General features: G+C 39.4%; 2 protein-coding genes and 2 non-coding genes across 5 annotated transcripts; 1 reads left to right on the top strand and 3 right to left on the bottom strand.

Annotated features, from left to right (window-relative positions):
• The first annotated feature begins 64378 nt into the window (after window positions 1-64378).
• LOX (lysyl oxidase) lies at window positions 64379-88118 on the top strand. Of its 2 annotated transcripts, XM_007527514.3 has the most exons (7): window positions 64379-65458; window positions 65868-65976; window positions 67274-67411; window positions 69699-69855; window positions 78348-78443; window positions 79182-79297; window positions 84460-88118. In XM_007527514.3, exons 1-7 carry the CDS (start codon window positions 64828-64830, stop codon window positions 84464-84466), a joined length of 1254 nt encoding a protein of 417 aa, XP_007527576.1. In that variant the 5' UTR covers window positions 64379-64827; the 3' UTR covers window positions 84467-88118. The 2 variants fall into 2 exon arrangements, with proteins under 2 accessions (XP_007527576.1, XP_007527584.1); XM_007527522.3 differs by lacking the exon at window positions 84460-88118 and having other exon boundaries at window positions 79182-79301.
• Window positions 88119-109891: 21773 nt separating this feature from the next.
• LOC132537363 (small nucleolar RNA SNORD49) lies at window positions 109892-109957 on the bottom strand. The gene has a single exon (XR_009548805.1). It is a non-coding gene; the product is annotated as a small nucleolar RNA SNORD49 (small nucleolar RNA).
• Window positions 109958-111286: 1329 nt separating this feature from the next.
• SRFBP1 (serum response factor binding protein 1) lies at window positions 111287-188836 on the bottom strand. Its single transcript, XM_016190091.2, has 8 exons — window positions 188710-188836; window positions 162022-162110; window positions 160358-160430; window positions 140575-140646; window positions 126233-126314; window positions 123269-123965; window positions 120813-120850; window positions 111287-115793 (listed from the first exon to the last, which is right to left on the bottom strand). The coding sequence occupies exons 1-8, from the start codon at window positions 188803-188805 to the stop codon at window positions 115606-115608; spliced, it is 1335 nt and encodes a 444-aa protein (XP_016045577.2). The 5' UTR covers window positions 188806-188836; the 3' UTR covers window positions 111287-115605.
• LOC132537342 (small nucleolar RNA SNORA70) lies at window positions 124806-124939 on the bottom strand. The gene has a single exon (XR_009548790.1). It is a non-coding gene; the product is annotated as a small nucleolar RNA SNORA70 (small nucleolar RNA).
• Window positions 188837-237500: the final 48664 nt, after the last annotated feature.

Raw genomic sequence — 237500 nt, 5'->3', positions numbered from 1 at the left:
CATCCGTTATTTTTTCTTTTTTTTTAATTTATTTATTGGGAAGTTAATATTTTATATTCGACAGTAAATACAATAGTTTGTGCATGCATAACATTTCCTAGTTTTTCATATAACAATACAAACTCCACTAGGTCTTCTGTCTTCCTTCTTGGACCTGTATTCTCCCCCACCCTCTCACCCCAGACTCTTTTACTTTGGTGCAATACACCAATTCCAATTCAGATTCTACTTGTGTTTTTTCTTCTTATCTTGTTTTTCAACTTCTGCCTGAGAGTGAGATCATCTCATATTCCTCCGTCTGTTTCTGAGTTATTTCACTTAACATGAATTTTTCAAGGTCCACCCAAGATCGGCTGAAAACGGTGAAGTCACCATTTTTTTAAAGTTGAGTAGTATTCTATTGTGTATATATACCACAACTTGCTCAGCCACTTATCTGTTGTTGGACACCTGCATCCATTATTTTTTTCATTAGGGAGAAAGAAATAATTAGAGTGAAAAAATAAAAAAAAAAAACATACAGAAAGGAGAGATACCACATCACAGCTCCAACATTCAAGGAGACCTATTGGTGTCATGCATGTGCTTAGAGGAATCATTTAAGATAGTGAAGGGGCCGGGTGGTGGTGCACTGAGTTGAGTACATGTTACTGTGTGTAAGAACCTGAGTTCAAGCACCCAGACCCCACCTGCAGGGGGAAAGTTTTGCAAGTGGTGAAGCAATGCTGCAGGTGTCTCTTTGTCTCTCTCCCTATCACTCTTCCCTCTCGATGTCTTGCTGTTTCCATCCAATAAATAAGTTAAGATAATAAAAAATAATTTTTTAAGATAGTAAAGACTAGACCTTTATGATGGGTGCTGTGAGGTTTACTGTACACATAAGGCAGTGTGAAACTAGACACTTGAAATATAGTATTGTAGACCAATGATAAATGAATAAAAATAAACTACTCTTTTTTCCTAATATATGAATAGATTATACCCTTGACTGATATGAGTGTTTCAAAAATTAGGCACTAGGGTAAATCAATAATAAAAAGACAAAGAAATACTCCACAAGATATAAACCTAGGTAGACTAAAGGCAGATAATCTGTTAGGATCAAAACTGTGTTAAAAAAAGAAGTATATAAGCACCAAGACACTTCTAAGGGTCTATGTATCCACTTTAAATATCTGATATTTTCCAAATATTCACCAACAGGGGAGTATTTCATTAACTTTTAGTATAACTCCTGAATGAAGCAACTTGTCTCCATTAAAATGAGAGCTATAAAAAAAAAAAGTATGTTTTTAGAAAAGACCGTGTACAACATGGAAAAAAAACCTAACAACAAAATGTTAACTGATGATAAAGTAAGCAACTAAATTGTGGAAGCATTTTTATCACTATGTAAACATTATTATAACCTTGGAAAAGTCTGCCTGTGAGAAGAAGTAAAAGGTAACTCACACTGACTGCATGAAAGCAGAGATTTTACTTAGTGTTATGAGGTAACAGGAAGCAAACTATAAAAAATGTTCTCTTTGCAGAAGTCTTTCTGCTTCTCTGGCTGGGAGAAGGGATAACCTGGGAGGTGGCACCACCCATCAGGACAGGAAATGCTCTGGCCCTTAGCAATCTCTGATCTTTATAAATAGAAATGCTGTGTTTGTTCGGTTGGATTTTGTTTGTTTGTTTCTGTGCACCTGAAGAAATGGGAGCCTAATGCAAAGGGAGTGTTAAGGCCAAATAAGAACTAAACAAGAAAGTGTTTCGATAGGAATTATCATGTCAGATCTGCTCAAAGGCAGACCATCCTTTTTGTGATATTCATAAAAAGGTATTCACAGCATCTATCAAACGGTACATTCCATCTTTCTCTTCTCTCCTCTCTCTCTCTCTCTCTCTCCCATCTGTTTGAGATTAACTTTCGTCGTAAACATTTTAACGGAAGGAATGTTGAAGGCACATCTATACTGTAAAACAAACCTACATTCAGGATTGTACTACTTCATTTAAAAGAAGTGCAGGACTCCAGAGTTTATTCTTCGAATCCAAAAAGTATCAAGAGCAATTAGGTACATGACCCATCCCCACCAGCAGAGGTCTATTTCCTTCCTTGAGAGGAAGGACTATGAAAGGAAAAGTAAACACATGATCCCATTGCCTAGAATATCAAACTTCCTCACATGCAATGACTAAGGAGACAATACGGAATTGGAATGCACCCTAAAACTCAGAAACAAATATCATATGTCTAAATATCATGGCTGAGATGTATTAAATTATTTGGTGACTCTAACTTATCTGTCAGTGACTTTAGCCCAGAGTCATAATTTACTAATTTATATTTGGACACTGGAATAAATGTATGCGTAAGCATCTGCTTAAAAGGATGTATTCAAAGGAAGGATGGAGACAATGAAGCCTTAAAGATTAAGCTAAGAGTTGTTTATTTTTCTCCTTTTCCACATTTATATGGCCAATTTCATGCACACATGGATACAGACTGTACTAGATAATTAGCAAGTGGAAAGAAAAAAAAAAGAACCAGCTTTTTGTTCTTTGTTTTTCTATTTCTGTTTTTAAATCTGTATTAAATCTTCAGTAAGTCTATGCAGCTTGGGAAAAAAGTAGCTTCTGGTCACTGTGGGATGATCTGGAACTGTGTTGTTTAATATAACTACTAGCCACACATAGTTATTGAATGTAAGCATAGACAAATTAAAATTAAGTGTGTCGTTTTAATTCATTTCCAGCACTCGATAGCCACATATGGCTGCCATATTGTACCCTTCTGCTAATAGAACGTTTCCGTCATCACAGACAGTTCTAGCGGATAGTGTTGGTCTGGACTAAGTCTGAGAGAGAAGTCTCTCGACAGGAATCTTGGACTCATTTATTAGTAAACTTTGAAAGGTGTGCAGGAGACCTGGAGGTTAAGAATCACAGCTACAAAGCAGGTGGAGGCTATTAGAAACGAAGGCTTGTTGGTTATGGAAACATCTAGAGTATGTAACAAACACGGTTACTTAATATTCACTGTCAAATGCTCCATCCCATCCCATCCCTACCCCTCCTTCCAAATTCACTTCCTTGGGCAGTGGTGAGTCTGAGCTATGCACTATAAGTGGAATGAACAGTAGCGGGTTAAGCGCAAGTGGCGTAAAGCACAAGTACCGATCAAGCCCGGGGCTCCCCACCTGCAGGGGAGTCACTTCACAGGCAGTGAGGCAGGTCTGCAGGTCTCTATCTTTCTCTCTCCCTCTCTGTCTTCCCCTCCTCTTTCCATTTCTCTCTGTCCTAGCCAACAACAACGACATCAATAACAACAACATTAACTACAACAATGAAAAACAAGCACAACAAAAGGGAAAATAAATAAATATAAAAAAATTTTAAAAAAAGAAAATAAATTAAACTTCAGTTGATGTAGAAACTTTAGATGAGATGGAAAGGAACCAGGAGGAAAAAAAAATCCCCCCTCCCTTATTCCAATGTACCTCCCAAATTACAATCCTCAGACAAGGAAGGGAGATTAACTTTGATTTAAATTAATTGAGCAAGAAGCAATCCCAACAGATACAGGATTATTATAAGTATTATAAATCTCCAACTGCCACATTACATGTTGTATGAAAAATTTATAAATTATTTTTTTTCTTTTCCTGATTAACAATAGACATTTTCTTAGACATAAGAATACAGAATACAAATGTTTTTGTAGCTCAGCAAGATTTGTGGTAGAAAGAGCTAGAGTTGCTTCTATATACTCTAAAATCCTTATTCCCTCCTGCTCTATTCCTACTTTATAGTCCTTATTCATTAAAATTTTTGTCCTGCTTTATATCTCAATGCATTTCTGCTACCTAGGTGCATGTACGACGCTACTGCAATTTCATCCTGACCTCACCAATATCTCCTAGAACTTCATCTCTCAAGAGCCCTACCCCACTATGGAAAGGCAGAAACAAAGGCAGAAACAGGCTGGGGATATAGATGGACCTGCCAACAACCACCTCCAGTGGAAAAACAATTACAGAAAATACACCATCCACCTTCTGCACCCTGAAAAGAATTCTGGTCCATACTCCCAGAGAGGTAAATATTAGGGGAAAATGACCTAGGGGCTCTGAACTCCAACTCCATCAGGACACAGAGGGATGGGGGGGGGGGGGAAGAAAGAAAGAAAGAAAGAAAGAAAGAAGAAAGGAAAAGAAAATTATTATCTTGACATAAATAAAAGCAGGTTTACCTACATTTTAAAAAAAGTTAAATTTTAGATGTTCTAGAAAGGAAGAAATCATATCCCAATACTGCTCAGTTCTTGTCTGACTGTTAAATTGATCAGTCTGCTCTACAGATTTGGGATTTACCATTCTCTATAGTCACATGATAATCATTATCATCATCATCATCATTATCATCATCATCATTTTCTCAGAGCTCAAGAGATTCACTGATAATGTGTATAAAATATAAAGGGACACAGGAAACAATAGCAAGAAATCTCTCAACATGTAGTTGCCAATAAAATGTTTTTAGAAAAAAAAAAAAAGCAAAATTTGAACTTTGAACTTTTTGTTCATGACTCACAGACCATGGACACTAATTCTTAATTAACAAAGTAAAATTATGTATACCAGTGATTATAGAAGATGTGGCTGTATAAACCTGGGATTAGGAGGCCAAGCAGTGGCAAACCTGATTGAGCATATACATTACAGTGCGAAAGGACCCAGGTTCAAGACCCTGGTCCTCACCTGCAGGGGGAAAGCTTCACAAGTGGTGAAGCTTTCCTCTCTGTCTGTCTCTGTCTCTACCTCCTCCTCCCCTCTCAATTTCTCTCTGTCTTTATCTAATAAAATAAACATTAAAAATAAACCTGGTATTAGAGTACATTTTATTTATTAATACATGATTTTTTAATTTTGAATAGAGACAGAGAGAAAGTGAGAGGAAAGACAGAGAGACACCTGCAGCACTGCTTCACCACTTGTGACACACCCCCAACACATACACACACACACACACTCTGCAGGCAGGGATAAGGGCTTAAGCCTTGATTGAGCATTGTAATATGTTCTCTACCACGTGCTTACTATCCAACCCCAGAAAATATTTTCTCTAAAATAATGACAAGTTCATTGGCTACATACAGTCTCCAAGGAAAACATAAATAAATCTTCATGCATTTATCCCAACAAATATAGATACGCTGTTTTGACTCAAGGACTATCTAATTGACTGACGTTTAATCTAACACATTGTTATGAAAAGAAACAAGTTCTATTGTCCACATAATTTCAAATAAATTTTCAATTTCTCTCACAAAATTGGTTAAAATTCTCAAATTTAAAAGAAAAAACAGAAGAATCAAAAAAGAGTTAGTGTTTGTTGTTGGTTGGTTGGTTGGTTGGTTCATTTTTTTTTTTTTTTGAGAGGGGGTGCTTCTGTTTGTTTTTGCTTCCGGTCTGCTGGGGCTTAGTGCCAACACTATGAGTACATCACTTCTGGTAGCCACTTTTTCCATTTTAAGATAAGACAGAAATTGAGAGGTTAGGGGAAATAAAGAGTGAAGGAAAAAGAAAAATACCTGCAGATCTGCTTCACCATCTGTAAGGTGGTGTCATCACAGCAGGTGGGGAGCGGGGACTGGAAGCCGGATCCTTATGTTGGTCCTTACACTTAGTACTATGTGCGCTTAACCTGGTGCACCATTACTGGCCCTTCGTTTTGCTTTGTTTTTTGAGATGAAAATTCCTTGAAGGCTGTTCAGAGATTGAGTGTGTGGACTTTCTCTTAGCTTTATTGCTGTCTGCTCTTTGCTACCAATTTCAGAAACAGTAGAAATGTAGTAAGGGCCTTCCTGCAGAGTTGCTTATTCCTTTACTTTTATTCTTCCTTTTTTCTTTCCTTTTCTTTATAGGAGAGAGAGAAATTGAGAGGTGTAAGGGAGATAGAGAGGGAAAGAAAAGTAGAGATATCTGCAGCACCGCTTCATGGCTGGTGAAGCTTCCCCTCTTGCAGGTAGAGACGCAGGGCTGGAAACCGGGTCCTCGCTCATGATGGCATGTGCACTCAACTGGGTGTGCCACAGCCCAGACCTCAGAGTTGGTTTTTTTTATTGTTTTGTTTCTGTAGGTAACCTTTCCCACTCAGAAATATGACAAGGTTTGCCATGAGTTGCCAGTCCCTGTTCAGGGCGCCATTTGACAGGCTAGTTTCGCAGGCAGGAGACAGACAACCAGGGACTCATGACTGAGCTGGGAAGCAGTATCTCATTTATTAATCAGATACATCACCTTTTATGCATCTCTTCACGGGAAATGACAAGGGAAAGAAAATGACTAGGAGAGGGGGCGGAGCAAAAAAAGAGCATGATCAGAACATAGAAAGCTTCCATCTAACCAGTGGGGATTAAACCAATACCCTGCAGGCAGGGCGGGACCCAGGTAAAACAGTGATTATGTAAATAGAGCACATTGTAAGTAATACAAGCGAACCTAATGTGATGATCAAAACAGAAGGTCTTATAAACAGAATTTAGAAGCATACCAACAATGAGGTTTTAGAGTTAATGACACTGTAAACATCTCTAGCTTCTTGGGTGAATACAAGAATGACTGTTCTTTTGTTTTTCAAATACCAATAACATCCACTCTATTAAAGAGGAATTTCATATTTATTTATGCACTTTTTGAAAAACCTTTTGGTCAACCCTGCAAATAATACAGACTTCCAAAATTAAAGGAATACCAAAATAACTATGGCATTTCCTCAGTGGAGCATAATGGTTTCTTCAGAACAGATTTGCTACATAAACACTGAACATTTTCTTTCCTTCCAGTAACATCTGTGAACAAGTTTACCGCTTCGGAAAATGGAGGACTAAGAACCATACCCAGACATGGGTGGGCACAGGTGCTTCAACACACAGTTCCACAAACATAGCCCCAGTTTCGAAAGCCGGCTGTTTTTACCTGACCCCTGCAGACACCAGTCACGTCAGTCACGTAACTGGCCTGAGAGGACGACCCACTGGCTGGGGTCGGCAGCAGTGTCTGGAGGCACTGACTTTTTACTGGCAGAATACATTCCCTGAACATATTGCCTCTCTACACAGGGAACGTCAGCCCAACAATTTATTAAAAGCAATTGTGAGTTTCCAAGGTTTAGCCAAACATTTGGTGCATGTTATACAACCCTCCAAGTCCAACTTTCAACCCCACTTCTTAGAAGAGAAATTTTCCTAACCAGTCCAGTTTATGGAAAGCCTCTTATTTTCCACAGCAACAACTATTTGACATGCTCAATGGACATTTAACCATGTACTTACAGCTTGTGAGAGGGACCTCTTATATTTGCAAAAGGGACCTCTTATATCTGACTGCTTGTTTACCCTTTTTATTTTACTTGATTTCTCCCACTTAAAACTCCCACAGCTGGGCTGGGAAGATAGCATAATGGTTATGCAAAGACTTCCATGCCTGGGGCTCCAATATCCCAGATTCAATCGCCAGCACCACCATAAACCAGAATACTGGTTAAAATAATTCAGTAATGGGGGTCAGGAGGCGCACGTTGGTTAGGTGCACTGGTTAACATACACAGAGACTTGGGTTCAAGTCCTAGTCCCCACCAGCAGGGAGGAAAGTTTCAGCAGTGGTAAAGCAGTGCTGGATGTGTCTTCTTTTCCTCTTTCCCTCTCTACCTCCTTCTCCCCTCTCATTTTTTCCGTCCTATGAAATAGAAAAAGAAATACAAATAAGTAAATCTAAAATATGTAGAATAAGTAAGTAAAAGATACCGAACAATAAAATTTCTGCTCCTTATTTCTGGCAACTTCTCATGTCCTTTCATTGCAAAGATTAATTTTGCTTTTATTTTCCTAATACTATTTAGTATGCTTTATTATACTTAGGAGGGACTAATAAGTTTGTGTTGATTTGAATTTTTTTTTTTTTTTTTGCCTCCAGGGTTATCACTGGGGCTTGGTGCCTTCACTATGAATCCACTACTCCTGGAGACTATTTTATCCCTTTTGTAGCCCTTGATGTTGTTATTGATGCCATTGCTGTTATTGTTGGATAGGACAGAGAGGAATCAAGAGAGGAGGGAAAAACAGAGAAGAGGAGAGAAAGATAGACACTTGCAGACCTGCTTCACCACCTGTGAGGTGAAGCCCTTGCAGGTAGGGAGCTGGGGACTTGAACCAGAATCCTTAGGCTGATCCTTGTGCTTTGAGTCACGAGTGCTTAACCTGCTGTGCTACTGCCCACCCCCCAAAAAATGGAACTTTAAGAAATAATGCAAGGTGAAAACTTAATGTACTGTATGGTCTTTTACAGCAATCCCAATAACTTGGGCGAAGGTGAGAGATAATCAGAGGAGGATCCAGTGCCCTATGATGGAGGAAGATTGATGGTTACTTAGAAAAAAACTAGTGGAGCCACAGGCCCTTTGGAATATAATTAAAATATGCCTACTAGCGATCTTACAAAACGGAGAAGCCCCCAACTCTTCACCTGCACTACTCCAGCCTTTAGGTTCATGATTAGTCAACAGATTGTTTGGCTTTATATGTTAACTCTCTTTTCAGCCACCAGGTTCCAGATGCTACCATGATTCCAACCAGACTTCCCTGGACAGACAACCCCACCAATGTGCCTTGGAGCTCCACTTCCCCAGGACCCTTCCCCACTAGGGAAATAGAGAAGCAGGCTGGGAGTATGGATCGACCTGGATCGACCTGTCAACACCCATGTTTAGCGGGGAAGCAATTACAGAAGCCAGACCCTTCACCTTCTGCATCCCACAATGACCTTGGGTCCATACTCCCAGAGGGTTAAAAAATAGGAAAGCTCTCAGGGGAGGGGATGGGATACAGAGTTCTAGTGGTGGGAACTGTGTAGAGTTGTACCCCTCTTATCCTATGGTTTTGTCATTGCTTCCTTTTTATAAATAAAATAAAAATAAATAAATTAATAATCAAAAAAATTAAAAAATAAAAGAAGGTGAGGTGTGCTGACATATTGGGAAGATGTGGAACTGTACCCCTGTGACAACAGCCCATACCAATCAATATTTCCTCAATAAAGCGTTAATAAATTAAAAACCCAGTAATTTAGAAATAACTCTAAATTCTTTATAAAATCCCTTGATAAAAATCTAGAGGGCAGGCAGTGGCACACCTGATTTAGTGCACACATTACAGTGCACAAGCCTCAGGTTCTAGCTCCTGGTCACCACCTGCAGGGGGAGAGTTTCATGAGTGGTGAAATAGGGTTGCAGGTATCTCTCTGTCTTTTTCTCTTCTTTATCACTTTCTCTTTTCTCAATTTCTCTGTCTCTATTTAATGAATAAAAAATTAAAGAAATAAAATAAAATTATTCTATCACCTTAGAATTTGTCTGGCATTCAAACCTGGAAGCAACCCAGATGTCCAACAATAGATGAGTGGCTGAGTAAGTTGTGGTATATATACACAATGGAATATTACTCAGCTATTAAAAATGATGAATTCGCCTTCTTCACCACATCTTGGATGGAGCTTGAAAGATCATGTTAAGTGAGATAAATCAGAAGCAAAAGGATGAATATGGGATGATCTCACTCACAGACAGAAGTTGAAAAGCAAGATCAGAAGGGAAAACACGAAGCACAACTTGGACTAGAGTTGGTATGTTGCACCAAAGTAAAAGACTTGGGATAAGGGGTTGGGGGAGGGTTCAGGTCCTGGAACACCATGGCAGAGGAGGACCTAGTAAGGGTTGAATTGTTATGTATAAACTGAGAAATGTTACACATGTACAAACTACTGTATCTTCCTGTTGACTGTAAACCATTCATCTCCTAATAAAGAAATTAAAAAAAAAAAAAAAAAAACACTGGTATTCTTTAGTATGAAATGGAAAGAAAATTAACTTGATTAAAATGGTGGGTGAGTGTCCAGGAGAGGCAGAATAGATAATTCAAGCAACAGAAGTTTCAGAGGAGGGGGACCGGGTGGTAGCACAATGGGATAAGCGATAAGCGCGCAAAGCTCAAGGACCCGTGTAAGGATCCCAGTTGGAGCCCCCGGGCCCCCACCTACAGGGCTGTCGCTTCACAAGAGGTGAAGCAGGTCTGCAGGTGTCTATCCTTCTTTCCCCTTCTCTGTCTTCCCTTCCTCTCTTGATTTCTCTCTGTCCTAGCCAATAACAATGACAGCAATAACAACAATAATAATAACAACAACTATAAACAAGGGCAACAAAAGGGGAAAAAATGGTACTGTTGAGCGACAGGAAATGGGAGTGGTAAATTGGAAAGTGTGGAGGCGGGACTTGGGCCTTAAAAGGGAGACCTGTGGGCGGCTGGCTCTCTAGCTCTCTGTCCAGGTCATCATGTAAATGTAAACTCTGCTCTGTCCCCCTCTTTCTCTCCTCTCTCTCTCTCTCCATCTCTCTCTCCTTCCATCTCTCTCCATCTCTCTCTCATGCCCTAACATGAGAATGTTCTCAATTTTCCTGAATAAAATATAAAATTCCTGAAAATCATGCTCTCTCTTCAATTCTTTGTTGAGATAATGTGTGATGAACTTTTTAAATGTTGGGAAGCAAGCATCAGTCTCCTCCCCCCCCCAAAAAAAAATACCTTATCAAAATTTTTGCTTCTGGGCTGGGGAGATAGAATAATGGTTAGGCAAAAGACTTTCATGCTTGAAAAGTCAAGGTCCCAGTGTTCTGGTCTCTCTGTGTATCTCTGTCTGTATCTCTCTCTCTTAATAAAGTAACCAAACAAGTGAATACATTTCCTTCTCATGTCTCTTTCATTAAAATAGATAGAGAAACAAAGAAATAAATTTGATTCTTATAAGAAATGTTCTAATTCAAGATTGACATATTTTCATATTTGGAGTACTTTCCAATGTATTGATCTTTATACATAAGTTATTATCAAAATGAGACAAGTCAGTGAGACAAATTAATTTAGTTTTGAAATTAACTTGCTATCAGACATTTCAAGAAGGTAATAAACAGTAGGGAGCTAGCCTAAACAGCTTACTTGGATAGTGTGCTGCTTTTCACATGTGCAATCCTACCACCACATTGACGAAAATGTTGTTGCTGTGGTTCCCTTCACTCTCTCTGCTTTTCTGTCTTTATATGTGAAGCTATATATATTGTTATATGGTAAAGTGAAAAAATATATTCACTCCTTGGGGGATATTATCAGTTCTACAGTTTTGTTTTCCTCTATGTAAAAACTAATACATTATCCTGTGTGCTAGCTAAAGACCCAAGTTTCCTAGGTCACAAAACACACAACTCTTCTTTGCGGTAGAGAAAGATCCAACAGCATCAGTATATTTTGCATTGTGTCTCCTTGTTCCCAAGTCTTCATATGCCCAGACATATTTGTACAGAGTGAAACAACATCATAGCTAGAGGACACTGAACTTGTGGATGTATGTTTTTCAACAAAGAATAATCAAACCTGTCTTTGAAGGAAATAGGCTTTCCTGCTTTCTCATTAGAGAATATAAACTCAAGTAAGACAGAAAATGAACTAAGGGACATCTGCTCCACTCATTATTAGAGAAATGCAGATGAAAACCACATTGAGATGGGGCCAGCGGTTGTGCACAGGGTTAAGCACACTTAGTATGAAGCATAGGTCCTGCGCAAGGATCCCGCCTCCCCACCTGCAGGGGGTCACTGTACAGTGGTGAAGCAGGTCTGCAGGTGTCTTTCTCTCTTCCTCTCTTATCTCCTCCTCCTCTCTCAATTTCTCTGTATCCTATCCCGAAAAAAAAAAATCTAAAAAATGGCTGCAGGAGCAGTGGATTCGTAAGTGCAGGCACTTCTTCTTCTAGCGTTTGCCCTTCTTCCGTAGCCAGTCAACAGGTCAGGTTGAAAGCTGTCAGGAGCTACTTGTTGCTGGCTTTGAAAGTGACTGGGATCCATGTGGATTCAGTCGGCTAGGAAGGATCGTCAGTTTCCCCAATGAATGGGTACTCACGGGATGCACCACGAGAAGGTCGGTCCAATGAGCCCCAGCGATAACCATGGAGGCAAAATAAATAAATTAATACGCAGTGAGATTTCACCTCACACCAGAGAATGGCCTACATCAAGGAAATGATAAGTGTCGGCAAGGATGTGGAGAAAGAGGAGAACTCGGTTGCACTGCTGGTGGGAATGGAAACTGGTGTGGCTATTATAAAAATTAAAAAAAAAAAAAAAAAACCAGCATGGAGATCCTTAAACAAATGAAAAAGGAAACACCCCGTGACCCAGTCGTACCACTCCCTAAGCATTTATCCAAAAGGTATGAAAGCACTCAATTTGAAGGGACATATGCACCCCCACATTCATAGCTGCATTATTCACACTAGCCAAAATATGGAAGCACCGGAAACACCCATCGACAGATGATTGGCTAAAGAATTTGTGAGACATATTTTAAATGGAGTACTACTCTGCAGTTTTAAAAAGACCTTACTGTGTCCTTCAGCACAAAAAGGATGGATTGCAAGGTGGTCATGCTTAGTGAAGCAAGGAAGGAAATGAATGATGGTTTCATTCATATGTAGAATACAGTGAATTGAAACACATGAACTTGCCTCAGCTATAAAAAACAGTGACTTCACCGTTTTCAGGCGATCTTGAATGGGCCTTGAAAAATTCATGTTAAGTGAAATAAGTCAGAAACAGAAGGAGGAATATGAGATGATCTCACTCTCAGGCACAAGTTGAAAAACAAGATCAGAAGAGAAAACACAAGTAGAACCTGAACTGGAATTGGTGTATTGCACCAAAGTAAAAGACTCTGGGGTGGGGGTGGGGGAGAATACAGGTCCAAGAAGGATGACAGTGGACCTAGTAGGGGTTGTATTATTATATGGAAAACTGGGAAATATTATGCATGTACAAACTATTGTATTTATTGTCAAATGTAAAACATTAATTCCCCAATAAAGAAATTTTAAAAAAGAAAGAAAGAAAGATAAGAAACACATGAACTTGCAAAAAAAAAAAATGTAGCCAGCTCGTCTCTAAGACCTTGGGGAAACTCTGAGTGGTTATCCTTGGAGTAACAGAACTTTGGCGATGGTGGGTGTGGTGTGCAACTATACCCCTATTATCTTATAAACTGGTAAGTCATTATTAAATTGCTAATAATTTTCCTAAATGTTAGGGTAAGACTTCAACTCTTCTTATTTAAAATCATTTATCTTCAGGTGTCTATCCTCAAATTAGAAGCTTAGCATGCATGCACAAAGAGTTGCAGAGTATTTAATTGGGAAGCAAAATAAAAGTCTAAACCCTTACCCTCAGTGACCAGTAGAGGGCACCTAGCACAAATAAATGAAATGCTTAGTTTTGATGTTACTGCCTGCACTTGACAAACAGGGTCCCTGCGAGTTTTTATTTATTTTCCTTTTTCTTATTTTTTACCTAAACATAGCTATGATTCTACATTTCTGTTGACAGACTTTCACTATATAACATCCCAGGTGACTGAGACACTGATTTCCCATAGGAAACATAAGAATTAATTCCACACAAATATGAAATAGCTTCAGAGAGAAGAGTTTATATTTGTAGGCAATTCCCTATACATTAACATCTCAGAGGTATTCAAATGCCCTTGGGTAATCTTTTAGATGAGGGAAAAGACTTCTGACTTATTCCCTTTGTTTCATTTTTTCCCACATGCATATGGTTTAGTTCAGATTGTGAGCCAAATTCAAAGAATTCACCTCTGAACACTATAAAACAGACAAAAGAATATTATTCTGTCATAAAAATGAAAGGAGAGCCTATAGTCCCCTAGGGGAAAAAATTTGAATTCTATGTATTTCCTTTCAGACCTTGCACAGACATAAACAATAATAAATTGGCCAACCCTATTCTGCAGGCATATAATTTTCATTCTTCCCGAAGTGGACACTCCCTGAGAAAATACAAATAACTTCTCATTTCAAAGCCCTTCAACACAAAAAGAGAGTCAGCCACCTTGACCAAAGCACCAAGTAATCTGTTCCAAGAAGAGTTAAATGGTACCTCACATACCAAGGTTTTTTACTACTTTATTTTGTTTCAGTTTGAAATATTTTTTGTAGTTGTAGAAAAGAAGAAAAAAACATTGATGAATCAACTTTTCCGAAGCAAAATCATCACGTCTTAACAATTTGAGTTAGAAAAGTGACTCCCCATTCTCCAGTATTTTAACAGACATGGCAGGGAGTGACTAAGAGCCTTTCTCAGGGAGCACCCAAAGTCTCCAGTTTAGGTGGAGTGGGTACCCTTTCCACCCGTCAGGCACTAGTTTTATTCTTACAAAGTCACTTGTGAATTCCAACCTTTTGCTCTCCTAGGATATTACTACAAAGAAATCTCCACAATCCAAACAGATTGTGGTTTCGTTGACTTTAGAGTGACAGCCACCAACAATGACTCAGGAATTTAAATATTCAAAGGGAACACATTTTGCTCTTGGCTGACAATCCACTTTCCATGTCACCAATAATGACTCAATTATTGAGTAACTGCTATGTGCCTAATGCTCTCAGCTTTCTTCCAAAACAGTTTTATCATCCCCATTTTACAGAGGAAAAGACTGATGAACACAGATTAAGTAAGATATTATTCTGAAGTACAGAGCAATCAGGGGCAGAAACAGAAATGGTACAAGCAGTGTCTGACTTCTAAGCCTGGCTGTCTCCACTAGATTCCCCTTCTTAATTGCATAAATCATTTTTCCAGATTGAAACAAACATTATTTTCTACCAATGACAACAATAACTACCTTCCTATTTTTCTGTTTCTCAGTCTGGAAGACAGAAAGGTAGATAAGATCACTAACACAAGTAGTGCATTTGACTAGAATTCAAAAGGTATTATGTATTTTTCTACTATAAAAAATACATTGGGGGTAGGGGAGATAGCTTAATGGTTATGCAAAGAGACTCTCATGCTTAAGGCTTCAAAGTCCCAGGTTCAGTTCCCCACACACCACCATAAACCAGAAAAACTAGAGCTGAGAAGTGCTCTGATTAAAAAAAAAAAAAGGACTAGGTTACTAAAAAAGGATTAGGTTACTGGGCTGAATACACAACATCAATCACATACATTTTAAAGATACTTTATCATTCATAAAATCTTCAGTCACTTTGCCTATTTATAAGCTTTATCTTAATCCCTGGTAAAAAAAATTTTTAAAAATGTATTATTGGGGCCAGGTAGTGGCACACCTGGTTGGGCACACGTTACAGTGAGCAAGGACCCAGGTTCAAGCCCCTGGTTCAAGCCCCTGGTCTTATTGGGGCCAGGTAGTGGCACACCTGGTTGGGCACACGTTACAGTGAGCAAGGACCCAGGTTCAAGCCCCTGGTTCAAGCCCCTGGTCTTATTGGGGCCAGGTAGTGGCACACCTGGTTGGGTACACGTTACAGTGAGCAAGGACCCAGGTTCAAGCCCCTGGTCCCCACCTGCAGGGGGAAAGCTTCGCAAGTGGTGAAGTAGTACTGCAGATGTCTTTCTGTCTCTGTCCCTCTCTATCTCCCCCTGCCCTCTGAGTTTCTCTCTGTCTCTCTCCAATAAATAAGTTAATATATAAAACTTATTCCATTGGTATTCAACTAACTAGCTAAAATCAAGCCAAAAAGACTAAGACTCTAGGAGATCAATAACATGAACACTGAACAGAGCAGGAAATACAAATTAGTTTGAAACTGAAGGTACCTTAAATCACCCTTCTTAAAACAAGTACAAGTTAAATCTGTAAGAAAATAACCATTTCCGTTTATCAGGCAGATAAAGATCAAAATGTTTACAAACACTGAGCTGAGGAGACAGGAAAACATATGCTTCTATGTACTGTTGATTGGAGAGCAATTTGACAGTGATTAACAACTTATGTGCACATGACTTTTAAATCAAGAATTCTATTTTTAGGAATATTTCTAATACATATATTTGACTATGAGCTAAAAGTTGTGTATAAAAGGAACATTCATTGCAGTATTTTTATAATAATGAACAGTTTTAAATAGCTTTAGAATATACAGGTAATCCTAGCTACACAGATAAAACTTTATATAGACAATGAACAATGTAGACAATAGCAACAGTCAACAAGGTCATTTGACTTGAATAGCTACCAATATAGACAGAAATATCAGAAATATTACGACACTAGTTTTTTGTGGGATTTTGGATAAATATTTACATATACCTGTATTTACAATAACATATGCAGTATACCAATCTGCTAGCATATGTTTGTACATATCTACAAAGAAACACAAGCAATTAAGAACAGGGATGGTGGTCTGGGAAGTGGTGCAGTGGATATATAAAGTATTGGATTCTCGAGCATGAGGTCCCGAGTTCAATCCCCAGCAGCACATGTACCAGAGTGATGTCTGGTTCTTTCTCTCTCTCTCCTCCTATCTTGTCTTTCTCATAAATAAATAAATTCTTAAGAAAGAAAGAAAGAAAGAAAGAAAGAAAGAAAGAAAGAAAGAAAGAAAGGAAGGAAGGAAGGAAGGAAGGAAGGAAGGAAGAACATGAATGAATGGGAAGTTTATGGTCGACTGAACATGTTCCCCTGTACCCTTTGAATTTTATACCATGTCCATTATTTACATTATGATCAAACAGCTCTGTATCCAGGTCCATTTCTACTACTATAGAAAGGTTACTTAAGGGAGTCGGGCGGTAGCGCAGTGGGCAAAGCTCAAGGACCTAAGGATCCCGGTTCTAGCTTGGGCTACCCACCTACAGGGGAGTTGCTTCACAGGAGGTGAAGCAGGTCTGCAGGTGTCTGTCTTTCTCTCCCCCTCTCTCCATTTCTCTCTGTCCTATCCAGCAATGACGACATCAATAACAACAATTACTACAACAATAAAACAAGGGCAACAAAAGGGAATAAATAAATATTTAAGAAAAAAGAAAGAAAGAAAGAAAGAAAGAAAGGAAAGAAAAAAGGAAGAAAGAAAGAAAGAAAGAAAGAAAGAAAGAAAGAAAGAAAGAAAGAAAGAAAGGTTACTTAGGGGCCAAGTGGTGGCGCATCTGGTTGAGCACATATGTTAAAATGCGCAAGGACCCAGGTTCCAGCCCCTGGTCCCTACCTGCAGAGGGAAAGCTTTGCAGTGGTGAATCAGGGCAGCAGATATCTCTCTGTCTCTCTTCCTCTCTATTCCCCCTCTTGATGTCTAGCTGTCCCTATCCAATAAATAAGTAAAGATAATTTTTTAAAAATTTAAGATAGGTTACTTCGTCTCTCATCTTTCTGACATGGATGATATCATAAGTAAATAGTGTTTGTCATTTTTAAAAGGGCAAGACTTAAACAACAATGGTTAGTTTTGTGACAGATTTTCAGAGATTATGAAGGTTTATGAGATAGAGAAGGACAGTGTACTAGAGGGAATAACAGTTCACTGTTTTTGTAATCCAACAACCTTTTTTTTAAAATTTTGGTTATCATATTCAAACATTCCTTTTCACTACCATCTTCCCAGATTTCAAAGAATTTTAAAGGACTTTAAGGGATTAACATATTTATTTTACTTGTGTATTTGTGTGTGAGAGAGAAACCAGAGGATTGCTCAGCTTTGGCACGTGCAGTATTAGCAATCAAAGCCAGAACTTCAAACTCAAAGCATCTGTTTTGAGTGGTTCTCATGCTTGGTACTGGAAATTGGAGAGTTGGTATGGAAACTAGACAGAGTCAGTCAGATTTCTACATCCCTAGATCATGATTAAAGAATAAGTAAGATTAACAAGAATGTCCTTAGCATACAATGAACAGAATTGTTGTTGTTGTTGTTTTAATTCGGTAGGGCAGAGAGAAGTTGAAAGGGGAGGGTAGACAGTTCTCTAAAGGTAACACCTACAGATCTGCTTCATCTCTTCTGAAACAACACACACACACACACACACACACACACACAGACAGACACATACATACACACACACACACACACACACACCAATTTATTTAATAAGACAGAGAAAAATTGAGACAGGAGGGGTTGATAGAGAGGGAGACAAAGACCCCTGCAGACCTGCTTCACCCTTTGTGAAGCATGCCCCCTGCAGGTGGGGAGCAGAGGCTCGAACCTAGATCCTTGTGCTGGTCTTTGCAGTTAGTACTCTGTGCACATAACCTGGCGCACTACTGCCCAGCTCACTACCTTTTCCTATCTAGACCCCACACATACACTGACCACTTCTTAAGAACAGATTTCATTTTACATGTAGATCCCAATAGTCCCAGCTGGCACTGTAAGTGTTGTCTTTATTTAATAAGCTGTTTCATTTTTCTGAGGCCAGCTGCTTCTGTGTAATGAGGTCAGGTCTACAAATCTTGAGAGCAGCAGTGCATCTCTTCACTTCATCCTTAAAATTTCACAGTGCTTTGATGTGTGAAGCATTTTCCTTTCATGTATGACTTTGTAATTTGGTGTCTGTGGTATCTGAGATCAAGTTCTACTTTTGGGTTTGGAAGAAACAGAGCAGTTGAGATGGGGCAAGATGCAAATGATACAGCAGTAGAATCAGGTGAAGAGGGTATGGCAGACCTGCCTTCCCTGGCCAGACGACCTCACCAGTGCATCCTGGAATCTCGTCTCTCCAGAGCTCTACCCCACTACAGAAAGATAAAAACAGGCTGGGGGTATGGATCAACCTGCCAACACCCATGTCCTGTGGAAAAAGAATTACAGAGCCAGAACTCCCATTTGATTCATGCTCCCAGAGGGGTAAATGATAAGTGTAGTAAACCAGAGGGCTCCGTACCCCCATTCTACCAGAGCTCGAAGTGTTTATCACCAGGAATTTTATTGTTTTTTTAAGTGAAAAGTTGAAACAAGTTTATTTGATTCTATTAACAACAGAACATATTAATATTTACTAATACAATATTTGTATGCCACATTCTTTCCTAGAACTACTGAGATGTAAGAAAATGGTGAGGTAAGATCTATTAGTAGTAACAAATTACTAAATAGTAGTGTGACTTATTTTTTCTACATAGATACAGGTGTCAAGAAAAAGCCTTCCACTAATAACATTTGTTTGTTTGTTTACTTATTGCCACCAGAGTTATTGCTGGGACTCAATACCTGCATGACAAGTTCACCTCTCCTAGTACTATTCTCTCTCTCTGTCCCACCCTCCCTTCCTTTTTTTCTTTTCTTTCTTTATTTATTTTAAATTTTTTATTTATAAAAAAGGGAACACTGACAAAACTATAGGATAAGAGGTGTACAATTCCTACCACCAAAACTCCATATCCCATCCCCTCCCTTGATAGCTTTCCTATTCTTTAACTCTCTGGGAGTATGGACCCAAGGTCATTGTGGGGTGCAGATGGTGGAAGGTCTGGTTTCTGTAATTGCTTCCCCACTGAACATGGGTGTTGTTTTTATACCATTAATGAAAGGGAAATGAATCTGGAAAACATCAGAGGAAGCCAGGCACTGCTTTTCTTATCTGAGAGAGAAGATGAAAAAGGAAAGACACTTGGATGTAGTAATAGGTGTAGGAGTGAACTGAAAAGGAAGTGAAGGCAAGATCATTACCCAAAAAATGGGGAAAGTATATATACATAAATATAGATAGTTATAGAATCAGCCCCTCTCGGTGACCTTGGGAGTACTACTAAAGTCTCCGATGGAGGAGATGGAACACAGAACTATGGTGATGGGAACTGTATGGAATGGTTTTTTATTCTATTATCTTACAATTTTATAAATCAATATTAAGTCACTAATAAAAAATTTAAAAATAAGGAAGAGTATGGCACCAAAGATCTTGAAGTATTATTATTATTATTAATTATTATTTCATCACTTTTTTGAGCAAATGTTGGTTTACAGAGTTGTTGCTGTCATGGGGGCTAAGTTCCACATTTCTCCTTGATGAATGTCAGCATATATCACCTCACGGGACACCAAACCATTATCCTCCTCCACCAAAGGGCACTATCTCTGAGTCCCCTTATTTCTATCTCTGAGTCCCCAGTTCTGCTGTGAAACATCACAGTACATTAGGACTTTATCTTCTTTTATTTTCTATTACTTCTTGATTTGTTTCTTGAGTCCCTCCTATGCACTCAATCTTGAGTACTCAACTTCTTCTTCTGGTTTCTTTCACTTTGCACCTTTCTCTCCAGATAAAGGAAAGAAAAAGGCTTTAAAAGAGAGAAAAGACTAGTGCATGGGCTAGAAGGGGCTCCTGTTATCGTGGGGAGGTCAGTGGGTTTATTAGGGGGAGAGGGGGTAAACAGAATTTTCCAAATCCAGGGAGCACCTCTGTAATTCTCAGAGCTCTACTCTTTCCTAAGTGATGTATTTCCACTTAAAGAATTTGGCAAGTCTTTGAACTTAACCTAGATTATAATTTAAGAGGTCACAGGGGTCTGACTGTGATTGATTTCTGGCCACAAGAAAGGAGACTCAAGGCTGAAAATTCTCTGGTCCCTGACCACACTAAGTGGAAACTTTAAAACCGTAAATTTCTTGTTTCCTTTTTAAATCTCTCTAGCACAGTTTAAACATAGTACTCAATGTACACCATGTCCTCATACTGTGCAAATGGCCTTTAGGGTTATTGTTAAAATTCTGGTTTCTATAGGCATTCATGCTAAGTACATACAGTAATAACTTAAGTAGTTGTTTCACCAACAACTACCAAAGATGATTATTATTCCATCAAAAATGGTAAAGTAATCCTCATTTGTTTCCAAGTCAAGTAGGTTAAATATCTAATCTCACTTAAATTACTCTCATTTAATATAGATTGACTTTTGTGACTTAGTCCTGGTTGATATCAGCCCATCTGTCTTAAGCAAGAGTAATTTTTAAAATTTTTTTTAGTTACCTTTATTTACTTGATAGAGACAGCCAGAAATCTAGAGGGAAAGGGGTGATAGGGAGAGAGACAGAGAGACATCTTGCAACACTGCTTCACCACTTACAAAGCTTTCCCCCTGCAGGTGGGGATGGGGGCTTACAAACCTCAGTCTTGGTGCATTGTAGCCTGTGCACTCAGCCAGGTTGTGCCACCACTTGGCCCCCAAGCAAGAGTAATTTAAGTGAGGGAAATATTTGTTTCGTTGGTTGTTTCTATAAAATCCTTGAAATATATGGAGGCTAGGACTCCAACTTGACTTCCAAAAACTTTCAGAATAAAATTACATGATTGACTCAAGAGAGCTACCTTGACTGCAGATAGAGAAATTGAGAAGCTGGAGGCTGTCCCTGAAACTAATCTCCAACAACACCTTAACTTCAGCACAGGGGTATGGAAAAGGATAACTGTTAACTGCATTGCCATCCTGGACTTTCTAGGCTCTGTACAGCTGTGCAAAGCTACTGATTAGACCTGGGACTTCATTTGCAGCAATTGGGCCTGACAACAAGATCAGCAGAAACTGAGTGAGAGCCTCTGCTTTCTGTCAGTTTAAATTTTTTAAAAAAATATTTATCTATTTATTCCCTTCTGTTGCCCTTGTTATTTTATTGTTGTAGTTATTGATATTGTCGTTGTTGGACAGGACAGAGAGAAATGGAGAGAGGAGGGGAAGACAGAGATGGGGAGAGAAAGATAGACACCTGTAGACCTACTTCACCGCTTGTGAAGGGACTTCCCTGCAGGTGGGGAGCCAGAGGCTCGAACTGGGATCCTTATGCCAGTCCTTGCCCTTTTGCGCTTAACCTACTGTACTACCACTGACTCCCCAGTTTCGAATTTTGTGCATCTTACCTGATTGCAGAACCGAATTGTCAGACACTGTAGATGAAGCAGTAAACTAGTTTCTGCTTAGACAGATTTTCTGTTAACAATTTATTAGGCAATACACTTGTTTTTTTAATTTACATTAACTGATAAAGAAGTCACCTTATATCCTATGTGAAGTTATATTCCAAAATAATGAAAATGAGGCAGCCAGGCTGTGGCATACCTGGTTAAACACACATACTACAGTGCTCAAGGACTGGGGTTCAAGCCCCTGCTGCCCACCTGCAGGGGGGAAGCTTCACAAGTGGTGAAGTAGAGCTGCAGGTGCCTCTCTGTCTCTGTACCTCCCTATCTCCCCCTCTCCTCTCAATTCCTCTCTGTCTCTATCCAATAATAAAAAGGTAAAATTAAAAGTAAAAAAAGAATGTGAAAATGACTTACATACAAGGGGGAAAAAAATCCTAAGGTGTGTTGCACGATGTCTCTATAACAGTAGCAAGTCTGAAAATTCTCATCTGGAAATTCTCAGATAAGAACTGCACAATCATATCTCATGGCTTAGTGCTTTATAACATCTCAAAGGAAAAAATAATAACACTGTGCACTTTAATTGCTTACAGGAATATTTGGGTCTGCAAATTAAACAATGAATTATTTAATTTGCACAGATATTTTCAAGGAGCTAAAATAAACTTCTTGAGCCTAATAAATGAGAAGCAGTAAAAAAAAAAAAAAATTGAAGGATGATGCACTGCTTTGCCACGTGCAGGACCCAGTTTCAAGCCCTGTTCTCATCACACAGGAGGAAGCTTCAGTGCTGCGGTTTCTCTCCCTCTCTCTTTCTGCTTCTCTGACTCTTTCTCTTCTCTCTCACTCTGAAAAAGTCACTCCAGAGTAGTGAAGTCATATTATCATTAGTAATGATAATAATAGCAATGAAACTATTTAATGGTGCAAACTGTTGCTTAAGTGTTCTCTGCACTTAAGCACATCCTACAGAATACTTCAGAGATGACTGAGACTATTCACAAACTAATTTTTAAATGAATGTTACATTTCCAGACACTATAGATGTTGAAGAGGACCGGCATCTGCTTGAGCAGGTTTTCTCTATTATCTATTTCTTACTAAGTGAATTTTCCTTTTTTGACTCACTTTAAATTTTATTTGTTTTTATTTTTTATTATTAGTGATTTAATAATGACCAACAAGATTGCGGGATAAGAGGGGTACAATTCCATACAATTCCCAGTACCAGAGTTCCATATCCCATTCCCTCCATAGAAAGCTTCCCTATTCTTTCTCCATCTAGGAGTATGGACCAAAGATCTCTGTGGGGTGTAGAAGGTGAGAGGTCTGGCTTCTGTAGTTGCTTCTCTACTGGACATGGATGTGGACAGGTTAATTCATACCCCCAGCATGTTTCTTTCTTTCCCTAGTGGGGTAGAGCTCTGGGGAGGTGGGGTTCTAGGACACATTAGTGAGGTCATCTGCCCAGGGAAGTGAGGTTAACATTGTGGTAGCACCTGCAACTTGGTGGCTAAGAAGCATTAAGATATAAAACAGGACAAACTATTTAATAATCAGGAGCCTAAAGGTAAGAATATAGCAGATGAGATTTGGGGTCTTCATATTGGAAGAAGCTAGGAAGTCTACCCTAGGTATATTCCAACAGGCCCATGACTTTACCAGTTTTGCCTGAGCCCAACAGCTAACATGCAGGTGGGCTAAAAGTATTGTCTGGGAGGACAATGTCAAAGTTGGGAATAGGACTAGAAAGCTGGACCAGGGCAGAGAGCAGGTCCCAAAATATGGGAAGAATATATAAAAACCATTAACTATAAACCCCACAGATCTGACCCAGGGCCCATGTCTATTCATATATAGCATAGGAGCCTGTGTAACCTCTGCATCCCTGTCAGTTTGACCTCACACTCCATCGTCATAGCTAGGAATGTTCTAGGCTGCACTCATTTCAGGACCAATCTACCTTAAGAAGCAGAGTGTGTTCACCCAGCCTTCCTTTGGAGAGTGGGGCAGCATCTACTACTGTTGCTCTATATTGAGGACAAGGTCCTACCGAGGTCCACAACAGGGTCCATGATGTTACTCCTGATGGAGATGACCAGTGGTGGTGGAGAGAGGTACCCGCCAGTGGGCTAGGCCCATCATATCTAGGTGTGAATCCAAAGATTCCCTGATCAGGGCCCCAGATGATGAGGTGGTCTGGTAGTGACCAAAGGGGACATTATTAAAGTGTGCAGGTCTCTTGCCCTTATCCAGCTTTTATGTTTTTATTTTTTATTTATTATTGGATAGAGACACAGAGAGATTGAGAGAGGACAGGGAGATAGAGAGGAGAGGGACAGAGAGATGCCTGCAGACCTGCTTCACTACTCATGAAGCTTTCACCCTGCAGGTGGGGAGCAGGGGCTTGAACTTGGGTCCTTGAACTCTGTGCCATGTGTACTTAACCAGGTGCACCACCACCTGGCCCTTATCCAGCTTTTATAGTCCTTACTTTATCTGACGGGGTTAGGCTTAGAGTGATTGAGGGAAGTGAAATAGGAAGCAGGTGAGGAAAGTATCTAGATCTAAGTAGAAACTCTTTGGTTGAGTACTTTATGGTGTCTTTTTTAGATCTTTCTACTTGCTTGCTGCATTTACCGAGTCATTGCAGACTATTGAACACTTTTACTTTAAGGTATATATTTTCCCCTAACTTATGGATACATGTACACATGTGCCCTATAGACATGGGTCCTGGTGTATATCTAGGTTTTGTTAGGAAGTGTGTCACCTGAAATGGAACTAAGGAGTCCTAGGAGCTAGGAATGGTCTCACCAGAGTATTGAAGCTGGAGGGTTGACATCCTAGGCCTGGCATCTCTAGACACAATCTAAAGTGAAACATGCTGAGGTGGCACTGGTTGCATTGATTTGATTGAGGTCAGCAGATGAAGTATCAAACGATATGGGTCAAGAGAAGCATGAAGGAAAACGAGCAAAGCCCCAGAAGTTCCAGGACTGGGAGAAATATGGGTTTTATAGAGAATGAGGAAGGTTCCTTGCTGTCTTAGAGTTTAAGAAGGCAACAGATAGTTATTATTATAACCAAGTTATTTGGAAACTTCATTTACTTTGAATATCACCTGGTTAGTATTTAATGTACCATACAAGACCTTACCATACTTTATTTCATCTAATGCTATTTATAAATAACTATATCTTATGTACTGACAAGACCAGTTGCTTCTGGTCTCCCTGGTCTAAGATTATAGGTCATTAAATATTTTTAAAGTTATTATTAGAAATGCATTAATAATTGAAGTGTTAACAAGTAGAACCTGAACTGGAGTTGGTGTATTGCGCCAAAGTAAAAGACTCTGGGGGTGGGGGTGGGGGGAGAGTATAGGTCCAAAAAGGATGGACCTAGTGGGGGTTGTATTGTTATGTAGAAAACTGAGAAAAGTTATGCATGTACAAACTGTTGTATTTATTGTCGAATGTAAAACATTAATCCCCAATAATGAAATTTAAAAATATAATAATTTAAGTGTTAAAAGTCAACAAGTTTGCTAATTTGAAACCTTAAGTGCTCAGGTTGAAGGAATATATGCTCAGCATTGAAATCTATGCATTAAAAGGCTTGAGACGGTCAGTCTATTTTTCCCTTCTCATATTGATCAGTGATTTATAAGACTGTAAGTTAACAGAAGTATATTTAAGAACCAACTGCAATTTATTTGCTTACATTTACACTCTGCATGCCCACTAAATCATTCCACTCTGTGGCAACTTGGGAAGAACAGCAAGGAAATTTGGTTTTAACTCAAACTCAGTGAGAAAAGAATGTCAAATACCAGGTGGAGACACTGTGGCTCTAAATTGCATCAGTCTTGTTTGGTTGAGCGGTGATGTCACCACCCTCTGGTTCCTATCTTGCCTCAGTTCTTGCTAGCTTTGTGGCTCTTTTCGGTCTGTGTGTGTGTTCTTAAATAACTGAGCCCCACCCCATGGCCTAAGTGTAGTCTCTGTACTTGTATATTTTAAGGAATACAATTTGATAAAAGATTTATTTATCTCATTGTCTCTCTCCCTCTCTATCCTTCTTCTCTCAACTTCTCTCTGCCCTGTCAAATAAAATAAATGGAAAATACTCACTAATTGTAATCTAAATATAAATTATGTTTCTGTACCCAAAGGAACCATTCACAAGTCATAAATAAAAGCAACTGAAACCTTTACTAAGCCTTTGGGTGAGAGGCATAGACACAGAAAAGGGCAACAAAGAAAGAAGAAGAAAGAGGTAAACAACAGGAGAGAGGGGAGTCACTAGCTTGTGTTAGTGAAATTCAGTATTCAAGTTGGAGAATACATACACTGTTTCTTGGATCTACTGAGTGAATCCATCAATAAAATTCTCCTAGCATGTGGACGAGGGGGTAACACAGTGGTCGAAGTCTGGGATTAGAAGCATGAGTTCCTGAGTTTGATACTTGGTATCTCATGTGAAAGAGTTTTGCTTTGCCTTCTCTCTCTCTCTCTCTTTCTCTCTCTCTCTCTCTCCTTCCTCTCACTTTGTCTCATGAAACAAATAAAATTTAAAAAGAAAAAAAAAACTACTTCTAGCACATGAGCTAGAGCTAACCCATCAATTTTTGAACAGACTAATGTCTCCACCCAACTGTTCATTCCAGGGTTATAGTTATTGAATAAATGCTTTGGACATTCTAAGAAAATTCCACTAGTAACAATTACTATACTTGGCAAGAAGACTGGTAATACCTGGCTAGAACTTTTATATTTTTGCAGAATTAAAAATGTGTTTCTAAAATACTTTTATGTCTTATTGCTACTCAGGAAAATGTATTGTCAACATATAAGGTGGGGAAAAAGGAGCTAAAAGAAGCCATTTCAGCTAATACACAGATACTATTTCAAATCAAAAGACTATTTTTTAATATTTATTTGGTTTCATGAAAGTGGTAGAGATAGACAGAAAGAAAGAGAGATTGGAGCACTGCTTAGATCTGGCATATGCTGGCATCAGAGATGGAAACTGAAACCTTTGGAATCTCTCAACCTATTATTTAATTGTCGCCACCTGCGAGGGGTAAGTCATGAATGGTGAAGTGGGGCTGCAGGTATCTCATTGTCTCTCTCCCTCTCTATCCTTCTTCTCTCAACTTCTCTCTGTCCTATCAAATAAAATAAATGTAAAATACTCTTTAATTGTAATCTAAATATAAATTATGTTTCTGTCCCCAAAGGACTCATTCACAAGTCATAAATAAAAGCTATTGGAACCTTTACTAAGCCTTCGGATGAGAGGAAAAATGCCTAAAAACAGGTCGTGTATTCCTAATATAGGTCACATGATGGGGCCAGGTGCACACAAGTTACTGTTTGTGAGTAGCTAGATTTGGGCCCTAGCCCCCTTCATACAGGAAGTTTCAAGAAGCATGGTGCAGCAGGCTTCAGGTCTTTCTTTTTCTCTCTACCTCTTTCACCTTATTTCTGTCTGTATCAGACATGGAAAAAAGAAAGGAGAAGAAAAGAAAAGAAAGGAAAACAGGGAGTTGGGCAGTAGTGCAGCGGGTTAAGTGCATGTGGCACAAAACACAAGGACCTGTGTAAGGATCCCAGTTCGAACCCCCAGGGAATCCCTTCACAGGAGTTGAAGCAGGTCTGCAGGTGTCTATCTTTCTCTCCCCCTCTCTCTGTCTTCCCCTCCTCTCTCCATTTTTCTCTGTCCTATCTAACAATGACAATATCAATAACAACAATAATAACTACAACAATGAAAACAAGGGCAACAAAAAGGAAATAAATAAATAAATATTTTTTTAAAAGGAAAGGAAGGGAAGGGAAAAGAAGACAAAGGAAGGGAAGGGAAAAGAAGACAAAGGAAGGGAAGGGAAAAGAAGACAAGGCAGGCAAGGAAAGGAAAAGTAAGTCACATGATTTCATTCTTTCTTGACAATATAATTTTCTTTTTTTTTAATTCATTTAATAATTATTAACGAGATTGTAGGATAAGAAGGGTAAAGTTCCACATAATTCCCACCACCAGAGTTCCATATCCCATTGTTCTCCATTGGAAGCTTTCCTATTCTTTATCCCTCTGGGAGTATGAACCAAAGATCTTTATGGGGTACAGAAGGTGGAAGGTCTGGCTTCTGTAATTGCTTCTCCATTGGACTTGGGTGTTGGCAGGTTGATCCATACTCCCAGCCTGTTTCTATCTTTCCCTAGTGGGCCAGGGCTCTGGAGAGGATTTCTCTCTTCTTTTTCTTTTTCTTTTTTTTTCGGGGGGGGGGTGGTGGTGGTGAAGGGAAGAACGGGAACCTTGCACAGATAGTGTTTCATAGCTTCTAGGCTGTTTTGTCTATTCCAATTAATAATTTTACTAGGTAAATAATGACTAAAAATAGGTACTGTTACTCAAGTAAAATTTTTTACCTCCCATGATACTACCACCAACTTAAATCCTCCTCCACCATCATGCACTGGATGTCCAGTGCCTTCTCAACTCCTGCCTGCCTCCCCCACCCACCCAGAGTCCTAGGCTTTGCTGCAATAGGTCAAGCCTAGTTCAAGTTTCACCTGGTATTTCCCTTCCTGAGACCAGAGACAAAGCTCACTGGGGTAGTGCATTACTTTGCCATGTGTACAACCCAGATGCAAGCCCAAACAACACAGTACAGGAAGCTTCAGTGTTGTAGTGGATCTCTCTCTCTCTCTCTGTCTCATCATCATCTCTCCCCCATCTCTCTTCCTCTCTCCCTCTCTCTCTCTTTCTCTCCCACCCCTTCTCACTCTCAGCAATAAAAAATGTCACCAGAGGCCAGGCTGTGGAGCACCTGGTTAAGCACACATTATCGTGTGCAAGTATGTGGGTTCAAGCCCTTGTACACCAATATAAAGCAGGGAAGCTTTATGATTAGTGAAGCAAGTACTGAAGGTATCTGTATGTCTCTTACTCTCTCTACCTCCCCCTCCATTCTGTTTTCCTTGTCCTATCAAAGAAAGGGGTTAAAAAAAGGATTCCTCATACAGGCACTGAGCCCCAGCAGCAAAAAAAAAAAAACACCACAAACAAAAAGTCATTCATAGATATCCCAGAGATGACTAAATAAATAAGCAAATAAAACTTTAAAAGAGTCTGTTCTCAGAGGTCTGGCCAACCCAAGTGAAGGGGAAGAGCATCCTGGAGTGGAATGAGTTGGACAGACATATCTGTGTGAGTCAGAGAACAAAGCACAGAGAGAAACAGTGAGACAGAGAGAGCAAAACCACCACAAAACCAGTGTGTCCCCCAGTGCAATGACAATTCCTATGTGATGCCAGGGCTTGAATCTGGGCCCAGTGCTTGGGAGAAGGATATCTTAGTCTTCATCTCTTTACTTTTTTTTTTTTTTAATCAGGGCACAGTACCGTTCTAGTTTATGGTAGTGTGTGGGACTGAACCTGAGAGCTCAGAGCCTCAGGCATGGAAGGTTTTTGTATAATCCCTGCCCTTCATTTATCTACAATATCAACTCAATCCATACACACACACACACACACACACACACACACACACACACACACCTCTTACTTCTAATGAAATGAAGAATCCATAGGCAAGAGAATGAAAGAAACTGCTGCTGACAGACACTCACTTCGGCATTCAAGTATCCCAAGAGATGGGCTCTCATAACAGCCAATCTGCTCTCACCTTTATTGTCAGTACCTTCATGGACTCTGTTTTTAACCAATCAGCTTGTGCGGAGTCCAGCTTGAAACTGATAAAAGCTGGGTTGATGCTGAGGAATTATTCTAATGCAGTCTCTGCCCCCAGGTTTTACCATCAGGCCAGCGAAATCCTAGCAGTGCCCCCTTCAACCAATCCTGCCCCCACACGTCATCCCTAGTTATGGCCCAATAAAAGCTCTCTCACTCCCCCCTCTCGTTCTCTCTCTGGGCTCCTTCGGCCCTCTCTCTTTCTGCGCCCTCTCCTTTCTCCCCACCGTGGTGAGGTAGTGGGGATGGCCATTGTGACTCCACGTGGCCTGAGCCACACCCCCCATCCTATAATAAAGATTTGTGTACCCCACTTGCTCCAGACCTTCTCTCTCTCTTCTCCAGTGCAGCCCCACACCTGGCCACAACCAACACTGGGTGCTCTTGTACAAGCTTGTGCAGGTCTAGTAGGAATTGACCTGTAACCTGTTAACATAAAATAAATGTGATTCCCTGCCCTCCATGTGGCCTCAGGTCTAATTCTTTGGTTACTTTTGAACTATGACACTGGTTAGCAATATTAAGAAATTTTTCATAACACTAGATTGATACAGAGACTTCCCAGGCTGCACATGTGCCTCTACTAAATGTATTCCCATTTTGAATTTCCTGCTTATAAGAATTGCCCTCCCTGGGAGCTGGGCGCTGGTGTAGCCAGTTAAGTGCACATGGCAGAAAGAATTGCCCTCCACAGATGATTTCACCAATGCATCCCAAAGTCTCACCTCTCTATAGCCATGCCCCACTAGGGAAAGATAGAAACAGGCAGGGAGTATGGATCACCCTGTCAGTGTCCATGTCCAGCAGAGAAACAATTACAGAAGCCAGACCTTCCACCATTTGCACCCCATAAAAATCTTTGGTCCATATTCCCAGAGGGATAAAGAATAGGAAAGCTTCCAATGGATGGGATGGGACACAGAACTCTGGTAGTGGGAATTGTATCCCTGTTACCTTATAATCTTGTCAATCGTTAAATCACTAATAAAAAATTTAAAAAGAATTGTCTTATCGACCAATTCTTTCTAGAATATGAGATTCAAATGTAAGCTATTAACTCCACCATAAATTATATAAGGGAGATAAAGAAAACATGAAATCAAGGGGGTTGGACAGTAGTGCAGTGGGTTAAGCACACATGGCACAAAGCACAAGGACTGGCTTAAGGAGGTTTGAGTCCCCGGTTCCTTACCTGCAGAGGGGTGATTTCACAAGCGGTGAAGCAGATCTGCAGGTGTCTGTTTTTCTCTCCTCCTCTCTGTCTTTCTCTTCTCTTTCCATTTCTCTCTGTCCTATCTAACAACAACACTATCAATAACAACAATAATAATAACCACAGCAAAGATAAAACAACAAGGGCAACAAAAGGAGAAAAATAGCCTCCAGTAGCAGTGGATTCGTGGTGTAGGCACCTAACCCCAGGAATAACCCTGTGTTGGTCTGCTTCTAATTCTGCTTCTAAGACCCCTTCTGTCACACTGCTTAATGCTGTGGTCTATTTACATAATCACTGCTTTGCCTGAGAACCGCCCTGCCTGCAGGGCACTGGTTTAATCCCACTGGTTCACACTCTCTTTTTGCTCCACCCCCTCTCCTATTCATATCCTGTTTTTCACAGTTTAATCCCCACTGGTCTGCACTCTCTTTTCGCTCCACCCTCTCTACATCACATCCTGTTTTTCACCCTACTATTTCCTTCTTGGCAAGTATAAATACAGATTCTCTTCTGATTAAACACACACTGGATTGCCTTCTGACTCCTTGAGTCCCAGAGTCTCTCTCCAGTGATGCTAGCCCAACACAAGTTCTTGATCCCTCTCCCACGCAGCAGCTTAGGTTAGCTCCAGTTGAGTTCTCTCCAACCCAGAGAGCATGTGCTTGGGAAGAAGCACCCTCAGGCTATCCCAGCAACCCTGGAGGCAAAAAAAAAAAAAAAAGGAAAAGGAAAAGAAAAAATGATATCAAAACAGCAAGAATTTTCTTTCCATGAAAGAAAGCATAATGGTTCTATTTCCTTTGCTACCCTTTCCCCCACTAGATCTCAACAGACCACCACCAAGAAGAGAATGCCATTTATATCTGTCCAGCTCGCAGTTGCTTGTGACACTTCAGCATGCTTTTCCCTTCACTTGGGCTGTTCAGACTTCTCACTGGATACCCACAACTGTAGTGTGTTATATGCATCCAAGTTTCACGTAGCAAACCAGAAAAGATGCTCATTTAGAACTTAATGACTGCCCACCCAACAAGGTGTGTGGAAAGGAGGTTATTGTTTTTGTTAGTGTTTGTTTGTTGCCACCAGGGCTGTCAGTGGGGCTCGGTGCATTATGAATTCAGCATTCCTAGTGGCCATTTTCTTTTCTCTTTCTTTCTTCCTTTTTTTTTTTGTTTTATTTTCTTTTCTTTTACTTTTTCTTTGATAGGACAAAGAGAAATTGAGAAGGGGTTCGGGAGAAAGAGGGAGAGAAAGACAGACACCTGCAGACCTGCTTCACTGCTTATGGAACTTCCTCTTGCAGGTGGGGAGTTGGCCCTTGCTCATGGCAATGTGTGGAATCTGCTGGGTACACCACCACTGCCCTGCCCCCGCAAGGCGACAATTCTACAGAATTCACATCATTGCCTGAGGAATTGACCTAAAGCATCTGCTCTAATACAACCAAGGGGAGTACACTTAGGGGAATCACAGATGGTCTAGAAAATCATTCTTCCTGTCGGAAGTACTATCATCAAAAGGATTGTGTAACTGGAAATCTTATTATAGTTAAGTTAGGAGAGTGGCAAGGCTAGAGGAGAGTTGGGGTGGGGGCGCTTGCCAACCAGGCACTAACGGTTTAGACAGGATCCTTGGATACCTCACTTTAGAGCACCCCATTCCAGGAGGCTGGGCTTCTGCAGAGCAGTTCCATACATCTCTTGGGCCATTTCAGCTCTGCTTAGCAGCACAAAGATTCTGGAAGAGTCTGAGAAACTGTAACAAAGTTGAAGCCTGCTTAATGTTTTCTCAAGTCTAAGGCTGTTTAATAACTTTCTATGCTCAATCCTTTCCTCGAGAATCAGACCCAAGGCCCTTCTGAGACTGTATCATATTCTGTTGCCCACTAGAGGATGACTCATTCTTGTGGTTTTTCTGTAAGAATGAAAAAGCAGAACTTTACCCACTCTTAGTTGTGAACTTGACATCTGAATCCCAACCTTCCTCCACCCTGCCACACAGTCATATGAAGCAATGAAGAAGTTTACAATGGAAAGGAAAATAGTGTTTGACTTGGAGTCCACTAGACCTATAGAAGATTTTTTTTTCTGCCTTCAAGGAGGTCTCCTTAAGCGGTTTCAAGTTATTCCCTGACCACACCTAAAATTCTTGGGTTCCTGGTGAGACATCTTTTATGAATTTCTCAAATTCCTAGGAACAATCTGTCAGTAAATGCAGTAACTGAAGTCAAGTCTTGCTGTGGAAGTTATATTGTAATGTTCTATAGTGGTAAGGTTTTCCGGAGGGGAGTAACCACCAAACAGCAATCATTTTTAAATGGTTCTTACAAGAAATTGAGAAAAGTTCTAAGAAAGTAAAAGTTTTGTAGGTGGTTAAAAACCAAGCCTATAGGTGTCCTCATAGCAATGTTACTAAGTGTAGTTCTACAGTAAAAGCATCCTATCCACATAATTGACATTTTTCTATAGTACTGGCTTTTCTATTGCTTTTAGAGCTGTTTTGAAAATTATTGCCAGGGGCCAGGTAGTGGCACAACCAGTAGAAAGCTTACATTACCATGTACCAGGACCTCACAAATCCAAGCTGCACCAGCAGTGAAGTAATGCTGCAGATATATATATATATATATATATATATTTCCACTTCCCTCTCAATTTCTCTCTGTCTCTAAATGAAAGGAAAAAGGCGGGAGGGTGGCTACTGGAAGCTGTAAATTTGTTGTGCAGACACTGAACCCCAGTGACAACCCTGGTAGCAATAAAAAACAAAACAAAATAAAAACTTAAAAAGACAAGATACTTTCTGCTAAAAGATAAAAACTGTTGGCACTTGAACTAGAACACACTTTTTAGAATTGAAACACAGTTCCTCTTTTATAATTATTCCATTAGATGTCTGGCAAATTTGGAGAATTATTCAGTTCTAACAATTATTATAACTCAATATATAGGGATCGGGTGGTAACGTAGCAGGCTAAGCCCACATGGCGCAAAGCGCAAGAACTGGTTGTAAGGATCCTGGTTCCAGCCCCCGGCTCCCCATCTGCAGGGGGAGTTGTTTCGCAAGCGGTGAAGCAGGTCTGCAGGGTCTATCTTTCTCTCTCCCTCTCTGTCTTCCCCTCCCCTCTCAATTTCTCCCTGTCCTAGCCAACATGTTATTGACATCAATAACAATAATAACTACAACAATAAAACAACAAGGGCAACAAAAGGGAATAAATTAATAAATATTTTTAAAAAAAGAAGAGGAGGCAGGACCATAGGAAAATGGGCAAAAATATATACATATAGAAATAATAGTCGACACATATCTGTGATCTTGGAAGAACTAATGCAGTTTCCATTGTTTCTTCTAAAGATTATCAAGGGGTGACAATAATGCTGACGTTGTCAGAAGAGATTAGAAGATCTTACTTATTTTTGTTTGTGTAGTTAGTTGAGTAGACAGAGTGATTGAGGGAAGTGAAGTAGAGAGTAGGAGGGTGTCTGGGCCTACTTAGTAAATATTTGATTAGACAATTTATGATATCTTCTTTAGGCCTTTCTACTAGATTGCCAAGCTTATTAGGTCTAAGTCTAATCACAGAGACAACTAAGCACTTTTACTTTGAGGTCTATAGTTGCCCCTAACTTATGCATATGTCTAATATGTACCCAATATCTAGTGTCTATAGCTTTGTTAGGGAGTGTGCCATTTGAAATGGAACTAGAGAGTTCCATGTGTTAGGAAAGATCTTACCAGATTATTGGAGGTGAAAGGGTAACATCTCAGGCTTGGTGTCTCTGGATACAATCCAAAGTGAAAAGGCAGAAGCATAATGTGGCATGGTAGCTTTGGTTGCACTGAGGTCAACAGAGGCAGTATAACAAGGTAAGAGATCAAGAGGAGAGGCATCAAGAAATACAAGCAAAGCCCCAGAGGTTCCAGGACTTGGAAAAATATAAATTTTAAAGAGAATGGGGAAAGTTACTTGAAGTCTTAAAGTTTAAAAAGGCAATAGATGGGAGTCAGGTGGTAGTGCAGTGGGTTAAGCACACATGGCACGAAGCACAAGGACCAGCATAAGGATCCCGGTTCCAGCCCCCAGCTCCCCACTTGCAGGGGAGTTGCTTTGCAAGTGGTAAAGCAGGTCTGCAGGTGTCTATCTTTTTCTCCCCCTCTCTGTCTTCCCCTCCTCTCTCCATTTCTGTCTATCCAGCAACAATGACAACAGCAGTAATAACTACAACAATAAAAAAAAACAATGGTAACAAAAGGGAAAATAAATAAATAAATATTAAAAAGGCAATATATGATGATGATGATGGTGATGATGGTGGTGGTGGTGTTACTTGGGAGTTTTATTTTCTATGAAAGTTCCATGGTTAAGATTTACTGTACTTGACCTCACCATAATTTAATGCTGTCTATTAATAACAGTATCTTAGATAATGAGAGGACTAGATGATTCTGATCTATCTGGTCTAAGGCTAAAGGTAACTTAATGTTAAAATACCTAAAATAGACTTCTGAGCTTCTTCCAATATGAAGACCCTAAATTTTATCTGCTATACTCATACCTTTAGGTTCCTGATTATTAAACAATTTGTTCTGCTTTCTATCTTAATGTTTTTCAGCCACCAAGTTGCAGATGCTACCATGATGCCAACCTAATTTCCCTGGATAGACAACCTCAACAAAGTGTCCTGGAACCCCACCCCCCCACCTCCAAAGCCCTACCACACTAGGGATAGAGAGAAAGAGGCTAGGGGTATATATTGATCTGCCAATGCCCATTTCCAGCAGAGTAGCAATTACAGAAGACAGACCTTCCACTTTCTGCACCCCATAAAGATCTTTGGTCCATACTACCAGAGGGGTAAAGAATAGGGAAACTTTCAATGGAGGGAATGGGATACAGAACTCTGGCAGTGGAAATTGTATGCAATTGTATCCCTCTTATTCCACAATCTTATCAATCATTATTAAATAACTAATCTAAAAAAGTTATTTTTAGAAATGCTTTAATAGTTTAAGCCCAGTGTCAGAATTCAATCAGTTTACAAATATGAAACATTAAAGTCATGGACCCGTAAGAACATACCTAAAATAGTCTTGCTAGACTTTTTCCACCCTAGTATCACTATTCACATCTGCTCTATTCCTACTTTTTGGTTCCTGTTTATTAAATATTTTGTCCTGGTTTTTATCTTACTGCCTTTCAGCCACTAAGTTGCAGGTGCTACTATGATTCTATCCTGACTTCCCTCGGCAGACAACTTCACCAAATATGTCCTGGAACCTGAACTCTGCAGAGTCTTACACCACTAGACTGGGGGTATGGATCGACCTACCAATGCCCATGTCCAGTAGAGAATCAATTACAGAATCTAGGACTTACACTTTATGCATCCCAAAAATAATTTTGGTTCATACTCCTAGAGGAGGAGAAATGTTAGGAGAAGATGACCAGAGGGCTCAGAACTCCAATTCCATCAGGACTCAGAGGAAGAAGAGGACAAAAGGAAGAATATTTGGAAGTACTAACAGGTGTAGGTGTGACAAGAAAAGAAAGCAAGACCATAGAAAAAAATGGGCATATATACATATTTATTTACAGAAATAATAGTCAACCCCTATCTGTGACCTTGGGAGAACTACTACAATTTCCAGTGGAGGGAATGGGGATACAGAACTCTGGTAGTGGGAATGGTGCAGAATTATACTCCTGTTAATCCCTAACTTTTGTAAATAAATATTAAATCACTGATTTTAATAAAGAAAGAAAATAACAGGAAAAAGTGTGATAGCATAGCTTCTCAAAAATAAAGTTTTATTGAATTATTATCATGAAGGACATCAGTCTATGAAAGCTGATTAGGTATATGTAGCAGACTGTATAACTATTTTACACATACACACACCCATTTGATTGTGAACATAAATGTTAACATCAACAAAGTCCTCTATAATAACTTATGGATCTCTTCCAAAGTTCACTTACAAGACCACTAAATCATCATTTAGCATTTTATACATAAAAAAATATCACCAACTGGATAGTAACTGGAATTCCCCTTTGCTTATCCCCTATTATTTCTTGCTGTAAGTCATAGAATTTTTAAGAGACCTAGCTCAACACTCAAGCAGGCATGAAGCGATATAAAGCCTCCAGTTTAGTGTGAGGTCATCTGTCAGTCTTTCTCCCCCACTGAATTCACAAATCAACACACAGTCACTGAGGAGATGGCCAAACACTGTTTTCAACAAGGGGCAGTTCACAAAATAGCCAGAGACCTAAGGAGATGTGAACAACTTGCTCAGCGAAACCAATCATCATCCAATTGACAAATGAAGATTTAAATAGGATAGCCTTAAAACTATTTAGTCTACCAAAGAGACTTTGTTTACAATTAAGTTACCCTGGCCCTTTTTAAAATGAAGAAATATGTAGATCCTTGGGGCATGTGAATGTGAAGCCAGTTTGGTGTGGTCGAGCATTGGGCAAGGCTCCACATTCACCTCTGCCAAGACCCTGTCATTTTCATGAGATTAAGACTCCAATTGCTTCAGCCTAAGACCTCTCTGGAGCAGCTATTCTGGTTAAATTATGCCCACTTCTCTACCAAGTGAGTAAAATACTTAGGTTCCCATACTGAGACAACTGAAGTGACATTTCCTTTGGCACCTCTTATTCTGGGAGTGTAATACATGTTTGTTGAAATCATGCTGGGCCGAGACAAAGTATTTTTATGATTCCTGCTTATTAACATGTATTGAGAACAGATATTGTACTTGGTCCACACACAATACATAGAGAAAGTCATCATTCCCCACAGATGGAAAGAAACATCTTGGATGAAATGTGTGACTGAAGAAATTTATATACTGATGGAAATTACAGTTCAGACATGGAAGATAGACATTGAGTGCATACTTACAAGTGAGGCTGATATTACAGAGAAGTGCTGTCAATGCTATGAATGTGTAAGAGAGAAAAAGTTAACCTTGTCTTGGGGTTAAGGGAAAGTCTCCAAGGAGAAATGACATTTGAACTGAGTCTGAAAAAATGAGACAAAGCTGGCCACAAAAGAGTACAGGAAATAGTGGTGCAACAAAATAGGCCTTGAGTGGAGAGAGCATGATAGTTTGGTCCAGAATTGCACTGAATAGTAGGGATTGTGAAAACATGGGGCTGGTAGGGACATTGAACTTATGGAAGAAGGTTAGAGCAGGATACATTAGGCCATGGTGTAGGTTTTCAAGGACAGTAAGATATTTTTTAAAAATAAAATATGTTATCTATTTTAATGTGAGAGAGAAAAAGAGAGAGGGGGAAGAGCACTACTCAACTCTGGTTTATGGTGGTTCTGGGGATTGAGCCTGGAACCTCAGAACCTTAAGCATGAATGTCTTCTGCATAATCATTATGTATCGCCTCAGCCTAAATAGTGAGGCTTCAAAGACATGAGACTCTCCTAAATTATTTTCATAATAGGAGTGACATGATCAGAGATACTGTTTGTAAAAACAATAATAATTTGAGCTGTAGCAGAGTGAAGTATTTGAACTGTGGGTATAGACAAATGAGGAGGAACTGGTTAGGTGGCTATTGCCTAAGAGAGAAGTTGTTGGGGACTTGGCTAGGGAGGTTTGAAATGTCCACAAAATATACAGAAGGGGTAATATGCAGATATTCCCATATTCCATAAGAATATTCCCATATTCTTAATTGTGTTAAAAAGTATTATCCCCAATAAATTGATTCATTTGCAGACAGGAGAAAATGTGTATCATTTATGTTATTGAGGCAAAACTATACCTGAATGTATTGCATGAGTGAGAACAAATGTAAACAAAACAAGCATTCAGCTGATTCATTGGACTGGGAAATAATACTGATAGTATGTGTATTATTTAAGGCACAAAGTTATTTTTAAATTTTTAATACGTATTTATTTTCCCTTTTGTTGCCCTTGTTGTTTTTCATTGTTGTTGTAGTTATTGTTGTTATTATTGTTGGATAGGACAGAGAGAAATGGAGAGAGGGGAAGATAGAACAGGGGAAAGATAGACACCTGCAGACCTGCTTCACCACCTGTGAAGCTATGCCCCTGTAGGTGGGAAGCCGGGGGCTGGAACCTAGATCCTTACTCGGGTCCTTGTGCTTTGAGCCATGTGCGCTTAACCCGCTGCGTTACCGCCTGAGTATGGATCAACCTGTTAATGACCATGTTCAGCGGGGAAGCAATTAAAAAAGCCAGACCTTCCACCTTCTAAAACCCAAAATGACCCTGGGTCCATACTCCCAGAGGGATAAAGAATGGGGAAGCTATCAAGGGAGGGGATTGGATATGGAGCTCTGGGTTTGGGCACTGTGTGGAAATGTACCCCTCTTGTCCGATAGTCTTGTCAATATTTCCATTTTATAAATAAAAACTAAAAAAATAAAACTTAAAAAAAAGCCTTGGGAATCAATTTAATAAGAGATGTCAAGTTGCTACATTATTATTTCAAAACAGTGCTTAAAGAGATTAAAATTATTTAAATAAGGAAACCAATAAAACAGGTTTATGGATTAGAAGACTCTCAAGATGTAAATTATCTCCAAACTTCCATCAGAAACCTAGCAGTTGTTTTACATAAAAACTGGCAACGTATTTCCAAAATGTATATGGAAATGCAAAGGACCTTAAATAGATTACTTTGGGAAGGACTGGTGAGAAAGAGTAGTGGTAGTACAAGGGGTTCACATATAAGATGTCTGAGGTTCAGGCCTGGCACTACCAGTTGCCAGAGCAGAGTTGTGTTCTGGTTTAAGCATTAAAAAAATTGAAAAAAAAATACTTTCGGAAAAATATAAAACTGGAAGACTTATAATACCTGATTTCAAGACAGCTTACAGAATTTTAGTAATCAAGAGATTGTAGTATTGGCAGGAAAAAAAAAACAGATTAGTGGAAAAGCACAGAAAGTCCAGAAATAGACACATACATGCAAAGTAAATTGATTTTTGATGAGGATACCAATCTTTGATAAAGAATAGTATTTTTTATAAATACCACTTATTCAACTGCATCCATCTGGGGGGGGATAACATTCAACTGAGAGTGGAACTTGTTTTCTTCTTTATTTGATAGAACATAGAGAAATTGAGAAGAGGGAAGAAGTAGAGAAAGAGAGAGAGAGAGAGAGACTATTTGATTGTAGAACAGAGAGAAATTGAGAGAGGAGAAGGAGGTAGAAAGGGAGAAAAACAGACACTTGCAGTACTTGCTTCACTACTTGAATCTTCCCCCCTGCTGGTGGGGATCCAATGCTCAAACCCTGGTTGGTCCTTGCAAATGGTAACCTGTGTGCTTACCTAGGTCTGTCATTGCCGGGCCCCTGTTTTATTTATTTTTAACCAGAGTAATAACTCATCTGTGGAGGGAAGGGAAGAGAGCATTTTTCAGGCCATAATAGCTGAAAATTTCTCTAGTCAAGACAACATCAAAGACATAAAGGTTCAAAAAGCCCAGAGGGTCCCAAACAGAATTAACACAGGCTTAAAGACACCAAAACACATCATATTTAGAATGGAAAGGAATAAGGACAAAGAAAGGATCCTGAAGGCTGCAAGTGAAAAAGAAAGAGTCACCTACAGAGGAAAACCCATAAGATTAGCAGCTGACTTCTCCACACAAACACTACAGGCCAGAAGATAATGGCAAGATATCTATTGAGTGCTCAATGAGAAAGGCTTTCAACCAAGAATACTGTATCCTGCTTGATTCTCATTCAGACTAGATGGAAGTATTAAAAACCTTCTCAAACAAGCAACAGTTGAAAGAATCAACTATCACCAAGCCTGCCCTGAAAGAAGTTCTGAAAGGTCACCTATAAACAGTCAGACCACCATAAATAGACCATATATCAGATCACTCTAAAACTCTATAAGAATGGCGTTAAGACACCTTCAGTCTTTGATATCAATAAATGTCAATGGCCTGAATTCACCTATTGGAAGACACAGAGTAGGAAGATGGATCAGAAAACACAACCCAACAATATGCTGTCTGAAAGAAACCCACCTAACTCAACAAGACAAACACAGACTCAAAGTGAAAGGATGCAAAACTGTCATACAAGCCAATGGCCCACAAAAAAGGGCAGTAACAGCTATTCTCATATCTGACATGATAGACTTTAAAATAGATAAGATTAAAAAAGATAGGAATGGACACTACTTAATGATCAGAGGATCAGTCAATCAAGAGGACTTAAGAATTATTAACATCTATGCACCCAATGAAAAGCCATCTAAATACATCAAACGTCTACTGAAAGAGCTACATAAATATATTAACAGCAACACAGTCATAGTAGGGGACTTCAACACCCCACGCTCTCAACTTGACAGATCATCCAGGCAGAAAATCAATAAAGACATGAGGGAGCTAAATGAGGAGATAGATGGATGATTTCCTAGATACCTACCAACTTCCAAAATTAAGTAAAGAGCAAGTAGATAACATGAACAGGCCCATCACAGCTAATGAAATTGAAACAGTTATCAAAAATCTACCCCAAAATAAAAGTCCTGGACCAGATTGTTTTATAAATGAATTGTACAAAACCTTCAAAGAAGAACTAATACCTCTACTTTTAAAAGTCTTCCAGAAGATTGAAGACACTGGAAGACTCCCTTCCAGCATCTATGAAGCCAACATCACTTTGATACCAAAAGCAGACAGGGACACAACCAAAAAAGAATACTACAAACCAGTATCTCTGATGAACATAGATGCTAAAATATTGAACAAAATTCTAGCCAACTGGATACAGCAGTGTATTAAAAAGATTGTTCATCATGACCAAGTGGGGTTTATCTCAGGCATGCAAGGTTGGTTTAATATAAGTAAATCAATAAACATGATCCACCACATCAACAAAAGCAAGACCAAAAACCACATGGTCATATCAATAGATGCAGAGAAAGCCTTTGACAAAATACAACATCCCTTTATAATCAAAACACTACAAAAATGGGAATAGATGGAAAATTCCTCAAGATAGTGGAGTCTGTATATAGCAAACCTACAGCCAAGATTATACTCAATGGTGAAAACTGGAAGCATTTCCCTCAGATCAGGTACTAGATAGGGCTGCCCACAATTACCATTACTATTCAACATAGTGTTGGAAGTACTTGCCATAGCAATCAGGCAGAAGCTAGGAATTAAAGGGATACAGATTGGAAGAGAAGAAATCAAACTCTCCCTATTTGCAGATGACGTGATAGTATACATGGAAAAACCTAAGGAACACAGCAAGAAACTTTTGGAAATCATCAGGCAATACAGTAATGTGTCAGGCTATAAAATTAACATTCATAAGTCAGTGGCATTCCTCTATGCAAACACTAAGTTAGAAGAAATTGAAATCCAGAAATCAATTCCTTTTACTATAGCAACAAAAACAATAAAATGTCTACAAGTAAACCTAACTGAAGAAGTGAAAGACTTGTATACTGAAAATTATGAGTCACTACTCAAGGAAATTGAAAAAGACACAAAGAAGCAGAAAGATATTCCAGGTTCATGGGCTGGAAGAATTAACATCATCAAAATGAATATACTGCCGAGCCATCTACAAATTTAATGCTATCCCCATCAAGATCCCAAGCACATTTTTTATGAGAATAGAACAATTGCTATAATGTTTATCTGGAACCAGAAAAGACCTAGAATTGCCAAAACAATCTTGAGAAAAAAAGAGCAGAACTGGAGGCATCACACTCCCAGATCTCAAAGTGTATTATTGGGCCATTGTCATCAAAACTGCTTGGTACTGGAACATAAGTAGACATACTGACCAGTGGAATAGAATTGAGAGACCAGAAGTAAGCCCCCACAACTATGGACATCTAATCTTTGACAAAGGGGCCCAGACTATTACATGGGAAAAGCAGAGTCTCTTTAACAAATGGTGTTGGAAAAAATGGGTTGAAACATGCAGAAGAATGAAACTGAACCACTATATTTCACCAAATACAAAAGTAAATTCCAAATGTATCAAGGACTTGGATGTTAGGCCAGAAGCTATCAGATACCTAGAGGAAAATACTGGCAGAACTCTTTTCCACATACATTTTAAAGACATCTTCAATGAAAAGAATCCAATTACAAAGAAGACTAAGACAAGCATAAACCTATGGTACTACATCAAATTAAAAAGCTTCTGCACAACAAAAGAAACTACTACCCAAACCAAGAGACCCCTTGCAGAATGGGAGAAGATCTTTACATGCCATACATGAGACAAGAGGCTAATAACCAGAATATATAAAGAGCTTGCCAAACTCAACAACAAGAAAACAAATAACCCCATCCAAAAATGGGGGGAGGACATGGACAGAATATTCACCACAGAAGAGATCCAAAAGGCTGAGAAACATATGAAAAAATGCTCCAAGTCTCCGATTGTCCGAGAAATGCAAATAAAGACAATAATGAGTTACCACTTCACTCCTGTGAGAATGGCATATGTCAGAAAAGGTAACAGGAGCAAATGCTGGAGAGGTTGTGGGGTCAAAGGAACCCTCCTGCACTGCTGGTGGGAATGCAAATTGGTCCAACCTCTGTGGAGAATAGTCTAGAGAACTCTCAGAAGGCTAGAAATGGACCTACCCTATGATCCTGCAATTCCTCTCCTGGGGATATATTCTAAGGAATCCAACACACCCATCCCAAAAGATCTGTGCATACGTATGTTCTTAGCAGCATAATTTGTAACAGCCAAAACCTGGAAGCAACCCTGGTGTCCAACAACAGATGAGTGGCTGAGCAAGTTGTGGTTTATATACACAGTGGAATACTACTCTACTCGACTATTAAAAACGGTGACTTTAAAATTTTCAGCCGATCTTTGATGGACCTTGAAATATTCATGTCAAGTGAAATAAGTCAGAAACAGAAGGATGAATATGGGATAATTTCACTCTCAGGCAGAAGTTGAAAAACAAGATCAGAAGAGAAAACACAAGTAGAACCTGAACTGGAATTGGCAGATTGCACCAAAGTAAAAGACTTGGTGGTAGTGGGGGGAGGAGAATACAGGTCCAAGAAGGATGACAGAGGACCTAGTGGGGGTTGTATTGTTATATGGAAAGCTGGGAAATGTTATGCATGTACAAACTATTGTATTTACTGTTGAATGTAAAACATTAATTCCCCAATAAAGAAATTAAAAAAACTCATCTGTGGTTCACACTGGAACCTTTGCTGCCTCAGGCATGAAAGTCTTTTTTCATAATCATCTTATTCCTGGGGGCCAGACAGTGGTGTACCTGCATTTGGTTAGTGTACATAGTACTAAGTGCAATGACCAGCACAAGGGTCCTGGTTGAAGCACTCTCTACCCACCTGCAGAGGGGACATTTTATAAGTGGTGAAGCAGGCCTGTAGGTGTTTGTGTTTCTCCCTCTCTACCTCCTTCTCCTCTCTCAATTTCATTCTGTCCTATCCAGACAAAAAATGGCCACCAGGAGTAGTGGATTCATAGTGGCCATACTGAGCCCCAGCAATAATCCTGAAGGAAAAAAAAAAACTCTCTCCCCAGCCCATAACAGAAATAACAACTCCCTCCTTTTTTGCTTGCCTTTCTCTATTCTCCTCTGCCTTCTTCCTCCTGTTCTCTCATTTTCTCTTTCTTTCCTTTTCTTCTTTCTTTCTTCCTTCATTCCTTCCTCCCTCCCTCCCCATCCTCCCCTCTCCTCCTTCTCCCCTCTTTCCTTCTCCCTTCTTTCCTTCCTTCCTTCCTTCCTTCCTTCCTTCCTTCCTTCCTTTCTTTCCAAAGCACTGCTAATCTCTGGTTTATGGGCTTCTGGTGGTGCTGGAAACTGAACATAGGAGCTCTGATACTTCAGTCAGGAAAATTTTTTTTTCACCATTATGCTAGCTCCCCAACCTCTAAGTGAAAAATCTTAGCTCTTAGCTTAGTGTATACAAACTCAAAATGACCTGTTGCTATGAACCCACCAGTGCCAGAATAATTGAGCTGATTGCAAAGGACCCTTTCAAACTTGCCAAATGAATCCTTGGCAGAGGAAGGAAATAGGTAATAAGAAAAACAAGCATTTAATCACCCTTTCTAACAGTACAATACCTGTTCTCTCATTAATAACACACATTTCTATTTCTTGTCATTGTTTGCCTGACACAATACAAAGGTCTTAAGTATATTACCTCAGTTTCTGATCACAACAACCTTCTTAGGTGGCTGTTAGTAGTTGCATTTTCAAGGATAAAAACTGAAGCTCAGAGAAATTCAAAATAACAGGTTTAGTTAACTGTCAGATTAACTCAATTAACTGTCAGATCTCAGACCTTATCTTGTTATAAATACTATATTAATCTCTTGACATTTGAAGTAAAAAAGAAGGGACATATATGTTCCCTTTTATTTCTTTGTCCTAATTACTGGAAAATGTAATCTGTGTGCCTCATTAAAGGTAACTTGAATAGGAAATTGTGAACAAGCCAACTAAATAGCAGACCAGCCGTAACTATTACCTTGTGCCTGTGACTTTGGAATAATTGCAACATAAAACTTAACGGGAAAGTAACAAGTAGAGAAAGAACATAGGTGATGTAGACAGAGTTTTTGGATAACTGTTACCTCTACTATAACAGGAAGTTCTTGGATGAATTGCTTCACTATTCTAGGACTGGGGTTTCTTAACAAAAAATAGGTAATAAGACCTATTTTGAAGGGTTGTTGTGAGGCTAAATGTGTGTCACAGAATCTCAGTATATTAGGCACTAAATAGATGGTAACTTGTTATTGCTTGGTAGTTGGACTTTAGGTTTAAAAATCAACAGACTATTTGTGTATAGACAATCATAAAGAAAGGCATTTCTATAAATACTATAAATACTTCACTTTTTGTTTTATCTTATTCTTTAATCTTTTTATTGTGGGGATAATGGTTTACTATGCAATTATTGACACATGGTTATAATTTCTCATCTCCCTGAAATGAATCTGTGCTCTTACCCACCATATAGGTTCTTTTCCATCATCATGTACCAGGACTCCCCTTCTCACTCACCCTCTTTCTCCAGAGTCCTTTGCTTTGGTGCAATACACCACACCCAAGTTTTGCTTTATGTTTTTCTTCTCTGCCCTTATTTTTTTTAATTCCACCTATAATTAAAATCATTATGTATTTGTCCTCTTTTTGGCTTATCTCACTTAACATGATTTCTCTAGTCCTTCATTTTTTTAACTATGCATTTTATTACTTTGGAAATAAGAGCATTTCTGCAAAACAAATCAACTTCATGGAAATAAATTTTACATAACATAAGATGCATACTTTTCCAACATCCAATTTGGTGTATGGTCATGGCTTGGTCATCAGCATTAAAACCAAGACAAAATGTTTCCATCTTTCCGCAAAGTCCTCATGAGCTCATTTCCTCCCTACCCTAGAAAACCACCACTCTGATTTCTCTCCCTCTGCTAGATTATTTTTATCTACTTTAGAATGTTTTGCAAGTGGGAATAACATAGCAGAAGACTCTTTTATATCTGTTCTTTTGTTCAGCATGTCCAAAAGACACTGTGGCTCAGTCAGTGGTTCAATTTTTTTTTATGAGTAGTATTTCAAGCTATGAAGTCGCCATAAGTTGGGCTGTTGTTGTGGTTCACTTGTTTGCTTTCCAAATTGGGGTTATGATGGCTAAAGCTGTTATAAGCATTCATCTACAAATTATTCTATAGACGTATGTTTTCATTTCTCTTTGTAATTAATTAGGGTGAAATTGCTTCATCTCTGGAATAGGTCCATATTCAATTTTGTAATAAATGATCATATCTTTTTATAGCCTGTTTTATTTTATGTTCATACCAGTCATACATAAAGTTATTGCTCCACATCCTTGCCAGTCTCAGATACTTCCATCATTTTCCATTTTAGTCATTAGCTAAGAAGTAGTAATTCATTGTCTTATTCATTACATGCAGTGATGCCAACCCACCATTTATCAGTCCAGTGCTTTAACTTACTCAAGGGCTATGTCTTTCTTTGGGAGATGAATAACAAACTAATAAATTATATGTGAATTTTTTATTTCAAGTAAATGAGAGGTATTAGAATACTTGAGGGTGCTATGTGAATTTTAATTTACAGTTCCTAATGACTAATGGTTTTCATCATTTCTGTGCTATATTTTATGTACTATACACCTGTGAAATATATATTCACAGATTCTATATTTTATATTATTACTAAAGTGCTAGAGACTTTTAAAAATTCTGGATACAAGCCTTATGTGAGTGAGACATATGTATTGCAAATATATTCTCATAGCTTGTGGGCTTATATTATTTACACCTCCATGTCTTTTGAAAAGCAGAAAAGTATAATTTTGAAAAAATATAGTTTTTCATTATTTTATTTTATTAGTGATTTACAAAATAACAGAGATACAATTCCACACCACTTATTTTATTATTTTAAACTCACGGTGTAATAGTACCTTAGAAGGTTATAATACACCAGTTTCTGTGAGAGAGAGCATATGTTCACACGTATCCATAAACTACTGCAAAATATATAACTGAAAGCAGAAGTACACTAGAGTTTGCAGTGAGTACCCCCTTAACACTTCCTCTCCACTATTCCAAGCTTTGGGTCCATGATTGCTCAACAATTTGTTTGGCTTCCTATGTTAACTCTCTTTTCAGTCACCAGGTTCCAGATGTCATCAGGATGCCGGCCAGGCTTCCCTAGACTGAAGACCCCATCAATGTGTCCTGGAGCTCCGCTTCCCCAGAGACTCACCCTACTAGGGAAAGAGAGAGACAGACTGGGAGTATGGACAGACCAGTCAACGCCCATGTTCAGCGGGGAAGCAATTACAGAAGCCAGACCTTCTGCCTTCTGCAACCCACAATGACCCTGGGTCCATGCTCCCAGAGGGATAGAGAATGGGAAAGCTATCAGGGGAGGGGGTGGGATATGGAGATTGGGTGGTGGGAATTGTGTGGAATTGTACCCCTCCTACCCTATGGTTTTGTTAATTGATCCTTTCTTAAATAAAAAAGAAAAAAAAAAGAAGGTTATAATACTACAGGCGTACATTTATACCCTGTACCCACCATCAAATGGCTCATAGAGCCCAATTCATCAATTTTCTTTTTTTATAATTTCTTTATCTAGAACTAATGATTTAATCTCTTTCAATTCACCCAAATATGATGTTATATAAAGGGCCTTTGCTAACTTATTTGCAGAAACCTACACGGACCACTGAGAATAAAGCAAAACAGATATGCCACTGAGAGCCTAGCCTACCTTGTCCCATAAGTAGTCCAGAATAGTGGTCAAACTGTCTAATGCCAAGTTGTGACCATAAGAGACAACTCCCTCAAGGTTTATGAGCTGTGGTTTTCTTTTTACCTGGCATTTCCTGGAAGAAATTACTATAATTCTTGCAATAAATGACATGTCAGAAAAGAAAATAGGTAAAAGCTAAAGAAACCATCTTGACTTAAACTAACCAGGTCTGTTTTAGAGATAACTTCATAACTGTATGAGACTGTCTACAAATATCTTTGTTTGCTGAAGGTGCTAATTATTACAATAAAAAATATATAAAATGGGTTGCATCCCATTAATAACACAAAGACAGAGTAATGAGTCTCAAAACAGACTTTCATTAAGAAATAAGTTCTTGGGATTCGGGCTGTAGTGCAGCGGGTTAAGCGCAGGTGGCGCAAAGCACAAGGACCAGCATAAGGATCCTGGTTCGGCCCGGCTCCCCACCTGCAGGGGAGTCGCTTCACAGGCGGTGAAGCAGGTCTGCAGGTGTCTATCTTTCTCTCCTCCTCTCTGTCTTCCCCTCCTCTCTCCATTTCTCTCTGTCCTATCCAACAATGACGACAACAACAATAATAACTACAACAATAAAACAAGGGCAACAAAAGGAATAAATAAAATAAAATAAAAAAGAAATAAGTTCTTCAGAAGGGAAAGCACAAAGCAGAACTTGAACTAAAGTTGGTGTATTGCGCCACAGTAAAAGACCTGGGGGATGGGGGAGGGTTCAGGTCCTGGAGCATGATGGCAGAGGAGGACCTAGAGGGGGTTGAATCGTTATGCGGAAACAGAAATGTTACACATGCACAAACTATTGTATTTTACTGTCTACTGCAAACCATTAATCTCCCATTCAAGAAATTTAAAAAAAATAAATAATTTCTTAATGAAGTATCTTCTCTCTCGCTCTCTCTATCTTTATCAAGAATTTAATGGCGGGGGTCGGGCGGTGGCGCAGTGGGTTAAGCGCATGTGGCGCAAAGCGCAGGGACCGGAGTAATGATCCCGGTTCGAGCCCCCGGCTCCCCACCTGCAGGGGAGTCGCTTCACAGGCGGTGAAGCAGGTCTTCAGGTGTCTATCTTTCTCTCCCCTTCTCTGTCTTCCCCTCCTCTCTCCATTTCTCTCTGTCCTATCCAACAACGAATTGCATCAACAAGGGCAATAATAACAACGAAGCTACAACAAGGGCAACAAAAGGGGGGAAAAAATGGCCTCCAGGAGCAGTGGATTCATGGTGCAGGCACCAAGCCCAGCAATAACCCTGGAGGAGGAAAAAAAAAAAAAAAAAGAGAATTTAATGGCTTGTTACAGTACAGTTGTTGACATACTGGTACAATTTCTCATCTTTTCTTCCTGTGTCTGCAAAACACCCTCATGCCAAATATATGTCCTTTTCTACCTTCATACACCAGAATCCCAAAGTCCCCCCAGCACCCTTCCTTTTTCTTCCTCCCCCATAGTCCCATGCTTTGACAAAATACACCAAGCCCAGTTCAAGATTCATTTTCTTTCCCTGTTCTAATTTTGTTTCTTAAGTTCCACCTATAAGTGAGCATTCATCCTTCTCTTTATGCTTATCTCAATTAATTAATATTTATTTTAATGAGAAAGAGACTAGAGCACTTCTCAGCTCTGGCTAATGCCGATGCTGGGGATTGAACTTGGAACCTTGGAGCCTCAGGCATGAAAGTCTTTTGTAGAACCATTATGCTATCTCTCCAGCCCCTTATGGCTTATCTCAACATGATTCCTTCAAGTTCTATTCAAGCTCTAGTCCTTCAAAATGAGGTGAAGCAGATGATGTCATCACTCAGTTTTTTAAAATTATCTTTATCTATTGGATGGAGATAATGAGAAGTGGAGAGGGGGAGATAGAGAGGAAGAGAGACAGAGAGACACTTGTAGCCTTGTTTCACCACTTGTGAAGATTTCCTCATACAGGTGAGGACCTGGGGCTCAAACCCGGGTCCTTGTGCATTGTAACATGTGCATTCAAGCAGGTGTGCCACCAGGCAGCCCTGATTTCATCATTTTTAACAGTGGTATAGTATTCTATCATATATATGTATATATATATACATATGCCACAATTTTCATAACCAAGGAAACAAGTTTTCACCTTCACACTGGTTCAAAATCTGTGTGTGTTCCAGGGAGATGAGATGACTGAACAGGTAGATAGACCTGTGCCTCACCATGTGTTAGGCCCTGGGCTTGTCCTCCTACACCATATAGGAGCACTGTGGATGGTACTAGTGAAGTTCTATGGATGGTGGAGTAGTGCTGAGGTCTATTTCCTCTTCTCCTCTCTCCTCTGTCTCTTCCTCTCTCCCCTCTCTTTCTCTCAGACAAACGAATAAAATCTATTTATTTATTTACTTTTATTTACAATGAGGGTTTTTGTCCCAGAACATCACCTCTTCAGAGCCCTACTCCACTAGGGAAAGATAGAAATAGGCTGGTGGTAAAGATAGAAATGGATCAACTTGCCAATGTCTATATCTAGCAGAGAAGCAATTACAGAAGTCAGAACTTCCACCATCTGCACCCCCAAAAAAAAAATTTGGTCCATAACCTGAAGTGTTTGTCACCAGAAATCTTGTTTTTATACCATCACTGAAAAATAATCAAATCTGGAAAACACCAGAGGAAGCTAGGCACTGTTTCTTTTATCTAAGTGAGTAGATGAAAAAAGGTAGGACATTCAGAAATAGCAATAGGTGTAGATGTGACTTAGAAAGGAATTCAAAGCAGGACCATGGAGAAAAAATGGTCAAATATAGATATAAAGTCAACCCATATCTGTGACTTGGGGAAAAACTACTGCAGTTTCCAATGGAGAGGATAGGGACATAGAATTCTGATGGTGGGAACAATATGAAATTATATTCCTATTATGTTATAATGCTGTAAATCAATATTAAATCACTTTGTTTCTAATAAAAAGAAACAAAAAGAGAGAGAGAAGGAAAGAGACACCTGTAGTACTGCTTCAGTGCTTGTGAAGCTTCGTACCTGGAGGTGGGAACTGGAATCTTGCACTGAGGTCCTAAGATGAAGTAAAGTGTATGCCCAATCAGATGCACCACAACTCAGCCCCACAAAATCATTTTGTAATCTTTCTTACATTCTGCCTTTACTCTAAAAGTGAATAGCACCCTCAAATGTATTGACACAGTACTAAGCCAAGGAGCTACACAAGGACCTGGGTTAAAGACTACCCACCCACAGTACCCCCTACCTCCAGTCCTACTCCCCACCTGAAAGGGGATGCTTCACAAGTGGTGAGGCAATTCTGCAGATATCTATCTTTCTCTCTCCCTCTCTATCTTTCCTCCCTTCCCAGTTTCTCCCTGTCCTATCCAATAAAAAAAGAAAAAAGAAAAAGAAAAGAAAAAATGGCTGCAAGGAACAGTACCAGCACTGAGTCCCAGTGATAACCCTAGAGGCAAAAAAAAGTAATGAGATACATCATTTTACCGAAGAGGAAAATAATCTCACATAAAATTTGTCAAGTCAATTTGTTTGCTCTTGTCTGCTTCACCTTGCTCCTTGTAGGCCCCCCAAAAAGGCAGTGCACCTTGGTTTGAGTTAAAGCACATAGCTAACAAATGTTGGATGGCCGTCACTGCATACAACCAGCAAATGAATAGGTGCTTTAGTAAAGCATAAGCATCTCCCTGGCCTGAATCATTTCACATCAGAGGATCACATGCAGATCACAGCACAGATTTACTTTGGGGTTCTAGGACAGTGAAATTGAATGCAGGAAGATCCAAGGAGTAGTCAATAAGGCCAAAATATAAGGGTAGTGAATATACCTTATTCTACCAGGTCAAAACAGAATGACCAAAGTATACCCCCAGAGCATGAGTCTCTGTGTCTCTGCACAGTTCATGAGGCCTAATCCAAGCACTTGACTTTTACTTCAAAGGCAGTTTTGCCAACTGACTCACCTCTTGTTTTTGTGGTCAGCATCACCCAATTACTTTGAACTCTGTTGCAGTCCATTTCAAAGATCTCTTCCCCTATCACAGCTTTGTCTCTTCTCATTTTTCTGTCTGGTACTAGTGACTCACGTTATTATTGACTTAATCACATCTGAATATGAGTTAAAGACACTAGAGTGAAGACTTTTCCATTCCCTGGGGTTCAGTTCCACTTTTCCATCCGCTAGGTGGCCCAAGGGGATGGGTAACCAAACAAGATATATTTAAAATTCATTAGTTCTGGAATGCTTGTACCCAGTCTGTTTGTAGGGTGTTTTTCTTTTTTCAGTTCAGTCTTAACACACAGACAAGTATGTAAGTGTGTACCCACTGTCTACTTTTTATATTTGGATGAGTACCTGGAAGTGGTAAGTGGCAGGAGGTTGAGGACAAGAGAACACAAGCAGACTGTTAAATATAAGACTTACTATTCCCCTCCTCCAACTTATTCCAAATAAAAAGATTTCTGCTTTTTAAATTTTTATTGTTACTCTTTCATTTCTACTTTAAAAAAAAATGCTCCAAGTCCTCATTCACCTCTTAACCCAGGCCCTTCGCATTGAATGCCACATCTATTTTTTAATATTTTATGTATTTATGTATTTATTTGACAGAGACAGAAAATTGAGAGGGGAGGAGGAGATAGGGAGAGAGAAAGAGAGACACCTGCAGCACTGCTTCACTGATGGTGGAGTTTCCCCTCCCACCCGGAGGTGAGGACTGAGGGCTTGGACTGTGGTCCTTCTGCGTGGTAATCCTTCTGCGTGGTAGTATGTGCACAGAATGGGGTGCATCACCACCCAACATTCCAAATTTTAGAAAAGCTTTCCTTTTTAACGTTTATTTATTTATTTTTTGAATTTTATTTTTGGATAGGACAGAAAGAAGTTGAGAAGGGAGGGGAAGACAGAGAGGAGGAGAGAAAGACAGACACCTGCAGGCCTACTTCACCGACTGTGAAGTGACCACCCTGCAGGTGGGGAGCTGGGGCTCGAACTGGGATTTTTAGAGGTTCTTTGTACTTTGTACTATGTGTGCTTAACCTGCTGTGCACCACCAGGTCCTTTCTCTCTCTCCCTACCCTCTCAATTTCTGGCTGTCTCTATCCAATAAATAAATAAATATAATAATTTTTAAATAAGCATTAGCCTTATGAGAACTTTTAACTTTTATTACAAATTTTTATTAGTGATTTAGTGTTGGTTTACAAAATTACAAGATGACAGGGGGTATATTTCCACACCATTTTCACTACCAGAGTTCTGTGAACCCCATTTCCTCCATTGGAAACTACATTAATTCTCCCAAGATCACAGATATGGGTTGACTATTATTTCTATAGCTGTCTATATATCTACCTATCCATCTATATTTTTGCCCATTTTTTCCCCTATGATCCTGCCTTTTCTCTTTTTCTAAGTCACACCTCTACCTATTACTACTTCTGAATATCTTTCCTTCTTAAAAAAAAAATCTGTCTCTGGGTCCTGATGGAACTGGGTTTCAAAGCCCTCTAGCCATCTCCCCTAACAGTGCTCCCCCTTTCTATGGGAGTGCAGAAGGTGGGAGAGAACTTTTAATTTTTTGTCAGTGGGTCAGACATTGAAATATTTATTTTTAAATCAAGTTAATTGGTCTACAGTGCTTAAAAATTAGGAGCATATAGTTTCATGCCACTACACACACATGCACATGCACACACACATATTACATTCATTGTACTCACCACAAAAATTCTAGGGCCAACATGATGGCAGAGGACCTAGTGGGGGTTGTATTGTTATATGGAAAACTAGGAAATGTTATGCATGTGTAAACTATTCTATTTACTATCGACTATAAAACATTAATCCTCCAATAAAAAATAAATTTAAAAAATTCCAAGGCCATACATTCAAAATTATTTCCTCTATCCATTTTTCTCACTGCCCCTCACCCTCTTTCTGTCTAGCAATCACTCTCATTTTCTTAGGGGAAACTCAGATTTTTATTATTTTATTATTATTATTATTATTATTATTATTATTATTTTGCCAGAGCAATACTCAGCTCTGGCTTAAGGTGGTGGTGATGAACCTAGAGGAAACAAACCTGGGATGTTAGAGCCTCAAGCATGAGAGTCTCTATGGATAACCACTGAGCTATCTTCTCAGTCCTTTAAATTCTTTTTTTCTTTAATATTTATTTATTTTCCCTTTTGTTGCCCTTGTTGTTTTATTGTTGTAGTTATTATTGTTGTTCTTGATGTCATCATTGTCGGATAGGACATAGAGAAATGGAGAGAGGAGGGGAAGACAGAGAGGGGAAGAGAAAGATAGACACCTGCAGACCTGCTTCACCGCCTGCGAAGTGACTCCCCTGCAGGTGGGGAGCTGGGGGCACGAACCAGGATCCTTACACTTTGCGCCACATGCGCTTAACCCACTGCACCACCGCTGACTCCCTAGATTCTTAATATTGACAGACTAGGTAGAGAGAGAGATCAGCACCACTCATTGAACACTGTAACATGCGTATGCTACCAGGTGTACCACTAATAAGCCCCTCAGAAAGTCCTTTTCAATGTTTAATTTTTATTAGTGATTTAATATTGATTTACAAGATAGTAAAATAATAGGGGTACTATTGCATACAGCTCCGACTTTCAGAGTTCTGTGCTCCATCCCCATTCACTGGAAACTTCCTTATTGTTCATCCCTCTTGGGATACGGACCAAAATTCTTTTTGGGGTGCAGAAGGTAGGAGTTCTGGCTTCTGTAATTGCTTCTCTGCTGGGTGTGGGTGTTGTCAGGTCTATCTATACTCCCAGACTGCAAAAAGGCTTATGGGGAGTCGGGCAGTGGCGCAGTGGGTTAAGCGCACGTGGCGCAAAGCGCAGGGACCTGCGTAAGGATCCCGGTTCGAGCCCCCGGCTCCCCACCTTTAGGGGAGTCGCTTCACGGGCGGTGAAGCAGGTCTGCAGGTGTCTATCTTTCTCTCCCCTCTCTCTCTGTCTTCCCCTCCTCTCTCCATTTCTCTCTGTCCTATCCAACAACAAAGCAACGTCAACAATGGCAATAATAACCGCAACAAGGCTGCAACAACTAGGGCAACAAAAAGGGGGAAAAATGGCCTCCAGGAGCGGTGGATTCATGGTGCAGGCACCGAGCCCAGCAATAACCCTGGAGGGAAAAAAAGAAAAAGAAAAGAAAGGCTTATGGCCAAAGTGGAATTAGCTGTGAATCTTATAGCTGAAGCTATATCTTGATGCCCTACTGTTTTGTTATCTACCAGTGTTGAATTGAAGAAATCATGGTTTCTTCAGTTTTGTGAGTAATTGCTTTGCCATTTGAGCAAACAGAATAGTGTGCCTCTTGAGACCTAAAGTTATGTTTGATTACTCCCAATGTGGTCACTACATGGCTGTTTACAGTTAAGAGAATTCTTTTTTTTTTTAAGGATTTTTAAAAAAATATTTTATTTATTCCCTTTTGTTGCCCTTGTTGTTTTATTGTTGTAGTTATTATTGTTGTCATTGTTGTTGGATAGGACAGAGAGAAATGGAGAGAGGAGGGGAAGACAGAGAGAGAGAGAGAAAGAGAGAGAAAGATAGACACCTGCAGACCTGCTTCACCACTTGTGAGGGGACTCCCCTGCAGGTGGGGAGCCAGGGCTCAAACCGGGATCCTTGCCCCGGTCCTTGTTCTTAGCGCCACCTGCGCTTAACCCTCTGAGCTACAGCCCGACTCCCAGAGAATTCTTAACTTAGAGAGGAGCTTGAGAAAGTAGATGTGAAAGAAAACAAATTAAGTATCTCTCTTTTTTAAAATTTATTTAAGAAAGGAGACATTAACAAAATCATAGGATGGGGGGGTACAACTCCACACAATTCCCCCCACCCAATCTCCATATCCCATCCCCTCCCCAATAGCTTTCCCATTCTCTGTCCCTCTGGGAGCATGGACCCAGGGTCGTTGTGGGTTGCAGAAGGTGGGAGGTCTGGCTTCTGTAATTGCTTCCCCACTGAACATGGGTGTTGACTGGTCGATCCATACTCCCAGTCTGCCTCTTAAGTATCTCTTTAGAATGTATGGCAAAGGGTTAGTGGAATTCTTCTGCCTCCCAAACAGTATCTATGTTTAATAGGGGAAAAAAATGAAATCATTACTGTTCCAGTTAATTTTACTGTAAGATATGCCTTTCTTTTCCTTTTCTGTTGCTTTCTTTTTTCTTTGGCTTTATTTACATATTGGATAGAGACAGAGATAAATCAAAATGGAAGGAAGAGAAACACCCACAGTACCACTTTAATTCTTCCAAAGCGTTCCCTGTGCAGGTGATGACCAGGGGCTTGAACCAGGAACTTTAAGCACTGTGACACACAGGCTCTAACCAGGTATATGCAACTACCTGCTCCCTCCTCACCTATTCTTTTTTCTTTGTTTTCCTTTTTACCAGATCACGACTCAGCTCTGGTTATATACCAGGGATGAAACCTGGGACCTCTCCTAGATGTAAGTCCTGTACCACTGAGCTCTCTTCCTCCCTAAGACATTTGTAAAGCTGATCAAGGAAATTTGAAATTAAAAAAAAAAAAAAAATGAAGGACCAGGTGGTGGTGCACCTGGTTGAGAGCACATGTTACAATGCATAAAACCTGGCTTCAAACCCCCCAGTTCTGACCAGCAGAGGTGGTAAAGCTTGTGAGTGAAGATGTCTCTCTTTCTCTCTATCTCCCTCTACCCTCTTTACTTCTGGCTGTCTCTATCCAATAAGTAAAGATATTTTTTTAAATATCAAAAATAAAAACATATATATCAAAAACAGATTAAAATGATGAACCTCAATTACAAATTTTGAAAATTAATTTACTGAGATTTGTTGAATGCCCATGTATACAAATCATCATTACAGGGCTCTGCACTTCAAAGGATATATTCTCAAGTAATACTGATAACACAAATAACTTTCACTGATTGGAAATCTACAAAAAGCCAAAATGGCAGTTTGTAGCCAGTAACTCACAGATAAAATATATGTGATGGTTTTTTTAAGACAGATATACTATAACACTTTCTTTAAGGAACTATATGGCTGGGTGGTGGTGCACCCGGTTGAATGCATACATAACCATGCACAGAGTCCCAGGTTTGAACCCTTGCTCCCCACCCTAAGTGGGAGAAGCTTCATTAGCAGTGAAGCAAATGTAGGTGTCTCTCTGTTTTTTTCATTTTCTTTTTTTTATTTTAAAAAAAGAGACATTAACAAAACCATAGGATAAGAGGGGTACAACTCCACACAATTCCCACCACCAGATCTCAGTATCCCATCCCCTCCCCTGATAGCTTTCCTATTCTTTATCCCTCTGGGAATATGGACCCAAGGTCATTGTGGGATGCAGAAGGTGGAAGGTCTGGCTTCTGTAATTACTTCCCCTGCTGAACATGGGGGTTGACAGGTCAATCCATACTCCCAGCCTGTCTCTCTCTTTCCCTAAGGTGAAAGAGGGTGGGGCTCTGGGGAAGTGGAGTGTCGGCTTTCTGGCTGGGTGATCTCCAGCAGGAAGGCAACAGACCAGCTCTCTCTCACTCACTCAAGGGATAAAATGAAGAAAAGACACCAGGGAGACTGAAGTGTGCTCAAATCTCAAAACTCATTTATTGGCAGGTGGACATGAGTTTAAATAGAAAACCAAACAAAGAACATTTTTCAAATATGTCAGGAATTACAGGTTTCTTAAAGGTCAGCTTGCCCCTATGGTAGGGGGCTGGTTATGACAGGAATTTGATGAGATACATAAAGGTCAAGATAATTAGTTTCTGATGCAGGCATCTAATTACCCAGAGGCATTTGAGAGGAGAATAGGGGTTGAAGCTGTTAAGGCAAGATAGAGAGAAGATAAGGAAGGTTTGATGCAAATTGAGGACATCAAAGGGCACTGCTAGGAGTGTGTGATAAGGTGTGTTCTCTTCTGTGATCAGAAGGTGAGGTGAACTTTGAGTAAATGAATCTTAAAGTAGGCAGCCATGTGGCCTGCAATTAATGGAGATAGGTATTGAGGTTTCTGTGGGCTTGAGAGTCAAGAAGGAAAGAACTTAGTCTGAGAGACGGTTTCTCCCCTTTGCTCACCTCGGTTGAGAGAGACTAACAAGAGGGTATCTTCTCAGATCTCCGTCCAAGGTTGGGGGGAGTTCCCCCTAAGCTCTATCAAGCTTACACATAGCCCCACAGTGGAGCTCCAGGACACACTGGTAGGGTTGTCTGTCCAAGCAAGTCTGGTTGGCATGATGCCAGCATCTGGAAACTGGTGGCTGGGGTTCACAGTCAACGATATTTATACCCCTTCCCCATATAAGGGAGCTACTCTCTTACCTGATCCAGCTTTCTGTCCTTTTTCCAGTCATGACATCACCTCCCCAGACAATAACTTGGCTCCACCTGCATATCAGATTTCAGGTTCAGAGAAAAAAAAAATAGTAAAACTACAGGCCCTTTGGAATATAACTAAAATATGCTTACTAACTATCTACAAAATGGAGTACACCCCCCCAACACTTCATCTGCACTATTCCAGTCTTTAGGTCCATTATTGTTCAACAATTTGTTTAGCTTTGTATGTTAACTCTCTTTTCAGCCACCAGGTTCCAGATGGTTTTGTTTTAAGGTCTAACTGTAGGACTTACTCAGGGAAATACTAATAGTCATAATGAATCATGGTGAGTGCATTAAAAGTAGCTGTAATTACTTGACTACACACACACACACACACACATACACACACGTGATTTTAAAACTAACGGAAATACTTTAGAATGGACTTAGGTGAATCTTTGAATCCAACAGGTAAAGAGGAATCAGGGAAAGTATATCAGCCATCCAAAGATGCAGAAATATTTTAGGCAGGTGTCACACTTGGAAACCAGGCATTTTAGATGAAATCCTTAGCCTTTCATTTGGGGCTGCTTTGGTAGGGCAGTGATAGTGCGGTGGCCACAGCAGAGGACTTCCCTCTTGGGGTGCATGATCAAGTGTCAGCTGTGCAGGCTTCTATCTTTTGGCTATAAGCTGTTTACGAGGCCATGCCAAACCTTTTTGAGATAGGAGATAATATTTTTTCCCCTGGAGGCGGGCAGTAGCACAGTGGGCTAGGGGCACATGGCGCAAAGCGCAATGACCTGAGTAAGAATCCCAGTTCAAGCCCCTCGGCTCCCCACCTGAAGGGTGGTCGCTTCACAAGTGGTGAAGCAGGTCCACAGGTGTCTATCTTTCTCTCCCCCTCTCTGTCTTCCCCTCCTCTCTCCATTTCTCTGTCCTATCCAACAACAATGACAGCAATGACAACAATAATAATAACAATAATAAACAATGGCAACAAAAAGGAAGAAATAGCCTCCAGGAGCAGTGGATTTGTAGTGCAGGCAATAACCCTGGAGGCAAATAATAATAATATTAATATTCCCTCCCTTTCCGCTATTCCTAAAATGGGCTGCCCATGCAAATGACATTCACCTGCTTCTGCTTTGAATTGGTTTAGGGAAATTGCATAGTTGAATTTTATTTTATTATTTTATTTTATTTTATTCATTGGGTACGGGTATGGTCAGAGAGAAATCAAGAGGGAAGGGGGAAATAGAAAGGGAAAGAAATAGAAAGACACCTGCAGCACCGCTTCACCACTCCTAAAGCTCCCCCGGTGAGGATCAGGTGCTTGGAAGCACATTATAACATGTGTTTTCTCTCTCTTTTTAAAATTTATTATCTTTATTTATTTATTGGATAGATGCAGCCAGAAATCGAGAGGGAAGAGGTGATAGAGAGGGAGAGAGATATCTGCAGCCCTGCTTCACCACTCACAAAGCTTTTCCCCTGCATATAGGGTCTGGGGGCTCGAACCCAGGTCCTTGCGCACTGTAATGTGTGCGCTCAACCAGGTATGCCACCACCCAGTCCCTAAAATGTGTTTTCTATCAAGGGCACCACTGTCTGGCCCACATAGTTTAATTTTAAGCAAAGCAACAAGTCTATAAAACGACAGCTGGTGTCATCCACGACTTTCCTCGGTGCTCTCCTAGGGACTGAGGGCTTGAAACCAGGACCCCTTGGATGGGAAGATGTGCCCTCTCCCAGGTTGGCATCTCCCACCTGCTGTGTGCTTAACCTAGTAGCCTGGGAGGTGTTTCTGTGGATAAAGTGTTAGTTTCTCAAGCATGATGCCCCAAGTTCAGTCCCCAGCCCCACATCTGCCAGAGTGATACTTTGCTTCTTTTTCTCTCTCCTGCCAATAGTAAATAAATAAATACGTCTTTTAAAAAATGACAGCTGGCCATATCTCTGACCTTCCTCCAGAGATATGGCCCTTTTCACCTTCCAGCAACAAGATTTGCTCTTGATTTTTTTTTTTATCTTTATCATATAGGCAATAAATGTGCCAATCGACTGGCAAGCTTCCACCTGATACCTTTGTGTGACTATAGGTGCTGTGTGGTGATAAGCAGAATAAGTCGAATTTGACTCAAAAGAAGAAACAAATCACTGCAAAGCTAAGTCTTGCCTTGCGCTCTGAATAATGTGATTGGGTTCATGGAGAGAATTAGACACAGCCATCTCAGTGTCAGTTGGGTTTTTGATTCTGATCATGTGAACCATAAAGAAGTATACTGGACAAATGGAAGGAAAAGCTGAAGATTCAGGTCCTGATCTCAAACAGCTCAGGTAGATCCCAGGAGGTAATGTCACAGATAGACTGATATATATCTGAGCTTATGGTTTATGGTGATGCAGGGGATTGAACCTGGGACTTTGGAGCATTAGGCATGAGAGACTCTTTGCACATCCATTATACTATTTCCATCTCTAGAGATAGTTTCATCTTTTTAAAATTCTCAATCCTTTTATTCTATTTATTTATTTATTTATTTATTTATTGGATAGAGTCAAAGAGAAATTGAGAGGGGAGGGGGAGATAGAGAGGGAAAGAGATAGAGATACTTTCAACCCTGCTTCATGGCTCATGAAGTTTTCTCCCTGCAGGTGGGGGCCAGGGGCTTAAACCCAGGTCCTTGTGCACTGTAAGGTGTGCACTTAACCAGATGCGCCACCACCTACCCCCCCCTTTTTTTCAAGTGTGTAAAGTGCAACTTTTTTTTATTATAAAGAAGTGAGGTAGAAGTCATGCAGAAACAGTGTTAAGGTACAGGATAGGCTTCTGTGACAGATTACACGAAGGCCATAAAGAAAATGGCCTTCATGCACTCTCCCTCATTTTTTTAAAGTAATTCATTTTTAATTTACTTTTTATTAGTGATTTAATATTGATTTACAAAATTATAATATAGTAGGGGTATGATTCCATATAGTTCACACCGCCAAAGTTCTGTGTTCCCATCCCCTCCATTGTAAACTACAATAGTTCTCACAAAGTCAAAGCTGAGCTAATTCTATAACTATTTATCTCTATCTATGTCTCTATATATTTTAGGAGACAGATGGTGACATACCTGGTTGGGTGCACATGTTATAATCCACAAAGACCCAGGCCCACTCCTACAGGGGGAATGTTTTGCAAATGGTGAAACAGTGCTACAGGTCTCTCTCTCCCTCTCCCCCTCCCCCTCCCCCTCCCCCTCCCCCTCCCCCTCCCCCTCCCCCTCCCTCTCCCTCTCCCTCTCCCTCACTCTTCCCTCTTGGGGGAATGTTTTGCAAATGGTGAAACAGTGCTACAGGTCTCTCTCTCTCTCTCTCTCCCTCTCCCTCCCCCTCCCTCTCCCCCTCCCCCTCCCCTCCCTCTCCCTCACTCTTCCCTCTTGATTTCTGGCTGTTTCTATCTAATAAATAAAATAAACATAATTTATATATGTTTTCCTATTTCTTCAACTGTCCTACCTTCACTTCCTTTCTAAGTTACCCCTACATCTATTATTATTTTCGGTGCCTTTCTATTTTTCCTCTTCTCTCTCAGATAAGAAAAATAGTGCTGGCTTTTTCTGGTGTTTTCCAGATTTGCTTCCCTTGTAGTGATGACATAAAAACAAGATTCCTGGTGATGACTGTGCCTGTTTCAGGTCCTGGTGGAAACAGGGCTCAGAGTCCTCTGTTCATCTTCCTCTATCATTTACCCTTCTGGGGGTATGGACCAAAATTCTTTTTAGGTTGCAGAAGGTGAGAGTTCTGGCTTCTGTAATTGCTTCTTCATTAGACATGGGTGTTGACAGGTTGATCCATAACCCCAGCTTGTTTCTATCTTTTCCTGTGGAATAGGGGCCCGAGAGAGTTTCTTTAGTTAGGAAGATTGGGTTCAATATTTTTTATCTTTAAATCCTGCTCAAGAATATGTGCGTGTGTGTGTGTGTGTGTGTGTGTGTGTGTGTGTGTGTGTGTGTGTGTGTGTTGTCAGTGTTGTCAGCACTGGTGCTTCACTGCTCCAGGTCAAGCTTTGGAGGGAAGGATAGAGAAGGGCACCAAAGCTTCCTCCATTGTGATGGGGGCCAGGCTTGTACCTGGGTAGCCCAAATAGCAAAGCAGGTGCACTGACCAGATGAGCAATTTTGCCTGCCCTCCTGCTCAAGATTCAAATTCTGAAGAGAATGATTAGCCAGGAGTGAATGTCATGACCACAACTAGTCTCAGGAATGCTCAGTCATTCCCACCATGCAATTGGATAGGGAAAGTTTCCCAAAGCAAAATACAGCTATACCAGGACACAGAAAGTGGAGTTGGGGGTATGGAGAGTGGGGGGGGTTGACAGACAATAAAATGAGCAGATGTTCACCACATCACCAAAAAGTGGTGATTAGGAGGCCAACCAGTAGCACAGTAGGTTAAGTGCACATGGCTCAAAGCACAAAGACCAGCTCAGGGATCCTGGTTCTAGTCTCTGGATCCCCACCTGCAGGGGGGGTAGCTTCACAAGCAAGCAGTGAAGCAGGTCTACATGTGTCTTTCTCTCTCCCCCCTCTGTCTTCACCTCCTCTCTTGATTTCTCTCTATCCTATCTAACAACAGCAACAACAGTAACAAGGGCAACAAAATGGAAAAGACAGCTTCCAGGACCAGTAGATTCATAGCATAGGCACTGAGCCTCCAGCCATAACCCTGAAGGTAAAAATTAATAAATAAATAAATAAATAAATAATCTTTAAAAGAAAAAAAGAGTAGTAATTAAACATCCAGAGGCAGAGGCCAAATACCAAAAAGAAAAATATCTAGATGTCAGCCCAATGATGAGATTAATAAAATCTTACTTAAACCTGGTTCTAAGTCATAATGTAAAACTGAGCCATGAAAGAGTAACTGGTCTTTGAGAGACTTCCAGCCCCGACCAGATTCCGAGCAGTATGTGGATAAAGGGATTCATCAAACTTCTTTCCAGTCAGCATTACCTTCTACCCACAGCCTCCACTCGCCAGGCCTGCCACCACCAACATGGAAACCACAGGCTGCTTTCTTTTGCAGCCCCTTAGTTGAAACTGGAAGATCAATCAGACACCATAGGATGCTTTGCTGGCTTTGTGACATTTAAAGCACGACTTTTTTTTTTTAAGCTCAACCTCCTTATCAAAAAGAGAAGGGGAAAAAAAGCCAGATTAATTTGAAGCTGTCATTTTAGTGTTCTGACAGATTGACACAGGCCCTGATTTCCTTGAGTGACAGTTTGTGATAATGTCTAGATGGAAGATGGTTCTTCACTTACACTAAAAGAACAATTCAGGCCAGGCCAGCATTCTGGAGGTGGGGGGGGGGGATATTTTCATCTCTTCTGGCAGACATTGTTCCTGGTAATATTTCACTTTCGGTTATTAAAATATGCACTGTAGGAAACAAATTTGTAACCCAGTTCTTCTATTACCTACCCACAGAAAAACAGAATTTGATACTATGCGACATTTCCCATAAAAGCGAGGGAGTGGGATTTAGGAAATGTGTCTGGCTAACTCCTTATGGATAAAACTGAGTCACAATCACCTCTACCCCTTTACTCCCCTTCTCTCCCAGCCCCCCCCCCCCAAACTCTTGCCCCCAACCTCCTCCCCACCTCCCGACTTCCCGCCTCTCAGGGACTGGTGACCTAATAGCATTTTTCTCCGTGCATACTTTGGCGTCGCCCCACGGCCTGGCTGCCTTGGGTCTGTCTGAGTCTTTTGAAATTCCTGCATGTTCGCCCCAGATTAAGCCGAGTGTGTCTCAGGATGTGAGTTCCGTTTTGTTCTCTCCCCTCCAGCGTTCCCAGTGCAACGTGTCTGGTGGGGCGGAGGCCGAGCACCCCCGCGGGCGGGGAGACGAGGGCGGGGACAGAGGCAGGAGCTGTCCGCCCTGCACGTTTCCAATCGCATTACATGAACAAATAGCGGAGGGCCGGCCGCGCCAGAACGGCTTGTGTAACTTTGCAAACGTGCCAGAAAGTTTAAAAATCTCTCCTCCTTCCTTCAGTCCAGACACTGCCCGCTCGCCGGGGCTGCCGCCGCCACCGCCGCCACCGCCGCAGCTCGGGCTTGCCTTGAAGAAAGAAAAAGAGGCGAGAAGCGGCTGCCACGTCCCTACGGCCGCCTTTGTGGGGAGCAGAGTCTGCAGCCTACCCCTCTCGCCGCTGCTGCTGGCTCAGGACTGAGAGCTTTGCGCTCTGCCCGCCTCCCCGGCTGGAGACTTTTCCCGCCTCCCTCACGTTCACTGTTTTGTTTTGTTTAATTTGATTTTTAATAATTATTATTTTAAACAACAAAAAAAAATTTTTTTTTCCCCGAGCTCCGTTCTCCCGGGACTTCGAGAAGCCTCGAGCCAAGGGCGCCATGCGCTTCGCCCTGACCGCGCTTCTGCTCGGGCCGCTGCAGCTTTGCGCGCTGCTGCGCTGCACCCCGCCCGCCGCCGGCCAGCAGCAGCCTCCTCGCTCGCCGCCCGCTGCCCCCAGCGCCTGGCGTCACCGGATCCAATGGGAGAACAACGGGCAGGTGTTCAGCCTGCTGAGCCTGGGCTCCGAGTACCAGCCCCAGCGCCGCCGGGACGCGGGTGCCAGCGCCCCCGGCTCCTCCAACTCTACCGCCGCGCAGCCGCGTACGCGGATCCTGCTGCTCCGCAACAACCGCACCGGGGCGGCGGAGCGGACGCGGACCCCCGGCCCCTCGGGAGCTGTCGCCGGCCGCCCCAGGCCCACCGCCCGCCACTGGTTCCAAGCCGGCTACTCATCTGGGGCCCGAGATGCAGGCGCCCCGCGCTCCGGGAACTGGACGGCGCCTGCAGAGCGCCCGGTGCTCAGCAACCTACGACCTCCCAGCCGCGTGGAAGGCATGGTGGGCGACGACCCCTACAACCCCTACAAGTACTCCGACGACAACCCCTATTACAACTACTATGACACCTACGAAAGGCCCCGGCCTGGGAGCAGGTACCGCCCTGGGTATGGCACAGGCTACTTCCAGTATGGTAAGCAAACCACCCCCCACGCCACCTCCTCCCCATCCCCAGTCTCCGAAAGCACCCCAGCATCCCCTTCCTCAACATTGTCTACCCGACGTGGCTGCCTGGGCGCGGCAGGCTCTGCGAGCCGATCCCTCCCCCACCCCGCGGGGCTGCAGAGGCTGTCCTGGAATCTGGTGCAAACCGCGCGCCCAGCCTCCCCTGCTTCCTTTTAACACTTTGCTTTGCAGCCCAGGGCGCCCCCCTTTTCTTCCCCAGACTCCAAGTCTCATGCTCTCCGAAGTCCATCAACCACCTGGGTGGGGGTGAGCTAAGACTGAAGAGTAAGGGACAAAGAGAGACCTGGAGCCAACAACTTAGGGGCAAGGGTTTATCTCCTGGTGCATGGTTCTGCCCCTCACCTGCTAACGTTTAGGTCTCCCGGACCTGGTACCCGACCCCTACTACATCCAGGCGTCCACATACGTGCAAAGGATGTCCATGTACAACCTGAGATGCGCTGCGGAGGAAAATTGCTTGGCCAGGTATGGGGCCGGGGTCCCGGGGTTCCCTGCTCCCCAGCACCCGGACTCCTGGTTCTGACGTTCCTGGTTCTGTCAGACGAGAGCTGGAAAGTGCATGCAGACCTTGACGGAGAATTCGTTTTGAAGATGTATTGATTTATAAGTCATGACTTTCCAACTGCTTATTAGAGAAAGGGATCAAACCCTTATCCTAGAGTGGAGGCTTCTTATTCTTTTTCCAAAGTTCTTAAACTTTATTAGTGTTTCCAGTCACTTTTTAGTAAGTAACTAATTGTACCTTGAGGAGGAAGTACCTAAGGAAGAGTTGGTTAATGCCCCTCCCCCGTCCCAAAGTGGGGGTTGAGCTGGCAGTGTGGCACAACTCATTGGCAAAGATGAAATATTCTTTTGTTTGCACCCACAATTAGCCAGAATATGAGCATAAGCAAGGGTTTTTTTTTTTTGTTTTTGTTTTTGTTTTTTCCCATCAGTTCTAAAATACAGCCTGTGCGATTCCAGGGAATGGAATTAGTTCTCAGCGGCTGGGAAACCAGCAGAGGGAGCAAAAGCTATTTGGATTGGTCTCAGCATTTTTTTAAGAGTAAGGAGCAGCAACAATGTCTGCATATATATTAACATATAATATATTGGAAGGAACATAATAGCATTTATGTGTCTGTTTCTTCCCTTTAAAGCCATCAAGTGAAATTAAAGGAAGAGAAGAAATCCAAGTTTCTTTCCATTTGTGAGTCTTGCATCATAGACATCACTCAGTGTCCTCCCTAGGATATCATTACAGGAATGCCCTTATTTTGAAGATAGAGTTACAAAATTATCTTGTTTGGATGTCATCTTTGGGGTTATTTCCTGCCTAGTTAACTGTCTAAGAGCAAATATATTGTTTCATTAAAGTTTGTAGTGAATATGACTTCTAGGGTTGGGAGATAATTTACACCTTAGATTCACTCATGTGCATGGTTAAATTTGACTGTCATAGTAGAAAGCTTACTTTTCAGTTGCACATTTTAGTTCATTTTATTATGTTTTGCTTTTAAACCATGGAGTCTGAATTTCCACAGTTGTCAGTCTGTCACCCATTCAATGAATGCTAAGTCTGATTGCATTTCAAGCTCCTCTTCTAGAAGCTGAGAACCTAGCATCTGAAAATAAATAAAAATTAAAAATTAAGAAAAAAATGCCCTGGTTTCTGATAGTGGCTAGTTATTGTATAATTGAATGCTTTTGCTTAAATTTTTGTCTTCAGCTACTGTTCAATGAAAATAATATTCCTTTCCCCCCACTGCCCCTAAAATTATAGCTCAGCATACCGGTCAGATGTCAGAGATTATGATCACAGAGTGCTGCTAAGATTCCCCCAAAGAGTGAAAAACCAAGGGACATCAGATTTTCTCCCAAGCAGGCCAAGATATTCCTGGGAATGGCACAGTTGTCACCAGTAAGTGGATGGGTCTCTGATCTACTTTTTTCATTTTTCCCTTGATCTTGACATTTCAAGATTTACCATATAAATGTAATATTTGTTTCTTACACCAAAAGAGAAAAATGTGCTATTACAAACATGTAGAATTCTTCTCTATGTAATCAAACATAATTTTATTTCATCAACTACAATTAGGTTCTGTTTTCTTTCAAATTGGAAGTGGTATGGCCAGCCTTACTCAAACTGTTAGTGGGGTATAGCAATTGGCTTCACAAGGAATTTTATTCCAACAGCTAAGATCACTTACAACTAGTTAGCATTTAATGGTATTAAGTGAATACCGCATCTGGTGGTATGGAACTATACACTATAATCTTACAATCATGTAACCTTGTTGTCACAAATAAAAATTTTTTAAAAAGTGAATACCATAGATTGTTATCAAAATGATTTAGAGACTTTGCATCACCAGGTTCTGCTTTCAGTACCTTACACTATTAAGCGACTGACACACACACACACACACACACACACGCATACACACACACACACAAACTAGTAAGGGACTGGCGAAATAGATCACTTATAGTGCACTGATTTGTCATAAGCATGTCCCAGGTTCAAGCCTGGCCCCCATCACACTGAAGGAAGCATCAGTGCTACGATTTATTTCACTTTCTGTATCCTTAGTTAACAAGCACACGTGGTTGAGGTAGTATTTTCAAAGAAAAATGCTGAGAATATGATCCCATAGCATTCTGTACCTTTTAAAAGGCCTGTCTCAGATCCAGGGTGGCTGCCTGTTCTCTTCTAAATTCAGAAGTTTTCACTAAAGGTAACTTTATAATTGACCTTGGTAACATGCCCCGGTGTTTATGAGGTGTGCCCTTAAACCTTCTGTAGTCCCAGACATACTATTTTATTCTCTCCTTAAGTGGGAAGATGAAACCTACCTTCTCTTTAACAAACTGAGAAAAGTAGATCTGAGTACCTACTTACAATAAAAGATTTACTTTATATCTAAGTGAAGTTTCTACTGGTTAAGCAATAATGATCGCTAAGCCATTATTTCTCCTTTGCCTTTTAGTACTGATTTTAATTATGTGAGAACTCCAGTTTTGAAAACCTCCCAGAAGCCTCCCAAGAGTCATGTGTTCTTCTTTTTTTTTGGAATGAAACATCAGGAATAGCAACCAAGAAAAATATACTAGAGAACATAAGCACATTTCACCTAAGTAATTTACTACTGGGAGCATAGGCAAGGAGTGACTAGACAAAGGACTTGCATGTGAGAGGTTCCAGGTTTGACCGTAGGTACTATACGTAGCCAGAGCTGAGGGGGTTCTCTAGTCACGAAAGAAAAAACAAAAGATACATTTACTATTTCTTCTTTTTTTTATATAATTTAGTACTTCGTTTTATTTACTTATTGATTAGAGACAGAGAAATTGAGCAGGGAAGAAATAGAGGAGAAAGAGGGTGAGATACCTGAGGCACAGCTTTACTGCTTGTGAAGCTTCCCTTGAAAGTGGGGTCTGGGGCTTGAACCTGAGTCCTTGCGCACTTTATCACCACCTAGCCCCTCTTTTTTTTTTTTTTTCAGGATTTATCTATTAAGAAAAGAGAGCTGGGAGCCGGGCAGTAGCGCAGCACATGTGGTGCAAAGCGCAAGGACTGGCCTAACGATCCTGGTTCAAGTCCTTGGCTCCCCACCTGCAGGGGAGTCACTTCACAGGTGGTGAAGCAGACCTGCAGGTGTCTATCTTTCTCTCCCCCACTCTCTTTTCCCCTCCTCTCTCCATTTCTCTCTGTCCTATCCAACAACAATGACAATTACAACAATAAACAAAGACAACAAAAGAAAATTTAAAAAAAATTAAAAAGAAAAAAGAAAAGAGAGACAATGACAGGGAGGCAAGAAGGAGGAGTAGGAAGGAGGGAGAGAGAGATAGAAAAACACCAGAAAATTTCTCTGGCATATGTGGCACTGAGGATCAAACTCAAGACCTCAGACTTGCAAGTCAGGTATTCTACCTTCTGTAAAACAGCCAGGGATGCTAGCTATTTCTATTCAAAGATAATTACAGTCTGATGGAAAACTAAGACCTTTTCCCCTCTAGTTTCAAAGCTGATGATTTGGACAGAGGCTAGCATGGTTCTGTCTTTTTAAAAAGCTAAGCCTGATTTCAGTCTCAATGTGAAAACAAATGTGGGAGTGAGTGGAGAAGTTGGTGGATATTCTCATTGTGTGTGTATGTGTGTGTGTGACTGACCACTGTCTCTGTGTCATGTGGGACATTAGACATTACCACAGCATGGATGAATTCAGCCACTACGATCTTCTTGATGCCAACACACAGAGGAGAGTGGCCGAAGGCCACAAAGCCAGTTTCTGTCTTGAGGACACATCCTGTGACTATGGCTACCACAGGCGATTTGCCTGCACTGCACACACACAGGTACGTTGACCCCCAAAACCAGAATCTTGCAGGCCTTACAAAGAGAACAAAGTGGCCTGCAATTTTCTTTCCAGTCGTATCTTTTTTTTTTCCCAATCCTTTTATTGAGGTGTGGGGAGGTAATGCTTTACAGTGCAGCCATTGATACACGAGTATAATTTCAGTACGCACCAGGATCCCAAAGTACTCCACCAGACCCTACCTTACCCTCCTTCCTCAGAATCCTTTGTTTTGATGCAAGACACCATGCCCAGTCCATGTTTCCCTTGGTGTTTTCCTTCCCTGCCCCTGATTATTAAGTCCCACTTATAAGTGAGATCATTCAGTATGTGTCCTTCTCTTTTTGGTTTACCTCCCTCAACATGATGTCTTCAGGTTCCATCTAGGATGATGCAAAGGTGATAACTTTTATCATTTTTAACAGCCAAGTAGTATTCCTCCCCCCCTTTATTGGGGATTAATGTTTTTACATTTGACAGTGAATACAATAGTTTGGACATGCATAACATTTCTCAGTTTTCCACATAACAGTACAACCCCCACTAGGTCCTCTGTCATCCTTTTTGGACCTGTGCTATCCCCCACCACCCACTCCAGAGTCTTTTACTTTGGTGCTATACACCAACTCCAGTTCAGGTTCTGCCCAAGTAGTATTGCATAGTGTAATTATACCACAGTTTTTTTAGCCACTCATCTGTTATTGGACATCAGGGTTGCTTCCAAGTTTTTGTTCTGTTGTAAGCATAAGTATACGCAGGTCTCTTCTGATAGGTGCTTTTGTTTTCTTCGGGTAGACCCCAAGGAGAAAAATTGCTGGGTAATAGGGTAAACCCATTTCTAGTTTCCTGAGAGATCTACAGACTGCTTTCCACAGAGATTGAACTAATTTACATTCTCACAAGCAGTGCAGAAGTATCCCCTTTTCCCCATGCCCCCTCATATATTTGTTGTTACTATCCTTTTTTAATTCTCATGGATGTAAAATGGTATCTCATTATTGTCTTTGTTTGCATTTCTAAATGATCAGTGACTTTGAGTATCTTCTCATGTGTCTGTTGCCGGCCTCTTGTCTTGATAGATTCATTCACCTTGAAGACCATCAAGTCCAGCTTGATGGAAAAATAATTGGATACAGTCCTGATGATCTGAATGAATTTTCTTTTAAGATTTTTTTAAAAATATTTATTTATTTATTTATTTATTTTCCCTTTTGTTGCCCTTGATTTTTATTGTTGTTGTAGTTATCGTTGTTGTTACTGATGTCATCGTTGTTAGATAAGACAGAGAGAAATGGAGAGGGGAGGGGAAGAAAGAGAGGGGGAGAGAAAAATAGACACCTGCAGGCCTGCTTCACTGTCTGTGAAGCGACTCCTCTGCAGGTGGGGAGCCGAGAGCTCAACCGGGGATTCTTACTCTGGTCCTTGCGCTTTGCACCACCTGTGCTTAACCCGATGCACAGCCGCCCAACTCCCCTGAATGACTTTTAAATATATTTATTCATCTATGTTGGATAGAGACAGAGAAATTGAGAGGGGAAGGGGAAAATAAGAGGGAGAGAGACAGAGAGCCATTTGCATCCCTGTTTCACCACTTGTGAAGCTTCCCCCATTCAAGTGGGGACCAGGGACTTGAAGCTGGGTCCTTGCTCACTTGTAATGTATGCAATTAACTAGGTGCACTATCACCTAGCCCAACCTGAACGACTTTTCAAGGATCAGCATTCCTTCAACACAGAAGGTCAATGTGCATGCCTGTTATATTCTACAATGAAAATTAGCAATTTTACTCTCTGGTAAAATTTGAATTTGTATTTGTATTCATTTGGTATCTTTTTGTGGAGTCAGGGTCTTGCGCATGCATGATTTTACTACAGACCAATTCTTTCTTTCTATATAATAGATTTTTTTAAGGTGAGGGTGGGTGGGAAAGGTAGAGGGGGAAGATACTACACACTGAAGCTTTCCCTGGCATTATGGCATTCCCTTATGATGTTAGGCTTGAATCTGGGCTGTACACATAAAGATATGCACCCTACCAGTGAGTGCTTGCAATCTCTCTCTCTCTCTCTCCTCTCACACTGTTTTTTTTCTAACTGGTCTGGTAAATAACTGTAGAAACACGATACCTTTGCTTTCTAACCTGCAAAAACCCTTACCCTCTTCACCTACAGAACCAAAAATAAGATTGTGGTTACAGTTTAAAAAAAAATAGGAAAGAAAATAAGTTTCTTCAAAAGTATTTTGAAAACTGTCTCCTTTCATCTTGTGAGTAAGAGCAGATGGACACAATTTCTTTCCCCTTGCATATATATTTAAATCTACAGTATAATTGATGTCAGATGTTCTTTGGATGGTTTTTTGAAGAAAAAAATAGTGCTGGACTAAGCAGTTCATATGTCTCGTAATGGGAAAATGTGTGTCAGTTAAAAGTCATGCCAGTGTTTCCATAAGAAGCCCTAATTTGTAAAAGGACATTATAATTTTACTCCAGCCAAAATCCTGGCAAGGAATAGTGAATGTACATAATAACCCAGGGCACAGAGCATCTCATGCAGCACGTTTCAGGGCTGAGGCAGGAAGCTTTTTGGTGACCTGAGTGGTGTCGTTACTTCTACTCTAAATTTAGACTATCCTAGCAATTGGAGGAGGAAAAGGTTTCATTCCACATGCCTGAAGGTAGTTCTTAGTCTTAAAGTAAAATAAGCTGAAGGACATACACACACACACAGACACACACACACACAAGTGTGTGTATATAGTGATTCCCTGGTTCCTTCAGTGATATTCAAGTTTCCCTGACATCAGCTTGCAGAGGGGGACTGAGGCTTAGTCTCTTCATTTAGAAAAAGCAGCCCTCTGGACAGCTCACTCTGTGGAAATAATTAAATCCAGAACTATAGATATTCATGGAACTTTTTTAAGTATTTTTTAAAAATATTTACTTTGTTTTGTGCAATAGGACAGAGAAGTTGAGAAGATATATATATATATATATATAGAGAGAGAGAGAGAGAGAGAGAGAGAGAGAGAGAGAGACAGAGACCTGTAGCAGTGCTTTACCGTTTGTAAAGCTTCCTTTCTGCATATAGTAAAAAAAAATTGTCATTTTTGTTGGGCTTTGCTGTGGGGTTTATCAAATAGAAGATTCATTACAATGCTGCCTATTTAGGTAAATAGAAACCACGATGGGTAAATAGAAGGAGAGGGCTATCTAAGTCATGAAGCAAGAGCCATGAGTCCTTAAGCTTAGTTACCAGAGTTCAGCCGCATGGCATGTAAGTCCCAGGGGAAGTGACATGACAGGTCCCAGGAGAAGGTGGAGGTGAGCAGGTGAATAGCAGCAGGAAAAGAGTCCAAAAGAGCTGAACCGCACCCAGGTGCTTGCTTAAATAGTCTCCTTTTTTTTTTTTTTTTTGCCTCCAGGGTTATTGCTGGGGTTCAGTGCCTCCAATCCACTGCTCCTGGAGGCCATTTTTTCCATTTTGTTGCTGTTTATCGTTGTTATCGTTGTTGTTAGATAGGACAGAGAGAAATGGAGAAATGGAGAGGAGGGGAAGACAGAGAGGGGGAGAGAAAGACACCTGCAGACCTGCTTCACCACCTGTGAAACGACCCCTTGCATGTGGGGAATAGTCTCTTTTTTAAAATAATATTTATTTATTCCTTTTTGTTGCCCTTGTTGTTTTATTGTTGTTGATATTGATGTTGACGTTGTTGGATAGGACAGAGAGAAACCGAGAGAGGAGGAGAGAAGGACACCTGCAGACCTGCTTCACCGCCTGTGAAGCAACTCCCCTGCATGTGGGGAGCTGGGGGCCCGAACTGGGATCCTTACTCGGGTTCTTGTGCTTTGAGCCACATGCACTTAACCCGCTGCGTTACTGCCTGACTCCCTTAAATAGTCTCTTATACCCACAATCCTTTGTGAGTTTGCGTACATCTTCTTTATGTTGCTGACATCAGCCCTATGCTAATAACACTCATATCCCATAATCCATTTTGCTCACTGTGATTAATTTGTGTCCCCAGCACCTGCAGATGGGGACTGGAGGGTTGAATCTGCGTCCTTGTACACAGTTACGTATTTATAGCACTTGCAATGCCCTTGTTCCTTGAAGTCATCCTCATTTCACTTTAGAGGTTGGCTTTCTTCTTAATCATCTTCCGCATATGTTCTACTTAAGCATGTTTTGTCAGCATTTGCATTACAAGTTATTTGTGTTGTGTTTGTTACTCAAGTGGTATTTCCTGAACATGGATTTCATGTAAAGAAAAAATAATTCTCATCAGCCCCCAATGCTTATTTATATGACTTGTGTTATAATAGTGTTTAAATATATCCATACATAGACTAGGTATAGCTTTCTTATATTCATACTTTGATACAGTTCTTAGGTTTTTGCTTCGTTTTTTAATTGCCACCAGGTAATTTCTGGGGCTTGGTGCCTGCACAACAAATCCATAGCACCTGTGACCATTTCTTCATTTTTCTTTCCCTTTTTTTATTTGACAGGACAGAGAGAATTAGAGAGAGGAAGGAATAGAGAGGGAGAGAGAGAGAGAGACACCTGCAGTGCTTGCTTCACCACTCCTGAAGCTTCCCCCTTGCAGGTGGAGAGTAGGGACTCCAACCAGAGTCCTTGCTCATGGTAAGGTCTGTGCGTAACCAGCTGTGCCTCTGCTCAACCCTAATTCATGGGTTTTTAGATAACAGATTTGCATATTAAGTAAGTACAGAACTAAAAACAGTAATAGTAATCTCATTAACTTATTGGGACAACTATTTTTTGCTAAATCCAGACAGCCTCTACTAAATCCGTTTAAATTTTTACTTCAACTGAATGAAATACCTGTTTTCTTAATAGCCTTAAAAATTCATATTTTCTTTGCTGGTTCAAATAACTAAAACTCATACTGCTGCCTGGAAGGTATCACAGTGGATTAAACTTTGGGCCCTCAAGCATGAGGTTCTGCATTTGATCTCTGGCATCACATATGCCAGAATGATACTCTAGATTTCCACCCACCTCCCTCTTGCTCTCCCTCTCTCCCTCTAACCTTCTCTTTTTCGCTTCCTCTCTCTCGCACTCTCCCCCTTCTTCCCTCCCTCCATTTCTTCCTCCCTCAGAAATAAATTAATTAATTTTTTTTTTAAATCAAAACTCATGGGAGTTGGGCTGTAGCGCAGCGGGTTAAGCACAGGTGGCACAAAGCACAAGGACCGGCATAAGGATCCCGGTTCGAACCCCGGCTCCTCACCTGCAGGGGAGTCACTTCACAGGCTGTGAAGCAGGTCTGCAGGTGTCTATCTTTCTCTCCTCCTCTCTGTCTTCCCCTCCTCTCTCCATTTCTCTCTGTCCTATCCAACAATGACAACAACAATAATAACTACAACAATAAAACAAGGGCAACAAAAGGGAATAAATAAATAAAATAAATATTTAAAAAATATATATAAAAAATTTTTTTTAAAAAGTCAAAACTCATACCTTTAAGTCTGCTAGCTAAGTAATCCTAGAGCATTCTTTAAAACTCTTTCTATGCTTATAGGCAAAATAAGCTTTGCAGCATTATTTAAACCTGTCTTGGGTATTTAATCCAATGAACCCCTTACAAAGTCATGAGTGTTGTCATCAGTATTGTAGTAGTGGTCCTTTTTGAAATTCAAGGACCAATTATATTAACATCTTCCCCCTTCCAGTCTGTAGAAAACATTCATTTACTGAAGTGAGTATTTTAGCAAGTAGAATGAGGTCACATTATTCAGTTAAGCATCCATCCATCCATCCATCTATCCATGCATCCATCCATCTATGTACTCAACAAAATGCTTCAGTGACTTTGTGAGCATATGGTGTGGTAGTTAGAACTATCAGTTGAGTAAACTTATCTGAATTTACAATGCTTTAGTTCCCTCATTTTAAATGTGGATAGCACCTGTTTTATGTACTGGTGAGAACTAAATATATACATCTCATGCTTAAAGTTGTTCTTAGCACTTAACACCTACCTCATAAAAGTTAGCTTCTTGGCTTGAAGGGAACTCATGTTGAGTGAGACAAGCCAGAAAGAGAAAGACCAATACTGAATTATGTCACTTATAGGTAGAACTTAAAAATAAAGTAAAGTTGCTTTATGTCTTATCACCTTATAGCTACTAAGTTGCAAATGCTACCATGATTCCATCCTGACCTCTCTAGGCAGACAGCCTCACCGATGTGTCCTAGAACCTCTCCTCTCCAGAGCCTTAATGCACTAGGGAAAGATAGAAACAGGCTCGGGGTATGGATCAACCTGCAGACACCCATGTCCAGCTGAGAAGCAATTACAGAAGCCAAAACTCCCACTTTCTGCACCCCATAAACATTTTTAGCCCATACTTCCAAAGGGGGATAAATGTTATGGGAAGATAACCAGAGGCCCTGAACTCCAATTCCATTAGGACCCAGAAAGAGTCCTTTCTATGACTTAGAAAGGAAGGGAAGGCAGGACCATAGAAAACAAAAGGGAAAATACACACATATATAAATATAGATAGCTACTGAAATAATAGTCAACCCACATCTGTGACATTGGGAGAACTACTGCAGTTTCCAATGGAGGGAATGGGGACAGAGAAACCCTGGTGGTGGGAACGATGTGAAATTATACCCTTGTTATCCCATAATTTCATAAATCAATATCAAATCACTAGTGATAATAATAAAAAGGACAGTAAGGGAGGACATCAGGGGAAACTTGTGTTGGTTGTGGCATATTGCCCCCAAGCAAAAAACTCTAGGGACAAGATGACAGGACACTGGGGTCCTGGTGTGTCTTCACCAGGGGGGTGAGAAGCTGTGCCTTTGTCTTAAAGACTATACTTAAAACCATTAACTGCTTCACTAAAATAGAAAACAAATTAAAATATGTAAAATAAAAGTTAGCTTCTTATAAATAGACTTCATCCTCCAGATCTTACAACCTATAGTTCTCATGTTATGTTATTATAATACAGAATACAAAGGGATAGTCCCTATTCAATCTCTGCATAAAATCACTGCTAGTTTACAATACTTTTGAAAACTACACATAAGGGCCCAACATTGGCAGACCTAGTGGAGTTACAGTGTACAAGGACCCAGCTTCAAGCTTCTAGCCCCGTGCTACAGATGTCTCTCTTTCTCCCTGCCTTCTCATCCCCTGTCAATTTTGCTCTGTTTCTACTCAAAATTAATTAATTAAATTTTAAGTAGAAGTAGATATATTTTAACTTATATTAGTCCTGTACTTTTTAAATTTTATTTACAAAAAGGAAACACAAAACCATAGGACAAGAGGGGTATAGCTTTGCACAATTCCCACCACCATGGTAATTGTGTGGAGTTGTATCCCTTTGTTGTACACCATTTCTGCATCCCATCCCTTCCCCTGATAGCTTTCCTATTCTTCAACCCTCTGAAAGTATGGACCAAAGGTCATTGTGGGATGTAGAAGGTGGAAGGTCTGGCTTCTATAATTGCTTCCCTGTTGTACATGAACGTTGACAGGTCAATCCATACTCCCAGCCTGTCTCTCTCTTTCCCTAGTGGGGCGGAGTTTGGGGGAAGTGAAGCTCCAGACCCATGGGTGGGGTTGTATGTCCAGAGAAGTCTGGTTGGCATCATGCTAGCATCTGGAACCTGGTGGCTGAAAAGAGAGTTAATATATAAAGCCAAACAAATTAACCAATCATGGACCTAAAGGCTGGAATAGTGCAGATGAGGAGTTGGGGGGGGTGTCTCCGTTTTGTAGATACCTAGTAGGCATATTTTAGTTATATTCCAAAGGGCTATACTAGGGGTTTTTTTTTTTATCTTTCTTTTTTTCCCCCTGAGCCTGAAATCTGATGTGCAGATGGATCCAAATTATTGTCTGGGGAGATGATGTCATGGCTGGAATAGTCCTGTATTTTTAACTGGAGGTTTTATAAGCCTGAGTAATATATAATTCTCAAGTAAGATGCAAACATAAGTATAGTTTTATGTTAGACTCTTATAAGTACTAACTCAGAATTCAATTAGCAATAAAGAGTAAGCATATTCTGACTGCACTAAAAAAAAATAATAACTCCTTCAAATGCTTAATGAAGGAAAGTTGACTGCCTTCCAAACCCCATACCACCATCGTAAGTAACTGGAATATGTCCAGTTACTCTTTGACATCTCACTGTTGGATTGACTTATGGTCCCTGCTCCATTTCTCTTGCCTCCTAGATTTGCATGTTGGCTTAACTTTACAACTTCATCTTTCTGTTCCACTAAAGCCAGTAATCCCTCACCGTTTTCACCCTAACTGGATTTATAATTCCAAGAAAGTCAGGGATGATAACTAACTTAAAAAATTGAGATAAGACTTTTGGAAGAATAAAATGAATTTATAGAATGTTTTATCCCCTTTCAAAAGAATAAGCATATTCTTTAGCAGCCTCTAACCATACATTTACTTTGAATTTTTTTGTTTTGTTTGTTTTAGGGTCTGAGTCCTGGATGTTATGATACCTACAATGCAGACATAGACTGCCAGTGGATTGATATAACAGACGTACAACCTGGAAACTACATTCTAAAGGTAGACATGAACCTATTTGAAAATATGAACCTACAATGTCTTTCAATTGCACCTCAGTCAGCCACCTCTTCCAGCTTCACACATTAAATGATTAGGATCCTGCAAGCCTTATTAGATGTCTTCTAGAACTTTCAGTCATCCTTAAAAACTACAGGGAAGAAGCCAGGTGTTGGCTCGTCCAGCAGAGTGCACACATTACCGTGCTTTCGTACCTGGGTTCAATTCCCTGGTCCTCACCTGCAGGGAGGAAGCTTCATGAGCAATGGAGTAGTGCTATGAATGTCTCTCCTTTTCTCCCATCCTCTCTCTTCCTCACCACACTCTTCTTCTTTTCTCTCTTTCTTTCTTTTTTTTTTTTTCTCCCAGAGTTATCACTGGAGCTCAGTGCCAACACTACAAATCCACTGCTCCTGGCAGCCATATCTTCCATTTGATTAGATAAGACAGAGATATTGAGAGAGGAGGGGGAGATAGAAAGGGGGGAAAGAACGGTAGACACCTGCACACCTGCTTCACCCCTTGTGAAGCGGATCCCCTGCGGGTGTGGAACAGGCCTCACCACTCTCAAAGAAAGAAATAAAGAACTTCATGGAAAATAAGCAACTTCTGAGTGTCAGCACTTGCCTAACTTAAACACCCCTCCTACTTTAGTGATCTCAGGCAGTGGAAATAGGAAGTGATTAGCTGGGAGACACTAGTGATGAATACTGAAACACAGGCGATGTTTGCATTATCTAGGTCAGCGTGAACCCCAGCTATCTGGTGCCTGAGTCGGACTACACCAACAATGTTGTGCGCTGTGACATTCGCTACACAGGACATCATGCATATGCCTCAGGCTGCACAATCTCACCGTAAGTCCTGTTTGCCTAAAGAATTCTCCCCAGAAAGCCTTTCAGTTCAACAGGCATGAAATACAGTGTGTCTGTTTCTACTCCCTCTGTGACTTTTCCCTGTAAAAAAGACCAAAGGGGGGAAGTGATATAGAGCAGTGCCAGCGGTAAGGCTGACTTTTTTTTTCTTCCCATTTTTATTTTGATACTGGTAAAGGGTGTATGTTGGGGGAGGAGGGTGGGGAGGGGTGGATGCAGTATGGCTTTTTATTTATTTATTTTTTATCATCCCAGGGCTCGGTTTTTAAGACAAAACATACACAAAGAACACAACAGAACATATTGTTTATGCAAAAGGCCCTATGTGGCAGCAGAATATGTAAAATTGCTCAATATGTACTGTGGGTGAGCCCAAGAGAACCAGACATTTGGATTTCCTGCCTCTCCCCCATAGCTCATGAAGGAGTTCTGAAGAAATTCCTTGAGTTCCTCCAAGTACATTTACCCAATCATTGCTGCTAACTTTACCCCTGAAGAGATCAGACCTCCTTTGTGTGGCAGCTGGGAGTTCACCTATTGGAGTTCTAGGAGCTCAAGTACTAAGGAGATAATCTGCAAAAGGAGGGGATGTGCAGATGGTTTGTTTTTTTTATTTATTTAAGAAAGGATTAATCAACAAAACCATAGGGTAGGAGGGGTACAATTTCACACAATTCCCACCACCCAATCTCCATATCCCACCCCCTCCCCTGATAGCTTTCCCATTCTCCATCCCTCTGGGAGCATGGACCCAGGGTCACTGTGGGTTGCAGAAGGTAGAAGGTCTGGCTTCTGTAATTGCTTCCCCCGCTGAACATAGGCGTTGACTGGTCGGTCCATATTCCCAGTCTGCCTCTCTCTTTCCCTAGTAGGGTGTGTTTCTGGGGTTGTTTTTTTTCTTGCCTTTCCTAGTCCTGATACTTCTCTGAATGAAATCTTAGGAGAAGAAATCCCACGATACAATTTTTTTCACAGAAGGGGTGCTTTGATAAAAATAATTCCAGCAAATTGAGTAGGCTTATCTGTTTGCCTCTATCTTGTCCTGACCCATCAATCATTACCTGTCTTGGGGGATGGAGTTTTAGAGCCTAACTACATAGGGCACCTGTGAGTAACTACAACGGGGCGCCATTAGAACGATACTGGCCATGCATCCACTTTGTTTTGATTTTGGAATGGCATGGCTCTAGTGCCTGTGGGTCATGCAGAAAGATGCAGCAGAACTACACCAGAAACTTAAAACATTACAGACACTTCTGTCTGACATATAAAGCCAGAAAATGGTCAGATACACATGACCCTGTAACACAAAAGATTGTTTGTAGAGGCTTCTACCTGGCTAGACCCAGGCTGCTACAGGGGTTTGTAGGGAGGAAGTTGGGGCTTAACCCAGAGCCATGTGCTATGGTTCTGATTACACTCACCTAGGCAGGGCTCCTTGCTTTAGTCCTACAAAAAGAGCAGAGGCTCTCCTCTACAACGGCATCTCAACATTTGAGAGAGATGAAACCTAGGACTGTCAAAAAAGAAAAAAGCACTGCAAAGAGGTCATTATTATTATTCTTCAGAACAGGACACAACACAAAAATCCTGACTGGCATATGGTTCCTCTCTTGTGTGGAGAGGGTTATAAGTGAGACTTCAGTGTTAACTGCAGTGAAAATAATTCAAAGTGAATGTATGGTTCCTTTTGATTTTTGATTCTATAGTTCCTCCCCACCCTCACACACACACTTTCCCCCCCTTTTTTTAAATTAATTTTTATTATTGGATAGAGACAGAAAGAAATTGAGGGGGTGGAGAGAGGTAAAGAGACCTGCAGCCTTCCTTCACCACTCAGGAAGCTTTCCTCCTGCAGGTGGCATCTTGAACCCAAGTTAGCACACTATGATGTGTGAGCTTAACCAGATGTGCCACTGCCGGGCCCCTCCACTCATTCTCTGTTCACTATGACGCTCACTTTTGTACCGTGTATTCATTGAGACACACACACACACACAGGACAGGGATGTACTGATTTTCTACTTACTCTTCATTGTTGCTTAATTAAGGCTCGGTTTAATTGCTTCCTTTTGAATCTCTTTGTTCACTATGCGTCTTCGGCTCCGCTCCATCAGGGCTGGGGAGCAGTCACGTGCCTGCCACTATATGTACCCACTGCCAACCCTGGCCCTGTTTAACTTCACATCAACACCTGATTAAGAGATGAAACTACCCTCTTCCAAGGATGTAGAACTCAGAAATCATAAGGTGAAACACACACATACTTGTAATAAAAATACAATACATAAATAAAAATTATGTGAGGGGACCAGTAAAGTACGGGGGAAGAGAAGGTTCTCTGCTACGAGTAGCTAGATGACTCCAGGTATAACTGCTGATCCACCCCCCACACACACACACACTTGAGACAAGTTCAGAGATGATTTGGGGTTGCATAGAACTGCATGTTGCTTTTTAAATTTTTTTTATTTCTTTGTTTATAGATCTTTATTTAGTATTGGATAGAAACAGAGAGAGATGAAGAGTGGAGGGGAAGGCAGAGAGAAAAAGACAGAGAGACACCCACAGCCCTGGTTCACCACTTGTGAAGCTTTCCCCATCAGGTGGAAATCTGAAAAAGTGAATGACCTTCAGAATAAAACAAGACTACATGTTCATCCATGACTGAGAAATAACAGAAGTACAAAAACATAGATCTGAAAACAGTACCCTCACCTCTGTGATGATGATGTTTGCCTCATATTTAGACTTTCACTGCTGGCCTCTAAATCAGAGTTTAAAGAGAAGAAAAAGCTGTCTTCTGGCTGAGATTCAAGAGTGGCTTTAAGAAGGCATTTGATGTAGGCTTCAGAGCTCAAAGGACAGTTATGAGAGGACAGGCCAGAGAGAGTCAACATTACCAGCTGCTCCATAATAAAAAGAACATTCAAAGAGGCTAGATGTCATAATGGTTATGCAAAGAGACTCTCATGCCTAAGGCTCCAGAGTCCCCAGGTTCAATCCCCTTTAAGCCAGAGCTGATCAGTGCTCTAGTAAAAAAAAAAAAAAAAACATTTAAAAGTGGTTTAGTTTGGCTAAGACATCAGTTTCATGGGGTTTAGAGCTGGGCAAAAAGAAGGCAAAAAGTGGGCATCTCATCAAAGAGAACACGAAAACATGCACACCTAAAATATATTTTTTTACTTGAACACAGTTTATTATGTATAAAATACTTTAAATTATTTGGTTGACTTATAAAAGACTACCACAAACTAAAGTAATTAAACTTCAGTCTAAAGACATGAGGAGTTTCTAAATTTTCCGGAGCAGGGAGTGTAATTTGTCTAAAGTTATGTGGTCACTTTGGTGACACAGGGACAGTGTGTGTGACTACCCTTGGTAATACTACTGTAGTTTTATTCCTCCCTCCATCCCTCCCTCCCTCCCTCCCTCCTTTCCTCCCTTCCTTCCCTCCTTCCTTCCTTCCCTTTCCTTCCTTCCTCTCTTCCTTTCTTCCTCCCTCCTTTCTTTCTTCCTTGCAACCAGGGTTATTGCTGGGGCTCACTGTCAACACTACTAATCCATTGCTCCCAAATGACCTTTTTTTGTTTTTCTTCTTTCTTTCTAATTTTTATTAGACAGAACACACAGAAATTGAGAAAGGACTGGGAGACAGAGAGGGAGAAAAGAAGACAGACACTTGCAGATCTGCTTCATTACTCATGAAGCTGATGCCCTGCACTTATGGAGCCGGGGCTTGAACCCAGGTCCTTGCACATGATAATATGTTCACTTAACCAGGTGCATTACTACACGCCCCCCTACTCCCAATTACAGTAGTTTTCAAATTTTCTTATCTCTCAGTTCAATGATTCTTTTCAGAATAACCACACATTTGAGAACATTGCGTATCAGTGATCAAAAAGTACCTAGTGAGAAAGCCTAGGTCTTTGATATATCTGTTCTCCCTATTTTTTTCACATTGTAAATAGGAGTTAAGGACACAGTTCAGTATTAACATCCTAATACTATGTTCTCTCAGATGGGAAATTCACAGTTTATGATTTGGGCTTTCCATGGAGGACCTGTGACCACAATACAAATACAGCAATATTTACTTTATTGACTTTGACCAAGTCTCTAACCTCGAACTGCATCATTCCACACCCCAAACCATGCTGGAAAGGGACTCTTCTTGCAAGGTGGAGCAGAAGCCACGACTCTTATTTGTTAGTTTTGTTTTTGTTTTCTATCGTTCTATCAGGGGGGTTAATGGATTAGAGTGCAGTTGTTGACACATGGGTACAGTTTCCCCATGGCAGATGTCTACAAAACATTCTCACCCCCAACTTAGGTCTTTTCCACCACCATGCACCAGGACCACAAATCCCAGCACACTGCCCCAGGGTCCTTTGCTTCGGTGCAATACAGGAAACCCAGTCCAAGTTTTTCTTGTGTTTCCCCTTTGTGTCCTTGTTCCTTAAATTCCATTGATCAGTAGACAGAGGAGAGCGTAATGGTTATGTAAACAGACTCTCCTGCCCGAGGCTACACAATCCCAGGTTCAATCCCCTACACCACCATAAGCCAGAGCTGAGTAGTGCTCTGGTGTTTTCTTGTTCTCTCCCTCTTTCTCTCTGCATCTCTCTCAAAATAAATAAAAATAAAATCTCTCTCTCAAAAATAAGATAAATATATATCTTTAAAAATTCCATCTATAAGTGAGATCACCCAGTATTCGTCCTTCTCTTTTTAGCCTATCTTTTTGGGCTTTTTAAGCTTTCTCTTCTTAGCCTATCTTCTCTTTTTAGCCTCTTTTTAGCTTATATGACTCCTTTCATACAGCTAGCAAGACTGCTTCTTGAGGTGCCTGCCCCTGGAGTCCACTCATTCAGGCAGGGATACTGGTTCAGTATCAGATGTCAGATGTTTCTTTTAACTTTAAATGTCAGTTTAGTAGGCATCAAGCATATGCAGGAAGTGCTACTGACAGCCATTTTTTAAGATCAGTACTGGCAATTTCACAAGGTGACTTGTTTTTTTTGGGGGTGGAGTTTAAATAATAGCATTTTTTTTTTAAGATTGACTTTAAACCTGTCCTATTCATGAAAAAAAAAAATTACCAAGTGAATAACTTGTCTTATTTTGTTTCCTTAATCTAGGTATTAGAAAGCAAGCCAGAATTTCCAATGGATAAATCAGTGCCCAGTTGTTCTGAAGTGGAGAAAAGTTGATGAACTTCAGTAGGATTTATGTCGTTTTGAAAAAAGAGAACAGAAAAACAACAAAGGAAGTTTTGTATGGGCTGTTTTATAGCTAAACACATAACTGGATATTGGATGTTTAAATTGAAATGTTTAATATCAGCAGTCACATTGATTTGGGAATCAGTGCAGGGTTTTAATTCTATAGTTGTAGACTTGGCTCTTTCAAATAAATGCAAATTTCTTATGCCATTTTGAAATTATAGTACAAAAGAGAAACCATTTCAGTGAATGAGCCAAAATTACTTTGAGCTGGGAATTTTTTTTTTTTTAAAGAGTTGAAACTTGAGTGAACCATACAAAAACTGGCCTCTGTAGGTCCTAACATAAATTAAGAAACATGGCTCCTACTGTTTGACTAGATAGGGACACACTTGGTGCTGAGAAAGGAACAAACACATTACCATTGATGTCAAGAAATACTACTATATAGCAGAGAATCGACAGCATGTGTATTCAGATAGTTACATCCCTATATAAAATGTGTTTACATCTTAAATCGTAGATAAATTGCCTTCTTTCTGTCGAGTGTACAATTTCATTCTGACTGAAGTCAGCTTTTATTTTGGAATGGATGAAGTCATTGAGCTGCCCAATTCCTGTCTGACTCTTGTTGACGCTCCCTCTACTCTGTTACTCTCCTGTGGGCACTTTTTTTAAGTGGCATTCTTAAAACGAAGATTCTAGGGACTGAGACAGATACATAGGATGACTGTGTCAATGGTAAGTCATTCTAGTGACATATGATTCACAAATAATATCCATTTAAGAACAGGAAGCATTATCCAGAAAGAATTTCCTTGACAACATATCAAAATAATTGACATGACCCCTTTCCCCCACCCCAAACAAAACTGTGTATTAAAAAAAATACTAAAAAGACACAATAGTATCTTCAACTTATCTACATTTGTATAATCAGCTTTAAAAATATAAAAAGAAAGGTTAAACACATAAATTTTCCAAATTAATGTAATCTGCTAGGTCAGCTAGGAATCACACATACGTATTTTGCTTTTTTTTTTCACATGTGCATCTGAAAAATAATGTAGATTAGCAAAGCACCTAGCACTGTGTACTCAAGGGGTTGGTGAATCAGGGGGTTGGGAATACTTTCTGCAAAAGCAAGCACTGTGCTACATAATGAGACAGCTGTGATTCTTATTTTAAACTGTGACTTGGAGCATTCCTCTCTTTCCTAGATTTGAAAGGTGCAAAAAGAACATTGAATTACACTTAGAAGTGAGTGGTGCTTAAGCAGAAGTTTTCCTACACTAGTCAGTATTAAAAGTCCCAAAGTATTTCCAAGGCCAGGACACATTAGGTCACATTTGAAAAGTGAGTTGGCATCTTTGTATTCCATACGTATGTCATAGAGTTGTGAAGCCAACACCTATCACTACATCATCACTCCGTGCTTGCTGGGGCCTAGCCACGGCAAGGGTCTCAAGATGGACAGTTACCAAGAGGTGGATAGAATGGGCCATATGCTAGCGCACATGCTTACCAAGAGAGAATGCAGACAGCTTGAGAGAGATCCAGAACTTCCACTGACATCATATCTGAGCTATGGAAATGATTCTTTGGTGGACCTCTTTGCCTTAAATTGCTTTCTAGTTTTATAATTGCAGTTTGATTCTTTCAAACTGCAATAGTTTCTAGTAGAGTTGTTTTAATATACTTGCTTTTTAAACAACAAAAACTACTGTCAGTATTAATACTGAGCCAGAATGGCATCTACAGGTTTAGGGTCTATTGTTTCATTATTTTTTTTATCCCTGTATTAAATAAGACATATTTATAATCATTCTTTGGGCCTTTCATCTGTCTGTCCATTCATTACCTTTTGATGGTCTATTATATACCAAGAACTCATGTACCAGGCATTGATATAAAAAGGTCCTGCCCACCCTAAGCATTACCAAAAAAAAAAAAAAAAAAAACTACACATTAGGCTAATTTTGTTTCAGTTTTGAGAACTTTAAGCACCATTAAACATTTCTACTTTACATTCTGTTGTTTTCCATATTTTATTTTAAAAATAAGTTAAAACTTAATAGTTATATGCATATATATGTTACTAATAATTAAATATATATATATATTTCCAATGATTGAAATGTTTGTCTTTTAAATACAGCATGTACTGTTTGGTTGATGTTGAAAAAAATTTTAATTAGGAAGCTGAAGATTCTCACTTATTATGTAACCATCCATCTTTCCAGTGACACGCCTCCCCCCCACCCCCCACATCATCTCCCCTGAAATATCCCCAGTGGACTCCCAATTAACTCACAAGGGTTGATTTAACACACTGTATTTTTTTAACCTTTTTAACAGATATTAATTAATTAGTGAAAGCTATCCATTTAATAATATTTTAAAAGTTACATTCTAACCAAACTATAGGAAACTGAAATGAAACAAAGAACTTTGAGTGCCAAAGATAAACTAATAGAAGACTAAAAAAAAAATGAACTAAAGAGGAAGATATTTACTGAAACTTCTACCAGTCATATTAGTGGCATCTTAATTATTCAAACCATAGACTGGAATAAAGGTGTCTTGACTTAAAGTAGGACATATATGCCTGTTTCCAGGAAATCTTTATATTTTTACATAATTATTTCATTATGTTTTTCTTTCTTTTTTTTTTTTTTTGCCTCCAGGGTTAATGCTGGGGCTCGTGCCGGCACTATGAGTCCTCTGCTCCTGGAAGCCGTTTTTTCCATTTTATTGGATAGGACAGAGAGAAATTGAAAGGGGAGAAGAATATAGAAAGGGGGAGAGAAAGATAGACACCTGCAGACCTTCACCACTTATGAAGTGACTCCTCCCCCGCCACAGGTGGGGAGCCAGGGCCTCATTATCTCTACTTAAGTTTCAATAGGTATTTGAAATAATGAACTTTTTTTTTTTCTCTGTAAAGTCTCCTAGGATAGTGAAATTCACAAATGTTGCCAGTATCCGGTTCTAGAGGAAATGCAGTGCACTAAAATGATTGTGCTGAGAATTCACCTTTAACAAGCTGTGTGAAAATACTGAGTTTCTGGTCAGGAGATACTTTGTTTTAGAAATAACTTGCTTTGATAGTAACAGTATATAGTACCTGTTATGAGAAAAATCATCCTATTCTCATATGTGTTTAGATTTCATATTTATAATCAATGTAATCAACACCTGCATTCCATTGTCACCTCCCAAAAGCCATTTTTAACAATTAAAACATTTCAAGCCAAAATGGTGCTGAATTATTTCAACTTGAATGTAAAATGTGTTGCGTTTGCTCACAGGATATAGACATTTACTTAATATATAACTGATTTTTATGAACTAAGTGACCTATCATTTGATATTGTACTCTTTTGTAAGGAAGTTTCAGTTTCTCCCAAATTTTTCAGGAATTCTATTTGTATAACATTTGTTAACTTTTTTGAAGTGCTTACTTTTAATGCCCAGACACTAGCTTTATATTCTCCTTTACATTCTAACATTCCTTTTTATTATATGCCTATCCTATGATTGCAGGATTACATTAAAATACCTTGAATAAATGATTTCAAGTGTCTATAGTGTTCATTTGTTGCTACATATAAATAGATCATCTGAATGCTATTGTTGTACAGCAAAACTAATTGTGCCAGAGCACTGCTCCTCTGACTGAACCTGGGACCTTTGATGCCACAGGCATGTAGACCTTTCTGCATAAGCTGTATGCTATTACCACAGTATTTATTTTATTTTATATACATATATATTTTTATTTATAAAATGGAAATATTGACAAGACCATAGGATAAGAGGGGTACATTTCCACACAATTCCCACCACCAGAACTCTGTATCCCACTCCCTCCCTTGATAGCTTTCATGTTATTTATCCTCCTGGGAGTATATGGATGTAGTGACTAAAGATTTGATTTGATTTGATTTTTTGCCTCCAGTTTTATCACTGGGACTCTGTGCCTGCACTATGAATCCATTGTTCCTGGTGGCCATCCTTTTTCAATTGTTGCAGCTACTGCTGCTGTTGTTAGATAGGACAGAAAGAAATTGAGAGAGGAGGGGAAGACAGAGAGGGGGAAAGAAAGACATGTACAGACCTGCTTCACCACTTGCTAAGTGATCCCCCTGCAGGCAGGGGGCTGGGGGCTTGAATCAGGGCCTCAAACCAGGATCCCTGCGCTGGTCCTTGTCCTTCACCCCTATGTGCACTTAACCCAGTATGCTACCACCCGGCCCCCTGTTTATGCTTCTATCTCACAAATAGCTTTATGCTATTATCTTGCAAATTTTAGAGTCAACCATTTTCAGCTATTATAATGACATTATTTCTTAGAGGAATGATGAAAATGCATTTTATAAGAGTTTTTTTTTTTTTTTGCCACTAGGGTTATCTTGTGGTTGCATGATGAATCCACTGCAACTGGTGATCATTTTCTTTCTTTTCTTTATCTTTTTTATATAGACAGAAATAGGGAAAGGGGGAGAAAGAAAAAGATATATACCTACTACACTGTTCCACTATGCATGAAGCTTCCCGCTGCCTGCAGGTGAGGACCTGGGGCTTGAGTCTTGTTTTATTGCATGTTAATGTGTAAGTCACTGCCCAGCCCCTATAAGATTCTTTTTTTTTAATTTTTTTATTTATAAAAAGGAAACAATGACAAAACCATAGGATAAGAGGGGTACAACTTCTCACAATTCCTACCACCAGAACTCTGTATCCCATCCCCTCCCCTGATAACTTTCCTATTCTTTAACCCTCTGGGAGTATGGACCCAAGATCATTGTGGGATGCAGAAGGTTGAAGGTCTGTCTGCTGTTAATTGCTTCCCCACTGAACATTGTTGACAGGTCGATCCATACTCCCAGCCTGTCTCTCTCTTTTCTTAGTGGGGAAGGGCTCTGGAGAAGTGGAGCTCCAGGACATATTGGTGGGGTTGTATGTCCAGAGAAGTGTGGCTGGCATCATGCTAGCACCTGGAACCTGGTGGTTGAAAACATACAAAGCCAAACAAATTGTTGACCAATCATGGGCCTAAGGGCTGGAATAGTGCAGATGAAGAGTTGGGGGGCCCTCAATTTTGTAGATAGCTAGTAGGCATATTTTAGTTATATTCTAAAGGGCCTGTGGATATACTTTTTTTTTTCCCCTGAGCCTGAAATCTGATATGCAGGTGGATCCAAGTTATTGTCTAGGGAGATGATGTCATGGCTGAAAAAAGGACCAGAAAGCTGGATCAGGGAAGAGAGTAGCTCCCAAATATGGGAAAGAGGTATAAATATTGTTGACTATAAACCCCATTGATTTGATGTGATCTGGGGCCCATAATTAGCTTAGGAGACTATGTAACCTCTGCATCCCTCTAGATCTGAGCTCACATTCTATGGTCATGAGTAGGAACATTCCATGCTGCCCCAATATCGACCCATCTTCCTCAGGTGTAGCATAGAGTATGTTGTCCATCCTCCCTTATGTGGATGGAACATTCTCTACCATTGTTGATCCAAGTTGAGGGCCACAAAGGGGTCTATTTTGTTGTTCCTGATAGAAATGACTGGTAACAATGGAGAGAGGGATTTACTCAAGGTCTAGCTAGGTCCATCAAGTCTGTCTGGGAATCTCAGGACTCCCCAATTAGGGCCCCAGCTGATAGGGTGGCCTGATAGTGAGTAAAGAGTCATCCTTAAAGTATGCCAGTCTCTTGACCTTATTCAGCTTTTGTGGTCCTTGCTTTGACAAGGTTAGCTTTGGAGTAATTGAGAGAACTGTAATAGGAAGTAGGTGAGGGAGTTATCTAAGTCTAAGTAGACACTGTTTCATTATGAACTTGATACTGACTCACTACAGACTATTGTGTATTTTTGCTTTCAGGTATATATTTTGCCCTAATTTATGGATACATATGAACATATTCTCTATCTTATGGGACCTGGTCTATATCTAGGTTTTGGGACTTTGTTAGAAAGTGAACCTCCTGGAATGGAGTTAGAGAATATCATGAAAGGGAAGGTCTCACCCGAGTAATGAGGGTGAAGAGTTGGCATTCCATGCCTGATGTATCTGGACACAGTCTGAAGTGAAGCATGCTGAGATGGTACTCCTTGCATTGATTAGGTTGGGATCGGCAGATGCAATATCATTTGGTATGACTTGAGAGAAGCATGCAGGAAAGTGAGACCCACCCCTGTAAGATTCTTTAGTTGGGTTGCTAACAAGGCAAATATTCATGGGTATATAAACTTTATGCCAGTTACAATCACTCTAGCTTTGTTTTAAGGTTCTTTGGTTTCTTTCTGGTGATAGGAATATATATTAAGCTTGATTTAATTAAGAGGAATTTTTTAAATAATTATTTATTCCCTTTTGTTGCCCTTGTTTTATTGTTGTAGTTGCTGTTGTTACTGATGTTGCTGTTGTTGAATAGGACAGAGACAGATTGAGAGAGAATGGGAAGATAGAGAGGGGGAGAGAAAGATAAACACCTGCAGACCTGCTTAACCGCTTGTGAAGTGACTCCCCTGCAAGTGGGAAGCCAGGAGCTGGAACCAAGGTCCTTACGCCAGTCCTTGCACTTTGTGCCACCTGCACTTAACCCACTGCACTACCGCCTGACTCCCAATTAAGAGGAATTTATTAGGCTTGCATGACCAAAACTAAGATGGGCAAAGACTTAGTTTTCTTCTAGGGAAGATGAGACCAGAAAACCAAACACCATTAAGACTACTTTCTCAACTTTTTTTTCTGATTGTTTGTGCATCTGTTTTACTCTCTGGTTTAGCTTCTCTGCAAGGATAGAAGTTTTGTTGCTTGCAAATCTGAAGACATGTCAACACAGTGTGTTGATCTGAATGAAATGGCATTAACCTATATGTCAAGGTCGAAAGACCTAGGGATACCATTTCCTAGATTAGACTAGTGCCAATTCCAGGATCAGTCATTGCAGGTGCCATGACAGGTCCAGACTGAATCAATTGCTCCTCCTTATTCAATTACTAAAGTCAAAGATACCGAGTAAGAGAATAGCTGCTTCCATCCAAATCATGACTTGCATTTTAGCTAAATATGTATGTATGTGTGGGAATAGCAAGGTGAGTCCACAAAGTTACAATGGATATTGTCGAAGAGAGGATTACTGAGAGTCAACAAACCACCCTATTTAAATTCAGGGGAAAAAAAGAATGTTGATAAAATCAATTATCTATCTCATCTAACTCAAAACCTTTCCTCAAAATGCTCACCTATTGGATTTCTGTTAAGAGAATCCTAAGTGCTCTGTATCTTTAAGAGCTGACTCTCCCCTTCCTTCCCAGAAAGAAATAATACCACTCCCTTCTCCCTTTCAGCACTATTTCCCTCACCCACTGGCAAGCCTAAACAGACTGTTTGTTCACTCACCCCCAACCTACCTTATATGTTTTATGATCCCTTACTGAGGCATTTCAGGACTGAGGCTCATTTTTACAAGTGAGAGGAGATTCCAGAGTTCCTTCTTACTTACTGAACCAGTAACCCTGGAGTTAATCCAAGAAAAAGAGAGGAAGCAAGGAAGGAAGGAAGGGAGGAAGGATTGAAGGAAGGAAGGAAGAAAGGAAGAAAGGAAGAAAAGAGAGGGCCAGGCAGTGCCGCACCCAGTTAAGTGCACGGAAGGACCCGGGTTTGAGCCCCTGCTCCCTACCTGCAGTGGAATGCGTCATGACAGATGAAGCAGGTCACCAGGTGTCCATCTTCCCCTCTCCCTCTCAATTTATCTCTGTCCTATTGGAGAAAAAAAAAAAAAAAGCGGCCAGAAGTGGTGGATTTGTAGCTCTGGCACCAAGCCTCAGCAACTAGAGACAAAAAAAGACAGAGAATCTTTTTTTTTTTTTTCCTCCAGGGTTATTGCTGAGTTCGGTGCCTGCACCATGAATCCACCACTCCTGGAGGGCATTTTTCCCCCTTTCGTTGCCCTTGTTGTTGTAGCCTCCTTGTGGTTATTATTATTGCCACTGTTGATGTTGTTCATTGTTGGAAGAACAGAGAGAAATGGAGAGAGGAGGGGAAGACAGAGAGGGGGAGAGAAAGATAGACACCTGCAGATTTGTTTCACTGCCTGTGAAGTGACTCCCCTGCAGGTGGGGAGCTGCGGCTCAAAACGGGATCCTTACACCCACATGCTCTTAACCCACTGAGTCACCGCCCCACCCCGAGAATCATTCTTTTAAGGTTGTACTTCTCTAACTGTTGCCCATCCTCACTGACACCTTTGTGATCACTCTGCCCTGTTGCCTTGCACTATCACTGATGATTCTTCTGGAAGGGGTTCAGTAGGGAAGGAAAATTGCACTCTGTTTTATCTTGATTTATTTATTTATTTTGCCGCCAGGGCTATCACTGGGACACGCTGCCTGCACTGTGAATCTACTGCTCCTGGCAACCATTTCTCCTTTTCTCACCCTTTTGTTTTTACCTGATAGGACAGAGAGAAATTGAGAGAGGATGGGGAGATGGAGCGGAAAAGAGACACCTGCAGCCTTGCTTCACAGTTTCTGGAGCTTCCCCCCTTCCAGGTGGGCACTGGGGGGCTTGAATTTGGGTCCTTGTGCATAGTAATGTGAGTGCTTAACCAGGTGTGCCACCACCCAGTCCCTGCACTCTATTATTATGGGTTGTATCACACTTTTAACATTAATATTTCTTAGAGTTCAATGAGTGGGAAGAGGGAGAATGCCGGGAGCCAGCCCTGGCTAAAGTGATTAAGAGTCCCTGAAGGAAAGGGAGAGTTGGCAATGAAGAAGAAGTGAGAGGCACATCAGCTGCTTCAGGTGCAGGGGAGAGGCGTCTCTGCCCTCTGTCTGCAGAGGTTTATTATTTAAACACTTCTTGCCAGGATATAGCTGACATTATGTAAGATTATTTTCATTAACATCAAGGATACAGATGACATCACATATAATTGTTTTCATTAACATCAGGAATAGCCTTAAACAATATTATTATTATTATTATAGGTATGTTTTCCTTAGAAAGTTCCCTAGGTCTGGGGCAGCCTGTTCTCCCTTTGAAAGTTTCTTGGGTCTGGGGTAGCCTAAATCTGCCCTTGAAAGTTCACTTGGTCTGAAGTAGTTTAAATTTCCCCATTGCAATGACCAATTGTGTTTTGACCATCTCCCTGCTCTGACCTTCTGTATGAATAAACATTTTTCTCTGTAGCTGAATCCAATAGCTTTTCTTCTTAACCCATTCTTGGATGGGTCTAACTAGATCATAGTAGGCTGTCCACCTAAAGAAATCTTGTGCTGTAAAGTAAGCACACACCATGGGGACTCTCTTCTGGTTAACCTTTGCATATATGAAAGTTCACTAACTTTTAGCTAATGAAAGTTGACTTACTTCTACCCATATATCCTAACATTAGCTATTTAACTACACAACCTAATCTCATCATGAATGCCTGTAAGTGGAAGCAGAGGGTTTGTGGGTGAGGGTAAGCAATAGGGTCTCTTTATATTTAGATGGAAACCACAGTCTGCCACTCATGCTACAAGCCACCCATAGTTGTGGTTTTTGGTCTAGCTAATGGAGAAGCTGTAATGGTGACAACTAGTTATTTTTCTGAAAGCCTCCCAATGAGTACAGCAGCTTCAGCTCTTGGGCCATTTTTAGTCTTGTCACACTCACTGCCATAATTGTTGTCACAATGTACTTCCCCAGGGATCTCCTTTTATTGTCCCCAGGTATTATTTGTGCATATCCACTTACAGCCAATGGGTCTTTAAATGATCAATGTAAGGGAAATAGCTTCAGTTCAGTCCAGGACTCCCTGCTTTGCAGTTAACCCCAGCCTGCTGGGGCTGTGCCATACAGCAGGCCTGGATCTCAGGGAATACATACAACTAAACATTAAATGTAGCTCTGGAAGAATGACAGTGGTAATAAGAAGCCTGGGTGAGACGGACACATGACTTAATGACTTACTTTCAATAAATCTCTTCCAGAATTCTCTCCTGCAGTTTCGAGTTCTCTTAATTCAAGGCAAAGAAACATATATACACTGAAGCTAGAGGAAGGGGTGACTGGTACACAGATAGGGCAACTCACAGAAGTTTCTGAACCTGAGTGCAAGAGCATTGGTAACTGGGCTAAATTCGCTTTGCAGATGAGGGATCTAAGGGGATGAGGTCAGAGGAATGGGGTGGAAAATATGCACACGGGGACTTCTTCACTAATTTAGGCAACCTGTTCTTGAGAAAATGACCTACCCAAGGCAAAATTTTCTCCCAGGCCCAGCATGACCAAGGAGTTGTCTTTTAGTCCACAGGGAGTTGCCTGTTATCGAGTTTGAGAAGGTTTATTAGGAACTAGGGCACAAATAGTTGCAATCCTGGTCCCACCCACCTACAATTTTCTCAGGGGAATACTTCTGACTATTAGCAATGTGGAAAATTATTACATATTCTCTTTGTCTCTCTCCTCAAGGATTTCACAACTTAACTACAGGGGCTCCTATGAGATTCTTTCTCCCTCAGTAATCAACAAGAGGTCCGTGTGAGTGCTTTAACCTCAAATGCTGGTCACATTTGAACCTGTTAGGAAAAATTCTAAAAGTTGCATGTCACCATACCAGAATACTTTTGTTCTTCACCCAAAACCAATGCTTCCTTCTTGATTCCAATGCAATTAGTTGACTGTCATCAATAGTGTTTACTCCACTGATGTAACTAAAGTAATGAAAACATCTTTAGTATCACCACATATCTAGTTAGTACTCAAATTTTGCCAACTGCCTCAAAGTAGTTTCCTCCCCTGCCTCCATGTGGTTTACAAGTTCCACACACTGAATTTAAGTTTTCTTAAAAATTATTATTACAAGATAGCCCTTTTAATAATTTTTTTTTTTTTTTTTTTTTACTGGGGTGATTAATGGTTAGTAGTCAACAGTAAATACAGTTGTTGGTACATGTGTAAAAATTTTCCAGTTTTATTTTTTTAACATTTTTTCCTTTATTGAGGGGTTAATGTTTTACAGTCACCAGTAAATACAATAGTTTGTACATGCATAACATTTCTCAGTTACCCATATAACAATACAACCCCCACTAGGTCCCCTGTCATCCTTTTCCAGTTTTATTTTTTAATAGCTTATGTTATTGAGAGAGATACAGAGAGAAAGACCAAAACACTGCTCAATTGTGGCTTATGGTGGTGCTGGGGATTGAACCTGGGACCTCAGATCCTCAGGCATGCAAGTCTTTTGCATCACCATTATGCTATCTCCCCAGCCATAAATGTAGTGTTTATATGCTTCAAAACTTTAAAAAGCATATGTGTACTATATGTATTATATATATATACATGTACATATATATGTAAATGTACTTGCTATCAACATATGTATTTAGAATAGATTTTTTTTAGTTGATTACTTATTGTCTTATAGTGTTCCACAGTCTGTTTTACAGAAATTTTGTCCTGGTGGTAGCATGTAATACATTTATTTCTTATATTTGCTATAACAAGTCTGACTTTTTAGAAGGAATTATGTTAAGTGACTAAATAAGAAAGACAAAGATGATTATGGGATGATCCCACTCATAAACAGAAGTTGAGAAAGAAAAACAGAAAGGGAAACACAAAGCAAGATCTGAATTTGGAGTAGGGCACTAAGTAAAAATCTCTGGGTGGAGAGTGAGGAGAGATGTTCAGCTTCATGGTGGGGGGTATAGGGACACAGTCCTTTGGTGGTGGGAATGGTGTTGATGTACACTCCTATTAACCTGTAGTCTCACAAATCACTATTTAATTAATATGAGGGGGGAAAACTGATTGAATGTCTCAAACCTTTTAATGCACAGACCATAGGCTGAGTATATATTCCTTCAATCTAAGCACTTAAGACTTCATAAAAAAAAAAGAAAAGAAAAAAAAAAGAAAGAAAGAAAAGAAAGTCTGACTGGGAAACTTAAGCAATGTTTGACTTAGGGGACAGATTAATTTGTTAAATGGTAGTGTGTTCTTCATAACGAGTGCATGTGAGAAATCCCAGGTGTCTCTGACTATCCTTTCATGGTGTTAAGAGGTCATTGGTGTACTGCACCAAAGTAAAAGACTCTGGGGCGGGGAGGGTTCAGGTCCTGGAACATGATGGCAGAGGAGGACCTAGTGGGAGTTGAATTGTTGTGTGGAAAACTGGGAAATGTCATGCATGTACAAACTACTGTATTTTACTGTTGACTGTAGGCCATTAATCCCCCAATAAAGAAATCAAAAGATCATGCTTGAGGCTCACAAGTCCCAGGTTCAATCCCCAACACTACCATAAGTTGAGCAGTGCTCTGATAAAAAAAATAAAACAGGGAGATGGGCAATGGTGCACCCCATGGAGTGCACATGTTTCAATATACAAAGACTCAGGTTCAAGCCTCTAGTCCCCACCTGCTGTGGCACCTCTCTTTTCCTCTCTCCTTCTCTCTCAATTTCTTTTTTCTTTTTAAAAATTTTGTCCCTTTTGTTGCCCTTGCTGTTTATCATCATTGTTGTTATTGCTGTCATTTTTGTTGGATAGGACAGAGAAAAACAGAAAGAGGAGGGGCAGACAGAGAGGGGGAGAGAAAGACAGACACCTGCAGACCTGCTTCACCGCCTGTGAAGGTTCCCCTGCAGGTGGGGAGCCAGGAGCTCCAACTGGGATCCTGATGTAAGTCAGTGCGCTTTCCACCGCATGCACTTAACCCGCTGCGCCATGGCCTGGCTCCCTCTCAATTTCTCTGTCTCAAACCAAATAAATACATAAATGAAGTTTAAAATGATAATGAAATGAAATCAGTGAATTGTAAGATTTAAACACTATAAAACTTCCTACTTATTTTTCACTTACTCATTTTAGCAGCCATTAATAATCACTGAAGAGACATTAAAAATTGTGCAAGATGTAGTATCAAATGACCAGTTAGTGATTTTTTTTTTTTTTAAAGAACTAATAGTACTCCTTAGTGGCATATGCTTTCTCCTTTGAACTAAACTACTTGTTTCTTTCACTGATGTATTTTTCCAAGTTATTTGATTCTTTCAGTGATGATTCAATTAAATAACCTGAAACTTGATAACTGACCTTTTGATTACACCTTTCAGTAACAGGAGATAGTTTTGGAACCTTATAAAAGACATTCAAGGTACTTTGCTCTTTTAAGAAAAATCCAAAATGTTGTTTTTGTCTTATGCGTGTGTGTTTTCCCTCATTATTGTTGAGTGTAGCTTTAACCTTGCATAAATGATCTGTTGATTTGAAATATCATGGGAAAACTGTGACCTAGAACATTTTCAAAGAAGTTTGCTACTGGATATAAAAGAAAGCTGAGGACACTTGGCAAGGTAGTTAGATCATACTGTAGGCCTCTTCACGTGTAGTCAGTTTTCTCCTTTAGATGTTTCAGTTTGGTTTCTCAATTTCCTGTAAATTTCAAGAAGTCTGTCAAGACTTTTAATCTGGATCCAATTCCCTACTTCCTGGGTTTTGTGTCTTATCATTTTTGTGCATTTTATGTTTTGGTAAACTAAACTTTTAGATCATTTGGTCTCTCAGGGTAAAGAGTCTGTCCTCTGGACATAAAGGGAATTAATTAACCTGTCCATCATTTTAAGTGTTTCTTTTTCATAGAGTCACATAAATGCCACATTACTTATGCTCTCTTGTTAGACCTGTTGTAGGCAGATATGGATTTTGGCTCACAGTATTGTGTGTGTGTGTGTGTATTAAATAGGGTCTTATACCATTCTGCAGTCCAGGCTTTTTTTTTTTTTTCCTTTTAGTTTTAACCAGAGCACTGTTCCACTCTGACTTTTAGGGTGCTAGTGGGAATTGGACCTGGGACCTGAGAACCTCAAGCATGAAAATGTTTTGCATAACACACACATATATTATGTGGGGCACTGACCTTGGGACTTTATGTACAAAATGGTTACTTTTAAAGGAAAGTATAAACTGAGCTCAAATAGAAATTTAAACAGCAGGAGTCAGGCAGTAGCGCAGTGGGTTAAGCACAGGTGGTGCAAAGCACAAGGACCGGCGTAAAGATCCCGGTTCAAACCCCTGGCTCCCCACCTGCAGGGGAGTCACTTCACAGGTGGTGAAGCAGGTCTGCAGGTGTCTTTCTCTCCCCCTCTCTGTCTTCCCCTCCTCTCTCCATTTCTCTCTGTTCTATCTAACAACAACGAAATCAATAATAACTACAACAGTAAAACAAGGGCAACAAAAGGGAATAAATAAATAAAATAAAAATCATAAAAAGAAATTTAAACAGCAAAGAAATGTGGTGGAGGGTGTGGTGACTTATACTCTGACTTATACACTGCTAACATCTTAAGAATTTTGCAAATAGAATAAATGTACAATGACAGCTAGGGAGGTGATTTAGTGCACAGACCACAGAACTTGCATGTTTGAGGCCCCAGGTCCTACTCCAGGCACTCATATGTTAGAGATATGCTCTGAATAATTTAAATAATCAGAAAAAAAAGATACAATAACATAGAGGAACTTTAATAATAAAAAAAATCCAATTTTTTTCTCCAGTTACTCCACTCAATCTTTAAAGAACAAAAAGTTAAAATTCAATCTCATCTTTATAAATGTTTATAAGAAATGTGATATATTAAAAAATAAAAATTATGGGACTTCCGGAGGCGGAGCTACGAGCAGCAGACCGCTTTCTCTCCTCTCCTCTCCTCTCCTCTCCTCTCCTCTCCTCTCCTCTCCTCTCCTCTCCCAGATCAACTAGGAATACCAAAGGAGACCACCCGGACCGAAACAAGAAAGGACTAGAATGACCACAGGAACCCAGTAAATAACTGGTGAGTACAAACACGCATGGCTGGTGACAGAGAGGAGAGAGGGGCCTAAGGAGAGATTAAGTGACTGCTAACAGTTCAACAGTTTATCACTGGAGACACCACCTCCAGTCTGCTCCACAACAAGGGGACAGCTGAAGGGAGGAAAGGACTCCCCAGAGACTCACCAAGTGCAACTCTGAGTCTCCATTGCTACTACCCTCAGAATCTGGAGCAGCAACAGGGAGGGACACCAGGGGACAGAGATCTAACCGGGAAACTCAGGAGAAGACCTATACCTTGGTGGCATAGCTGAGGCGCTGTGAAAGTCTCTTTGCATAACCACTGGATTATCTCTACCACACCCTGCTTTATCTCTTGGTCAGGAGTCAGTGATTAAGCTAAGAAGCCTATTGATAGTTTAAAAGCCCTTAGGCTCCCATAGCCTACAGGGGAAAAAAAAAAAGAGGCTTTTACACCACTGAGCTCCAACTCAGGGATTGAAAAAACTGTTAACTTCCACCACAGTAAACCCTTTAATTAAATTACTTAGACACAAGTCAATCCAGGCAATAGTAATCAATAATTTGAAAAGTACTGATAAAGGGAAATCATAACATAATATATAAAATGGTTAAAACAACAAGAAAAAATATTGGAGACTCGAACCAGGACAAGAGTCCAGCTAAGAGTCCTCCAGAGGGTGAAGCACAAAACAAAGAGTTCAAAATTCAAACATTAGCTAAGGAAATAATAATAGGAGTGAGTAAAGAATTTGAAAAAATTGTAATCAGAAATGCAGGAACAACAAATGAGAATATGGAAGAAAATTCTAATTATCTCATGGTTATTAAAGAGCTGAAAGCTGAAATCGCTGAGCTAAGAAGGCAACTAGCTGAACAAGCTAAAACAGTATCAGAGCAGGGCAACAAAATAGATGAACTCCAGAAAGCAGTAGAGGGCAGAGAGAATAGAATCAATGAGGCTGAAGAAAGAATTAGCAAGATTGAGGATGAATTAGAGACAACTAAAAAAGAAGTAAGAGATCTCAAAAAGAGATTAAGAGATGCTGAAAACAACAACAGAGTCCTATGGGATGACTTCAGACGAAACAATATACGCATTATTGGCTTACCAGAGGAAGAAAGAGAAGGAGAGGAAGAAAGCATTCTCCAGGCCATAATAGCTGAAAATTTCTCTAGTCTAGACAACACCAAAGACATAAAGAGTCAAGAAGCCCAAACAGAATTAACCCAGACCTAAAGACACCAAGTCATGTCATACTTAGAATGGAAGGAATAAGGATAAAGAAAGGATCCTCAAGGCTGCAAGAGAAAAACAAAGAGTCACCTACAAAGGAAAACCCATAAGATTAGCAGCAGACTTCTCCATACAAACACTACAGGCCAGAAGAGAATGGCAAAATATCTATCGAGTGCTCAATGAGAAAGGCTTTCAGCCAAGAATACTATATCCTGCTAGACTGTCATTCAGACTAGATGGAAACATCAAAACCTTCTCAGACAAGCAACAGTTGAAGGAAGCAACCATCACCAAGCCTGCCCTGAAAGAAGTTCTGAAAGGTCTCCTATAAACAACCAGACCACCACAAATAGGACATATATTAAAACACTCTAAAACTCTACAAGAATGGCGTTAAAATATCTTCAATCTTTGATATCAATAAATGTCAATGGCCTGAATTCACCTATTAAAAGACACAGAATAGGAAGATGGATCAGAAAACACAACCCAACAATATGTTGTCTACAGGAAACTCACCTAACTCAACAAGACAAAAACAGACTTAAAGTGAAAGGATGGAAAACTGTCATACAAGCCAATGGCCCACAAAAAAGGGCAGGAACAGCTATTCTCATATCTGACATGATAGACTTTAAAATAGATAAGATTAAAAAAGATAGGAATGGACATTACTTAATGCTCAGAGGATCAGTCATTCAAGAGGACTTAACAATTATTAATATCTATGCACCCAATGAGAAGCCATCTAAATACATCAAACTTCTACTGAAAGAGCTACAGCAATATATTAACAGTAACACAATCATAGTAGGGGACTTCAACACCCCACTATCTCAACTTGACAGATCATCCAGGAAGAAAATCAGTAAAGACATAAGGGAGCTAAATGAAGAGATAGATAAACTAGAACTATTGGACATTTTCAGAGTCATTCATCCCAAGAAACTGGAATACACATTTTACTCAAATCCACATGGATCATTCTCAAGGATAGACCATATGTTAGGCCACAAAGACAACATCAGCCAATTCAAGAGCACTGAAATCATCCCAAGCATCTTCTCAGACCACAGTGGAATTAAACTAACACTTAACAATCAACAAAAGATTAGTAACAGTGCCAAAATGTGGAAGCTCAATAGTACACTTCTTAACAACTTCTGGGTCAAAGAGGAAATCAAGGAAGAAATCAAAATGTTTCGAGAGTTCAATGAAAATGAAGAAACAAGCTATCAAAATATTTGGGACACAGCTAAAGCAGTCCTAAGAGGGAAGTTCATAGCTATACAAGCACACATTAGGAAACAAGAAAAGGCACAAATAAACAGCCTGATTGCACATCTTAAAGACCTAGAAGAAGAACAACAAAGGAATCCTAAAGCAACCAGAAGGACAGAAATCACTAAAGTTAGGGCAGAAATAAATAACATTGAGAATAAGAAAACCATACAAAAGATCAATGAAAGTAAATGTTGGTTCTTCGAAAGAGTAAACAAAATCGACAAACCTTTAGCCAGACTCACAAAACAAAAAAGGGAAGACCCAAATAAATCGGATAGTAAATGAAAGAGGAGATATCACAACAGACACTGCAGAAATTCAACATATCATGCGAGGCTTCTATGAACAACTATATGCCACCAAGCTAGAGAACCTGGAAGAAATGAATGATTTCCTAGATACCTACCAACTTCCAAAACTAAGTCAAGAGGAAGTGGATAACATGAACAGGCCCATCACAGCTAATGAAATTGAAACAGTTATCAAAAATCTTCCCAAAAATAAAAGTCCTGGACCAGATGGTTTTACAAATGAATTCTATAAAACTTTAAAAGAAGAACTAATACCTCTACTTTTAAAAGTCTTCCAGAAGGTTGAAGACACTGGAATACTCCCTGCCAGCTTCTATGAAGCCAACATCACCCTGATACCAAAAGCAGACAGGGACACAACCAAAAAAGAAAACTACAGACCAATATCTCTGATGAACATAGATGCGAAAATATTGAACAAAATTCTAGCCAACCGGATACAGCAGTATATCAAAAAGATTGTTCATCATGACCTAGTGGGGTTTATCCCAGGCATGCAAGGTTGGTTTAATATACGTAAATCAATCAGTGTGATCCACCACATCAACAAAAGCTAGACCAAAAACCACATGGTCATATCAATAGATGCAGAGAAAGCCTTAGACAAAATACAACATCCCTTTATGATCAAAACACTACAAAAATGGGAATAGATGGAAAATTCCTCAAGATAGTGGAGTCTGTATATAGCAAACCTACAGCCAACATCATACTCAATGGTTAAAAATTGGAAGCATTTCCACTCAGATCAGGTACTAGACAGGGCTGCCCACTATCACCATTACTATTCAACATAGTGTTGGAAGTTCTTGCCATAGCAATCAGGCAGGAGCAAGGAATTAAAGGCATGCAGATTGGAAGAGAAGAAGTCAAACTCTCCTTATTTGCAGATGACATGATAGTATACATGGAAAAACCTAAGGAATCCAGCAAGAAGCTTTTGGAAATCATCAGGCAATACAGTAATGTGTCAGGCTATAAAATTAACATTCAAAAATCAGTGGCATTCCTCTATGTAAACACTAAGTTAGAAGAAATTGAAATCCAGAAATCAGTTCCTTTTTCTATAGCAACAAAAACAATAAAATATCTAGGAGTAAACCTAACCAAAGAAGTGAAAGACTTGTATACTGAAAATTATGAGTCACTACTCAAAGAAATTGAAAAAGACTCAAAGAAGTGGAAAGATATTTCATGTTCATGGGTTGGAAGATTTAACATCATCAAAATGAATATATTACCCAGAGCCATCTACAAATTTAATGCTATCCCCATCAAGATCCCAAGCACATTTTTTAGGAGAATAGAACAAATGCTACAAATGTTTATCTGGAACCAGAAAAGACCTAGAATTGCCAAAACAATATTGAGAAAAAAGAACAGAACCGGAGGCATCACACTCCCAGATCTCAAACTATATTATAGGGCCATTGTCATCAAAACTGCTTGGAACTGGAACATGAACAGACACACTGACCAGTGGAATAGAATTGAGAGCCCAGAAATGAGGCCCCACACGTATGGACATCTAATCTTTGACAAAGGGCCCAGACTATTACAATGGGAAAGCAGAGTCTCTTCAACAAATGGTGTTGGAAACAATGGGTTGAAACATGCAGAAGAATGAAACTGAATCACTCTATTTCACCAAATACAAAAGTAAATTCCAAGTGGATCAAGGACTTGGATGTTAGACCAGAAACTATCAGATACTTAGAGGAAAATATTGGCAGAACTTTTTTCCGCATAAATTTTAAAGACAATTTCAATGAAACGAATCCAATTACAAAGAAGACTAAGGCAAGGATAAACCTATGGGACTACATCAAATTAAAAAGCTTCTTCACAGCAAAAGAAACCACTACCCAAACCAAGAGACCCCTCAAAGAATGGGAGAAGATCTTTACATGCCATACATCAGATAAGAGTTTAATAACCGGGGGTCGGGCGGTGGCGCAGTGGGTTAAGCGCATGTGGCGCAAAGCACAGGGACCGGCATAAGGATCCCGGTTCGAGCCCCCAGCTCCCCACCTGCAGGGGAGTTGCTTCACAGGCGGTGAAGCAGGTCTGCAGGTGTCTATCTTTCTCTCCCCTTCTCTGTCTTCCCCTCCTCTCTCCATTTCTCTCTGTCCTATCCAACAACGAATTGTGTCAACAAGGGCTATAATAATAACCACAACGAAGCTACAACAAGGGCAACAAAAGGGGGTAAAATGGCCTCCAGGAGCGGTGGATTCATGGTGCAGGCACCGAGCCCAGCAATAACCCTGGAGGAGGAAAAAAAAAAAAGAGTTTAATAACCAACATATATAAAGAGCTTGCCAAACTCAACAACAAGACAACAAATAACCCCATCCAAAAATGGGGGGAGGACTTGGACAGAATGTTCACCACAGAACAGATCCAAAAGGCTGAGAAACACATGAAAAAATGCTCCAAGTCTCTGATTGTCAGAGAAATGCAAATAAAGACAATAATGAGATATCACTTCACTCCTGTGAGAATGTCATACATCAGAAAAGGTAACAGCAGCAAATGCTGGAGAGGGTGTGGGGTCAAAGGAACCCTCCTGCACTGCTGGTGGGAATGTCAATTGGTCCAGCCTCTGTGGAGAACAGTCTGGAGAACTCTCAGAAGGCTAGAAATGGACCTACCCTATGACCCTGCAATTCCCCTCCTGGAGATATATCCTAAGGAATCCAACACATCCATCCAAAAAGATCTGTGTACACATATGTTCTTAGCAGCACAATTTGTAATAGCCAAAACCTGGAAGCAACCCAGGTGTCCAACAACAGATGAGTGGCTGAGCAAGTCGTGGTATATCTACACAATGGAATACTACTCAGCTGTAAAAAATGGTGACTTCACCGTTTTCAGCCGATCTTGGATGGACCTTGAAAAAATCATGTTGAGTGAAATAAGTCAGAAACAGAAGGATGAATATGGGATGTTCTCACTCTCAGGCCGAAGTTGAAAAACAAGTTTAGAAAAGAAAACACAATTAGAACCTGAACTGGAGTTGGTGTATTGCACCAAAGTAAAAGACTCTGGGGTGGGTGGCTGGGTGGGGAGAATACAGGTCCATGAAAGATGATGAATGAAATAGTGGGGGTTGTATTGTTAAATGGGAATCTGGGGAATGTTATGCATGTACAAACTATTGTATTTACTGTTGAATGTAAAGCATTAATTCCCCAATAAAGAAATAAAAAAAAATTCTTGGTGTATTGCACCATCAAAGTAAAGCACTCAGGGCAGGAGGGAGGGCTCAGGTTCTGAAGCATGATGGTGGAAGAGGACCTATGGGGGGGATTAGTGTTCTACAGTAAAATGAGAAATGTTACACATGTACTAAGTACTATATTTACTGTTGACTGTAAACCATCAATACCCCCAATAACAATAAACAAATGGATTTAAAAATCTAATTAAAAATTTAAAAAATAAATAAAAATACATCTTACCTTAAAAGTAATTTAAAAACTTGCTTCAGGGGCTGGATGACAGGGCGTTTGATTAAACACACATACTGCTATGCATAAGGACCTGGGTTCAAGCCCTGGTCCCTACCTAAATGTGGGTAAACTTTCCTCGCAGTGAAGTAGTGCTCCAGGTGTCTATCTCCTGTCTAAATCACCCCCTGTAGGGAAATTGTGAGGATGTGGTAGAATCTGGCAGAGCCTGACCTGAGGGTTGTGTCTATCCTGTTAGTCTCTCTCCCTACCGACAGGTTGAGTGAGGGGTACATGGGAACCCCAAAGGGTTGCCTAGTCTTATCAGACTCCCTGCCTCACAAAGCACCTTGCATTTTTCTGCCTCCAGGAGCTCGGCATTCCTTAAAACATTAAGCCAGCTCCCCCTGTGTTCATTGCTACTATGACCCATCCTTTTATTATCTACATATCAATCTTCTGCTTTGTCTTACAAATGACTAAAGGTCTCCTTCCTAATTCCCCACAGGGAATTATTAATCCTACCAGTTAAACCCCTAGCAACAGTTTCTAAGGAAGTCCCTACCTCTTTCACCTTTTCCTAACCATGAATGGTATTGTCAAGACACTTCTGTTTCAGATCTCTCTCTTGGGTTCCGACCTGGAGGAGCATGCAGAACAGACCAGGAGGCTGACACCGGCCATTGCCGTTTGAGCCATGTGGCTTAACCAGGTGTACTACCACCCAACTCTGGGGAGAATAAATAATGAATGAATAAAGATTTGAATTGCCTCGCCACCATGTGCTTGGTTCCTGGGTCATCTCTCTCTCACGTGTCGCTAGCCCCACAACCCCCCCTTTCAATTTCTCTCTGTCCTAACAAGATGAATCAAAAATTTTAAAATAACTCCCAAAGAGAAACAGATCTTAAAAAATAAAACAAAAAGTCAACTTCATAGTTAAGGAAAGTGTTAGGCTCGTTCCTATTGGAGTCAGGAACAGACATAAAGGGCCACTTTCAACATTAAGTTATGTTGTACTGGAAGAACTAGCCATTCTAATTAGGTAAGAGAAGTACAGCGATAAAAAATAGAAGCATATCTTAGACTAAAAGTCAAGTTAAAGAGCATTTAAAGTGATCTTTATGTTAAGATGTAACTCTAATGTGGAAAATGTAAAAAAAAAAAACAGAGCAAAAATAGAGTTTTGTAAGGTGAACTCATACCTTGTCCTTTCCTAGTCTCATCTTCTTTCTTCAGATCCAAACTACCCTGTATCTCACCTAACTGGTAGCTGAAAGTATTCCACAGTGAATCACTGAAAAACTAAACAAACAAAAACCACCTTATATATATATATTCATAACTACTTATGAATATATATATTTAAAATTTAATCTAATCTCATTTACTGGATAGACAACCAGAAATGGAGAGGAAAAGGGTGATAGAGTGAAGAGAAAGACTTGCAGCACCGCTTTACCACTCACAAAGCTTTCCCCTGCAGGTGAGGACTGGGGGCTCAAACTGGGGTCCTTAGGAATTGTAATGTGCATTCAAGCAGGTGTGCCACCACCTGGCCCCAAAACATTGACTCAGATATTTCTAGAATATGACTCTGGAAGCAAATATTTAAGTAAATATTGATATAACCTGCTATAAAATAATTTGTATATTGTTTAAGCTTGGGGTGTGGCAAAAAAAAGTCTTTGCACTCACAAAGCTGATGGGGAGATTGACAAACATACAAACATACATACTGACTGATGAATGTTAGAGAAGAAATGTTATATAGTTGAGTAGGGAATAACTAGGTGATTTTTTTTAAACTTTATTTATTTATTCCTTTTGCTGTCCTTGTTTTATTGCTGTTGTTATTGATGTCATCGTTGTTAGATAGGACAGAGAGAAATAAAGAGAGGAGAGGAAGACAGAGGAAGAGAGAAAGATAAGACACCTGCAGACCTGCTTCACCACTTGTGAAGCAACTCCTCTGCAGGTGGGAAGTTCGAACCAGAATATTTACACAGTCCTTGTGCTTTGAGCCACCTGTGCTTAACCCAACACTGGCCGCCAGCTATAAACCAATTTCTCTCCTCTCCGTGTGTTACGAACTCCTTGAGAGGCTGCTTCTGTCACGTATTTCTCCTCTCACAGAGAAATTCCTATCACCCGCCCAAGCTGGTTTCCGCCCAGGAAGATCTACCTGCGAACAAGCCCTGGCCCTCTTAACTTACATTGAAAATGGATTCCAGAAGAATTTAAAGACGGGTGCTGTCTTTGTTGATCTCACAGCAGCCTATGACACGGTCCGGCACCGTGGTCTCCTAGTCAAGATCTCAAGATGCCTGCCTCCATGGGTGGCCAACACTATATCGTTTCTTCTCCAAAACAGAAGATTCTGGGTGCATCTGGGTGACAAGTCTAGCAGATGGCGACTTGTCTCAAGTGGCCTCCCCCACGGCTCTGTTCTGGCTCCTACACTATTTAATATTTACATCAATGACCTTCCAGAAACTTCTTCAAGAAAGTTCATCTACGTCGATGACATCTGCTGTGCAACTCAGGCATCCAAGTTTGACATCTTCGAGGAAACACTCACGAAAGACACGTCTCTGATATCTGATTACTGTAAAAAATGGCGACTAATCCCTAGCACTGCAAAAACGGTATCATCTGTTTTCCATCTACACCATGCCTCGGCCTCGTGTGAGCTTAATGTGCAGCTTGACAATACGAGAATCCGGCATGAAGCCCAGCCAGTCTTATCTTGGCGTTAGTCTCAATCGCACTCTGTCATTTCACAAACATCTCATAAAAACTGCAGCAAAGGTGGGCGCGAGGAATAACATCATTGCAAGACTGGCCAGCTCCTCATGGGGCGTGAGCGCTTCCACACTACGATCATCATCTCTGGCATTATGCTATTCCACTGCAGATTACTGTGTCCCAGTATGGTTCAGTAACCCCCATGTCCACTTGGTCGATTCCAAATTATATTCCTCCATGAGGATAATTTCTGGAACCATCCGTTCCACCCCGGTTCCATGGCTGCCAGTTCTTAGCAACATCGCCCCACCAGATATTCGTCGGGATGTGGCATCATCTAAGTTCATTTCCCACGTCTACGCTCGACCGGACCTGTCAATATACGCGGATATCTTCGCCCACCCTGTCCAACGCTTGACGTCTCGTCACCCAATCTGGTTCCCTACGCCTACACTGAACTTCTCTGTTCCAGACTCTTGAGGTAAAGAACAAACACCTCATCACAGACCCCTGCAAGCGTCAACCGGGCTTTGACCTAGCACGTTATGATTGGGCTCTCCTCAATCGGTATCGAACAGGCCATAGCCGGTGCGCCACTATGTTCCATCGCTGGGGAGCCAGAGACGACCCGAACTGCCCCTGCGGCTACAGACAGACTATGACCCACATAGTCAACGACTGCTACCTCTCCAGATTCAAAGGAGGTCTCGAAACTTTACATCAGGCTCAACCTGACGCTGTTGACTGGCTATGGAAGAAGGGCAAATGCTAGAAGAAGAAGAACCCGCTGTGCTCCCCCAGGTGATGTTTTTTTTTTTTTAAGGGAGGTCAGAGTAACTCTTCCTAATAAGATGTTGAAGAAGGAAGTCATAAAGATGTCAACGTAGAAAAGATAAAGCACTAAAAAGGTAAACTTTAGGTATTAAAGCATCTTCAAGAATTTGTTTAGGTCTGAAAATTTTCTCCTTTATTACAGGTGCTGTCCAAAATTAAAAACAAAAACAAAAAAAAACCCACAACTTAATCCAGACCTAATTCAGACATGAGTTGATACATGCGAAGGCTATGAAATTAAGTCCTTGATAGAGCTCATCTCAACACTGAAATTCATACCATGTTTAGTTTAAAAATAAACACAAATAAATCTCCCCCTTTCACTGACCCTCTGAATATTTGGCTGTCCTTACTGAAAACATCCTTTCAATTTTACCCTGAAAACAACATGGAGAGCAACTTTCTTTCAAAACAAGCTTTCCCCTGAAGAGAAACACATGTTCAAAGTAACAAACAACATTCCAGGATCCAATTTAAGACTACAGAATAATGTTCCTGTGCATATTGTTTCTTCTGTGATCCCCTGTGTGGCACATCCTTTTGTACAACTAGTTATAGAACATGTTTGAAGGAAATACACCCCAGCAGATAGAGAAATCTCTCTCCTAGATGTGATCAAGAAGTGAACATCACAACATACTTTTTTTTTTTTTGCATCTGACGGCACTTCCTATGAGTGATTTCATCAGAGCATACTTAAAAAAAAAAATTTTTTTTTTAAAGTTACAAGCCAACTTGGAATTGTGTTTATCAAAGAATAGCCAAGAAAATATTGAAGGAGTAAAGATTTATGAATCAACCCGGCTACTCGCTATTTAAATAAAATGTGAAGTGAAAGTTAAAATGTAATAATGATGATCATGGAGGTGGCTCATTGGGTGGAGTGCAGATTTGCATGTGTGAGACCCAGGTTTGATTCCCAGCACATGTGCTGGAACAGAACAGTGATCTGGTTTCTTTCATGAAACAAGTGAATAAATCTTTAAGATGTAGTAGTAGATTAGAGATGAACAGAAGACAGTGAGCTAGAACTACTCCCAGGATACATGATGACGTTTCAAATCAGTAGAGACCATATTGACTATGGCAATAATTTCTTAGCTTGCAAAGGGAACATAAAAAATGCTAGAGGTTTAAAAAGCTCGAGGCTTAAAAAAAATAAAAAGTCATGGCTTCAGGGACAGGTTGTGGCATACCTGGTTGAGCGTACATGTCACAATGCACAAGAACCCGGGTTCAAGCCTCCATTCCCACCTGCAGGGGGAAAGCAGTGCTGCAGGTGTCTCTCTGTCTCTATCTCCCCCTCCCTCTTGATTTCTGGTTCTCTACCCAATAAGTAGAGATAATTATTAAACAGAAAATGTTGTCACGGCTTCTAAATCCCAATGTTGAGACCGTACACACAGGGCCTGTTCATGACACACCTGGTTGAGCGTGCAGGGATCTGGGTTTGAGCTCCACCTCTGCACCTGGAGGGGAGAAGCTTCCTGAGTGAAGTAGGTCTGCAGGTGTCTCTCCCTCTCTACCTCACCCACTACTCAATTTCTATCTAAAAAAAGGGGGGAGGGGAAGGAAAGGGAAAAATGGGTTTCTGGAGCAGTGGACTCATAGTGCCAGCACCCAGCTCCAGTTTGTTCTTTGGCATAAGAACAAACTAGAGAGAAGGGGGCAGGGAGGGGTGGGGGAACGGCTGACTACACAAAAGTCTATTTTGACTTCTGGTTTCAGTAGAACCAGCCTAACGTTTACATCTAAACAGGACATGGTTAAGACAAAGGAGGTATGAAATAAAGCAGGCTTGAGAACTATTCTTAAGGAAAGAACTTTTGGGAGATGCTACTAGAATACATAATTGTATAATTACCTTTCAAAAACAATAATCATCTGCTTATTAGTAATGCCAAGGAGATTGCAAGACTGGATTTCAGCAGCTGCCAAATGTTCTGTCATCAAAAGCATTTTGAGGCTCCCAAATGTGGTCATGGAAGAAGTGTGTTTGCAAAAAATATAAAGGATCCCAAGGACAGTGCCATCTCCATTATTTATTTCAAATATTGTAATATACAAAAGAGAACATCCCAAATGATAGCTTTGTTATACTAGATGTTGACATCTAAGAGAGTCAGTCTCACAACACAGACTGAAGTCGGTGAAGATTTGATCAGCTAGAGTTTGATAAAGCACACACGTAGTTTATATGTTTAAAGTACATCTCAATTTTATCCTATTGATTTTAATTTTTTTCTTTTTGCATCAGGGTTATCATTGGGGCTTTAAGCTGGCACTACAAATCCACTGCTCTTGGTGACCTTTTTTTTCCCTTCCATTTTATTGGATAGGACAAAGAGAAATTGAGAGAGGGCAAGAGAGGGACAGAGAAAGACACTTGCAGACTTGCTTCACCACTTGTGAAGCTTCCCCCCCCCCCCCCCCACCTTGCAGGTGGGGAGTGACGACTCAAATCCAGATCCTTGCATGGGTCCTTACACTTATTAAGTGTGCTTAACCAGGTGCACCACCATCCAGCCCCTTTTGTTTCTTGTCAGAAAAGGTGCAAGTCTTAAGTGTTTATCTAAGACATGCAATCACTAATTCGAGGGGACATATGCACCCCTTTGATCACAGCTACATTATTCACAATAGCCAAAGTGTGGAAGCCAGATGACTAGTTAAAAGTTATGGTGGGGGTTGGGCGGTGGCGCAGTGGGTTAAGCACATATGGCGCAAAGTGCAAGGACTGGCTTAAGGATCTCGGTTAGAGCCCCCCGGCTCCCCACCTGCAGGGGAGTCACTTCACAGATGGTGAAGCAGGTCTGCAGGTGTCTATCTTTCTCTCCCCGTCTTCCCCTCCTCTCTCCATTTTTCTCTGTCCTATCCAACAACGAACATCAACAATGGCAATAATAGTAACCACGAGGCTACAACAACAAGGGCAACAAAAAGGGGGAAAAATGGCCTCCAGGAGCGGTAGATTCATGGTGCAGGCACCGAGCCCAGCAACCCTAGAGGAAAAAAAAAAGTTATGGAGCATTATACTCCATGGAATATATTCTGAAATCTGAAAACACGATATTGTGTCCTTTGGGACAGAAAGTGTGGAACTGGAAGTATTTATGCTTAATGAGAGAAGAGAAGACAACTGCTGAATGGTTTCACTCATATGTGGCATCTAGAGAACTGATATACATGAACTTAGAGAGAGGGAGGGAGGGAGGGAGGGGGGAAGGAAAGAAGGAAGGAAAAGAAAAAAGACTTAAACAGTTTCTAACATTTTGTGAGAACTATGGTGGTTATCTGTTATCTTTGGGGAAAATGGGAGGGTGGGGACACAGAATGTCTTGGTGGTAGGTGCAGTTTGGAACTATATATTGTAGTCTTATAATCTTGTAACTCACTTTCAGTCATAAATAAAGGATAAAGTGTGAGACAGAAAGGGAGAGAAGAGATACCTGCAGCATTGCTCTACTTCTTGGGAAGCTTCTCTTCGGTGGAAAACCAGAGTCTTTGTGATGGCAATGTGTGAACTACTGAGTGTGCCATCACCCAGCCTCATGTCCTGTTTTGTTTTGTTTTTTACGTGAAAAAGAATTAAGTGAGCAATTGGTCATATCACTGAGATTCAGGACATTCACTTGTTACAGCTAGGGCTTTACTGTACACGCACATCTATGTGGTTGGCATCTAACTACAGTTGACCTTTGAACATGGATTTGAACTATTTTTCTTGAGGATGATATACAGCATCAGCAAATATAGTTCAGTATTGTAAATATTATTTCCTCTTTCCTTATTGTAAAGATATAGTATATAATAGAGATATAGTTGGATAATTGGTTAAATCTTCCAAGCCACAGCAGGCTCAAGCTTGAGGGAGGCAAAAGTTACACTTGAATTTTTCAACCGTTGGTGTTGAGTGGGGAAGACAGTCAGCACCATTAAATCCTTCACTGATGAGGGTCAACTGTGTTCTCTTTTTCTCCAAATGAGTATGGCTACACCTAGTCATCTGTTGTTTCATTCCAGCTGCTATGAAAGCTACAATGAACACCGAAGCTCATATTTTCCATATGCAACTGAGTGGAAACGCTGAGTCACCTGAGAGTTCCATTATGCCTATATACTTGTCTTTAAAGATGTGTTCAGTTTCATCCCATTTATTAATTTATATCCCTCATACTGGACAACTAAGCTATCTTCAGGATCACCAAATCTTTCCCGTCAGCTCAAGACCTACTGTTTACCCTTTCCGTTGATTTTTTTTTTTTTACTGTAATCTTTGGCTCTGAGGCAGACCAAGGTTTCTTAACTTCAACACTGTTGAGTTGGCAAATACTTATACATACTATAAAACTTTACCGGCATCCCTGGACTCTAACCATAAGATGCAAGAGCCCCCTTCCTCCTCCAGTTGTTGATAACCACAATTATCTTCAGAAGTTGTCCAATGTTCAATGTGGATAAAAATGTCTCCAAGGTGGGAAATCATTGTAGATAAGATCATTAAAACCGTTTTAACTTTAAAGAGGTAGAGAGAACCATGAATGCAGCATGGAAACAAACAGCATATCCCAGCAAGTACAGGAACAATGCCATATGGCTTTGTATATGTAGAAGCAATATGCAAGCTTTTTTTTTTTACCCTCTGGGGCTCAGTACCTGAATGACTCCACTATTCCTAGTGGTCTTCCTTCCTTTCTTTTTTGAGGTAAGAGACTGAAAACTGAGAGACTGGGGCATAGGGATAGAAAGATACCCGTAACACTGCTACAATTACTGTAGCTTCTCCCATGTGGCTTGAACTAAGGTTCTCACTCATGATAACATTGCATATTACTGGGTGAACTACCATTTGGCTGACCCCAGTCAGTAATTTTCTAAGATCAGACATAAAGCTGTGTAATGCTGGTTGAAGTTATCAAAGCATGATAAATCAAGTATATGATAAATCTTATAAGCCAATAACCAATCGAATGGAGCAAGAAATACAAATGAAAATAAAGAGTAAGAGAAGTTTACCCATGAGCTCACAGTGAAATAGGATTTTCAAAAATGAATACACAGGGCAGAAAAGAAAGGTCTTATTATAGGCAGCCAGGTAATAAATATAGAAATAAGATGAAAATAATTTAATCATTTGCAACTATAATTGCACTAATTGCTTTAGTTCAGAATCATGAGTCAGTGCCAAAACTGGTCCATTAAAATCTTATTACAGTACAGATATACATATTCCCAAAATATTTTCCCAGAAAATAAATTATTCACAATGAGAAAAATAGGAACTTTGCAGTGGAAAACCCTGCAGCTACTACTTGAGACAAGGCAGCATAGTCAGCATCTCTAGTACAGGCAGCAGTAACTTGATCACTTGTCTCCCAACAGAACAAAGTGTCCAAGTGCAGTATCTCTTTTCTTATGTTCCTGCCCAAAGTGCCTGACTTCAATTCACTGGTGACATGACAACTGAAGAGATGGTGACAGACAATAAATGAATGGTGAAGAGGATGATTTTCTGTTGGTATAAAAGATACTGGAACAACTGGAAAAATCTGAGTGTTTTGATGGCTGAACTGTGCTTATTCAGGAGTCAAAGTTTACATGATCACAAATAGGAATACTATAATAAAAAAAAAAGAAGAGTATTTGTATAATCTCCTTTCTGCCCACAATAAAAGTTACTGTCTTAGTTTGGTAAATAAAGAACAACGTTCAGCAATAACTATTTTCAATACCCATAGTTTTCTCCAACTTTCCTGTTATAATTCCTGTTTTATAATTTTAAAAATATCTTAACACCTACTTTCAATGTAAAGAAGCAGAGCTGAACTAGTAGAATACACTTCATGATAAGCAAAGTGAAACAAACTGAGATAGCTATAATCTCATTTTTTTTCTACAGAGGAAATACTCTGGGTTATAATGTAAAAAAATTTAATTGTATTGAACCAAAGTAAAAGACTCTGGAGTTGGGGGGTGGAGGGAGGGTTCAGGTCCTGGAACATGATGGCAGAGGAGGACCTAGAGGGGGCTGAATTGTTACGTGGAAAACTGGGAAATGTTACACATGTCCAAACTATTATATTTAACTGTTGAATGTAAACCATGAATCCCCCAATAAAGAAATTCAAAAAATTAATCATAAGCTTCATTAGGGAATGCTTAAGTATAACAACTTGAACCCACTGGGGTGGGGGGAGAGAGAAGACAGAATTTTTTTCCCCCCATAATCCCTTCAAATAGACTTGCTAAAAAAATGTATTTAAATAATGGGATGGTTTAAAAAAAAAATAAAAGGAAAAGAAAACAGACTTAGGTGGAAAAGTTCACAAAGGAGGTACTAATCAGTCATCAAATGTAATTTTTTTCCCCTGAAACACAGCAATTTTAGATTGCTGTTCTTTCCGCTTCCTGCTTGCTTCCCATGAAGGGTGGAGAGGTAGTGGTGACTGCCGTTTCGTATTCTGAAACCTTCTTGGTGCACTCTTGTTATTAAATTGACTCTTGGTCTCAGGTTCATTTTGTTGAAAATCTGGGAGAAGAAAGCAAAATAACAAAATGTAACTACACACCTAAATTGTATATAAAATAAATATATTTCAATTCGTCAAATTATTATTACTGTTTTTTTTTTTCAGGAAAATATTTAGTTTTACTTAAATGAGAACCCTCACGATTTAAAACAAGTCCAATAGGGAACTGGCTGAAGTAGGAATATATTTATATAGAAAGCAACAAGTTTAGGACATATATGCTTTCTAGTGGAATGCTTACTACATACTTCCTAATATATGCTGTGCTATATATTTCACTGACTTAAAAAAAAAAAAAGAACTACAGAGCAGATAATTAAAAGACAAAGTTCCAAAGTATTATCACTGACTTATGGTAGCTATATGGAGCAGATACAAATTCACATGTCTCAACAAAGATTTTTGGATCTGACAAAATTGATGAGTGATATTTATTTTCCAAGGCTTCTTCAGTGATTCCATATACTTCTGTTATTGAGTAAGATGCTTCACGGGGAATTATTAAATCTACTGAGATCGAACACATTTCTTTTATTAGTTTTAAAGTTAGCTTATCACCAGTTATGAGGATGGCAGCTAGTAGCTATTTCCTAGAACTTTTTGCTTTATGAATTATTTTAGTTGCATTATTTTGGACAACAAAGGACTTTTTGGAGGAGTCATGTCAACTGGACAGGACATGAATTAATGAATATTTGTAGAATAGTTAAGGAAAAAGAAAAGGAGACAAAAGCATAGTATATTCATCTACTAGTCCTGAGATGTATGATTTTTATACTGCAAATCAGTCATTAATGTCAAAATTCTTTTAAAAATATTTATTTATTAGAGACAGAAAAAGAGCAGCAGAGAAGGCAGAGCATGGCCTCAGCACATGTGGTAGCAGGAATCAAAACCAGGGTTCCATGCACATGTGAGACCTGCTGAACCACTTCCCTAGCCACTAGAGTTAAAAGCCTTCTAAAATCTCCTTAAAAATCAAATATCTGGGGCGGGGGTAGATAGCATAGTGGTTATGCAAAGAGACTCTCATGCCTGTGGCTCCCAGGTCCCAGGTTCAATCCCCCGCACCACCATAAACCAGAGCTGAGCAGTGCTCTGGTGTTTCTCTCTGTGTCTTTCTCTCTCTGCATCTCTCTCAAAAAATAAAATGCTTAAAAAAAAGAACTGTAAAAATAAAATAAATAAAATACTTAAAAAAAATCAAATATCCCATAAGTGCAAATTCTTCTTTTTTAAAAAATCACTTAATCATTTAATCTGTGTAGAAGCAGAGAGAAACAGAGAGAGAAGGAGAGAATGGGGGTGGGTGATGGCACACCTGGTTGAGCACATGTTACAATGCACAAGGATCGGGTTCAAGCCCCCAGACCCCACCTGCAGAGTGAAAGCTTCACAAGTGGTGAAGCAGTGCTGCAGATCTCTCTCTCTCTCTCTTTCCCTTTCTCTCAATTTCTGGCTATCAATAAATAAATACAGATTTTTTAAAAAGTCTAAAAGAGAGAGAGAAAGACAGAGAGAGGGAGAGAAAAAAGGAGACAGGGAAAGACACCTGTAGCACTACCTCACTTATGGAGCTATACCACTGCAGGTGGGGACCAGGGACTTGAAGCCGGGTCCTTGCACATGGTACAGTGTGTGTGTGTGTGTGTCTCCTACTGAGTGTGCTAATGCCTAGCTCCCAAGTGTTAAAGACTTTAAACAAAACAATTTATGAAAACAAATTTGAATAAGGGGATATACTTCTAAACCAGCATATCATATATGATTATGTAAATTTACACGTGTGGATAAACTGAAAGATAATATAAATAAATATACAAACTAGAGGAAAACTGAACTTAGCCCTTGGGAAGACATCACAGTGGCTTAAGTTTACAATTTTGTGGGCTTTTTTTTTTTTTTTAATGCTTTTGAATATACTGTCAATGAGGTAAGTTGCCACGAATATTTACTAAACCTAGTTCCTTTCCTTCTATGTGTAAAATCAGAATGTTTTTCAGTCCACTACAGCTGGATAAAGCCATGCAACTAAGTTATAGCCAAAGAAGCACAAGCAAATGCCTACTCATAAAAATTTCACAATCTTCTATCTTCTCTCTCTAAGGAGCAAAAGGAACTCCAAAAGGTGAGAGATAAGATGGAAAGAGACTGCAAGAAGCAGGTAAGAAGTAAACCACTGAATTTGCAGATTGCTAAACCAAGCAATCTACCGATGACAGTGAAATTGGCATCCTGAAGTAGGATATAGCCGCTAAAATGGCACCATTAGCAGCAAAGTAGTAGGTGGTATGAAACAGATAAAGAGGCTATTAAAAAAAAAAAGAGGCTATAAAAAACAACAAGCACTTACTGTGCTAAAGAAACAGGCAAAACTATTGCTAGTGAAACCATGGGAAGCAGGCTACACAACTATTGAGTTGGGCTGGACCAGGGTGTTTGGGAAGGTAAAGGATTAGTGTCCAGGTGGTTTTTGGCAATGTACTGGGGGAGGGGGAAAAAAAAGTTCAAGAAAGATCTAGTCAGCTTTCACGCAGGAGCAAATGGGAAAATAGCATTCAGCTACTTGGGGTTCAGCTACTAAGGTTAAAAAAAAAAAGAATTTTAGCTAAGACTAAGACAAAATTTTAGCAGTTAAGGACTTAAGAGATCTAGTCCCGAAAGAGAATACAGGGTATTGCCTTCCCCACCAAATCTGAATCTCAATGCAACAGACATGAGTGATTGATAGTGGGGTCAAGGGGGGGTGGCCTAGAGAGCAGTGGAGAAGGAAGTACCTCTCAGATTCTTCACCTTTTTGTTTTTTTGCTTAGGCTGTGGCCATGTTGTGTGGCTCCCATTTCCTCCTGAACTGACTGGATTACTGTGGTTTTCTTGTCTCCGCTTTATCTTTCAACATTTGGTATGAATTGGAGGAAAGCAGTTTGTCTAAACTGAGACTTTTCTTTTTTTTAACTAGAGCACTGCTCAGCTCTGGCTAATACTGGTGCCAGACTGAACCTGGGACTTTAGAGCCTCAGGCATGAGACTCTCTTTATATAACCATTATGCTATTTACCCCCTAAACTTTTGAGATCTGATGGAAAGCCCTACATCATCCCTCACTGGCCCAGGATTTGGAGCCACATAAAGTGACTGGATTGGGTCAGCTTCCTTGAGATGGATATTAATTAAGTGTGGAAAAAAAAGTATACTGGAAGTATGGTAATTGAAAGGATAGTCAGTAGTAGTCAGTTTCAGATTTAAGAAATGCTTCTTTCTCCTTCTAACCAGTTAGATCATGCCCCCCCCCCCCCTTTCTTAAAGATGTTTTATTTCGAGACAGAGAAGCCAGCACAGGGTTCTCACCTGGGTTGAAAGGGGTGGATGATGAGGTCTCAGGCATGAAAGCACTGTCCTCAACTGAAAAAGCCATTTCCCGAACTGCTAGACTGTATTTCATTCCTTGTGGTGGTGTGGAGACCTATCTACTGGATTCTGACAAGGAAATGTGAGCAGAACAGAAGATCCTTGCTTCATTCAGGCCTACTTCGTGAAAATTTGCCAAATTCCCCATGTATAATAGTCTCCCTTTTACTTACTGAGGATATGACCTAAGACCTCCTATAGAAAACAGAGGTCGTAATATTCAGTGGATGCTCAACACTATATATATTTCCCCCTATATTTCCCTCCAAATTAAGCTTTGTTTATAAATTAGCTAGAGTAAGCAGCAATAATGGATGACAGAACACTTTTATATGTAACATTTTTGGACCATCATTGATTGTGCATAACTGAAATCATGGAAACTATCCCTTCTGGAGACCATACAGAAAAATAGGAGGATGTGGGGACTAGATTACAGAGTTGAAAAACGAGAGAAGCCTGATCCTGGAATGATGACTCATGTGAATGGGGTCTCTCTGATGATTCACAGTGGGTTGTGATGTGAGTGGGAACTACATTTTTATTAATGTAAGATGGCTAAGAGGTTTGAGATTATGTATAGAAGTCAGCCTATCCAGATGTGTTAAAGTTCACTGGCTCTGGATTATTTTACAAATACTGACTTTACTCTTAATCCAGAAAGAAACAAGTAAGATTCTTTTACTAAATGCCTGTAACTTGGAGATGACTGCTATAATATACTCAATTTTGAAAGAATGCATTGAGTTGAAGACAAGTAGGCTCAATTTCTCCTGATAAGCTCTGTATATTTTTCCCATTGGCAAGAAGGGTAAAACATTAAAATAAAATAAAATAAATACACTGCTGGGTTTAAGATGCTCTGTTTCTATTTCTTTTCTTTTTTTTTCTGCCTCCAGAGGAGTTATTGCTGGGGCTCGGTGCCTGCACCACGAATCCTCTGCTCCTGGAGGCTACTATTTTTCCCTTTTGTTGCCCTTGTTGTTTTATCATTGCTATGGCTATTATTATTGCTGTTGTTATTGAAGTCATTGTTGTTGGATAAGACAAGAGAGAAATGGAGAGAGGAAGTGAAGACAGAGAGGGAGAGAGAAAGACACCTGCAGACCTGCTACAATGCTTATGAAGTGACCCCCCTACAGGTGGGGAGCCAGAGGCTCAAACCTGGATCCTCAAGCTTGTCCTTGCGCTTTGCACCATGTGCACTCACCCCACTGCACACTGCCTGTTTCTATTTCTTTTTTTCTCTTTTATTTATTTTCCCTTTTGTTGCCTTTTGTTGTTGTTGTAGTTATTATTGTTGTTATTGAAGTCGTTGTTTTTCCATAGGACAGAGAGAAATGGAGAGGTGGGAAAACAGAGAGGGGGAGAGAAAGGCAGACATCTGCAGACCTGCTTCACCGCCTGTGAAGTGACTCCCCTGCAGGTGGGGAGCTGGGGGCTTGAACTGGGATCCTTACACCGGTCCGCTGCACTACTGCCCGACTCCGTTTCTATTTCTATGTTCATGATTTGTTCTGGCTATTGAAGGACTAGAATTACATTACCCTTCCACTTTGACAAAACATTACTCAGATGCATATGACAGCCAGGTGGCTATTAATACATACCTGGGGTTTTGCTTTTTGGAGCCTGTTCTCTGTAATTCCTGGAAGAGGAAAAGATAAAATAAAAAGAAAACTTTTACAAGATATATTTTCTGACTTGGAAGATTAAAAAAAAATGTATTCAAAGAGAGCCAGCTGGTGGTGCACCTAGTTGAGTACACATGTCACAATATGCAAGAACCTGGGCTGAAGCTCCTAGTACCTATCTGCACAGGGAAAGCTTAGCAAGTGGTGACACAATGCTACAGATGTCTGTCTCTGTTTCTTTCCCTCTCTATTTTGCCCTTCTCTCTCAGTTATTCAAAGGTCTATTTTAATCCCTTATTCCATTAGCAATTTATAAAAAAATTCATGAAAATCACAGGCATTAGCTGCACCAGACATTAATATTACTACAGAAATATGTACAATCACATCACAATTATAAAGACTTCTGGTCATAAAGTGATCTGTCTTGATTACTTTATGTCTACTCTTGAAGACTATGTTCAGCATAATGAATTTCAAGTCTTTCAAGGATGGGGGATGAGAGAAGGGCTAGAGTACCACTCAACTTTGGTTTATCTTGGTGTTGAGCACAGGGTTGAACCCAGGGCCTCTGGGGCCTTGGATGTGCAATCCTGTGCTCTAATGTGAGCTAACTCTCTGATCTCAAAATGAAAATACTCATTTCCGTTATAGATAAGTCAGAACTTAGTGATACTCTTGTTTCTCTCTTTCATAGAAAAGAATATATCTTAACAGACAAACAAAAGCTTTTACATTTTATATGAGAGAGAAAGGACACAGATATCCTGTTTTATTACTTTGTTACCAAGATTCCTCTCCTACCCAATGCTAACACTCCTTCAACCACTCATGAAACTTCCCATGCTCCTCTTAAGTGGTAGCCAGGGATTAAACCAGGTATCTGTGCATGGTGAAGTACTGGTTCCCAGGTGTGTTATTCTTAAAGCAGCAGCAGCATAACCTTTTGAGCAAGTCTGGGAAATACAGGTAATATTTAAAAAATTCCAAAGCAGTTGTATATTTTTTTCCATGGTCTTACTTCTTAGGAAAACTTCAACAGCACATTTTTCCCTATGCTATGACAAACTATGAAAAATGACATTTGATCTATAAACAGTTTACTAAAGAAAATAGTTGCTACTGAAGATCTCTAGGGTAAGCTGTGAAATGTTCTGCATCAACCAGATTAGAATTACAACTATAAATACTAGCTTATTACAAAACAACTATAAAGCAACTTAGGGATAAGGAGAGAACATAATGTTTATGCAAAAAAAAAAAAAAAAAAAAAAAACCTTCATGCTTGCGGCTCTGAGGTCCCAGGTTCAATCTCTAGCACCACCATAAGCAAGGGTGGACCAGTGCTCTGGCTGCTTTCTGTTTCTTTCACGCACGCAAAAGATGAGTATATTTAAAACAGCAGTTTAAAGAAATGCAATGATAGGGCACACATTCTTGTATTTTGAAATAAGAACACACAATAAAATGATGAATATTTAATGGCCCTGAGTAATAAAGGGGGAGAAAATATTCCCCACTACAGTTCAAAAAGTTATGTTAAAGAGGTGAGACATTTTCAAGTATTTTCATCTAAAGCTAACTCACAACAAAAGGGATGTATTTAAGCTAGGCAGAAAAATCACTTGGTTATTATATTCATTTTCTTTAGGAGCTAAATGTAGCATATTACCACAATATAAAAGTGAAGATTTCCAAATCTTAACACAGAATATACTGGATAAATTCAAACTATGTAGGAAAAATAATTTCTCATTGTTCTCATTCATGCTAGGATCAGTAAATTTTTTTTTTCTTTTTTTTTTCCCTCCAAGGTTATCACTGGGGCTCAGTGCCTGCACTACGAATCCACTGCTTCTGGAGGCCATTCCCCCCCTCTATGTTGCCCTTGTTATCATTGCTGTTATCATTACTGTTGTTATTGCTGTCATCATTGTTGGATAGGACAGAGAGAAATGGAGAGAGGAGGGGAAGACAGAGAGGGGGAGAGAAAGATAGAAACCTACACACCTGCTTCACCACCTGTGAAGCGACACCACAGATGGGGAGCCAGGAGCTCGAACCGGGATCCTCAAGCTGGTCCTTAAGCGCTTTGCACCACATGCACTTAACCTGCTGCACTACCGCCAAACCCCCAAGAGATTTTATATTTCTATAGAGGGGCTGGGCAACCCAACAGAACACATGTGTTATCTCAGAAGGGAGGAAGCTTCGTGAGCAGTGGAGCTGTACTTCATGTATCTCTCATTCTCTCTCTTCTTGCCTTCCACCAGTTCTATCTCAATGAAAGTAAATAATTAAATAAATCAGCTGCTGGGAGCAGTGAATTTGTCGTGCTGCTACCCAGTCCCAACAATAACCCTAGTGGCAAAAGCAAACAGCAAACAAACAGCCCCCCTAATAATTACTTCAGAATAGAAAAGACGTCTTACCTTTGAGAACTGTTAGACCCAGATAAAGAATTGAAAAACACCGACTCAAACTTCCTTACTTCTCTACTTGGCTTATTTATGTCATTTCTGAAATCCCGATGGGTTTCAGCTATATCTTCTTCAGGCAATAACTTTGGGAGTTTTTTCTGTTCCTTAACTGAAGGATGGGAACTACTTTCCTTCTTTCTTGTCCGTTTAACTTTCCCAAGAAAGAAGTCATCACCACTATCACTATCTTCAGACATGGAAGACTGTTTGTAAAACCTTTCTTCTGTGCTGTCATCAAAATATTCTTTCTCTTCTTCCTGCAATTCTTCTCCATCACTGTTATCACTAAATGAGTTATCAGGCTTTCCCTCTTTTTTGGCTTGACTCAACGTTTTCATTTTGGGATTAGCAGGTGTCTTCTGGGGTCCAGAAGAAACTGAAGGGTCGGCTAGAGAATTTGGAGTGTCTACTACTTTGGGTCCATTTCCTGTCTTGGCTATAGTTTCTTTTGAACAGTTGGCTGGCTTCTTTGCCAATATTTTGGCTTCTTTCTCTTTGTGCTGCTTGATGATATTCCCTTCATGATGTAATGTACTGGCATCATCATTTGAATATAAGGTGTCCTTGGAATGGTTTTCTTCTGAAACACTTTTTGATGACTTGACTTCAGTGCCATTTTCTCTTGCATCTTTAAAAGCTTTGACAGCCGCTGCAACAGAAATATGACTTTTTTTTAGCATTGAAACAGATTAATAGAAAATAGTCTCAACACAGTAGTGCTTAGATTATTTGGAAATAGGACAACTGGAATTTCTTTAAATACATATTAAAGGTTTGACTGGATTCATAAATCTACTGACCATATTAAAAAAAAAAACAACAACAAAAAAAACAAAACAAAGAGCAGTTAAGGGAATGGCTCAACTGGTAAAGCACTGGATTCATATTTCTGAGGTCCCCACTTCAATCCTCAGCAGTGCTTATACTGGAGTGGTACTCTGACCTCTTTCTCTCCCATTTCTGCTAAAATAAATCTAATAATAACAACAGAGCCACACCTATAAGAAATGCTCACAAGATGACCCATTTTAAATCTGTCCCTCACGACTGAAGTTAAAACTTGACTGAACAGATACACAGAATAAGATGGCAACTTTAATTTTTGTAGGAATAATGAATTTATACAATTATACAACACAGTGCATTGCACTTTGACATGACAAAAAGCACTTATGTTTTAGTTTTTGGTAGGAAATAGGGTTAATTGGACAAGAGAAGAAGACAGCAGCTCTGAGAACCTCATGCGTGTAAGGCCTGCCCCACATTGTGGACACATGGATTTTCTGGCTGTCAGGAAACATGAACTTGCAGGGTCTCAAACAAATGCTCCTTATTCTGTAGTTTGGAGTGAATGGACATGATGCCCTAGCCAACATGGATCCTGACCACTGTTCCCTGTGGTTTTCCAAAGGCACCCAACAGCATCTCTTTGGAGCCTGAGATCAGGGGCAATCAGAAGTCAGGCTTGAAATAATTGTCCTCTGGAAAAGGCTGTCTCCAGGGTCCCTTAGAGCAACCCATACAAGGAACAGGCTGCATACACTACCATGGAGGCTACTGTTTGCAGCCATTGCACACCGGGTCCCACGGGGAAAAGAACACGGTCGGCTTAATTGGCTGCAGAAGCACTTATATTTAAAAAGACTTTATTACGCACACACAAATAACAATTATGTGATGTAAGCAATGATATCAAAATAATTAGAACTATATCAATGCTTAGAAAATAAACTGTATTCCATATTTTCAAGAGCATATATTGTCTGTGACTAGACTGGATAGTCATATTTTAGAATTTTATGGGTCTGCAAATAGTTTATCACGTAAGGTTCATGGCTCATCAGGCACAGAGCTCTGGGTTCTATCTTTACCTTTTCAATTTTTTTACCAAGAGAAAGAATCATACATACAAAATACTGACATAAATAATCCTATACACAGCATTTAAACATGTAGTTGTTATTATTATTTAAAATGGTATCATTAAGGTAAATTTGAATAAAATCTATATATATATTTTTTTCTTCTTTGGTGCAGAGGACTGCTCACTTCTGGCCTATGGTGGTGTGGGAGATTAAACCCCAAGACCTGGAAGCCTCAGACATGAGAATCTGTTTGCATAATTATTATGTTATCTTCCTTTCTACATTGATTTTTTTTTTTTTTTAAATTCTAGTTAAAGAATGGGAATTTGTTAAGATTCCCACTAGACAAGTCACCTGTATAAACCACGCTAAATAAAAATCAAAATCACGGGGGCTGGTCAGCAGGGCACCTGGTTAAGCGCACACAGTATAAAGGACCTGTGTCCTTCCTAAGTGGTGAAGCCGGTCTGTAGGTGTCTGTCTTTCTCTCTATCTCCCTCTCTACTCTCAATTCCTCTCTGTCCTACCCAATAACGTGGGGGAAGAAATGTCCTTCAGGAGCAGTGGATTTGTAGTATAGGCATTGAACCTCAGCAATAACCCTGGTAGGGGAAGAAAAAAAAAAAAGCCACGGTGACAAAAATGCAAATATTCTTGAATAATTAGAATTAGTCTTTTGATCTTTCTAAATAAGGTAAGTGATAAAACAGACTAGGGTTAGGTCAAAGCCATGGTATCCTGCATGAGTAACGTACTAGAAAAACATTAAAAAGGGAAGATCCTCAATAGGTCCTTGGCGTTGCTTTATCTACATACACACGAGCAGAGTGTGCTCTGGTCTCTTCCATTCACAAGAGATTTTCAAGAGAAAAAAGAACCATAAAGACAAGTTATGGGTGAGGTAAGGATTGTAAACCACTAATAACTACAAATTAAAAAAAAAAAGGCTTGATAAAAAACAAACGATAACAAAATAAACTACCAAGCTGTTAAAAAAAATCACATTACACAAATGCATTTAAAGATATCTTAAAGGCCAATTAACTCATACCTTTTAGTGTATCTATTTTTTTCTTCAAAAGAGGGTGAACTGCTAATCTGGCAACTGCTCTTTCTGATGCAGTAGAGTCAGGCTGCAAATCAAAACAATGACCAAATGGAATGAAAAAACTAATGGCACTATGAAGATAAAAGTGAATAAAATAAAATCTACACTATTTAGGAAGCTGAGGCACTGGGGAGGAAAAAATAGAACAGGCACTTGTTGAGATTTTTATTAGACAAATCACACATATAATTCATGATAGAGGAATAGAAATGCTAAGAAAAGTGCAACTACTCTTAGACAGTTAAAATTACCATACAGTCAATTAAAATTCCTGAGGTACTTAGTATATTTCTAGAATTATGGCAGGTATTAGGTATGATATTAAAATATGTAGTATGGCCCCTAATTTCAAAGAAGTTAAAAGACCTAGCTGATAATAAAAAATCAAATAGCATATTAACATTAAGCTGGTTGATGTAACACATGACTGCTATAATACTTAAAGGTCCATTTAATAGAGATCTAAAAATTATTTAGTGCTATAACTATGTAATTCAAATATCCGTTATCACTACTGTAGTCTCAGAAACTTCAACACAGTGCCTAGTTTATAGCCAAAGTACTACCAAATACTCCATAAATACTTAATAATGACTAAATTAGTAAAACCATAATTTGGGCCAATTCCTTAAAATATCATCTGTAGGCTGACAACCTCCACATTTCGCAAACTGAATTCCAGACTCTATTACATCCCCCCACACACACACTTGACAGGTTAGAATAAACTATTTGGACTTCTGGCTGAGACGGTGGCTGAGTAACAGCCTCTGTTTGCTGTCACTGCTACTGCTGCCACCACCACAAAAACTACAACAGACATGGAAAAACCAACACAGAAATGAGTTTGGAGCTCATATAAACAAGAAAAGAATACAGCCAGAATCAAGGCATTGCGGATAGAGAGACTTACACCCAAGGTGGAAATCACTCCTTGTTCACTTCCATGTCCCTGGACCAGTCTTGCCACTGTAGTTGCCTGTCTTAGCAGGCTCTCATCACTACCTGCCCTGGCCCAGCTGCTTTTCATGCTGCTGACTATGTGGGCACCGCCTCTGCCGTGGCCACCCACACTATAGGTCGGCTGCATGTGTGGTGAAGGCTGGGCTCAACCCATTCCAGTCCAGCCCGCGCCTGGCTCAGACTGCACCTAATTTAGTCAGTGTCTAGTAGAGCTGGTTCAGTTCCAGCTATGACCGCGGCCTCTGGGGCCATCATCTGGTTCTGGGTATGGCGCTGCCAGCCACTGCCTCAGTGTCTTTGTGGAGAATCGCAGAATGAGAAAAATGTAATTGTCCTAAAATGTTGAATGAAGACAGCAGCGTGAAGAAAACCCCAAATTCAACAGAGCTGTATAAGCTTCCCAATGAAGATCTCAAGACTATGGTCCTGAGATGATGCTTACTTTGTTGAGAAGATTATGGGGGAGGACTATAACAAATTCAGAGAAGGAATGAGGACAACTGATAAACTCCTAATAGTAATCAGAGGAATGAAGAGTGCAGAGAAAATCTGCAAGTAGAAGTTACCCGCCCCCAATAAAAGCAGTAAAGAGAAAAATAACATTCCAATAAGTGAAGATAACATCAGAGAGTTACAGGACAACTTAGGAGGAACAACACTGATGTAATAATGGTACGAGGAGGAGGAAAGAGAAAGGGTCAGAACTTGCTGTTTGAAAAAATTTAACTGATAATATTACCAAGTTACAGAAGGGGACAGAAATATCCCCAGATTTGAGAGGCTTGCTGAACTCCAAGGAAAAAATGAATGTAAACCTAAATTCACTGAGGTACAGGACAGTTAAAATGGCAAAGATCAAAGAGGTAATTCTGAAGGCTGCCGAAGAAAACCAGAATCACCTATAAAGGAAATCCCATAAAACTGCCAGCTGATTTCAGCTAGAAAGGACCAGCGGAATAGACTCAGAGTTCTGGGTGGAAAAGGCCTCCACCCATGAACACTTTACTAATCAAATTTGAAAGATGCACAAAGTTTTTTTGGACCATCAACAGAAGGAATCCATTACCACTAAACAAGACCTCTAAGAAATACTGAAAGGACTCAACTCCACTCATTTGGGAAAAACTAAGCCAAGAAAATAAGAAAAACCCAAAGACAAGGAGCTGGCTGGTGGTGCACCTGGTTGGTTGCTTATGTTCCAGTGTTTAAGTACCTGGGTTCAACCCCCAGTCTCTACCTGCAGGGGGAAGCTTCACCAGTGGTGGTGAGCAGGTCTGCAGGTGTTTTTCTCCCTCTCTATTCCCACTCCTCATTCTCCATTTCTGGCTATCTCTATCCAATACATAAATAGAGATTATATATATATATATATAGAGAGAGAGAGAGTGAAAAGAAGAGCTCAAAGACAATGAACTTGGACAACAAACTGAGGCTAACAATGGGGTGAGGGTGGGAGGACACCTTGTATGTGGAGGTGTTGCAGTGGACCTTGGTGGAGGGATTGTGGTGATTAGGGGGCTGCTGGTGGAGGGGTAATGCATTTTGGGGAGGTTAAGATCTGTACTTCTCAGACTTTTAAAGGCTTGTAACCCAAGGTTACCCCCCCCAAAAAAAAAAAAACCCAATTAAAGCTACCATTACATTAAAATTATTTTTTAGATTTTCTTCTCAGACCTACTTCTGTTCTAGTCGTTCACATTGTTTCATATTTAATTTCATGTTTCAGGCTAGTGGGGGAGCTAACAGTGGCTATGTAGTAATGTTGCAGGCTGCTGAGGCTAAACACTCCTTCTTAAGGATTCTTTCATCACATTCCTCCTTCTCTAGTATCACACAATAAATGTTGCAAAAAATCTGTGGTTCCATCTACAAAACATGCGCAGAAGCAGTTACTTTTCACCATGTCTATTCGGATTACCTTTGATCGAATCACCAACACCTCTAATTGGACCAACATGTCATGATTTTAAACTAGTCACCCTCATTTATCTCTTGCTCCCTCACAGTCAATTTTTGAACTGCAGTCATGGCAACCCTTGAATATGTAGTCAGATCAGTTGGGGCCCTATTTGTTCTTTTAAGTTTTACTGCCTACTTTAAAAACATCACTGTATTCAGTTATGTTCAAATACTATCTGAACTAACTCAACATTTTGCAGCCTGATTTACTCACATCATGGCAGCACAGATACTTTCATATTTGTGAGGCGGTGGGGATTCTGTCTTAATGCTATACATCCAGTGCACAGGATCACTACTGGTAATGGTTGGCATTCCCATAAACCAAAGTCTGGTGAGTTACCCTACCCTCTCAATTCATGTTTAAAAACAATTGTTGCAAAAGACTTAAGGCAACACATACACCTTGGTTTTGATGTATGTAGCTCAGTTACTGACCTAATTCTGATTTTTTTTTTTTTTTTTAAATACCAGAGCACTCACTGCTCAGCTCTGGCTTATGGTGGTACAGGCAATTGAACCTAGGACTTAGGAGCCTCAGGCATGAGAGTCCGTTTGCATAACCATTATGATATCTACCCCTAACCTAATCCTATATACCTTGGAGACCTAAGAGAATTTGGGAAGGAACTCAGGAAGTATTTTGAGCCATTCACTAATAAATTGGGCTGTTACAGTATGGGTCAAACATGTTTGCTTGAGTTTCAATGAAAAAAAAAAAATCACCGGGTTCTTCAAATTTTCTTATATTTATTTGCTAGCAGTTTTAAATAAATGTTTAGATGCTGTTACTAATTTAAAAGTTGGAGCACCTCTGATTTCACATGTAGAAAAAATACTCTATAATACAAAAAAAAAAAAACCCTTGTGAAAATGGAAAAAGACCTAATATCATATATATTATATGTTTCACAAATACTATGAATTTAATATTTTATTCTTATACTTCAGCGCAATACACCAAACCCAGTCCTCAAGTTCTGCTTTGTGTTTCCTTTCTGTTTATTTTTCAACCTCTGTTTATGAGTGGAACCATTCCATAGTCATCCTTCTCTTTCTGGCTTATCTCACCTAACATGATTTCTCCAAGTATCATCCAAGATGAGGCGAAGAAGGTGCATTCACTACTGTTGATAGTTGAGTTAGTATTCCATTGTGTATATAGACCACAACTTTCTCAGGCAAATCATCTGTTAGACACCTAGGTTGCTTCCAGTTTTGGGGTATTACAAATTGTGGTGCTATGAACACAGCTATACACACATCTTTTTGGATGGGTGTGTTTGGTTCCTTAGGATATATTCCCAGGAGAAGGATTACTGGGTCATAAGGTAGGTCCATTTCTAGCCTTCAGAGAGTTCTGCAGACTGCTCTCCATAGATATTAGACCAATTTCCATTCCCACCAGCAGTGCAAGAGAGTCCCTTTACCCCTAAAACCTCTCCAGCATTTGTTGTTGCTATCATTTCTGATATTAATATTTTATTCTTAAAAGACCCCAAAGGTGTACATATAGCTCTTAAAATATTAGATTTCAACAGTCACATTTAAAAACATGAAATTTTACAAATTGCAGTGATCACTGAATAATTTTTTAAAAATTGCCCTAAAATATCAAATTTAGCATTTTAAATGTCATTTTTTTTGCCACCAAGGTTATTGCTGGGGCTTGGTACCCACATACCAACTTCACTTGTCTTAGTTTCCCCCCCCCTTTGTTCTCTGACAGATAAGAGGGAGAGAAACACCTGCAGGAGTACTTTATCACTCATGAAGCTTCCCCTCCACAGGAGCTTATTTGGTTTTTTTAAAAAAAATATTTAGTGCTTCATTTAATTTTCCAAAATCAATTTTGCCAAGAGATGAATGGAAAGTAGTTCATGTAACCATGTGAACCTTGACTTGATATTACGATTAAGTTGCCAATTAGGAAGAAGCTTCAGGCTTCTGAAACCAGTCTGGTATTTGTAACTATCTGAGGTTCAACTCCATGTTCTTCTCAAAGGAAAGCTTTGGAATGAGACTGAATATAAATGTGAGAACCTTGAGAAACATGTGTTATGGCTTCATAACTATGGCAGTATAGTGTGTTTGCTCATTTTGAGGTTCCTACATTTTCGTAAGGTGAAATCTAAGAACTCATAAGAACAGGTAGGGCAGCCCCAATGGGAAAGAGGAAAGACACATTTCCTTAATCCCTCCCAACTCCTCTCCTATTCCTTCTTCCTTTCTTACTCTTTAGAATAGGAGGCTGTCAGAAAAGTCATGATGCACTTTTCCTAAGTTTTCTACACAAGAAATGTGTCATGAATTTTCTGAAACCCAAGATTTATTGAGTAATGCAATATTATGTAAAAGAATGCTTTTTCCTAAGGACACAAACACCAAATGGAAACTGTGCTAAACTTCACAGGAAGAGCAAAAGAAACTGTAGAGGAAATTCAAATACAGACATACCTCTTAAATTGAAATAAATTTATTTTGAAGTTTGCAAGGCTAAGTAGCCTCTACAAACAAATCATTTTTACACCTGCATGAAAAAGGCTTCACAATATTGGGGGTACGACGGAAACCACAGCCTTCCTTATTTAAAGCTGACACACTGTTTGCCATGGAAAATTCTCAGGAAACTGTGGTTTTCACACACCTCCAGTTTCCTCCATTTCAAATAAATCAAATAAAAAAGGAAAAATACCTCATCTTTTAGTGGAATTTTTTTTTTTATTATTATTTTGGCATCTGGGTATTTACTGTGAACACAAAGCCTTTGGTATTCAATTCTGAAAAGAATTTTGCACATGTGAACACATGCACATATGAATGTAAACAATAGGTCTAAATATCTATATATATCAATGTAAAAAACAATATATCTATATGAAAAAAGCTCCCTTAAATGCATTGCTCATTCTTTTGAAATGTTACATGTAAAAAACTTATTCCAAGTGAAAAAAAAAAAAACTTAATTCCAAATGAAGTGGTAAAAGTAGACTAGAAAGTACAACACTTTAAATTGTTAATTGGACTAGACCAAGTAGATCAGAAGCAACCAATAGCACAGCTATATACAAGATACTGGGTACTGTACAGCAAACCCTAACAAAAGGACTTTTCAAAGTTAACCCAATTACCAAATAATGTGATGATAACATTAACTATCCATTGTCTTTTTGAACCCTAAGACAGCAAGAACCTCACATCTCCACTATAGAGCCTCTACTTCCCCCAGTCCTGGAACCCTTGGATAGGGCCCACTTTCCCACATGCCTCTCCCAATCCATATCAAATAATATTGCATCTGCCGATCACAACCTAACCAACGCAACGATTGCCACCTCAACATGCTTCAGCTCAGATTGTGTCCAGAGACTTCATGTGTGGAATGACAACCCTTCAGCTTCATTACTCGAGTGAGACCTTTCCTTTCATAGTATACTCTAATTCCATCTCAGGTGGTTCACTTTCTAACAAAGTCCCAAAACCTAGATATACACCAGTTTCTGTGAGAGAGAGCACATGTTCACACGTATCCGTAAACTACTGCAAAATACATACCTGAAAGCAGAAGTACATTAGAGTTTGCAGTGAGTACCCCCCTAACACTTCCTCTCCACTATTCCAAGCTTTGGGTCCATGATTGCTCAACAATTTGTTTGGCTTTGTATGTTAACTCTCTTTTCAGTCACCAGGTTCCAGATGTCATCAGGATGCCGGCCAGGCTTCCCTGGACTGAAGACCCCACCAATGTGTCCTGGAACTCTGCTTCCCCAGAGACCCACCCTACTAGGGAAAGAGAGAGGCAGACTGGGAGTATGGACCGACCAGTCAACGCCCATGTTCAGCGGGGAAGCAATTACAGAAGCCAGACCTTCTACCTTCTGCAACCCTCAATGACCCTGGGTCCATGCTCCCAGAGGGATAGAGAATGGGAAAGTTATCAGGGGAGGGGATGGGATATGGAGACTGGGTGGTGGGTACTGTGTGGAATTGTACCCCTCCTACCCTATGGTTTTGTTAATTTCTCCTTTCTTAAATAAAAAAGAAAAAAAATTGTTAACTGGACTTAATTCCATTTTTAGGATTTAACTAAAGAAATAAATCAACATATTTATTTGAATTAAAAAAATCTAGCGAGCTAATAGTAAGAATATAGGTTAGAAGATTGTAGCTATTTAATAAGCCAACTTAAAGATAAAAAAAGAGATGTTCCTGCCTCCACTGAATTCTGACAATTCTGGAATGTAGTCTTACACAGGTGGGACTTACTCTAGTTTCTTCCTAAACTCTGGTTTCATAGGCAGACACCTGAACCTGTTTAGACCTTGAACCTGTTATTTACTACAACTGGATACAGGCATCTTTTAAACTTGTGGTCTCTTGTTTATTAACCTGCTAAGTGGGGGCTATAACATTTTCCCTAAAAAAAGCTAACACACACCACACACCACACCACACCACACCACACCACACCACACACCACACAACACCACACCACACACAACCCCCTCCTCCCCCATGGAGCCAGACAACCTATAGATGGGTACAAATAGTAAGTTGCTTCCTCTTACCCAGTAGCTATATATTCTTCTAGAAAATATTCTACTCTTTTCATAGTGCTCATAATTAATATACAAAGCTCCTGAACTAGCAATAGTTCTCTAAAGGCATCAGAGTTCTATCTAGTCTCTAAATCTTCTAGGCTTAAACTTTTATCATATATGTGTCAACTGGCTACTTAAACTTTCTCTTTTTTTACCTCCAGGGTTACTACTGGGGCTCAGTGCCTGCACTATGAATCCACCACTCCTGGCAGTCTTTTTTTTTTTTTTTTTTTTAAATTTTTATTGGATAGGACAGAGAGAAATTGAGAGAGGAGAGGAAGATAGAGAGGGAGAGAGAAAAACAGACACCTGCTGATCTGCTTTACTGCTTGTGAAGCGACCCTCCCCTTGGGGAGTGGGGGCTCGAACTGGGATCCTTGTGCACGTCTTTCCCCTTCATATTACGTGTGCTTAACTCAGTGAGCCATCACTCAACCCCCACTATTTAACCTTTCTATACTTTTCTCACATCTGGAAAAGGAAGATTTCACCACACACACATATTTTCTATATGAAATCAACTGAAGTAAGTGTATAGTACAATAGTATATACATTATCTGCAAGCTGTATAACATATAAATTATTTTACCACTCTATGCTGATGGTCTTCAGTGTGCAAAGACAGTCTCAACTGCCACAGATTAATTTCCCATTTGGTTATCTCCACCAAGCTTTCTTCCTCTGAGAAATTAAAGAACAACCTGTTTTCTCTCCAGCTCGCTCAGCTGTCTGGTTTTTGTTTTAGGAGTTTAACATTAATAGACTTTGATACATAAGAAATTAAATATAAGGATATTACATATGAAATAAAAGAGCAAGCTGAGCAACAAGATGAAATCAGAAAGCGTGGGAGGAACCTGATCATTCTTAAGCGAGGCATCTCCCCCTTGATTTTAAATCTTCCACGAGTTCCTTCCACCAGAAACTTAGATAAAATAAAACTGTCTTCCTTTTCTCCTTTCCTTTATTTCATCTGGAGGAAGGTATAAAAGGGCACACAGAATCAAGTAATCAGGTTCCAGTTGAAGACATTATAGTAAGATCTTCTTTTCTAGTCGAATTACTATCCTTAATTATATTGCTACAAATTAAATTACTCACAAATGAATTAAATGCTACAAAATAATACAAAGAACCTAATATAGACCTGTTTCCCCATTTTTTCAAGATAAATGGCACATCACAAACTGGAAGGTTAAATAAACAGAATACATATTAAAAACTCCTAACTACATTCATTATATATACTTTAACTGATACAAACCTTCCAAAGTGAAAACAATCTGATTGGGAAGGAAAAACAGAAACAAAGCCAACAAACAAAAAAACCTCAGACACAAGGTATTTTATTTGGGATATTTTCAAGTTCAATTTAATTAATAAACACTGCCAAGTTTCACTGTCAAGAGTTTAAATGGAAAATAATATTACTAGGGAACTAAAAATATATTGCTTTTGACTCTCACCACAAATTAAACATTAAAGAAGTACTTTTAGAATTTAGAAACCAGAAATTGCAAAAAGAAAAAAAATTTCTGGTAAAATTCTCAAATTTTTAAACAATTTAAAAAATTCACAAGAGCAAACAATAATATAATCAGACATATATTTAACAGAACTACCACTATTCTATTTATTAAGTCATTCTGTCTGAGATATAGGCCTAGTTCAAGTTTCAAACTACAGCAGGAAAATTTTCCTCTTTTTATGAATGAATAAGATGAAATAAGAAATAGTACTGGTATGAAATAAAGAGGTCGTTATAAAACCAGGCTCCTAACTGAAGTTGCTTTCCTGACTAGATCAAAGACAACAACCAAAAAAATCCTCCCTTCTTCCAAACAAACAAGTGCCTTTCATATTATGATCTTCTTATAATAAATACTTTAAAACTTAACATGTCTAGTAGCAGTAAGTTGTAGAGAAGTAAATGCTAGTCTATATAAATGTAAAAGAACTTTTTTTTTTTTTTGGAAGGGGGGGTTTCTTTAAGGCCAGACTAGAAAAACTGACATTCACAGATGGAGACTCCAATGTAGCTCTTTTTAGTAATCAACAAAGTCAGTAAGACAGAAAAACCACTAAGAGATAAATAATCTCAACACTATATTATTAATCAATATGGCCTAACAAAATTTAGAGGACACTGAATCCAATAGAGCATATACTGTTTAAGGTACATGTGAAATATTTACCAAGATATGCCATAATTCGGACTCAAAAAAATATGTTAACAAAGTAAAAAAGTATACAAATAATGCAAATCATACTGCCTGATGATATATAACAAAGTAACAAAAAAATGAATCTTCTCTAACTTTTCAGAAATTAAACCACAAAGTAACTGAATACATTTTCAGCAAGGAAGTAGTAAAAACACAACACATCAAACTTGTGGGGTGCAATTAAAATAGTATTAGAGGAATATATATAGTATTATATATTTACATTATAAAGAAACATATAAAGTTATAATTTAAACTTTCACATTAGAATAAAGAGCAAAGTAAACACAAATTTCAAGAAACAACATAGATTAGGGCAAATGTTGAAAGTTAAAAAAAAAAAGGTAAAAAAAAAAAGGAAAAAGAAAAATCAATTAAAACAGTATCCGAGTACCATAGAACTGCCTTATGGAGGCATCAGCAATGTGGGTGGAAATGTGAAAGGGGAAGCAATAAGAAGCTGGTATGGCAAATCTATACAGAAGATAGGGGTCAAAGTCCTAACTGAGCCACATAATAGTGCCAGAAGAACTTCCCCTACCTCCGTTCATTCTTTCTGAGTTTCAGTTTTCTTGTTTGTAAAACGTAGCTAAAACTAATCTTCTACAGGGCAAAAACCAGGGAGTAAATGTTTGTAAAAATAAAGACTATGTTTGAATTAGTAAGATTAACAAACTAATTGTTATTTACCACAACACAGCATAATAAGTCCAACATGCTTTTAAACACCTCAGAAGTGTGATATCAGGCAGAGGGTAGATAGCATAACGGTTATGCAAAGAGACTCTCATGCCTGAGGCTCCAAAGTCCCCGGGTTCAATCTGCAGCTCCACCATAAGCCAGAGCTGAGCAGTGCTCTGGTAGAAGAAAAAAGGGTCAGATCAAACACAAAAAATTAGTAAATTACAATACAGTATGATGACAAGATTAATTAGAGAGTAAGTTATGATTGGGCTCTCCTCAATCGCTATTGAACAGGCCATGGCCGGTGCGCTGCTATGTTCCACCGCTGCGGAGCCAGAGACGACCCGAACTGCCCCTGCGGCTACAGACAGACTATGTCCCACATAGTCAAGGACTGCCACCTCTCCAGATTCAAAGGAGTCTCGAAACTTTACATCAGGCTCAACCTGACGCTGTTAACTGGCTCACTCCTGTAAGAATGGCATACATCAAAAAAGGACAGCAGCAACAAATGCTGGAGAGGCTGTGGGGACAGAGGAACCCTTTTGCGTTGCTGGTGGGAATGTAAATTGGTACAGCCTCTGTGGAGAGCAGTCTGGAGAACTCTCACAAGGCTAGACATGGACCTTCCATATGATCCAGTAATTCCTCTCCTGGGGTTATACCCCAAGGACTCCATAACACCCAATCAAAAAGAGGTGTGTACTCCTATGTTCATAGCAGCACAATTCATAATAGCTAAAAACATGGAAGCAACCCAGGTGCCCAAGAACAGATGAGTGGCTGAGAAAACTGTGGTATATATACACAATGGAATACTATGCAGCTACTAAGAACAATGAACTCAACTTCTCTGACCCATTGTGGTCAGAGCTAGAAGGAATTATGTTAAGTGAGCTAAGTCAGAAAGAAAGATAAAGATGAGTATGGGATGACCCCACTCATCAACAGAATTTGAGAAAGAAGATCTGACAGGGAAACTAAAAGCAGGATCTGACTAAATTGAAACTAGGGCACCAAAGTAAAAACCCTGTGGTGAGGGAGAGGGTGGACATGCGGCTTCCTTGGCAGGTAGGGGTGGGGATGGGTGGGTGGGATGTGACACAGTCTTTTGGTGGTGGGAATGGTGTTTATGTACACTCCTAGTAAAGTGTAGTCATATAAATCACTAGCTAATTAATATGAGAGGGGGAAAATTAATTGTATGTCTCGAAGTTTTTAAAACATAGACTGAGTCTTTTTAATGTGTATTTGATACGCGGACTCTCTCAAAAGCCTAGACCAAGTAGATCACAAGCAACCAGAGGCACAGCTATATACAAGATACTGGGTACTGTACAGCAAACCCTAACAAAAGGACTTTTCAAAGTTAACCCAATTACCAAATAATGTGATGATAACATTAACTATCCATTGTCTTTTTGAACCCTAAGACAGCAAGAACCTCACATCTCCACTACAGAGAAATATAGAGCCTATATTTCCCCCAGTCCTGGAACCTTAGGGTGGGGCCCACTTTCCCACATGCCTCTCCCAATCCATATCAAATAATATTGCATCTGCCAATCGCAACCTAATCAACGCAACGATTGCCACCTCAACATGCTTCAGCTCAGATTGTGTCCAGAGACTTCAGGTGTGGAATGACAACCCTTCGGCTTCATTACTCAAGTGAGACCTTTCCTTTCATAGTATTCTCTAATTCCATCCCAGGTGGATCACTTTCTAACAAAGTCCCAAAACCTAGATATAGACCAGGTTCTGTGAGAGAGAGCATATGTTCACATGTATCCATAGTCTAGTGCAAAATATATACCTGAAAGCAGAAGTACATTAGAGTTTGCAGTGAGTACCCCCCTAACACTTCCTCTCCACTATTCCAAACTTTGGGTCCAGGATTGCTCAACAATTTGTTTGGCTTTGTATGTTAACTCTCTTTTCAGCCACCAGGTTCTAGATGTCATCAGGATGCCGGCCAGGCTTCCCTGGACTAAAGACCCCACCAATGTGTCCTGGAGCTCCGCTTCCCCAGAGACGAAAGAGAGAGGCAGACTGGGAGTATGAACTGACCAGTCAATGTCCACGTTCAGCGGGAAAGCAATTACAGAAGCCAGACCTCCCACCTTCTGCAACCCACAATGACCCTGGGTCCATGCTCCCAGAGGGATAGAGAATGGAAAAGCTATCAGAGGAGGGGATGGGATATGGAGATTGGGTGGTGGGAATTGTGTGGAGTTGTACCCCTCCTACTCTATGGTTTTGTTAATTTTTTTTCTTTTTTTTCCCCAATTTTATTTATTTATTTTCCCTTTTGTTGCCCTTGTCTTTTTTTTTTATTGTTGTTGTAGTTATTAAAGTTGTTGTTATTGATGTGGTTGTTATTGGATAGAACAGAGAGAAATGGAGAGAGGAGGGGAAGACAGAGGGGGGAGAGAAAGATAGACACCTGCAGACCTGCTTCACCACCTGTGAAGCGACTCCCCTGCAGGTGGGGAGCCGGGGCTGGAACCCGGATCCTTACGCCGGTCCTTGGCGCTTTGCGCCACCTGCGCTTAACCCACTGCGCTACCGCCCGACTTCCGGTTTTGTTAATTTATCCTTTCTTAAATGAAAAATAAATAAAAAAAAAAAAGAAGCAATGCTTAGTGGCAGCTGGCACTATTTTGGCAGTTATGCCCAAAGTACATGGCTGGAGGAAGGAAGGTGAGACTTTCTGGGCACTTAACCTGTAAACTAAAGGCATCAAGACATTGAGCTGCTCACAAGGATCACCAAGATATAAGAGTAAAAGAATTAGGACAGCTCCACAAAACAAAATAAGATAAAATAAATAAGTAGGCCAAAGAACTAAACAGTTTTCTAAAGAAGGGATACACATGGCCCAGAGACTTAATGAAGAAATGCTCCACTTCACTTATTAAAAATGCAAATTAAAACTATACCCATGAGAATGGCCTACATCAATTAAACAGGAAATGACAGGTGTTGGTGAGGTGGTGGAGAAAAAAGGGACTCTGCTCCACTGCTAGTGGGAATGGAAACTGGTGCACCGCCTTTTGCAAGATCGTTCTTAGACAAATAAAACTGGCATTATCTTATGATCCAGCAATACCACTCTTAGGCATTTACCTAAAGAACATGAAAAGACTAACTCAAAGGGACAAATGCACAACAAAGGTCACAGACACATTATTCACAATGGCTAAAGAGTGCAAGCCAGCCTAAATGACCATGAACAGATGACTGCCTAAAGGAGTTATGGGGTAGGGTGGGTAGATAGCATAATGATTATGCAAAAGACTCTCATGCTTGAGGCTTCAAAGTCTCAGGTTCAATTCCCCTTACTGCCATAAACCAGGGCTGAGCAGTGCTATGCTTAAAAAAAAAAAATTTAAAAAAGTACCTATAGGATATAATCTCCATAGACTACTACTTAGAAGAAAAAAAGTGATATTGTATCCTGCAGGAAAAAAAGTGGTAGAACTAGAGATGATTATGCTTAGCAAAATAAGAGATGAAAGCCCACTACCAGATGGTTTTAGTCATGTGCAATCTAGAAAACTGATACACATAAACTTGGAGAAAAAAAAAAAAGAAAAAGGAAGAACAGAAACAAGCAAAACAAACAAACAAACAAACAAACAAACACAACTTCCTAAGGCTTTGTGGGAAGTATGGTGGTTATCATTAGGAGGTGAGAGGATTGGGCAGTGAACTTTGGTGGTGGGTGATACACACTGTAATCTCACAATCTTGTAACCTGCTATTAATCACAAATAAAAAATAAAGTTAAAAAAGTAAGTCAATAAAGTAGAACTTTTTCATAAAATAGTGTCTGTTGTAGTTATTTACCTTTTTACAAGTTTTTTCAAAGTCAATATCATCACCAAGAGCAGACTTCGTTATTATATCAGGTTTCAGTTCCTACAAAAGAAAACAACACAATAATTTTAGTTGTGAGTCTGAGTCTAATATATATTTTTTAATATTTTATTTGCTGTGCAGTTTTTCTAGAGACAGAGAAATTGAGAGGGATAGGGGAGATACAGAAGTTGAGAGACAGCTAAAGTACTGTTTCAATGCTTGTAAAGCTTCCACCCTGCAGGTGGGAACCTAGGGCTAGAAGCCAAGTAACTGTGCATTGTAATATGTGCACTCCACTGGGTGTGCCACTGCCTGGGCAGGAGTCTAATTTTAAATGGTCATAATTAAGAGTCTAATTCTTTCCCATGTTTTGTTGTAAGGAAATGTATTACTAAATAAATTCTTAATTTTTTGGTTGTTGTTGTTTACTCCCACCTGGGACCTGCCAGCGCTAAGAATCCACTGCCCCCAGCAGCCACACACCCCCCCCCCCCGAATTTATTTGATAGGAGAGAGAGAAATTGAGAGAGGACAGGGAAATAAGAGAGGGAGAGAGAAAGATGCTTGCAGACCTGCTTCACAATGCTTGTGATTTTCCCCTGCAGGTAGGGAGCAGGGGATCGAATTTGGGTCTTTGAATATGGTAATGTGTGCACTCACCTTGGTGCAATACTGCCAGTCCACCAAATTCTTAATTGGGGGGGGGGGGCATTAGGCAGCATAAAGTTTATGCAAAGATTCTCATGCCTAAGGCTCAAAAGTCTCAGGTTCAATCCCGACACCACCATAAGTCAGAGCTGAGCAGTGCTCTGGTAAAACAACAACAAAAACCAAATTCCTAATTTTTATAAGAGAATAACTCCTATCTCAGTAAGAAGCTATCATGCAGACAACAATGGCTCAACAAAATGAATTTATGAATTAAGCCTCTTATGACAACTTTATATTCAGAATCTATGGGATGCCTTAAAGTTCAATTCATCATAAAATCAACATAGTAATAATAATTCAAAATGCCAATCAAGACTTAAAATTTAAAGAAATTATTGTAGAGATTAAAATTCAATTATAATTCTTGATTAAAAATATCAAATCAGTGAGGCATCTTATTTTTTAAATTTTTATTTATTTATTTATTATTGGATAGAGATAGCCAGAAATTGAGAGGAGAAGGGAGGATAGAGAGGGGGAGAGAGAGAGAGAGAGAGAGAAACACCTGCAGCCCTGCTTCACCACTTGTGAAGCTTTCCCTCTGCAGGTGGGGACCAGGGGCTTGAACCTGCATCCTTGCACACTGTAGTGTGTACACTTAACCAGGTGCGCCACCACCTGGTCTCAATGAGGCATCTTTTAAATTTCCAAAAGGACTCTAAATTGGAATTGAAACTTCCAATACCCTACAATTTTAAATGTAGATTAAAAATGCATTATTCCATATGGCAATTAAAAAAAAATCATACCAAATGTATACTATGAATTTAGGATGAAAAAAACACCTAGCAAGATTTCAATTTAGAAAAGAATTTAAATACTAATTTTTAAGTGGGAAAAAAAATCTTAAGTTAGGGAGTCAGGCGGTAGTGCAGTGGGTTAAGTGCAGGTGGCGCAAAGAACAGGGACCAGCTTAAGGATCCCATTTCAAGCTCGCCTCACCCCTACCTACAGGGGAGTTGAAGCAGGTGTGCAGGTGTGTCTCTTTCTCTTCCCCTTTGTCTTCCCTTCCTCTCTGTCCTATCCAAGAACGATGACATCAATAATAGTAACTACAACAACAATAAAAAAAAAGGGCAACAAAAAGGAAAATAAATAATAATAAAAAAATTAAAATTACTTTCTGGGAGTCAGGCAGTAAGTAGCGCAGCGGGTTAAGCTCACGTGGGTCTGCAGGTGTCTGTCTTTCTCTCTCTCTCTGTCTTCCCCTCCTCTCTCCATTTCTCTCTGTCCTAACAATGACATCAATTACAACAATAATAAAAGACATGGGCAACAAAAGGGAAAATAAATAAGTAAAAATTAAAAAAGAAAAAAAAATTTTTTAAAGTTACTTTCTAAAAAAAAAAAACCCTCATGTTGCACAAACATATTAAGTGGTTGAAGTGGTAATAAAAACAAATAGCATTCTCAATTAGAAAATTGCAGATAATTATACTAAACAACTTTAGGGTGAGTAAAAAAATTACTAGATGAGACACATCTCGATTTTGCAATAAAGGCAAAAGGTTTATTTTAATTAAAAAAGATATGTTTATAGTCCTCACCAATGCAAGAAAAATTAAAAATGGTTAGTCATTTGCTAATCAAACACTAAATGATATTATTAATGTCTGCAACTGAACTAAGTAATTTTCTTTCCTTAAAATTACTCAAATCTGAAAATCTTAATTTTCCTTTCTGGAAAGGCTATTCTTTGGTGATAAGGGCTCTGTGCTGACTTAAGTAAGTGACAGGCTTTTATATTTAGATATCCAATTTATCTTTGGTTTTCAGCATCAGTCTAATTTTAATTTTTCTTTTAGCTACCATACAATTCTACACCAGTATAGGAACCTACCTCTCCACCCAGCACAGCTCAGCTCAGCTCTGGGTTATGGTGGTGCTGGGGGCAGGGGGGTAACCTGGGAACTTTGGTACTCCAGGCATGAAAGTCTATTTACATGACCGTTATGCTTTCCCTCCAGTCCCAGTTTAGCAAAGTCTTAGCTGAGGTGGTCAATTTGCTGAAATTCTGTTAATAAATAGGAAATGAGACCGCCTGGGAATACTGGGTGCTGTAGGCTTAAAAAAAAAAAATAGGAAATGCCTGTCTTCAGGATTGGCTTTTAGGAATTTTCTCAGAGATGAGTTCAGTTCTTGGGCCATGGCCATGTGGTTAACAATTAAAATAAAAACATAGTTTAAATAGATTATTTATGGTGACATTGTTGTTTATATATGGCAAGCCTTTTTTTTTTTTCCTTCTGGAGGACTTTAATTTGTATCCTTGAATCAGAAATAAACTGTTGTGGTCCGGGAGGTGGCACAGTGGATAAAGCATCGGACTCTCAAGCATGAGACCCTGAGTTCAATCCCCGGCAGCACATGTACCAGAGTGATGTCTGGTTCTTTCTCTCTCTCCTCCTATCTTTATGAATAAATAAATTAATTAATTAAAAAAAAGAAATAAACTGTTATTAAGTACAAAAGTCTTTTTTTTCCCTGGAGTTCTGTGAAATCTTCTAGTGACCCACTAGGTAGAGTAGGCTTGGGGACCTCTGCTCCATTCAATTTTACAGGAGAAAAAGTTGTGACCCAAGAACAATTAAGATATTCATTCAATGTTATTCTAGTTAAGGCAGGACTAGAATTCCTACATTTTGCTTTTGTCAAATACTTTGCCTTTAATGGCAATAAATGAAAGTCATTCACTAGCAACCAGCTCCATCAGATATTCAGTTCCCTTATTTCAACACCACACTCACTACATGATACTGTTGAGGTTAAGAAATGAGTCTCAGTCATATACTTGCCCCAATACAATACTGCTTTACTTATATTCAGAACAGCTACTGTAATTGAAACAGAGTATCCCAATTCTGCTTATTTGACTACCTCTTTATGAATCTTCAGTTTGAAAGATTTATTAGTATGACTCAGACCTGTATGACTAATGTAGTATTGTCTCTAGTGGGGAAAGTATGTTTGTAACCAAAGTATTCCTATGAAGCTGTGAAGAAGGATATTGGGTCAAAACAAACAAAAACCAAATACAACAAACAAACAAACAAAAAGTTGGAAGTAATCATGCTGACTCTTAATTCCAAAAAGTTCTATTTGGAACTTTATCTTAAAATATAAAACGTTGCATTTTCCAAAATGTGCCCAAACCTAGATGGAATATGCTTAGATCACACAGTGTTAGTCCCTGATAAAATCAAGCACACGATACAAAAAAAAGTTGAGTCTTTTTTTTGTGTGTGGGGAGAGTGTCTATTTGGAAACAATTCAAGAAATAGATTTCTCTGAAGTAACGCATAAGCAAATTATTAACATTTTCAAGTTCTTCCAGATACGAATCTTATTAATGCTATCATACAATGACAACAAAATCCGTATTTCTTAAATATTGTTCTAGTGTTTACTAAATACAGATCTACCAGATGGGATTTCAATAAGGCTATACTTTGTCACCATACTGCTACAGGATATTTTCCCAAATAAAACAGCACTTTTCCTCCTGCTATTCCCGTGTTCTCGTCTTCATTTAATGGTATCCCCAGTTTTTGTAGTTCAGGTTAGACAGTGTGGTCACCCGACCTCATGCCTATTATGATTCCTTCCACACCCATTTTGCTTTCTCTGATATGTCTGTTAACTTTTTTTTTAAGTTTCTTTATTGGGGAATTAATAGTTACAGTCAACAATAAAATAAAATACAATAGTTTGTACAGGGGTAACATTTCTCAGTTTTCCACATTCAACCCCCACTAGGTTCTACTTTGCCTTCCAGGACCTGAACCCTTTCCCACCCCATCCCAGTCTTTACTTTGGTGCAATACACCAATGATGTCTATTGACTTTGATTCCCCCTCTTTAATATCATAACTTCAGTCTGAAATTTAAGTCTTTTCATTATGTGACTTCAATGTATTTTTATGCTCTATTATATTTCCAGGAGTCTCATATCTCATTCACTCAACTTCACATAGAATCCCCTGAACACATATTCTGTTCACCCACTGTAATATTGTAAACTGTCTACTTTCAAGTTTCCAGTTACGCAATGTCTTTTTGTAACTGGTCACCAACCTCTTTCTTCAATCAAAACTTATCCATATTAACTCTTCTACACTGTAGGTGGGAATGTAAACTGGTTCAATCTATGTGGTACAGAACATTACTTAGAGCATAGGAAATAAAGCTACCATAAGATTCAGGAGCATAGAAAATAAAGCTCTTATAAGATTCAGCAACTCCTGTCCTAGCAATCTATCTTAAGAACAGAAAAATATTTATTTGAAGAGACCTATATACATCTATGTTCACAGCAAGACCATTTTTAATAGCCCACATTTGGAAACAACCAAAATGTCCAACAACAGATGAGTGAGTGGTTAAGGAAGTTGTGGTATATGGAATGCTATTTAGCTGTAAGATGATGTAATCTCTTTTTGTACATTTTGGGTAGAACTTAAAGGAATCATTTTATGTGTGATAAGCCAGGAGAACAAAAATCAGATAATCTCACAGGTGAAACTTGAAAGAAAGACAGGGAGAAAGAAAGAAAGGAAGGAAAGAAAGAAGGAAGGAAAGAAGGAAGGAAGGAAGGAAGGAAGGAAGGAAGGAAGGAAGGAAGGAAGGAAGGAAGGAAGGAAAGAAAAGGGAACATACAGAATGAAGCTTAAGACTAGCTGTGGACTATTTGTGATGCAGAACCAAGGACTCTAACAGAGGGAGGTGGTCGGGTGACACAGTACACTCTGATGGAGGAAGACAGTGGTAGATATGGTGCTTGGGCATCCTGGGGAGATAAGAAACTGGATTCATGGGACAACTGTCTCCTAAATCACTGTTTTTCTCAATGAAATGATGAAAAATAAATTTACCCATGCTCAACTCTTGGTTGTTAAATACCACTAAAATAAAGCAGGGCAAGAAGAGAATTGAAAACATTTCGCTATGCCAACAAAGGAAAGACTAACAGGGTTCTCTCAAAAAATGATCCTGGGTCCATGCTCCCAGAGGGTTAAATAGGAAAGCTTTCAAGGTAGGGGATGGGATAGAGAATTCTGGTGGTGGGAACTGTGTGGATTTGTACCCCCTCTTATCCTATGGTCTTGTCAATATTTCCATTTTATAAATAAAAATTAAAAAAAAATTAGAATGGGGGAGATAGCATAATGGTTATGCAAAGAGATTCCCATGCCTGAGGCCACAAAATCCCAGGTTCAATCCCCTCCACACCACCGTAAGCCTGAGCTGAACAGTGCTCTGGCCAAAAAAAAATAATAATAATAATTGAATGTCAAGAACAGTAATGTCAACAATGAATCTCAACAATAATGATCATACAATTTGCTGTGTGCTCAAACTAGGATAATTTTTAACAGTGAAATGACAGACAACTAAAAATCACACAACTCTTGACATAACCATGTTGACTGAAATAAGTCAAAGTAAAAGACAAATTACAAGGTTGCACTCATGTGGCATAGGAAAGCAAAATAAACAATACACAACAAAAATGAGTCTGAAACAGTATAGTGATTAGCAGAGAGGAAGGGTTAGAAAAGAGGTGAGCAGAAGGAGAATTAAGCTGATGGTGATAAATAATCACTATACATATAGCACAAATCAAACTCCTGAAACTTCTTGTATTGCAGACCAATAGCAAAATCAATAAAAGTTATATAAAAAGATACACCGGAACAAAGGGTAAATTCCCAAAGTATCCCAGTCATGTGGTCACCACAACTATAACGTGTCAATTTTTTAAAAGACTTCTTATTTATGTCTTAATTTTATTTTTTACACATTTATTTATTTATTCCCTTTTGTTGCCCTTGTTGTTTTATTGTTGTGGTTATTATTATTGTTGTCATTGTTGTTGGATAGGACAGAGAGAAATGGAGAAAGGAGGGGAAGACAGAGGGGGAGTGAAAGATAGACACCTGCAGACCTACTTCATCACCTGTGAAGCGAATCCGCTGCAGGTGGGGAGCCATAGCTCAAACTGGGATCCTTACTCTGGTCCTTGCGCTTTGCGCCACCTGTGCTTAACCACTGCGCTACAGCCTGACTCCCCTTAATTATATTTTTACCAAAGCACTGCTCAGCTCTGCCTTATGATGGTGCTGGGGAGTGAACCTGGGACCTTTGGTGCCTCAGGCATTTAAAACTTTGCATGACCATTGTGCTATATCCCTCTGCACTCATGTGTCAATTCTTACTATTTCCAAATGCTCTTTATTTTCTGTTTCTGGCAGGTTTTTAATTTTTTTTTGTTTATTTTTTACTCTCGATTACATTGTAAAAATCATTAATAACCTCTATGTTTCTAAATATTTTTAGTGTGTGAGTAGTCTCACACACGCAAGATTTTATCATTTCCAGCCACTTTTTCTTATTTTTCCTAACAGAAAAACAGAGAGGGGAAAGATACCACAGCACTGGAGATATCTCTCTGGTACCACTGCTGATTTATTTTTTTATTTTTCATTACCAGCTTTTATTTTTTATTATCAGCTCTGGCTTACGGTGGTGCTGTGGGGGATATAACCTGGGACATAGAAACTGCAGGGATGAGAGTCTCTTTGCATAATCCTTGTGCTTTCTACCCCACTTCCTACTGTATTCTTTTTTAATTGCCACCAGGAAAGCTATGTAGAGGGCATAATGTGTCTTTCCTCTCACTGCACCCAGTACTCCGGAAATAAATAGAAAGTTGATCCAGTAGGGGTGGAATGGTAGAATAGCAAATATGTGAGGTCTGATACACACACACAACACCAACACACACACACACACACACACACACACACACACACACACACACACACACACACACACCTCTGCAGATGAGAGATAAAGTATGTCAGGATTAGAGGGGTCAACCAATTAAAACAAGTCAAACTAACAAAAAACCTTGTATCTGTGAGGAATAAGACCTGGTTGATTTAGGTTCTTGAAGAGAAGTGATATGCTAAAACCAGGTTCATTACCACTGTGAGGATTTTGTTGGCTGCCAGTTAAAGGATTACTAAATGTCTACAAATAGTACTGTCTCATTTTAGTTCCAAGTTGCCTTTCATGTTAAAAGCTGAATTTTCATATTCTGAAAATTAAACTGCAAGTATCTTCCAACTATAAATTCTTTTCATCAAGACTGATAATTACTGCTATAGAAGTAATTACTATTTTAGTGAGAAAAAGGGTGAATTCAATAGTTCAAATATTTGCATTTTATTTAAAAGTAGCTATCTTGTTCTTCTAGCGTTTGCCAAAGTAGCTATCATATACATTAATAAGTAAATTAACCAAATGAAGCTTTAAAATGCTCTTATAGTAACTTTACCCCAATCTCTCACACTGCAAATAATCTGCTGGAAAACAGAACAAATCTCAGTACCATTTGTGAGGCATAATGACACCAGAAGAAGCCACAGTGTCTTTCCCTCTTTCGGTATTTCTATATGAATGAAAATGCAGCCTGAAGAGGTGAAACCATGCATTTGGAAGGTTCTGGCCCCTTAAGAAACAAAATAGACAAAGCAGTTTTTAAACTTAAGTGATAGTTAGCTGAGGGGTACAACAGAAACGTTGTGGACCTATCTACTTAAATGATCAAACATTAAATACACTTAAAGTCAAATAAACATTTAAATAGTTCTTGTCATCTAAAGTTACTTTATAATGTTCAGAAACAGGCAGAGAAAATATAAAATAGCAATCATGCCAGTCTAGAGACTACATAAAATGTCTATATCCTAAGGAATAAATCAGAAAAGATACGTGCTTTGATTCTAGAGATTCTCTCCTAACAAAATGGCTCATGATAGGGAGAAAAAAAAAAAACAACAGTTTTTGAAGTAAAATCCCATAATCTGTTTTTCTTAAAGGGGTGGCAAATTTATAAGAAACGAACCAAAGTCACTTCTTGTCTTCTCAAAGATAATGTGTTAAAAATAAAAACTGGTGATGGTAAAAGTACTTTAGTAATCAGTATGTCAATTAAAAAAAATGACAAAATTACAATTATATATATATATTTTCACACATTCCCCCCAGCCCCCTCTTAAAACAGCAGCACCATGAAATGAAATCAGAGTCTGGTACACGCATGATACCACAGAGCAGACTCATGCCTTCCCCACCTCCCCATGCCCCCTTTTTAAATGGAAGGACACCCCCCCACACACACACACACACCCTGAATACAAAGCACCACTCCACCACACAAAGGGTTCTCCTAGTGATGCTCGAGCTTGAACCCAGGTCCTCACACATAGGAAAGTAGATACCCTGCAGGATGAACTATTTCTGGTTCTTATTATTAGTTGACTTACTTCCAAAACAGTTTACCTACAAGTATTGTCAAGTTTAGTTTTTCTTGTTCAAGTCCAAACAGCTGAAAAAAAAAAAAGAAAAAAAAAAGAAACTTATCAAACCTCAACTATATATACCCAGATATTTTTCTCCATATTATTACTCAAAATGGAAATTCATCTAAATGTCTTAAGAAAATATTTTTGGTGGCTAAGGCTTCCTTTCCCTGTCATTTAACTAAGACACAGGGATATATTAAATGTTTTATAAGGATGAACTAAAAGACTGGTCATTGGATGAGCTCTGACTTAAGAAGCAACACTTCAAAATGTCAAGGAAGTTAAAACTATTTATTAGTTTATTACAAGTTCTAATTTCTTCAAAGGATTTTCTCCAGAATCTCCAAATCTCCAGGATATTTTTCAAGAGTACATATGATAATGAGCCATATTTCTTTTATTTATTTATTTACTTATTTTATTTATTCTTTACTAGAAATATCAGAGATAGGGACTAGGGAAATAGCAACAATGATTACGTAGAAAGCCTTTCATGATTGAGGCACCAAAGGTCCCAGGTTCAATTCTCAGCACTACCATAAGCAGAGTTAAGCAGTGCTCTGGTAAAGAAGTATCAGTGATAAGTGGTCCAGAAGGTGGCACAAAGGTGGATAAAGTAGTAGATTCTCAAGCATGGGGTCCCAAATTCAATCCCGGGCAGGTACATGGACCAGAGTGATGTCTGATTCTTTCTCTCTCCTCATCTTTCTCATTACTCAACAATCTTAATATGTACATATTTATTATTCAGAGATAAGTGCTCAAAAATAATAATTAAACTTTTGTCCAAGATACACTTTAAAGTTAAAGCCTAAAATAGTAATAATCTGAATAAGTCATTCTTTGTAGAAAAATAACCAAACTCAGAATCTCTACAGCTTAGTAAGACTGTAACAAAGAACTTAGTATATGAAGAAGGAAGATCCAGAAACATTTTTCTCCCTTATAGGCAAATATCCTATTGAAGTAGCAAAGGCAAGCAGGTTAATGTCATAAAGCTTCATAAATAGTTACAAAATCTACTACCTCACAACTGCCTAACTTTGAGCAAGAAACTTGACTTTTCTAGCCCCAGCTTTCTATTCTGTAGGACAGAAATATTATTTACCTCATGATAATAAATATAATAATAATTATAAAACATACAATTGGATCCTGGGTATGGAACATCTGGCTGGTTGTACACATGTTACCGTGTGCTAGGACGCAGGTTCAAGCACCTGGTCCCTACCTAAGGGGGGGGGGGAGCTTCACAAGTGGTAAAGTAGTGCTGCAGATGTCTCCCCCTCTTTCTCTATTCTTTCTTAATTTCTCTGTCTCTATCCAACAGTAATAATGACTAAAATATAGTGGCTGCCATCAAGTAAAGTTATTTAAGCTTATTAAGGAAGGAGTTCCTTGGGAGCTACGAGCAGCAGATGGCTTCCTCTCCTTCCTCTCCTCTCCTCTCCTCTCCTCTCCTCTCCTCTCCTCTCCTCTCCTCTCCTCTCCTCTCCTCTCCTCTCCTCTCCTCTCCCCTCCCCTCCCCTCCCCTCCCCTCCCCTCCTCTCTCCTCTCCTCTCCTCTCCCGGATCAACTAGAAATACCAAAGGAGACCACTCAGACCGAAACAAGACAGGACTAGAATGACCATAGGAACCCAGTAAATCACCCGTGAGTACAAACACACGTGGCTGGTGACAGAGAGGAGAGAGGGGCCTAAGGAGAGATTAAGTGGCTGCTAACAGTTCAACAGTTAGTTCAACATCAACTCCAGTCTGCTCCACAACAAGGGGACAGCTGAAGGGAGGAAAGAACTCCCCAGAGACTCACTAAGTGCAACTCTGAGTCTCCATTGCTACCACCCTCAGAATCTGGAGCAGCAACAGGGAGGGACACCAGGGGACAGAGATCTAACTGGGAAACTCAGGAGAAGACCTATACCTCCTTGGCATAGCTGAGGGGGTGTGAAAGACTCTTTGCATAACCACTAGATTATCTCTGCCACACCCTGCTTTATCTCTTGGTCAGGAGTCAGTGATTAAGCTAAGAAGCCTATTGATAGTTTAAAAGCCCTTAGGCTTCCATAGCCTACAGGGAAGAAAAAAAAAGAGGCTTTTACACCACTGAGTTCCAACTCAGGGATTGAAAAAACTGTTAACATATATAAAATGGTTAAAACAACAAGAAAAAATATTGGAGACTCGAACCAGGACAAGAGTCCAGCTAAAAGTCCTCCAGAGGGTGAAGCACAAAACAACGAGTTCAACATCCAAACATTAGCTAAGGAAATAATAATAGCAGTGAGTAAAGAATTTGAAAAAATTGTAATCAGAAATGCAGGAACAACAAATGAGAAAATGGAAGAAAATTCTAATTATCTCATGGTTATTAGAGAGCTGAAAGCTGAAATCGCTGAGCTAAGAAAGCAACTAGCTGAACAAGCTAAAACAGTATCAGAGCAGGGCAACAAAATAGATGAACTCCAGAAAGCAGTAGAGGGCAGAGAATAGAATCTATGAGGCTGAAAACAGAATCAGCAAAATTGAGGATGAGTTAGAGACAACTAAAAAAGAAGTAAGAGATCTCAAAAAGAGATTAAGAGATGCTGAAAACAACAACAGAGTCCTATGGGATGACTACAAAAGAAACAATATACGCATTATTGGCTTACCAGAGGAAGAAAGAGAAGGGGAGGAAGAAAGCATTCTCCAGGCCATAATAGCTGAAAATTTCTCTAGTCTAGACAACACCAAAGACATAAAGATTCAAGAAGCCCAGAGGGTCCCAAACAGAATTAACCCAGACCTAAAGACACAAAGACATGTCATACTTAGAATGGAAAGGAATAAGGATAAAGAAAGGATCCTCAAGGCTGCAAGAGAAAAACAAAGAGTCACCAACAAAGGAAAACCCATAAGATTAGCAGCAGACTTCTCCATACAAACACTACAGGCCAGAAGAGAATGGCAAGATATCTATCGAGTGCTCAATGAGAAAGGCTTTCAGCCAAGAATACTATATCCTGCTAGACTGTCATTCAGACTAGATGGAAGCATCAAAACCTTCTCAGACAAGCAACAGTTGAAGGAAGCAACCATCAATAAGCCTGGCCTGAAAGAAGTTCTGAAAGGTCTCCTATAAACAACCAGACCACCACAAATAGGACATATATCAAAACACTCTAAAACTCTACAAGAATGGCGTTAAAATATCTTCAATCTTTGATATCAATAAATGTCAATGGCCTGAATTCACCTATTAAAAGACACAGAGTAGCAAGATGGATCAGAAAACACAAACCAACAATATGTTGTCTACAGGAAACTCACCTAACTCAACAAGACAAAAACAGACTTAAAGTGAAAGGATGGAAAACTATCATACAAGCCAATGGCCCACAAAAAAGGGCAGGAACAGCTATTCTCATATCTGACATGATAGACTTTAAAATAGATAAGATTAAAAAAGATAGGAATGGACACTACTTAATGCTCAGAGGATCAGTCAATCAAGAGGACTTAACAATTATTAATATCTATGCACCCAATGAGAATCCATCTAAATACATCAAACTTCTACTGAAAGAGCTACAGCAATATATTAACAGTAACACAATCATAGTAGGGGACTTCAACACCCCACTATCTCAACTTGACAGATCATCCAGGAAGAAAATCAGTAAAGACATAAGGGAGCTAAATGAAGAGATAGATAAACTAGAACTATTGGACATTTTCAGAGTCATTCATCCCAAGAAACTGGAATACACATTTTACTCAAATCCACATGGATCATTCTCAAGGATAGACCATATGTTAGGCCACAAAGACAGCATCAGCCTATTCAAGAGCACTGAAATCATCCCAAGCATCTTCTCAGACCACAGTGGAATTAAACTAACACTTAACAATCAACAAAAGATTAGTAACAGTGCCAAAATGTGGAAGCTCAACAGTACACTTCTTAACAACTTCTGGGTCAAAGAGGAAATCAAGGAAGAAATCAAAATGTTTCGAGAGTTCAATGAAAATGAAGACACAAGCTATCAAAATATTTGGGACACAGCTAAAGCAGTCCTAAGAGGGAAGTTCATAGCTATACAAGCACACATTAGGAAACAAGAAAAGGCACAAATAAACAGCCTGATTGCACATCTTAAAGACCTAGAAGAAGAACAACAAAGGAATCCTAAAGCAACCAGAAGGACAGAAACCACTAAAGTTAGGGCAGAAATAAATAACATTGAGAATAGGAAAACCATACAAAAGATCAATGAAAGTAAATGTTGGTTCTTCGAAAGAGTAAACAAAATCGACAAACCTTTAGCCAGACTCACAAAACAAAAAAGGGAAGACCCAAATAAATCGGATAGTAAATGAAAGAGGAGAAATCACAACAGACACTGCAGAAATTCAACATATCATGCGAGGCTTCTATGAACAACTATATGCCACCAAGCTAGAGAACCTGGAAGAAATGAATGATTTCCTAGATACCTACCAACTTCCAAAACTAAGTCAAGAGGAAGTGGATAACATGAACAGGCCCATCACAGCTAATGAAATTGAAACAGTTATCAAAAATCTTCCCAAAAATAAAAGTCCTGGACCAGATGGTTTTACAAATGAATTCTATAAAACTTTAAAAGAAGAACTAATACCTCTACTTTTAAAAGTCTTCCAGAAGGTTGAAGACACTGGAATACTCCCTGCCAGCTTCTATGAACCCAACATCACCCTGATACCAAAAGCAGACAGGGACACAACCAAAAAAGAAAACTACAGACCAATATCTCTGATGAACATAGATGCGAAAATATTGAACAAAATTCTAGCCAACTGGATACAGCAGTATATCAAAAAGATTGTTCATCATGACCAAGTGGGGTTTATCCCAGGCATGCAAGGTTGGTTTAATATACGTAAATCAATCAATGTGATCCACCACATCAACAAAAACCACATGGTCATATCAATAGATGCAGAGAAAGCCTTTGACAAGATACAACATCCCTTTATGATCAAAACACTACAAAAAATGGGAATAGATGGAAAATTCCTGAAGATAGTGGAGTCTATATATAGCAAACCTACAGCCAACATCATACTCAATGGTGAAAAACTGGAAGCATTTCCCCTCAGATCAGGTACTAGACAGGGTTGCCCACTATCACCATTACTATTCAACATAGTGTTGGAAGTTCTTGCCATAGCAATCAGGCAGGAGCAAGGAATTAAAGGGATACAGATTGGAAGAGAAGAAGTCAAACTCTCCTTATTTTCAGATGACATGATAGTATACATGGAAAAACCTAAGGAATCCAGCAAGAAGCTTTTGGAAATCATCAGGCAATACAATAAGGTGTCAGGCTATAAAATTAACATTCAAAAGTCAGTGGCATTCCTCTATGCAAACACTAAGAAGAAATTGAAATCCAGAAATCAATTCCTTTTACTATAGCAACAAAAACAATAAAATATCTAGGAGTAAACCTAACCAAAGAAGTGAAAGACTTGTATACTGAAAATTATGAGTCACTACTCAAAGAAATTGAAAAAGACACAAAGAAGTGGAAAGATATTCCATGTTCATGGCTTGGAAGAATTAACATCATCAAAATGAATATATTACCCAGAGCCATCTACAAATTTAATGCTATCCCCATCAAGATCCCAAGCACATTTTTTAGGAGAATAGAACAAATGCTACAAATGTTTATCTGGAACCAGAAAAGACCTAGAATTGCCAAAACAACCTTGAGAAAAAAGAACAGAACCAGAGGCATCACACTCCCAGATCTCAAACTGTATTATAGGGCCATTGTCATCAAAACTGCTTGGTACTGGAACATGAACAGACACACTGACCAGTGGAATAGAATTGAGAGCCCAGAAATGAGGCCCCACACGTATGGACATCTAATCTTTGACAAAGGGGCCCAACTATTACATGAGGAAAGCAGAGTCTCTTCAACAAATGCAGTTGGAAACAATGGGTTGAAACATGCAGAAGAATGAAACTGAATCACTCTATTTCACCAAATACAAAAGTAAATTCCAAGTGGATCAAGGACTTGGATGTTAGACCACAAAATATCAGATACTTAGAGGAAAATATTGGCAGAACTTTTTTCCGCATAAATTTTAAAGACATTTTCAATGAAACGAATCCAATTACAAAGAAGACTAAGGCAAGGATAAACCTATGGGACTACATCAAATTAAAAAGCTTCTTCACAGCAAAAGAAACCACTACCCAAATCAAGAGACCCCTCACAGAATGGGAGAAGATCTTTACATGCCATACATCAGATAAGAGTTTAATAACCAATATATATAAAGAGCTTGCCAGACTCAACAACAAGACAACAAATAACCCCATCCAAAAATGGGGGGAGGACTTGGACAGAATATTCACCACAGAAGAGATCCAAAAGGCCGAGAAACACATGAAAAAATACTCCAAGTCTCTGATTGTCAGAGAAATGCAAATAAAGACAACAATGAGATATCACTTCACTCCTGTGAGAATGTCATACATCAGAAAAGGTAACAGCAGCAAATGCTGGAGAGGGTGTGGGGTCAAAGGAACCCTCCTGCACTGCTGGTGGGAATGTCAATTGGTCCAACCTCTGTGGAGAACAGTCTGGAGAACTCTCAGAAGGCTAGAAATGGACCTACCCTATGACCCTGCAATTCCCCTCCTGGGGATATATCCTAAGGAACCCAACACATCCATCCAAAAAGATCTGTGTACACATATGTTCTTGGCAGCACAATTTGTAATAGCCAAAACCTGGAAACAACCCAGGTGTCCAACAACAGATGAGTGGCTGAGCAAGTTGTGGTATATATACACAATGGAATACTACTCAGCTGTAAAAAATGGTGACTTCACCGTTTTTAGCCGATCTTGGATGGACCTTGAAAAAATCATGTTGAGTGAAATAAGTCAGAAACAGAAGGATGAATATGGGATGATCTCACTCTCAGGCCGAAGTTGAAAAACAAGATTAGAAAAGAAAACACAATTAGAACCTGAAATGGAATTGGAGTATTACACCAAAGTAAAAGACTCTGGGGTGGGTGGGTGGAGAGAATACAGGTCCATGAGAAATGATGAATGAAATAGTGGGGGCTGTATTGTTAAATGGGAATCTGGGGAATGTTATGCATGTTCAAACTATTGTATTTACTGTTGAATGTAAAGCATTAATTCCCCAATAAAGAAATAAATTATTAAAAAAAAAAAAGGAAGGAGTTCCTTGTACATTTTGGCTGGTTTCAGCAAGTGCCATAGTTTCTACTATCTCTTTTCTTGCAAAAATAACTTAAGGATTTGTAAAAAGCTTTTAAAGAAAGAAACTATTTCAGAAGCTAGTTTCCATACTAAAGGCAAAATTAAAGTATGAATACTGTTAGGAATGGCAGCAAAGACTTGGTATTTGTTCAGCATAGCCTGTGAAGTTATAGGTTCGGATCTTATAGTATAATACAGATTGGACCATTCTTTCTTCTTGACTAGAAAAGACAATCTCTCACTACTAAAAATACCTTCTCCTTGAGAAAGTGAATCTTGCAACAGAATACCCTATTATCACAGAAAGCAAATATAGAACAATATGTCATGAACAACACTAAAAAGTAGTGACATATGAGCCAAGAAACAAAAAAACAAATCCATCTGGGAAAAAAAAAAAACAAGTAGAGGTTTTTCTCAACATTTAATTGAGACTGCAACTTTTTTGCTTCATATTTTTCTTTGACACTCTCATATATGCAATAAACACTTGCTAGAGAAATTACAAATGAATTCCAATTTAAATGAAAACTGTATTTTCTTTTTTTTTTTTTTTACTAGAAATGTTATAATTTATTTAACTGAGGATCTACCTTTTCTTTTTTTTTGGAATAAGGGCTTCCTGCATACATGACTTCATTGTTTTTTTTTTTGTTTTTTATTTTATTTTATTTTATTTTTATTTAAGAAAGGATTAATTAACAAAACCATAGGGTAGGAGGGGTACAACTCCACACAATTCCCACCACCCAATCTCCATATCCCACCCCCTCCCTAAAAAAAACTGTATTTTCTTTATATGAAGTATAAATGAGTAATGGAATTTGACATATAAAAAAACAAATACAGTTTTCTACTAGGAAAACATTTATCTCATTAAAACCTAATGATTTTTACTTATTTATTGGATAGAAACAGTCAGAAATTGAGAGGGAAGGGGATGGTAGAGAGGGAGAGTGGAAGAGAGGGGGAGAGAAAGATAGAAAGAGAGAGAGAAGCATCTGCAGCACTGCTTCACCACTTGCAAAGCTTTCCCTCTTAGGTGGGGACCAGGGGCTCGAACCTGGATCCCTGTGCGTTGTAATGTGCACTCAATCAGGTGCACCACCATCTGGCCCCAAGTTAATGATTTTTAAAGAGTATGATATAAGCTTAGGTTAAAGTATCCAATCCTGATCACCTTAAATACTCCTATAAATTCAAATGATATGTATATATGTATATAATGACAATTTTTTAAAATTAAGGACTACATAAAGCTATGTATTCTAGAGTTCTGTCTTTTATAAATTAAACTACTTTTGGACCAGGGCTGTGACGCCCCACGTAGAGCACACACATTATTGCTAAATTAAATCATTTTATCTGGAGAAATGATTATTTATTTTGTTTAGTTTTGTTTTTTATTTTTTAACCAGAGCACTGTTCAGCTCTGGCTTATGGTGATGCGGGGGACTGAACCTCGGACTTTGGAGCCTCAGGCATGAATCTGTTTGCATAACCAATATGCTATCTACCCTCCGCAGAAATGATTATTTATAAGACTACTGCTCCAACATGTTTACTGTATCTCCCATGACAGGTCTCACAACACATCTCCCTCTACCAACTTGTCCTCATCCCTCCTGAAATTCAGGTTTATATGATGCAAGAATCTGATAGTGGGTTTTCTAAGACCACAAGGAACAGGAAAGAGGAAAACAAAGCTATGTTTATGACACATTAATCTTATGAACCCAAGAAGTTTACATAATCATTGAATCTAACTTGCTACTACTGATAAGATAGAATAAAAACAGAAAATAAACTTTACATATAGATGAAACATGGCAATTTTTCTAACAATAAATAAAATTCACCATTAAGTTGCAGATGAAAAATATTTTAAAATTAACAAGTTTCTCTTTTGCTAAACATTAATCACAAACTGATATTGGCTATATATAAATATGGCATCCTTTGCATGGCTAAATAAAATCAGCAATTATATAGTTCCTCAAAACCTCTGAATAATTTAGGACAACGAAGATGACTATTCAGAAGAAATTACAGAGAAAAATTTGGGTAAGCAATGTAATTGAGACATAGGATAAGAAAAAGCGAAAGTGACAAGAGATAAATCATAACCTTCTATCTTTGCATTATGTTCAAATTTTTTTTTTAAGATTTTATTTATTTATGAGAAAGATAGGAGGAGAGAGAAAGAACCAGACATCACTGGCACATGTGCTGCCGGGGATCGAACTCGGGACCTCATGCTTGAGAGTCCAAAGCTTTATCACTGCGTCACCTCCCAGACCACCAAATATTTTATTTCTTATAAGAATTTAAAAAATAAGAAAAAAATAGTATGTAAATAAGGATGAAGGATGTATAGACCAAAGTAACACATGGTAAGAGGGGGTCAAATACAGAGTATTTTGAATAAGTGGATGAATAATAAAGAATTAAAACTTCCAACAACAACAAATGCCGTATTAGATAAGATTCCATGAATTTTATAGTTCATGGGAGTGAGGAGGAGATGGGGACAAAATCATCAACATCCCATCCTACGTTTTTCTATTCAGATTAACTATAATAGTCTTTCTACTTTACCTTAAAAAAGAAAAAAGAAAAATGGTAAGAAGCTTGAACAATCTACTCAATTAAAATATGTTTAGAGAATTCTCTTGCTCTTTTATCTCCTCAAAGCTTGAAAGTAATACCAAAATGTAACAGTCAAACATAAATGCAAAACAACCCAGCAGTTAAGATAATTGCTGGTACCAAATGGTGTGTTTAAGTTCTACAATATAACAGTCTCCCAGACATTTAATAATATATCATTTGGTAAATGAAAGTTTCCACAAAGTAAAAGCAGTGAAAAGACCTGAAAATTATGGTAGTGAAGAGTCTGGCTGAAAGAAATAAAAATATGCATCATTTTTGTTCAACACTAATTTTATTTCAAGTTACTACAGGGCTGAAGAAAGTATTGACAGCACCAGGCAAAAATTTATTGTGTTGGCAATCACCAAGGCATGATGTCAGCCACCAAGATCATCATCCACATTACCAAATAGCATGGACATTTTAATTCTTGACCTTAACTTAGATTCCATGCCTAAAGTCCTAGTAAAAATAAAATCTTGGGCATGAAGCATTATTAAACACAGGATAGTTTAGTCTGGCAAAGTCTTGACTCGAATTAGTCTAGTACTTTAACAAAGTCAGTAAGAAACAGAAAAGTACAAACTGTGTAACTCATTACAGTTTTCCAAGTGTTTTACACTCTTCACCAACATTAAAAAAAGCCTTAGTAAGCTTCAGTAACAGTCAAGTAACACCACATATGCGTATGTGTGCGCGCACACCCCCACCTCAGAGGCAGGCACCAGAAACAAAAACACACCCACACTAATCCTTACCTTCATGGCATGAATTTCTTCAAGCAATCTCTGTGCCCTTCTTTGGTTTTTTAATAGTGCATCTTCGGAACCCCTACAAAATAATAATAATAAGAAAAAGAAAAAATACCATATAAAGTCAAAGAAAGCATTAATGTTAGATTCAAACATAATGAAAAATCTCTTCATTTCTTTCAGAAAAACTGATTAATCTCTAAGTAACTCTGTCATACTCTGTCATCCTGTGCTATTTTCCCCTCAGTAAGTTCCTTAATTTCATGAACTCATGTTCTTGAAAAAAAATTATAATAAGTGTTTCCCTGAAAATTTTATTAAAAGCCATGACCCCGGGAGCCAGGGGGTAGCACACCAGTCCCCCCATCCCTCACATGGAGAGGGAAGCTTTGCAGATGTACTACTGCAGATGTCTCTCCCTCCCTATCACTCCTTCCCTCTCGATTTCTAGCCGTCAATATCTAATAGGTACATAAATAAAGATAATTAAAAAACTATTACCACAAATAGAGAATTGGCCTTCTAATTCCTAGTGGCTATATACAATAGTACTTTTTTTTTTAATCAGTCAGTTAATAGTCTGTTTAGGGAGTCGGGCAGTAGCACAGTGGGCTAAGTGTATATGGCGCGAAACACAAGGACAGGCGTAAGAATCCCAGTTTGAGCCCCTGGCTCGCCACCTGCAGGGGTGGAACTGCAGGGGTGGTGAAGCAGGTCTGCAGGTGTCTATCTCTCCCCCCCCCCCCCCCCCGTCTTCCCCTCCTCTCTCCATTTCTCTCCGTCCTGTTTAACAACGACATTAATAACAACAATAACTACAACAACAACAAAAACAAACAAGGTCAACAAAATGGAAAATAAATAAAAAAGAAAAAAATAGTCTTTAATTTAATGCAATATAATGCTTCAAATGCTAAAATTGTAAGTTTGATATACTTTCACTATATCAAAATTTGTTCTCCAGAATTAAAGGAATATTTAAACACGTTGAATAACAAACATAAATGAGCCCCAACAGATTTCATTTCACAACTGAAAGGAAGAGTTTTGAGGAAATAGCAGAGTTCATCGTATGGACCATCATATGGTCCAGTCATTTGAATACATGCCGAAAGAGCACAGATGACATCACTCAGATTCTCTCAACAGATAAAGCAAAGTGTGTTTGATATATCCAGTACTCATCTGATCCCACTTTTAGTTTTTGTAAATATTGGAAAAGACCACTTTTTAAAAAAATATTTATTTTATTTATTTATTCCCTTTTGTTGCCCTTGTTGTTTTATTGTTGTAGTTATTATTGTTGCTGTCATTGTTGGATAGGACAGAAAGAAATGGAGAGAGGAGGGGAAGACAGAGAGGAGGAGAGAAAGATAGACACCTGCAGACCTGCTTCATTGCCTGTGAAGCGACTCCCCTGCAGGTGGGGAGCCGGGGTTCGAACCGGGATCCTTATGCCAGTCCTTGTGCTTTGCACCACCTGTGCTTAACCCGCTGCGCTACAGCCCGACTCCCGGAAAAGACCACTTTTAAAGTACTGTTAGTCATAGACCCGTTATTGTTTGATATATCCAGTACTCATCGGATGCCACTTTTAGTTTTTGTAAATATTGGAAAAGACCACTTTTAAAGTACTGTTAGTCACAGACCCGTTATTTTTTATGACTTACTTTTTTGATTTCAGTCTAGCAACACTTCTGACAAGTTTTCGGATGACCAAAACTCGGATTCGCTTCACATCTTTTCTCATCTTCACAACCTTTGAGGAATAGAACATAAAATAGAGCTCTTAATTCAAGAAGAATCATACGTCATGTTCAGTCTAAACATGATAATTAAGTCTACTACTTTAGCCCCATTTTTGTTTAACTATATTTATAGTTTGATGAGATAAAACTTCTTCCATACAGCAGAGAAGCAAAACATCCTAAAAATGTCTTGAGAGACTTCCTAGCAGTAGTTACAATTATTTTGGTCACTAAGATTATCCCTGGGGCTCAGTGCCTGCATGACTGTACCATTCCAAGTGTGTGTGTGTATATATATATTTAATAGAGATGGGAAGCAGAGAGTGTGGGAGAGAGACAGAAAAGAAGAGATACCTGCACTGCCCCACCACCTGCAAAGCCCTCCCCCTAAGGTAGAGAGAATCAAGGGGCATGAACCTGGGTCTTCACACCAAGTAACATGTGCACCACACTAGGTGAGCCACTACCCAGTGCCTTGTTCTGATGTTTAAAAAAAGGAATAGCAATACCAGTGATTTTTATTTTAACAATGCACTGTATCTTGTAGGGCTTGGAGCATAACCGTTGGGTTCTCTGAGGTAGGAGATGTCAGATTCATGTTTGAATTCTTAAGGGTTCATGCAGAGCCTCAGTCACAATGGGAGAGATTTAATCTACTGAATGAGTGTTGCTACTAACAAAAGGAAACGTGTGAAATCAATTATATTTTTCTTACTTACATGGAACTATTTTTATTTTTAGTTATTCTCTCAAGAATAACTGTAAAATAAAAGTCAGAAGCCCACATTAAATGCACATGCAGAAGAAGACATCCAGAAATCACTCCCATTTACTGTTTCAGCAAAATCAATCAAATACCTAGGAATAAAGTTGACCAAAGAAGTGAAAGACTTATATACTGAAAACTATGAGTCACTACTCAAAGAAATAGAAACTTATACCAAGAAATGGAAAGATATCCCAAGCTCATGGATTGGAAGAATAAATATCATCAAAATGAATATTCTCGCCAGAGCCATAAACAAATTTAATGCAATACCCATCAAAGTTCCACCAAGCTTCTTTAAGAGAATAGAACAAACACTACAATCATTTATCTGGAACATGAAAACACCTAGAATTGCCAAAACCTTCTTAAGGAAAAGAAACAGAAATGGAGGCATCACACTCCCAAACTTTAAACTATATTATAAAGCCATCATCATCAAAACAGCATGGTACTGGAATAAAAATAGGCACACAGACCAGTGGAACAGAATTGAAAGCCCAGAAATAAATCCCCACACCTATGGACATCTAATCTTTGATAAGGGGGCCCAAAGGATTAAATGGAAAAAGGAGGCTCTCTTCAATAAATGGTGCTGGGAAAACTGGGTTGTAACATGCAGAAGAATGAAATTGAACCACTTTATCTCACCAGAAACAAAAATCAACTCCAAATGGATCAAAGACCTAGATGTCAGACCAGAAACAATCAAATACTTAGAGGAAAACATTGGTAAAACAGTTTCCCACCTATACCTCAAGGACATCTTTGATGAATAAACCCAATTGCAAGGAAGACTAAAGCAGAAACAAACCAATGGGGCTACATCAAATTGAAAAGCTTCTGCACAGCCAAAAAAACTATCACACAAAAAAAGAGACCCCTCACAGAATGGGAGAAGATCCTCACATGCCATACATCAGACAAGAAACTAATCACCAAAATATATAGAGCTCAGCAAACTTAGCACCAAAAAAGCCAATGACCCCATCCATAAATGGGCAGAGGATGTGAACAAAACATTCACTACAGAGGAGATCCAAAAGGCTAACAAACATATGAAAAACTGCTCTAGGTCACTGATTGTCAGAGAAATGCAAATTAAGACAACACTAAGATACAACCTCACTCCTGTAAGAATGGCATACATCAAAAAGGACAGCAGCAACAAATGCTGGAGAGGTTGTGGGGACAGAGGAACCCTTTTGCATTGCTGGTGGGAATGTAAATTGGTCCAGCCTCTGTGGAGAGCAGTCTGGAGAACTCTCACAAGGCTAGACATGGACCTTCCATATGATCCAGTAAGTCCTCTCCTGGGGTTATATCCCAAGGACTCCATAACACCCAACCAAAAAGAGGGGTGTACTCCAATGTTCATAGCAGCACAATTCATAATAGCTAAAACCTGGAAGCAACCCAGGTGCCCAACAACAGATGAGTGGCTGAAAAAGCTGTGGTATATATACATAATGGAATACTATGCAGCTATCAAGAACAATGAACCCACCTTCTCTGACCCATCTTGGACAGAGCTAGAAGGAATTATGTTAAGTGAGCTAAGTCAGAAATATAAAGATGAGTATAGGATGACCCCACTCAATAACAGAAGTTGAGTAAGAAGATCTGAAAGGGAAACTAAAAGCAGGACCTGACCAAATTGTAAGTAGGATACCAAAGTAAAAACCCTGTGGTGAGGGGTAGACATGCAGCTTCCTGGGACAGTGGGTGTGGGAGTGGGTGTGAGGGATGGGTCACAGTCTTTTGGTGGTGGGAATGGTGTTTATGTACACTCCTAGTAAAATGTAGTCATATAATTCGACTTCCGGAGGCGGAGCTACGAGCAGCAGATCGCTTTCTCTCCTCTCCTCTCCTCTCCTCTCCTCTCCTCTCCTCTCCTCTCCTCTCCTCTCCTCTCCTCTCCTCTCCTCTCCTCTCCTCTCCCGGATCAACTAGGAATACCAAAGGAGACCACCCGGACCGAAACAAGACAGGACTAGAATGACCACAGAAACCCAGTAGATCACCCGTGAGTACAAACACGCGTGGCTGGTGACAGAGAGGAGAGAGGGGCCTAAGGAGAGATTAAGTGACTGCTAACAGTTCAACAGTTTGTCAGTGGAGACACCACCGCCAGTCTGCTCCACCAACAAGAGGACAGCTGAAGGGAGGAAAGGACTCCCCAGAGACTCACCAAGTGCAACTCTGAGTCTCCATTGCTACTACCCTCAGAATCTGGAGCAGCAACAGGGAGGGACACCAGGGGACAGAGATCTAACCGGGAAACTCAGGAGAAGACCTATACCTCGGTGGCATAGCTGAGGGGCTGTGAAAGTCTCCTTGCATAACCACTGGATTATCTCTGCCACACCCTGCTTTATCTCTTGGTCAGGAGTCAGTGATTAAGCTAAGAAGTCTATTGATAGTTTAAAAGCCCTCAGACTCCCATAGCCTACAGGGTAAAAAAAAAAAAAAAGGCTTTTACACCACTAAACTCCAACTCAGGGATTGAAAAAACTGTTAACTTATATAAAATGGTTAAAACAACAAGAAAAAATATTGGAGACTCGAACCAGGACAAGAGTCCAGCTAAAAGTCCTCCAGAGGGTGAAGCACAAAACAACGAGTTCAACATCCAAACATTAGCTAAGGAAATAATAATAGCAGTGAGTAAAGAATTTGAAAAAATTGTAATCAGAAATGCAGGAACAACAAATGAGAAAATGGAAGAAAATTCTAATTATCTCATGGTTATTAGAGAGCTGAAAGCTGAAATCGTTGAGCTAAGAAGGCAACTAGCTGAACAAGCTAAAACAGTATCAAAGCAGGGCAACAAAATAGATGAACTCCAGAAAGCAGTAGAGGGCAGAGAGAATAGAATCTATGAGGCTGAAAACAGAATCAGCAAGATTGAGGATGAGTTAGAGACAACTAAAAAAGAAGTAAGAGATCTCAAAAAGAGATTAAGAGATGCTGAAAACAACAACAGAGTCCTATGGGATGACTACAAAAGAAACAATATACGCATTATTGGCTTACCAGAGGAAGAAAGAGAAGGGGAGGAAGAAAGCATTCTCCAGGCTATAATAGCTGAAAATTTCTCTAGTCTAGACAACACCAAAGACATAAAGATTCAAGAAGCCCAGAGGGTCCCAAACAGAATTAACCCAGACCTAAAGACACCAAGACATGTCATACTTAGATTGGAAAGGAATAAGGATAAAGAAAGGATCCTCAAGGCTGCAAGAGAAAAACAAAGAGTCACCAACAAAGGAAAACCCATAAGATTAGCAGCAGACTTCTCCATACAAACACTACAGGCCAGAAGAGAATGGCAAGATATCTATCGAGTGCTCAATGAGAAAGGCTTTCAGCCAAGAATACTATATCCTGCTAGACTCTCATTCAGACTAGATGGAAGCATCAAAACCTTCTCAGACAAGCAACAGTTGAAGGAAGCAACCATCAATAAGCCTGGCCTGAAAGAAGTTCTGAAAGGTCTCCTATAAACAACCAGACCACCACAAATAGGACATATATCAAAACACTCTAAAACTCTACAAGAATGGCGTTAAAATATCTTCAATCTTTGATATCAATAAATGTCAATGGCCTGAATTCACCTATTAAAAGACACAGAGTAGCAAGATGGATCAGAAAACACAAACCAACAATATGTTGTCTACAGGAAACTCACCTAACTCAACAAGACAAACACAGACTTAAAGTGAAAGGATGGAAAACTATCATTCAAGCCAATGGCCCACAAAAAAGGGCAGGAACAGCTATTCTCATATCTGACATGATAGACTTTAAAATAGATAAGATTAAAAAAGATAGGAATGGACACTACTTAATGCTCAGAGGATCAGTCAATCAAGAGGACTTAACAATTATTAATATCTATGCACCCAATGAGAATCCATCTAAATACATCAAACTTCTACTGAAAGAGCTACAGCAATATATTAACAGTAACACAATCATAGTAGGGGACTTCAACACCCCACTATCTCAACTTGACAGATCATCCAGGAAGAAAATCAGTAAAGACATAAGGGAGCTAAATGAAGAGATAGATAAACTAGAACTATTGGACATTTTCAGAGTCATTCATCCCAAGAAACTGGAATACACATTTTACTCAAATCCACATGGATCATTCTCAAGGATAGACCATATGTTAGGCCACAAAGACAGCATCAGCCTATTCAAGAGCACTGAAATCATCCCAAGCATCTTCTCAGACCACAGTGGAATTAAACTAACACTTAACAATCAACAAAAGATTAGTAACAGTGCCAAAATGTGGAAGCTCAACAGTACACTTCTTAACAACTTCTGGGTCAAAGAGGAAATCAAGGAAGAAATCAAAATGTTTCGAGAGTTCAATGAAAATGAAGACACAAGCTATCAAAATATTTGGGACACAGCTAAAGCAGTCCTAAGAGGGAAGTTCATAGCTATACAAGCACACATTAGGAAACAAGAAAAGGCACAAATAAACAGCCTGATTGCACATCTTAAAGACCTAGAAGAAGAACAACAAAGGAATCCTAAAGCAACCAGAAGGACAGAAACCACTAAAGTTAGGGCAGAAATAAATAACATTGAGAATAGGAAAACCATACAAAAGATCAATGAAAGTAAATGTTGGTTCTTCGAAAGAGTAAACAAAATCGACAAACCTTTAGCCAGACTCACAAAACAAAAAAGGGAAGACCCAAATAAATCGGATAGTAAATGAAAGAGGAGAAATCACAACAGACACTGCAGAAATTCAACATATCATGCGAGGCTTCTATGAACAACTATATGCCACCAAGCTAGAGAACCTGGAAGAAATGAATGATTTCCTAGATACCTACCAACTTCCAAAACTAAGTCAAGAGGAAGTGGATAACATGAACAGGCCCATCACAGCTAATGAAATTGAAACAGTTATCAAAAATCTTCCCAAAAATAAAAGTCCTGGACCAGATGGTTTTACAAATGAATTCTATAAAACTTTAAAAGAAGAACTAATACCTCTACTTTTAAAAGTCTTCCAGAAGGTTGAAGACACTGGAATACTCCCTGCCAGCTTCTATGAACCCAACATCACCCTGATACCAAAAGCAGACAGGGACACAACCAAAAAAGAAAACTACAGACCAATATCTCTGATGAACATAGATGCGAAAATATTGAACAAAATTCTAGCCAACTGGATACAGCAGTATATCAAAAAGATTGTTCATCATGACCAAGTGGGGTTTATCCCAGGCATGCAAGGTTGGTTTAATATACGTAAATCAATCAATGTGATCCACCACATCAACAAAAACCACATGGTCATATCAATAGATGCAGAGAAAGCCTTTGACAAGATACAACATCCCTTTATGATCAAAACACTACAAAAAATGGGAATAGATGGAAAATTCCTGAAGATAGTGGAGTCTATATATAGCAAACCTACAGCCAACATCATACTCAATGGTGAAAAACTGGAAGCATTTCCCCTCAGATCAGGTACTAGACAGGGTTGCCCACTATCACCATTACTATTCAACATAGTGTTGGAAGTTCTTGCCATAGCAATCAGGCAGGAGCAAGGAATTAAAGGGATACAGATTGGAAGAGAAGAAGTCAAACTCTCCTTATTTTCAGATGACATGATAGTATACATGGAAAAACCTAAGGAATCCAGCAAGAAGCTTTTGGAAATCATCAGGCAATACAGTAATGTGTCAGGCTATAAAATTAACATTCAAAAGTCAGTGGCATTCCTCTATGCAAACACTAAGTTAGAAGAAATTGAAATCCAGAAATCAGTTCCTTTTTCTATAGCAACAAAAACAATAAAATATCTAGGAGTAAACCTAACCAAAGAAGTGAAAGACTTGTATACTGAAAATTATGAGTCACTACTCAAAGAAATTGAAAAAGACACAAAGAAGTGGAAAGATATTTCATGTTCATGGGTTGGAAGAATTAACATCATCAAAATGAATATATTACCCAGAGCCATCTACAAATTTAATGCTATCCCCATCAAGATCCCAAGCACAGTTTTTAGGAGAATAGAACAAATGCTACAAATGTTTATCTGGAACCAGAAAAGACCTAGAATTGCCAAAACAATCTTGAGAAAAAAGAACAGAACCGGAGGCATCACACTGCCAGATCTCAAACTGTATTATAGGGCTATTGTCATCAAAACGTACTGGAACATGAACAGACACACTGACCAGTGGAATAGAATTGAGAGCCCAGAAATGAGGCCCCACACGTATGGACATCTAATCTTTGATAAAGGGGCCCAGACTATTATATGGGGAAGCAGAGTCTCTTCAACAAATGGTGTTGGAAACAATGGGTTGAAACATGCAGAAGAATGAAACTGAATCACTGTATTTCACCAAATACAAAAGTAAATTCCAAGTGGATCAAGGACTTGATGTTAGACCAGAAACTATCAGATATTTAGAGGAAAATACTGGAAGAACTTTTTTCCGCATAAATTTTAAAGACATTTTCAATGAAACGAATTCAATTACAAGGAAGACTAAGGCAAGTATAAACCTATGGGACTACATCAAATTACAAAGCTTCTTCACAGCAAAAGAAACCACTACCCAAATCAAGAGACCCCTCACAGAATGGGAGAAGATCTTTACATGCCATACATCAGATAAGAGTTTAATAACCAACATATATAAAGAGCTTGCCAGACTCAACAACAAGACAACAAATAACCCCATCCAAAAATGGGGGGAGGACTTGGACAGAATATTCACCACAGAAGAGATCCAAAAGGCCGAGAAACACATGAAAAAATACTCCAAGTCTCTGATTGTCAGAGAAATGCAAATAAAGACAACAATGAGATATCACTTCACTACTGTGAGAATGTCACACATCAGAAAAGGTAACAGCAGCAAATGCTGGAGAGGGTGTGGGGTCAAAGGAACCCTCCTGCACTGCTGGTGGGAATGTCAATTGGTCCAACCTCTGTGGAGAACAGTCTGGAGAACTCTCAGAAGGCTAGAAATGGACCTACCCTATGACCCTGCAATTCCCCTCCTGGGGATATATCCTAAGGAACCCAACACATCCATCCAAAAAGATCTGTGTACACATATGTTCTTGGCAGCACAATTTGTAATAGCCAAAACCTGGAAGCAACCCAGGTGTCCAACAACAGATGAGTGGCTAAGCAAGTTTTGGTATATATACACAGTGGAATACTACTCAGCTTTAAAAAATGGTGACTTCACCGTTTTCATCCGATCTTGGATGGACCTTGAAAAAATCATGTTGAGTGAAATTAGTCAGAAACAGAAGGATGAATACGGGATGATCTCACTCTCAGGCCGAAGTTGAAAAACAAGATTAGAAAAGAAAACACAATTAGAACCTGAAATGGAATTGGAGTATTACACCAAAGTAAAAGACTCTGGGGTGGGTGGGTGGAGAGAATACAGGTCCATGAAAAATGATGAATGAAATAGTGGGGGTTGTATTGTTAAATGGGAATCTGGGGAATGTTATGCATGTAAAAAAAAAAAAAAGAAGTAGAAATGCAAAGCAGAAATTGACTGAGTTTGGAGTATGGCACCAAAGTAAGAAAGCAGAAGTACACTAGAGTTTGCAGTGAGTACCTCCCTAATACTTCCTGTCCACTTTTCCAAGCTTTGGGTCCATGATTGCTCAACAATTTGTTTGGCTTTGTATGTTAACTCTCTTTTCAGTCACCAGGTTCCAGATGTCATCAGGATGCCGGCCCGGCTTCCCTGGATTGAAGACCCCACCAATATGTCCTGGAGCTCAGCTTCCCCAGAGACCCACGCTACTAGGGAAAGAGAGAGGCAGACTGGGAGTATGGACCGACCAGTCAACGCCCATGTTCAGCGGGGAAGCAATTACAGAAGCCAGACCTTCTACCTTCTGCAACCCACAATGACCCTGGGTCCATGCTCCCAGAGGGATAGAGAATGGGAAAGCTATCTGGGGAGGGGGTGGGATATGGAGATTGGGCGGTGGGAATTGTGTGGAGTTGTACCCCTCCTACCCTATGGTTTTGTTAATTAATCCTTTCTTAAAAAAAAAAAAATTTTTTTAAATGTAGTCATATAAATCACTAGTTAATTAATATGAGAGGGGGAAAATTAATTGTATGTCTCGCAGTTTTTCAAAACACAAACTGAATCTTTTTAATATATAGGCTGTGTAACTGATACGCAGACTCGCTCAAAAGCCTAGACCAAGTAGATCAGAAGCAACCAATAGCACAGCTATATACAAGATACTGGGTACTGTACAGCAAACCCTAACAAAAGGACTTTTCAAAGTTAACCCAATTACCAAATAATGTGATGATAACATTAACTATTCATTGCCTTTTTGAACCCTAAGACAGCAGGAACCTCACATCTCCACTATAGAGCCTCTACTTCCCCCAGTCCTGGAACCACTGGATAGGACCCACTTTCCCGTATGCCTCTCCCAACCCATATCAAATAATATTGCATCTGCCGATCACAACCTAACCAACACAATGATTGCCACCTCAACATGCTTCACTTCAGACTGTGTCCAGAGACTTCACGTGTGGAATGACAACCCTTCAGCTTCATTACTCGGGTGAGACCTTTCCTTTCAGAGTATATCCATCTCAGGTGGTTCACTTTCTAACAAAGTCCCAAAACCTAGATATACACCAGTTTCTGTGAGACAGAGCTTATGTTCACACGTATCCATAAACTACTGCAAAATATATACCTGAAAGCAGAGGTACACTAGAGTTTGCAGTGAGTACCCCCCTAACACTTCCTCTCCACTATTCCAAGCTTTGGGTCCATGATTGCTCAACAAATTGTTTGGCTTTGTATGTTAACTCTCTTCAGTCACCAGGTTCCAGATGTCATCAGGATGCCGGCCAGGCTTCCCTGGACTGAAGACCCCACCAATGTGTCCTGGAGCTCCGCTTCCCCAGAGACCCATCCTACTAGCGAAAGAGAGACGCAGACTGGAAGTATGGACCGACCAGTCAACGTCCATGTTCAGCGGGGAAGCAATTACAGAAGCCAGACCTTCTACCTTCTGCAACCCACAAAGTCCCTGGGTCCATGCTCACAGAGGGATAGAGAATGGGAAAGCTATCAGGGTTTGGGGTGGGATATGGAGATTGGGTGGTGGGAATTGTGTGGAATTGTACCCCTTCTACCCTATGGTTTTGTTAATTAATCCTTTCTTAAATAAAAAAGGGAAAAAAATAAATGCACATGCAGAGGCAAATGTACATGGCATTCCATGAGAGAACGATGACGAACCCTGAGAATAATAGAAACCATAGACCAACAAATGGAAATACTCTGATGAGAAAGAACATTATTTCTAATAGTGCTGAATACTGTCATTTTAAGTTTGCTTTACCTAGCACAACTGCAATCATTGACTACACATCTTACAATTCTTTTCTTGGCAGATTGATCTTTCCCTTCTTTAGGAACTACATACATTTCACAACACACACACACACACACACACACTATTATTTATTTATTTTCCCTTTTGTTGCCCCTTTTTGATTGTTGTTGTAGTTGTTGTTGTTACTGATGTTGTCATTGTTGGATAGGACAGAGAGAAATGGAGAGAGGAGGGGAGGACAAGAGAAAGGAAGAGAAAGATAGACACCTGCTGACCTGCTTCACTGCTTATGAATCCACTCCCCTGCAGGTGGTACTGCCAGCATCCCCCGTCATATATATTTTTTCCCACGAACCCAGCAATGCCTTCTTCATTTAGAGATGATCAGTCATCCCTAGGCTCCCCTCACTGAATACTACAGATAAAGAACATGTATCTCATTGTACCATCTATACCAGCTGCTCACATGATATTCTTTGAATTTCAGTTGTCTGTAAGTTCTTAGAGGTCAGGGTTCTTGCAGTGTTATAGCTGATTTCTCTCTCTCTCTCTCTCTCTCTCTCTCTCTCTCACACACACACACACACACACACACACACTCTCTGTCTTTCTTTTTTCTTTCTTTTTTTTTTGACCCTAGTTTGTTGTGATTTCACTATTTCCTGGTCAAGTTTTTCTCAGCAATGGAGAGATAAGGGGAGATACCATAGCTTCAGAGCCCCCCCCCCATTTGTGCTGGCAACTAAGATCATGCGTATAGAAAGGTACATACCCTAGCCCACGTGAGATAATAGCTCTGGTCCCTGTATTTAAAGAGTTGGTTCCTGGCACACACCATACCTCTTTATTTCAAAAATGACAATGAGGGCATCATCTGGTTTCTTCTTATCATTACTATAACTAACCACCCTCTATTCATTAAAGATAATGGCAACCAACTCAGTTTCTCTCCACCCTAAGAGAGGCCATCATTTTCGGTGATGTAATATCCACTGTATATCCCATCCAACATTAATTACATCCTCACTTCCTGACTTCATCTTTTCTAATGACCTAATCTACTCCATCTGAGCCCTCCACTTTCATGGTCGCTGTTAGTCCCTGTCATCGCGCTTAACTACTCCATTCCTAAAACTACTATTTAAACATTCCCCAGTGAGATCACAACTTCTTCTTTTTTTTTTCAAATATTTTATTTTATTTATTTATTCCCTTTTGTTGCCCTTGTTGTTTTATTGTTGTAGTTATTATTGTTGTTGTCATCGTTGTTGGATAGGACAGAGAGAAACGGAGAGAGGAGGGGAAGACAGAGAGGGGGAGAGAAAGATAGACACCTGCAGACCTGCTTCACCGCCTGTGAAGCCACTCCCCTGCAGGTGGGGAGCCAGGGCTTGAACCGTGATCCTTATACTGGTCCTTGTACTTTGCGCCACCTGCGAGATCACAACTTCCACGAGCCTGCTTTTCAACTCTATTCAACACAAGCATCTCTGACTCCCCTAGAACCAGCAGCTCAGGGACTCCTACATTTTTCTCAGTCTCTTTCTTCTCAGTCCCTTTCTTCTTAGTGTTCCTTTTATAGAGTTTCAGTAAATGATCAACATGCATCAATACCTTAAACTCCTTTAGTCCTATGTCAGCAAAACCTTAATCCTGGATAAAAACATGTTGCCCCTATTACCAGGAAGTACCTGCAGCAGTCTTACTTCTATAAATTCAACCTAACCAACCCTGAAGGAAGCCTATACTTCAGAGCCATTCTGGCCTTGTTTTTTTCCTTTGGTCAATTTGCTCTGCTTTCATAAAATATTCAATCTTCCTATTCAACTCTACCAATCTCATGGAGGAAAAGAGAACAATTGTCCTTTTTTTTTTTTTTTTTACTACAATGAATGAAAATTCAGTTCTACCACTCATCCTCCTCTATTAAGAAACAGAATTTGCCCTAATTTATGAATACATGTGAATCCATAAATTAGGCCAAAATATATACCTGTAAGCAAAAGTACATAATAGTCTGCAGTGAGTCAGTATCAAGTTCATAATGAAATAGTGTCTACTTAGATACCCTCCCTCACCTACTTCCTATTACAGTTCCCTTACTCACTCCAAAGCTAACCTTATCAAAGTAAAGACTGAAAAAGATGAATAAGGGCAAGAGACTGGCATACTTTAATGATGACTTTTTAGTCTCTATCAGGCCACCCCATCAGCTGGGGCCCTATTCAGGGAGTCCTGAGATTCCCAAACAGACATGATGGGCCTAGACCTCGAATAGATCCCTCTCTTCATTGTTATTGGTCATCTCTATCAGGAACAACAAAATAGACCCCTTTGTGGGCCCCCATAGGACCTTGCCCTTAATTTGGATCAACAACGGTAGAGAATGTTGTCCATCCTCCGAAGGGGGATGTATGTTTACTCTATGCTACACCTGAGAAACATAGGTCCTGAAATTGGGGCAGCTTGGAATGTTCTTACTCATGACCACAGAATGTGAGCTCAGATCTAGAGGGATGCAGAGGTCATACAGGCGCTCCAAAGCTGAATATGGGCCCCAGATCACATCAAACTGCTAGGGTTTACAGTCCACAATTTTTATACACCTTTCCCATATTTGGGAGCTACTCTCTTCCCTGATCCAGCTTTCTGGTCAGACAATAACTTGGATCCACCTGCATATCAGATTTCAGGCTCAGGGGATAAAAGAAAAAAAAAAAACAAACAAACTAGTATAGCCACAGGCCATTTGGAATATAACTAAAATATGCCTACTAGCTATCTACAAAACAGAGACACCCCCCCCCCCCAACTCTTCATCTGCACTATTCCAGCCTTTAGGTTCATGCTTAGTTAACAATTTGTTTGGCTTTATATGTTAACTCTCTTTTCAGCCACCAGGTTCCAGATGCTAGCATGATGCCAACAAGACTTCCCTGGGCAGATGACCCCACCAATGTGTACTGGACCCCTGCTTCCTCAGAGCCCCACTCCATTAGAAAAAGAGAGAGGCAGGCTGGGAGTATGGATTGACCTGTCAACATCCATGTTCAGTGGGGAAGCAATTACAGAAGCCAGACCTTCCACCTTCTGCATCCCACAATGATCTTGGTTCCATACTCCCAGAGGGTTAAAGAACAGGAGAGCTATCAAGGGAGAGGATGGGATACGGAAGAGTTCTGGTGGTGCAAACTGTGTGGAGTTGTATCCCTCTTATCCTATGGTTTTGTCAGTGTTTCATATATATATATATATATATATATATATATGAAACACCCCCCCAACCCTGTCCCACCAGCTGCAGATCATACAAACAAGAGAAACCTAGAGCTCACAATAGCACCACCTGCTGGCTATCAATAACCAGCACAAAAAAATGTGCAAGCAGAGAAACAGAACTAAACAGCCAACTGTGCTATAACAGCCTGAGAGAAATGAAATAGAGGAAATCCAAGGAATTACAGACTTAGAGAGACTCTCAAAGACAGAATGCACAGAGCTCATTATGAGGACTCTCCACAAAATTAAGCAAGAATTAAAAGAGCATGTTACTATCGAATCAAAACACACAAGAGAGGAACTTAAGAGTTCACTAAGAATCTTCAAATCTTGAAAGAAGAACTTCAGTCAGAACTGCAGGGAATAAAAGACAATCCAACTGTAATCCATGCCCAGGTAGAAGGTTTAGGAAGTAGATGCACATATTCAGAAGAAATAATCTCCAGTCTAGAAGATACGGCCAGCCCACTCTTTCAATTCAAAGATGAGGGAAAGGAATGGTTCAGAAAGACTCAAGCAACTCTCTGTGAAATTGCAGACTCCATCAAAAGATCAAATATAAGAGTGATAGGTATATCTGAGGAGGAGGACAAGACCAAAGGCCCAGAGTCCATTTTTTCAGGGCAATTTTAGCTGAGAAACTTCCCTCACTTAAGAAATCCTCAGAACATTCTCATTCAAGAGGCAGAACATATCACCCAGATTTATAAATACAAAAAGACCAATGCCAATGCACATTATTGTAAAACTATCAAAAGTCAAAAAGGAAAAAAAATCTTGCTGGCTGCTAGGGAAAGAAGTTATATACAAAGGAAGAGCTGTAAGACTTTCATCAGATTTCTCTTCACAAACTCTAAAGGCAAGAAGAGAGTGGACATATTCAAAGTTCTAAAGGAGAAGGAATTTCAGCCACGAATATTGTATCCAACAAAATTATCCTTCAAATATGAGGGAGAAATAAAGGTTTTCTCAAATATTCAAGAACTAAAGGAATTTGCCACTATCAACCCCACCTTAACAACTACTGAACCGGATCCCACAAAAAAGAAGCAAAGGACCACCAAGTTACAGATGCTACTATGATGCCAACCTGACTGGCTTGGACAGACAACCTCACTAATGTACCCTAGGACCCCACGTCTCCAGAGCCCTGTACCACTATGGAAAGATAGAAACAGGCTGGGAGTATGAATGGCTATGTCCATCAGTGAAGCAATTACAGAAGCCAGACCTCCTACCTTCTGCACCCCATAATGACCCTGGATCCATGCTCCCAGAGAGATAAGGAATAAGAATGCTTCCAATAGAGAGGATGGGATATGAAACTCTGGTGGTGGGAAATGTGTGGAATTTCACCCCCCTTATTCTATGGTTTTGTCACTATTTTCTATTTTATAAATAAATTTTAAAAAAGAAAGAAAAGAATAGAGGCAGGATGATAAAAATACTTATAAAATATACATAACTAGAGATAGACAGCTATAGAAATAATAGTCAACCTATATCTGTAACCTTTGGAGAACTGCTGTAGTCTCTTTTTTAAAAAAATATTTTACTTACTTATTAATGAGAGGGATAGAAGGAGAAAGAGAAAGAACCAGACATCACTCTGGTACATGTACTGCCAGGGATTGAACTTGGGACCTCATAGCTTGAGAGTTCAACACTTCATCCACTGTGCCACCTCCCGGATTACCTGCTGTAGTTTCTAATGGAGGGAATGGTGATACAAAATTTTGGTGGTGGGAATGGTGTGGAATTATACCCATGTTATTTCATAATTTTGTAAATCACCAATAAATCACTAATAAAATTATATATATATTCAGCCCAGAGCGGTGCATGCAAGAGGTCCTGCATCCACAGGGGGGAAAAAATTCTGTTGCATGGGGAGATGAGTTATTATACTCTTGTGTCCACACAACTGCATTGTAAACCATTAGCTGCAATAAAAATGGAAGAAAAAAAAAAACAATGGGGCCAGGTGGTGGTTCGCCTGGTTGAACACACAATGACCCAGGTTTGAGTCCCCGGTCCTCACCTGCAAGAGGAAAGCTTCATGAGTGGTGAAGCAGGGCTGCAGGTGTCTGTCTGTCTCCCTCTCTATCTTCCCCTACCCTTTCAATTTCTGCCTGTCTCTATTCAATAAAGATAATTTAAAAAAAAGTGCTACACATATTTCAGGTAAGTTTTTTATTAACTAATTAATTTTGGATAGAGGCAGAGAGAAATTGGGAGGAGACAGGGAGAAAGAGAGGCACCTGCATCACTTGTGAAGCTACCTCCCTAAAGCAGGTGGGGACTAGAGACTTGAACCCAAGTCCTATTGTATGGTAATGGCTGCATTCAACCAAGTGTGCCAGTGCCCAGACCCTCTGAGGTAAAATTTTAAGCTGTGCTTTGGACCCCATTCTTTCCTGCTTTACTAAAACCCATATTATAGACTACTCCTTCATCCCAGCATAATTAATTAGATTTGTTTCCCATTGATATTAATAAAACTTTTTTGAAAAAAAAATTTAAGATCTTTTTATTTATTTATTATTAGAGACAGAGAAATTGAGGGGCCTGGTGGTGGTGCACCTGGTTGAACTGAAGTGATTATGCGTAGTAAATTAAGTAGAGACGTGAATGACAACTATTGGATAGTTCCACTCATATGTAGAATATAGAGAACTGAAACATAGGCACTTAGAAGACAAAAAAAAAAATTAACCTATCTGTAAGACCTTGGGAGAATACTATAGAGGTTATCTTGGAGTTGGGGGAGACATTGAACTTGGGTGGTGGGAGTGCTGAGGAATTATATCCCTAGTATCTTATAATCTCAGAGCACTAATAAAAAGTATTAAAGAAAAGCTGTTACAAAAGATACCAAATGATTTTTAAAAATTCCTGAACCCAACTCCTGTTGGTTTTTCAGACTTCATCTTATTTGAAATCTCATCAGGGTCTTTCTATTCACTGGATAGAGACAGGCAGAAATCAAGAGGGAAGGGAGTGATAGAGACAGAGACACCTGCAACACTGCTTTACCACTCACAAAGCTCTCCCCCTGCAGGTGGAGACTGGGGACTTGAAACCGGGTCCTTGCACAATGAAACATGTATGCTCAACCAGGTACCACCACCTGCCACCCCCACCCCAGCAGGATTTGACACTGCTAATCATTTTCGATTTTGTCAAATACCTTTACCTTGGTTTATATGACAGAGCACACTTTTGGTTTTCCTTTTCTACCATCTCTGGTCAGGCATAAAATATCATGAGGCAGTCCTAGGTCAACTGTTTTGTTTTTTTTTAACAATGTTTGTTTTATTTCCAAGAGATCTGATGGCCACCTACACAAAGATAATGGAACAATTGCTACCATCAGCTGAGATTTACTTTTTAGTTCTATATCTAAGTGTATCAGTAGTCTGTCTGATAAATTCTTTTCTTTACCTTTTTTAAAATTTTAATGAAAACAGGAGAGAAACAGAGACAGACACCAGAGCACTGCTCAACTCACTGGCCTGTGATTAAACCTGGGACCTCAGAGCCTCAAGCTTAAAAGCCTGGGGTAATGGATTGTGCCTGTGCCAGGTTGGCCATCATTCAACCATTTCTTTTGAATGTGCTTGACACCTCACACTCATGTTTTGTCACCTCCAACTGAATCACTTTTTCTAGGGGGTGGGGGAGGTCATGGAAGGGAGCTCTATTTCAGGGAACAGAGCAATCCAATCCTTTTAGTGTTACACCCAGCACTTATTACATAAAGCTAGCTTTCTTTCGCAAACCACTCACAATAAATCTGTTACCAATTTGTTATTTTACCTTCTCTCTCTCAAATTATACCAGGCTTTTTTTTTTTCTATTTCAACCACCAAGCTTTCTTTTCCGAGTTATTATTTTCTCTACATCCATCCCTGTCCTTTTCCAATCAGTTTATCCACAGCACTGTCAGAATACAGAATACACTGTTTAACAGATAGCTGATGTCACACCCTCTACTTAATTCTCTTCAGTGATTTCCAACAATTATTATGATGACATTTAATATTTCCTCTTCGATAAGTTCACACCTACTAAGTTTTGCTTTGTTTTCTTTTCTAAGAGAACAGAATGTGAAAGAAACCATAGCACTGAAGCTTCCATCAGTGCAATGGGAGCAGGGTTTGAACCTGCACTGGACACATGACAAAGCAGCACATTATCCAAGTGAGATATTTTGTCAGCCTCTAAACTGTTACATATGCTGCCTTCTCTGGTAAAATTGCTCTTTCTCCAACCTGTTAACATTCTAGCCTTCTGACTACTGTAATTTTTCAGTAATATTTCCTAGCTGAGAGGGCCAAAATATTTTCACTGAGAGGGTCAAAATTTCCTTTTATAAACACTTGAGACAGCTTCTAGAAGTTATGGTTATTATTTTAACATTTAAAAACATGCTCACTACAATCTGTTTAATGTGTTACTTGAGGTTTATGATATATTCTAATGAAGTTATTCATAAAATAAATTAATACTATGTAAAGAGTTATGTATTATGTTTCTATCTGCTGTACCATACAGGTGCATGAGACAATTGTGTGCCATTTGTTAACTAATGTTAACCAATATTAACTAATAAACCTCAGTGTGCAGAGTTGGTCTGGTTACATTCCAATCATGGGAGAAAACTAAGACTTCAACTTTAAAATTCCTATTTAAGAAGGAATATGTTCATTACTATTACATAATGGAATTCTAAAAGCAAAAAGGGAATGTTTCATACCAATGCTAAGACAACAATGGACAGACAACCCCACCAATGTGTCCTGGAGATCCGATTCCCCAGAACCCCGCTCCACTAGGGAAAGAGAGAGGCAGGCTGGGAGTATGGATCTACCTGTCAAAGCCCATGTTTAGCAGGGAAGCAATAACAGAAGCCAGACCTTCCATCTTTTGAACCCCACAATGACCCTGGGTCCATACTCCCAGGGGGATAAAGACTAGGAAAGCTATCCCAAGAGGGGATATGATATGGAGTTCTGGTAGTGGGAATTGTGTGGAGTTGTACCTCTCTTATCCTATGGCTTTGTCAGTGTTTCCTTTTTATAAATAAAATAAAAAATAAGAAAAAAAGAAAAAAAAATGCTTTACTAGCTTGATTTTCTCAGTATTTCTGTACAGGCAGGAAGAAAATGAGTTAAGTTTGGGATATTAAAAATAAATCTATTCATTTTACATACAGATGGAATTACAATTTTTTCCTCACTGCTGCCCAACCCCAAACTTAGCTTTCTCCAAATATTTTACTTCCATTTTGCAAAATCAAAAATAAAAAGCTTTGTATAAAAAGCTGCCAATTCATTTGTCACTGAGGCATTGTGAAAGTGGTTGAGAGAACTGAGAAGGCAATAAATAGGCCCAAAAGACCCAATGTTGCCAGAAGACCTACATACTATTTAGGGCACTATATTTTGGTAAATTCTTCAACCAAAAGCAAATCAAATTATCGCTGTTAGAAATGTGAAAGCAGGGGAGATAGCATAATGGTTATGCAAAGAGACTCTCATGCCTGAGGCTTTGAAGTCCCAGGTTCAACTCCCAGCACCAGAGCTAAGCAGTGCTCTAGTATAATATATATATATATATGCCAGGTGGTGGTGGTGCATCTAGCCGAGTACACATTACAGTGCACAAGGACCCAGGTTCAAGCCCCCAGTCCCCACCTGTAGGGGGAAAGTGAGTAGTGAAGCACGGCTGCAAGTAATTCACTCTTCTCTCTCTCTCTCTGTCACCCCCTTCCCTCTTCATTTTTGGCTCTCTATATCCAATAAGTAAATAAAGATAATTAAAAAATAAATATAAAAAAATTACACATACACACATATGGTGGGGGTAGATAGCATAATGGTTATGCAAAGAGACTTTCATTTCTGAGACGCCAAAGTTCCTGGCTCAATCCCCTGCACTACCATAGTCAGAGTTGAGCAGTGCTGTGGTAAAAATAAATAAATATGGGCAGGGGTAGATAGCATAACAGTTATGCAAAGAGACGCTCATGCCTGAGGCTCCAAAGTCCCAGGTTCAATCCCCTGCACCACTATAAACCAGAACTGAGCAGTGCTCAGGTTAAAAAAAAAAAAAAAGAAATATGAATATATATATATATATATATATATATATATATATATTAAATGTGTGGCCAGGTGGTGGCACATGTGGTTGAATGCACATGTTACAATGCTCAAGGACCCAGGTTCAAGCCTCTGCTCCCTACCTGCAGGGGGAAAGCTTCACTAATGATGAAGCAGGCTGTAGGTGTCTCTGTCTCTCTCATTATCACCACCTTCCTTCTTGATTTTTGGATGTCTCTGTCTAATAAATAAGTAAAGATGATTTTTAAAAATTAAAAAAAAAAAGAAAGAAATGTGGATCTGAGTTCACATTCTGTAGTCATGAGTAGGAACGTTCCAAGCTGCCCCAGTATCAGGACCCATCTTCCTCAGGTGTAGCATAGAGTATATTGTCCAGCCTCCCTTTGGGAGATGGAACATTCTCTACCATTGTTGATCCACATTGAGGGCAAGGTCCTATGGGGGCCCACAAAGGGGTCTATTGTGTTGTTCTCATAGAGATGACTGGTAACAATGGAGAGAGGGATCTATTCGAGGTCTAGGCCCATCATGTCTGGGAATCTCAAGCAATGGACGGTAACCCAACTTAGAGTTCTGAGAAATCCAATTTGTGATAGAATAATTATAATAATTATGGGGGTGGACCTACAACCACAAAACACCTGTCTGAGACTGTACATTACAGGCTGTCTTTATGACCCTAAAGACAGAAAAATCGCTTTTTAAACTGCCACCAGGTCTATCACCTGCATGATGAATCTAAGCTCCCAGCTGCTGTTTCTTCCACACCCCTTCATTTATTTGGGTCAGAAAGAAATTTAAGAGGGGGGAAGGGAGAAGGAGAGGGGAGAAAGAGAAGTACCTGCAGCACTGCTTATGAAGCTTCCTCCTGTGGTTGAGGACCAGAGGCTTGAACCTGGATCCTTTCTCGTGGTAAGAGTGTGCTGCCAAAACCTGGAAGCAACCCAGGTGTCCAACAACAGATGAGTGGCTGAGCAAGTTGTGGTCTATATACACAGTGGAATACTACTCAGCTGTAAAAAATGGTAACTTCACCGTTTTCAGCTGATCTTGGATGGACCTTGAAAAAATCATGTTGAGTGAAGTAAGTCAGAAACAGAAGGATGAATATGGGATGATCTCACTCTCAGGCAGAAGTTGAAAAACAAGACCAGAAAAGAAAACACAAGTAGAAGCTGAAATGGAATTGGTGTATTGCACCAAAGTAAAAGACTCTGGGGTGGGTGGGTGGGAAAAATACAGGTCCATGAAAGATGATGAATGACATAGTGGGGGTTGTATTGTTAAATGGGAATCTGGGGAATGTTATGCATATACAAACTATTGTATTTACTGTTGAATGTAAAACATTAATTCCCCAATAAAGAAATAAATTATTTAAAAAAAAATCATGTTGAGTGAAATAAGTCAGAAACAGAAGGATGAATATGGGATGATCTCACTCTCAAGCAGAAGTTGAAAAACAAGATCAGAAGAGAAAACACAAGTAAGAACCTGAACTGGAATTGGTGTATTGCACCAAAGTAAAAGACTCTGGGGTGGGTGGGTGGGGAGAATACAGGTCCATGAAGGATGATAAATGACATAGTGGGGGTTGTATTGTTAAATGGGAAACTGGAGAATGTTATGCATGTACAAACTATTGTATTTACTGTTGAATGTAAAACATTAATTCCCCAATAAAGAAAAAAAAAAAAGTGTGCTCAACTGTGTGTGCCATTGCCAGGCCCCAAGAATGTGTTTTATAATGTGAGCACTACTGCCTATGCTAGATATATTTCCTAGTAAACTAGTTCTCTCATTTACTAATATAGTCTTTAAAATATGGTTAGGGCAAAGGCAATATAGCCATAGGTGGCGCAACAGATTTTTATGACTGAGGTTCCAAAGGCACCAGGTTCAATTCTCAGCAACACCATAAGCCAGAGCTCAGCTGTGCTTTTGGGGGAAAATGCTTACTGTGAATTTTCTATTGAGAAGTTATTATATATGCTTGTATACTCTGCATAAAAATAATACTAAGTTTCTAATCGATAAGGCTGAGAGAAAACTTAGGTTCACAAAGAGAGGTAAATGATACACTGAAACCACAGTTACCTATCAACAGTCAACTGGTCAGGTTCCACTGCTAATACACTGCCTTTGCCATTCACTTTGCTGTTCACCCTTAATCTTTAAGAAACATCTGGTGGGGCCAGGTGGTGACACACCTGGTTAAGTGCACATATAACAGAGAGCAAGGACTTAGGTTCAAGCCCCTAGTCCCTACTTGTAAGGGTGAAGCAGGGCCGCACCTGTCTCTGTCTCTTTCCCTCTCTCTTCCTCCCCTCTCAATTTCTCTCTACATATTCAATAACATATAAATACAAATACTTTAAAAAAAAGTATTTGTTAAAAAAGGGAAAATTCTGGCTATAAGGAAACAAATATTTAAGACCTTCCATAGAAGCTTACAATGTTAAAAAAAAATCTGAGTCTAGCTGTGTTAAAATACATGAAAATCTCTGGATATTCATTATCCATCTATCAAGTTGGCAAAGAAACAAAAAATGAAAATGAGCACATTCTCTTTGTGAGACTGCGAGGACCTAGCAAAGGCTATGTCCAAAATCATTTATTGAAACATTTGTACAAAGCCACATAAGAGTGAAAATACTGTACAGAAATAAAACATAAGCAATTTTAAACCAATGCAGGAAATACACATGTTATCATGAGGTTTTCTACAAAATGATGTAATCATTTTTAGAATGATTTCTGTAGTATGACATGACATTTACACTACATGATATCACATACACAAACACACTACACTAGGTATAAACAATAGCATTAAGTTCACTAAAATTATTACTATTATTATTTTACCAGAGCATTACTCAATTCTGACTTACGGTGGTGGGACCAGCATAAAGGCTTTTGTAATAACCATTGAGCTATCTCCTCCACCCTAAAATAATCTTTTTAAAAGGAGAAGATGAGAAAAACACAGAAAAGAGCAACAATTTTACAGAGGAAAAGGTTGGTGGTCTTAAGCATTAAAATGTAGAAAAGTACAGACACTGGCTAAATACAGAATTTGAGTCCAGCGACATTTGTTTCAGGACATCTTATCTGTTAGGACTATTGCACAATTAACAACAGTAAAAGTAATTATGGTTTTAGAAAGAGAATTTCTGGGATCTGGAAGATGGTACAATGGAAGAGCACAGGAATTGCAGAAGGTTCTGAACTAGACAGGGATACCTTACTTCTCTCTCATTAGTAAACATATAATTGAAAAAAATAAGCTAATTTGGCTATTTGGATGATAACTTACTGTGCTATATTTATTTCTGATGAGGAACAATTTATAAATCTAGAGGGCTTGCTGGTCTACACTTTTAACTATTACTAAGCGTATGCTGCCATCTAGAGCAAGACTCTTCAGAGCAGTTTAACAAACCAAATTTAAAAAAAAAGGGGGGTTCTCTTAAAGATGGTCTGATTTAACACTTCAGTAAAAGTTATTTTACAAGAACTGCAAACTCAGTTATGAAATGAGATCTTTGTAATTTCATAAACACATGTGAACCCAGTTCTTGACATTCCTATAATAAGTGAAAAATCATTTTGTTTTTTCATACTTTACCTCCCTCCCTTTCCTGGAAATAGAAAGCAACTTCTGTTTTGCAAAACCAACTATTTCAATTAGTATATAAGAAGCTGCCAATTCATTTGTCACTGAGGCATTGTTTGAAGGTGGTTGAGAGAACTGAGAAGGCAACAAATAGGCCAAAAGACCCAATGTTGCCGGAAGACCTACATACTATTTAGGGCACTATATTTTGGTAAATTCTCCAACCAAAAGCAAATTGAATTATTGTCGTTAGAAAAGCGAGGGCAGGGGAGTAGCATAATGGTTATGCAAAGAGACTCTCATGCCTGAGGCTTTGAAGTCCCAGGTTCAACTCCCAGCACCACCGTAAGCCTGAGCTGAGCAATGCTCTGGTATAAAATATATATACAGGGGCCGGGTGGTGGTACACCTAGTTGAGTACACATGTTACAGTGCACAAGGATCCAGGTTCGAGCCAGGGAAAGCTTTGTGAGTGGTGAAGTAGGGCTGCAGCTCTCTCTCTGTCAACCCCTTCCTGCTAGATTTCTGGTTGTCTCTATCCAGTAAATAAAGATAGTTATATAAACACCATTCCCACCACCAAAAGACTGTGTCCCAGTTTATGTACACTCCTATTAATTTGTAGTCATATAAACCACTAATTAATATGAGGGGAAAAATTGATTGAATCTCAAACTTTTTTTTTCCCTCCTCCAGGGTTATTGCTGGGCTCAGTGCCTGCACCATGAATCCACCACTCCTGGAGGCCATTTTTCCCCCCCTTTTGTTGCCCTTGTAGCTTCGTTGTGGTTATTATTATTGCCCTTGTTGACGCAATTCATTGTTGGATAGGACAGAGAGAAATGGAGAGAGGAGGGGAAGACAGAGAAGGGGAGAGAAAGATAGACACCTGCAGACCTGCTTCACCGCCTGTGAAGCGACTCCCCTGCAGGTGGGGAGCCGAGGGCTCGAACCAGGATCCTTATGCCGGTCCCTGCGCTTTGCGCCACATGCGCTTAACCCACTGCGCCACCGCCCGACCATCTAAATCTCAAACTTTTTTATGCACAGACCATAAATAGGCTGAGTCTCTGATATGTTGACTCTCTTTTTTGTTAAATTTTATTTATTTATTATTGGACAGAGACACAGAGAAATTGAGAGGGAATGGGGAGATAGAGAGGGAGAGAGAGATACCTGTAGCCCTTCTTCACCACTCATGAAGCTTTCCCCCTGAATGTGAGGGCCAGGGGCTTGAACCTGGATCCTTGCACACTGTGATATGTGTGGTTAACCAGGTGCATCACTGCCTGGCCCCAATATGTTGTCACTTAGACCAGGGAGAACAGAAGCAACCAGTGGCACAGCTATATACAAATAATGTCAAAGGACATAAATTATAGTGATGTTGTGTATGATACAGCAAATCCTAACAAAGGGATGTTTCAAAGTTAACCCAATTACCAAATAATGTGATTATAGCAATAACTATCTATTGTCTTCTTAAACCCTAAGACAGCAGGAACTTCCCATTTCCCCTATAGAGCCTATACTTCCCCCAGTCCTGGAACCTCTAGGGTGGGGCTCACTTTCCTGCATGTTGTCTCAAATGATATTGCATCTGCTGCTCCCAACCTAATCAGTGCAAAGAGTACCACCTCAGCATGCTTCAATTCAGACTGTGTCCAAAGACGTCAGGCGTGGAATGTCAACCCTTCACCCACATTACTCATTGAAACCTTTCCTTTCATAGGATTCTCTAGTTCCATTCCAGGTGGTTTACTTCCTAACAAAGTCCCAAAACCTAAATATAGACCAGGTCCCTTAAGATAGAGCATATGTTCACATGTATCCATAAATTAGGGCAAAATATATACCTGAAAGCAAAAGTACACAATAGTCTTCAGTGAGACAGTATAAAGTTCATAAAGAAACAGTATCTACTTAGACTTAGATGCTCTCCTCACCTACTTCCTATTACAGTTCTCTCACTCACTCCAAAGCTAACCTTAGCAAAGCAAGGACTATAAAAGCTAAATAAGGGCAAGAGACCGGCAGCTATCTACAAAATGGAAACCCCCCTGCCCCAACTCTTAATTTGCACTATTCCAGCCTTTAAGATCATGATTAATCAACAATTTGTTTGGATTTATATGTTAACTCTCTTTTCAGCCACCAGGTTCCAGATGCTAGCATGATGCCAACCAGACTTCCCTGGACAGACAACCCCAATGTGCCTTGGAGCTCTGCTCCCCCAAAGCCTGGCCACACTAGGAAAAGAGAGAGGCAGGCTGGGAGTATGGATCCATCAGTCAACACCCATGTTCAGCGGGGAAGCAATTACAGAAGTCAGACCTTCCACCTTCTGCATTCCACAATGACCTTGGGTCCATACTCCCAGAGGGATTAAAAAAATAGGAAAGCCATCAGGGGAGGGGATGGGATACGGAGATCTGGTGGTGGGAATTGTGTGGAGTTGGACCTCTCTTGTTCTATGGTTTTGTCAATGTTTCCTTTTTATAAATAAAAAGTTAAGATAAATAAAATTAAAAAATAGATAAGTAAAAAAAAAAATTTTTTTTTTGCTTGGAAATAGAAAGTATACCATGCATAACTAGGTAATGCCAATCATGCCTTACAGCAGACACATGTATCCACTGAATAATGAATATGGAGAACTCCCTTTGTTGTAGCTATGAGGTCTTAATTTGATTCCTGATTTTTCTACTTGAAGTCTTCAGATGAGTTATAACATCCCTGACAAGAAGCAGAAACTGGAAATGGGGATGGTGGCAGAAATGACAACCTGGCGACGTCACTACATTATGATAGAGGGGAGGGCAAATGTTTGATGACAGCGGACTTATGAAAAGAACGAGAAACATAAACAGCTCATAAAGTTTTACGCAAATGGAAGCAAAGAAATGTTCCGGCTGTTGGAAGACACGATAAATCCAGGCGACATTCATTAACGACTGTTGTTAGCAAATTCTTAGAACCCACAGCTACTGAATCTTCTTCCTTTTAGGCGCTCAGTAAAAGGTACATAATGTGCACAGGGGCTTATTAACTGCCAAGTACCGTGCAAACACAGTACATGGAAATTCTCACAACTTTTTAAGGACGGTCCTAGCCTGAGATCGTTTTCGGAGGACAATGAAAATTGAGATTCAGTGTCACTCTCCCAAGTCCCACAGATGCAACGCATGGGGACATGAGGCCAGGGACACGTCTCCTGCTTCAATCACCCAAAAACCGTGGAGGGAGGGGAGCTACCACGGGCCTGGGCCCTTCAAGACGCCCCACCAAATGCACTTCCTGCTGCGGCCTCCGGTGAGCTCACCGGCCGGCAGGAAGGATGTGGAAGAGCCGACCCGAGAGCTCCTGGAAGTTCGCTCCACAGACGCCTTCCCCACCTTAGCACTCACCTCGTTATTGAGGTTCAAAGTCCCTGTCTGAGGCATGTTTGGTCGCTTAGGAGCCTCGGAAGCAGGCACGTGAACCTCCTCCGCCATATTGTCCATGTTTGGCCACGCCCCTCTACGGTGGCCCCATTTAAGCAAATCTCCTCTGTCGCTAGCGCATGCGTACAATTGAAGGATCGCTCGGAGACTCAGGCACCGCCCTGAGAAAACCGGTTAGAACTGGGGAAGAGCTTCCGGAGCTGTGTGTTGCCAAGGAAACCACTCTTGATGGGCGGGTGGCCCCAAGGCGCTCTGGGAGAATTTTGAGGTCTCAAAATTCTTACAGGAGTTTCAGAGATAGTGCTTTTTTTAAAGACTTGGGCGGTAGCGTTGCTGGTTGAGTGCAGCTGGTGCAAAGCGTAAGAACCGGAGTAAGGATCCGGGTTTGAGCGCCTGGCTCCCCACTTGCCTAGGAGTCACCTTATAGGCAGTGAAGCAGGCCTGCGGGTGTGTAACTTTCTTCCCCCTCCTCTCTCGATTTCTCTGTCTTATCTAACAATGACAATATATATATATATATATATAATTTATTCCTTATGAATTAGTGAGTGGGTTGCATTGGATTGACCTTCTCGTGGTGCATCCCGTGAGTACCCATTCATTGGGGAAACTGAGGATCCTTCCTAGCCGACTGATCCACATGGATCCCAGTCACTTTCAAAGCCAGCAACAAGCAGCTCCTGACAGCTTTGCTGTTGACTGGCTAAGGAAGAAGGGCAAATGCTAGAAGAAGAAGTGAGTGAAAGGAGTCAGAGCACCAGATCAGGCAGAACTTAGTTCAGGCAAGCAAGGAATAAGACTAGAGGGAGCCAGGCTGTAGTGCTGCGGGTTAAGCGCACATGGTGCTAAGGACAAGGGAAGGCCCAAGAAACTGCTAGTGCAAGAACTGGTAAGCATTCAGGTTCGAGCCCCCAGCTCCCCACCTGCAGGGGCATCACTTCACAAGCGGTGAAGCACGTCTGCAAGTGTTTATCTTTCTTTCCCCGCTCACTGTCTGCCCCTCCTCTCTCCATTTCTCTCTGTCCTATCCAATAACGACGACATCAATAACAACAGTAAGAACTACAACAATAAAAAACAACAAGGGCAACAAAAGGGAATAAATAAACAAATATTTAAAAAGAAAGAAGACAAGAGCTCTGTCAAATGAGTTGTTAAGTGTTTCAAATAATTTAATTTTAAGATTATTAAATTCTGAAGGATTTTTTTTTTCATTTCTGAAAACGAAGGGGCTTAGTGATAGGTTCACTTGAATGATTTTTTTATTTTGGTGGAATTTATATCTAGCGTTTGTGAAGGAAGATTGCTGAGCTAATAAGCTTGTCTTATCGCATAGTTCGTCGTTTTTTTGTTTGTTTTTTTACTTCAGCAACATATTATTGTTTAGGCTTTGTATTTTTCCATGAACACTTTTACTTTTTTTTTTTCTTTAATTAACTGTTTATTTTCATGCGCGAGACCATAGGGCTGCTCATTTCTGCCATGTGGTGTGCCTGACATTGAACCTAGGACCTCTGGGGCCTTAGGCACTGAGATCTGGTATCCCATCGCTGTTCTATCCCCTTGGCTCAAGAAGATTTAAATTTAATTTTTTTTTTCTTAAAGCAAAAGGACAGTGCATATTTGCTACTGCCTGTGGGAGCTGCTGTTTTCAAGACCTGCAGAAATGAGTCTGTTAGATGAGTCACTCATTAATAATTAACTCTTAACAGTATTAAATGCTTTTATACTTAATTTATTTTTGAAAGGGCTGAGAGAAATTGAAAGGGGAGGGGGGATAGAGGGAAAGGAAGAGAGACACCAGCAAACCTGCTTCACCATTTATGAGGTGACTTCCTGCAGGTGGTGACAAGGGACTTGAACCCTAGCCTTTGTTCCATTGTAATGTGCTGCATCTGTAACCTGCATGCTCTATGAGGTGCCCCACCACCAAGCCCTCTGTAGTATTGTTAAAAGGAGTTTGGGCTTTGTATGGACTGTCTTCACAGAGTGAAATGAAATGGCAGCTTGTATTCTTATTTTACAGATGTGGAAACTGACTTTAAAGGAGCCAGATGTCTTACCCAGAGGTGTCTAGCTGGGGGCAATTACTGCCATGGGGCTTTAGGACTAGCTTGCAGGGCCCATGCAAAACAAAATGCAGGATGCCTCAAAAAGTGGTAAAAAGCTTCTTTTATCTATGATGTCTCTGGAACTGTCACTTGTTTCTGTCATATTGTATGCAAGGCTCCATCAAGTTTACAGATATTGACTTTCACAATACTTGCATTCCCTGCACTCAAGTCATCACACAATTGAGAAATATACCCATACATACATGGATAACCCAAGTTGCAAAGATACTTCAAAAAGTAGTTTCTTTCAGAAAGTGTGCTAAAACAATTGGATATTGACCTAGATTTTACACCAAAGTCCAAAAACATTTTTAAATGGATTGCAACCTGTGAGTAAGACTTCTTGAAGAAAATATAGAACAAAAATTTTAACTCTAGCTAGAAAGATTCCTTCAATATTAAAACAAAAACATAGTCCATGTAAAATAGATGGATAATTTGGACTGAATCAATATTAAAAGGTCTACTGTTCAAAGTATTGTAGGCTACTAAAAGAGTCAAAAAGAAAAATGACACATGGAAATAAAAAGTTTACAAACGATGTTTTATAAAGGATCTTTATTGAAAATATATATTAAAAACTCCAATATGTAGACAACCAATTTTTAAAAATATGGACAAATAATATGAACAAGCAATCAAGCTAAAAGATACATGAATAGGGCTGAAGCTCTAACATAATGACAAAAAGATTTTCATGCCTGAGACACCAAGAGTCTCAAGTTCAATCCTCAGTACCACTATAAGCCAGAGTTGAGTATTGCTTTGGTAAAACAACAACAACAACAACACACACACATGCCCCCCCCCACACACACAGGAAGCACAGGAAAATATATTCAATACCTCAGGGAAATGTAAATTAAAAACAAACATGACATTGTTACACACTTACTATTAGAATAGAAGTAGAAAGTTTGGCCATACCAAGCGCTGGTAATGTGGAGTGGGCAGTAGATTCGTAGATTCCTGGGGAGATGGGTTAGGGTAGGTTTGGGGAGTTCGTGCCCTGGAAAATTAAAACAGTAAAAAAATTAATTAACGTAAAGTTCCAGTAATTAGTTCTAGATAGCTAAAGATCTAGGAACTGCCTGACAAAGAATTCAAAGTATCATCTCAGAGCTCAATAAGTTAAAAGAGATACAATACATGAATAAAATGAGAAATTCATCAAGGTCCTAACCACATTTTTAGGAGAATAGAACAAATGCTACAAATGTTTATCTGGAACCAGAAAAGACCTAAAATTGCCAAAACAGTCTTGAGAAAAAAGAACAGAACTAGAGGCTTCACACTCCCACATCTCAAATTGTATTATAGGACCTTTGTAATCAAAACTCCTTAGTACTGGAACACAAATAGACACACTGATCAGTGGAATAGAATTGAGGGCCCAGAAGTAAGCCCCCACACCTATGGACAACTAATCTTTGACAAAGGGGCCCAGACTATTAAATGGGGAAAAGAAGACTCTTTAACAAATAGTGTTGGGAAAAAATGAGTTGAAACATGCAGAAGAGTGAAACTGAACCACTGTATTTCAGCAAACACAAAACTAAATTCCAAATGGATCAAGGACTTGGACATCAAACCAGAAACTTTCAAATACTTAGAGGAAAATATTTGTAGAATTCCTCTCTGAATAAATTTTAAAGACACATTCAATGAAACGAATCCAATTACAAAGACAAAAACAAAAACCAATGGGAGTACATCAAATTAAAAATCTTCTGCACAGCAAAAGAAACCACTACCCAAACCAAGAGACCCCTCACAGAATGGGAGAAGATCTTTACATCAGACAAGAGGTTAATAATCAATATATATATATATATATATATATATAGAGAGAGAGAGAGAGAGAGAGAGAGGAGAGAGACAGAGAAAGAGAGACAAAGAGAGAGAGAGAGAGCTTGTCAAACTCAACAGCAAGAAAACAAATAACCCCATCCAAAAAACGGGGAGTGGACATAGACAGAATATTCACCACAGAAGAGATCCAAAAGGCTGAGAAACACATAAAAAAACGCTCCAAGTCTTTGACTGTCAGAGAAATGCAAATAAAGACAACAATGAGATATCATTTCACTCCTGTGAGAACATCATACATCAGAAACAATAGTGGCAACAAATGCTGGAGAGGTTGTGAGGTCAAAGGAACCCTCCTGCACTGCTGGTGCGAATGTAAATTGGTCCAACATCTGTGGAGAGCAATCTCGAGAACTCTCAGAAGGCTAGAAATAGACCTACCCTATGATCCTGCAATTCCTCTCCTGGGGATATATCCTAAGGAACCCAACACACCCATCCAAAAAGATCTGTGTACACCTGTGTTCTAAGCAGCACAATTTGTAATAGCCAAAACCTGGAAGCAACTCAGGTGTCCAACAGCAGATGAGTGGCTGATTAAGTTGTGGTATATATACACAATGGAATACTCAGCTATTAAAAATAGTGACTTCACCGTTTTCAGTCCATCTTGGATGGAGCTTGAAGAAATCAGGTTAAGTGAAATAAGTCAGAAACAGAAGGATGAATATGGGATCATCTCACTCTCAGGCAGAAATTGAAAAACAAGATCAGAAGAGAAAACACAAGTAAGAACCTGAACTGGAATTGGTGTATTGCACCAAAGTCAAAGACTCTGAGGTGGGTGGATAGGTGGGGGGTAGAGTATAGGTCCAAAAAGATGACAGAGGACCTCATGGGGATTGTATTGTTATGTGGAAAACTGAGACATGTTATGCATATACAAACTATTGTATTTGCTGTCAAATGTAAAAATTAATCCCCAATAAAGAAATTTAAAAAATTATTTTATCACTAAAGTTATAATAAGATTTTTTAAGGTGATGCATATATTAATGAAATAGGTTATGGTTATTTCACTCAAATATTTGTCTCTAACACTAAAAAATGTAAGTATTAATTATATACACACCTATACTTCTTTTGAATATCTTTATCATATCTCAAAGTAGTTTTTTAAAAAAAGGGTAAGTGCTATAAAAGGTGATTATAATGCTATACTTTTCTTGAATGAATGGGTAAAAGAGAAATTATTATTGGGAATTCTACTATCTTCTAAAGATCATAATTTATAAATTTATAAAGCTCATAATTTATAATATTTAATATAGTAATTAATATCGGGATTGTTTGTAATTCACCTTTCAGACTGCAATGTTCCCTCAGAGAACTCGGACGCTTTATTATGCCTCTGCACTTTCAATGTTTACCTATAGATGGCAGTATTGCCCTCCCAATTCCACATTACAACTGAAAAAGCAAGATAGCATGGTTTGAATTAGAAAGTAGTAGCTTATATTAGGTTTTACATTTTTTAATGTCTAGACTCTGAGATTTCATTTTTATTTGACTTGTTAAATAATAACGAACACCTGAGTGAACTACTAATTGATTTATGTCTGTCATATCTATAATAGGTATTTATACTAAAGAGTGTTATTAGAGGGGCAGGGCGGTGGCTCACTGGGTTAAACACACATAGTATGAAGCACTAGGTCCAGTGCAAGGATCCCAGTCTGATCCCCTGGCTCCCTACCTGAAGGGCCTGTGTGTGTGTGTGGGGGGGGGGGGGCTACAGAAGCTGGTGACCTTCACAAGCAGTGAAGCAGGTTTGCAGATGTCTGTCTTTCTCTCCACCTCTCTATCTTCCCCTCCCCTCTCAAATTATCTCTGCACTATCCAATAAAAATGGGGGAAAAAATGGCCAACAGGAGCAATGGATTCATATTGCAGGCACCGAGCCCTAGAGATAGCCCTGAAGGAAAAAGAAAAAGTGCAATTACATGCTGTATATATTGGACAGGTAATTATGATGTCACAAGGGATATATATATATATATATATTATTAACAGATGATTTTGTCTACATTTATTTAAATTTTTATGAAGTATTTTGATTAGATCTGAATGTTTTGACTTGATGATAAAGATGTGCTCCTTTACATGTTTAACTTTTTTTTTTTTTTTACTATTACTTAGCTCTGGTGGTGCAGGGAGATTAAATGTGGGACTTTGGAATATAGACATGATTGTCTTTTTGCATAACCATTTTGCTATCTCCCACCCTATGTCTTTAAAGTCTCAAGAAAATTTTCTATTCTAGAAATTATAGATTGTAAAAATTGGTAGTTGTTAATGTTAAAGACAATGCTTGACAAGATATAGATTGATGGAGTTGACACTTAGCAATTTAGCATTTTGACTAAGACCTTAGACTCTGGAATCAATCATATTCTAATTCTGTCTCTTAATAACTATGAACCTTTGGATTAATTATGAAAAAGCCCAAGGTTTTCTTTATTAGTAAAAAATGGGAGTGATAGTCAACCTCACAGGATTGTTGTGATGATTAAGTGAAAACTCAGTGTAGAGTTCTTGATGAGTTTTGACTTCTTAATAAGTCTAACTGCTATTATTTTATCTTACCTCTTTGATCATGATGATACTTTGTAAAATGGACATGTGATACATAAGTTTCATATTTTAGGAATAACAGTATGCCTGCTATCACAGAGATAATGAGAAGTCAGTCTAAGACTTTTGACATGGAATCACTGGTGATAATTTTTTAACGTGAGTATGTCAATTACATTAATAATTTAGAACCACCAAGCCACTCTTTCTTATTCGTCTGATTATTTATTGATTGTTCAGTAATTAAGAAGCTAAGGCATTTTGTAAACTGTTTCCAAAACATTGTTAGACAGAAACCAAAACCTTAATTTCATGTGTATGCATTTATTTTTTTATTACGAAACAGGAGAGTGAGAGTGATAAAGTACTGCTCAACTGTGCATTAAGATGATGCTGGCTTTGAACCTTTGACCTTAGCTTCTGGGACCTTAGACATGCAAATTATGTGGCTTCTTAGATGTATTTTTACGTACCCCTTAAAATGACAATTCTCTTGTTATTAAAATTAACAAGAAAGTCTTTTGAGGTAAAATATGAATCCCAATAGCCAGTAATTTATAGGTTTTCAAATTATTGTATAATCTTTAAAGGAAAACTTTAAGCAGTTAAATATGAAGATGAAAATTTGGGATTGAATGAAGTGAATGGCATAAAAGTCTGTTCAGAGAAAATATATTTGGGGCCTGGTGGTGGCACATTGGGTTAAGGGAACATAAGTACTAAGCACAAGGACCCGAGCAAGGATCCCAGTTTGAGCCCCCGGCTCCCCACCTGCAGGGGGGATGCTTCATGAGCAATGAAGCAGGTCTTCAGGAGTCTTTCTTTCTCTCTCTCTCTCCCTCTCTATCTCCCCTCCTCTTTCAACTTATTTATGTCCTATCCAATAAAATGGAAAAAAAAATTGGCTGCCAGGAGCAGCCCTGAGCCCAGCAATAACCCTGGAAGATATATATATTTAATTTGAGAAAGATTATCAAGGAGTAAGGGAAACAGGTATAGTATAGTATAGTATAGTATAGTATAGTATAGTATAGTATAGTATAGTATAGTATAGTATAGTATAGAAACAGGTGTATATAGTATAGAAATAGGTGAGTAAAACTTAGGCAATTTGGTCTCTTCTTGAAGGAATTCAGTGTACTTCTGTGGTAAAGGTATTGTTGAGAGAAAGAAACTATTATTTTCTCTTCTCTTTTTTCTTTTATCACTCTCTCTCTGTGTGTGTCTCTTTCTTTCTTTTTTTTTTTATCAGAGCACTGCTCAGCTCTGGCTTATGGTGGCGTGGGGGATTGAGCCTGGAACTTTGGAGGCTCATGCATGAGAGTCTTTTTATATCCATTATGCCATCTACTGCCATCCTTTTTGTTTCTTTTTTCTTTTCTTTCTTTCTTTCTCTCTCTTTTTTTTTAACCTTACTTTCTCTTCTCATTGTCAATGTTTTTGAAAACACCATCCCTGTTTTACTTTTCAGCTCTTGAATGCACTCTACTTGGACAGGAATCTACTGAAACTATTTGCCAAAGGCACCAGAGGCCTCAAATATTCAACTAGACTTTGGAATGCTATCAGGTGGGCCAGTTGAAGGCTCACCCAGTAAAGAGCACACATGACCAAACCCAAGGACCCAGATTCAAGCCCCAGGCCAGCACATGTGAAAACCAGAAGGGAAGCTTCACGAGTGGTAGGGTGCTGCTGAGGTGTCTTTCCTCTCTTTGTCTCTCACTATCTATATGGGGGAAAGGAAAAAATGGTCACTGGGAGTAGTGGAGTCATGCAGGCATTGGGCCCCAGTGAAAACCCTGGTGGCATTAAACAAACAAAAAAATTTTAAAAAAGGAGTACTTTAGGTAGAATATCGAAACTGAATTTTCTGACTATGTTGGTTGAGCCAGTGGCCTGCCTCCACCCATAATACACTGTCTTCCCACTTCTAGCATCATCTAGTCTAGAAGTCTTGCCAAATGGATTTACTATAGATAGTGGTCACTTCACACCCGACTTTCCTGTCTAACTCTAATCATAGAAACACTGGTGATTCATCAAAGGATTATCCAGCCCGACTGTAAGTAGTGCTCAGGTTAGCAACTATTTATCAGTGTTAATTTTTAATAATAATCCACCTTTTTATACTGTAGTTGTTAAGTTGCTACTGACCTAACCCTATCACAAACTGAGGCTGGCACAGAAAATTGACAAAGTTGAAGTATTTATTTACACAAGCAAAGAGAATAGCGGTATTACACACTCACACAGACAAAGACTCACAGGGGGTCTCAGCTGAGAGGTCCACAAGCCAGAATGCCAGAGTGGCCTCTGTTGCTTGGGACCTGGAGCTCTCTAAACCAGGGGTTTTTATAGCACTCAGAGGTGGCATAGGGCAGAGGGGCGTTCTTGTGCAAGCCAAAGGTACATTTCACACCTTTATCTGAGGTATACATTACTAACTCTATCTTATGGTGCCAATCTATATCTAAGCAAAAAAAAAAAAATCTATATCTAAGCAAAGCAGGTATTACAGAAGCAAATATAGCGGGTTAATTTCAAACTTTTCAATTTAAACATGACAACATATTTAGCAACATCACACTTGCAAACTAACTAGGTTATCTAAATTGCCCAGTTGGCCTAGGCATTCCTGAGAGAAGGGGAAGGTAGGCATTCCTCTCAACTGTTTTTCTTATGGCAACCAGGCTCTAAAAATGGGGAAGTTCTAAAATGGAATAGTTCATGTAACTCTCTCTCTCACAGTACTGAGGTCAGCTTTAGCTACAGGAGGTGAGGATGGGAATGGGTTTATCTGTAGATAACAAAATCAATTACAATCACTTGTGAAGTGACTCCTCTGCAGTTGGGGAGCCCAGGGCTTGAACCTGGATCCTTACTCCGGTCCTTGCTCTTTGCAGCCATGTGCATTTAACCTGGTGCGCTACCGCCCAACTCCCCCTCCCCCAAAACATTCTTTAAAAAGTCAGGAACAGTGGTCCAGGTGGTGGTGCAGTAGATAAAGCACTGGACTCTCAAGCAGGAGGTCCCAAATTCAATCCCTGGCAGCACATGTACCAGAGTAATGTCTAGTTCTTTCTCTCTCTCTCTCTCCTCCTATCTTTCTCATTAATAAATAAATAAAATCTTTATAAAGAAAGTCAGGAACAAAATGGGATGCATTGGATCGACCTTCTCGTGGTGCACCCCGTGAGTACCCATTCATTGGGGAAACTGACGATCCTTCCTAGCCGACTGAATCCACATGGATCCCAGTCACTTTCAAAGCCAGCAACAAGCAGCTCCTGACAGCTTTCAACCTGAAGCTGTTGACTGGCAATGGAAGAAGGGCAAATGCTAGAAGAAGAAAGGAACAAAATGCCCCTCCCGGGTGGGGGGGATAGAGAACATAATGGTTATGCAAAGAGATTCATGCCTCAGGCGCCAAAATCCCAGATTCAATCTTCTGTTCCACCACCATAAACCCTCTGGTTAAAAAAAAAAAAAATTCCCTCCCTTTGGAAATTAAGGTCCCTATCATGTAGTTCGGTTGATTAGGGAAATGTATACATGTATCTTTGTGATAGTAAGAATCCTTTTTTTTTTTTTCTTTTTGCATCCATGGTTACCTGCACTATAAATCCACCACTCTGGGAGACTATTCCCCACCCCCACTCCTTTTTCTTCTTTCGCTACTTATAATTTTTTTTTAATTTTTTTATTTGACAGGACTGAGAGGGAAGGGCAGCCAGGGAGGGAGAGCGAATTTAGACACCTGCTGACCTGCTTCATTGCTTGCAAAGCATCTTCCCTTTAGGTGGGTAGTGGGAACTCAAACCCAGATCCTTAGGCGTGGTGATATGTGTGTTTAACGGAGTGTGCCACTGCCTGGCCCTCAGGAAGTCTTTAAATCAACATTTCTTCAATAAAGTGATAGTGAAATCAGAAGAAAAGGGTCAGTTTTTAAAGATTCCAATCCTTGGAAAAACATTTTATGGAACCGGGTGGTGGAGCACCTGGTTGATTGCACATATTGCAGTGCACAAGGACCCAGGTTCGAACCCCCTGTCCCCACCAGCAGGGGAAAACTTTGCGAGTGCTGAAGCAATATTGCGGGTGTCTCTGTGTTTCTCTCCTACTCTGTCTTCCCTTTCCTCTTGATTTCTGGCTGTCTATACAATAAGTAAATAAAGATAATACAAAAACCTAAAAAAAAAAAAACCAAAACACTTAACAGGTTAGGTTATAAATAATTATTTGAGTTTTAATGTTAAATTTAAAAATATAATCACATACATTATATGTAAGCTTTAAAATTAGCACGTTGAAAAGCCAGTAAATGTGTACTCTATGTGAACTGAGTGTGGAGAATTGTTGGTTGCTCAGTTAAATGTAGACTCAGCTACAAAATAGCAAATTTATAATTATTTCAAAAGAATTAAAACCACTTTTTGACAGAGGTCATTTGCTGTCTCTGTGATAAGACATATTTCTGCATTAATTAGTAGATCCAAAATAAAAACAATAATAATTACAAGTAATTTAAAGTTATTAATTAATTAATTAAATTTTTACAAGAACACTGCTCAGCTCTGGCTGATGATACTGTCGGGGATTGAACCTGGGACCTGCAGCCTTAGGTATGAGAATCTGTTTGCATAACCATTATGCTATCTCCACTGCCCAAGTTTTCTCTCTCTTTCTTTTTTTTGGTAAGTGTTAGATTTTAGATGATGTTGACCAAAGAAAGAAAATTGGAAATAGCTGTAACCATCCATGGATGCTGTACATTGAAATACTAAGCTTCAAAATAATTCATTAAAAAATTGCTTGCCAAAATGTGGGAGATATTATTAATTATGGAAACAACAACAAGAAATAAGATAGATACTCATTAGGTGATAAAAAAAAAAAAGAATAAAGTTTCACAGAAGAACCCAGGTAAAGCATTAGAAGATGTTAGTATTGTTACCATTCAAAAAAAAAAGAAAAAATAGAGCATAGTACAGTCATACCTCAGCATTCATAGGCCTCAAAATTTGTTTAATTCTGCACTCAATGCATTTTCTTTTTTTTTTAAAAATTTATTTCTTTATTGGGGAATTAATGTTTTACATTCAGCAGTAAATACAATAGTTTGTACATGCATAACATTCCCCAGTTTCCCATTTAACAAAACAACCCCCACTATGTCATTTATCGTCTTTCATGGACCTGTATTCTCCCCACCCACCCACCCCAGAGTCTTTTACTTGGGGGCAATATGCCAATTCCATTTCAGGTTCTACTTGTGTTTTCTTTTCTGATCTTGTTTTTCAACTTCTGCCTGAGAGTGAGATCATCCCATATTCATCCTTCTGTTTCTGACTTATTTCACTCAACATGATTTTTTCAAGGTCCATCCAAGATCAGCTGAAAACGGTGAACTCACCATTTTTTTACAGCTGAGTAGTATTCCATTGTGTATATATACCACAACTTGCTCAGCCACTCATCTGTTGTTGGACACCTGGGTTGTTTCCAGGTTTTGGCTATTACAAATTGTGCTGCCAAGAACATATGTGTACAAAGATCTTTTTGGATGGATGTGTTGAGTTCCTTAGGATATATCCTCAGGAGAGGGATTGCAGGGTCATAGGGTAGGTCCATTTCTAGCCTTCTGAGAGTTCTCCAGACTGTTCTCCACAGAGGTTGGACCAATTGACATTCCCACCAGCAGTGCAGGAGGGTTCCTTTGACCCCACACCCTTTCCAGCATTTGCTGCTGTTACCTTTTCTGATGTATGACATTCTCACAGGAGTGAAGTGATATCTCACTGTTGTCTTTATTTGCATTTCTCTGACAATCAGAGACTTGGAGCATTTTTTCATGTGTTTCTCAGCCTTTTGGATCTCTTCTGGGGTGAATATTCTGTCCAAGTCCTCCCCCCATTTTTGGATGGGGTTATTTGTTGTCTTGTTGTTGAGTCTGGCAAGCTCTTTATATATGTTGGTTATTAAACTCTTATCTGATGTATGAAATGTAAAGATCTTCTCCCATTCTGTGAGGGGTCTCTTGGTTTGTGTAGTAGTTTCTTTTGCTGTGAAGAAGCTTTTTAATTTGATGTAGTCCCATAGGTTTATACTTGCCTTAGTCTTCTTTGTAATTGGATTCGTTTCATTGAAAACGTCTTTAAAATTTATGCAGAAAAGAGTTCTGCCAATATTTTCCTCTAAGTATTTGATAGTTTGTAGTATAACATCCAAGTCCTTGATCCACTTGGAATTTACTTTTGTATTTGGTGAAATAGAGTGATTCAGTTTCATTCTTCTGCATGTTTCAACCCATTGTTTCCAACACCATTTGTTGAAGAGACTCTGCTTTCCCCATGTAATAGTCTGGGCCCCTTTGTCAAAGATTAGATGTCCATAAGTGTTGGGCCTCATTTCTGGGCTCTCAATTCTATTCCACTGGTCAGTGTGTCTATTCATGTTCCAGTACCAAGCAGTTTTGATGAAAATGGCCCTATAGTACAGTTTGAGATCTGGGAGTGTGATGCCTCCAGTTCTGTTCTTTTTTCTCAAGATTGTCTTGGCAATTCTAGGTCTTTTCTGGTTCCAGATAAACATTTGTAGCATTTGTTCTATTCTCCTAAAAAATGTGCTTGGGATCTTGATGGGGATAGCATTAAATTTGTAGATGGCTCTGGGTAGTATATTCATTTTGATGATGTTAATGCTTCCAACCCATGAACATGGAATATCTTTCCACTTCTTTGTGTCTTTTTCGATTTCTTTGAGTAGTGACTCATAATTTTCAGTATACAAGTCTTTCACTTCTTTGGTTAGGTTTACTCGTAGATATTTTATTGTTTTTGTTGCTATAGTAAAAGGAATTGATTTCTGGATTTCAATTTCTTCTAACTTAGTGTTTGCATAGAGGAATGCCACTGACTTTTGAATGTTAATTTTGTAGCCTGACACCTTACTGTATTGCCTGATGATTTCCAAAAGCTTTTTGCTGGATTCCTTAGGTTTTTCCATGTATACTATCATGTCATCTGCAAATAAGGAGAGTTTGACTTCTTCTCTTCCAATCTGTATGCCTTTAATTCCTTGCTCCTGCCTGATTACTATGGCAAGAACTTCCAACACTATGTTGAATAGTAATGGTGATAGTGGGCAGCCCTGTCTAGTACCTGATCTGAGTGGAAATGCTTCCAGTTTTTCACCATTGAGTATGATGTTGGCTGTAGGTTTGCTATATATAGACTCCACTATCTTCAGGAATTTTCCATCTATTCCCATTTTTTGTAGTGTTTTGATCATAAAGGGATGTTGTATTTTGTCTAAGGCTTTCTCTGCATCTATTGATATGACCATGTGGTTTTTGGTCTTGCTTTTGTTGATGTGGTGGATCACGTTGATTGATTTACATATATTAAACCAACCTTGCATGCCTGGGATAAACTTGGTCATGATGAACAATCTTTTTGATATATTGTTGTATCTGGTTGGCTAGAATTTTGTTCAATATTTTCGCATCTATGTTCATCAGAGATATTGGTCTATAGTTTCCTTTTTTGGTTGTGTCCCTGTCTGCTTTTGGTATCAGGGTGATGTTGGCTTCATAGAAGCTGGCAAGGAGTATTCCAGTGTCTTCAATCTTCTGGAAGACTTTTAAAAGTAGAGGTATTAGTTCTTCTTTGAAGGTTTTGTAGAATTCATTTGTAAAACCATCTGGCCCAGGACTTTTATTTTTGGGAAGATTTTTGATAACTGTTTCAATTTCATTAGCTGTGATGGGCCTGTTCATGTTATCCACTTCCTCTTGACTTAGTTTTGGAAGTTGGTAGGTATCTAGGAAATCGTCCATTCCTTCCAGGTTCTCTAGCTTGGTGGCATATAGTTGTTCATAGAAGCCTCACATGATATGTTGAATTTCTGCGGTGTCTGTTGTGATATCTCCTCTTTCATTTACTATCCGATTTATTTGGGTCTTCTCCCTTTTTTGTTTTGTGAGTCTGGCTAAAGGTTTATCGATTTTGTTTACTCTTTCGAAGAACCAACATTTACTTTCATTGATCTTTTGTATGGTTTTCCTATTCTCAATGTTATTTATTTCTGCCCTAACTTTAGTGATTTCTGTCCTTCTGGTTGCTTTAGGGTTCCTTTGTTGTTCTTCTTCGGGGTCTTTAAGATGTGCAATCAGGCTGTTTATTTGTGCCTTTTCTTGTTTCCTAATGTGTGCTTGTATAGTTATGAACTTCCCTCTTAGGACTGCTTTAGCTGTGTCCCAAATATTTTGATAGCTTGTGTCTTCATTTTCATTGAAGTCTCGAAACATTTTGATTTCTTCCTTGGTTTCCTCTTTGACCCATAAGTTGTTAAGAAGTGTACTGTTGAGCTTCCACATTTTGGGACTGTTACTAATCTTTTGTTGATTGTTAAGTGTTAGTTTAATTCCACTGTGGTCTGAGAAGATGCTTGGGATGATTTCAATGCTCTTGAATTGGCTGATGCTGTCTTTGTGGCCTAATTTATGGTCTATCCTTGAGAATGACCCATGTGGATTTGAGTAAAATGTGTATTCCAGTTTCTTGGGATGAATGACTCTGAAAATGTCCAATAGTTCTAGTTTATCTATCTCTTCATTTAGCTCCCTTATGTCTTTATTGATTTTCTGCCTGGATGATCTGTCAAGTTGAGAGACAGGGGTGTTGAAGTCCCCTACTATGATTGTGTTACTTTTAATATATTGCTGTAGCTCTTTCAGTAGAAGTTTGATGTATTTAGATGGCTTCTCATTGGGTGCATAGATGTTAATAATTGTTAAGTCCTCTTGATTGACTGATCCTCTGAGCATCAAGTAATGTCCATTCCTATCTTTTTTAATCTTATCTATTTTAAAGTCTATCATGTCAGATATGAGAATAGCTGTTCCTGCCCTTTTTTGTGGGCCATTGGCTTGTATGATAGTTTTCCATCCTTTCATTTTAAGTCTGTGTTTGTCTTGTTGAGTTAGGTGGGTTTCCTGTAGACAGCATATTGTTGGGTTGTATTTTCTGATCCATCTTGCTACTCTGTGTCTTTTAATAGGTGAATTCAGGCCATTGACATTTATTGATATCAAAGATTGATTGAAGATATTTTAATGCCAATCTTGTAGAGTTTTAGAGTGTTTTGATATATGTCCTATTTGTGGTGGTCTGGTTGTTTATAGGAGACCTTTCAGAACTTCTTTCAGTGTAGGCTTGGTGATGGTTGATTCCTTTAACTGTTGCTTTTCTGAGACAGTCTATGACAGTCTAGCAGGATACAGTATTCTTGGCTGAAAGCCTTTCTCATTGAGCACTCGATAGATATCTTGCCATTCTCTTCTGGCCTATAGTGTTTGTATGGAGAAGTCTGCTGCTAATCTTATGGGTTTTCCTTTGTAGGTGACTCTTTGTTTTTCTCTTGCAGCTTTCAGGATCCTTTCTTTATCCTTATTCCTTTCCATTCTAAGTATGATATGTCTTGGTGTCTTTAGGTCTGGGTTAATTCTTTTTGGGACATCTGTGATTCTTGAATTTTTATGTGTTTGATATTGTTTTCAGCTACTATGGCCTGGAAAATGCTTTCTTCCTCTCCTTCTCTTTCTTCCTCTGGTATGCCAATAATGCGTATATTGTTTCTTTTGAAGTCATCCCATAGGACTCTGTTGTTGTTTTCAGCATCTTTTAATCTCTTTTTGAGATCTCTTACTTCTTTTTTAGTTGTCTCTAATTCATCCTCAATCTTTCTAATTCTGTCTTCAGCCTCATAGATTCTATTCTCTCTGCCCTCTACTGCTTTCTGGAGTTCATCTATTTTGTTGCTCTGCTCTGATACTGTTTTAGCTTGTTCAGCTAGTTGCAATCTTAGCTCAGTGATTTCAGCTTTCAGCTGTCTAATAACCATGAGATAATTAGTATTTTCTTCCATATTCTCATTTGTTGTTCCTGTTTTTCTGATTACAATTTTTTCAAATTCTTTACTCACTCCTGTTATTATTTCCTTAGCTAATGTTTGGATGTTGAACTCGTTATTTTGTGCTTCACCCTCTGGAGGACTTTTAGCTGGACTCTTGTCCTGGTTCGAGTCTCCAATATTTTTTCTTGTTTTTTTAACCATTTTATATATTATGTTATGAGTTTCCTTTATCAGTAGTTTTCAAATTATTGATCACTATTGCCTGGATTGACTTGTGTCTAAGTAAGTTAATTAAAGGGTTCACAGTGGTGGAAGTTAACAGTTATTTCAATCCCTGAGTTGGAGCTCAGTGGTTTAAAAGCCTCTTTCTTTTTTTTTTTTTTCCCTTCCCTGTAGGCTATGGGAGCCTGAGGGCTTTTAAACTATCAATAGGCTTCTTAGCTTAATCACTGACTCCTGATAAAGCAGGATGTGGCAGAGATAATCCAGTGGTTATGCAAAGAGACTTTCACAGCCCCTCAGCTATGCCACCAAGGTATAGGTCTTCTGAGTTTCCTGGTTAGATCTCTGTCCCCTGGTGTCCCTTCCTGTCACTGCTCCAGATTCGGTGATTTACTGGGTTCCTGCGGTCATTCTAGTCCTGTCTGTTTCGGTCCCGGGTGGTCTCCTTTGGTATTCCTAGTTGATCCGGGAGAGGAGAGGAGAGGAGAGAAAGCGATCTGCTGCTCGTAGCTCCAACTCCGGAAGTCGAATCCCTCAATGCATTTTCGATGTTGAAAAAATTGCTTAGTGCCTGATGTTTGTTGGCACTTATTGCACTTGATGGATTCTGTATGAATCAGGACACCGTCCTGCTGCCCTTCTCAGACAAAACAGATTGGTGCATTAGTCTCGTGGTAGCTTACACTCGGTATAGTACCTTACATATTTCAGTGAGTACTTTCTTGTGCTTCTTCAAACTGAAAGCTTTTTTTATTTCATTGTTCTTACAAGTTATGAGTTCAAAGATTAGTGATAACTACTCAACAGAAAAGACAACTCATGAGAATCAATATAGAATGGAAAGGGGAAAAAAAGATCTAATAGCTAAGAATGAAGATGCTAGCCAAATGTCTGATTTAGCTGCCTATCAAAAAAAGTCTAGAAGATTGGTCTCTGACAGTGACAAATAAGGAAACTATTAAAGGAGCCAGTGTTGCTTAGAGATGTGGTGTAAAGGCTGTGACTAAGCAAAGGTCACAGACACGAGAATGTTGTTAAAATTCAGAGGCTCCAGCTGGCCGGGCTAGCTTCACAGGTGGGTAACAGAGACAACCAGAGACATACGGCTGGGCAGGGAAGCTGTATTTCTTTATTCAAGATCAACGATTCATAAACTAACCCAAACTAATCACCAAACAAAACTCTGTTGCCTCTTTCCCCCATGATGGCGCCAAGCACTCTCGAACTCTGGAACTCTGGAACCCTCTCGGGGTTCCTTGGGGCGGGGCCAAGCGGGATCCGCGAGACTAGCAGTACTGATCCAATTTTCTTGGCAGGGGGAGAGCTAGAACAACCCAATGTAAAGCATACAACACGAGAAGAAGTGGAGTTAATTGTCGTACCTTTGGATTCATGACAAACTCTATAAGGTCCCAGGTTTAATCCCTAGCATCACCATCAGCTAGAGATGAGTAATATTCCAATCTCGCTCTCTGTATATCTCTCTTCTAATAAAATAAAATATATACATAAAAAGGAAAATAAAAACTGTTTATAACTGATCAATAAATAATGTATGAGTAAACAAAATATTGTATGCACATCTATTCAAAGACAAACCTGAGACAAGTCATGAAAGCAGTACAATATTTAAGCATAGATGATATGATAAATTTTAAAAGAGAACTGGCATTCAGAGAATGGTGAGACATGAGGCCTGGGCAGTGGCACAGCCAGTTGAGTTCAACCATGACCTGTGTTCAAGCCCCTGGTTCACTTCTTCAAATATATATTACCACCCCACACTTCACCGAAGTACTAAGAATTCTCCACAGTCCACTGGACTCCCTCACCTTTTGCCCATGCCCTCTTTCTCTTCTGATTACTTCAGTTCTGAAGTTAGAATTCTAAAGATTTGTTTTACTCTTTTGCTTTGTTTCTTTATAGTCTGTTTCAATTGTCTTCACTAAGAACAGACATTTGTTTCAAGACAATGGATTCAGGATAAGAGGGGTACAACTCCACATAGTTCCCACCACCAGAACTCCATATCCCATCCTCTCCCCTCATAGTTTTCCTATTTTTTATCCTTCTGGGAGGATGTATCAAGGGACATTATGAGGTGCAGAAGGTGGAAGGTCTGGCTTCTGTAACTGCTTCACTGCTGAACATGGGCATTGACGGGGCGATCCATACTCCCAGCCTGTCTCTCTCTTTCCCTAGTGGGGCAGGGCTCTGGGGAGGAGGGATTCCAGGACACATTGGTGGGGTTGTCTGTCCAGGAAAGTCCAGTTGGCATCATGTTAGCATCTGGAATCTGGTGGCTGAAAAAAGAGTTAACATATAAAGCCAAATAAAATATTGACTAATCATGAACATAAAGGTTGGAATAGTGCAGATGAAGATTTGGAGGTATCCATTTTGTAGATAGTTAGTAGGCCTATTTTAGTTATATTCCAAAGGGCCCATGACTATACTAGTCTACAGTTTTTTTTTAAATTTTTAAATTTGAGCCTGACATTTGATATGCAGGTGGGTCCAAGTTATTGTCTGAGGAGATGATGCCATGGCTGGAAAAAGGACCAGAAAGCTGGATCAGGGAAGAGAGTAGCTCCCAAATATAGGAAAGAGGTATAAATATTGTTGACTGTAAACCCCATCAATTTTATTTATTTATTGTCTTCTACTATGCTTGTTTTCTTTTCTTTTTAAAGCTTTTATTTATTTATTAATGAGAAAGATAGGAGGAGAGAGAGAGAGAAAGAACCAGATATCACTCTGGTCCATGTGCTGCCAGGGATTGAATTTGGGACCTCATGCTTGAGAGTCCAATGCTTTAATCCACTGTGCCACCTCCTGGACCACTCTGTTTGTTTTCAACTAGAACTTGACTGTGTCAGTCTCACATCTTGTCTAATCTATCCTCTGAAAGACGACCCTTTCTCTGATAACTCAGAGCCACTGTGAACTTCTTTGAATAGATATGAAAGATAATAAGATTTGATTTTTAATATGAATGTAAACTTTGCATCCTTTCAATGCAGGATAAGTAAGAACTTTAAAAAGGAATTTACATCTAGGTAGAACTGGTTTGATGTTTAGAGATGCAAAGACAACATGTTATAGGATAAAATTAGACTGTAAAAGCGGTAAAAAGAGAATACAAAGTTTTGCACCAAGTAAAAAACTCTGGGGTGGGTGTAAGGGAGAGAGTTCAGGTCCCTGAACAGGATGGCAGAGGACCTAGTGGGGGTTGTATTGTGATGTGGAAAACTGGGAAATGTTATGCATGTACAAACTATTGTATTTACTGTTGACTGTAAAACATTAATCTCCCAATAAAGAAATTAAAAAAAGAAGAGAGAAAACACATATCAGAAAAATAAAATGGGGCCAGAAGAAAACTTGATATACAAAATGGATACCATGGGGCTGGGAGGTGGTACATCCGGTAGAATAAACATTTTATAATGTGCAAGGACCCTGGTTCAAGCCCTAGGTCCCCTCCTGCAGAGAGGAGACCTCAGACCAGTAAAACTGTACTGGAGGTGTCTCTCTTCCTCTTTGTCTCCCCTTTCCTCTCAATCTCTAGCTGACTCTATAAAAATAAACGAATAATTTTCTTTTATTTTAAAGTTGGGCAGGGGTAGATAGCATAATGATTATGCAAAAAGACTCTCATGCCTGATGCTTCAAAGTCCCAGTTTCAATCTCCTGAACCACCATAAACCAGAGGTGAACAGTTCTCTGGTTAAAAAAAAGAAGAAGAAAAAAAAATGTTGAAAAGCAGATACCACAAAGATCCTATATGTATTTTAAGGGATGAGTCTTGGGTTAAACTTTAAGGTGTTAGTTTTAAAATACAAGGAGAAATACAGTTATTTTGAAGTTCTAAGTGTTCGCAACATAAAACATGTCTAGTTGTGATATAGGACTGGTAGAAAATGCGTCTTGAACTCTAGTACACATCCTTTTAACGCGTCAAAAGAATTTAAGGACAGAGACACCAGTAAGTGGCAACTCAGATTTATTGCAAGGGGCTGAATGCACACTCAGAGGGGAGTGTGGGTAGATTTCAGGGTAAGGTTCCTTATGATACAGGGTTAGGATTCTATAAAGTCTGACAGGGATATGTGGGGTTTTCTTTAAAAGGTAAGCAGATTATTTTTCCTTAAAAGGGTTGGGATAGGTGAGAGTCTCCTAAAAAAGGTGGCGTATTTTTCTTTTCTTTTCTCTACCAGAGCACTGCTCAGCTTTGGCTGATGGTGGTGCAGGGCACTGAAGCTGGGACTTTGGAGCCTCAGGCACTAGAGTTTCTTTGCGTAACTCTTATGCTATCAACTCTTGCCCTAAGAGGTGGGGTCTTCTAGGCATCCACAGTGCTCCTCTTTTTCTGAGCAGATTTTTCTCTTCTTGGTTTGTTTGCTTGCTGTTATTTATTTATTAGATAGAGATAGTCAGAACCGGAGAAGGGAAGGTGAGGTAGAGAGCAAGAGAAACAGAGATATACCTGCAGCTCTGCTTCACCACTTGTGAAGCTTCCCCTGTGCAGGTAGGGACTGGGGGCTCGAATCTGGGTCCTTGTATGTTGTAACATGTGCAGTCAACCAGATGCATCACCACTGACCATTTCTTTAGATTTGCCCTTCTTGGAATTGTCATGAAAATCCAGGGCGTGGTGCGTTCCTGCTCAGATAGTGTGGAGATTTTTTTTGTTGTTGTTATTGAATAGAGACAGAGAGATATTGAGAGAGAAGGGGGAGATAGAGAGGAAGAGAGACAGAGAGACGTCTGCAGACCTGCTTCACTATCTGTGAAGCAACTCCACTGCAGGTGGGGAGCCCAGGTCTCGAACCGGAATCCTAACTGGTCCTTGCACTTTGCTCCACATGTGTTTAACCTGCTGCACTACTGCCTGACTTGTGTGGAGATTTTATTATAGCAATCGCATAAGACTCAGGACCCGACAGTGGGCATTTCAAGCACCATTTTGGACCCACTGGGCTTCTTCGAATTCTTGTTTATAACTTAAAGAAAACGGTCTGTCTAGTTTTGTTTTGGTGAATATTGAAGATGGGTATTCCCTCTTTTCTAGTCCAGCCTACTTAGTTGTTTAGAAGTATAAAACTGACACTTAGACACTAAGACCACAGAGAAACACCTTAGCATCATATTAGGGAAGATATTTTCAATATCTTTTCTAGTATTGACAATCATTATTCCTGTTGTTTGCTGTGTATCTGCCTTTACTTAAATGCTTATGTAATTTATTATTATTATTTATTATATTTTGTTCTACAGCTAGATGGCATTCTAGGTTTTGATTTTTCAGAGTATTTAAAATATTATTTAATATTAAGACATTAAAGATTAATTAAAAATTAAAAACCAGAATGGTTCATCCCTCACTCTTATGAAACTAGCAGAGTCTGGGATTATTTTCTGTTGTAAACAAGAAGAAGATTGGGTAAAATATATGAAATTTCCCATATAGTTTTTATAAACAAGCAACATAGAACTTTAACCCCTAAAGCAAAGCAAATAAATAGTATCAACCTTTTGAGGATATTTTCTTTTTTTTTTTCTAAAACATTTTTTCGAAGATTTATTTACTTATTAATTAATTAATTGGGGGAAATGGATGAGAGAGAACCAGAGTAATTCCACAGTTCAAACTCAGGAACTCATACTTGGGAATCTAATATTTTATCTATTGTGTTACCTCCTCGACTTCTTTAATGAGTTTTTCTGTGGTCTCATTGTAAGTATTAATGATATTTCTTCTAAACAACAGGATAGATTTTATGTGGTGAACATTTTGAGTTTTCTTGTTAGAATTTTAAAGCACCATTTTCCTAAATACCATGGTACTAATTATTTCATTGATATCTATATTTTCTGTGACTTGGTACTTAGATTGAGCAACTAAAGTAGATGCTAAGTTTTATTTTTATTTATAAAAATGAAACACTGACAAAACCATAGGCTTCTAAGTTTTTAAATTAACAACACCGCATTGGTAATATTGGAAACGCATGAATATTTGACTTCTTCTCTGACATCTGTATCGACTAATGATCATATTCTAGCTCCATTAATTTCTTCATGGCTCCAAAATGATGACATTTAAATCCCATTATTTGTTCATAATTTAGAAGTTGTTTTACTTCTATAAAGAGAGACTTTCCCTTTTTCAATTACTGGTTATCATATTATCTTAAGGTATAGTAAAAATTTCTCTGTGTTTCTATATCTAGGAGATGGGATAAATGTTCCATAGTGAAGCTGAATGAGTCTCTGCGCTATGGTACCACAGAAAGTTATGGCTTTTGCATGAGTGGAAATTGATTATTATTATTTATTTACTTATATTTTTTTCACCCGACCACTGCTCAGTTCTGGCTTATGATGGTGCCAGGGATTGAAACTGGAACCTGGGAGGCTCAGACATGAGAGTCTCTTTGCTTAACCATTATGCTATCTCCTTCTGCCCTGCTTTATTACAGTTTGAACCTGAAATCAGGGGACAGAGAAAAAAAAATATATATATATTTAAATTTATTTATTTATTTAAGAAAGGAGACATTAACAAAATCATAGGATGGGGGGTTACAACTCCACACAATTCCCGCCACCAAATCTCCATATCCCATCCCCTCCCCAATAGCTTTCCCATTCTCTATTCCTCTGGGAGCATGGACCCAGGGTCATTGTGGGTTGCAAAAGATGGGAGGTCTGGCTTCTGTAATTGCTTCCCCGCTGAACATGGATGTTGACTGGTCGATCCATACTCCCAGTCTGCCTCTCTCTTTCCCTAGAAGGGTGAGTCTCTGGGGAAACGGAGCTCCAGGACACATTGGTGGGGTCTTCAGTCCAGGGAAGCCTGGCCAGCATCCTGATGGCATCTGTAACCTGGTGGCTGAAAAGAGAGTTAACATACAAAGCCAAACAAATTATTGAACAATCATGGACCCAGAGGTTGGAATAGTGGAGATGAAGTGTTGGGGGGTACTCACAGCAAACTCTAGTGTACTACTGCTTTCAGGTATATATTTGCCCTAGTTTATGGATACCTGTGAAAATATGCTCTCTCTCACAGAACCTGGTCTATATCTAGGTTTTGGGACTTTGTTAGGAAGAGAACCACCTGGGATGGAATTAGAGAATACTATGAAAGGAAAGGTCTCACCCGAGTGATGAAGCTGAAGGGTTGTCTTTCCACACGTGAAGTCTCTGGACACAGTCTGAAGTGAAGCATGCTGGGGTGGCACTCGTTGTGTTGATTAGGTTGCAATCAGTGGATGCAATATTATTTGATAAGAATTGGGAGAAGTATACGGGAAAGTGGGCCCTACCTTAGGGTCCCAGGACTGGGGAAAGTTTAGGCTCGATAGTGGAAATTTGAGGTTCCTGCTGTTTTAGGGTTCAAGAAGACAATGGATAGTTACTGTTATAATCACATTATTTGGTAATTGGGTTAGCTTTGAAAAGTCCCTTTGTTGGACATACAATCAATTTTTCCCCCTCATATTAATTAATTAGTGATTTATATGACTATAATTTAATAGGTGTGTACATAAACACCATTCCCATCACCAAAAGATTGTGTCCTATCGCACCCACCATCCCATCCACCCTCCCACTCACCACAGGGTGATGCCCTACTTTCAATTTAGTCAGATCCTGCCTTTAGTTTCCCTTTCTGATCTTTCTTAACTTTTGTTGATGAGTGGGATCATCCCATACTCATCTTTATCTTTCTGACTTAGCTCACTTAATATAATTCCTTCTAGCTCTGACCAAAATGGGTCAGAGAAGTTGAGTTCATTGTTCTTAGTAGCTGCATAGTATTCCATTGTGTATATATACCACAGCTTTCTCAGCCACTCATCTGTTCTTGGGCGCCTGGGTTGCTTCCAGGTTTTTAGCTATTATGAATTTTGCTGCTATGAACATAGGAGTACACACCTTTTTTTGGTTGGGTGTTATGGAGTCCTTGGGGTAGATCCCCAGGAGAGGAATTACTGGGTCATATGGGAGGTCCATGTCTAGCCTTGTTAGAGGTATCAGACAGCTCTCCACAGAGGCTGGACCAATTTACATTCTCACCAGCAGTGCAAAAGGGTTCCTCTGTCTCCACAGCCTCTCCAGCATTTGTTGCTGCTGTCCTTTTTGATGTATGCCATTCTCACAGGAGTGAGGTGGTATCTCAATGTTGTCTTTATTTGCATGTCTATGACAGTCAGTGACCTGGAGCAGTTTTTCATATGTTTGTTAGCCTTTTGGATCTCCTCTGGAGTGAATGCTCTGTTCATATCCTCTGCCCATTTTTGGATGGGGTCATTTGCTTTTTTGGTGCTAAGTTTGCTGAGCTCTTTGTATATTTTGGTGATTAGTCTCTTGTCTGATGTATGGCATGTGAAGATCTTCTCCCATTCTGTGAGGGGTCTCTTTGTTTGTGTGATAGTTTCTTTGGCTGTGCAGAAGCTTTTCAATTTGATGTAGTCCCATTTGTTTGTTTCTGCTTTAGTCTTCCTTACAATTGAGTTTGTTTCATCAAAGATGTCCTTGAGGTTTAGGTGGGAAAGTGTTTTACCAATGTTTTCCTCTAAGTACTTGATTGTTTCTGGTCTGACATCCAGGTTTTAATCCATTTGTAGTTGATTTGTTTCTGGTGAGATAAAGTGGTTCAGTTTCATTCTTCTGCATGTTGCATCCCTGTTTTCCCAGCACCATTTATTGAAGAGAGCCTCCTTCTTCCATTTAATACTTTGGGCCCCCTTATCAAAGATTAGATGTCCATAGGTGTAGAGGTTTCACCACATCAATAAAAGCAAAGCCAAAACCCACATGATTATCTCAATAGAAGCAGAGAAAGCCTTTGGCAAAATACAACAACCATTCATGATCAAAACCCTACAAAAAATGAGAATAGATGGGAAAATCCTCAAGATAGTGGAATCCATATATAGCAGACCTACAGCCAATATAATACTCAATGGACAGAAGCTGAAAGTATTCCCCCTTACATAGGGGACGAGACAGGGCTGTCCACTGTCACCATTACTCTTCAACATAGAGTTGGAAGTTCTTGCCATAGCAATCAGGCAAGAGAAAGGAATCAAAGGAATACATATTGGAAGGGAAGAAGTCAAGCTCTCACTATTTGCAGATGATATGATAATATACATAGAAAAACCTAAAAAATCCAACAGAAAACTACTGGAAGTTATTAGGCAATATAGCAAGGTGTCAGGCTACAAAATCAGTGTACAAAAATCAGTGGCATTTCTTTATGCAAATACTAAATCTGAAGAAGACATACTGAAATAGCTCCCATTCGCAGTTGCAGCAAAATCAACACAATACCTAGGAGTAAAGCTGACCAAAGAAGTGAAAGACTTGTATACTGAAAACTATGAGTCACTATTCAAGGAAATAGAAACTGATATGAAGAAATGGAAAGACATCCCATGCTCATGGATCAGAAGAATAAATATCATCAAAATGAATATTCTCCCCAGAGCAATATACAAATTTAATGCGATACCCACCAAAGTTCCACCAAACTTCTTTAAGAGAATAGAACAAAAACTACAATCATTTATCTGGAACCAGAAAACACCTAGAATTGCCAAAACCATCTTGAGGAAATGAAACAGAAATGGAGTCATCACACTCCCATACCTCAAACTTTGTTTTATAGCCATCATAATCAAAACAGCATGGTATTGGAACAAAAATAGGCACACAGACAAGTGGAACAGAAGAGAATGTATATTTTTAAATATTTATTTATTTATTTATTCCCTTTTGATGCCTTAGTTGTTTTATTATTGTAGTTATTTTTGATATCATTGTTGGACAGGAACAGAAAGAAATGGAGAGAAGAGGGAAGATAGGGGGGAGAGAGAAAGATACCTGCAGACCTGTTTCACCACCTGTGAAGTGACTCCCATGCAGGTGGGGAACCCAGGTCTCCAACCAGGATCCTTGTGCTGGTCCTTGTGCTTTGCACCACATGCGCTTAACCCAATTCCCGATAGAGAATATTATCTCAAATAAATCTGAGTCCAACGAGTGTCAGCCTTTTATACAAGTAGAAGTAAGTAGTGGAGGACTAGAATGCCAGGAGTTGGGTTTAGGGGCAGCTGGAGAAGGGCCAAAGGTCCACAAATCTTTCTACTTCTAAGACCATGGGCCTCAAATATCTTCTTTGAATAAAGCTTATAATAGCATTTAACTATTCTTATTATTTAAAAGGGCTGGGTCAGTATAAAAGGTTGAGTATATGAGTCCCTGATGCTGTTCCTTTGTTTCCAACTTTGGTTTTAGTGTATTAATAGTTCCAGTAACTCAGAATTCTCATCAATCTCCAGCTACTCTCTCCTGTACACTAGGCTACTCTCTCCCTTACACTAGCGCCCTATAAAATAGCTCAGTTCTTTTAGAGCCTAGTATCTATCACTTATGTTGGTTTTTAAAATGATTTGCTTTGTTAGGATACTTGAAAATTTAAAGGAACTATTTCCTTATGATAATTTTGGAAAATAAGTACCAATTTAGGGGAGAAATTACTTCATTTAATGTCGAGCTGCTCCACGGAGAAGAGAGAGAGGAGATCCAGAGCGAAGAGGGAACACAAATCTTTATTTGCGCTGGCACTTCAGAGTTGGGTGAGAGAGAAGCAGCTTGGGCCACTTGGAGGTAGCAAAAAATGGCCACCTCATGCAGCAACCTTCCCTGCGTCTAAGCACCAAAGTGAAGGGCTGGCAAGAGAGAGAGGTGCGGAAGAAGATGGGCTTTTATGGGAGTAGCTCTCGTGAGAATGGGAAGGGGGAGAAGTAACCATAGCACTCCACGGTAGGATAATAACTCTTGTGAGAATGGGAAGGGGGAGGAGTAACCAAAGCACTTCAACTATCATGGGGAATCAACAGTGCCCTGAGGGCACAACATGACAGATGTGACTGCATCGGCACAATTTCCCAGCATCTCCCCCTTTCCTTATATCTAATAGCCACAGTATAGGAAACTCTCTCTCTCTCTCTCTCCTGTCACTCTCTCTCTCTTTTTCTCTCTCTCTCTCCCTGCATCGCAGCCAACACCTGGCGCCCGAATAGGGACCAGCACCAACGTGGGACCTAAATGGCCCATTCTGCAGATAAGTAAAGCCATTTGGCTACCTATCCACTATGAGCTGCCTTTCTACTTATGAAGAGGTTTCCCAAAGCCTCTACTCTTTCTTCATGAGACAGTTTCTCTGTCTCTGTAACATTTTGCTCTGGGCCACACCTTGGTTTCTCTTGACCATGATCGTAGTGCTTGGGAGATGGGCGGGGTCTCCTCTCGTGTCTCCCGCAGGAAGCACTGACTCTAACCTAAAAAACAGCCCTAATATAACCAAATGAGGCTGTCGCCCAGAGGCTCCTATTTTGGCAGACACATCTTTGGCTGCCACCACAGCTTCTGTGGCCCCTCCCCCTGCCACTTTTCCTGGAGGCAGGACGTCCTTGGGGACTCATAATACAAAATGGTGAAATACTTCCAAGCTCAACCACATCCTCACAATTTTCCAACATCTCCCTCTTACTTAATGGCCATATATAAATGGGCCAATGTCTGTAAAAGGCTCCATCTCTGTCAGGGTAATAGCAGTGTAGGGGTGAACAGAAACCTGTTGGGAAGAAACCTGAATAATAGTGTGTAAGTGTCTTCAAAAAGAACTAGCACATGACAGGGAGGGATAGGTAAGAGTAGCAAGGGACAGAGTGAGACTGAAGAGAGGCCTGGTAGGCAGAAAGCAGGGCTGCCTGATGGGTGGAGGAGTGGGGGCCTGATAAGCCGAGGGGCGAGAGGAGCGATCTGGCATTGCAAAGTCCCAAGACAGCTGGTTGAAAGGTCCATGGACTGCTACAGTCAGTCCTTGAGAAGTCCACCAGTGTAAAGGTAGTGTCCAAAAGTGCACCAGCAAGTCCGATAGAAGTGTCAGTCCAATGTCAATGACCAGGGAAAAAATGCCACATGTTCTTTGTAGAGAGTGAGCTGGAACCGCCAAAACATGACAGGTGAAGCAGAAGCAGGAAGAGCAGACAGCATTGGGTGAGAGAAAGGCGGTAGGAAAGTCTTGTCCTTTGGAGACCGTGAATCAGGTTCTCTGGATTGTGTCAGGTCACATCATGGGTTTCTGGGATGTAGCTGTAGTTGTGGGTGATGTCAGAAGACAGGGGTCCAAGATGGATTTCTGGGGATTCCGTATGAGCAGATGCTTCTACATGTGAAGGCTTGACATAGATATAGTCAATTACTGTGAAGAAAAAACTTGTAACAAGTTAGAAGTTTACTATAATAGATAACTCAATGATTATAACTGGTTTAGGTACCTTTATAATTTTGTTTAAAGGTCATCTTATGTGACCTCGTGTAGCAGTCTCTGTACAGCAGAATTTTCACACCAAATTAAGGTAAAATATATATTTATTTTTAACGATTTTTTACATTGGACATTTAAACAAACTCAGGTTACTTAGTTAACGCATGTTAGTGACAATGTTTTTTTATTTTGAATATTTACAATGTCAGATTGATGGCAGATTTGTTGTGGATTAATTTCCACAAGATTAGTTTACAGGGCATTTTTTTGGGGCCCTCCAAAAATGTCCTGTATAGATAATTTGTATTTTAACTTTGGAGATGATGAATTGTTACACTGAATATTTAGACTTTTACCTTAAATACTCAGTTACTTTAGCAAATTAATTTTATCTTTCCTGGTAAGAATGTAGCTTCAAAGTTACACTTTTAACCATTAAGTTAATGTTTATCAAACTTGAAACACACACATAAAACATGTAGCTTATAATACACAGGAGGAGAAAAACGTTTGTTACGAAGATTTAGCATTTCAAACATAAATTTAGATTTGTACTGTCATAGTTGAACCATCTTTACTCACACAATTTAAGACTAAACATTTCATATTTATACCAAGACTTAAAATCAAAAAGAGGAAAAATCATTTTTGGACTGTTTCAGGACGTCTCCAGAAACCATGGCTGCATCCAGCATTTTTATATAAAGTCAATTAAGTTTCAGAGTGCTCTGAGCAAAATGGGTCCTACAAAAAATTTTGGTCGAGTGGGTCTTTCCATTTGATTTTAATACATGAGAGGGTGGGTGGTGTTTGCCAATGAAGAATAATAATTTTTGTAAATATTAAAGAGATTTAATGTAGTTAAGGCTTTTGCTAGTTGGATATGGGGGGGTACATTTCCCCTTTTTCTTTATTTAATTGAACCTTAAGGGTTTGATGGGCTGGCTCAACAATGCCTTGTCCCTGTGGATTATATGGAATGCCTGTAGTATGATTAATGTTCCAGACGGAACAAAAATCTTTAAATTGTTGCTGGTAAAAGCAGGGCCATTGTCAGTTTTAAGTTGAAGAGGTACATCCATTACAACAAAACAAGAGAGCATATGGCTTATAAGCTTTTTTGAGCTTTCTCCTGTCTGAGCTGTAGCCCACATAAACTTAGAGAAGGTATCAATTGAGACAAACACATATTTTTGTTGGCCAAAGTTGAGTATGTGGGTGACATCAATTTGCCAAAAGATTGTTGGCTTTTAAGCCTCGGGGGTTAACCCCAAGAGTGTAAATAGCAGATGTTTTGATTAGACCTGCACAAGAGGAGCACGTAGCAAGAATGCGTTTCAACTGTGCCAGAGGAATATCAGGACACTGAGCTCGAAGTCCTTTAAGATTAACATGGGTTAGGGAATGAAAGTCAGCAGGATTAGAGACAGAGGCTAAGAGAATTCCTGTGGAGGTGAGGTGGTCAGCTGCAGCATTCCCTTTGGATAGGGGACCAGGAAGAGGGCAGTGGGAACAAAGGTGTTGAACATACAGTGGTTGGGTTACAGAACAGAGCATAGAGGCAATTTGAATTGAGAGGAGAAAGTGGGTTGTCATCAATTCTTACATAAGAATGAGCAAGCCATGGAAGTAAGTTAACAGTATACACATTGTCAGAAAAAAGGTTGAAGGCTTCTGGTACAACTTTTAATGCAAGGAAAACAGCATAAAGTTCTTTGTACTGAGAGGAATTATCAGGAAGCTCAGTAAAGAGAGGTTTGGGGTATTGCTGGTCTGGATAATATATAAGGGCAGCAGCTCCCTTTTTTCCACCATCAGTGAAGACTGTAGGAGCAGAGGGGATGGGATTTTGAGAGAAAAGTTTAGGTACTAGTAGAGGCAAAAGAGGTAAAGAAGCTATCAAATTATTAGAAGGAAAATGATTACCTAATTGTCCTGGAAAACCCATTAAACTTACAGCAAAATGAGAATGGTGGTGTATGAGCCATTCTGTATCTGTGAGAGAAATAGGAAGAATGATTGAATCTGGTTCCTTTCCTAAGACCTGTACTGATCTGTTTCTTCCTTGGTGAACCATGAATGCTAAGGCATCAATCTCGGTAAGAAGTCTTGGAGCTCCTCCACCTGGTGTATGAAGCCATTCGAGAATGCCATGCTTCTGCCACAGTGCCCCCACTACCATGGGGGTGGAGTTAAAGATTAGAAGGTTTACTGGAGAGGAGGGGGAGAATCAAATCAGGTGCATGTCCTGGAGAGCCTGGTTAACTCTTTTCAGTGCCAAGGAGACTTCGAGGGTTAACATATGCTTTGAGGAAGGCTGTTTATTTCCTTTCAACAGATCAAATAGTGGTTGCAGGCAGCTAGTAGGGAGAGAGATACTGCCTAAGTCAATTTAAATTTACAATAAAACTTTGTAAAGAAACAAGAGTGAGATTAGAAGGAAAAGTAACATAAGGTTTTAAAGCACAAATATGTGTTAGGGAAATCTTTGAGCCTAAGAAAGATATTGGAGGGATTAGCTGTATCTTCTCAGAAGCTACATTAAGGCTGCTTTTCTTTAAGGCAGGGATAAGAAAATCATGTAGGGCGGAGAGATCTGTATCTAATTCATCTGTATCATATTAACACGTCATCCATATAATGAAAAACCTTAAGACCCTTATCAATATATGGGAAAAGGGCAGATTTAACAGCCTCTTGACGAATAGTAGGACTATTGGCCATGCCCTGGGGTAGGACCACCCATTCATATCTATCGGCAGGGCTGGTGTTATTAATAGAAGGAACATAGAAGGCAAAACGTTTGCAATCTTGTGGGTGCAAGGGAATAGAGAAAAAACAATCCTTTATATCAATAGCTATGATTGGAATTCCCATGGGAATCACAGAAGCAAGAGGCAAACCCCTTTGAGGGGATCCCCAAACCTGCATGGTTTTATTAGCTGCACAGAGAAAATATAATTATATATCTATATAATGTCACTATGTGACTATATACTAATTTAAATACTGTAAATATTATAACCAAAGTAGATGAGCTTTAAATAGAGTTACTTCAATTTGTTCTTTTTTTTTTTTTTGAGGGTTCCTAATATTTTTTTTCTTTATTGGGAGATTAATGTTTTACAATCAACAGTAAATACAATAGTTCGTATATGCATAACATTTCTCAATTTTCCACACAATAATACAACCCCCACTAGGTCCTCCTCTGCCATCATGTTCCAGGACCTGAACCCCTCAACCCCACTCCAGAGTCTTTTACTTTGGTGTAATACACCAACTCCAGTCCAAGTTCTGCTTAGTGTTTTCTCTTCTGATGTTGCTTTTTCAACTTTTGCCTGTGAGTGAGATCATCCTGTATTCATCTTTCTGTTTCTGACTTATTTCACTTAACATGATTTCTTCAACTTCATCCATTTTGTTCTTTTTGGAGATAAAAGACTGCTAACTCAAATAGTATTTTAAATAATCACAAATAACAATTTCCTTTCAGGAATCCTAGATGAAATGACATCAATTTTTTTATAATGATAGCATTATCATTCTGCATGCTATAAGCTACCTTTTTTTTTTAAGAAAAAGAATCCTTTGTTAGGTTGAGTTCTCCCTTTATTTCTTAAAATTTATTTTATATTTTTTATTTGTGATTAATATTAGGCTACACTATTGTAATTACAGTGTATAGCTCCACATACCCCACACCAAAGTTCTGTATCCTATTATTCTACCTCCCAAAAATACCATACTTCTCAAAAGTCTTAGAACCAATGTGCTTGCTACTGTTTTTTGTTCCATGTATATCAGACCTCTAGATTCCACATATGAGTGAAACTTATAAATTACCCTTTTATCTGCTGTATTCAGTTTCATCAGCAGAATGCAGGACTATAATCAGATTATAAATGAAACAAATGCCTAACACTCTTATTACAGTGTTAGACATTTATTTTGGCATCTTTGACATAAATAGGTTATATGCTTAGTGTATGTAAAATATTTGATATGAGAAACAATAATTAAACTTGTTTAAAAAACCCATTGTAAATTCAGTAGAAATCCAGGTATCAGTAGCTTCAGTAGTGTACATCAGTGGGCATGAATCAGCACAGCTGAACAGGGAGTGTAAAACTAGATCATTAGATGGAGTATCGCACCAAAGTAAAAGACTTTGGGGTGGGGGTGGGGGAGAGAATACAGATCCAAGAAGGATGAAAGAGGACCTAAAGGGGGTTGTATTGTTATATGGAAAACTGATAAATGTTGTGCATGTACAAACTATTGTATTTACTGTCAAATGTAAAACATTAATTCCCCAATAAAGAAATAAAAAAACTAGATAATTAGAACTCATGAAACAGTTTAAATATTGTATTTCATATCAGAATGTCAGATGTATATTAACCATGAATAGTGTGTCAAATATGAATAATGACAGAAGTAGTTAAGAAATGTTCATGTTAATTAATAATGTCCTGACTTTAATGAATTTATGTCCATCAGTGCTAGAATTTAATATCAAAACAGAAATGAGAAAAATGAACTCATGGACTGCTGAATGATGAATCACTCATATATAATAATTTTGTGTCAAAAAGATGCCCAAAGCTATAGTTTTAGATTTTGAGTTTACCTTGTAATTAAGATTTTTGCAAGACAGATCCTATAACGAAGCAAAGGAATGATCTTTTCTTTTGAGGATAAATGTGTGTGTGTACAGCAAATACACAACCAACATTATAGTTAATATAGATCATGTACAGGACAGGACTGTCTGCTATTCCCAAGGTTATTCAGAAAAGTCTTGAAAGTCCTAGAAAACAGTTTGAGGAATTTTTGGAACATTAGAAATGAACCTACCCTATCACCTGACAATTTCTTTCCTAGAGATTTATCTAAAGGAAGCAAAAACATCTATCCTGGACGGGGGAGATAGCATTATGGTTATACAAACGGACTCTCATGCCTGAGGCCCTGAGACCCTAGAGTTAATCTTTTGCACCACCATAAACCAGAGCTGAGCAGTGCTCTGGTAAAACAAACAAACAAACAAACAAACAAAAAAATACAACACACACACACACATCAAATATGCATCTATCCTGAGATGTTTATAGCAGCACAATTTTTTTTAAAATAATTTATTTCTTTATTGGGGAATTAATGCTTTACATTCAACAGTAAATACAATAGTTTGAACATGCATAACATTCCCCAGATTCCCATTTAACAATACATCCCCCACTATTTCATTCATCATTTTTCATGGACCTGTATTCTCCCCACCCACCCACCCACCCCAGAGTCTTTTACTTTGGTGTAATACTCCAATTCCATTTCAGGTTCGACTTGTGTTTTATAGCAGCACAATTTGTAGTAACCCAAACTTGGATGCAATTTGAATGCCTAACAACAGATGAGTGACTAAAATCTGTGATGTATATCTATCTATCTATCTATCTATCTATCTATCTATCTATCTATCTATCTATCTATCTATCTATGTATCTATCTATCAACTGTTAAGAATTATGAATCCTAGAGGGTTAAAAAATAGGAAAGCTATCAGTGGGTGGGATGGGATACGGAGTTCTGGTGTTGGGAACTGTGTGGAGTTGTACCCTTCTTATCTTATGGTTTGTCAGCATTTCCTTTTTGTAAATAAAAATTAAAAAAAATTAAAATCAGAATTATGAATTCATCTTATTACCTCATCTTAGAAGGAAATTGAATGAATCATGTCAAGTGAGATAAGCAAAAATTAAAAGGATGAATAGGAGATGATCACACTTATAGGTAGAATTTAAGAAACAATGACAGAAAGGGAAAATTTCAGTTGAATTTTGGACCAGGTGTGACGTATTGCATTAAAACAAAGGACTCCAGAGAGTTTGTGGAAGGGAGGGATGGGGAAGTTTCTTGGGTCTTTATGCATAGTGGTGGAAAGGGATCTAAGTTTGGGGTGAGAGTGTTCTGTAGACACCTATCACAAGGAGATGAGATTGTACACATGTATCCACAACTGCACTGTAATCCATTGGCTTCCAAAGACAGGAAGAAGGTAAGGAAGAAAGAAAAAGAGAAAGAATGAAAGGAACTCAGGCACAACATTATGTGGGTGCACATTACTAATGAAATTCAGTTTCTGTATAGATTAATTATCAGAAATGTCCTGATTTCATGTCTTAAATGAACAGGGACATGATATGAAAGACAAAATACCTTTATAAAATCATTCCTATCCATTCATTTTCCTATAATCTTTCATATTTATATGATTCAGGATTTAAGTTCATTCTTCACTACCTTTATACAAAGCTTGTGAGTTCCTTCATGCAAAGTACTTTAATATGACAGCTACAAAAATTAGGTCATCACTGTTTGTGAAGTAAAAAAAATCCACGTGAGTTCCTAGCTTAATATAAATAAAGGTACTAGAATTACATTAAGTTTTAAAGTTATTCTTAGAAAGCAAAGACTATGTTTCTGCTTTTTAAATTCCATAATTCATTAAATGCATTATACTAATAGACTTACAACAATCATACTATGATATATCTCCAAGTATTACTAAATCAAAAATATTAACATGATATATTAGAATATAATTATCCTTATTATCTTTTGCAGAGTTGGACTTGGCACAAGCCCAGTTTCACTGCTCTGGGCTGCTTTTCATTCACATCTAGAGACAGACAGGAGAAACACCACAACATACCAAATCTTTCTTCAGTGCAGCAGCACTTCTAATGTGGTGTTGGGGCTTGAACCAGGGCTGTGTACATGGCAAGGCAAGTGCCCTACCAGGTGAACTGTTGCTCCAGCCCTATTTATTTAGTTTAAATTATTGAACTCATTTCATCTTCTGTTTCTTCTTCTTTTTAAATTAGTGATTTAATAATGATTGCAAGATTGTGGGATAAAAAGGGTACAATTACATACAATTCCCACCACCAGAATTTTATAATCCATCCCCTCCATGGGAAGGGTCTCTATACTTTATAAAACCCTCTGGGAGCATGGACCCAGGATCATTATGGGGTGCAGAAGGTAGAAGGTCTGGTCTCTGTATTTGCTTCTCCTCTGGATATGGGCATTGGCAGGTCAATTCATACTCCCAGTCTGTCTCTCTCTTTTCCTAGTGGGGCAGGGCTCTGGGGAGGTGAGGTTCTAGTATGTACTGGTGTGGTCATCTGACCAGGGAAATCGGGTGTGGCATCATGATAGCATCTGCAACTTGGTAGCTGAAAAGCATTAAGATATAAAACAGAAGAGAAAACACAAGTAGAATCTGAACTGGAGTTAGTGTATTGCACCAAAGTAAAAGACTCTGGGGTGGGTGGGGGTAGGGGGAGAGAGTACAGGTCCTGGAAAAAGATGACAGAGGACCCAGTGGGGGTTGTATTATTATGTGGAAAACTGAGAAATTTTATGCATGTACAAACTATTGTATTCAGTGTCAAACGTAAAACATTACTCTCCCAATAAAGGAAAAAAAATGAAGGAAGAGAGAAAAAAGATATGAAACAGAAGAAATTATTTAATAATAAGGAACCTAAAAGTAATAATATAGCAGGTGAGATTTCAGATATTCATGTTGGAAAAAGCTAGAAAGTTTATTTTAGGTATATTCCAAGGTGCCCAAGACTAATTTTTGTCTGAACCTGATAGCTAACATGTAGGTGGACTATCTTACTTTTCAATTGAGAATGTTTTCCAAACTGTTAATCCTACAAATTTCTTAATTTTTATGTTTCCCTCCTACTAATTTGCATTCCTTTATTATCATGTTGGGGCTAGTGGTAGATATGCAGGGAATGAGGAGATTTAAGTTTAATATTTAACCTGCTAAATGCTATTTAGCAGTCCACACTCATTTCCGGATTCTGTAACCTAAATTGTTAGCATTCTAGCTCACATTTATTTTCCCTACCTCATGTTACAAAAGCAGTTCATTCTATTTCCCCTAATTTGAGCCGTTTCACTTTCTGTTGGGCATTACACCAGCTTCCCCCTGCTCCATTGCTTAATGGTGAGGTCTATTTACATAACCACTGTTTTACCTGAGACCTGCCCTGCCTGCAAGGCATTGGTTTAATCTCCATTGGTTAGATCCCCACTGGTTTAATCCCTATTGGTTCACACTCTCTTTTCAGTCTGCCCTCTCTCCTAGTCACATCCTGTTTTCCACCCTACCACTTCCTTCTTGGCAAGTATAAAATAATCTTCTTTTCTGATTAAAAACATTGGATTGCATTCCTGCTCTGCTAATTTCAGAATATATCTCTCTCTCCTGCGAGGCTAGGCTGGCACGAGTTCCTGATCTCTCTACCACAGCAGCCTAGCTTGGCTCCGGTAAAGTTCTCTACAAACCAGAGAGCACATGCTTGGGAAGAAGCACCCTCAGGCAAACCCAGCAATTTTCCATTAAATTTGTTCAACTCCCATTACTTCCTCTGTAGTGACAGTCTCCATTATTGCTCTGAACAACTGAAGCTATCATAATTCCTCTCTCTGTCTCTCTGTCTCTTTCAAGTAGGACTTTGGAACCTCAGGCATGAAAGTCTCTTTGCATAACCATTATGTTTTCTACTTCTGCCCCATTATTTTTCTCTTTGCCATGCAATCCAGGCCAATTATTGTAATTTGTTGGCTTTTCTTTTCTTCTCTTTTCTTTCTTTTTTTAAAGATTTTAAAAAATTATTTATTTATTGTTATTGGACAGAAATAGAGAAATTGAGAGGGGGGAGGGAAAGATAGAGACAGAGAAACACCTGCAGCACTGCTTCATCACTCACGAAGCTTTCCCCCTACAGGTGGGGACCAGGGGCTTCAACTTGGATCCTTGTGCACTGTAATATATGTGCTTAACCAGATATGCCACCATCTGGTCCCTTAGCTTTTCTAACCACATCCTATATCCCTTCAACTGTCCATTCAGTGCTGCATTTCTAGCTCAGCATTAATCATCAGTCAGAACAATGTCTTAGTTGAACAATTCTCTCTGTTCCCCCTCCCCCCATTTTTTATTGTGACCGGTAGTGGGTTATGAGATTGTAAGATTACAGGCTATAATTCCCCTTGCCTCTGTTTATAATGATAATATCTTATCTTTTTTTTTTTTTTTTTTTACTGTATCCAGATCATTGTAACAAGGATATATGATCACCACCTCCTCCCTTACGGTTTTTAAATGGAAGATATGGACAGAATATTTACCACAGAATAGATCCAAAAGGCTGAGAAACACATGAAAAAATGCTCCAAGTCTCTGATTGTCAGAGAAATGTAAATCAAGACAACAGTGAGATACCACTTCACTCCTGTGATAATGTCATACATCAGAAAAGGTAACAGCAGCAAATGCTGGAGAGGTTGTAGGGTCAAAGGAACCCTCCTGCACTGCTAGTGGGAATGTAAGTTAGTCCAACCTCTGTGGAGAGCAGTCTGGAGAACTGTCAAAAGGCTAGAAATGGACCTACCCTATGGTCCTCCAATTCCTCCCCTGGGGATATATCCTAAGGAACCCAACACACCAGTCAAAATGATCTGATTGTACACCTATGTTTTTAGCAGCACAATTTGTAATAGCCAAAACCTGGAAGCAACCCAGGTGTCCAACAGCAGATGAGTGGCTGAGTAAGTTGTGGTATATATGCACAGTGGAATACTACTAAGCTAAAATAATGGTGACTTCACCGTTTTCAGCCCATCTAGAATGGAGTTTGAAGAATTCATATTAAGTGAAGTAAGTCAGAAACAGAAGGATAAATATGGGATTATCTCACTCTCAGGCAGAAGTTAAAAAACAAGATCAGAAGAGAAAATACAAGTAGAACCTGAATTGGAATTGGCATATTGCACCAAAGTAACAGACTCTGGAGTGGGTGGTGGGGGGTAGAATACAGGTCCAAGAAGGGTGACAGAGGACCTAATGGGGGTTGTATTATTATATGGAAAACTGAGAAATGTTATGCATGTACAAACTATTATATTTACTATTGAATATAAAACATTAATTCCCCAATAAAGAAACTAAAAAAAAAAAAAAAGAAAATTGGGACTGTGTAATATAACGAACTCCCAACAATATAAATGGATAATTTATCCCGTAAGTGAATCTGTCAGTCACTGAGCAGATGTAAGGAAAGTGAAATGAGTGCGATACTCTGACAGAATGACATTATCCACAATATTAAACAAGAAACACGAGTTGTTGTAAATGTGAACCTTACATAATAGAATAACACCTTCTATAGCACAAGTGTGATCATAAAACCATCTGCTTCATAATCAACTTGCAAAGTACATCTGGTATTGCTATCCTGACTCACCAAATTATTCCTAAATGCATTTTATAAATGAAATGAATATAGTCTATGAGTTGAGAGACTGAATGTCCATATGGCTTTCTTTAGTACCTTTACTAATTTCATCATTGTATTTTTTGATTAAGCTATCTTCAGTAAGCATGTAAATGTTACTATTAAAAATGCATATTGGTTAAATGAGTGTCAAAAGACTCAGGTAATTGGTGTTTTCATTTAGGTTATATAGGTTGAGTGTGATTTTATTTTTACTTGATTACTTCTTTCTATTAAAATAAAATAAAATAGAATACAATACCAGTAAAATCCTTATTTCAGTTATAATATCATATTTCCAATGGTCAGTCTTGTTAGAAAAAGTGCCTAATCTTTATTTATTTATTTATTTATTTAATAATGTTTACATGAATTATTTGCCTTTTAAAATCTTTTATTCCCAGAAATTCTTTATTTTTTTTCCATTTTATTGTCTTTGTTGTTTACTGTTGTTGGACAGGACAGAGAGAAATAGAGAGAGGAGGGAAAGACAGAGGGGGAGAGAAAGACAGACACCTGAAGAACTGCTTCGCTGCTTGTGAAGCCATTCCTCTGCAGGTGGGGGCCTTGGGTTCAAACTGCAATCCTTGGGTGGGGAGAATACAGGTCCATGAAGGATGATAGATGACATAGTGGGAGTTGTATTGTTAAATGGGAAACTGGGGAATGTTTTGCAAGTACAAACTATTGTATTTACTGTTGAATGTAAAACATTAATTCCCCAATAAAGAAAGAAATAAAAAAAAACTGCAATCCTTGAATGGTCCTGCTTCCCTACATGTGTACTTAACCAGCTTAACCCACTTTAATCTTAATAAAATGGTAAATCAATGTAGAGCTAACAGTGTATTCTGACTTTTAACAAGACTAATATGCAACAGATAATGTTAAAAGCCTCACATATTTTTATTTTTGTCAGATAATTTATCTTTAGTAGGAATAAGGCTTGAGTTGGAAAAAATTATTTCATGCTTCATCAATATTTCATAAGCAATACTCTTTTTTTAGTATCTTGTTTATTTATTGGATAGAGACCAAAATTGTTAGGAAAGGGGGAGGGATAGAGACAGAGAGACACTTGCAGCACTGTTTCATGCTTTGTGAAGTTTTCCACATGCAGTTATGATATCCCCTGATTGAGCCTGGGCCATTGCACATTGTAACGTGCACTCTGCCAGATGCACCACTGACCAACCCCAATAATCTTCTCTATGTTAGATATATGCAACTGACTATTCATATTAAAAGGTTATTTTGACAATCACTTAAACTATCCTTTGTATTATAAACCTGTGAGAATATATATATAAACTTCAGTATCAATTTATTGAGGGAATGTTGCTTTACAGAATTGTCAGGAGGGTACATTTCCACATTTTCCCAATGTTAAGTGTCAATACATTTTTTAAGCACTGTGGGATGCATCTGCAAAACCCCACTGCCTCCTCAGCTGTTGGAGGTAAGGGTGGGGCAGACCACTGGAGGTCCAGGGAGGTACCTGAGAGAAAGGGGTGGAAATGGGTGCATAGAGAAAGACACAGACCCCTAGGAGTGCTTCAGAGAGATGACTCAATTTTATTGGTGTAAGAACAGATTTATATATGGTTTTAAATAAGGAATAAAGAGACAAAAAAGTGATGAGGACCAATAGGGGAAGATCAGTCCAAGTAAGGAATATTGGGGAAAGATCCATTGCTGGTATTAGGAACAAGGTGGCTAGTAAAGCAATTTATGGCCAGGCTGGTCCTGGTAAATGGCTCTAATCTTATCTGGGTGTGTGTGTGTGGGCTCTTATATTCAGGGCAGTGATCCATTCAGCTTTCTTTGCAGAGGGAACCTGGGGTTCAACCCCCTCAAGGCCTGGGGTTACCTAGGGACCACTTTCCACAAAATACCAAATTGAATTACACATATGGAGAATTCCTTTTTTTAAAAAATATTTTTAATTTATAAAATGGAAATATTGATAAGACCATAGGCTAAGAGGGGTACATTTCCACACAATGCCCACCCCACAGAGTTCCATATCCAATCCCCTCTCCTGATAGCTTCAGTATTCTTTATCTCTCTGGGAGTATGGACCCATGATCATTGTGGTGTGCCAAAGGTGGAAGGTCTGGCTTCTGTAATTGCTTCTCCAGTGAATGTGGGCATTGGCAGTTCAGTTCATAATATGGAGAATTTCTATGCCTGTAAATTCTAGACTAAATGAAATAAAGCTATAGTTTATTTTAAAATAAATCTTTAAAATAGTTTATCTTAATGAGAGATGTCCAGAGAGAAAGTTAGAGATAGAGATTGAGATAGAAAAAGAGAGAAAGAACAGTGGACTATTCAGCTCTTATGTATGGTAGTGCCAAGGATTGAACCTAGGACCTTCGAACTTCAGGCATGAAAATCTTTTATGTAGTCATTATGCTTCTTCTTGATCTAGGTGTCAGGACATCTTACCTTCTACCAAACTGTCATCTTATTCTACTATTGGGCTTTAGATCTTAGTCTAATCACAGAGGATTATTAAGCACTTTTATTTTAAGGTTTATAGTTGCCCCTAACTTATGGATAGGTGTATAAATGAAGCCAGTCCCCTAGGCCATAGCCTATATCCAGGGTCCATGTCTTATTTAGAAAGTGCATCCCACTTCCCAAAGATAACCACCATAGTTCTCATAATATCTTAGAAAGTATGTCTGCTCCTGTTTTTTATGTTCCTGTGTACAGTTCACTAAATTTCACATATGAGTGAAACCACCCAATAGTTGTCTTTCATATCTTTACTTATTCTGATAAGCATAATCATCTCCAGTTCCATCAATTTTGTCCCAAATGACACAATGTCATCCTTTTTTAAGTGCAGAACAGTATTCCATGAACTATATTTCTAACTTCTTTAGCCAGTCATTCACCCTTCTTTCTTTTTTAATATTTTATTTACTTTTTATTTTATTCTTTCAAACTCATTACTCACTCCTGTGACTATTTCCTTAACAAGCGTTTGGATGTTGAACTCACTATTTTGTGGTTTAACCTTTGGGGGGCTTTTATCTGGACTTTTGTCCTAGTTCATTTCTCCAATATTTCCTCTTGTTGGTTTATGCTGGGGCTCACGTGGAGTGGCTCCAACGGGGGGCAAGGGGTAAGCCTCCGACCTTCCCTCACTAGCTCTAGTGACTGAGTGAATTAGAAAGAGGCATCAGGATATATTGTGTACAAACACCTGTTTATTTGAAGATGGGTACAGGATTTTATACTGAGTTAAACAAAGAACATTTTTCACATATTTCAGAAATTGCAGGTTTCTTAAAGGTCAGCTTGCACCCATGGTAGGGGGTTAATATGACAAGAATTGACGAGATATATGAAGGTCAAGACAATTAGTTTCCATGATGCAGGCAAGTTAATTATCTAAAGGTATTTGAGAAAAGAATAGGGGTTAAACCAGTAAGGTGAGGTAGAGAAGAAGAAAAAACAAAACTTGATGTAAATCACAGATATCAAAGGACACAAGGAAATAAAATATGGGGCCTCATTGACAGGGGTGTATGATAGAGTGTGTTCTCCAATATGATCAAAAGATGAAGTTATAGTGGATATGTGAACTTTGAATGACTGTGGTGAACTTTGAGTGAACCCTCAAGCAGGCAGCCATTTGGCCTGCTAGCAGGGGAAATAAGTGTGAGAGGCTTGTAGGCATTCTGTGTGCTTGAAAGACTAACAAGGAGAAACTGAGTCTGGGAGACTTTTCCCTCTTGGCTCATCTCTATAAGGAGAGAGGCTAACAAGTGGGATGTCTTTCCAGACCTCCATCCAAGGATGGGAGAGGTCCCCTAAGCTCTACCAAGCTTTCACATAGTCCCACAGATTTAACCATTCTATATAGTATTTTTGAGGTCCCTCTCTCAGTACTTTTCAAATTACTGATCACTCTTGTCTGGGTTGACTTGTGTCTAAGTAAGTTACTTAAAGAGTTAACAGTTGTGGAAATTAACAGTTGTTTCAATATTATTTCAATCCCTGAGTTGGAGCACAGAGGCTGTTAAAAGCCTCTTTTGTTCTTTTACTTCCCTGTAGCCAGAGGGTTTTTAAACTATAAGGAGGCTTCTTAACTTAATCACTCACTCCTGACCAAGAGATAAAGCAGGGTGGGGGATAGATAGCACGGTGGTTTTGCAAAGAGGTTCTCACACCCCAAGCATCCAAAGCTCCAAGCTCAATTCAACTTCTCTGCAAATCTGGGCACCACTGCTGGGCCCTCTGAGTTTCTAAACAAATTCTGTTTATAGTCTGTAGGTTCTGAGGCAACTATTCATCATGTTCTCATCAGAACAATGTGAAAAGACTCCTACTATATAGCCCCACTGCTAGGCCCCCGAGCTGTAGCTCTTCTCCTGAGTTTGCTGACCAGTTCTCTGTTCCCAAATGTCAGCACAGTGCCTCCCCCCTGCTGCTCCAGACTCTGAGGGCAGTTGCAGTGGAGATTCACAGTTGTATTTGGTGAGTATTAAGGGAGTCCTCTCCTCTGTTCGGCAGTCTTTTTGATGGTGAAACAGACTGGAGATGGTGCCTCAACTGGTAAACTGCCAGACTGTTACCACCCCACGTGATGGTCCTTTTCTGCCATCACACATCAGGACCCCAACATCCTATCAACATCTTCCCCCTTTCCCAAGAGCTGTTTGTTTTGACACAATACACTACTTCCAGCACAAGTTTTACCTTGTGCTTTCCCTTTCTGTCTTTTTCCCGTATGTTCCATCTGTGAGTGAGAATATCTGATGTTCCTCTCTTTTTGTCTTATATTACTTAACATGATATCTTTAAGTTCCATCCCAGATAAGATAAATAAGATAACTTCATCATTTTTAAGCTCTGAGTAGTACTACATTGTGTATATACAACATAATTTTCTTAGTTACTCATCTCACATTGGGCATCTGCTTTGATTCCAAGTTTGGGTTATTATAGCAGTGCTGCTATGAATACTAAGACTGGGCAAAGTAATTCTATTAAAAAGGATAAGAATGGAGGTATCATATTTCCTGACCTCAAATAACATTGCAGGAATATTATAATAAAATCACCTGTTACTGGAGAAAATATAGACACACAGATAGTAGAATTGAACTCAAAACCCAGAAATAAGCCTCACACATATATTATCTAATTTTATTTAAAGTTATATTGTTTTTTTAATATTTATTTTATTTTATTTATTCGCTTTTGTTGCCCTTGCTGTTTTTTTTTTATTGTTGTAGTTATTATTATTGTTGTCATTATTGGATAGGACAGAGAGAAATGGAGAGAGGAGGGGAAGACAGAGAGGAGGAGAGAAAGATAGACACTTGCAGACCTGCTTCACCACCTTTGAAGCGACTCCCCCTGCAGGTGGGGAGCTGGGGCTCGAACCGGGATCCTTATGCCAGTCCTTGTGCTTTGTGCCACCTGCGCTTAACCCACTGCGCTACAGCCCGACTCCCTAAAGTTATATTGTTAATGTTAAAGAATGGAAGAATAAAGTAGAATATTTTATGTATGTATGCATGTATGTATTTGTTTATTTATTGCACCTTGAGCCAGACTAGAATGTATAATTTTAAAATAATAGAAAAAAGAAAAAACATACTCCATATTCTCTGTTCCAGAACTTAGGAGAAAAAAATACATAAATAATAAAATTTCTGAGTGAAAATGCAGAACCAGAGAAATACATAGCAGAAAGGCACCAGACTTGCAGTTTTGAGATATCTGAGATATTAAGTCCTGGCATTAACAAAAGTCATAGTTCATAGTGCTTAAGTCTTTCTGTTGCTATCTTATGAAAATAAAAAATTTAGTAAATGAGTGAAAAATATATCAGTAACCAAAGTAAATGGGACTATGTTAAATGCAACTGTTACAATAGATAGTGGTTCATATGAATTGTAACCCTTTAAATTTAAACATTTATAAGAGACACTGCAGAAATGTTTATTACAACTCTTAATATGCCAAGGAATATGGTGAGGTTTTTCCAAAAAAAAAAAAAAAAAGAACAAGTCATCATGAAGAATAAGAAGCTATAGCAATTGAACTTAACATAAACTTTATGGACCTAATGATTTGCTGAAATTTATTAGGCACTCTGGGAAATATAAAATATTTGACAACAGTGGGAGAATTTAGTAGCCATTTCTTGGAAAGGACAGATTAAAAATACATAAGAGGAGATTTCTGAAGGCTTAGAACCAGCTGTGTTTCACTCCCTGGTCAATGATGAAAATTAATGAAAATAACCTGAAAACTCAATAAGCTATAACCAGGATTTCTTCAGAAACTCCCAAGCCAAAGGTGAATACAGACACATAAGCTCATGGACAAAAAAGGGGTGAGAGAGAGATTCCTGGGACTATATTGACATCAGGGACACTGACCCTACCTGGTGACTCAGGATAAAATCTTCCCTTACCCATCAAGATATATAAACAGGAAATCGAATACCTTAGCAATAGTGCCTCCTGCTGGCACAACAACAAAAGAACACTATTCTGTGTCTCCAGCAAACACACATCCAAAAGAAAGACAAATAGAAGCTCCAGATGATAGGTTGGAACAAGGTATTTCAAGCAAATAATGCAAACAAAAGGGCAGGAACAATTATTTTAATATCAGCTATATTAGACTTTCAGGCAAAGAAGGTGAAAAGTGACAGACATGGACACTACATATTGGTCAGAGGATCAATCCAACAGGCAGGCATAACTATCATCAATATATATGCCCCCAATATACATGTACTCAAATAGTACAAACATTACTTACTGACATTAAGAGAGACATTGAAAATTTAATGCTATCCCCATCAAGTTCCTAACCACATTCTTTTAGGAGAATAGAACAAATGCTACAAATGTTTATCTGGAAACAGAAAAGACCTAGAATTGCCAAAACAATCTTGAGGAAAAAGAACAGAACCAGAGGCATCACACTCCCAGATCTCAAATTGTATTATAACGTCATTGTCATGAAAACTGCTTGGTACTGGAACATGACTAAACATACTGACCAGTGGAATAGAATTGAGAGCCCAGATGTAAGCCCCCACACCTGTGGATATCTAATCTTTGACAAAGGTGCCCAGACTATTCAATGGGGGAAAGCAGAGTCTCTTCAACAAATGGTGTGGGGTAAAATGGTTGAAACATGCAGAAGAATGAAACTGAACCACTATATTTCACCAAATACAAAAGTAAATTCCATGTGGATCAAGGACTTGGATGTTAGACCAGAAACTATCAGATACTTAGAGGAAAATATTGGAAAACTCTTTTCCGCATAAATTTTAAAGACATCTTCAATGAATCCAATTACAAAGAAGACTAAGACAAGCATAAACTAATTGGACTACATCAAATTAAAACGCTTCTTCACAGCAAAAGAAATCACTACCCAAACCAAGAGAGCCCTCACAGAATGGGAGAAAATCTTTACATACCATACATCAGACAAGAGTTTAATAACCAACATATATAAAGAGCTTGCCAAACTCAACAACAAGACAACAAATAACCCCATCCAAAAATGGGGAAGGACTTGGACAGAATATTCACCACAGAAGAGATCCAAAAGGCTGAGAAACGCATGAAAAAATGCTCCAAGTCTCTGATTGTCAGAGAAATGCAAATAAAAACAACAATGAGATACCACTTCACTCCTATGAGAATGTCATACTCAGAAAAGGTAACAGCAGCAAATGATGGAGAGGTTGTGGGGTCAAAGGAACCTTCCTACACTGCTGGTGGGAATGTCAATTGGTCCAACCTTTGTGGAGAACAGTCTAGAGAACTCTCAGAAGGCTAGAAATGGACCTACACTATGATCCTGCAATTCCTCTCCTGGGAATATATCCTAAGGAACCCAACACACCCATCCAAAAAGATCTGTGAACACATATGTTCTTGGCAGCATAATTTGTAATAGCCAAAACCTGGAAGCAACCCATATGTACAACAGCAGATGAGTGGCTGAGCAAGTTGTGTTATATATATATATAGCGGAATACTACTCAGCTACAAAAAATGGTGACTTCACCATTTTCAGCCGATCTAGGATGGACCTTTTAAAATTCATGTTAAATGAAATAAGTCAGAAATGGAAGGATGAATATGGAATGATCTCCCTCTCAGGCAGAAGCTGAAAAACAAGATCAGAAGAGAAAACACAAGTAGAACCTGAACTTGAATTGGCATATTGCACCAACGTAACAGACTCTGGGGTGGGTGGGTGGGGAGAATACAGATCCAAGAAGGATGACAGAGGACCTAGTGGGGGTTGTATTGTTATACGGAAAACTGGGAAATGTTATGCGTGTACATACTATTGTATTTACAGTTGAATGTAAAACATTAATTCCCCAATAAAGAAATTAAAGAAAAAACTTAAAAAAAGACAAAAGAGAGAGAGAGAGAGAGACATTGATAGCAGCACAATTCCATAAGAGACCTCAATACACTACACAGCAAGAGACAGATCATCAGGACAAAAAAAATCAACAAAGAAATAGAGATCTTAAGTGATCATAAGTGAGATGAGTTTAATATATATCCAGAACTTATTATCCCCTCCAAAAAGAATATGCATTCTTTTCAAGTGAACACGGAACATTCTCAAAGATTGACCATGTGTTGGCACATAAAGATAGCCTTAATAAATTATGTGAATAAAATAAAAGATAAAAAGTATTTTTATTTCTGATAAAGTACTTTAGAAAGTATTTTTTTTTCTGATTATGAGATTAGAAATTAACCATAAGAGATCAGTATGGAGAATTCTCAGAAAGCTAGAAGTGGACCTATCCTATGACCCTGCAATTCTTCTCCTGGGGATATATCTTAAGAAACTAAAAACACACATATAAAAAAATTTCTGTGTATACCTATGTGTTGGTATGCATGAGACCCCTTCTGTTTCATTTGGTTTAAATCCCCCCTGCTTAACACTATTCTAATTACATAACCACTTCATTCTATTTACATAACCACTGTTAACAAGTACCACCCTCCCTTCAGGGCATTGGTGGTTCTGTGATAGGATTCTCCCCTGCTCCGCCCCCTCCTTGTCACACCCTGATCCCCTCCTTGTCACACTCTGATTTTCACCAGTCACTTTTCTCTCCACCCTCTCTATGTCACATCCTGTTTCCACCGTACTTGGCAAGTATATATAAAGACAGCATTGTGAGTTTTACAGTACTTTGAGTTTAACTTAGCTCGTCTTAGATTGTGCTGCGTCCTGCATGAATAAAGAGATACTGCCTACAGCTCAACCATGAGTCCCTGGTCGTCTGTTACCCACCTGTGAAGCCAGCCC

This window comes from Erinaceus europaeus, chromosome 2, assembly GCF_950295315.1.
Source record: "Erinaceus europaeus chromosome 2, mEriEur2.1, whole genome shotgun sequence".
NCBI lineage: Eukaryota > Metazoa > Chordata > Mammalia > Eulipotyphla > Erinaceidae > Erinaceus > Erinaceus europaeus.
The sequence above is the reverse complement of the archived record's forward strand: the minus strand, read 5'-3'. Positions and strand labels throughout refer to the sequence as shown.

Excerpts from the sequence above, each read along its gene's own strand:
- LOX (XM_007527514.3), top strand. The coding sequence starts at position 64,828 with ATGCGCTTCGCCCTGACCGCGCTTCTGCTCGGGCCGCTGCAGCTTTGC. Across the intron at positions 65,977-67,273 it reads GAGGAAAATTGCTTGGCCAG|CTCAGCATACCGGTCAGATG; the intron begins GTATGGGGCCGG and ends CTAAAATTATAG. Across the intron at positions 69,856-78,347 it reads CCTGCACTGCACACACACAG|GGTCTGAGTCCTGGATGTTA; the intron begins GTACGTTGACCC and ends TGTTTGTTTTAG.
- SRFBP1 (XM_016190091.2), bottom strand. The coding sequence starts at position 188,805 with ATGGACAATATGGCGGAGGAGGTTCACGTGCCTGCTTCCGAGGCTCCT. Across the intron at positions 160,431-162,021 it reads GCTAGACTGAAATCAAAAAA|GGGTTCCGAAGATGCACTAT; the intron begins GTAAGTCATAAA and ends ATTATTTTGTAG. Across the intron at positions 115,794-120,812 it reads TCCAAAAAGCAAAACCCCAG|ATTTTCAACAAAATGAACCT; the intron begins GTATGTATTAAT and ends TTCTTCTCCCAG.